At 40.4% G+C, this 288,358-nt stretch overlaps 1 protein-coding gene across 1 annotated transcript; it reads right to left on the bottom strand.

Annotated features, from left to right (window-relative positions):
* Positions 1–274,888: 274,888 nt before the first annotated feature.
* On the bottom strand, positions 274,889–278,345 carry KCNE4 (potassium voltage-gated channel subfamily E regulatory subunit 4). Its single transcript, XM_043577976.1, has 2 exons — positions 278,050–278,345; positions 274,889–277,447 (listed from the first exon to the last, which is right to left on the bottom strand). Exon 2 carries the CDS (start codon positions 277,415–277,417, stop codon positions 276,914–276,916), a length of 504 nt encoding a protein of 167 aa, XP_043433911.1. The 5' UTR covers positions 277,418–277,447; positions 278,050–278,345; the 3' UTR covers positions 274,889–276,913.
* Positions 278,346–288,358: the final 10,013 nt, after the last annotated feature.

Below are 288,358 nucleotides of genomic sequence, written 5' to 3'. Positions count from 1 at the left end.
CAAATATAGATGAGGCCATCCTCTATTGACTTCTTCCCATCCTGATTTCTTGCTTTCCTTCTTCCTCCTTAGGCATAGTATATCTTGGTAGTTAAAACTAAAATGATTACATCCCAGATTTACCTCTTCCAAGCTGTGTAGTCTTGCACAAGCTACTGTATCTCTTTGTGTTTCAGTTTCCTCAGTTATGAGAGTAACCGTAACATTTACTAAATGAATTCATACATGGAATTCATATATATGGCACTCAAAAAGTGCCATATAGTTGTAAGCTGTTACTATGTTTTACTGATTAGGACAGCTAAATGTTCCTAATCTAGTCCTATTAATGAGCTAAGAATTCCTTTCCCAAATAGCCAGGAGGGAGCTAGAATGGAGTCAGTCTGCTTGTCCTTAACTACCCACTTTTCCTGGTCCTACATTTCCTAGGTGTTAATTACTATACTGAAAGTTTAGAATTGTTAGATCCTTGGTGTAGAAGAGGAAATTTAGAGCCCTCACTAACTTGCACTTACCCTGATGACCCAAAGGGAATATAACCCCTGACTTAGGGCCATCAGTCTCCATCCATCTCTCTTAGGATATGACCTGTCCTTTCACCTAGGAGATAACTTGATCCCTAAATCCACCCTTTTCCCTCTATCTCCGTGCAAAGTTACAGGACTGAGTCACTTAATCTAGAGCAGCACCCCAATAATTTAGACAGATGTCTGCTCAGTGATGACTCTGTCACAAAACAGTCAGGGGGAAGAAGAATTCCAGGTGTTAAGGCCAAGGATGGTGAGGCTTCTTTTTTCCTTCCAATGTGCATATCACTATGGCTTGTAGGAATATCTTTTATATAAAGTAGTAGACTGGTTAGGTTAGTATACAGACATACCTGATGTAGAAAGTCAATTTCTGAAAGATCTACATCTAAATCCACACTGGAAAACAAAGTTATTTCTTCAATTGCGTGGACTACTCCTTTGACTGGAATTTAAAAATAATTCTGGTGGTAATTTACAGAAATAGCATTACATGTAAATATCACTTACTGTGTAATTCATGGGCAAACCCTTATAATGAAGAGTCGAGTCAGGCAGGCCAAAATGTTGCAGAATGTCATTGAATTGGTAAATTTGATCAGGAAAATATCTTTAAAACAGAGTAAAGTGGGCGCCTGGGTGGCTCAGTCGGTTAAGCATAGGACTCTTGATTAGGTCATGGTCTCAGGGTTGTGAGATCCAGCCCCACATTGAGCTCTACGCTCTCTCCCTCTGCCCCTTCCCAGGCTGGTCACATACTCTCTCTCTCTCAAACCAAAACAAGACAAAAACAAAAACAAAAACAATACCTTAAAAAAAACATAGTAGGGTATTAATAGTGATTGTAAGTGGGGAATGACTGAGAAAATCTATTGCTTACCTAGATATTTGCTGATTATCTCACATAGTCTAGTATAATGACGAAGAACAGGGATTCTGGAGCCATATTGCCTGGGTTTAATACTGGTTATGTCACTTACTAGCTGTAGCAAATACTGAAAATGCTCAACTCAGATTCTCTTAGAGCCTTTTGAAGGGTTCCATGTGCATATCCTCCTGCCTCTATGGGCTCTTCTTTTAAGGATGTGTGCCTAGAATTCCCATCAGAGGAGGTCCTGTGGGTACTAGAAAGGCCTCTTGCGAGAACTGGTAGAAAGCTTGCCTGAGTGCTGATCCGCCTGGGTGGCATGGGCATTTATGAGTGGACCAGACTGTAAAATCTCAAATCTTTTGCCAAGAAGTTGGGCAAACTCTGCCATCTATGCTCAAGAGCTAAACTTCACAATCAGGAAGAGGTTGATATTATTGAGCCTGCCTCCTTGTTTGACTTCTTCTCTTATCTTTCTTGCTTCTCCCACTTTCTTACCTGTGAATCCTGGGAGCACTTTCTTAATAAACCACTGACACAAACAAATCCTCAAATTTCTTGGGGGTCTTCTTTTGAAAAGTCTGACCCCAAACACTCTGCAGGTGATCTTGGGCAAGCAATTTAACCAGTATGTTAAATCCAGTTTTCTCACTTGGAAAATAAGGATGCTGAAAGGGTAATTATGAGGAATAATATGAGACAAAATGTATAAAGAACATAGTGCACTGCCTCACACGTGTCTAGCACTAACAAAATGTTAACTTAAAGGTTATTGAGCTTAAACATGAATCATGAATTTCCTTTGCTCAAAATTATTAGTAGTCCAATTTTTCTGACCTTTCCTATGATAACAAATAGCTTCTAACAGTATGTTACCTTGTAGGTATTTCTGAAAAATATAAACACACTTAATCTGTCTTTTCAAGGTAAAGATGACATTTTAACAGAAAGAGAAAACCTCATGTAGCAGAAAGGCCATTTTGAAAAAGAACATTTGAAATATTTTTATTATAATGCTGAAAGTAATGTGAAATGTCACTCATAAAAATGTTCCCATCTGAATACCTACAAACCTGGAGTAGAATTTTCTGTTTTGCAGTTTTCCAAAGAGTTTTAGTGGCTTTCTCATTCAATTTTAAAAATATAAAAATGTAATTCCTTTTGATTATCAGAACAACTAATAGACATCATAAATGAAGGAAACTTACTACAGAATTTAAGACAAACAAAAGCAAAGACCTTTGTCTAATTTAATGTGAAAATTAAAAGGAACATCATTATTCAGCAAACATGATCAATAATGTGCTGCTTCCCTATTTGTATCTAAATTTCTTCATGAGATATAATTTTTTAGGTATATCGTCATTAAAACTATTATTAGATAAATTTACAGAACTTCAAGTTGCTATATCAAAAGTACTATTTATTCTAAGATTTAAAAAAGGACATGTTGAGGGGTGCCTGGGGGGTTCAGGTTGGTTAACCTCCGACTCTGGATTTTGGCTAAAGTCACCATCTCGTGGTTGGTGAGAATGAGCCCCATGTGGGGCTCTGTGCTGACAGCATTGAGCCTGCTTGGGATTCTCTCTCACCTCTCTCTCTGCCTCTTCCCCTGCTCACACATATTTAATCCTATTGATTTCACTTAAATATACTTAATATTAGGGGCGCCTGGGTGGCGCAGTCGGTTAAGCGTCCGACTTCAGCCAGGTCACAATCTCGCGGTCCGGGAGTTCGAGCCCCGCGTCAGGCTCTGGGCTGATGGCTCAGAGCCTGGAGCCTGTTTCCGATTCTGTGTCTCCCTCTCTCTCTGCCCCTCCCCTGTTCATGCTCTGTCTCTCTCTGTCCCAAAAATAAATAAACGTTGAAAAAAAAATTAAAAAAATATATATATACTTAATATTATTTTAGTGAGAACAAAAATTCTTCTATAATATAAAGTAAAATACAACTTAATGTATCATAAATATTGTTTATTTAATCTTTGTGCAGTTCTTACTAAATTTATTTGTGGTATATTGTTTATAATTTTAATATAGGTATATAAATATGAATCACAAACTATTTATATAGATAGTTGAGTACCTAAATAGACAAAAACACATGCATAAAATTTTTTATCCCTCAAATTTTGTGTGATCAAAAGTTTGGTGAACCAGACTGCTTCAAATATTCTAAAATAATGATCTAAACCCACCAGTGAAAAAAAAAGAGATTGTCAGAGTGGATCATAAAACAAAATCTACAAGCAATCATTTTTAAATATAGAGACTTACACAGTTTAAAAATAAAGCAATGGGGAAAGATACACCATGGCAACACTAATCAAAAGAAATCTGGATGAACTATGTTAATTTTAGTCAAAGCAGACTTCAGAACAAGGAAAATCATCAGAAGTAAGATATTATGTAATGACAAAGGAGTCCGTTCTCCAAGACTATAAAATAGTTCTAAATTTATATACACCTATTAGATTATATGAAGCAAAACTTATTGAACTGAAAGGAAAAATAGACAAATCTACTATTATAACAGAAGCTATAGCAGTTGTAGACTTCAACATCCCTTTGTCATTAATTAACAGATCAAACAGACAGAAAATCAGTAAGGATATAAATGACTTAAACATCGCTAACAACCAACTTGATCTAATGGACATTTAAGACTACTCCATCCTGTTATAGCAGAATACACAATCTTCTCAAACTTCCATGAAACATTCACCAAAAGACAGCATTCTGGGCCAAAATATACACCTAAAAACAAGTTGAAACTCTACAAAATATATGAAGTATATTCTCTGACCAAAACAGAATTAAATCAGACATCAAGAACAAAAAGATAGCTGACAAATCCCCAACTGTTTGGAAATGAAAAACAAAACAAAACAAAACAAAACTCTAAATAACCTATGGAACAAAGACGTCTGAGGAAAAATTTAAAATATTTTGAAGTAAGTGAAAATAAAAATACACAAATTATAAAATTAATGGGGTGCCATGTAAGCACTTCTTAGAGGAGAACTTAGAGTGTGCAATTAATATATTAGAAAAGAAAAAATATCTAAGATTAATAACAATTTTCTACCTTAAGAAAGCAGAGAAAGAACACTTTAAGCATAATTTATATAAAAGAAAAGATATGACAAAGTTAGATCATAAATTATTAAATCAGTAACAAGTAAACAATAGAGAAAATTAATTAAATCAATACTCCTTCTTTTAAAAGATCAACAGAATTGATAAACTTTTAGCTAGACTAACCAAGTAAAAAAGAGAAGGCATAAATTATCAATAGTGAAAGAGGTGTTGTCCTACTGATCCTATAAACATTAAAAGTATAACAAGGGAATGATGTGATTAAATTTATATGCACAAATTTGACAATATAAATTAAATAGTCCAAATCCTTGATAAACACAAACTACCAACATGTATGTAAAGAGAGATAGATAACCTGAACAAGCTTTGTATGTATTACAAACTTGAATCAATAGTTAATAATCTTCCAAAAAATAAAACAATAAAAAGACCAGATGACTTCACTGGTGAATTCTACTGAACATTTAACAAAGAAATTTCTCTACAATTCTCTACAATTTCATCCAGAAAATAAAAGCAAAAGAAGTAATTTAAAATTAATTTTATGAGTTACCATTACCCTAATACCAAAATCAAATAAAAACATTACAAGATAGGAATATAGACTAGTATCTCTCATGAACAGATACACAAAATTCTCATCAAAATGTTAACAAATCAAACACTTTATAAAAATAATCATATTCCATGACCAAGTGAGTTTTATTCTAATATGAAAAGCAATGTTATCATCAGAAAGGTAGACTAAAGAAAAAAATTATGTGATCATATCAATTGATACAGAAAATGCTTTTGACAATATCCAACATCCTTTCATGATAAAAGTACTCAGAACAGCAGGAATAGAGGAGAGCTTAATGAAAAATATCTACCAAAAACAAAACAAAAAAAACAAAGAACAAAAAACTATAGCCAACATTATGCTTAATGGTGAGAAGTTGGATGCTTTTTCCCAAAGATCAGAAACAAGGCAAGTATACCCTTTGTTAACATTCCTATTGTTATTGTACTGGAAGTTCTAGCTAGTGTAATAAGACAAGAATTATAAATAAAAGACAAACATATTGGAAAGAAAGAAGTAAAACTACCCTTATTCACAAATGACATGATTGTTTATGTACAGCACCACAAACAATCAACAATACCAAATCCTAGAGATAATATGTGAATCACAGGATACATGGCAAGATCACAGGATACAAGGTTGGTAAACAAGAGACAATTGTTCTCTTACATATCATCAATGAGCAACTGGAATTGAAAACAGAAAAATTTGCAATAGCACCAAAACAAAACAAAACAAAACAAAAGATCTAAATAAATGCACAGACATTCCATATTCATATAAATTGGGACAGGAATATTTAATCAAGATAAAACTAAATCTTGTTAGGATATCAGTTTTCCCCAACTCAATCTACAGATTCAAACAATCCCAAAGTCTCAGCAAAAAGTTTCATAGATATCATCAAAATGATTCTAAAGTTTATATGGAGGGGTGCCTGGGTGGCTCAGTCGGTTAAGTGTCCGACTTCGGCTCAGGTCATGATCTCACAGTTCATGGGCTTGAATCCCGCATCCGGCTCTGTGCTGACAGCTCAGAGCCTGGAGGCTGCTTTGGATTCTGTGTCTCCCTCTCTCTCTCTCTCTCCCCCTCCCCTGCTCATGCTCTGTCTGTCTCTCTCTCAAAAATAAATAAACATTGAAAAAAATTTTAAGTTTAAATGGGAACGCCAAGCACCAAAAATATCCAACACTATACTGAAGAACAGGGTTGAAGGGCTCACAGTAGCTGATATCAAGATCTAATATAAAGATTAAATAATAAAGACAGGGTGATGTTGGCAAAAGAAGAGGTGTCTAGATCAATGCAACATAACTGAGAGGCTGAAAGTAGCTCTATACCATTATAGTCAACCAATTTGAGGCAAAGTGCAAAGACTTTAGACAGTAGAGAAAAAAAATAGTGTTTTTGATAAACGATGCTGGAACTGAACATCCATATCCAAAAATATAAACCCAGACACAGACCTTCTATATTACAAAAAATCAATGCAAAATGAATTCTAGACCGAAATGTCAAATGGGGGAGAAAAGTTAGATCTCCCATGCAGAATTATAAATAATGTGTGGAGATAGGGAACCCTCAAGGGGATGGAGCATAACTCTCCACTCTTTTAAGTGTGGACTGCACTTCTACAGAAGACAGTTTGGAAATGAGGGGAAAGAATAACTTTACAATGGAGAAACCTGACAAACACTACCTCAGCCAGGTGGTGAAGGTCAATACCAGCAATTAGACATATTGATGGTACACACCCTTGACATGCTGCAATGAGAACAAGACTTTAAGTTGGTCCTCGTCCTCTCAAAACAAATAATCCTCATCTAATCCTGAAAAAAAAAAATCAAAGTTTGACTGAAGTACATTCTATCCAATACAGGACCAGTACTCCTCAGAACTCTCAAATGCAACAAACACAAGGAAATTGAAGAAGCCGTCACAACCAAGGGGAGCTTAAGGAGACATAATGACTAAAATTAATGAGGTATTCTGAGTGGAATCCTGAAGCAGAAAAAGGACATTAGGTAAAAACGAAGGAAATCTGAATAAAATATGGATTTTAGTTACTAAGGTAACAATGTTTTGTTAATTGTGACAAATGTATCACATTAATGCTAGATGTTAATAATAGAAGAAAGTGGGTATAGGGTATGTGGAAACTCTTTGTACTATCTATGCAATTTTTCTGTAAATCCAAAACCATTTAAAAATAAAAAGTTCACTTAAAAAGTTTAACAAGGAGCTAATAAAAATAACAAATAGAAAAATACTTTTGCAAATGAAGCAACGTACTGCTAAATAACTCAAAGATAAAGCCAGAAATCACAGTGGAAATTTGAACAAATTTTGAACCGATTAATAAATAAATATAAATAATAATAATAATAATAATAAATAAATAAATAATTTATAAATAAATAAATAAAATAATAATAAATAAAATGTTATTTATTTGTAATATATAATAACAAAAAATAAATTAAATAAATATAAATAAAATATGCACATTAAGTAAGAAATAAAATAAGGTTAATAATAATTAAAATAATATAAAATAATAATAAATAAAATGATATACATAACTGCATAACTACCATTGAAAGACATAAATAAAACTTTGCCTTATATGAATGTAGTATTAAAAGAACAAGAAAGGCTGAAAACAAATGCATGATGTAACTATCCATCAAAACGAGTGAAAATAACAAAAGAACAATAAGTACCAAGTAAAAGGGAGAAAATAATAAGTAACAATGGCAGAATTTATGAAATAGAAAATTCACTTATATTAGAAGTCCAATAGAGCCCAAAGTGTTTTTTTGAAAGACTAATAAAATTTATAAACTCTTAACAAACCTAATCAAAGAGAAGAGACAAATAACAAAAATCAGAAAAGGGAAACATCACAGAAATCCTTGACATTAAAAATATAAAAAGAGACTACTCTGAACAACTTCATGCCCATAGCATTAAAAATGTAGATGAAATAGACAAATACCTAAAAAGAGCACAAGCATATAAAATAGAAACAGGAAGAGAGAAAATCTGATTTGTCCTATAGCTATTAAAGAAATTGAATCTGTAATTAGAACTTTCCCACAACAAAGCACCAGGCCCAGATGGTTTCCCTGATAATTTCTACAAAACATTTAGGGAAAAAATAACTCAAACACATTCAAGGAACAAAAAAAGAAAGTTTCTAAACTAATTTTATGAGGTCAGCATAACCTTGATGCCAAAACTTAAAAAAACTTTACCAGAAAAAAAAATTCAAACAAAAAACTTAAATGAATATAGATGCAAAAATTCTAAACAAAAGTTGTCAAATAAAATCCAGTGATATATAAGATCATCACCAAGTTGGCTTAATTTCATATATTCATAGTTCATGTAATGTTTTTAGAAGTGTGTCACTATATTTGATCACATTAAAATGAAAGGAGAAAAATATCATAAAAATCATAATAAATTCAGAAAAAGCACTTGGAAAATTCAACAGTAACATATGATTTAAAACACACACACACACACACACACACACACACACACACACACACACGGGGCACCCAGGTGGCTTAGTCAACTGAGCAATCGACTCTTGATTTCAGCTCAGGTCCTGATCCCAGGGTTATGGGATTGAGTCCTGAGTTGGACTCTGTGCTGAGTGTGGAGTCTGCTTGGGATTCTCTCTCTCCTCCTCCTCCTCCTCCTTCTCCTCCTCCTCCTCCTCCTCCTCCTCTCTCCTTCTCTGCCTCTCTCCTTTGCTCATTTGCTCACTCTGTCTCTAAAAATAAAAATAAAAAAATAAACACATGTAAACTGACAAGGAAACTTTTTTAACCTGATGAAGAAATCCTAGATTTAAACCCCCTCCCCCACAACATTAACAATGAGTTATCCAATAAGGAAATTGAGAAAAGAATTCCATTTATAATAGCATCAGAAAGAGTCAAATACTTAGAAATAAACTTAAGGAGATGAAAGACATATCCTTATAAAACATCGATGAAAGAAGTTAAAGCAGGCATAAATAAATGGCAGGATATCCCATGAAAAGAAAAATTAATAATGTTAAGATATCTATAGTACCCAAAGCAATCTACAGATTCAGTGCAATCCTATCACAATTTCAAAGCATTTTTTAAAGAAATAGAAAAACAATGCTAAAATATGTATGGAACCACAAGAGACCCCCAAATGGCCAAAACAATATTCAGCAAGAAAAAAACAGCTGAAGGCATCAATCAAAATTCCTGACTTCAAATTAGATTACAAAGTCTCAATATTCAAAATGGTATCATATTGGCGTAAAACAGGCATACAGACCGATGGAAGAGAATAGAGAGCTCAGAAATAATCTCATGCATATATAGTCAACTGATCTTTGACAAGTATGCCAAGAATATACAATGGGAAAGGATAGTATCTTCCACCACTGACGCTGGGAAAACTGGATATCCACATGCAAAACAATGAAATTGGACCCTTATCTCACACTACACAAAAATCAACTCAAAATGAATTAAAGACTTAAACATAAGACTTGAAACTTTAACACTCTTAGAAGGAAACAGAGAAAAAACTCCTGGACATTGGCCTTGCCAAAATTTCTTGGACATGACAAAAAAAACCACAGGTAACAAAAGCAAAAATATACACCAAAGTAAAATACTCCTAAACAGCAAGAGGAACAATGAACAAAATGAAAGGCATGAGAGAAAATATTTGCAAACCATATACCTGATAAAGGATTAATATCCAAAATACATAAAGAACTCCTACAATACAATAGCCAAAAAAAAAAAAAAACAAAAAACAAGCTGATTAAAAAAAAAAAAGGCAAAGGACTCCTGTATCCCTTGGGTAAATTCCTAGCAGTACTATTGCTGGATCATAGATCTATTTTTAATTTTTTGAGGAACCTCCATGGATGGAACTGGAGAGTGTTATGCTAAGTGAAATAAGTCAGGCAGAGAAAAACAGATACCATATGTTTTCACTCATATGTGGATCCTGAGGAACTCAACAGAAGACCAGGGGGGAGGAGGAGGGTGGAAAAAAAGTTATAGAGAGGGAAGGAGGCAAACCATAAGAGACTCTTAAATACTGAGAATAAACTGAGGGTTGATGGGAGGTGGGAGGGAGGGGAAAGTCGGTGATGGGCATTGAGGAGGGCACCTGTTGGGATGAGCCCTGGGTGTTGTATGGAAACCAATTTGACAATAACGTCATATTAAAAATAAATAAAAATAAATAAAAAGTAAATGAAGAAAAGGCAAAGGAACTGAATTGACGTTTCTCCGAAAGAGACATACAAATGACTAACAGTTATACGATGGCCAACAGGTATATGAAAAGGTGCTCAACATCACTAATCATCAAGGAATCCCAAATGAAAACTGAAATAAAAACATATCTCACATCTGCTGAGATGGCTTTTATCAAAAACCAAAATATAACAAATATTGGTCAGGATGTGAAAAAAGGGATCATTGTACACTGTTGGTGGAAATGTAAACTGGTGCTGCCCCTATGGAAAACAGAATGGAGGTTGTTAAAAAAAAACTAAAAATAGGACCAGCATGTGATCCAGCAATCCTACTTCTGGGTATGTATTCAGATGAAGTGAAACCAGGGTCTTGCAGAAATAACAGCCTTTCCATGTTCATTGCAGCGTGACTCACAATGGCCAAGACATGGAAAACAGTAGGATGGAAACAATCCAAGTGTCCATCAACAGATGAACAAATAGAGAAAATGTGGTATACGCACACACAATGGAATGTGATCAAGGAAATACGAGGGGGCAGTCTCATGGAATTTGCACGACCAGCAAACATGTCTTTGAACTTGAAATATGCACTGGTCTATCTGCTCAAAATATTGTTGACCTCTTTTACTTGTATCTAAAACTTGAAGAGAGCATTCAAAGCTGGGAACTTGATCACCTGGGCACATGCTGAAGAGCAATAGGTTAAGGCAGTGATTTTCAATGCTGGCTGCATTTTAAAATCATATGGGATCCCGCTGCTAGAAATTCTAACTGCTTGGTGTGGGGTGAGGCATAGCACAAGTCTATCTTAGAAGGTAATTCCAGTATGCCCTCAGGGTTGAGAATCACTGGTCTATTTTATTTATTTTTATTTATTTTTTAATGTTTTTATTTATTTTTGAAGGAGAGAGAGAGAGACAGAACATGAGCAGGGGAGGAGCAGAGAGAGAGGGAGACACGGAATCCAAAGCAGGCTCCAGGCTCTAAAAGCTGTCAGCACAGAGCCTGATGCGGGGCTCGAACCCACAAACTGTGAGATCATGACCTGAGCCGAAGCCGGATGCCCAACCGACTGAGCCGCCCAGGCGCCCTTATTTTATTTTTTTAAATTAATTTTATTTAAATCCAAGTTAGTTAACATATAATGTAATAGTGGTTTCAGCAGTAGATTCATGATTCACCTTTCATTTCACTCATCATGTTATACTTCCAGTGTTCATCCCGACAAGCGAGAATCACTGGTCTAAAAATGCTGTCATCTTTGCCCCGGGTCCCCCAGGTAGACTTGTGCTACAGGTCACGGTAAGTTCTTATTTAAAAGTTCTTAGGCCACTTGCTTGCATCTGCTGTGCTTCCACTGTTCATGTTTTCATTCCTTAGTTCCACCAAGAATTTTTCATTAACTTAAAACGGAAATAAAACCATAAAACAAATCGCATTAGCGTAACTCTGCATTTTGAAAGTCCATTTTGGTGCTCAGATTTATTTTGGTTTGGTTTTTATCATTCCTTCTGTTTTATCGTTATACATATTTAATTTCTCAAGTTTCTTGAATTAAGACTCCTCATTTGACTATTTATTCATTTTATGGTACTTTTAATGTTTATTATGTCTTCTTTAAATTCTCTCACAGCCTCATTTCTTACCCTCTAGTTTTCTACTTTCTTTTCGTAACTCAAAACTTGATGCTTTCGTTATGCGACTTGGGTTCCCTAACTTTTAATATCTCTGGTTTTAGCTTTATGTCTCCTTTTTCATTTAAATTTTATTTTATTTTCATTTTTCTACTGCTTCTTCTAATTACCTTTCCTCACAGGTGTAACCATCATGTCAATAAGTTATCTTGAAAATTTTGTCGATACAGTGTCAATTTTGAAGAATCTTCTCAGACGAGCATCTGTTCACCAGCGAGGGTCATGGAGAAGTGGGACACCTGCTCAGTGGTGTTCTCAGTGGGGTGGTGCGTTTATATGAAACACAACACACATGTGTAAGCTTTTCTGCTTCATCATTGCCTTCTTTATTCTCAATCATTTTAAATGTCAGTCCTTACTTTCTCTTTCTTTTTAACTTGGATGAATTAAGGTCTTAGTTTCCTGAATCTTTTATCACAGATTTATAGTTCCTTTTGCAAACCCATTTTAAAATTTTACCATTTTGTTTTTAATTATTTTCTAAGCTACATTTTCTGTTTTAATTTTCAGTTCATGATTTGTCTTTCTGCTGGTAGGTAGTGAGGACGGTCAGAAAAATCAGCCATTGTATACGGAAGGATAGCTGACTATCCTTTCATTTCTCCTTTATGGGTTTTCCACCAGGTCCGATGCTGGCTCTACAAAATATCTTATTCCTTGTTTCCCAGGATACTTACGACAACTCAGTTTCTCCAGACAATTGTGATTCTATCTCTTTGACGAGTCCGGAAAATACCAGCACAGTGCTTTCCATGACGTTTTATATTTACCAGCCTTTTAATGTGGCACTAAATTTTGGAACCTAAGATTTCAGCATGCAAAACTATTGGACTTAGGATAAGGCATGCTACCCAACAGGAGGGGGAAGAGGCAGCAGTGTGATTCCACGCCAGCAAGAATCCTGGGGCACTGTCTCTGTCCTGGCCTTCGCGGAGATTCCTCGCTGGTGCATTTCCCCAACAGAAGATCAGCATCTGGTTCCTAGTCTCTGACCAGGCATTCACTTGCCTTTGTTACACATCTTATTTAGTTATTGTCCTTTCTCTATGGAATTCTAGGAAAAGCTTTCTGGTGTGTGAGTCCTCTTATTACGTGCCTCTAATACTGATGTGCTGGGAATGCTGGTCAGAGCTGAGGTCGGTGCCAGCAGGGGGTGGGTTTGTTTGTTTGTTTATTTATTGAAATTTTTTAGAAAATGTTTATTTATTTTGACAGAGAGAGAGCGAGACAAGGAGCATGAGTGGGGGAGGGGCAGAGAGAGAGGGAGACACAGAATCCGAAGCAGGCTCCGGGCTCTGAGCTGTCAGCACAGAGCCGGACGAGGGGCAGGAACTCACAGACCATGAGATCATGACCTGAGATCATGACCTGAGCCGAAGTCGGATGCTCAACCGACTGAGCCACCCAGGCGCCCCAGCGGGAGGTGGTTTTTGATGGATCCAGTTGTACTTCTCACCACTCCATTTTCTCCTTTGTGGAGATCCTACGCCTTATCAGGCTGCTGGAGTCCGGGAGACGGAAATGACCATCCTAGCCTTTGGCCCGGGATCTTTCCTTCTCTTGGAAAACAGGGGACTTCGGGAATTGGCTGATTTGGGCTTCTCCTGTCTGTTGTTCTTCCTCCCGAGAAAAGGGTGGTAGGTGGCAAACATTAAAGTCTTTAAAAGTAGACTTGGTCATTCTTGGGGATTTGTGGAACCATAATAGTTAATGATACGTCACTTTAGTTCAAGATGACAGTCAAGAACACACAGTCCAGCAACCCAAAATAGTTTCGAAATACTTGAAATCTTTTACTTACATTTCATATGAACCACTAAGAAACACACAACACATGGTTAACAGCAACATGGCAACACTTGTACTTTCTTCCCCTTTTCATACGTATCACGTCCTGTACCTGCTTGAACCAACTCTCTCGTGGTTTCCCCAAACCTCCTTGCTACCTCTCTTCATTCATATTCTCCCCTCTCCTACTCCTCATCTCTATGCTTTTATTACGTGGAAAAAGGCACAGTTACCATTTGAAGGAGGTGGTGGCCCTGGACTAGTAATTATGATTCTTTCTGGGCAAGCTGAAGGAGGCGCAGGGAAGGTAGGTTATAAACACTCAAAAATGAGTTATTTTTACAGCTGTCTTTGTAACTGCGGAGTTTGTTTATTCTATATTGGTAAGTACATGTAAGTCTGCTTTTTTCCCCTTCAATGATATTTTCTCAACTACACAATATGAGGGATGAGGCTAAGGACTCATCTAAGACCTCTCCCAGACAATGTGACTGACTGGACCTTAATGGTGGGATGGCTTTCCCCATTTAAGGCATAGTCATGGATAAGGGCATTTCTTTGTTGGTTTGTTTTTGTTTTTTAAAGTTTCTTTTTTCATTTTTGAGGGAGGGAGGGACGGAGAGAGAGGGCGAGTGAGAATCTCAAGCAAACTCCACGCTGTCAGCACCCAGAGTGATGCGGAGTTCCATTCCACGAACTGTGAGATCGTGACCTGAGCTGGAATCAAGAGTCTGACGCTTAATTGACTGAGACACCCAGGAACCCTGAAAATGGCATGTCATATGGAATGTTTTGATGGGCCATGCCGACCACTGGGGTAATTCAATATGTGTTATTGTTATTCCCGTTTTCAGATAAGAATACTGAGGCCTAGAGAGATTCAATAACTTGCCCAAGGTTACACATAAGTCATAGGTAGCAGAAGAAAAATTAAAGCCTTAGCAGTCTGACTCAGAACCAACATTCTTTTCAACCACCTATGCTGAACAGGGTGGCAGTTCTGATCTCTGAGAGCCCAGGACGTTGCCTCCAGGTTCTTAATCTGTAAGCTGTTCTTTCCAAGTCTGATTTCTTTCCTAAACTGGATGTTATTTTTCTTGATACTCCATGTACACATTCTGTCTTCTTAGGGATCCAGTAACGTTTCACTGACATTAATTCTCCATGTTGGACTTAATTTCAGTTATTTTAAGATAATCAATGAGGCAGAATTTCAGGGCACCCAGCGACCTAGAGACCAAAGGGTCATTGTCTCTCATTCTCTGTTAAAAAGAGCATTACAGGACAGTTATTGCCACACAGACTTTAGTACTTGCCTTGCTTAGGAGAAAGATTTTCTTTATCTGAAAAGATTTTTTTTTTATCTGAAAGCTTTTTTTTTTTTTTTTTTTAACTTCCCTACTTTTAAAGGAGGAACATAGAGTTTGCCTTCAGCTGGGTATTTTCTTCCAAGGTGATAGTTTCCTTCCCAACTTCAGCAGAAATGATTTGTAGTGAGGCGGCCCAATCCCAACTCCACTGGCTCTTTTGATAAGGATTCCTGAGGCAGATGTCTCTCGGTTACCTAGTAACAACATTAGAAAAGGAGGCTAGCATAATTTTTGGACAAAGATTACACGCAGGAACTTTAAAGTACTGGTGTTCCATTCATTGAAATTGAAATTAATTTCAATTGAAATTGAAATTAAAACTCACAGTTCTGAGTGTGAATAAATTGAGAACAATATCTAACTCTACCAATCTGTTATTTCCATTTATCTTTATTTCTTCTTACAAGGGAACTTGTAAAAATCACTAAATATGTGGCAAGTGACAAGGAGGCTTAATGCCTGTGATCAGAGTCTCCCTGGAAAAAGAATCATGGAGTAACTATCTCTACAACCCTGAATCCTGGTGTCTTGGCAGACAATTTGAGGACTAACTTGAAGCAACAACACAATAGATATATGATTCTCTGGAGGAACATTCCCCTAGAGCACAGTTACTCAAAGTGTGATCCAAGGAACATCCACCTCAGAATCACCTAAGGGTCTTGTTTCGAGCATGAATCCTTGGACCTTCCTCCACATCTTTTGAATCAGAGTTCTGGGAGTAGCTCTTGAAAACCTACAGTTTTAGCAAGCTCTTTAGGTGAATCTTTTGCTCAGTAAAAATCTGAGAAATCTTTTTTGGGGGGGTGGGGATAGTGGTGTCCATTTAATGGAAAATACCTTATTGTATATACTGATAAGAAAGATGTGGTAGTGAGTGGAATCATATGTTGGGGAAAAACTTGAAAGAAATTGTTTTTTTTTTCTCTAAGCTTCAGGCAAATGTCATAATCCATGGTTAGGGTAGATATTTTGACTTCATAGAAAGTGATTATTTTTTGCAGACCTTAATCCTTGCTGTTAGTGTTGACAGTGAAGCATTGAGAGGAATGAGATCACAAAATGTGTATTTTAACTTGACCAGTAGATTTTCTGTCTAAGGAAATTTCAAACTTGGTATGGTAAGAACAAATTTTTCTCCTCTTACATATTATTCATGAATTTTGTAAAATTTTTATGCACTCCACGTTTGAGCAAATGTGGGGTCGCCTTTGATACGAACTATAGAACATCTGACGTAAACTCTAGGCTGGGTAAAGAAGTATTTGCAAAACAAAATTTCAGAGAATTTCTCAGAAACTCTCCAGTTTAAATCCTGTTGTAAAGTCACTACTGGATGTCCAAACTCAAGTAAGAAAAATTATTTTAGAAGAATCTGTCTCAACTATCAGAACTAGTAATGAGACAAATTCTAGAATGTGTGTACCGATTTATGACTTTAAAGAGTAGAGTTTGGGATTACTTAAGGAGAAATTGGCCAAAAGCATTATAATAATGCAGAGGTTCTCGAACTTTCTCAGTCTACCATGTCTTCAGTGTCTCAGTAATTCTTTCATATTTTACACTTCTGTTTATGAAGTAGTCAGGCCCAGACACCCGGTGGCAGTTATGCAACAGCATTTGGCAGGTATTTCTGTGTTTCCCTTGAAAATGTACAACGTCTTGCAGTGTCCCTGTGTGTTCGATGTGACGCTCCAGAGCCCCTCAGCATGGATCTGGGAACCACAATAATCATGGTTTACAACATTTATTGTTCTTTTCTTGGCTCTGTGGAGTAGGTGAGTATGATCAAGTCTGCATGTGCTCATCAGAAGCACTTGGCTGATGATAGACATCAGAAATCTCTCCTTAAATACACCCCAAGAACAAAGGTTCATCACAGCATTGGATCATATATGGTCCTTCTTCTAATGACTTGAAATATTTTTAGTTATAAACTCTCCCTTCTCCTTCACCTCAGGAAATGCAGCATATTCAAAACCGTCTTGCTCTTTTTGCTATACTTATTCCTAATCTTGGTGAACCATCCACCTTTGAAGCTGGAAGCTGTGTGGTCATCTATATCTTCCCCTCCATGATGTATTCTACACTAGTGGCTGAGTCTTTTGATTCACCGGTCTTTAAACTGCTCTACCCATTCTCTTCCTTTCACCTTCAGTGGTTTTTCCTTAGTTTATCCTCATATGGACTGATGTAAAAATTTCCAGTTTCCATACCTTCCTGCAGCCAGTTTTATCTCTCTCCAATACACTTTTTTTTATTGCTGACATTCATCTTTCTAAAAGCACAAATCTGATGATCTCGCCCGTTCTCTCCCTTAAAGTCCTTCAATGACTCCTTGCTATCTCTCTACTAGTTGAGACTAATTCCTTCAGCATTAGCCAATGCCATCTCTTAGGCTTCATTCCTAAGAACTCTGTGCACTGCCCTTCCTTCCAGCACCTATACTTGAGCTATGACCCCGCTTACACTCTACTGCTAATTACACGGAACCACTAACAAGTACTAAGCCATGCAATCGTCTTGCTTTTTGTTCTTTTTATTCCTTGGCAAGGTGCTTCTTCCTATGTGTTTTCCACTTCTCCACTTATGATTCTTTATTTAAAATAGGCAGGTATAGGGGCGCCTGGGTGGCTCAGTCGGTTAAGCGTCTGACTTCAGCTCAGGTCATGATCTCCCAGTTCATGAGATCGAGACCCGCGTCGGGCTCTGCGCTGACCGCTCAGATCCTAGAGCTTGCCTTGGATTCTGTCTCCCTCTCTCTCTGCCCCTCCCCTGCTCACGCACTGTCTCTCTCTGTCTCAAAAATAAATGAACATTACAAAAAATTTTTTAAGAAAAATAAATAAATAAAATAGACAGGTATAGTATAAATATTGTCATAAGTCATTCCGTGTCTTTGGGGGAACAAGATGGGTTGTAAATAATAAACATAAGTGCTTTGGTGTATTACTAGTGCTTCCCAGGTATTATGACAAAAGAAAAAAAAGAAAAACTGGACCACTGATAACAGCTATGAATATTGACTAGAAAAAATAATGTTTCCAACTCATAAGTTAATCACGGGGCAATCCTCGTCCTAGGAAATAGCATGTAGGACAACAGCCTCATACCAACTGTACTCCTGGACCACAGGAATCTCACTCAGGGCTGACAGTCTGATTACACATGCATTTGTCTCTCAAGCCATCAAGAGGGCAAAATGGTCATTTTCAATTCAATAAGTATTTATCGAGCACTCGTACTTTGACAGGTACTCTGCTAAGTGCCGGTGACGTCAGTCTAAGATGATGCTTCTGCCTTTCATGAAATCGCATGCGATGGGAAAGAAGATATATGCCGGTCAAAGCAACCTTGGCTTGGTTGTTAGAAAGGACAATCAGTGTAAACAGTACAAAGTCCTTGAGAAATGCTAAACCTTGTTCAAGAAAGTCCAAAAGCATTTTATTGTCCAGAAAAAAAAAAAAAAAAGCTGTCAAACCTTTCCTTTAGAGACCTGGACTTGTTTGTATGTTTTGAAAATGAACAGTCGGAAAGAATATCCATTTGTAGTTCTATTTTTATAAGCAAAACTCCAATGCAAGTTAACAAGGGTTGTCGCCTCCGTGACTCACTTATCTGTGCGCTTGGGAAAACTTTTCTCTCAAACCCCAAAGGTCACACATGTCCCAGGCCCCAGAGCACCTAGGAGGAAATAGCATAGAGTGTAGCATTGCAAACTGAAACTGCCATGTTACACCAGAGGTCATAGATCTCAGAGATCCTTCACATCTACCCCAGCTTCCAATGTTCATTCCTAAGACCGCCAACATCAACCTATAAACACTGATTACTGGGACGGTAATTCAGAGCACTCTCGCTAGGATTAGATTGAGAAAGTCAGTGTGATTTGACAAGTAGGAGAAAGGATTTCATGTACTTTCTTCCTTACCCTTCCATGATGCTTGATAATTCATCATTTGTAATCCATTCCCACGAACTGAGCTCTCTCCTCTTGACATCCCCACTGTCAGGCGTTAGTGTGTGTTTTTTATTTTCTTCCATTTAAGGCAAGTCTCTGGAGAGAATGAGAGTCATAAGTTCCTGGCCTGAGATTAATTAAAGGTAGAAGGGAAGAGTAGAGCGTCACAGTGAGAAGGGTTAAGGGCAGATTATCATCAAGAGGTGGTTTGGGGAAATTAAAACCCAGTGTCACCTATTATACAAAAGGGACTTGTTTCTGACGTTCCTATTTCCATCTGTCTTAAAATTTTGACTTATCCACAATAAGACTTTTTTCAGGCTTTGAATCTGTGAGAGCTTACCTTCTCGTAAATAACTGAAGCGGGAGGAAAGAGATTCTGATTCTAGCTTCATATCATGAAGTAGGAAAAACATCAGTAAGACTATCAAGTATAAGATCTCTAAAATATTCATTGTTAACAGACCTAAGGGAAGAAGCCGGGATAACCATAGCAACACTGGAACATTCAGGCCATAAATTCTGTGAAATAGATAAACCAGCGGCAGCTGATTTCAGTGGAAGGGGGAAAACCCCACATTATTCTAAGCTATACTCTTGGCATAAGATTCTAATGTCAATTCTGTGAATACAGTGATTAATTTAAAAAGTAATCAGGTACCGTATATATTATATGAATTTTTTTTTCACAAAGTACTGACTTTACCATCTATGTGGCTTAAGGAAGAGACGTGTAAATTAGACACTTGAGATCAATTTAAGTTCATTTTCTCAGCTAAATAAGACGCTGTGGTTAAGAATTAAGAACTTCCTTTAATAAATTCATCCCTCATCCTCAGTCCTTCCAGATTGGGGAATGAGAGGAAAAACCTTATGGAAAGATCAAAGGAAAGAGAAATTGTAAACAGTAAGTTACTTTTGTGTGAGTAAACATTACGTCTTCTATGCTGAAGAATGTCTTGCTCACTTCTTGTGCCTTTTGAAATATTTCACTATCTTTCATTGTCTGAAATCCTACCTCTTCCATGAAACTTTCCTCAGTTCACCAACCCACCTGGGGCCTATTCTTTCTAAACACAAATAGTAGACACAGTCCCTCCCACCCAAAACAGCATTAACTGCACCATACTTTGGGTTGGAGAAGGCTGTAAAGAAATGGAATGAGGTCGTTCAATTTCTGGGAGTAAAAGGATTCAGAGAAATCCCAAACCTCCCTCAAAATCCCCCCCACTCCAGGCTCTTGGTTTGGCCTGCATTTCTTTCCCCTCTTGTTCCCAAAGAGGTCTCTTTTAGGATGATTCAAATACTTCCAGCACCCTATATTCTTGGAGAAATTCTGCCTCCTGTTTGAAATTAGAAGTTGTTGTGGTCTTAAGAATGAGAAGCATAGAGCCAGAGATGAAATTTGTTTTTTTCTCTGCTCGACCAGAACTATGTATCTAAGGTGTTTGTTTTGCCTATTGCTGCCAGATATTGGAGAGGGAGAGAAGTCTACCAAGAGGCATCATTGGAGCCAATGTGTTGGTGGTATCTTGGTTCAGATGGGGGATCTCTAATCTGAATGCTAAAATAACAGATCTTTGTCTACCAGGGAGTCTGGAGATCCCCAGATGTTATCAACAAAGCCAACACCAATGCTTCCTTCTCTCCTGGCAAAGGTCTCTGTTGCTTTTCATGGGATCTGGGTCATTACCTCATAGCAGGGGAAAATATTAAATTGGAAGTGGAATATAAATCAAGTTATGATGGAGAGAAAATCTTATCCTGTTAAGAATTCTAAGGTTTATATATCTGCAGGGATTTTGTATTCTTTTTTACCTTCGTCTTGTGACTAGAAGGTTATCATCTTGTGACAGTAGAGGTAGGAACGATGGGTGCCCTGTGATTAATGGCATTTTTCAGCATCTTACAAATGTTCCTGTTGTTTTTATTGGATATGATACACCTTCCTATTGTGATCATAAGCTTTAAGGAGATGGATATTATCTCTGTTATTTTAATATGTCTTATCTTTAGCAGAGGCAGGAAATAAGGTAGACACCCAAGAGATAGCTAAAGGTAATAAAGGATGGGATGATAAATCTTAATAATACCAGCAGAATTTTAATCTGATCTCTAAGTCCTCATTTTAAGTTTTTCATATACTACAGCTAAAATTTTAGAAATGTTTAAATTTGATATGGACCTATTTCAGGGAATGACCATAGTGGAAAATTTGCCCCATTTTCTCCCAAAAGGGCTCTGGCTTTATCATTGGGAATAGAAGAATCCCTGCCTAGAGATAAACTATCAAAATATAATGATGACCCAGAAAAATAAAGGTTGATAGAGGATCTGGTCAAAATCCATGTAATTAAGAAGATTAAATGCATAGGGTAATTTTTTTCACCAGACCTCGGAGGAATAGAACTTATCAATATACTCCCATTAAGTTTGAAAAAAAATGGGAATTTAGGAAAAATACAGATACATATTACTTTGAAGAATGAATAATAAATAGAAAAGAGGGTTTGATATTTGTTAAGTGTTTCATAAAATTTCTCACTTAATCACCCAACATCCCTACAAGTTGAGAGATTATTTTTCCCATTTAGAAACGAGACAACAGAAATACATAGAGATTAAAAGACTTGTCTGAGCTGTTGGTGAAGAACAATTTTGTACCTTGATTTAGTAATCCTAAATCTAATTTGTTTTGTGACATGCACTGCTACCAAAACCTCATTATCCCAAAAGATGTTTCACCCTAACAACATAATTATGCACGAAGGGGTTTTGGATGATTTTCTGAAAGATAATTCCAATACGGATTCCTAAGGCAATTTAAGAATATAGTGTTAATATATATCCTTATAATGTCACAGAGGAAGCCACAAATTCTCATCAATCAGTCCTTGGTGCTACTGAGAGAGATTGAGTAGCATGACACCATCGGTTCAACACAGTGTGACATTTCTAATATTCTTAGAAAGGACCGTAAGAATGACCTTTAGAACTTTTTCTAGATAGAGTCAGAAATGACTTCAATATTGCCTTAGACAAATTCCAGGCATAAGGCTGATTATCAAAAGAAAGGGCAAGGAGGTGGCAAAGTAAAGAAGAACTAACTTGGATGGAAGGGGATAAAATTGGAGGAAGCCTCTGCTAGCTGTGAGTTTGTGTTTGCCCTTTTGGGCGGTATGGGTCTGAGGGAGCCCTTCTTAATATCTATCAGAGGCTTCTAGGCTCCGCATTTTTGCTACCATTTCTTGGTTGTATGTTCTACAGCCTCCTGAGGCCGTGCAATTTAGAATCCTCTTATTTCTGCACTTACATTTATCCTTGGTGTTTCCTTTTCAAACACTTCCAGTATTTGTCTTCCAAAACCTTCATTTTTGCTATAGTTGGAAAGTCCTGACAGATGGCATTATAAAACCTAATGTAATGCAGTCAATAGCTATTCCACTCTTAATACTCACAATATTGCATTGGGGGTGCCCTTCCTGTTCAGAGCTACTCTCCACCCTTAGCTTCTGTTCAGAGAAAACTCTAGTTAGGAATAATCTCAGGTTTACTCATCTTTGAGCCTGGAGGAGGCCCAGGGACTTCTGAATCAGCCCCAGGTTGGAGCCCACCTCCTACCAGGTCCTGAGAAAATATTGTCTCGTTGTCATGAGCCCCTTGGAGTCAGAAAATGTCATAACTCATTTAGCACTATTTTCTGGGGGTTTTTTTATTATAGAAATAATGCATATTCATGAGAACATTTTGGAAACACTAAAAATGAAAATAGGAATACAATTAAAACCATGCATAATCTTAGCACCTAGAGATAATTACTGAGAGGATGGATGTTAATCTGTCTTTTTATTGTATATCATGTCTTTTTTTTTTTTTAAGAATTGAAATTCACCCTACATGCCATTCAATGTTCTTCCACAACATGAATTTTAGTGGTATATAATACTGCATTCTACAGAAAACATACATCGTTCATGTGACCAACCTGCCTGGTATAAGACATTTGGTTGGTCATTTTAACTCTATGACCTTTCCCAGCGAGGGCATGCCGTATATAAGGACAAAAGTGCCGTGTTGGAGATGAGTCAGTGCAACAGCCTCAGCCTAGTTATAGAGAGTACGTGGAAGAAAGATATTGAATGAACACTTGCTGAGTCCATTTTTTATTTTTATTCCTACCTCCTCCACACTCCCGCTCAACCCAAGAAAAGCAAAATACTCCCTTAGGCCTGAGAAGGAAAGGAAGTGCTGCAAGAGTTGAGACGGGCTCTGCCCCCCATTTCCACTTCACCGCCTGTCCTTAGCCGCAAGCAAGGGAAACAATGGAATCCAGCAAAGTTTGGAGTCTGTGCTGCTCTCTTAGGCTAGAACTCAGGAAGACAGCCCTAGTGGCTAGGGAATTTCTTGAGCCACCCCGCCTCCAGAAAGGCCCGAAGCAGGTGTCCTCAGCCTCAGAAAGATAAAGGGACGTAGCCACGTCTCCTGTAGCCTGAGAAGGGGGTGAAAGACCGCTGTTTCAGGATCTCCATGTTCCTTTCTACTGTTTTGTCTACCACCATTAAGAAACATTATGAGCCCAAACCTGGCAGGAGGCAAAATGGCGACCAGGTATCTTTTTAATATCATATGAAAATGCTGAACAACAGACTTGCTTAAGGATTATTTCACTCTCTGGGGGATTATACCTGTGTCTGACTTACTATTTGCTCTTGATCAGGGCTCAGACTGTGAAGTACCATGATAACTTGTAGATGCCTTTTATCTCTTAGTTTGAAAGATTAATTCGTGCATTGTCTCTTTTGATACTAAAGATACAGAAAGTTGGCTTTTACTAGATTGCTACTTCAATCATATCTTATAGGTTTCACTATAATGGTGCTTTTACTTGCAGCATCAGTAATTGTTGAGAGCAGGTGTCTACGTTGGGTTCCTGTGGTTGCCATGCAGACCCTACAGAGTACACTTGTTTACCCAGAAGGCTTTGGGGTGATGTCTCTTTCCCTTGCTATCCCTATTTTCTTCCAGTATCAATCTTTCTTCCTTCTCCTCCAGCTTTCCCACTAACATACTGTTTCTTCCCTGCACAGTGCTAGAATACTAGCTTATTTGCAAAGGACATTACGACTGGCATGAATTCATTAGCTATTGGTAGACTCAGGTTACCAGCTGTTATCATATCTTCTATCCCCAAGGGATCTGGATTCTTTCATCAGAATTCCATAGTACTGAGGTGCCTTGGGCCCATATTAAAAAATAATGATTAAAAGACAGACCAAGACAAGACATTTCATTACTCTTGATGCAAGAGCAATCAATTCTTTGACAAATGGCCTGGTCACCAGTTCCTCTGACATATAAATAATTCACAGAGCAATCCACAACAAAATCTTAATCTGTAATATTATCTCCAATGGCAACTTGAAAAAGATACTTCTCCATACAACTTTGGGCTGCGGGATCAGACAGACCTGAGTGCAAATACTGGCCTCGTGACTTGCTATTTGCCTTTGGATGCTTAAATGAAAAGCACAAAAAATAAGATAAAAACAGAGAGGGAGGCAAACCATAAGAGACTCAAATCAGAGAACAAACTGAGGGTTGCTGGAGGGGTGTTGGGTGGGGGGGATGGGCTAAATGAGTGATGGGTATTGGGGGGGATATTTGTTGGGATGAGCACTAGGTGTTATATGTAAGTTGTGAATCACTGAATTCTACTCCTGAAACCATTAAAAAAAACAAAGAAATAAAAAATGAATGAAAAGCACATAGCTCAGTATCTGCTCTTTGCAAATGCTAAATAACTGGTAATCATGGTTATCTTTATTCTAACATTAACATGTATGTGGCCTGCCTGCATAACACATAACGATGAAGAAAGCAAAGTTCAGGGATGTAGATATCCTTTAGAAATGATCACGTGACTCAAAACCCATTTTACAAAAATGAAAGAAACTTTATTAGTGTGCTTTTTCCCTTAATAAATGAAAACCCAGACACCAACTCCCTCCCCTCACAAATGAAAATAATGGAAGATAGGTGCTTTCATCTAAGAAGAACATTAGGAAAATGGATATCCAGTTTGATGGGACACTTTTTTCTCTAATCTTCTTCTGAATAGCAGTAGTTATTAGGACCACAGAGTAACCATTCACTGGGAAGAGAAGAGGCCCCTGAGTACAACTGTCACTAAGAGCTTGAATGTCAAAATTGAGTTATAAAGAAAGCGCCCATGTGGCTGCTTTATTTGAGCCATTTTTGTCTCCAGCCCAGGTTGGCACGATGCTGCTATAGGGCCTGAGGGACTTTGGAACCTCTTTGGATGTCTTTAGAGACTGTGCTATCTCTATTCACACAAGTGGTTCTAGCATGGAATCATGATATTTGCGTCAAGAAAGACACCCTACTTCAGCGTTTTTCATTTTGTAGATGAGAGAAATAAGAAATTAAGAAAGTTGCACAAGGTCACACAATTAATTCCAAAAAAGTCGCCACTGTTACCCCCATAAGTAACTGGCCTTTCACCTTTAGAGTCTTTCCTTTAGTCCTCATTAAAATGCAGGCATGCCCAGGAAATAGGACACCTACAATTTGCATAATCAAAGGGTGAGTACTCAGCAAAACCTATAGGAAAGGAAGTAAGATCTGTGGAATGAGCCACGGACCACTTGTGGCAAAGAGAATTGCAAAACTGAAGAGATACTACATCCGTCTGTAGAAGTCAGAATGAGGGCAAGAGACACAACCGAGGAAGACAAGCCAGAGACACTGTATCTCCTCTGTAAGTTCCCTAGGACTACTGGTGACTGGTATCGACTTTGGTAAGGACTTCCTCACATTTTTGTATGTTAGTTTAAAAGACTGACTGAATGATTTTACTTTTTTCCTTAACAATGGCTAAAGAAAATGCAGAGGGATATCTTTGCTTTTCCTAGAACAATGTAAAACATGATCTGCACACTGGTTAAGAGTGCTAGCACTGGAATCGGGACATCAGGGCTCAAATTCCATGTAATAGATGCTGTGCTAGCTTTTAACTCATGTAAAAATTGTTTGATGTGCGTCCCATTAAGAGGCAAGTTTTATGTGCCCATCCTGTTAATCTCTATTGTCTTCAGTGGCTCCTTTGTAAAACATAGACTCTAGTGATAGTCACTGTGTATAACTTCTGAGGCTAGGTGAGAAAATGTTGTGCAGCTTCCATTTGATTCCCTTGGGACCCTTACTTTGAGAGGAATCCACCACTATGTAAGAAGTCCCTCTAAACAGACTAAATCCAGAGGAGATCACGTGCAGATGCTCCAAACCACAGCTCTAGCTGAGCTTTCGGCCCATAGCTGGCATCAGTTGCCTGTCCCATGAGTGCACCGTCTTGGATGTCTAGCTTCCTGGAGCCTTCAGGTGACTCCAACCCTCGCTGATATCCACCTTCAACAACATGCAACAAGTGAGAAATGCTAAACTGCAACTTTCCTGTATTCTTGATGCACAAAGTCATAAACAAAATGAAATGGTTATTTAGGCTATGTCTTGGAATAATTTTACCTCACAACAATAGTCAGGGAAGCAGACATGTCTCCTTGAAAGGCTATGTTAGTCTTTCTAAGTCACTGTGTCCTTATACACATGAGAAGAATGATCACTGATTGAGAATAATCCCTCAATGTTTTCATTTGCTCCTTTCTTGGGGTGTGTTTTTTTTTCATCAAAAAAAAAATTCAGTTCTTTACATACCATACTTTCCATTCACAATAAAGCAAATAAGGAAATGAAAACTGTCAAAAGACTAATAATATAGCCATTTTACTTTGAGATTATAATCAAAGGGAAAAAGAATTTTCAAAAGGAAGAACCTTGGAAAGACTGTTTAGAATTTTACAGCATTTCATCTGGTGTTTGGACATTCTCTAGGCTGTGTGTTGAAAGCTTCAGTGTGGTTACAGATCCAGGTAATGCCGATGTGCTGGTCCCTGAGCCACACGTTGAGTATAAAAGTGAGAACGGTCATGTCCAACAGACTTGCGACAATGATAGAAATATTCCGTATCTGCACTGTCCAGTTCAGTAGTAACTAGCCACACAGGGCTATTGAGACCTTGAAAGTGGCCAGTGTAATTGAAGCAACAACCAGTTAATTAAGATTTAAATTTAAATAGCCACATGGGGCAGGTGGCTACTATATGGTTAACACAATTCTAGAACGTGCTTGGTAATTAGGTCTATGATTCAACACCCATCGTGATAGGGAACTCTATACATGAAGCAGCTTGCTGACCTCACAACATTTGTAACTAACCCAGTTGGTTGTAAACCTGCCTCTGTAACTACAAGGAACAAGCATCGTGTGGTGGGCAGAATAATCACTCCCTCAAAAATAGCCACTTCCTAATTCCTGGAATGTATTCATATGTTATGTGGCAAAGGGGAATTGAGGTTCCTAATCAGCAGATAATGAAGATTATCCTGAGTTAGTTAGGTGGGCCCAATATAATCACAAAAGTTCTTAAACGAGAGGAAGGAGGCAGAAGAGGATGGGAAGAGGAAGAGATATGATGATGGGAATAGGGCCAGAGAAAGCTCCAGTGCTGAATGTGAAGGAGGAGGAAGGAGGGGTCATGACCAAGGGATGTAGCAGCCTCAAGGAAATGGATTCTCCTCCAGAGCATCCAGAAGGAACGCAGCCCCGCTGACACCTTCACTTTAGCCCAGGGATACTCATGTCAGATTTTGACCTCCAACACGGTAAGTTAATGACTGCGTATAGCTCTTTGACATAATTTATAGAATTATGTAAGGAACATAGTAATCGTAACCTCTTGTCCAGAGGGAAACACTTGAGGGATCTGAGCAGCATTCATCTGTCTATTACCTCTGAGAGTTTTCTTCTAAGTTTAAGCCTCCCGAGGTTCTCCAACAACTGCTCAAATGCCATGGGTCCATTTCTCTATTTGTCCTGGCCAGTGTCCTCTGGACGGAAGTCCGCTTTGTTGACATGGCACGTAGGGCATGATCCCTAGCATGGAGCACCAAGGTCCATCACCTTGGACACTAGGCAGTGTCCTCTCTCTTGCCTGAACTTTATGTTGTTTCTGTCTAGGCCAGGAATGTCTTAGCTTTGAGGAGCCATATCCATTTACTGAAAGAACAGAGCACTCAGCTAACTAATGCCCCTCACCCACCTGTTCCCTAATATTCACAGGCACTGCTGTAAAACATTTGCCCCAATTCTCTAGCAATATATTGTCCATCATCTACTATGTAAAAATATGGGAGTTGGATTCCAAAGTATCTTCTCTCTCTCTCTCTCTCTCTCTCTCTCTCTCTCTCAACTTTTTGTTTAATACAAATTTGACTTTTGTCCCATTAATATCCTCCTGCAGGTAATTAATGAAGCCCCGGAAGAGGGCAAGCATGGGGACAGGGTTCTGCAGACTCCCCTCTGTCTACAGACCTATCGACTCTTCCCTGGCTTCATTCATTCATGCAGTGAAATGGATTGAGTACCTGCAGTTGGGTGACCAACCATCCCAGTTTGCCTGACGTGGAAGGGTTACCTGGGATTAGGGACCTTCAGTGTGAAAATTGGAACAGTTCTGGGCAACCAGGGATCCTTGGCCACCCTAAATATCAGTGTAACTCACTTTGTGTTGGGCACTAGAGAAACAACTCAAAATAAAGCACAGTGTTTGCTCTAAAAGGATCTCACACCTAGAATCTAGTTTTTTTCCCCAAATTCTCAAGATTTCCCTTTATATATTTTTTTTTTCCTGACAGGCAGGAAGTTTATGTTAAGACAAAGACAAAGAAAAAAAAGATATGGCCAGCCTTTTTTTTTTTTTCAAAACATACCCGTTTGCCACTTAAGAGTTATATTCAGGGGCGCCTGGGTGGCGCAGTCCGTTAAGCGTCCGACTTCAGCCAGGTCACGATCTCACGGTCCGTGAGTTCGAGCCCCGCGTCGAGCCTGTTTCTGATTCTGTGTCTCCCTCTCTCTCTGTCCCTCCCCTGTTCATGCTCTGTCTCTCTCTGTCCCAAAAATAAATAAACGTTGAAAAAAAAAAAGAGTTATATTCAGCTCCTGGTTACAGAAACCAGAAACTTTAAAATGGTGAAAAGTTGTCTTTTTCTCATGTAACCAGGAATCTGAAAGAAGCTGCTCGGGACTGTTAACATGGTCCCATGATGGTGTCAGGGATCCAGGCTCTTTCTCTCTTACAATCCAGCCATCTTTGCCTGTGTTTATTGTTTTGTGGTTATAAAGGGGCTGGACCATGTTCTTGATCCTGGTACGAGAAAGGAAAAGAACAAAAGACAAAAGAAGCACACAGCCAAGTTAGTCCTCTTTTTTTTATTTTTTATTTTTTTATATATGAAATTTATTGTCAAATTGGTTTCCATACAACACCCAGTGCTCATCCCAAAAGGTGCCCTTCTCAATACCCATCACCCGCCCTCTCCTCCCTCCCACCCCCCATCAACCCTCAGTTTGTTCTCAGTTTTTAACAGTCTCTTATGCTTTGGCTCTCTCCCACTCTAACCTCTTTTTTTTTTTTTTTCTTCCCCTCCCCCATGGGTTCCTGTTAAGTTTCTCAGGATCCACATAAGAGTGAAACCATATGGTATCTGTCTTTCTCTGTATGGCTTATTTCACTTAGCATCACACTCTCCAGTTCCATCCACGTTGCTACAAAAGGCCATATTTCATTTTTTCTCATTGCCACGTAGTACTCCATTGTGTATATAAACCACAATTTCTTTATCCATTCATCAGTTGATGGACATTTAGGCTCTTTCCATAATTTGGCTATTGTTGAGAGTGCTGCTGTGAACATTGGGGTACAAGTGCCCCTATGCATCAGTACTCCTGTATCCCTTGGATAAATTCCTAGCAGTGCTATTGCTGGCTCATAGGGAACCCTCTTGCACTGTTGGTGGGAATGCCAACTGGTGCAGCCACTCTGGAAAGCAGTGTGGAGGTTCCTCAGAAAATTAAAAATAGACCTACCCTATGACCCAGCAATAGTCCTCTTTTAAAAGACTTTCTTCCCCAGTGCCTACTCAACAACTTTCACTTATACTTCATTGAACAGAACTATTTGTTTAATCACTTCCATCTGCAAAGATGCTTGAAGATATAGGTTTTTTTTAACTTGTTTAATTTTTTTTGAATATTTATTGTTGAGACAGAGAGAGACACAGCATGAGCAGGGGAGGGGTAGAGAGAGAGGGAGACAGAGAATCTGAAGCTCTGAGCTGTCAGCACAGAGCCCGATGCGGGGCTCAAACTCACGGACTGTGAGATTAGTCCGACGCTTAACCGACTGAGCCACCCAGGCACCCCATTTAAAAAAAAAAAATTTTTTTAATGTTTATTTATTTATTTGTAAGAGAGAGAGAGAGAGAAAGTGCAAGTGAGGGAGGCTCAGAGAGAGGCGGCGGAGACACAGAATCCAAAGCAGGATCCAGGCTCTGAGCTGTCAGCACAGAGCCTGACGTGGGGCTCAAACTCACAAACTGCGAGATCATGACCTGAGCCGAAGTCAGATGCTTAACCGACTGGGCCACCCAGGTGCCCCTCCCATGAACTCTCTTGTTTGTCAACTGCCTTTTTGAAATCTGGCTATACAATGTGAATGAAACATTACTAATCTACTATTGCAGTGATAATCTTATCACAAAGATCTGCAGGCAACTCCAGTGAAGTTAATGGAATTTACATGAATTTTTGAATGACCAGAATAGAAATGTTAAGATATGGGGTGGCTGTCACTTAACATTTACAGCCTGAAAATGAAAATAACCAAATTATTTTTCGCCGCTCATTGATTTTATTTTATTGTTTACATTTAGTTATATTCTTGAAGGAAAACAGCAGCTGCTGAAGTTATAATTAAGTGTGTAAGTATTTTAAATTACATATTTAAAGGAAAAAAAGGCATTTTGCTAGTCTATTTTGAGCAGCATTTATCATTTCTATTAAACTGAGATGCTGTTCTAGACACAGCATTTCTTTGGGGCTAAGCTAGCACCATTCCCTTCAAATGTAAGCACGGAAATAGAGACATTCCCTGACCTTTCCATGAAAGCTGAGTAATTATTTAGTTACAAAGTGCCAAGAGGATTAGCTAAAAGCTGCAGTCCATGGGCTTGTGCCATTTCAACACTTAACTACAGGTTTTTAAGTAGAGCTGTTTTAACTAAAAGTGTACTTAGTCTTTGGAGCCCATCGCTAAAATACAGTTATCATGTTTCAGTCTGGACAAAAACAGAGAAAAGGCAGAGTGCCAGAAAGCATGGCTCCTGGACCTCTTGTTCCCACAAGCAACAAACCTCCTACAATATACATCTAATTTAAGTGACGACTGATGCCACTATTACTAATAATTATAACCATCTTTCACTTTGATGTGCCAGACATCTGCAGGGAATGATCACCCATTGTCATTGGGTCTTATAATATCTAGAAATATCAGTAGTAGTATCTATCATATAGGGTCACTGACAGAATTAAAGAAAATAACTTCTGTGGAAGACCAGGAAAATAGTAGGTACTCGATGAATATTAATTCAATTATGTACTTGTCGCTGTAGGGGGGAAAGAGGTAAAGAGATGGAATTAACATTTACAGAGTTTAAAATTATATGACTTATGTTTAAATAACAAATCAGGAAAGCCAACATCGTGGATGGAGATTAATTTATTTGACTAACTTTTTAACTGTATTTTTGACATTAATAATGTCTAAGAGAATGGGATTTGGGAGAAATGAGTTTTATGGGGACAGCGTGGTGTAACAGAAAGATCATAACCCTTGGAATTAGTGGGTGGGGGGACTAGGGTTTGAAGTTCGGTATGAAGTTCATAGAGGAGGCGCCTGGATGGCTCAGTCGGTTAAGCCTCCAATTTTGGCTCAGGTCATGATCTCGTGGTCTGTGGGTTCATGCCCCACATCAGGCTCTGCACTGACAGCTCAGAGCCTGGAGCCTACTTCAGATTCTGTGTCTCCCTCTCTCTGCCACTGCCCTGCTTGTATTCTTTCTCTCTGTCTCTCACCCTGTCTCTTTCTCTCTCTCTCAAAAATAAATAATAAACATTGAAGTTCATAAAGTGATAGGGCACATGATAGCAACATAAAGATGCTGGGGACCCAGAGATTTGGAGAGTAAGTTGTCCTGAAAGACAGTGTCAAGAAACACCAACTTTAAAATATTTTTTAAAGAGATGGAGTTAACAGAGTAAGGGACCCATCAAAGTTTGGGTTCTTTAGAACCAGTCACTGAGAGAGACCTTGGGATGCAAGCTATTTATTAGGGATCAGTGTCAGTGTCCGAAGGGAGAAGAAATGGGATTGAGAAGAGGGTGAAGTTGAACTGGGTTCAGTGTGTTGGCAAACTCAACAGGAATGGTTTGTCAGTTGTCCCACCTCAAGCAGAAGTGACCAGGCCTTTCCACATCCCACCAAATAGAAACATCCCGGGAAGATGGTCCCTCATTTGAGGTAGTACTTTATAGACCCTAAAAGAGTTAATGATCGAAGTTTGCTTGCTATTATAGCAAATCCTGCTTTCAGTGGGACCCGAGCAGCATATCAAGACCATATTAGGTTTCAAACTTAGGAGACCAGGAGGATAATAGTGCTCAGCAGGGATCGTGAGATCAGATATGGGTTCTAGATGCTTCTCTGTCATTCTGCCATCTCTGACTTTGCCTGTGTCACCTGAAGATCTAAGCCTCGACAGTTTTCACATCTATGGAACAGGGGCTTGGCCTCTATGACCTTTGAAATTCATGTAGTCTCTAACATGCCACAGCTGTATGGCCCTACTCATTCAACATGTGTTGACTGAAGACTCCTACTGTGCCAGCCACTTCTAGGCATACCTGTGAAGGAAACTGACAAGCCCCCCACTCTGATGGAGCGAACATTCCAGTGGTTTTAAAGTTCTTTTCATTATAAGAAAAAGCAATGAAGTAAAGATTTAATTAGTACAATTCTTCAGTTAAATCACTGTAGCATTCCATGGTACTGCTTCAAAGCACAAGAATTTTGAATTGAAGGGGCAAAATAAATCACATTCTAAAAGTAATTGGACAAATTATTTTACTGGGTCGTATCAAAGCTTCCACACACCCTTCAGGCAGTAAGATATTCGTTCCACGTTTTGTCTACGAAAGCTAATAAAATTATTGACAATCTTTCCTTATGGCAAAGGCCAGGAAGAAAAGTAAGGTCCAGAGGGGAGGAAATAAAATACCCTTTCGGAAATTTGGACTGCCAACATGTCACTGCTCTTCTCCGTGATTCACCCAGAAAGTTATTAAAACCACAATCATAACACAAGATATGGCAACGAGTAAAGAATATTTCACTCCATCTCATATGTGCTTCAATATTACATTTTTCATTTCTGCTGTTGTGATGGGTGAGTGAAACTGTCATTTTAACTGTAGCATATCCCTTTTAAATCCAACCAACAACCCTATTTGTGTTAGCCAGCTGATTACAATGTCAGGTAAAGCCATAAATATATTTTGAGGGAAGGAGGTCTTGACTTATGAGGGTTTAATCACGTTAAATGAATTTTAAGGCAACAAATGGTTTTTTGATAGCATGATTGTAATGCATGATTCCACAATAATGGTCTACTTCTTTTATCAGAGAAAAGATAAAGGCTCATGATCTCGAGTTATGTACCAGCTCTCGGAAAATCATCACAGCATATTTCGACAGGTTATTGCATTTTTGTTTTCCTAGCTGGAACAGAAGCGACACCATAAATGCTGCACAAGAATCACTGTGGCTTCCTTGGTATGCGTCCCAGTGAAACCCATCCTCGAGGCCCTAAAGAACTGGCCTCTGAGCCAGAAACTTGCCCTTCTCTGGCAGAAGCCCAGCTAGATCTGAGGCTGATTGGGTCTCTAGTCCTGTCCATGATTGATGGAATGCCTGAAGATCTCACTTGTTGAGGAATCCACTTTCAAAAACGGCAGACTGGGTACCCCAGGCTGGCTTTCCTGCTGGCAGAATCAGCAAAGTTGAACAACAAAAATCTACTCGAGGGTATTAAACAGCAACCAAGGCAGTGAAGAATTATAGTCAGAATCACGGCCTGGTGGATCACAAGTGAATTTCAAGTACTACTGAGGAACTGAGGTGTGAAAGAAACAGCCAGGTTTGTGGCTGGGACTACAAAGGGTCCAGGGGTAAGAGAAAGCCATAAAAAGAAGTCCACAGTCCACTGAGTAAAGACCAGCCGGGAATGATGTCCACCTCTGATTGAATTAGGTGATGGGAAATTGCCAATGGATCTTGGCTCCTTCGAGGAACAAACCTGAACCACAGACGACACAGTACAGGATTCCATTTACATAAAGGCCGAAACAGAAAAGAAAAACCAGACAAAAAACAAACTCACCTACTGTGCAGGAAGTCAGCCTAGTGATTATTTTGAGGAGAAGCAAGGGATAGTGATTGGGAGAGGAAACAAGAGACACTTCTGGGGAGCTGATTATTTTCTATTTCTTGACCTGGAGGGTGATTACATGAGACCAAGAATTTTGCAATAATTCTTGAGCTTCTGGATCTCACTGACACCAGCATGAGTCTACCCAGCTGAATCAATGAAGCTTCCCGCAAACCACTTCTACTTTGAGTAGCTTTGCGCACAGTTTCTATCTGCCTTACCCGGGAGGTTAGAGTCTCTCAGACTTCCTGACACCAACAGTGTCTTTTCCTTTCTCCACTGTTTAGAGAATACAAATCATCTACCAGAAGCTGGTCTTGAGCCCCTCTCACAGCTAGGGTCCTTCTCCCGATTTCAGATTTAGCAACTAAAAATCGAAGATGCCCAGTTAAATGTAAATTTCAGGTAAACAGCAAATGATGTTATAGTATAACATGTCCCAAACGTTTCATGGGGGACATACTTCTACTTACAGATATATATACTTATCTTACACTTAACTGGGAATTCTATAATCTGTTTTTCCTTTCTAGTAGTCTACTGAATTAAAACGTTAGTTTAAACAAACATGCCAGAAAACTTGAATATGGTTTTGAGATTCAAAACCAGTGGCATGTGTTTCCATCAGCATCATGACCCAACACAGCAGAAACCCCCTCGCCCAGAGAGAAGACAGTGCTGTCTCTCCTCTTTCCATTTTTCCGAAGATAGACAAGGTCCCCTTGGGGCCTGATCTGGGCTGCCCAATATGGTAACCACTAGCCACCTGTGGCTACTTTAATTGAAATGAATCAACTTCAACAGAGTTACAAATTCAGTTCCTCGGTCCCACCAGCCACATTTCAAGCACTCAATAGTCATGTGTGGTTAATACCACCCTAATATTGGATAGTGCTGATTAGAAAGCATTTCTATTAATGTGGAACATCCTATTGGACAGCACTGCTCTAGATTATCTAATTAAGACCTGACTACGAAGACAGAAGTGACAAATGGGGTGTCATACACTGCATTTTTGAGGCTGCCCAGGGAAAAAGCCTTGTCATTAAGCAGCATCGGGCTGAATCTGGCACCTTTTGGGGGGGCTTTCCTTTATCTCTGGTGCTTACCAAGCACTGTCTTAATTTAACACATATGAGCAGCATTTTTAACTGAGCTTTCCTTGAGGACTCACACATTTATTACCGAATGATAGCCCTTGATCTGAGGCTTCTGACAAGGTGGGAAAACCTCTGGGGTGGGTGGGAGTCAGGTGAGGGTTCTAGTAGCTTCTCTGCCATTTTCTATCCTGAGAACTGAATTAAGGCAGTTCCCTCCCTGGGTCTCCTATTTCCTTCTATAAAGGCACGTTTTGTTCTCATTAAAATAAAACTCAAAACTGAAACTTGCAAAAACCAATGCTATCATCTCCAGAGTGAAATCCGGTCTAAGTGAGTTTTTCATGGTGTGATTACCTCTAAAAACAAGCCTCTCCCAGTATGAATTTCCCAAAAGTAAAACAATATTCACTCCTCAGGACGGTATTGGCTTCGGAACTCAGAAACTGAAGATGATACTTCCAGATTTGGATTTTGGTTTATTATTTCAGTCTGGCCTGAGTTTCCTGGAAAAGAGCCTGGAATTGAAAATGAGAAGACATTGATTTAAATCCTGACTGGGAAATATTGAATAAATTACTTAACCACCTTAGATTTCAGTCTTCTCTCTAGTAAGCCAGGGATAATAACAGCAGCATTATACATTTATTAAGATGATTAAATAGGGTAACATTGAAAATGCTAATGGGAATAATAAGGGAGAAGAAAATATTAAACAGTTTGTTACTGATAATGACTTTTACTCTATTTTTTGAGCAGTGCAGATAAAATGGTGTTACTTTCACTAATTTTAATTCAGCTTAAGTGCCACCCAGTATCCTATATTATTTGCTATCTAATTAGGAAAATGTCGCTATAGTTTTAAAAAATTATACTTAATATTGACCAGAAAGGTACGCACAATATCTGTTTATTCACTAATGTACATTGTAATGAAACTTTGTCATCTGTTATAAATTCCTCAGATAAATATTATAATTATCTACTCCAGACAACCCACCACAAAAATTAGTGACTTGAAACAACAGTTTATTATTATTTTTTTTTATTTAAAAAAAAAATTTTTTTTTAATGTTTATTTATTTTTGAGACAGAGAGAGACAGAGCATGAACGGGGGAGGGGCAGAGAGAGAGGGAGACACAGAATCGGAAACAGGCTCCAGGCTCTGAGCCATCAGCCCAGAGCCCGACACGGGGCTCGAACTCACGGACCGCGAGATCATGACCTGGCTGAAGTCGGACGCTTAACCGACTGCGCCACCCAGGCGCCCCTATTATTATTTTTATATGTGTTGACTGTCTCGCCTGGGAGGTTCTCACTCTGGGTCTCTCATGGTGCTGCAGTCAGCTGAGGTTACAGTCATCTGAAGGTTTAACTAAGTTGAATGTTGTTCAGGAAAACCAGAGCCTGACAGCAGTTAAAGTAGTCAAAACCAATTTTAGTTAGGGAACTATTGCAATAGGGGAAAAGAGAGCTCAGAGGAGAATTGGGCTCAATTCCAAACACAAGAAGAACAAGGGATTTGTAGTCAAATAGCAGGTTGGGGCAGGGGTGGGGGTAATGAATGGGGAATTAACAAGAGTAAACCTCAAGATCGGCGGGGGGGGGGGGGGGGGGGGGGATTCCTGCTAAACTGACCAAATAGTATTCTTTCTGAGGCCAGACCAGAGTGATCACACGTTAAGAGGAGGAGATGAGGAATTTGATTAGATTTCACAAGTGACTGAAAATCAAAAGGGGGAAAGGTTCTCTCCAAACTGACTTAGCAGCATTCTTGCAAAAACTGGGATGTGCAGGTCTGACAAGGATGAGGCCACACCTCATCTTCTAGTCTAGAAGGGGGCTCCGAAGAGCCTGACTGAAGTTGGTTAAGGAGAGAGTCTTTGTCAATGTTCAGGATGGGTCACTTGAGGGTCTGTCAGTTGGTACTGGCCGTGGACCGGGAGACCAAAAGAAGTCACTTTATCAAATATGACCTCTCTAGGTGCCTCGCACTTCTCACAGCATGACACCTGTGTTCGGAGGGTCCCCAAATCAAGCACTCCAAGAGATGTGCCCGGAAGCTGCGAGTGTCATTTCCATTGTGCGTCTTTGGTCAGCAAGCCACTAAGACCAGCCGGGATTTGAAGTGAAGGAGATCATCCTCTCCACCTCTTCAGATGAGGAGCAGAGAGAAAGAGCCGATGGCACCCATCTTTGGAAACCATCACAATATCCGTACTTCAGGTTGTACAATGTTCCGTGACTTCTACCAAAATGTCTGAAATGTCATGAAGAGAAGGGAGAGAAATCTCGGGTGGTTTGTTTCTACCCATGCAACTTGATAGAAAGTATTCTAAGAATCATGTTTCTTCTGGTAAATGGTTGTGGGTGGTCCCGTGAGAGTTAAATAAAGGTGAAAATAGGAATAAAGCTGCTCACTACATCAGAGACATATCTCCCACATCTCTGGCCAAGTTACAAGCATATCTGGTTAATTTAGAGAAAGACACATACATATAACCAAGACATCACATTTCTTGTCCCTGTGTAGAAAATGTATCTTAAACATTAGATCCTCTTACAATTTCTTAGTTTATTTATCTCTTAATAACATTGCCAGATAAAACATGCTTTGCCCACCTAAATTTGAATTTCAAATCAACAACAAATAATGTTTTAGGATAAGTATGTTCCAATTATTGCATTGCATGGGACATGCTTATGCTAAAAATCGCTATTTAACTGAAATCCAAATTTAACTGGGAATCCTCTAGTTCTATTTGCTAAATCTGGAACCCAATCCCTGAATAATATTATGATTTGATTATGGACTTCTTTTCTTCAAGCATATCAAGTTGAGAGTAACTTTTGTATTTGGTTCCAAAATTATACAATTTTACTAAATCCCCATTGTAACTTAATCCTTCCCTCTGCATGTAGGTAATCCATACCTAATTACAAATAGTCAAGGGCAAATTGATGACGGGCTTTCTGTAGAAAGGAGGACAAGTGATAGATAGCAAAGGTATACAGAATTCTTTCTTAAAGATATTGAAATAAAAATGTTATTTGATATTTCCCAGGACGTGCACATTATGGCACATTTGCAGATTTAGTACAGACTTATTTTTCCCCTGGCACCCATACATTCTACCTTGTGACAATTAATGCTATTTTTTTCTCCTTTGGGTAGAGATGAAAACAGCTGGTCACCACATGAAAATGCTTCATCTATTTAAAGGCAAACATTATCTCCGAGCTTTCTCTTCTTCAGGCCAAATTATGTCTGCTCATTTTTTCTTCTTTAGTTGTAATTCCGACCCTTCTATCATTTCTGTTTCTCTTTTCTGGCACCCTTTAAATTTTCCACATTTCTGAAGCTACACATTGAAATGAGACCTAATATTCCAATAATACCTTAATAGTACATGTAACCATAAATATTGCTTTGATTACATAATTCTGATCGTAAATATATAATTTCAAATGCACACAATATATTTTAAATGCCTGGACCAAACGTAGCTAAATGCCAATAGATAAAATGGAATTCTAAAAAAAATTCAAATGATATAAAGCAAGTCAGAAAAAGGGAAACAGGGGAAGAAAAAACAGAAGTGATGACTGAAAATAAATAACCCATTAACAAAATGATAAAATAAGGAAACCTAACTAAATCCCATCATATGAGTGATTACATAAATGTTAATGGACTAAATGCTCTAACTAAAAGGCAGAGACACTCAAAATGAATAATAAAGGAAGACTCAGCTATATGCTGTCTGTAAGAGGTACTCTTTAAATATAAAGACATGGTTTTTATTTTTATAATAAAAATAAAAATAAAAATCATGTATTAATAAAAAAATAAAAATCAAATCATGTCTTAGCACCAAAAAAAAAAAATAAAAAATAAATATAAAGACACGGGTAGGCTGGGGGCACCTAGGTGGCTCAGTCAGTTATGCCTCTGACTTTGGCTCAGGTCGTGATCTTAGTTTGTGACTTCAAGCCCCACGTCAGGTTTCGTGTGGACAGCTTAGAGTCAGGAGCCTGCTTCAGATTCTGTGTCTCCTTCTCTCTCTGCCCCTACCCTGCTCACACTCTGTCTCTGTCTGTCTCTCTCAAAAATAAATAAACATTAAAAAAAATTTAAGACACTGGTAGGCTGAATAAATGGAAGGAAATTATATATATATATATATATATATATATATATATATATATATAGACTGTATATGCTATATAGCATGCAAACATGAAACATAAGAAAACTGAAGGGGCTATATTAATATCAGATAAAAGTATCCAAGACAAATATATAAGATATAAAGGGAAATATTTCATAATGATAAAAGAGTTAATTCTTCACAAAACTAGAAACCTTAAATGTGTTGCACCTAAAAACAGCTTTCTTATATATGAATCAAAAATTGACAAATTGAAGAGATAGACAATTTTGTGCCTATAATAGGAGACTATAACACCCATTGCTCAGCAATTTATAGAATCACTATGCCAAAAACCTGTAAAAATAAGACCAAAAACCTAAACAACACTACCAACTATCTCGGCCTTACTGATATTTACAGAGCACTAAATTCAAAAAGCAGAATACAAAATTCTTTGTCTTTTCACCAATGCAGACCCTATGTTTGGTCATAAAATAAGTCTCCATATATTTAAAAATATCGAAGTCACGGACAGATTATTTGCTAACAACAGAATTAAAATGCATAGACGTTGTCTTTCAAATATTTCGGTTCTCATTCACATTTATTTTCCCATTTTTATTAACACAGTTTACATGTTCCTCTGGGTACGCCTATCCTGCTGGTTTGGACATTTCTCCAGCCAATCAGTGAAACCGCTCTCGTTTAATATTTTCAATTGTGTTCTTATGAGACACTCTTCCGTTTGGATGTTCTTTCTAAATTAAAGAACAGACCAGGCTTGATAGTACATAGCTGTGCTGTGCTGGATAACACATGTCCAGTTAGTACCCCAGGGCCAGCTAAACTTGTTACACGTGCTTCATTCTAGATACAAAGTCATCTGCAATACTTCTGAGCCTATTTTTGCATGTTAATCTTTTGCATTACCTCTCCCTGCTTATCTCACGTCCCAAGGAAAGTTGGCCATTTACAATTTTCTGAGTATAACCTTCAATGGCCTCTCCATTATTTGTTTGTGCACACCCTATTTCCTCTGAAGTACTCAAATACCCATCTGTCTTCAAGAATCATAATAACGTCCTCCCCACCTACCCCCCCTCCCCGCCCCTGCTGCTTACCTACTTCAGGAAAAAAAAAATTGGAAGAGACGACTAGTGCTCACCTACATCCGGTTCTCCTTTCTTTCCTGTACAAGAAGGAACACTGTATTTTCCAGGCCCTTGCTGTTAGGCAGAACTATATAACTAGTTCTAGCCAATAAAATGTACATGGAAGTGGCACATGTCACTTTTGACTTGAGATTTTTAGGGCTCCATGGGCCATCCCTTGAGTTCCTGACCTCAGTGGTCCTGGAAGTTATATGTCCTAAATGGCAACGCCACAAGATGTTGGAGTCTCCTCCTTGGACCCCTGAGTGACTGTACAGCAGAACTTCTCTTCAATCCACACTGGGCATGTAAGAAGGAGAAATAAACCTTAGTTTTGGCAAATTTTTGCAAGTTCAATTGTTACTGTAATATAGTTTAACCTGTCCTTCATAATACAACTTCCTAAATCCTCCTTTTCCAAGTATAATTTTCTCTTTTAAACTCAGAAATTCATTTATAGTTTTCTTATAACATTTCTTATCTCTTGGTCAAGGGCTGCTGCTTCTTAATCACTTTTTATTGACTGTCTGCTATTTGAGAGGCGCTAAACTCAGTGTTAGTGATTCAGTGTCCATTATACGAATAGAGCAGGGATAGAAGGCACTTAATGAATGCTTCTCAAATTGAAAATAGTATGCTATTTGGGAGAAGAGAAGGAAGACCTGTAAGCAGGTGAAGCTGTTATAATCTCAGTAAATTCAAAGAAAAAAATTGCCTATTTCTTTCCCAGGCTGAGATGTATAGTCAACAAAACACAAGGAATTACAGAAGTGTCACTGTTCTAGCTATAACAATATTTGACATTATAGATGTTACATATTACCAAACTCAGGAACTCTACAATGTCCAGATCTTTCTTTTACCCTCTAGAATCTAACTAATAATTCTCACTGTGATTATCACCTCAGGTGCCATGTACATGATTAGCAAAGACAGATCTAGACAATGAACAAGAGATAATAAAAGCAACCAAATCACTCTCTAGTTTGATTGAGATCCTCATGTGAGTAAAATGGATATGTGATGTTCTCTTGAGTGACCCGAGTGAGATTGATGGCATTCATTTCTGCCTTATTCTCAGGGTTAGGTGTATTGAGTGAGATTGGGTGTATTCGGTGAGATTCAGGGCAGAAGCTAATAGAATATGTGACCTGCCAGTTCAATCACCTACTGCTGTGGTTATAAACATTCTTCTGTTTTGAATTTGCCCAAAATTTATTTAGCTGTTAGTAATTACTGAGATCAATCAACCAACAAATATTTATTGACCATTTGCTATGTATGCCAGATTTCTATAGAAACATTGATTCCATCCAATTAAAAGGAATTGGTGAATTACTATTCCTTGAAGAAAAGGGCATAAAGTATTGAAATAACCTGATAAACAATTTTCAAGGTGAAGAGACAATTCTGTTGAAAGAGTTGAGAACACGGTGTCTGCAGAAGTTAATTGGGTTACATTTTCTGTGAAGGATAAAACTCTTCATACTAAAGTGTCGATTTGACCTGTTATCCCAGGAATGAATCACAATTTTAAGATATTAGGATAAGGCAAAGACCATAAAGAATTAATTACATAGTACATCCACAAAGCTCTTTTTAAAAAAGTAGAAGGAATGTGTTTGGTTGAGATGCTTGAGAATTAGGCAGCTGGTTTGTTCTCCCCACTGACTAACTGGGCAACTCAGTTGACCTATGCTGGGTATCTTGGCCAGCTGCTCTGTTGGGAGGCACAGAAACTAACTCTGGAGGTTTACAAGGAAAAAAGAAATTGAGTGGAAGGATACTGATGAGGTCCCAGAATCCAAGAAAAGGTTGAGCCATCAGTGTTCAAGAAGAGGACTTGAAGGTAGCTGCCAGGGTCATAGGAGCAGGAACTCAGGACAAGTCTCAAACTCTGATGTGGAAGGGCTTGGGCACAACCGGCTTCCATCCCCCTGTCACCCTGGAATAGAGTGTCTCTTATTCAGTCTCACTTGGGTCTAGGCTTGAGTAGGTAGGGCACCCAGTTGACATCACTCTAGATCTGCTGGTTATCACAGAAGGACAAAAGGGAGGACACTGGGCTCCCCCAAAGCATACTGAGTCCGAATTTCCTCATCTCCTTTGAAGCAAGAAGTCTGGAATGGAAGAACCCTCAGATTCTTCAGACCTCTCATGCTCCTTGATTTTTTTTCCCACAAAGGCCCCAAATTCTCACACATCTAAGATCTACTTTAGAAGATACATGATACAATGGCAATTGAAGGAAATATCTAGATTTGAAAGGACTAAAAATACAACATACAACGTATAATGATCTTTTTGTTACCAATTAGTTCTATGATCATGGGTAAGTCCCTTAAGAATTTCACTGAGTTCAACTAAAGTATGAATATCCTACACAGATTGATATGAATCCCATTACTCATCTAACATTCTACATCAAATCTACATAGCCTTAACCACAAATACTTGATTTCCTGCAGGGTGGTCTAGAGAAAGCATTTTATATCTTAAGTCATTTTCTGTCTTGATCCCAGATTTTAAGCATTGCTATTTATACTGTTGGTTAAAATTCCATAAAATCAGATCATTTTTTTCTAATTAAATGATGAATAATTGCTCCTGTAGGTGAAAGGTATGATCCACACAAGCAGAGGCTTTAAGCTCAAATCGTTTTTATGAGAGTATCTCTACATACAACATGCATTCTTAAGTACATAATAGCTAAAAATAACATTTCGGTGCACAAGGGTAGAGGTTTGATGTTTGGTGGTGAAACAAAATATATTTTGAACTGTATAATGCCATCTGTTCTATATCAAACAACCATAAAACATAGCATTTTGATGCTCTTATACTGTGTTCACTCACCTTTCCTCTTCAAACTGTCTCAATTATAATGTTCCTTCTAGAAGCAGGGACTGTTTCTCCTTTCAATTCTGCCAGGCCTATTTTAGGCACTGTCTCAGTGTGAAATTTTCTGGCTGCCTTTATGCCCAAGGATCATTTACTGGATTTGGAATTAGACCCCAGAATAGTGCTTTATATTTTTTGCTTAAAGAATAAATGATGTTCATTTTTATGATTATAAAACAAACACATAGGAAATTTAGAAAGTATAATAAAGAGAAAAAGATCATCACCAGTATTAAATACTATTTATAGTATTTTTATATTTCCTTCTAGTAGTATGGGGGGTTTAATATTTTAAAGTTTAATCATATAGAAAATAGTTTTATGGTTCCAATGGCTGCATGATACTCCTTCCTGGGAATTTAGTAGTTTTCAAATACATCCTTTTTCTCAATCAAAGAAATGCCTCTGTAGTCTTTTTTGGAAGACTATTCCTTGGCAGTATGAAATTATAAAACAAGCATTATTCCTAAAACATGAGCTGAATACATATTGAAATTAATAAAGCAGCATATTAAAATCTTCCCGAATTTTGCAGTGAATTTTGCAGACTCTGCTGAGTGACTCAATGTCTATTCTGCTGATAAAACTTATGCCGAAGTTCTGGCCAACTTTTATTGTAAAAAAGCAAAAGCAAAAAAAGATCATGAGCATTTCTTGTAATTTCTTTAGACAGCTGCCATTGGATGATAAGCTGACACATTTAAATGGATTTTATACAGCGATCTGATTAGGACTAAAAATTCGGGCTATTTGTACCATTTCACATCAAGCTTACGCTACTTACAGATGCTTGTATGAGAGAGAAAAAGGAAAAAGAAAAATAATTTCTGAGCCCGAGAATTAGGAGAAATGCACGTGCATGTACACACACACGCACACAGACACACAACAAGAATTAACTCAGCAAAACCTTCAGGGAGTGACAATCACCATGTAAATTACTTGTGCCCAGAGGTGTGTACTAAAGCCAGGAGTGACATTAATGACCATTTCACATGTGACACAGACAAACTATTACATTTCTACTATAGACATCTTTACAGCTTTCACCCCTTCCTGCTACTTCTGGGAAGGGTTATTGGTTGCCTTATTTCACTCTAAGGATAAAGGAGACATTTGGGTGGAGTTTTGTAGAGATGGTTGGAAAACATGACTTTAGTGAGGTTTTGCTTTTCACTAGGTGCTTTAATTCTCTTCTCCTTTTGCTTCCCATATAAACCAGATCTTCACTAACGATCCGCATCACTCCTCAAAAACTTATGGCTTCTGGTTGGTTTTCCTATGGATGTGCCGATGTACTGAAAACTGACCCTGAGGCAAAAGCAAGTGTTCCCTGCTCATATAGACTTTTTGAAATTTGGATGGTTGAGAATTTCCAGTAAATGTGTAATTCTGTCCCCTGGGAATGGCGCAGTAAAGTATAAATAGAAGTCGAAAGTAAAAAGCACCGAACAAGAAGTTACAAATTGGAAAAGCTACCATTTTTGGGCACATCACTTAAGCTCTCTTTGCGTCAGGTTTGTTATTCATAAAAATGGGGAAAATAACCTTTGAGCCTTGCTGGACCCCATCTTTTTTGTGACTACTCAATAGGAAAACATTTTTAATTGCTTCAGAGACTACCAAGTATCTCATAAGTATAAACATTTATTCAGTTGGCCCCCCAAACTTAACCGCTAATACTCAGAGCCATAGAGAGCCTACTTTTGCCGTGGTAGTTTACTGGAGAGACTAGGTAGAGGCGATTAGCGTCATACGCAATTTTGCAGAGATGATTCGGGTCACACGGCATTTTAAGCCAATACTCACAAGCCTTGAGCTCGCCACACGAGCAACAGCAGGTGGCTACGAGATTGTTACAAGAGTACAGTTAATTTTACGCAGTCACGATTTAGTACGGCATTTTGACATTTCTCTTGACTGTGAACAGAATGATGTATACTCTGTGCATCCATAAGTTTTGATAAATTTTAACTTTTTCTAATAGGTTTGTGCATGTGTGATGACAGTAAATGATGAAATAGACTAGTATTTATGTATATTTTCTGCATTCATGAATACCGTTTTCTTAATGTTTTCATTATTTCAAGGCTATGCAGTTTGCCAGTTCATTCAAATTGTCACAAATCCCTAAAATTTTTTGCAATACGTATATTTATTGAAAAATGAATTCATGTATAAGTTGACCTGAGCAGTGTCAACTCATGTCATTCAAAGGTCGACCCTGTTTGTAATGGAGACTCTGTTGTTAGTATTTCCCAGTTGGGCTCCCTTTACTTCTCTGATAGTTTACTACAAGGTTTTCTCTCAGGTCCGCCATCTTGTCAGTTGGGCTAGAAATGTCTTGGCTAAATATCTTCTGTTTGCAACCCCCTTTCCCCTCATCCATGCTCTATCCTCTTCACCCATTCCACGCCCAGGGAGGCTGAACTGTAGGGATTGTATCAATGTGTTCCCTTGCCTTCTCTTCAATTTCCCTGATTTTCTGGGGTAGTTGCAGAAGACCAGAGGGGGGAAGGATGAAAAGAGAGTGAGTGAGGTGACAGCATTCATTCCCTGCTTTGCTCTGGCCTGGTCACTGTGGCCCGGCTGTGTCTTTCCATCAAAGGCCAAGTCCTGTTGGTAGAGGGCCCTCTCCACATGACTCATCTTCCCAAGTCCCCGTCACTGCTTCCTCCACTTGTGGCTTCAGGCCTAGCAGTGTTTGCTGCTCCTCACTCTTGCCAGCCCTGAGCCCCTCCACTTACCTTGTTTCCCTCAAGCTTGTCCAGGCCTTTGTAAATAGTTCCTTTGCTAGACCTCCTTAAATTACAGGCATGCCTCATTTGATTATACTTTGCTTTATTGTGCTTCACAGAGACTGCGTGTCACAGATACTGTGTTTTTTACAAATTGAAGGTTTGTGGCCACCCGGTGTTGAACAATTCTACTGGTGCCATTTTCCAACAGTATTCACTCACTGTGGGTCTCTGTGTCACCTTTTGGTAATTCTCACAATATCTCAAAATTTTTCACTGTTATTATATTTGTTATGGTGATCTATGATCAATGATTGCCATTTGCTGAAAGCCCAGATGATAGTTAATATTTTTTAGCAATAACGTATTTCTAAGTTAAGGCATGTGCATTGCTTCTGTAGACATAATGCTATGGAACCCTTAATAGACAACCGCATGGTATAAACACGACTTTGATGTGCACCGGGAAACCAAGGTCTTCACTGGCCTCATTTTATAGTGATATTCACATTGTCGCCGTGGCCTGAAACCAAAACAGCAACATCTTCAAGGTTTGCCTGTATTCCACTGAAGTGTGCCACCTGTGTTCCTTCCCAAACCCGGACTAGTGCAGGTCTCATCACCAAACACATTTATTTTGCCACCTGTTATTCCCTCCTAATCTTCTACTTTCTACAACCAGAGTTTATATTGTTTTCCAGCTAGTGCTCTGGTTTGGGTTTCCAAAAAGAGACAATTTTGTATTCATTCTGTAATGAGGGTAAGCTTATACTTTTCTTCCTTATTACACAGAAGTATACAAGGGAAAAGCTATAAAGGAAGGACACGTAATATGAAACATCACACAAATGCAAATGATCCAAAGTGTCCCCCTTATAGCCCTCCTGTTAATTCCTCATACCCCCATACACCACACACACACACACACACACACACGTACACATACACAGTCACAGACACACCTGATTGAGAGTAGGTGACAGGCCCAGAACAGTGGCCTCAGTCAGCTGGAACCTTGGTTTTTAAGGAATAGATAATAAGGCTGCTGAAAACCCAATCTTTCCAAGTGTTCCGGGAAAAAGGAGAAAAACCCTCTCAACTAGCATGCAAATGCACAGTTTGGTACATAGGAGAAAGGGATACAAGACAGGAGGAAAATGGTGGGTTCCGCTTGTTTGTGACTATATATGAAACATCTGCAGGAAATTTCCAGAAACAACTAGGCAGAGTGGTTTTGTTTTTAGGGATATGGATTTTCTGCAAAGTGGGAGGTTAACACTATAAAAACATCATCTTTCTAAAGCACTGGGAAGACACAAGTTATATAACTTTGAAATGGCAGAGGAAAAGCAATGAGAACAAAAGAGAAGAATAGAATTGTCATTACCCTTCAATATCAAAGAGCCTTCAGAAAGAAAGTGGCAAAAACTGTTCTATGAGAGGTATTTAAGTGGGCAGGACCTTCCTCAGACCCTGTTATGATGAAGGTAGAAGGGCATATGTTTTCTTCAAAGCCTGCTGATGTATTTCTTTTAGGCTTAACATAGACTCAATCTCATGGCCGATTTAATGATGGGCCTACTACCTTTTAACATTTTCATTACATTTTCAAACAGTACAAAAGTTCATCTTTCTTAAAAGGCCAAGGGTACAGAGAATGTCTACAACACAATTATGAAAAGGACAAAATGGGGATGTTTTGAAAGCCATGGAGAAAAATAAGTTAACAAGGATTTCAAATTGTTCCATTAAAACTCCAGGGCATCATTTTTCCCAGCTAACAGAAGAATACAAGACCCAACAAACAAACAGACGTCATAGAAAATGGCAAGGTGATTGAGAATGAGAGAAAGCATCTCTTTCCATACTTAGAATTTAAAACCAGTTACTAAACTCACCATGAAAGTCCTCAAAACACTTTTCTCCTGCTCACATGTATTCTATTTTGCCTCACTTTACATGCATATTCTGTATTGTGCATCTTAACCCTCATCAGAGTTGACTCTGATGTCACTACCTCCTGTTGACTTCAGCCAAAAGCCCTCAACTTTAAGCCCATTTCAAAACGCATCCTCAAGTGGCCCATGAAGTCCAGGGCAACATCCCCCTCCCTCCAAAATTATTGGCGTCTGGTTGAGAAAAATAAAGCTTCACTTGTTAATGGAGGAACTGGAGCCCCAAGGCTTTCTTTCCCTCCAGGCCCTCATCTCTACCTCCTTCCCTCCATAGAGCTCCTGTGGCTCACAGCTTGAAAATCACTTTCCTAAATCATTAAACTATTGGCTTCTCACATTGTCCAAGGAGCTATCAAGGACATGAGGTTATAGCAGAACAGATAAATGCATTAGGAATTAGAGATAGAAAATAGGGAGAAATATCCATAAGAAACCTAGTGTTTTTGTTCTTTTTATGTATGCTAAGAATCATGCTACTCACATTACATGCATGATCTCACTTTTTCTTAATATTAACCTCATCAGGCAGGGATTTTGATCTCTATTTTCCAGGTAAAGGAAACAAATTCAGAAGAGTTGAGTAAATAGCCCAAAAGCCCTAGTTGCTGGAAATAGCAACTAGAAATTGAGCTCAGGGCTAGGTCCCAAAGCCTCTGTTCTTTCAATGGAACACTCCAGTTTTCCAAAGACTTTGCTATTATTTTTAGAGACTCAATGCATACATGAATGTGTCCATCCATCCATCCATACATACATACATACATACAAGTTTGATGACATAGAATATTCTTATCTGATTCATTAAAGAGTTAACGGAAAGTGAAAATGTTTGTTTCCAATATGTATTAGACTTTTAGAATTTTCAATACAGTTTGACTAGTAGTTTGTTCTTTCAAATAATAATACTTTAATTAGGATTCAGTGTGTTGGCTGTAGTTTAAGAAAACAGTACCAGATCGAGTCACAGACCTGGCTTCCAGTCTATCATACGCAAGTTGTGTGACATTGGACAAAAAATTAGCTTCCCTAAACTTTAGTTTTGTGTATGAAAAATGAGGAATCAAACTATATAGAAGAACTTCCTGAAGCTGGGTGACTCTGATTCATGGCTGTATGCTGAATGGGTGCCACAGCAGTGCCTCAGAAATCCAAGAAATAACTTTTGATAAATCCAATGCTTGTTTAGGATAACATCAGATATGTAATGGTGTATGGATCAAAATAAATTTATTACACCAGTCTTTTACATGTATCTAGTAGAATATAAATTCTGTATTAATTTGATATATATCATCTATTTTGAAATACATAAAGAAACTTCTTTAAAAGGCAAAAAATATTATATCTTTGACTCTATTTCCATTCGACTTCCCTTAAAGAATTTTATTGCAAATAAGTATATTGTACGCTTAGAAATCTTTTATTGATCATTGTATAGATTTATGCTGCAATAACAATATGTGCATATTGAAATTTATTTTTTCCAATGGTTCTGAGGCCATTGTGCTAAATTTTTTTTCTTCTGGATTGAAGTATCATTGCAATTATTAGAAATGCACAACTGACCAAGACAACATAATCATATTATAAAATGTGATAGTCTTTAAGTACATAAAGTAAATTTTTACTCTAAATGCATTTGCTAATGATATAAAGATGAGTTTTCCTCCCAATTAGTTCATATATTTGTGAGATGAGAAGTTCAACATCAATATAACTTCTATTTTCATTTTTAAGAATGCAAGCCATGAGAACCAATGTTCTCAGAAACGTGTACCTGATAATGGAAGTTTTAATAGGACAATTTCATCTAACTCTTTAAACTTCATCATGGTTCCACGCTAACATCACACAGTGATAGCTCATCAAAAATTACTTTCATGTTCATTCAGTTGGCAACTCAGGTCCTCCTTCAAGTTTGGTGAAATATTTTTAAAAATGGGAACAAACCAATTTGCAAAATTCTTTGTCTTTGGGGTCCATTGTTATCCATTTCTCAGTTTACCCTAGAAGGCTTACTCAGATTTGTAAAATGGCTATTCATTATACTTATGACTAGGAATGGCATCCAAATATTAACTTATAGTAAGATATGCAACCAACCAATCCAACTGGACTGGATGCAGTCCTGAGTGCTAGAGCTGTACAAGGTATTAACCTTACAGTTACTGGATTGTGAAGAAATCTTATAGGCTCCAGTCCCCAGGGGAGGATCTGGAGCTGAGACAGATCCACTCCAGGATTCAGGGAGATAAATATAATCAGTCAGTATAAAAGTATGTCAATATTTTAACAAAAGAATGACTTCCTGTTATGCATTCCTTGATGGGCAAGCTGTTTATTACAATATACTCAGAAAGGGTAGGGAAAATTCAAAGTTTTCATTTATTTCACCTTTGCCAGACCAGTATTTTTGGTAAAACACCTTTGTCTTATTCTGTGTTTTAAACATATTTTCACCATAACTTTGGAGCTGCTGATGCAGCTCATTCAATTAGTAGATAACATCCATCATCTAATCTAATTGAAAAAGGCAGTTCTCATTATCAGCAAAATCAGACTAGTTTTCTGGCAGGGAAAGTCTAACCCCTTTTCAATTTAAATATCTGCATTGAAATGCCTTCCCATGACAACCATCTCATTTCTTAACACTAATTTTACCACTAATGGATAAAACATGGCACCCAGCCAGGACGAAATAAGGCACAGTGCCCTTCAGTACTTTTCATTAGTAATCTTGTCTTTGCTTTGCTCTCAAAGGATCCTCTCTCCAGAGGGACACATTCTGTAGCAAGAGCCAGGAAATGGGAGAGGAAAGGTTAGTAGAGAAAAATAGTGAGCATTTTCTGCCTTCTTCTTAAGTGTATATGAATTCTGGATATCTCAACATGAATCAAGATACCCATTAGCTAACTCCATGTTTTGTTCTAAAAAGGATCATGTGTAAGGCAATGAAAAACACAAAGCCAGACACCAATATTTTAAATGGTCCATTTGTTTTTGGTCTAGAGGTTTGTACCTCCAAAAGTACAATGTAACTGTATAAAACATGCTGGATGGGTGGGAGGTATGCCTTTCTTTTCAAAGTGGTAGGAAGGAGACTGAAAAGGGAAGGTGAGAAAAAAATCCCACCAGTTGTTTTGACCACCACAAGCTTGTTCTCAGGCGGATGTATTTTAGGATTCAAGTTAAGGATCTGGAAATGTATTCCTTTAAAATTATGCAAACTCAGGTAACTGTTGCAAAATCTGTGTACCTCTCAAGATGTGTGGACCCCAGTTTGGAGGCTAATAGACTAGACTTTTCCTTTATAGGGTCATGTTTTAGACCAGATCTTGGTCATTTTGTCTGATGTAATCATTACTAAGTATTAGAGTAAAAAATTCCATCTATTAATATGTTGGCCAAATAAGTTAACCTGCACATATGGACTTACACTGTTGATTATAACCAGTTGGACTCACTGAATTGCTTTCAGTGAGGGGACAAGTTTCCTTTAGGTCATTCCCACTCTGCCCCTTGTCTTCTCCCAGGCACACATTTGTCAAGTGTTGGTAAAAGGAAGGATAGCTTCTAGAGTGCAATAGGACAAAGCTCTATGGCAATTTTAGTGGGATGATGGGCCTCCTGCTATTTTGGATCAGACACAGAAACATGTAGAAGGTTCTATGGGATCTACAGGTTGTGCATTTAACCCAATGAGAGATGTCAGAAAAGGAGACTGTCCTTCTTGAGGGACCAGTAAAGGAGTTAGCCAGGTGATAGAGATAAGGGTGGCTGAGGACAGTGTGTATGGGTGGGGGGAGTAGGTACACATCAGACATGCCAGATTAGGCCAACGTAGGTCTATTCCACTTTATTCCTGGCTTCATAAATTCAGTAAACCCTGATAGAGTCACTAAAGTCTTGGGTCAAAAATCCAAGTCTTGCTTTCTCAAAATCACCTCACTTCATGGAATCTAAGAAGCTATTGATTTCAGATATGTTAAAATGTGAGGAAAAAAAAGAAACCATGTATGGTTTTGCAGAACACTTAGGGATGTTGACTAATCTCTGGATTCTTGAATTATAGCAACCCATCTCATGAGAAGCAGGGTGAATCAGATGGGAGATATGGACACTTTAAAAAAAAAGTGTTTACGTCCCAGGAGTACCCCTTTTCCTGCCCTTCCTGATAACTAGATGCCTAGAAATTCTCTCAGACATCAGAAGCGTACTAAGTGATTGAAAACCAGAGCAAGGGGATGGGATTTGGCTGATCTTGACTGTGGTTGGGATCTTCAACAAGGGACAGTACAGAGTTGGATAGATAAGTTTTACTTCAATCTTAGAGACCTCATTCTAATGTCTGGAATGTCCACATCTGACAGATCCATGGTTTTAGATATATCTTAGACATATATACATATATACCCTTGGAAAAAATGTATACTGTTTTTTGAGGAGGTGTATTCCTAACTTTCATAAATTGTGGTATTAAGCCTTTAAACGCTTGCTAGATGACAATGTAAAATGGTGCCATCGCTATGGAAAGAAGTTTGGCAGTTTTTCCATAAGTTAAACAAAGAATTAGCATATGACCCAGAAATTCCACTTCTGGGTTTACACCCCAACGAACTGAAAACAGGTGTTCAAACAAAAATTTATATGCAAATGTACATAGCCGTACTAGTTGTAGTAGTCAGCAGGTGGAAACAACCCAGTGTCTATCATCCAATGAATGGATAAACAAAGTGTGGTATGTCCATACAATGGAATATTATTTACCAAAAGAGAGGAATGGAGTGCTTACACCTGCTACAGAATATATAAACCTTGAAGACATTAAGCTGAGTGAGAGAAGACAGACACTAAAGGTCACATATGGCATGACTCCATTTATTTGAAATATCCAGAACTGGCAAGTCCATAGAGACAGAAAGCATATTGGTGGTTTCCAGGGGCTTGGAGAAGGGGAGAAAGGGAAGTGACACCTGATGGTATGGCTTCCCTTTGGAGTGGGGAAATGTTCTGGAACTCAGTAGTGGTGATGGTTGCTCAACAGTATGAAATTGCTAAATGTCACTGAATTTTACACTTTAAAATGATTTAAATGGTACATTTTACATTATGTGGATGTTACGATAATTTTTTAAAAATCACACACACACAAAAACTTGCTAGCTATCTCAACCTTTCTTTCTCCTACTCAGGATCAAATAATCAAACTCTTTACTTTATGGCATTTTAAAAGTGGCATTTGTGTTTAAGGGCAGCAGTGTTTCTTATCTAACAAGGGAAAAAGACAAAAAGACCAAATCACCAAAATTTAAACCCTGTGGAGAAGAACAGAATATCAGAAGAAGATGGATGGATATACAAATGCTTCTTTCCAGGGGATGAATAGAATCACTCCTTCTCCCTCTCAGGGGGATGGTGATTTGTAGCAGAATTTTCTTCTTAAAAACAATATCTGGGGGTGCCTGGGTAGTTCAGTTGGTTGAATGTCAGACTCTTAATTTCGGCTCAGGTCATGATCCCAGGGTTATGGGATCAAGCCTCGTGCTGAACGTGGATCGTGCTTAAGATTCTCTCTCTCTCCCTCTGCCCCTCTCCCATTTTCCCTCTCTCTCTCTCTCAAATAAAACAACAGCAGCAGCAACAACAACAACAAACAAGATGTGTCCCTGATTCTAGCCTCTTTCCTCTATAGAGCTCTAACTGCATGAGTTCCTGATGTGATTCTTCCTTGAGTTTCATTCGGGTAATTAATTATTTTTATTTCTGCAATTCTTCAAGTTCTTTCAGATATGTTTTTAATTTGCTTGACTTTTAGGCAGGGCAGAATCTGTCAAGGGAAATGGAAAACATTTCTCTGTGTTGGCTGGGTAGAGCATCTGGGCTATATCCTGAACTACTCAACAGTATTTGAGGATGATTTGCAGAGCAGGTGGTTGGTGTGTATATATTATGCTGATATCAGTCCAGGATTCTAACAACAGATGAAGAAAGAAAGGGTGCTGACATACGTACTAGCAATGTTTAAAGCACAAAATCTGCAGAAGACTAAAAGCCATTTTCTTCAACAGGCAGGTTAGAAGCAGAAGTAATTCAGACTGCTGAAGGTAAAGTCATTTTTTGTTCCAGATTATCAGGCAAAGATGATTAAAAAAAAAAAAAACTCATGAAATAAAATGTGAGCCTAGACAGTCTTCAAATTAAAACAAACAAAGCAAAACAAAATATTTCTTGGCCTATCACAAGCTCTTGCTCTTTACTTAATTTCCAATTATACAGAAAATGGAAACCATTCCGAGTGAAAAGCACACTTCCCTTCTCCTAAAAGGATCAACTGTTTTCTGTGTTTCTATGAAAATACTAGTTCAAATGTTGTCTTCTTCCATTTCACCTGAATTTCTTGAATGAGTGACGTAAATGTACTATTCCTGGTCAACTCTGACTAGTTCACTGAGTTATAGTGAGCATAAAATTAAATAACAATAGTAATTGCTGACACTCAGTGAATGCCTATTAAGTGCCAGGCTCAGTCCTGAGCACCTCACATGTTTTATTCTTTATATCAACCTCACTAGGTGGGCCCAACTAATATCCGTGTTTGACGGTCAATGATTCACCCACGACTACACAGCTAGCAAGCGGTTGGACCAGAACTTGAACTAGTCTGGCTTCAGAATTCATGCTCTTGACAACTCTGCTGTGTCACTTGGTGCCTTGCAGACCGGAGGGGACTTGGGGTCATTGGTCTCCTTCTTCCCTATTTGTCGATCTGTAGCAGATGTCGTTCCTCGGAGTGGTGAAGACAGCATCTTGAAGAAGAGGAGATGCCACCTCACTTGTGACTCACAGGTAGGGCCAGGAATTGTGGTCGTCCTGATCCTGTTCTGGAGGAGAAAGTCTTTCCTGAACTCTCCTTCCAGGGGGTGAGGTCTGGTTAGTCAGGATGGGAGAGCTGGCCAGAAGAGCAGTAGCAATGAAAAGGGCTGCTGTTTCCTGGGGCTGCTCATGTCACTCCAGGACAGAGCTACAGCACATGCTTTTAGACAGAGCAGACCAGCAAGTCACCACAGCGGTGGGAGTCTGAGAGGCAACAGAAGACAAAAACAGCGTGCTTTCCCCAGCCATATTGGGGCCTGAGACAAAAGAAAAGTCACTACTATTGAATGCTTTATTTAAATTTTTCATATTTTTGATTTTAAGAAATATTGCATTAAAATTTTAGTTATCTTGAAACCGAGGTTTTTGGTACAATGTGAGTGCCTCCCTTGGCCCTGACCCCGATCTGGTTGCCCAATGTCCTGAGTTTAGTGCCAACCCTCTAACATACCCGTATATACTTTGGCAAATTACTTGTGTTCTTATCTACGGAATGGAGATAAACACTTTTCTTTCTTCACTACAGAGGACTTTAGCAACAGTCAAAGGGGTTAACAGGGCAGAAGTGCTTTGGGTTCTGCAAAGATGGGTGCAAGGAAGGTAATACAGATTCATTACACTTGACCTAAATTGCCCTTATTCCTCTCAGAGATTCCCAGCACATTTAGAGTAAAAATTAATGGTGCCCCAACTGGACCTCTGGTGACAGAGAAGGAATGGGAAGATATCAGTCCCTTTGGTAAGGAGGGTCTAGAAAGAGAACCTGCTGCCTCTTCCCTGTGTCCTGATGAAGAAGGGATACCGGGGCAGGGGCTTTGGCCACAGCAGTTACATACCTCTCCTCTCACTTCCACACATTTCTGGTCTATGCTCCAGACATGTGACTATGGACCCTGGTGCCCAGCCTTAAAAGGAGTTAGACTGTACCAAGTGAAGATATTGATAATGATCTAAGTCCTGATCCACTGTCTTTTATATTGCTGGACTTTTGGTTGAAAGGCTCAGTCATCAGATTTTTTTTTCTTACCCATTTCAACTCAACTTCTCAGGATTTGGGAGGACTTCAATCTCCCTTTACTACAGGGACTTAATGTGTGCTCTCACATCTCCTTTCCTGGCACACTCCAAGTAAGGAGTTTTGTGGATGAGGATGAAAATAATTAAACGAGGAAAAAATATGTTCCTAAGGGAAAATGCGATGTCTACCATCATTAAATTATTTCCAGATTACTCTGAAATGACTCATACAAATTCACAGTTAAAAAAAACAAACAAACAGATAACACTGCATCCATTTTGCTATATTTGTCTTGTATTTTTAGTTTTTAAGATTAGTCCCCCCCAAGTTTGAGTGACTTTGCTCCCTCTCCCCATCTATAGCTATGCTGAAAAGGAGGCCAGAGGAAAATTGATGAGTTTCTGGCTGGTGGAGAAAGCCTATGCATGAACGTCAAGGGTCTCAGAACAAGTGGGTGATCTGCTGTGTGTCTGGAAGAAGTGTCTATACACAGATCTCCGCTTGGGCTCTTTCTTCTACTGTGACATTTGCAGCCAGTGGAACTGCTTGGTTGGGTGTTATAAATGGTTGAGCACATGCCTTCAGAGCCTCATATGGGGCATGGTCATGTACCGACTCCTCAATTAGTCCTTCAGCCATTTTATTAGGTCAAATCATCTAACCATTCAAGCCTAAGCCAAGTTGGGAAGAAACCCTAAGTTAGAATTCCAACTGAATTTTTCGTATACCATATTCCTCTGTTTCAAGGACTGTCTTAACAAACACTACTGCTGATATGGTTCCGTTCCAGGTGCATCCCCAGAGCTGACTTTGAGTCTGTGCTCCTATTGAGAACGGCGCTTTTGTTTTTTATGCACCAATCTTCCCTTTTGGACGGTCAAGATGCATATTGTTAGAAAAAATGAGTCATACCTCTCTCCATTCACAGGAAGTTCTTAAGAACTAGTATTCAGTAATATCACGCAGTTAAGTACAACAGGAAAGAGAGGGTAATGAATCGATTCATGGTAGGGGAAACAAAGACATCAGACAAGCCAGCAGGCAGCTCTGCCCAGGGCCAACTAGAGGGAGTCTGCAGGGTCCTCCTGGCCATATATACATGTCTTTCCTGAAATATACATATCTGAGGACAAACAGGGAGTGAGACAGCAGCCTGCTGCTGAAAACGAACTGCATCTGATTTCAAGCTCCTCAGTGGAGAATGCCTTGCTTTAAGCAGAGGAGAAAGGAAATAAGTCATGGAACATCTAAGATTTTCAAGGTGTGTACATTTGAACCACACCAGCAGCTTGGCTGCAGCCAATTACAGTGTTATCCTAACACCTTCAACTCAGACTTCCCACTGCTATTCTGAACCTTCCATCAAATGGACAAAGAATAGTATCTCTGCTTCATGATCTCCATTCAATCATTTGTCAAATACATAATGAATGCCTACTTGTGCCTATAATCTACTGCTACGTAACAAATAATCCAGATGCTCATGGCTTAACACAATAGATATTGATAGTCTCACAGTGGTGATGGGTTAGGGATCAGGGCACATTTTACCTGGGTCCTCTGTTTTAGGATCGCTTGCAAGCTGTGAGCAAGGGGTCCCAGGTCCATAGTCATCTCAAGGCTTGACTGAGAAAGGATATACTTTCAAGCTCATATGATTGTTGGCATTCCCAAGTTCTTTATAGGCTAATACCCAGAGGCCACCCTCAGTTCCTTGTTTCATGGGCTTCTCCAATTTGGCAGACTGCTTTGTTGATGATATAAGCCCAGATGGCAAGAAAGAGAGTTTGCTAGCAAGACACATGTCAAAAATCCTTATTACCTAATCATAGATGTGCCATTCCATTTTTGTGGCCAAATACTATTGTTAGAGGCAAGACACCAGGCCCCTACCACATTCAGTGATAGGGGATTTCACCAGGGAGTGAGTACCAAGGTGGGTGCATCATTGGGAGTCACATCACAAGTTGCCAACCACACTTCTCTAAGGCAGGCTCTGTACTTAATGATGAAGATATGGTGACAAATCACAAAAGGCTCCTCCTTCCTGAAGCTCACTGTAGGAGTTTGAGATACTAATTTATGAAACTTCAAGGGACATCTAGAAGATGGAGACAAGGGACAAAGTGGGAGAGTAGAGAGATTCAGCTATGCTTCCTCCTATGTCCTGAGTCAGGTAGATGAACGAGAGGTGCATCTTTGAACATTCCTTTAGAACTCACTAGGGCAATTCCCAACCTAGATGGCCTATGCGGCTGCTAATAGGAAGTAATTAGAAAATAACAACAACAACAAAAAGCCTGCTGATAAAACTGCTGTTACAAGCCTCTTTACGGGAGGAATATACCTTTCATTTCTTAATTACAAGCATATTCTAACACAAAAGTTTCCAGAATAGGTCACACGTTATGGCCAAATTACTGTGCAAGCTTCTGGTTGTCAGATTCTCCATGAAAGCAAATTTGTTACAGGAGGCCCCTGATGTGGTAAGAAAAAGGAAGAGTAAGGGGAACCCGGATGGGTTGTTATTTCCTCATTATTATAAAATAAGGATATTAATGTACTTTACTGCGGCTGGCAGTATAATGTCCCCTCTCCCCCAAAGACGTGCACAACCTAGTCCCCAGAATTTGTGAATTTGTGACCTTTCATGGCAAAAGGGACTTTTCAAATGTGATTAAGGTTAAGGATCCTGAGATGGGAAGGTTATCCCGGATTATCTGGATGGGTCCAATGTAATCACATGAGTCCTTAAAAGTGGAAGAGTGGGGCAGAGACATGCAAAGGCAGAAGAGGCAGTGGAATTTCCAGGCGTGAAGAGGAGGAAGAGGGCAAACACCAGGAATGTGGCTGGCCTCTAGAAGCTGGAAGTCGTCCTAAGCCAACAGCCAACAAGAACATGGAGACCTCAGTCCTACAAATGAAGACGCTCAATTCTGCCAAACCCCGAATGAGCAAGGAAATGGATTCTCCCCTAGAGCCTCCAGAAAGGAACACAGCCCTGTAGATTGTGGTTTTTCACCCCATGAGATCCAGCTCAGACTTCTGACCCACAGAACTATAAGATGATAAATCTGTGTTGTTTTAAGCGGAGCGTGTGGTAATTGGTCATGCGGCAACAGAAAACTAATATCCTTCCTTACTCATCAGATTTTTCTAAGAATCTAGCTCACTGATATATGTTCACAATACTGGAAACCCATCTGGCACACAGGAAGCAAGCCCTGGGCACGTGTTTGCCATTACTGTGACCCAACGACCTGGGAGATCTACGTTTATAGATGGAAAAACATGGCCCAGCTGAAAAATAGCTTAAAGGATATCTCAACATACTGTTTATTTCCAAATAAATCTCTTTTAATGATCACATGTGCCACATAACAAATGGCAGGTTCCTGATGCCAGAACTCTAAAGGAGAGGTGACCAACGAACAAACAATATTTTTAACTCTATCCAGTAAACTGAATAAAGTGCCCACGGACCTTTTAAGATCTAACATTCTATTTTTTTTTTTTTCATTCCAGTAATTTCCTCTGGAGCTAGCTGAATTCATTTAGCATTGAAGTAAGATTTGAACTGCAGGTCAAACCCTAAAATAGGTTTATTTCATGATATGTGTTCACTTTAGTATTTCCAGGTTCTCTTTCTCCCCCTCTTTTTCTATTTATTCGCCGCTGTATGACCAGCACTTGCAATGCCAAAACCAACAGCCCCTGCCATACGACTGGCTCAGTGCTTGCTGATGGAAGTGGAATCACCATAAGGAATATAAAGATATTTTTTTACCCAACTTATTTTTTTAATCAGATCCCATCCTTTTTTTTTTATTATTTGGTTTTTGTTCATTCGTTCATTCATTATTGAAGCATAGTTGATATGCAATATTATATTAGTTTCACTTGTAGCTCCCATACTTAGTAACTAACCCGTAGGATGAAGAAACTTGCAGGTAGTAAGAGAAACTTGCAGTTCTATCATCAAGATAGATGATCTTCTGAAGATAGATAGTGATAGAAGTGATAGAAGGTAGACAGTGAAGAGATGAAAACACACCTAAACATAACTGGCAGCATAGGGCAGTGCATTACAAGATGGGGCTCTCAAAGTGTGGGATAGATATTCTGTGGCATGAAGGGCTTTTTCAGGCTACGCAAGCACAGGGCACTAAATAACTGAATCAGAAAGCTCCCCTGCGTTCCATCCTTCTGACTGCTTTAAGAAGAAAGCATTAGTTTCATGCTAGGATGCCCTTAACATCTTTCTCATACCTGGCTTGTCTCCCTCTGCACCCTCAAGAGAAGGAACCCCAGGCTGAGCCTCAGCCTCAAGCTGGCCTTGTGTAGCTAGAATTCAATTACATCGTTTGGCTCCTGTTGTATTTATTTCCATGGATACCTTCTGTTTGTGGCAAATGAAATGGTTTTTTTTTTTTTTTTTCTATTTTCAGTAGTGGTATAATGTTGTCTTTTAAAATTACTTCATTTAAATTTTTAAAAAGGGAGACCAATTTAAATCTTTAAGAAAGGAAATACTGCCTCAGATGGTTCATTGATATGGCAACAGTTATAAAAGAGTTACAATAATAACTGAGGTTTAGAAAATAATGTAATAAAATGGAAGAGTGTGTAGTAGGGTCATAACTATAATATTTGAGAGGAAGGAGTCACTATTGTAAACTGAGTTGGTCAGGTTCTGATAGGCCATCATGGAGGAAGTGGAACTTGGCATCGGGCAATGAGAGAGGAACAGGGTTTGCCACGGTTGAGAATATGGTGTGTAAGCCCTGGAATGGGAAGCTTGAACCAAAGCAGACATGGCCTCAAAGGCAGTGAGCAGAGCACTTCCACTGAAGTAAAGGTATGTGTAGGGAAGTAGTGACAGATGAACCCTAATGAGGTGATAGAAAACCTTTCATCACAAGCGCTCCTCCCTTGGGTCAAGTCTACAAATTAAGAGTTTCCTGCTTCTGTCCAGGGACTGGCCCAAGCTGGCTCCCAAGATAACACAATATGAAGAAGCCCTGTAGGATCCTGGGTCACTATGCTGGTGTAGTCATTGTGACTGCTGGGGCTCTCCCACCCGCCCCAAACCTTCTGCTGCACGGCCCATCAGCAAAGGCTATAGCCCTCCAACACTCATTTCATTTGTATACCATTTTGCCTATTTACAATGTGAAGCTAACAGCTGTCTCTCTCTGTATCTCTCTGTCTCTGTCTCTGTCTCTGTCTCTCTCTCTCTCTCTCTCTCTCTCTCTCTCTCTCGTTTTTGAGAGCCTGCAACTCGAAGAGATGCCAGCCACTGAACTAAACCTGAGTACTCATGGCTTGTTTAAAATTGGTGAAGTAAAAAAAAATTCCTCTTATATATCTGAAATCAAATAGCCATTCTAAAATTAATAACGTATCCTCCTCTTCCTGAGCTTAACAGTAATAAAAGAGCTGAGGTTCATGGGGAAAGTCTTGGAGGCAGCTGACAGTTTTAGGAGACTTTAAGTTCTATAAATTTTAAATTTCCTACATTTAAAGAATATACTCCTGAAAGAAAGTATTAGACCTCAGGTCTTATGAACTTCAGCTGGTTTAGTGTCCCAGAAAAGTAGAATTTTGCTGACAGGGTTTATTGGAAGGGTTAGAGGAAACCTTTGAAACCAAAGATTTATTGTCTCCTGGTATTATTGGGCCTGACATGATCACCGATCGTTAGTGACTAAGTCTTTGGATTCCAGCATCAAAACCCCAATGTTTGTATCCTTGGTAAAGTGTTGCAAGGAGCCATTTGGACATCTTAACATGAATCAGAAACCCCTTAGATTTGTAATGGGACACAAGATACAAGTTTTGGTAGGAAAGAGGCTTACGAGAGAATCAGTACATTAGGAAAACAGATTTTTTTTTAATAGGCTTCTTTTGAGTGCCTGGTGAAGAAGAGGCAGGACTGACTTATGAAATACTTTATAATAACATATATGGAACACGGAAAAGACTCCAGCCCAATCAGAATGGGCACAGACCTTCACCAACTAGTAGGACTACAGTCGTATATTCTGACTGAGCATCCACACTAAGAAAAGAGGCCATCGTGTAGGAGGGCATCCCAAGGACAAGCTCTCAGACCTCGAGTAATATTCACTCATTCAACATAGAGAGCACTTAGTAAGTTCTTACTGTGTGCAATGTGCTATCCCAAGCGTTGGGGGTGGGATTTTGGAAAGGGCTGTCCTTTATGTCTAGCCATCGTGCACTGCCGTAACGAATAATGTTTAGGGTGTGTTTGTTTAACTCCATATTCTACGGCATATTTTAGAGAGAAAAGAAAAAAGAAGTAACGTGATGTCACTGTAAGTAACTGGCAACGGTGCATGGATCCATTACATCCCGTCTTCGCACCGTGCACACCTGTGGTCTGCAATAACTCATCCTCTCGGGAGTTCTGGTTTGCTTGAGCTACGTCACACTCACCTCCTCAGGTTGTGAACCTCATGGAGACCCAGGAGTCAAAAAGATCTGTGTGACCCCACAAGATGTGAGGAACAAATGACAACCTGGCTCGTCAAACAAATTGCTTTGTCTTAAGCTCGCTTTTGCCATCTGTTTACTGCCAGTCATAAAATTAACAAGCAGTTGCCCTTTTAGGTTGTCATTTGACTCTATTGGCCTCAGGAAAGCTGATAGAGAAAAGTGACGAATAACACAGGGGTTAAAAATCACCGACCACGGTGAAACAATACACTAAACTTGTCATTAAGATGTTGTATTTCTCTCAAGGGATGATTGATAACATGTTGTTTTCCTGGGACCCTGAAGAAATGATGAGGCAGGAATTTTTTTTCAGTTTACCTATTTATTTTGAGAGAGAGAGGGGGGGAAGGCAGAGAGAGAGAGGGAGACGGAGAATCCCAAGCAGACTCTGTGCTGCCAGCTTAGAGCCTGACATGGGGCCCAAGCCTACGAACCGTGAGATCATGGCCTGAGCCGAAATCAGGAGTTGGACAGTCAACTGACTGAGCCACCCAGGTGCTCCAAGGCAGGGAATTTTTTATTTTAAATGCTGATCAGTCAGCTGAGAAAAAAATTTTTTTTCAGTTGATCCACTAGGTTGTGGAAGATGAAGGAGCAATCTTTTAGGCCACACGGTCATGTAGCAGACATCCACTGGTTTTGTAGGCCTTGCACTTGTCACCCATTCTTTTGGTAAAGTCACCTAATTTTCCTTGGGGATTATCTCCCTCCTACTCTCAACTCCAAGTTTCTCCATCTCCTGACTTCAAATGACTCAGACCACGTTCATCAAAATGTTTCACCGACTTGGGCACAATAATTGCTGTAGAGATGGGCGGATGAGTCAAATGAAATCAATAAAAGCCAATAAAACTCAACCTTGTGTCTTTTTAAGAAAGAACAGCATGGTGGGGAAGTCTTTATTCCACTGGGGTTACAGAATGGATAGAATGTAAGCCTAACATCGTTGACAAATCCCCTGCCACCACAGAGGAAAGCCCAACATTTGTGTGAAAATGAAAAAGTCCTAATGACAACTTCAAATTCCTGGCCTGAATTCTTGGACTGGTCACTTGAACTGAATGCTCTTTTTATTTAAGCTAATTTGAAAGGACTTTCTAAATAATTCAGGTAATTCTACCCAGAGGCATTTGTATCTGTTTACTCTAGGTGACAAGTTGAAATTCTTTGTTTCTTGCTAAAGAAATTTTAGATTTTAAAATTTGAGAGATTGGAGCATTCCCAATGGCCCCGAGTTTTTTTCCTTAGGCAACAACCAACTGTTCTGGTCCTGAGCAGGATTTAGTGCCATAAGGTGGTGGATGAACAGACTGAAATACCAGTCATGAGAGTGGTCCATCATCCTAAAGAAGGAAAGTCTAACTATTCACACAGAAACATCAAGCCTAATTCAGCAAAGCCATCTGTGATTTTTTTTCCAGTCCAGAACAGTTGACTATTCTGCAGATTACTCCTTACTACATTGCCTTTACAATTTAATTTTACATCCTGTCATTTTCTTTTTTCATTGCCAAACTCTATCCTGAAGAGCAAGAAATAACCACCATCACTATCCATCAAGGGTTATGGTATTTGGGGAAAACTTTAATGGCCTGAAAGAAAACTAGAGATGTAAGAGAAAGAATGTATTATCCCAAAGCTATTAATTAAGAGTCTGACTGAAAGAAAAAGACTTTTATGCAAATACAGTCTTTTTAAAAGACAGATTTCTATCAGGAGGATGAGAGTGATCATAAGAAATTGAAACATCCGGGGCACCTCGGTTGGGCCTCTGATTTCGGCTCAGGTCATTATCTCATGGTTTGCAGGTTGGAGCCCCGCGTCCGGCTCTGGGCTGACAGCTCAGAGCCTGGAGCCTGCTTCGGATTCTGTGTCTCCCTCTCTCTCTGCCCCTCCCCCGTTCATGCTCTGTCTCTCTCTGTCCCAAAAATAAATAAACGTTGAAAAAAAAATTTTTAAATAAAAAAAATTTTTTTTAATAATTAAAAAGAAAAGAAGTTGAAACATCCATTCTGATGGACTGAAGGGCCATCAATTACAGATCTAAATCTTCCTGTGCTATCAATAGACTTCTATTAGAAAAATGAAAGGACATATAAATGTTTTCTATTGTGGTTTTCTGTCAGTTTATCTTAGAAGTGAGAGCACTGGGGGGGGGCGGGGGGGGGGGGGAAGTGAGGCCATTAAGATCACCAAGGAAGCAGTAAATCAGTAAAGTGTGAATTCTAGAGGTTGATTAACTGATCTCAGCTAGTTACCGACTGTTTGGATTTAGGGGTCATTAAATGCTTATTACTACTACCAGTGTTATTGCCATCCATCCAAACCCTTTGCACAGGAAGCTGATATCCCAAGGAGGCATTCATTGAGGCCTTAGCCTAGAGTTACCCAGATGAGTTGTACATCCAGGTTTGGATGTACGGATTCAGAAATATGCATTTCCCATCTTCAAAATGTCAAGTGATTTAATTCTATTTGTGTGTTTTTTTAAGTTTATTGATTTATTTTGAGAGGGAGATTGAGTGCATGCAGGGGAGAGGCAGAGAGAGGGGGAAGAGAGAGGGAATCCCAAGCAGGCTCCACACTGCCAGCACAGAGTACTATGTGGGGCTCCAACTCACGAACCATGGGAGCATGACCTGAACTGATACCCAGGGTCAATGTTTAAAACACTGCTATAAACGTTGGGGTACATGTGCCCCTATGCATCAGCACTCCTGTATCCCTTGGGGAAATTCCTAGCAGTGCTATTGCTGGGTCATAGGGTAGATCTATTTTTAATTTTTTGAGGAACCTCTGCCCTGTTTTCCAGAGCGGCTGCACCAGTTTGCATTCCCACCAACAGTGCAAGAGGGTTCCCGTTTCTCCACATCCTCTCCAGCATCTATAGTCTCCTGATTTGTTCATTTTAGCCATTCTGACCGGTGTGAGGTGGTATCTCAGTGTGGCTATGAAATCCTGCCATTTGCAAGAATGTGAATGGGACTGGAGAGTATTATGCTAAGTGAAATAAGTCAGTCAGAGAAAAACAGATACCATATGTTTTCACTCATATGTGGATCTTGAGAAACTTAACAGAAGACCATGGAAGAAGGGAAGGGGGAAAAAGTTACAAACAGAGAGGGAGGGAGGCAAACCATAAGAGATTCTTAAATACAGAGAACAAACTAAGGGTGGTTGGGGCGGATGGGGGAGGAGGAAATGGGAGATGGGCGTTGAGGAGGACACTTGTTGGGATGAGCACTGGGTGTTGTATGGAAGCCAGTTTGACATTAAATTATATATTTTTTAAAAAGAGTCAATGTTTAACTGATTGAGCCACCCAGACACCCCAAATGATAGGTCTATTTGTAACATATTTTAAACTATAGTCAAGGAAGCTTTAGATATTCCTTTAAAAAAAGGTTATTAAACACTTGTGGGAAATAAATAATAGGAGTGGTGATTTAAATCTGTTAAATGATAAAAAGTCATCCACAAGTACGGATGTTTAAAACTGCAATTAGTATAATAAACAAATTCTATGCCATGCACCAAGGAGATAATCAGTTATGAATTTCCCCAGACTGATTGATAAGAACAGCTTCTTTGCTGAAATTATGGAGACAAATTTCCCTGGAACAAAGAAATTACAGGAAGGATAACAAGACAGAAGGCAGGCAAAAACCTTAATGAAGCATAGTTTTTACATGATGTTCTATATGTGGTTTTGTTAGTCAGTTTGGCTTGTTAGCTTCTTAGGAGCTCTCCACCAAGGTCTATCTTCCCATAAGGAACTTATTCTCACATTTCAACTTCTTCTCTTCCTTATTCCTCTCTCCCATTCCTTACATCAAACCTACAAATGAGCTGTCCTATTTTCTCCGGACCCTGTTGGGTGATAACGGTTCAAGCTGCTCTCCTGCTCTGGGTTAACTATGCAACAAGGAACTAATGGCTTAACATGCCATGCTCTTGGGATATATCTACATTGAACATAAGTCAGTCTTCCAGAAGCTAAGGTTTTAGCCCAAAGGAAGGAGGTCAATGAGAAAAACTCCAATAGGGTGTGAAGGAGAGAGTGAAGACACAGTAGCTGGTTTGCTGTTCAAGATCAGCAAAGATCTTGAACAGCAAAGATCCCTCACCTGGATAAAGTGGATACCTGCTTACTCCGGCATCTCATGGAGCTTGCTCTGGAGACGGGCGAGATAATTTTATCTCTAAGTTAACCACAGAATTTGTATAGTCGTTCTCACATCCAGAAACTGAATTCAGTTTGTGCCTAGAGCTCTATTTACAAAAAATATTCTTACCTGGAGCTTAATTACTCTCAGCAAAAATTACACTAAGCTCAGCTGATTGGCTATGAGTATGAATAATGCTTTCATTCTTTTCTTTAAAGAGATGAATATTTTCTTAAAATCTCTGAGATTTGCTTAAAAGTGTTCAGAAACAGGGGTACCTGCGTGGCTCGGTTGGTTAAGCATTCCGACTCTTGATTTCAGATGAGGTCATGATCTCCTGGTTCATGAGTTTGAGCCCTGCATTGGGCTCTGTGCTGAGTGGGGAGCCTGCTTGGCATATTCTCTCTCTCTCTCTCTCTCTCTCTCTCAATCCATAAATAAATAAACTTAAAAAAGTGTTCAGAAACAACAGTTAATGCTCCCCTGTCATTGGGATTCAGGTATCTAAAGGCATATCGGAAACCAGTAGGCTGGGGACCAGATGTGTATACATTCCTAGCCTATTATATTTACAAGGGATGGATGAGAGTTTATATAAGGGATAGTTTAATTTGTCTACTTTTATCATATTTGTGGGTGTAGAAAATTAAATTTTTAGTTTTGGAAAATGCATCCAAGGTTAAAATTGAACAATAACATTTAGCATAGACTTTCAAGCTAGTGTATGCTGGTATTTTTAAAAATATTTTCTTGAAGAAGCAGATTAATGAAATAAAACCTTTACAAACTTAAACAAAGATACTATTTTCCCCTTTCGTGGCACTGGGATCTTTAATCTGCTCTGTCAGGACAAGAACCATGTTGTCTGGAGGTTACCGATGAATTTGGAAAATATTTTTCATGCTCACAGGAGGAAAGCATACAGCAAGACTAATTGATAAAGCATAACTTAGGGGTGCCTGGGTGACTCAGTTGTTAAGTATCTGACTTCATTTCAGGTCGTGATCTCATGGTTTGTGAATTCAGCTGAGCATAAGCCCCTCTTTAGGTGAGCATGAGCCCTGCTTTGGGTAAAAACATGAGCTTCACTTCAGGTAAGCCTCACTTCTCTCTCTTTCCCCGTCTCTCTCTCTCTCTCTCTCTCTCTCTCTCTCTCTCTCTCTCTCTCTCTCAGAAAGAGACTCAAAAAGAGTCAGACTCTCTCAAAAAGAGAGAGAGAGAGAGAGAGAGAGAGAGAGAGAGAGAGAAAGCATAACTTAGATGTTAACTCACCATGGAACATTGGCTGTGCATTTTTGGCCAAAGGAATGCCTTTAGGATGCTGGATAAGAAAAATGGTTTAATTCCCCAATTTAACCAGTGGGCATAATAGCTCTGAGACAATCCGTGCTCTGTAAAACAAGATGGAAGAAATATCCGTGGAAATTAGCATTCTTTTTTTTGGCCAAAACTCTCAGTGTGACTAGAAAATTATACTTGAAAACCCAAGTTTATTTAAAGGAAATGTTGGGGCACCTTGGTGGCTCAGTCTGTTAGGCGTCCGACTTCGGCTCAGGTCATGATCTTCCGGTCCATGGGTTGGAGCCCCACATCGGGCTCTGTGCTGACAGCTCGGAGCCTGGAGCCTATTTCAGATTCTGTGTCTCCCTCTGTCTCTGCCCCTCTCCCACTTGCACTCTGTCTGTCTCTCTCTCTTTCTCAAAAATAAAAAAACATTAAAAAAAAAAAAAAGAAATGTTGGTGTCTAAAAGAAGCCTCTGCTCTTTCTTGGGGCTAATGGAAATCTTTTGTTTCTGATAAAACATTTTTCCTGCATGCCTATTGGGATCTCATAAATATTTATGGTAAATTCCTTTGGTTGTTGAAAGAGAACGGTAAGGTCTGTTTCAGAAATCTAGAAGTTTACATGGATTGGTATAAAAACTTTTGACCAAAGAAGTTTTGCGATAGGCTTTCAATGATGAAGCCATCAAATTTAGTTCTTTAATCCCAATAGTTCTTTTTTTTTTTTTTTTTAATTTTTTTTTTCAAAGTTTATTTTTTTGGGGACAGAGAGAGACAGAGCATGAACGGGGGAGGGGCAGAGAGAGAGGGAGACACAGAATCGGAAACAAGCTCCAGGCTCTGAGCCATCAGCCCAGAGCCTGACGCAGGGCTCGAACTCATGGACCGCGAGATCGTGACCTGGCTGAAGTCGGACGCTTAACCGACTGTGCCACCCAGGCGCCCCATAATCCCAATAGTTCTGAAACAGAATTGTAGGCAAGTAAAATTTTAATTTATAATTTCCCACTCAGCTTTGTATGTGCCTAGGTATAGCGAGCAAGAATTCAGTCAAATGAGGAAATGTTCTAGGTGATCTTATTTTCATCCTGGGTAATCCTCGGGATTTCAGATCGGTAAAGACTGGCTGATTCCGGGGGTGGAGTAAGTGGTAGAGATCTGTTCCAAAGATAACCAGGTGCTTGAGAATGACCTCTGTGTGAGCCCATGGGTCCCATTCATGTGCAAAAATTAGGCCATCAGCCAGAAGAAAACTGGACTCCCCTGGGTTTGATTCAGGTTAGAACCTCAGGAGTTGATTGGCTCTGGATTTAACCATCTGCATAAGTAAGGCAGAGTTTTAGCTTTTCTGAATTCTCAGTGCCAGCTCATACTGTGAGTACTGTGTATAGAAGACACCTTCTGGCTCCTATTTGTTTGGAATCTCCAGCATTTAAAATAAATAAATATATATATGTATATATATATATGTATATATATATATATATACACACACATACATATTCATATATGTATTATATGTATATGCGTGTGTGTGTGTGTGTGTGTGTGTGTGTATATATATACACACACTCACTGTAGGAAACAGATTCACCCTCAGTGGTAAAATTGCTTAATCGTCTCCCATACACAGCCATGAACACCGTTGACCATGTCCCCTCTGCTTGTATTTCAGTCAGAATTGTTTCTCTTCATTTGTCCCTCTCTTAAGATTCATTCTCTTAAGATCACTTCTTTTTCCCCTCCAGGTCTCCAGCAGCTGACCCTTATGGGCTGCATCCCTATTTCCTTGTTGCCCTGGCTTCCAACTGGGTTTGACCCCAGTAGGAGGAAGATGTGAAAGCAGGAGACAGGGGGTTAGGTAGCCTAACTAACACCCACTGGATCCCGTTCCACATGCCCTGTCGTCAGAGCAGTTCCAGACAGCCTCTCCTACTCAGGTGTGTACAGATGAGATCAAACACCTATCCCTGCATCCACCCTTAGGAACACATTTTTCCAAGTGCTTTGACAAATGCACCCTTCCCTGGGGAGGAGAGGAAAACCACACAGAGCTTCAATAAGAGCTCTCTTCAAAGATGTTCCACCATCAATCTACCTCTGAAATAAATCTTTTGCTTTTGCTTTTATACGACCTGGGGCTAGGTAATGGGCTGTTGGTTGTAGAGCTAGTTTTACGTGGCTCCCTTGACAAAAGTGCTGCATTCACGATCTAGTACTCCATTTTAGAATGGAAGATTAGCTCGTTACCATTTTTTCCTCAGCTTTGGGTCCACAGCTAAAACTCTAAGACCAAAGAGTCTCATTTTAGTATTCTCTTACAGATATGACTTTTCCTTTGGGCTAGATGTGCCATTCTTGCAGAAAAAGAATTTTGAGTTGGAAACGCACCTTAAAATTTTTCTTCCCCACATTGTTGCTTATATTATGGGGTTCTTATAAGGATCCAGTGGAATAAACGGTTTGAATACTATAACACAGAATACACCTGTTCTAATATGGTTCGAAACCAGTTTCCAAGTTCTAAAGGTAAAATGAAGAGTAAACTTTTGCCCTCTAAGTGAGCCCTTACACAGAATAAATAGCTATCAGATAAGAGAATAAAAAAAGAACAACCTCTAAAGCCACTACTGTCACCCCAGAATTCAAGGAAAGACAGCATTCTCATTTTTACCACTTCAGGCAGCAAACTCATAGAATAATGAGGAGGAGTGGGGACTACTAGGTATCATCCCAGAAGCCTGTGAATATAGCAAAGGCAATCTCAATGTCAAAATCTTCACCATAAGTTCTATGACTCCAGGCTGCTGCCTGATTGAGGACGCGATTTCTCCTTACTTTTTGGGGTAACTGAGTATAGACTTGGCTCTTACCAAGAGTGGTTACAGTTGCATGAGCTGAGAAATCCAAGCCCCTTCTCTTATACCACCATAACCAATTATGCCCTTATAATTCAATCATGACATTTTCATGTATATTCCAGTTATTCACTATAACAAAGTTGTATCATACACCTGATAATATGAAGTCTGCGGTCATCATGGAGGTTAGGAGATGTCCTGGTGACTAAAGGAAGAAAGTCTCATATCAGCATTTTTGGGGGGGGACTTAGTCTCCAAAAGGGAGGTTTTCTAGAGAACCTGGCCAAACCAACGTGGAGGTAGTTCATATTGCTGTGGTACATTTGGAGTGACTAGGCTGTCTTATCAATTAGTAGCTACTAGTGCTTTCTCAGAGTCACTAGGTTCAATGTGTTCAGTGCGTGTTTTTTCCCAGTGGTAGTAACGGTACTTAATATGAGCCTATCTTATCATGTATATCCATTTACAATCTCTAAGATAGCCCTGCTTCATTCAATCAAAAAACCACTGCTTGAGCACCAAAAGTGGAAGGTACTATTCCAGGTGATGGGAATACAAAATTGACTAAGACATGGTCCCTGCTCTCAAGGAACTCATGATTCCTCCGAAGAAACAAATTCTTACTCCATGTACTATAATGTGATATGCAGGTATACTCATGGGGTATTGGGTTTAAAGTGTCAAGAAGATTCTGAGAGTAGGTGTGCTGTGGTCTTGTTACCTGACACTTGAAAAATCAGAATTTCTCTAGATAGAGATGAGGGGCAAGGCATCCAGAAAGAAGTAACATGTGCGTACTCAATGGCAAAATTCCTTAAATAGCCAGCATTGGAAGTGCTGGGCTCATAAAACACGTTTCAACTGCTTCTTTACCAGGAACACATTTTACTCATGAGAATTTTCATTTTCACATAAGTCAAGAAACTGTCATGTCTGATTATTGTTATCCTCTGCCAACAAAATGAATAAATTATTTCTCCCAGATTTTCTTGTAAGAAGTCTCACTTGATTTCAGCCAGATTTTTCCTTTTCTGTTCCATAGATTTAACAATTTAAAATCGACACTTTCCATACTTCCATACCTTCATATGGACTGCTCATTCTTCCTAAAATACCCTTCGTTCCACCCATTGCGTACCTCTATTTTTTGCACATTTTGCTTCTTTTTATCCTTGTAGATTCCTGCCGAGATTACTATTCTAAGAAGCCTTCCTTGATCCCTCTCGTTGAATTTGATGTCGTACTGGGTACCACCTTGTATGCACATTTTTCACAATACTTACTACTCTGTACTATTACCATGGTTTGTCTAAAGGTTTGTCTTTGACACTTGTTATGCAAAGGTAGACTCACAATTCCACAGTGATTAACACAGGGCCCAGCCAACAGAAGGCAGTCATGTCTGGTGACGAATGAATGAACGGTGGAAGACCTAAAATAAGAATCCAGTATTCCTTACGAGTCCAATGCTCTTGTAATTCTTTTATGATAAACTATGTCAAAAATGAATGTGTGCTGAAGCACCAGTGTACTCAAAATATATCTTTATTATTGAAATTAAAGACTGTCCAATCCTGGAGGGATGGTGCATTTTTTTAGTTCCTAGGAATAAATATCATGCTCTTCAAATATTCTCTCGGTGGGTTGAACATAGAATCATAATCCAAAAATATTTAATAGGCTTAAGGAAAGCCTGGATCTAAGAGGATGAAATCTGATGGAGATAAATTTGAGATAAATTTAAGCTCTTGTACAAGCACATGGTAGGGGAAGGACATAATTCAGCAAAAGCACAGCCGGAAAAGATCTAAATGTTAATTTAAAGATAATTGTGGGCTTTGTATAAATCTAGAGTATGATTTGGCCCCCCAAAATCTGATGTAGTCTTCAGCTGTATCAATAAAAGCATTGTTTCTAAGGGGAGAAAAATAACAGTCCTATTCCACTGCTTTCTGACACTCTGGAGTAATGGGCCTCAGACTGGAATATAATTACCCCCAAGAATATGCAGACTCTAAAGGGAATAAGCACATCAAGATTCTGAGGGGATTGCATTTCCAAATCATCACCATCCATATTTATTCTTTTCTAAACCTAATCTCCCTGAGAAGGTGACTATGGTCAAGATTCTCCCCTACTGCCCCTGGCCCCCAACATCATTTTACCATGATACAAAAGGAAGACATAGCTCTCACTCACCCACAGTCTTGGTGTGTTGCTCAAAGTTTTAAAACACTATAGAGAAAGAAAAAGGAAAGAAAAGCAATGAACAGGCATACAAATCACTCAGTCAAAGGTGATTCATTCAAATACCTTCCTCATCTAACTTATTGAAAAAGCACTAACAATAAATATTTACTTCTTTTTTCTGTTAAACATTTATCAAAATGTGTAATGTGTTCATGCTTTGAAAAATTGTACATTGATATTATTATACTGTATGCTTGTAAAAATTTTCAACACATACATCGTACCGTCACAAGAATATAAAAAAATTAAATTGATTTTATTACTGAAGAGAATAATGTCATTAATGTATGGAATTAAGTAAAAAAGTATATTACGTCTGGATAAAGTTCTGTGGGAGAAATGAAATAAAATTATGACTTCAAGAAGAAATAAAGGTAAGTCTTAATCATCAAGAAAATACAAATGTATGTTTGTATTTTCAGAATGAATAATGGTGAGTATTAAATCACCTTGATGTTTATATTCCTTTGGATACACTAAAAGGAATGATGTAACACTTTTGTTTTTAAAATTGATGCCTCCAGTATACTGGAATATACATCCACTGCGACTATTTATACTTATGATGAAAAGTTTTAGATGTCTACCTAAAAATGTTCAAAGGACTACATAGATTTTCAAAGTTCTTTTAGGGAGTCCATCAATAAAACTAACCATTGCCTAGTGGATCACATTTAATACTGAACATAACACTTCAAAAGGTGTAGAGAGAAAATAAGATGTTCAAGGAAGAACTATAGGATGGCAAAAAGACTTGAAATCATCTCATATAAGAATTCTCAAAAAGAAGCATACAAGAAAACCAACAATGAGTACTTATCTAGGGGAAGAAATGAATCTATAGGCATATAACAATGATCTTTAGCTCCTTGAGAAGCTGTGTTTATGGCCCATAGGACAGTTCAAGGCCAAAAGGGTGAAAAATACCAGTATTTCACCTCCTTTTGAATTTCCTTCAAGGAAGAAGGCCCTTTATTTTCCCCTCTACACACAGGACCCTGACGTAATCCTGGGCAAACATACGCACACAATAAATATTTGTTAAATGAATGAGCAAACTTAGTATGAGAAACAATTTTTCAGCATTAAATCTGCCCCAAAGAGTCAATGGACTACTGCAGGAGTTCCCTTCAGAGTGGTGTTCAGTTTCAAGTTTAAAGGGCATTAACACAAGAGTGTTGGCTGAGATAGATCTTTAGAGTCACCTTCAACTTTTGTCTTCTGGGATTCGTGACATAAATTCTTCTATATCAGGAAGAACTCTATTCTGGGAACCTAAATCATTATCAGAAAAAAACAAATTCCACTTTTTACATACACACATTTAAGAAACAAAGATTATTTTCCCTTCCCCACATTAACAGGAATGGTTTTTATGTAAATAAAAATCACTTTAATATTGTTAGGGAATGTTGAGTTTGAGGGGGACATCACTGATTTAATTGGGACAACTTCAATAATCAGAATCAATTAGAACCTTAACAAGAGTCAGGTGGCTGTGTTAATTTCTTTCTAATTGTGTCTGTGACTCAGTAATTTAATAATTATGGCCAATATACTGAGTTTTCCATCAGGGCTATCTTAACTGGATCCAATTAAGGAAGGCATTTGGATGCCTTTTGAAATAAGCAGCAGAAATTAAAGAGAAAGAAGACTGTAAGTGCCATTTATTTCCACAGGACTTAGAAATTCTTTTTTCCATTTTTATATGGGAAAGGTCTCTTAAACTTCTTTAGTAAAAACTTGTTTTCTGTAGTAAAGAACAAAGTGAGACAAATATCTAGGTGATATAATTCTAGATAAGAGAAAACCACATAACAACCGTAGCCCTTTGAAATCTAGGGTGTCTCTATCCATCCTTGTCCATCCACTCTGATTTCTTTTCATCTATTTTTAACCCTGGCTTACTGGTCCCCGGACTTCTATAACCCAAGGTGGAGAAACTGCATGCTAGTAGAGATTCTTATCCATCTGATACCACGGACAGCTCCTCCTCCTTTTCCTAGTAGAGAAGAAAGAACAAAACCCATTTTGTTTTTCCCTCTTCTAAAAAGTTAGGTCTTCAACCAAAGCAACCTGGAAACTTAATCTTCAAGAGTCCTATCTCTTTAGTGAACACTTCCAGGGAGGCCACAGAACGCTAAACAAAACTTTAGTAGCTACAGACCAGTTGGCTCAGGCAATCACCTCCCCAGGTATTTCTCTGAAAGCTCCATTTTGAAAGCCAATTCATCTCCAATACCAGGGCAATACATATCATAATCTCCCTCTCTCACTCTATACCATACTACCATTAATATATTTTTTTCATTTAAAGAAGAGATGTTATTGGAGATTGTTCCTACTCTGCCTTTGTAAAAACAGTGTGATGTGAATATGGAAGTCTGGGCCCATGCCCCAGTTTAAGGCTGACAGATTGTGTTTCTCTCACTTTTCTGGATGTTAGTTTTATATCATTTTCATAGTAAGAGGATAATAGCCATTAAGTACTGCCCACATAGGAATATTACTGCCCACATAGGAATATTACATACAATAATGTGAATACTATAATAAAAAGTTACAGATAAGAAATGACTAATTTTATTCTCTTGACCTCACTTCTCTTCTTCCTTTTCACTCTTTTTAGCAAATTCTGCCATTTAAAGTTTGTATTTAAACTAGTCAATTGTTCCTTCCTTGTATCAGAGTAAAACTATAGAGTCTTTTTGTTTTTATCTCTTCAACCCACTGATAATTACTCTGCCTAAATCATCTTCTGTTCTGACCATCTTACCTATCAGTAATTTCTTACCTATCAGTAGGTTCTCTTGACACATTGTATTCCTTTTTAAACTTTTCTGCCAGATCAACACAATATAGGATGGCTGTGGGGGGAGGAGGGGACCCTGAGTCTACATGGCCCCACATCCCAAACTCTGAGAGCACAAGAGCTGTTCTCCTCTTGAAGATTTTCTTGTCTTTTTGTCATTCTCTTCTTCTTTCATGAGCTTACCTGGACCAACGTCAAGTTGTTGGAATGAGTGGTTACTTTTCTATCTCAATACTGGCTTTATTCTCCTCTCTCTCCCTTCCCTATTCTATCTCTCATAATCTTTTCTTGAAAGGGAGCATGTTGAAGATGAAAAGACACAGATAGTGGAGACAGAACAACAGGATTTGAATCCTGTCTCCATTGTTTACCTAATAAGTGACCTTCCTGAGACTGTTTCCTCATTTGTATAATGGTGATAATTATAGCTAACAAAGAAAATGGTAAGTGAAGACACCTTTAGAAATCAGAAGGTAAACAATAAATGACAGTTGGCTTTGTACCAAGTGCGATTCTGAGTGTTCTCTTGTCAAATAGAGTGTTATTGACCATTATAACATATAGTAAAAATAATAATTTATGCTGTAGCAGCTATATGCTTATCATGTCTACAGTCCCTTTATAAGCAGTATCATGTGGGGAAAAAATGAAACAATGGTACATGACAATACAACAAAATGAGAGAGCAAATCTGGAAAAATATTCAATGTTTTATTATATAATTTTTACTGATTATGTCCTAAAAAAGACAATATTATTAAAAAAGGAAATTATTTTGAAACACACAGTCAATGTCAATGATTTACTCATGTTTTAAAAACATATTAATCCGTAGGTTGTTTTACCCCCTTGTTAGCGCTTATAAAAATAAATTACCATAGGAGATATTTTGGACATACTACTACTCAACTATTCTAAGTTAATTGCTAGTATTATCCTTTGAGAAATAAAATGGGATGTGTGTAATCAGACTACAGTGTTATCAGTTAATTAAATCTCTCTTTCCTTTGTAGACTAGTCATATTAACAGTATTTGATGACCATTTCCACTAAATAACACATTTATTAATAAGTGGTGCATTTTTTTAACAAGTCAGTATTTTAGGACTTCTGAACATGAGATACTTGCTCTCACTCACGAGGGAATATACAAATGTTTCCATGAAAAGAGCCTCTTGAATATTTGCTTTTATTCAGTAAACCAATTTTCACCACTTAACATAACTTTCTACAGCTTGAAGTACTCCCACATTTCACACACACTTTACAAATAATTGGAATATTGGTATATAAACATCATATGCAATGCTAGATAAGGGCGAAAGCAGTTACACATTTGCCACAAGGAGAGAATGTGTATACACACATATATATAACTGGAAGTGGAATAATGCAAAAGGCAAGCACGGAGACGAGAGGTAGAAATGTCTCAAACGGAGAGAGACACAATGTTGAATTTGATAGCTATAGAAACCTATTCTAGCTGTCTAGGTCAAAATTATACATCTGATTAAAGAGGCTTACTGTTGATTTAGAGTAACCTGGAGAGAAAAGAATGACTTCCATCACTCGGTGTTATTTCCCACCTGCAGCCAACACATGCGTACCCCTTCGTCTTACGTTCTGTCTTCACAGTACGATACTGAGGTGAGTTACAAGGCATTACAGTCTCCGTTTAAATACATTTACAAAGTAAAAAGATAATTCATCAGTATTCCGGAATGGTGAAAACTTTAACAATTAAAAACCCCCAATTGAACAATAGTGCAGGGACATTTGCCCACTATAACACTCATCCTGAATTTCCTCCAAGATGGATATATATCTCAACGTCTTTCAAACATAAGGAAAATGTCAGGAAATAGTCTGCTCCTCTATTTTTACTTTAGTATGGACACTCGGAAGCATTTAATAATTTTTGCCTAGGAGTGCTTAGGAAATTTTTTTTTTAATTTTAAAAATTTAAATTTAAATTTAAATTTAAAAAAAATTAAAAAAAATTAAGAGAAATCAATGGGAAATTAGATCAAGAAAAAGTGAAAAAAGTTATGTATCTATATATTCTCAACTGGAAAAAAGTAGGGGAAATTGGTGCCAAGAACTCCATCAGCTTCCTCGTGAATGGAATGAGACCTTTCATTCACTGAATGAATAGATACAATGATATCTCTGGGCAAATGACACAGAATCGGAGCTCCCCACAAAAGTCTAATAGATTCCTTCAGCTCTGTTTGGAAGAGTCTCGCTGAATAAAGACCAATATGTATCCTTTTCTGAAATATATGCCACAATTTATACAACAGTAAGAAAATCTCTATATACCTGAAGTTGTTCTCAACTCTCACCTTGTCTTAGCTGCTACAATGACTGTTGGAGCCACTGTTTCATGCTCATGTTTGCCTATGAGCCTCTTAACTGTGTCATTGTAAGGTAGAGTAATCCCAATTATTCAACTTGCTATTTTAATTTTCCTTATTACAAAAAAAAGACATATTAATTATAGAGAATTTTTAAATTAGAGAAAAGGACAAGGAATAAAGTAAAAAAATCACCCATATTCCTACCATATAAATAAACTACTATTAACAATTAATGAGTTTCAAATTACATTTTTCTACCACCTTAACAGGCAGCCACGATATAATGCAAAAAGTTTAATCTGGAAATGGTCTCATTTCTCAATATAATAGGATACTTTTATAAAGTAGATAAATGAATGAGTCTGATCTACACACTTAAGCAGGAATATGCCAAAAACCTTGTGTTGAGAGGAGAAAGCAAGTTCAAAAACTTTGATTCAGTATATCATTTATATAAAATTTTAAAGGATATTACTCAATATCTCAGCATATTATCTGTGGGTACATAATAGGTTAAAAAAAAGAAAAACATGTAAAAAAGATAGCTTCAAGGTAACAATGACCTTGGCAGAGGAGAAGATGAGAACAGTTTTGGAAAGAGAACCGTAGTGGAAATATTTCGCTTCTTGAAAAAAGTGATATTTACAAGTGATAGAAATGCTCCTTATCTTGACAGTGGTGATGGTTTCATTGGTGTCTCTATCCATGAAAACTTAACAAATGGTACAGTCTTAACTCGTAATGTATGTCAACTAAACTCAATAAACCTGTTAAAAGAACAAAAGTCAAAAGTGATATGAAGAAAACATGACAATAGATAATGTATTAGATCTGAATTATGGCACGTTTGTCTGTGATATCCTTCTTAACACTCCTAGTTAAGCCTTAAATATTTTATAAGTAAATAGAAAAAATACTATTTTTTCATTTTTAATTAATTAATTAACTAATTTCTTTATTTTTGAAAGTGAGAGCGGGGGAGGGACAGAGAGAGGGAAACAGGTCTGAAGCCAGCTCTGTGCTGACAGCAGCAAGCCCAATGTGGGGCTTGAACTCACGAACTGTGAGATCATGACCTGAGCCGTTGTCAAACGTTCAACCAACTGAGCCACCCAAGGCGCCCTGAGAACGTACTGTTTGCTCAGCAAGCGGAACTAAATATAAAACAGCAAAAGCCACTTTTTCATTTTTGTAATTGAAAGAAGTACCACTTTACAAAATATTGAACTTGTGTGTGGTGGTGATGGCCGGCAAAGTGCTGTTTCTAGAACAAAAGCTGAAGAACGACGTCAGGGACCTGGAAGAAATACAGTGCGTTGGCTTCCCTATTGGTGTAATCAGAAGTCCTCCTAGGGGGCCTGTTTTACGCTACAAAGAAGAATCTTCGCTCTTTTTTGGCAAGGGAAGGAGTTACCTTGTACTTTTTTATACACTTTAAATATTTAACTTGGAAGTTTCCCTTGACACTCAACAAAACATGTCAGGCCCCGCGTTGTTCTTCTAAACTCAGCAGCTTGTCGCCGTGCTCTGGCTTTTGGCTCCTGCCTCGGTGTCTTTTCCTCATCTGGTCTTTTATGTGCACCCCCACTGGGTATTGTGAGTAACCACCAGGAGGACTGTTGTGTGATTAAAGAAATTCATACCCGTGAAGCCCTCAGAGCAGAGCCTAGGACATGGTAAGCACACGATAAATGCCATTTGTCATGCACATTATTGTTTCGTTCCTTTGAGTATGCACATGTCACCTCCCCCTTCTCCACTGTGAGGAAACATTCAGCCGTTGCTCAATGGCCCCAAGGTCAAGTCCAAACGTTGGATTCCTCCATCCTCTGTTTTAGCGATTTTTACCACTTGTCTTGGTAAAAACTGTTTTAGTCAAGCCTATTCTACTTTCATTCTAAGAACCTGTGCATTTTTCTACTTTTCCTCATTTAACTTTTCTGAAGCCCCACCTGCGACCGTTCTTAGGCCGCCACAGGCCTTAGAAACACTTTATTCGCTACTCCAAAATCGACTTGCTTCGAGTATCTGAACTGCTTGTGTTGACCTTCAGAACACACTCAAAAGAGAGAAGCAAAATTAGGTGGTATATCATATTTTCCCCAGTAGACTATAAGCCCCTTAAAAGAAAGTGCTATCTTCTGCGTTTGATGGCTCTCTGCTATAAAGCTCAACAGATAGTAGGGATTTGGTAAATGATGGATAAAAGCCTGGGGGAGGAATGATTGTTTGAAAAGTGAGGTTACCTCGCTCCAAACTAGTGTTAGAATCATTACTTAGCTCATCATTTCCAATCCTCTTTATTTTCCTATTCAAGGTCAAGGTTCTAAATTTTCCTCCAAGACTGTGTGATGGCCTGGAGTGAAATCAGCCACTGTTCCTGGCCTGGGTGAAGCCCGGTTGCTTATGCCTCCCCAAGAGAATAATAAATCAGTAATTATATATATATATATATATATATATATATATATATATACACACACACACACACACACACACACACACACATATACACACACACACATATATATGCAGAGATAGGTATATATGTGTATATGTGTGTGTGTGTGTATCATGTCAAGTAGCAATAAGTATCATGGAGAATGATACACCCAGGGTGAGGGGACAGAGAGAAACGAGCAATGCATTTGTAGGAAAGGTGATCAGGGAAATCTCTCTTGAAAAGGCAGCACTTGAGTGGAAACCAGAAGAGAAGCGAGGGAACAAGCCCTCTTGCACATTTGGGGGAGATCAGAATCATTTGGGCAAGATGAAAAAGCACCTGCTAATGTCTTAGGGCAGAAGCCTGCAAGGGAGGAAGCCAATGTGGCTGGAACAGAGTCTGTGAAGGAGAGAGGGGTGGGGCTTGAGAGGTACAGGTGGCCAGATCACATGAACCTTGCAGGATAGGGCAAGGACTTGGCATTTTACTCTGAGTACAATGGGGAGTCACTGCAGTTCTTCAGCAGGGGTGAGCAGACATGATCCAACTTACGTTTTGAATGGATCACATTGGCTACTGTGTGCGGACTATGAGCAAAGAAAGACACTACAGTCATATATGAGGGACGTGGTGATGGCTGGCTCTAGAGATTGGTTATTCTGGGTAATACGACATAAACTCAGAATCTATTTTAAAGGTAGATCCAGTGGGATGGGCCAATGGATTGCAAGTGGAATACATGAAAAAGAGAGAAAGCAAAGATGTCTGCAAAGTTTTCAGCCTGAGAAACAGAGCATGTGATGGTGCCTTTTCCTGAGATGGGTACCATCTTTAATTTCACTTTTATTGAAAAATATCTCCCTAATATACTATACCTTGTTACTGTATTAATCAGCACAAGTACAGAGAAAACATTAATCTCTGCTTTTTATTTGAAGATCTTATGAGAGGCCCAGAAGCATTATTTTTAAAACTATCATCAATGTATATAGAATGTGATGCCTTGTTGTGAGTTTCTTTAAGTCTGTCCTGATGATATAGCAGATATGTCCTCCGAGAGAATTCAAAAGAATAATATGCTAATGCAAGGTTGTTTTGTGGTCATTACTTTTTCCCTTGAAAACAGAGAAAAAATTAGTGTGTGGCTCTGTTGAGTCAAACTTTGCGTTGCTTTTTTAACGATACTTAGCTAATCACTGACCAATCCATCAATGGATAGTAAATCTTGATATATGACCGGTATGGAACAAGGGAGACTGTAATGTAACAGTCACTAGGGCAACAGCCTTCTGAAAATTAACATTCCTGCTTTCAAGCGAGTAATTTCAACCAACTCAATTTTTGCCTGGTAGGATTTGCTTCTCTTCATCAAGGGCCAAATTTGACAACACATTATTAAAATAGCAGGAGGCAAAAATCTTTAGTGGGAGAAAGGATTGAGAAAATGGCCACTACAAGCACCTGACCACCTCGGTCTGGTGTTCTAAGCCTACAGTATATTACCTGCCATGCTTGAGGAAGAAAAATTGAGGGAGGAAAATTAGCTAGAAGTCTTGTCAGGCTCTTGTTGAGGTAATAACACATTATCCCTTTCTTCCAATATCCCTCGGCTGCTGAGAAATACCTTAGTGAACCTTGGCTAGGGCTCAGCATTGTAATTTTCCCAGTGGGAACATTGCTTGCTTTCCTGAATTTCTGCAGTGGTCTGCTCCCCACAGAGATGTTGGCTACTGTATGGGTCTGTTTGTAAGCCCTGTACTCTGTCATTGTAGAAAGTTCTCCCATTGTAATTTTTACCACCTGCCTCTGATACTCAGGCTGAGACTGTCTGACCAGGGGGCATGACACAATATTGAAACAACTCGGTCAAACTGTCCCCACATGCCTTGCTGACCCCCACACGCCCTACTCTTATCCTCAAAGCAAAGTCTATTCTCCTCTCTCAGCCCTCAGGAAAAGAATTATCCAGGACATAGGGATAACTATGAACTTTGACTACCTTAACAGAAATACATTTTATTTATTTTTATTTTTTTTTAATTTTTTTTTTCCAACGTTTATTTATTTTTGGGACAGAGAGAGACAGAGCATGAACGGGGAAGGGGCAGAGAGAGAGGGAGACACAGAATCGGAAACAGGCTCCAGGCTCTGAGCCATCAGCGCAGAGCCTGACACGGGGCTCGAACTCACGGACTGCGAGATCGTGACCTGGCTGAAGTCGGACGCTTAACCGACTGCGCCACCCAGGCGCCCCCAGAAATACATTTTCTGTAAGGCCAGACACACATATTTTCATCAGTAACAATGATCTGAGGACAATGGAGAGCCAGCTAATTCACTAAAGAAATCAAGGAGGATTTAAGTTCATTTCTAAGCATGGTTAGCTTATCCTAAGACCTGCCAATGCACAAAGATTGGCAATTTTTTTTTTTTTTACTAAAATAGCTCTGTGATCCATACTTGACAATATTATCCAATCATTGATACAACACCTACCACGTGCAGAGAGCAGTGCTAGGCATTATGTGGGGAGAGACGTGTGGCCTAGGTAGAGAACTTAATAATTTTTTATCGCTGTTGTAATGCATTGCTACAAATTTAGTGGCTTAAAACAACTAAAATTTATTATCCGATAATTCTAGAAATCAGGAGACCAACACAGATCTCACGGGGCTAAAGTCCAGGTGTCGCAGCTCTCTTCACGGCAGGGACTGTACTCCCTTCTGGATGTTCTAGAAGAGAATCCCTTCCCCTGCCTTTTGTAAATTTGAAAGTCTGTCTACCTTCCATAGTTCTTAGCCATTTCCATCTTAAAGGTCAGCAATATTGTATCTCCCTCTGACCTGTCTTCCTTTATTACATCTACTTCTGTCCTTAGCTGGAAAAGATTTTCTACTTTTAAGGATTCATGTGATTACATATAACTCACCTGAATAATCTAAGACAATCTCTCCATTTCAAAGTTTTTAACCTTAATCACATGTACAGACTCCCTTTTTAATTTTAAGTTGACATTTTCTCAGGTTCCCATAATCAGGATGTGGACTTCTTTGGAGAGACATTTTTCTGCTTTCCATAGAGAGACATGATAGAGAGAGACTGGAGGCCAATCTTCATATGCTACAGTGTGGAGTCTTCATGTTTCTTTGAAATTATGAACATTTAATGGGAATAAAAAAGAAAATGCATAATCTTTTCCTCATCCCAGTCTGCTTAGTATTTCTGAATCTGACATCCATGGTTTGTCACTTCATATTTCATCTGAGAGGGTAAAAAAAAAAGTAATGAGCTTCTTTTATGCAAACCCGTTTTAAGACCCTGAAGAATTCAGTCCACTTAAGCACCTAATTTTCCCATGAGCCCATCTGTCTTGGTTTGAACTGTGTCCTCAAAAGTCTACTTGTTGAAGTCCTAACCTCCAACACCGGAAAATGTGACTTTGCCTGAAATAAGATAATTGCAGATGTAATTAGCTAGAGCATGAAGGCAGAGATCAGAGATATGCATCTATGGGTCAAGAAATGCTAAAGATGGCCAGCAAAGCAGCAGGAGCTAGGGGAGAGGCCTGGGACAGATTCTCCTTCACAGTCTTCAGAAGAAACCAACCCTGTCAAACTTCCAGTCTCCAGGTTTGCAGGACAATAAGTTTTTGTTGTTTAAGCAACCCAGTTTGGAGGCCCTCCGGGGTGGCTCAGTCGGTTGAACGTCCGACTTCGGCTCAGGTCATGATCTCACGGTTTGTGAGTTCGAGCCCCCCATCGGGCTCTCTGCTGTCAGCACAGACAGGCTCTCTGCTTCGGATCTTCGGTCTCCGTCTCTCTTTGCCCCTCCCCCGTTCTCACTTGCTTGCTCACCCTCTTTCAAAAATAAATAAGCATTAAACAAAAAGTAATCTACTCTGTGATACTTTGTTATGGAAACCCTAACGAATGGACATACCATCCAACTCACAGAAACCACATTAAGAGACACCTGCTCAGTTCTTGTTAGACTGTGCTAGGATTGACACAATTACCCCACCCAGAAAAGAATATGACCAAATGGACCCAAGGCCAAGGAACTTATCTTTTGTTTGTGTGCATCCGTGTACACATATATATGTGTGTGCATGTGTGTGTGTGTATATATATATATGTATATATGTATTTATGTGTGTATCTATATTTATATATTCACTATATATAATTGCTTATATATGTATTTATGTATACATATTTGTACATGTATCTATATTTATATATTCATATATATATATATAATTGTTTCATGAGGTCTTACATGGAAACCATAAAATGAGGGAAGGATAAGCAGTCAAGGACCCAGCTAAGCCATGCACAGATTCCTGACCCACAGAAACCGTGAGATAATATTAAAAACAAACAAACAAACAAAAATCTGACTTTGTACTAATTTGCTACACGGCAATAGATAATTAACACAGGCAGCAAGCCTTTTGAGCCGGCGACTATGTGTGCTTTTCTCACCTTTAATCTGTGGCACATAGCCTAGCGCTACTTGGCACACGGTAAATATTGATGGAAGGAAGCCAGAGAGGGCATATCGTATGCGAGGTTAGCAAAGCCACAATTTAGCTGAGCATACGCGACTACCCTGTTTGAAACAATTTGGAAGTAACTCTCTGCTGATTTGTGCCCTTGAGTGTTTGGAGCTTAGACCACACCTGGGAGGTGTGGGGAACATGTAGAGGGACGAAAGGGGGACAAGGAACCTTGTGAAGCGGGTGGGGAGGTGGGGCGCAACGAACGAACGGGCCATGCCCAGGGCAAATAACGAACTTAGAGACAAGAATGAGTCTGGGTTGAGACAGAGAGAGAGCCACCTTGAATAACCTAAAGGGGGTGGTTATGAGGGTCTGGGGGTGCTGAGCAGGTCTGGTTTTTGAGGGAGAGGAGATTCAGGTGGTCATGACTGCAGGGCCCGGGGTGGTCTGCACGCAGCCCTGACATACACCTCCCATTGCCATCTGTTCTCCGCGCAGCAGCCAGCCGTCATGCGCTCTCTTCAGAGAATGTCACACTCCTCTTTCAGAACCCTCCACTGGCTTCACATTTCATTAAGTGCAAGTCCGGAGCATAAATCATCTGTGAGATTCTGTTATGTCTGTGCCTCCCCATCTGCCACCTCCCTGTCACGTTCTTCCTGGCACACGGGTCTCCTTTCCATTCCTCAAACGTGCCAGGCACCCATCCACCCCAGCTTAGGGCCTCCCCAGTGTCTGGAATGTTCTTGCCCCAGAAAACTGCTTGACTAACTTCCCCACCTTGTAAAATATTAGCTCTATGTGTCTTTTCAGAGGGGCTTATTGGGACCATTGTATTGCCTGAATATTCCACTGGGAAGTAAGCTGAGTGAAAGCAAAGTGTTTTCTGCTTTGTTGTTGTTTGCTTTATTCTCAGGTATATCTGAACTGTCAATACAGGAGCCGGATACAGAGTGAGTGCTCAGGAAACATCTGTGGAATCGAATTCAACTGAATCACTAAGGGTGAGTTCAGGAAAGGCTGTGGCATACTCTGTGTCTAAGGGAGTGGAGCCATAGGGAAGGCCCTCAGCCACTTGAGTTCGGAGCTGAACTGTTTTAGCTGACCTCTGCAGGGCCCTATTTCTGGGGGGGGGGGGGGGTGGTGGTGACAGGAGGCTGTGGCATTGAGCTGTGTGAGAGAGAAAGCTTGGAACAGGCCAATCCCAGAGTGCAAATGGTGATTCTTTTGTGCGCAGGTTGATCCCACCCTCTTCACAGAGTGCTGGCCCAGCAAAAGGGAGATCTCAGCTGGGGGACAGATGGCCTTTCTAGGGCACATCTTGCAGCAGCAGGGCAGACTCTGAGGCCTGAGTCCACCCAAAAGAGGCCCTCTACACGGCATGGCATTAGGATAATTCTGTTCTTTCCACCTTTTGTCTCCTTACCTCTCTTAAGGTCCCCTTTTCATGAGCTTAAAATGCAAATAAAGGGATGGACATCACTGTGGCTTTACTGGGGCACCATAAGGTCTGGGGAGGGAGGAAAACACCCTTATTACTCCTTTTTTTTTTTTTCAACACGAGTTCAGTATTTCTTACTTATTTATACAAAATTCTCGATTTTTTACATTTCACATTTCTTCTCTCACATGGAGCCTCCACTTCTCCCAAGACTACAACTAAGATGTCAGTCAGCAGCAAGGTCTCATCAGAAGACTCGCCTGGGGAAGGATCCACTTCCAAGCTTTTTAAAGTAGTTGTTGTTAGTAGGATTGAGTTCTTTGTAGGTATTTGGACTGAGGGCCTCAGTTACTGATGGCTATCAGCTGGAGGCCATCCTCACACGTGTACAGCCTATCCATAGGGTAACTCCTCAACATGGCAGCTTGTGGCATCAAAGTTGTCAAGAGAAAGAGTTTGCTAACAAGACAAAAATTACAGTTATACATAGCATAATCATGGAAGTGACATCTTATTACCTTTGCCATATTCTGTTGATCAGAAGCAAGTCAGAGGTCCAGCCCACACTCAAGGAGCAGGGATGATTCAAGAGCATGAATACCAGGAGACCAGGGTTATTGGTCCATCTTAGAGTCTGTCTGCCACAAAATCTAGACTGCGTTAGAGATGACATTTTTCAACAAGGCACTCAAAGAAGGTAAGACTTCACATGTGACAAGGTCCATGAAGGAGAAGTCCATGGTGCTATGGCATTTTCTTGTGGGGGGGATGTGAAGTAGATAAGTTGGAAGAGAAGCTTTTCCTGAGAGAGAAACAATCGAACTGAAGAAACAAAGGAAGTGAAGTTGGAGTAGGGGTTAAGTAGATATTTTTTGAGTAATTTCTTCTCTTTTCTTCCTTATTCTCCACCTCTGAGTTACTTACTTAAATAATAAAGTTATTCAGGGAACAAAAGATATGGAGAACCTTGTGTTTTACATGATATTCTAGCTCACTCCAGAAATGTGCAGGGTATATATCACCTTCTTAACAGTGATCAACCATTTCTTTACAAGGAAAGGGAACTAAACAGGTACCATTTCCAACATTCTCATTTATGAAAACATCATCCTGATGAGAACAAAAGAAAACTAAATAGTGGAATGAGGGACCTACTCACATTGAGCAGTCCTGGCCACTGGACCTAAGTATTTTGTCTTTCTCCTCCTGTTTTCTCCTTACGTATTAGCCCCAAAGACATGATTAAGTAACACGTCATTTAATTCATCTCATACTGAAATCACACACTCACTATACGTGAATTGATATAAATGTGCATAAAAATACAAAATATTCCTTAGTAAATGAAACCTTTAAAACATCATTTAACCAATTTTTGAAGTTTTAAGGACATAGTTAGGAAAACCATTTATTATTCTTTTATACCATTCATTATTCTCTTTGATCACTTATTATGGTTTTTATAAGACAGCAAGGATGCTTGTTTTATGTCTTTCCATGAGGTCAACTATCTTCTGTATTTGCATCTACAAACCTTTTTTTCACTTCCCACTGACCTCTCTCTAATTCCATCTCATTACAACCTAAGAAGATTGGAAGTTCCCTACGGAGAAACTAAGCTCAGCGTGTGGAATTGGTAGCTAATATCATACAATTTCTAAGTCACTGCTATGGATCTGAAAAAAGATTTTATTTCTCTCTAGAAGAAAAGTTTATGGGCCATGTTATAACCCTGGTTACTTCTCTGAACAGCCTTCATTTATTTCTGTACTTAAAATTATATTCCAAATAGCTGAAACTGACAAAGATTAACCACCAAAAGAACAGGTCTTGGCAGTGTGTGCAAAACTGAGGTGACAGACATTCCTGTTCTCTGAAGCAAACTGCGCAGCTTTTATAATGGTCTTCCCCCCACCCCCCCCTCCCCCTTCTCAGAGGCTTTTGTACTTAGATTGTACAAGGCAGGAAGTTTGTCAAGCAGATCCGGTGCAATATAATAACTTGAAATTTTGATTTTCATTCTAAATGATATCAAAGATTCACAAGCTGGACTCTGAAATTTAACATTCTTCTGCATCAAAAGATACTATCCAGAAAGTGAAAAAGCAACCCTAAAATGAGAAAAAAATATTTGCAAATCATGTATCTATAAGGGATTAATATAAAGAATATGTAAAGAACGCCTACAGCTCAACCACCAAGAAAGAAAATAACCCGACTGAACATTGGACAAAGTACTTGAATACACATTTTTCCAAGAGAGGTATACAAAGAGCCAATGAGCACAGAGAAAGGCACTCAATATCATTTATCACTAGGGAAACGCAAATCAAAACCACAATGAGATACCACATCACATCCATTAGTATGACAGTTATTTAAAAAAAAAACAGAAAATAATAAGTGTTGAGGATATGGAAATACTGAAATCCTTATGCATTGCTGATGGGAATGCGAAGTGGTTTAGATACTATGAAAAACAGGGTGGCCATTCCTCGAAACTTAAACACAGAATTACCCTACTGTCCAACAATTCATTTCACTTCTGGTTACAAACCCAAAAGAACTGAAAGCAGGGACTTGAACAGTTGTGTGTAAACCAATGTTCACACAAGCATTATTCACAACAGCCAAAAAGTAGAAACAACACAAATGTCAATCAATAGGTAAATAAACAAAATGTAGTATCTATCTACAATGGAGCAGTATTCAGCCTTAAAAAAGAAATGAAATTCTTATACATACTACAGCATGAATGAACCCTGAGGACATTATCGTAAGTAAAATAAACCAGATACAAAAGGACAAATATTATATGACTCCATTTACATGTCAAATTCATAGAGACGTAAAGTAGAATTGTGGTTACGAGGGGTCAGTAAAGGGGGAATAGAGAGTCATTGCTTAAGGAATAGAGAGTTTCCATTTGGAATGATGAAAGATATACTTATATACTATATGATTTCACTCATATGTAGAATTCAAGAAACAAAACAAACAAGCAAAGAGGAAAAAAAGGAAAGAAAAACAAACCAAGAGACATTCTCTTAACTATAGAGAATGAGTTGATGGTTACGGGAGGAGAGGTGGGGGAGGATGGGTGAAATGGGTGATGGGGATTAAAGAGTTCACTAATCCTGATAAGCACTGAATAATGTATCAAGTTGTTGCATCACTATATTGTACACCTGAAACTAACATAACACTGTATGTTAGCTACGCGGGAATTAAAATTTAAAAACTTAATTAAAAAAAAAAAGATATACTATATAGGCAGTAACTCTTAGCAAAGTAGAAATATGACCTCAAGCTGCATTCATATTTAAGGAATTAACTTTTTTAACCTGGGAAGTTTATTTACACCTCAGCTATTCTAAACATTAGTATTAATACTAAATATTGGGAGACTTTCCTCTGAGCTTGCAAACAGAGCAAAGATATTTGCTGTTACCAGTGGTCTGCAAAATTGTATTGCAGGGTTTTTTTTTTTCTTCACCAACTTGGCTAAAGCATTGCCAGTTTTGTTTGGTGTTTGTTTGGGGAAAAACTGGTCATTACTTTCAATGTTAGGTTATTGTTTATTCTAATCTCAATTTTATTTATTTCTTTTTTTAGTTTATTTATTTATTTTGAGAGAGAGAAAGAGAGCACAAGTGGGGGAGGGGCAGAGAGAGAGGGAGAGAGAATTCCAAGCAGGCTCCATGCCGCCACTGCACAGCCTGATGCAGGGCTCAAACTCAGGAACCGTGAGATCATGACTGGAGCCAAAACCAAGAGTCAGGCACTTAACCAACTGAGCCTCCCAAGGGCCCCTCTATTTTACTTATTTCAGATTACTCTTTATTTCCTTCCTCTACTAAATTTTAGATAAGTTTCTTCTTCTTCTAGTTCCTTGTGGTGTAATGTTAAATTGTTTATTTCAACTTTGTCCTTAATACATAAATACATTCATGCTTTATAACATAAATTTTACCCTAACATCGGCTTTCGCTGCATCCCATAGGTTTTGGAATACTGTGTTTTCTTTGTCTTTCGTTTTGAGATGTATTTTGATTTGCCTTTTGATTTTCTTATTTGGCCAATTGCTTGTGCAGTAGTGTGTTGTTTAATATTTACAGATTAAATATTTAATGTTTACATTGTAGCTTTTCTAGCTTTTTTTATTGTTGATCTTTAGTTTTATACCATTGTGGTTGGAAAATATGCTTGGCATGATTTCAATCTTCTTGAATTTGTAATATTTATTATGTCTCTTTTTATGCCACTTCATCAGGGGATTCTTCTGTGTGTACTTGAAGAAAACATATATTCTATTTTTCTTAGATGGAATGGCTTCTTGAAATATTTTTATTTATTTTGACAGAGAGAGAGAGCTCATGCAAGCAGGGGAGGGGCAGAGAGAGAGAGGGAAAGAGAGAATCCCAAGCAGGTCCCACACTCAGCATGGAGCCCAACATGAGGCTGGATCCCAGCACCATGAGATTTTGGCCTGAGCCAAAATCTGGAGTTGGGCACTTAACTGACTGAGCCACCCAGGCTCCCCTTGAATGGAATGTTTTATCTGTATCTTTGAGAACCATCCTAGAGTATGCTGAAGTATGCTTCAAGTAAAAAATGTTCGTGTTGAAAAAAGCCATAACTTTTAACTGAGGGTTCTGGTCTAAAATAAAGCCTATTAAAGGAGAGGTGGGTGGGGCCATGGGTGAAATAGGTGAAGGGGATTAAAAGTACACTTATCCTTATGAGCAGTGAGTAATGATGTATAGGATTGTTGTATCACTTTATTGTACCCCTGAAACTAACATAATCCTGTATGTTAACTCTGCTGGTATTACAATTTTAAACTTAATAAAATAATAATAAAAACTAGGGTTTCCTGGGTGACTCAGTAGGTTAAGTGCCTGATTCCTGATACTGGCTCAGGTCATGATCTCACGGCTCAGGAAATTGAGCCCCACATCAGGCTCTGCACTAAGAGCGTAGAGCCTGCTTGAGATTCTCTCTCTCCCTCTCTCTCTGCCCCTCCTCTGCTTGTGTGTGTGGTCTCTCTCTCTCTCTCTCTCAAAGTAAGTAAATAAACTTTAAAGGTTTTATTTATAAAATAATTTAAAAATGTAAAGAAGAAAGATATATTCTATCACCAATGGTATGCAACATTATATTGGAGGTTCTAGCTAATGTGATCTGTTGAATACCACAAAATGTTAGGGTGGTTTGTTATCTAGTACTTTTACAGAAATAGTTCACTAAAACAAACCAAAACAATATGTCAATAGAGAGGAACAAAACAAGTCTCACACCAGCAAATATCAGAGACCTGTTAAGATTTGTAGTAACGAAGACAGAAATGTTGGCACAAAAAGAGATGAATAGATCGATGAAACAAAGTAATTTAGAGAAAGACATATAAATAATGAACTAATTTATGGCAAAAAATGGCACTGTAGTGGGAAAAGAATAGTCTCTTCTGTAAGTTGGATAACCATGGGGAAAATAATGGGTCTTGCCCTCTACTTTAAACCACACATAAAATAAATTTCAAGTGGATCTAATATCCAAGTGTGAAAGAAAAAGCAAATATTGGGATGAAAACACAAGAAAATATCACCATAAATTTTGGCAAGTAAAGATTTCTCAAGCTAGACCTATAAATGTCTAACTATAGATGAAATAATTGATAAGTTGAACTGCATTCAAAGCAAAAACCTCCGTTTCTCAAAAGATATGACTAAGAATGGATGAAATAGGTGAAGGCGATCCACAGAGTATGAGAATGTATTTGCAATATCTGTATCTGAGAAAGACTTTTATCCAGAGTATATGAAGAACTAAAAATTAATAAGAAAAGGGGCGGCTGGGTGGCTCAGTGGGTTGAGCGTCTGACTTCTCAGGTCATGATCTCATGGTTTGTGAATTCAAGCCCTGTGTCGGGCTCTGTGCTGACAGCTCAAGTCATGATCTCACGGTTCCTGAGTTCAAGCCCCGCGTCGGGCTCTGTGCTGACAGCTTGGAGCCTGGAGGCTGCTTCGGATTCTGTGTCTCCCTCTCTCTCTGCTCCTCCCCTGCTCATGCTCTAGCTCTCAAAAATGAATAAACATTTAAAAAATAAAATTAATAAGAAAAAAGAACTCTAACATAAAATGAGCAAAAAGGTTTAAACAAATACTTCAAAAAGAAGAAATCCAAGTAGTCAGTAAATCTGAGAAAAGACGCTCAGCTTCTTAATCATCCAGGGAAGGAAATTTTAAATCAGAATGCAGCCCATTCAAAAGAATGGTTAACATTAAAAGGCAAAGAACCAGGAATCTGGGAGAGCTGGACATCCACATCTGCTCCCAACTTTGCATTTAATGACATCATGTTGATAGCTTGAAATCAGCCATGGTTCGAGCATTTACATCACAAAACTGGCAAACGCTACAAATCACAGCTGTTTTTCTCCCCCCAAAGAGCTGCTTTGTCTGCACACCGCTGTATGTAGGATACAGAATGATTGAGACTTCCATATAAGGCCCATCTAAATGTAAGTTAATAATTATTTTGGAAAACTGATAATAGTTTCCAAACACGAGCATTTGCAACTCCACTACTATGTCTCTATCCAACAGAAATGCACACGTAGTTCACAAAAAGACATGAGCAAGTCTATTTGTAGTAACGCCATGCATAATAGCACCAAACTAGGAAAAATCCAAATGCGTGCCCAGAATTGCTTTTTTTTTTAAATGACGGTATATTCATACGATGGAACACTAAGCAGAAATATCAAAGAATAAACTACAACTATATGCCTTAACATAGATGAATCTACCAAATACAGCTTTAGGCGACAGAAGACAAACACAGAGGTATAAATACTCTGGTTCCTTTTATATAAAGTTGACAAACCGGCAAAACTAATCTATGGTCTTAGAAGTCAGGAAAAGTGGTTAGCCTCCACTTTTGAAGCCTCCACAATTGAAGAATTGCCCGGGAGGGGCCTGATGGGAGAAACTGGAGCACTAGTAATGTTATTCTTGATTTTTGTGTGGGTCGCTTACATGAATTCACTAAGTAAAAATTCAATGAGCACTTTACTGCATGTTCCGTAATTCGGCTAGAAACTTGATTTTAAAAAGTAAGAAGCCATACACCAAGGAATAGCTACCCCATGATTCCCTTTATTTAAAGTTCACAGGTGGACCAAGTGAATGTATGATGAAAGAAATCAGAATGGTGTTGATTTTAGGAGGCGTATTGACCGGAAGACAGAAGATGTGGGCTTCTGGGTGCTGGAAGTGATCTACATCTTGACCTTAGTGGTTACATGGGTGTGTACATTTCTGAAAAGTCATTACACTACAAAGTTAAGATTGTGGACTCGACACTTCTAAGTAGTACTTCAATAAAAGGAGTTACTGTGGGAAATAAGCTTAATCTCCTGTATCTTATTGAAAAAACATTGCTTCCTGTGTGGCATATTCCTCATGCTCGAGAGTTAAACGTTTGCCTCATTTCTCTGCTCACTGACTCAAAAAGGATGAGAATTCAGTCTGTAAATATAGGGATTATATAAATATAGGAACTATACAAAATCGATATGTAGTACTGACGTGATAAAACGCTCTCAAAGAGTCTACAGTGTAGTTGGAGAAAAAATACACTGAAATATATGCAACATTTACAAAGCAACATAAAAGCAAATTAATAAAGTATAGTGAGGTATTTAAGAGTCTCTTGAGAGGAGCCAAGATGGCAGAACAGCATAGAAATTTTTTGTGTGTCTCGTGTCCCTGAAGTACAGCCAGACCAACACTAAACCATCCTACACACCTAGAAAACTGATTGGAGGATTAACACAACCATCTGCACAACCGGAACCACAGAATTCAGCAGGTACGCGGCGCACAGAGGCGAACTTGGGGAGAGAGAAGCCGGCAGCGGGCAGGGAGCCACTTTTGCAGGGGGAGAGAGGATGGAGACTAGGGCGGAGGAGAATACAGGAAAAGCACCCCTCCCCAAAAGCAGCTGGAGAGAAAGTGGAAAATTGGTAACAGCCGCAGGGACCAAACTAAAAAGGGAGAAAGGAGAAAGGAGAGGGTTTCAATTCCATGAAGACTGTAAACAAGGGGAGCACAACGGCTGCGACTCCGCAGCTCCCTACCTGGCGGTGCTCTGCTGGGAAGGGGAGTCCCCAGGAGCAGAGTCGGGTCTGGGAGGTTCTCGGGCCACACGGGGAAAAGCGGCTCCACTGCTGGAAGGGCGTTTGGTGGAGACGGTTGAAGCCACCCGGTCCCAGCAGACCCCCAAAAACGGCCACATTCGCTGGTGCCCGAACAAGGTCGTTAAGGGTGAAGCCTGGTGCCAGAAGCGTGCGGTGATTTTCCATAATCCCTGAAACGCTGCTGCTACACTGTCTCGAGAACTTTTTCTGAGACAGGCTGGCACCTGGCCGCAGTCTCGGGGCACCGGCAGCAGCAGGGTCCAGCGGGAGTACCTGGGTGCAGCCAATATTCGGCCATTGCTCATTCGGCCATTGCTCGGTGAGACCCTCCCGCAGAGGGGCGGAGCGGGTCAAGGCCGCAGTCCTTCGGAAGTAAGGGGCCGGGGGAAACAGCCGCACCTGAGACAAAACTCGAGAGAGGGGTACTGCCTGGGGCCTGGTCACGGAGAGTGGAAAAGCGGGGAGTGGAGGAAACCTGAAGACAGAGGATGGGTGCAGGATTGCTGACCGGGGAGAACAGACTGAGTAACTGGGTGGCGCATTTTCACCCCTTCCGCACATGCGCATACACACCTACGACCACCGCGACAATCCACCCCGGTAGGCTAGCAGCGCCATCTAGTGGAGAGGGGAGCTGTTACGCTGAGCCCCGCCCAACTGGGCCAACTTCGCTCTTCAAGAACACGAGTCTCACCGCCGGCTTAGTTTATGGACTATAAAGAGCTACATAGACTGACCTCTAGGGGAAAACGAAGCAATTGCAGTCCTACTTCAATCTGGTAGCGGGTTCATCTATTCAACTTTCTTTCTTTTTTTTTTTCTTTTTCTGTTTTCTCTTTTACAATTCTTTTCTTTTTCTTGAATACAGAAAAAGAAAAAATTCATTTTTATTTTCAATTTTTATTAAAAAATGTCTTTCTTTAATTTTTATTACTCTATTTTTTACTTTTGTGTAAATTTAAAAAAAAATTTTTTTTTCAACGTTTATTTATTTTTGCGACAGAGAGAGACAGAGCATGAACGGGGGAGGGGCAGAGAGAGAGGGAGACACAGAGTCGGAAACAGGCTCCAGGCTCTGAGCCATCAACCCAGAGCTTGATGCGGGGCTCGAACTCACGGACCGCGAGATCGTGACCTGGCTGAAGTCGGACGCTTAACCGACTGCGCCACCCAGGCGCCCCTGTGTAAATTTTTTTAAATTCTACTTTACTTCCATCATTTTATTTTAGTCTACTTCAGGGTACTCACCTTTTCAAATTTTCAAACAATTTCCTTTTTTTCTTCTTTTTCTTTTTTTCCTCTTTTTTGTTTCTTTTCTTTTTCTTGAACGCAGAAAGAGAAAAACTTCATTCTTATTTTCAATTTCTATTACAAATATTTTTATTTAATTTTTATTACTATATTTTTTGCTTTTATGTAGATTTTTTCAAATTCCATTTTACTTCCATTATTTTATTTTAGTCTACTACAGTATATTCACTTTTTCAAATTTTCAAATGATTTCTTTCTTAAATATTTTTCCATTTTTCATTTCTTTTTTCTTAAATACAGAAAACAAAAAAATTCATATTTATTTTTAATTTTTATTAAAAATATTTTTCTTTAATTTTTTTCTACTATATACTTTACTTTTATGTATATTTTTTCAAATTATATTTTACCCCCATCATGTCATTTTAGTCTACTTCAGTGTATTCATTTTTTCAAATTCTCAAATGATTTCCCTCTTTTTTTTCTCTCCCCGTCCTTTTTTTTCCTCTAATATGTCAAACCACTTTTAACACCCAGACCAAAACACACCTAGGATCTAGCATCATCTATTCGATTTGTGTGTGTGTGTTTAATTTTTAATTTTAATATTTTTTAATTTTAATATTTTTTTAATTTCAATTTTTCTACCTCACTAATTCCTTTTCTCCCTTCAAAATGACAAAACAAAGGAATTCACCCCAAAAGAAAGGGCACAAAGAAATGACAGCCAGGGATTTAACCATCACAGATACAGGCAAGAGGTCTGATCCAGAATTTAGAGTCACGATAATAAGATTACTAGCTGGAGTCGAAAATAGATTAGAATCCCTTTCTTCAGAGATAAAAGAAGTAAAAAATAGCAAGAATGAAATTAAAATTGCTATAACTGAGCTGCAATCATGGATGGATGCAGCAGCAGCAAGGACAGATGAGGCAGAACAGAGAATCAGCAATATAGAGGACAAACTTACAGAGAATAACAAAGCAGGGAAAAAAAGAAGGACATTAAGGCAAAAGAGCACGATTTAAGAATTAGAGAAATTGGTGACTCATTAAAAAGGAACATCAGAATCATAGGGGTCCCAGAAGAGGAAGAGAGAGAAATAGGGGTAGAAGGGTTATGTGAAAAAATCATAGTGGAAAACTTTCCTAACCTGCAGAAAGACACAGACATCAAAATCCAGGAAGCACAGAGGACCCCCATTAGATTCAACAAAAACTGATCATCAAGAAGGCATATCATAGTCAAATTCACAAAATACTCAGGCAAGGAGAGAATCATGAAGGCAGCAAGAGAAAAAAAGTCCTTAACATACAAGGGAAGACATATCAGGTTTGCAGCAGACCTATCCACAGAAACTTGGCAGGCCAGAAAGGAGTGGCAGGATATATTCAATGTGCTGAATCAGAAAAATATGCAGGCAAGAATTCTTTATCCAGCAAGGCTGTCATTCAAAATAGAAAGAGAGATAAAAAGTTTCCCAGACAAACAAAAATTAAAGGAGTTTGTGACCATTAAACCAACCCTGCAAGAAATTTTAAGGAGGACTCTCTGAGCGGAGAAAAGATGAAAATATATAAATAAATAAATAAATAAATAAATACCAAAAGCAACAAAAGATTAGAAAGGAGCAGAGAACATCACCAGGAACTCCAACTCTACAAGCATCATAATGGCAATAAATTCATATCTTTCAGTTCTCACTCTAAATGTCAATGGACTCAATGCCCCAATAAAAAGACAAAGGGTAACAGAATGGATAAGAAAATAAGATCCATCTATATGCTGTTTACAAGAGACCCACTTTAGACCTAAAGACACCTTCAGATTGAAAATAAGGAGATAGAGAACGATCTTTCATGCTAATGGTCACCAAAAGAAAGCCAGAGTAGCCATACTTATATCAGACAATCTAGACTTTAAAATAAAGACTGTATCAAGAGATGCAGAAGGGCATTATATCATAATCAAGGGGTCTATACCAAGAAGACATAACAATTATAAACATTTATGCACCAAATGTGAGAGCACCCAAGTATATAAATCAATTAATCACAAACATAAAGAAACTCATTGATAGTAACACCATAATAGTAGGAGACTTCAACACCCCACTCTCAGCAATGGACAGATCATCTAATCAAAAAATCAACAAGAAAACAATGGCTTTAAATGACACACTGGACCAGATGGACTTAACAGATGTATTCAGAACAGTTCATCCTAAAGCAGCAGAATATATATTCTTCTCCAGTGCACGTGGAACATTCTCCAGAATAGACCATATACTGGGACACAAATCAGCCATAAGTAAGTACAAAAAGATTGAGATCGTACCGTGCATATTTTCGGACCACAATGCCGTGAAACTTGAAATCAACCACAAGAAAAAATTTGGAAAGGTAACAAATACTTGGAGACTGAAGAACATCCTACTAAAGAATGAATGGGCTAACCAAGCAGTTAAAGACAAAATTAAAAAGTATATGGAAGTCAATGAAAATAATAACGCCACAATCCAAAACCTCTGGGACACAGCAAAGGCAGTCATAAGAGGAAAGTATATAGCAATCCAGGCCTTCCTAAAGAAGGAAGAAAGATCTCAGATACACAACCTAAACTTTCACCTTAAGGAGCTGGAAAAGAACAGCAAATAAAACCCCAAACCAGCAGAAGATAGGAAATAATAAAGATTAGAGCACAAATGAATGCTATTGAAACCAAAAACAAACAAACAAACAAACAAACAAACAAAAAAACAGTAGAACAGATCAATGAAACCAGAAGCTGGTTCTTTGAAAGAATTAACAAAATTGATAAACCACTAGCCAGTTTGATCAAGAAGAAAAAGGAAAGGACCCAAATAAATAAAATCAAGAATGAAAGAGGAGAGATCACAACCAACACAGCAGAAATAAAAACAATAATAAGAGAATATTATGAGGAATTATATGCCAACAAAATGGGCAATCTGGAAGAAATGGACAAATTCCTAGAAACATATACACTACCAAAACTGAAACAGGAAGAAATAGAAAATTTGAATAGACCCATAACCAGTAAGGAAATTGAATTAGTAATAAAAATTCTGCCAAAAAACAAGAGTCCAGGGCCAGATGGCTTTCCAGGGGAATTCTACCAAACATTTAAGGAAGAGTTAACTTTAACCTATTCTCTTGAAACCGTTCCAAAAAATAGAAATGGAAGGAAAACTTCCAAACTCTATGAAGCCAGCATTACCTTGATTCCAAAATCAGACAGAGATCCCACTAAAAAGGAGAACTATAGACCAATTTCCCTGACGAACATGGATGCAAAAATCTTCAACAAGATATTAGCCAACCGGATCCAACAATACATTAAAAAAATTATTCACAGCGACCAAGTGGGATTTATACCTGGGATGCAGGGCTGGTTCAATATCTGCAAAACAATTAGCGTGACTCATCACATCAATAAAAGAAAGGACAAGAACCACATGATCCTCTCAATAGATGCAGAGAAAGCATTTGACAAAATACAGCATCCTTTCTTGATAAAAACCCTCAAGAAAGTAGGGATAGAAAGAGCATACCTCAAGATCATAAAGGCCATATATGAACAACCCAATGCTAATATCCTCAATGGGGAAAAACTGAGAGCTTTCCTCCTAAGGTCAGGAACAAGACAGGGATGTCTACTCTCGCCACTGTTATTCAACATAGTATTGGAAGTCTTAGCCTCTGCAATCAGACAACACAAGGAAATAAAAGGCATCCAAATTGGCCAGGAGGAGGTCAAACTTTCACTCTTCACAGATGACATGATATTCTATATGGAAAACCCAAAAGATTCTACCAAAAAACTGCAAGAATTGATTCATGAATTCAGCAATTTGTAGGATATAAAATCAATGCACAGAAATTGGTTGCATTCCTGTACACCAACAATGATGCAACAGAAAGAGAAATCAAGGAATCGATCCCATTTACAGTTGCACAAAAAACCATAAAATACCTAGAAATAAATCTAACCAAAGAGGTGGGAAATCTATACAATGAAAACTATAGAAAGCTTATGAAAGAAATTGAAGAAGACACAAAAAAAATGGAAAAAGATTCCATGCTCCTGGATAGGAAGAACAAATATTGTTAAAATGTCGATACTACCCAAAGCAATCTACATATTCAATGCAATCCCTATCAAAATAACACCAGCATTCTTCACAGAGCTAGAACAAATAATCCTAAAGTTTGCACGGAACCAGAAAAGACCCTGAATACCCAAAGCAATCTTGAAAAAGAAGACAAAAGCAGGAGGCATCACAATCCCAGACTTCAAGCTATACCACAAAGCTGTAATCATCAAGACAGTATGGTACTGTCACAAGAACAGACACTCAGATCAATGGAACAGAATAGAGAACCCAGAAATGGACCCACAAATGTATGGCCAACTAATCTTTGACAAAGCAGGAAAGAATATCCAGTGGAATAAAGACAGTCTCTTCAGCAAGTGGTGCTGGGAAAACTGGACAACGACATGCAGAAGAATGAACCTGGACCACTTTCTTACACCATACGCAAAAATGAACTCAACATGGATGAAAGTCTTCAATGTAAGACAGGAAGCCATCAAAATCCTCAAGGAGAAAGCAGGAAAAAAACCTCTTTGATCTTGGCTGCAGCAACTTCTTACTCAACACGTCTCCAGAGGCAAAATGAACTACTGGGGCCTCATCAAAATAAAAAGCTTCTGCACAGTGAAGGAAACAATCAGCAAAACTAAAAGGCAACCGACAGAATGGGAGAAGATATTTGCAAATCATATATCAGATAAAGGGTTAGTATCCAAAATCTATAAAGAACTTACAAACTCAACACCCAAAAAACAAATAATCCAGTTAAAAAATGGGCAAAAGACATGAAAAGACACTTCTCCAAAGAAGACATCCAGATGGCCAACCGACACATGAAAAAATGCTCAACCTCACTCATCATCAGGGAATGACAAATCAAACCACAATCAGATACCACCTCACACCTGTCAGAATGGCTACGATTAACAACTCAGGCAACAGATGCTGGTGAAGATGTGGAGAAAGAGGATCTCTTTTGCATTGTTGGTAGCAATGCAAGCTGTTGCAGCCACTCTGGAAAACAGTATGGAGGTTCCTCAAAACACTAAAAATAGAACTACCCTACAACCCAGCAATTGCACTACTAGGCATGTATCTAGGGATACAGGTGTGCTGTTTCGAAGGGACACATGCACCCCCATGTTTCTAGCAGCACTATCAACAATAGCCAAAGTATGGAAAGAGCCCAAATGTCCATTTATGGATGAATGGATAAAGAAGATGTGGGATATATATACAATGGAGTATTACTCGGCAATCAAAAAGAATGAAATCTTGCCATTTGCAACTACGTGGATGGAACTGGAGGGTATTATGCTAAGTGAAATTAGTCAGTCAGAGAAAGACAAAAATCATATGACTTCACTCCTATGAGGACTTTAAGAGACAAAACAGATGAACTTAAGGGAAGGCAAACAAAAACAATATAAAAACAGGGAGGGGGACAAAACAGAAGAGTCTCCTAAATATGGAGAACACACTGAGGGTTGCTGGAGGGGTTGTGGGAGGGGGGATGGGCTAAATGGGTCAGGGGCACTAAGGAATCTACTCCTGAAATCATTGTTTCACTGTATGCTAACTAATTTGGGTATAAATTTTAAAAAATTAAAAAATTAAAAAAAAATTTAACTAAATAAATAGATAATAAAGTATAGTGACATGAGCTTTCTCTGAGGGACAGCCAAATCTAAAATATAATTTTCAGGCATAGGGAAACTTAACATCTCTCTTACTCCTTCCATTTTCATTTCAACCATCAACTCTTCCGGCTTGGAGGAACATATAAAGGTACCTGTAGTAAACATGTGAAAATTCAGGTGCGTTTCTATTTTTAGAGTGATTTTTCAATCACATGACTTAACTTTCCTTTTGAGTAAAAAAAAAAAAAATCTTTAAAGGCTGAGTTAGAGCTACCATAAAACCTGTAAAGCAAAGCTCTAAATCATTAAGCTGGGAAGAAGCTGGGTTTTATTGCGCATATAAAGCTAAGGAAAAAAGAGAGGGAACCAAGTCACTATTCCTAAAATGAAAAGGCATTTAAGAGAAGTGGAGAAGTGGGATAATAGGAGCCAGAGGGGAGCAAGAAAGTGGCCTGGATAAATCACTTGTGTCTATTTTGACTACGTGCCCTGGTTGTCTGACACAGCTCTGGTTAACTCCTGTTGTCCCCAAGCCCTGTCATGTTTAGCATTTGTCCTTGATGTTTTTGGTTGCACTGCAATAAGCTAGGATGAGTTCTCAGTGTTGAATCCGAACAAGAGTTAAAAGTAGAACTCCCCTTTGAACTTGTGGCTTCTTCCAGGGTCTTGTCCAGCAGTGTGTGAGAGACAAGCATGCAGCGAAAAGGATACTCACTTGACCATGTGGTTAACTCTGAAAGACAACCAGTGATAACCCATCTCTCCTCTCCTAACCCCAGCCAGACACAATATGATTAACACCTCTCGGTCAAGGATGCTTGGTAGTGCAATGAGGCTTGCCCAGACAGCATGGATTGGAGATGGACGGTGGTATGAGAAAGACTGTGTGCTGTGCCCTCTGCCCACCATTGGGTGTGCCAGTCAGTTATGCTGAAGCCTGCTCAGTAGCCTGTGAATTGCAGGACCCTAGCAGGCTACCAGACGGTAGGGTCAATGGGCAACGTGGGAAATTATAACCTAAGTGAACACAAGAGAATTGGAGGAAATAGAACCTGAGCGCTTCTGCTATTGGAGCGTAGACAATTGTCTGATTGCTCTTCTAAGGTAGTTTTGTTAGTTTGCTTTTTGACATAAATCGGCAGTAGTGTGTATTGTTATTTGATTTCCTTTTAGTATTTCGTATGAAGCCCTCCCTGCAGTTAATGAGCTCAATAAAAAGGTACATGTTTAATCTCTTAAACCAAACTTCCATTTCTTAATCAAGTTTATGACGAACATGTAACTTGCGCAAAATATTTTCCAGTATTGACCACCCACACTGGAGGCCACAGGAATAACAGACCAGAAAACAATTACAAGACTCAAATCTCCCATATGTCAGCATCTACTTTAAAAGTTAGCTATATTTATTTTAAAGACTTTGTCTCAAAATAATTATTTAATAAGTGCATTTGAAGGTACTGGAGTATATCCCTCTCTGAAGGATAACTTTTTATTCAAATCAAATGATAGTGCCTTTTTATTTCACTTCTTTCCAATACCAGATTTCCTTTGCATTTGAAAAATAGCAAAGTGATTGCTGCTAATGTCTTGGCTTTATTGACAGAAGAATGTTGAAAACAACAATACGGAGCCAGTTTTATATCAGTGTCATTGGATTCTTCAAATGGAAAATCAATGAAGTTGATTCCAATAATGTCCAATTTTTTGGGACATTCTAACTCGTGGAACCAAAGTGAAAGTTTTGGAAACTGACTCAGTCGAAGATAAAGCATTCAGGACTGTTGTAAACGCTGTTCTAAATTTACTTTAAAAATTCAACATGGAAGGCAAAGTTTTATGTATGATATTCTTTTCCATGGTGTGCGTGATTTGCTTTTTTACAGTGACAATATGAATGTCATTTCTGTGAAGTGTAATTCCATGGTAAAAATGTTATTCTTATTAAACCAAGAAATCTACAGGGCAGAAATGTGCTTGGAATCGCCTGTGTGGTGCACACAAATCTTAACTGTAGCCAAATAAGCAAGAGTATTCTGCCGATAGGAATAGAAGCCATGAATACCAAAATATACAAATATTTTTCACAGTTAAAGCAACTAATCTCCAGATATTTTGTGACAAAAATATGCTGGCTTTTTAAATACACTTCTCTTTTTTTAATGAATCATAATTTGAACTTGAAAAGTATTTGAACATTGAAAGAATTTCTTTGCACAGCTGACCTTTAAACAGCACACAGGTTAGGTGTGCCGACGGTCACACACAGTTGAAAATCTGCACATAACTTTTGAGTCACCAAAAACTTAACTACCAAGAGCCTACTGTTGAATGGAAGTCTTATGGATAACATAAACAGCTGATTAACACATATTTTGTATGTTATATGTGTTATATGCTGTCTTCTTGTAATCAAGTAAGCTAGAGAAAAGAAAATGTTATTAAGAAAATCATAAAGAAGAAAAACTACATTTACGGTAGATACTGTACTTACCAAAAAAATCTTCATGGAAGTGGACCAGTGCAGTTCAAACCTGTGTTGCTTAAGGGTCAACTATATCTTACAATGGTATTAAACATTTTCTAAATGAGTTATCAAAATTTTGGATGCATTTTGTTGGAAATCATATATCTTTAAGGAAACTACTCAATGGATGATATATGAAAAAAGTTCAGCTTCTGGAGAATTGCCATTTTTGAAAACAAAGCTCTAAACAAGAAGTCATTAACATTCATCCTGACAAAGTTTGGGGGGAACTGAACAAATGCAGAAATGAGAATTCAGACAGTGTTCAAAATTAAAGACTAGAGATTAAATAACTATGCTTGTCAATATCTAAAGCAATAGGAAGAATTTTTTGATGGGGTTACTTTTAGCTTAATACATCTATTTTCTGAACTACAGTGGAATGAAATCTGGAAGCTCTCTGTTTTTTAACATCTAAATTTAACAAAACTTCAAAAAAATTATATAGAGAGAACTTATTTAATGAGTTTTTCCTTGTAAAAATTCTTGCTGAAGAAAGGTTATCTAACTAGAGTCAAAGTGCCAAATGTTTGGGTGGAAATAGTTACACATTTTAATATGAAAAATTACAATTTAGAATAACCCCCTGTTGATGGAATTTTGGCTGTTCTTACCAGTCCTTCAGCAAGTATGGACAGAGTATTTTCTCAACTGAAAATTGAGTAATTACAGTATCAGCAAATAACATGTATTAAACAAGACAATTAATGGTATCCATGAACCACATTTATTAACCATAAGATGAAACTTCAAAAATAGAAACAAAACAGGGGCGCCTGGGTGGCGCAGTCGGTTAAGCGTCCGACTTCAGCCAGGTCACGATCTCGCGGTCCGTGAGTTCGAGCCCCGCGTCGGGCTCTGGGCTGATGGCTCAGAGCCTGGAGCCTGCTTCCGATTCTGTGTCTCCCTCTCTCTCTGCCCCTCCCCCGTTCATGCTCTGTCTCTCTCTGTCCCAAAAATAAATAAACGTTGAAAAAAAAATAGAAACAAAACATATTGAAAAACATATATTCTTTAGAAAATGCAAGTGTACACGCATTAGAAACAAAGCTAAGAAACTGAACACGGTACATGAATATATAACATGAAACATTATTCTGCTTATATTTCTTAATGTTCAGATCATCAATGTGTAGAGCTTTTTAAAAAATTTTTGCTTTAATATGCACAAAAATCTGTTATTTTACTTTCTGAAAGAATATTATTGTTGAAAATAAGTTTTGACTAGACCATTGTATTAGTCAATATAATAAAATTAATGTTGGAATCCATAAATAAACAAGCTAAAATGATAAAATTTCAATTATGTATTTTTTAGCACATCCTTTCATTCTCAAAAGTGTCCCAGTTTGAACTACAAATCATATAATCACCCTCTTCATGATCAAAAATAAATCTGAGGAAAAGCATATCAGTCATGGGGAAGGGTACAGGAGTAAAAAAGAGCATGTGAATTAGGTAGTATTGTTGTTATGTTATGACAGAAGAAATTACAGTCTAAAACAGCTAATCGGTCAACTGCAAGGATATCTGACAACATGGTTAGATGTAAACCTAGTTTTGACTTATCCCTAAGTTTTCTCTATATCACTTTGTCTCCTCACAGGCTCTATACAAGGAACTTCTAATTTATTCACTACCTGTCTTTCTCTAGGCTGCTATGGAGAAATCACTAACCACCATTAATGAATAAATTCCTGTTAAAGTTCACTGCATAGAGCTATCCATGTGAGAACCAGTTTGATAGCAAATCAATACCTGAAGTCCAGAGATTTTATTGTTTCCCCCCACTCTCCCAATGGGGGGCTCATATTTCAAATCTTCGGTTGTATAGCAGACCAAAGAAATGGAAACATATTATTTTTTTGTATAGAGTTGAAGACCGTTGCTTGCCGCAAAACTATAATGGACCAATGGTCCATTTAATTCAGTTATAAAAGCTCAGACTGAGGAGGATTTAGGAGTTTGAGGGGAGAAGAGGAGGTAGTTGACCATAGAATCCATTAGTACAATAATAACTAACATACATCAAGAAGGTACTCCGCGCACCATGCTTCACAAGTATTATTTTATTTCACTCTTGCCACACCCTGAGGTAGAAACAATTTGATTTATGAGGAAAACTGAGGCTCAAGCAGTTAAGTAGCAGGAGATGCCACAGGAGTAGCAAAGCTTAGATTCCAGTTCTGGAGGCCCCTCTGAGGTCCTCGGACCATAATTACTACCGAATGGGGCCATACAACCAGGTTGATCAACACAGACATGGCGCCTGAGTAGGAGAATCTTTTTTCCTTTACTCTAGGTAGTTACGTTTGTATTATATTTGATTCCTCTTATTTAAAAAGAAATTTTCACCAAAACAATCTCTTTACCCAACTAGATTCCACCATATTGCTTCCAAACAGCACTCTTTCCCACTCTCACTACCTCACTCTGCCCCCGTCTGGTGGCAGCATACATACATAGCAAGAAAGAAAAAGATGCTTAAAAACTACATTTGATGATAAACTTGTGAAATATCTATCCCTAATTAGGACCAATAATACACCTAATAGTTCTTGATCTCTAGATAGAGACCCTTTCACCGGAGTAAGAAGGACCACCCATTGCTAGAATGAAGTAGTTGTGAAAAGGGAAACTGTACAGCATTCCATGTGTGTTCACAGTGAAATTCCTCAGGACACCCTGTTCCGGAGGACTGCCTTGAGAGCAGTCATAGCAAGCCCATCTTATACCGCCACCAACAGGGATTTAGAAAGAACCAAAAGTGTGTTCAATGAAAAGATGCTCATGACACAATATTAAAAAGGGACGCAAAATTATAGATAATGGCTAATAACAATTACAGATGCATGTGTTTCACGTACAAGCAAATATTTAAAACAAATCTTGTAGAAGGGTAAGGATGACTTTTTTCACAATTTTTTGCATTTTCTAAGTTCTCTAGTGCGACAATTATTCCTACTATCGGCTTGGAAGAAAAAAAAAACCTTAAAATACTTAAATTAACTGTTATTGCCTAAATTATGAGATAACAAAGTTGTCTACAAAGCAGAGATCATTAAACGTGTGTGCGTGACAGAGACAGAGAAAGACAAGGAGAGACAGAAAACAAGAAAGGGATGGCAATTTAAACAGGCAAGTCCATTTACTAGGAGAAGTAAAAAGGTATTAAAACAATAGAAGACAGTCTATGTAAATAAAGGTCTTCAAACTTAGTCGGGGAGATTATAAAAAGATATCTACAAGATGCTTGAAATTAATCTCATGGACCAAAACTGCTAGAAAAGAACTCTGACAAAAGAGAAATATTTAAAGGTGTGGGACCAGCAAAGATGTATCGATCTAGACTTTAAAGGACAGGTAGGATAAGTTCAGAGGCAATAAAAGGATGCGAAGGTGGAAAAGCATGTGGCAGGTTCAGAGGACAATGAGAAGTCAGATTGGCTGAAGCAATGACTTTGGGTAAAGAAATGGCATCAGGAGGTGCCTGGATGGCTCAGTTGGTTAAGCATCTGACTCTTGGTTTTGGCTCAGGTCATGATCTCATGGTTCATGAGTTTGAGCCCTGTGTTGGGCTCAGTGCTGAAATTGCAGAGTCTGCTTGGGATTCTTTCTCTCTCCCTCTTTCTTTACCCCTCCCCCACTCATGTGCATGCACGTGCTCTCTTTCTCTCAAAATAAACAAATAAACTTAAAAAAAATGGCATCCAGACAGTATTGAACAAGAAGATGGCTGGACCAGTTGTACATGGCCAAAATGTTGAAATTTGATCATAGGATATAGGGCAACATATATGGCCAGGGAGATGTGAAAGGTTTTCAACCTCATTTGGTAAGAAAGAGAAGCAGGCTCTGCACCAACAGCAGAGAGCCTCATGCAGGGCTCAAACTCACAAATGGTGAGATCATGTCTGGAGCCAAAGTTGGATACTTAGCCAACTGAGCCACCCAGAAGCCCAAAGAAAAAGAAAATTTTAAGTCCATGGTTCAGGGTCTGCAGATCTGACAGAACACCACTGAGGGAAGAATAGAAAGACAGGGAGGGAAACTGATGGAGAAGAAGAGAAGAAAGTTTATATTTCATTACATTTAATGCCAAAACACTCAAAGAGGATGCCCATCAGACCCTGGAAGCTGTGGAACAGGCATCAAGGTAGGGACTGGAGATGTCATTTGGGAAGGGCAATAGCTGTCACTCCAAGGAGGAGAGAAGAGCTCTGAGGACAGGCTCTGTTCTGTCCGAGCTTAGAGAGCAGGAGGTCAGGAGCCATGGGGGGAAGGGGGTAGCCTCTGAGTAGGGGAAAAACCATAAAACAACCAAGAAGACAAACTGCAAGTATAAATAGTGTTGAGAAGCCAAGGCCAAGTATCCCAAATTGAGCCATCAATATGTCACTGGTGTGCTTGGCAAAGAGAGCTCTAGAAGGGGGAGCTCTAGAAGGTTATCAACCTGAAGGCAGGGAGGAAGGGGGGAATGGGGAGGGACAGAAGGGGCAGGCATCTCCTCTGGTTCCCAACCTTATAAAAGTTTTTAATGTCATTGAAGTAGAAGAAATAGACAGAAGATCAGGCTTGCTACATTGTCACTGGGTCTACTTAAGTGCTAACAAAAATTTTAAAAGCAAATTAAAAGCTGCATTAAGAGAATACTGGTGAAGTTGAGTCACAAATGGAGAATTCTAGAGCGATGGAAAGGTCTTTTTACCTTTTCCTTTGGGTTGCCTGATTATTTTTGGACACAGCGTAAATAGGTTGATTAAAATAGTCATCTACAAACCCGCTCTATTGAAAATAATTCTTAAATTCATTTAAAAAAATGTATTCAATTAATCAAAATCCCAAACAGGTTATTAAAAAGCCTATCTCCAACAAGTCTGATTTTTTACAGTGTGTTAAAAGTAAGCACTAACAGACCAGCCTCATAGTACTGTCTGAGCTGCCCTTTCATTCAATAAATAATTACTGAGTTTTTGCTGTGTGCCAGGCTCTGGGGATATAGCAACTAAAGTACTGAACAAAACAAAGCCTCCTTGTTCTAAGAGGTTTGGACTCAAAGCTGGAAGTACAGGCAGCAGTGAATAAACAATAAACAAGTAACATGTCAAGTCATGATCACTGCTATGAAGAAGAATGAGCTGAGGGAAGGGGACAGAGAGTGAGAGGGGCTATTTTTATAGAGGGGTCAGAGAGAGCCTCAGGTGACACGTGAGCAGACATGAAGACAGTGAGGAGATGGGCAAACCATACAAACATTCCAGGCAGAAAGGTGCAGCTGGTATAAAAGCCCTGAGATGACAAGAACAGAGGCCAGTGTGGCTGGAGCAGAGTGTGTGAGTGTGTGTGTGTGTGTGTGTGTGTGTGTGTGTGTGTGTGTGTGGCTGGGGGGTAGTGTGGATGTGAGTCAGAGAAGAAGTGGGAGAAGAAAGTAATAGAGAATGAACTGGGACATTGGAAGGTGGCAGGTAATGGAAAAGTTGGTGCGATCTTTGTCTTTAACCCCCAGCGAGATAGACATCCCATAAGGGATTTTGAGCAGAGCAGTGGTTTGACTTGGCTTTGAAAGGAGCAACCAGCTGCTGTATGGAGAATCCACTGATTGTAAGGAAGGGACAAGGGTGGAACTGGCCGGAGGGCTACTGCTGAGACCTGGACAAAGGATGATCGTGTCCAGGGCCAGCGTTAAGGTCGTGGTGGTGGTCGAGGAGCAGCTGAATTCTGACTGTAGTTGGAAGGTAAAACCAACAAGTTTGGCTAATAAACTGTGGTTTTTGGTTTTGTTTTGTTTTTTAATTTACATCCAAGTTCGTTAGCATATAGTGCAACAATGATTTCAGGAGTAGATTCCTTAATGCCCTTTATCCATTTAGCCCATCCCCCCCTCCCACAGCCCCTCCAGCAGCCCTCAGTTTGTTCTCCATATTTAAGAGTCTCTTATGTTTTGTCCCCCTCCCTGTTTTTATATTATTTTTTCTTCCTTTCTCTTGTGTTCATCTTTTTGGTCTCTTAAAGTCTTCATGTGAGTGAAGTCATATGATATTTGTCTTTCCTTGACTGACTAATTTCATTTAACATAATACCCGCTAGTTGCATCCACGTAGTTGCAAATGGCAAGATTTCTTTCCTTTTTTTTTAATTTTTTTAATGATTTTTGAGAGAGAGAGACAGAGACAGAGACAGAGCATGAGCAAGGGAGGTGCAGAGAAAAAGGGAGACATAGAATCTGAAGCAGGCTCCAGGCTCTGAGCTGTCAGCACAGAGCCCGACGTGGGGCTCGAACCCATGAGCCATGAGATCATGACCTGAGGGAAGTCAGACGCTCAACCGACTGAGCCACCCAGACGCCCCAAGATTTCATTCATTTTGATTGCTGAGTAATACTCCATTGTAGGTAGACACCACCTCTTCTTTATCCATTCATCCCTCGATGGACATTTGGGCTCTTTCCATACTTTGACTATTGTTGATAGTACTGCTATAAACATGGGGGTGCATGTGTCCCTTTGAAACAGCACATCTGTATCCCGTGTATAAATACCTAGTAGTGTAATTGCTGGGCCACAGGGTAGTTCTGTTTTTAATTTTTTGAGGAACCTCCATACTGAATAAACTGTGTTTTTGATGTGAGATACAGAAAGCAGTCATGGATGGCTTCAGCGTTCGGGGACTGGACTTTTCACTTGTATTTGGAAATGGAGGAACCACAGGTTTGGGAAGGGGCAGTGTGTTCATTTTCTGTGATGATCTTAACAAATCATCACAAACCAGGTAACTTAAAAATATCACAAGTTGGGAGGGCAGAAGTCTGAAATCAAGAGCTGGTAGGTCTGTATCCCTTCCAAAGGCTCTAGATGAGAATCCTTCTTTGCGTCTTCCAGCTTCTGATGACTCCTGAAGGTCTTTGACTTGTGGCTGCAAAACTCTGATACTTGCTTTAATCTTCACATGGCCTTTCCCTGTGTCTCTGTGTTCTTCTCTTCTGTCTCTTAGAAGGACACTTGTCATTGGGTTTAAGGCCCACCTAATCCAGGATGATCTCATCTTAAGGTTTTACCTTAAGTACATTTTAAAATCTTTTATTCCAAATGAGGTCACTTTCTTTTTCAACGTTTATTTTATTTTTTGGGACAGAGAGAGACAGAGCATGAACGAGGGAGGGGCAGAGAGAGAGGGAGACACAGAATCGGAAACAGGCTCCAGGCTCCGAGCCATCAGCCCAGAGCCCGACGCGGGGCTCGAACTCACGGACCGCGAGATCGTGACCTGGCTGAAGTCGGACGCTTAACCGACTGCACCACCCAGGCGCCCCTGAGGTCACTTTCTAAAATTGTGGGTACAGAACTTTGGGAAGGAACACTATTAAACCACTACAAGTGGAACATAAAGATTTCTACTTAGACATGCAACACTTAGGATACCTCTTAGTTCTCCTAATATCCTAGAGAACCCAAGTGCACTATTGAATTTATGTTTCCAGTTCAAGAGAAAGGTCTAGAATGGGGGTCTCGTGGTTAATGAGGTTGAGCCCCACATCAGGTTCTGTGCTGACAGTTGATAGCATGGAGCCTGCTTGGGGTTCTCTCCTTCCCTCTCTCTGTCTCTCTCTGTCTCTCTCTCTGCCCCTTCCCTGCTCACATTCTCTCTCTCTTGAAAGAAAGAAAGAAGGGAAGAAAGAAAGAAAGAAAGAAAGAAAGAAAGAAAGAAACTTAAATTCATTTTTATAACTTCCCAATATAAAAATATTTTCTTGGAAAAGGCCTGAAAAATAGAAGTGAAGCAAATTTACAGCAAATAATATACATGATGTTTAAAAGTGGCTGTACTTGAGGATAACACTTTATGAAACTAGAATCTTTGTGTCTTCGCTTGGAGCCATTACATAAGGAAAAGGACACTGTGAAATAATCAATGTACATATTCATATGCCAAGAAATGCATATTACATAGCATAATAGATTCTCTGACATTCCATTGTCATAAAGTCATGTTCTAGATTCATATTGTTCACATTTCATCTCCTATCACTGATCTCGTAAGAGAAATAAATCACAGCTGAGAGAGAATTTCAAATCTCAGCCCTTCAGGCACAACAAATTGCCTCTACTAGAAATATCTAGAAAATTGAAAAACAAAACCTCTCTTTAAGAGGAATCCAGTCCGAGTCAAAAAGCAAACGCCTATTTGTATAAGAAGCAAAATAAACACAATTATTATCAGCTTGAGGTTCAATCTGCTGAATTTTGCAAAAGGTGAAAGTTTTATTGTGTTTTGCAGAAAGCCTTTTAAAAATAGATCCTATCCTATTATATAAGGTTTAGAATAATTCCACTTGACCTAGCATCGAAATAACCAGCAAACTCTCAACTAGTCTTGTTACATGTTCTGATTACTCAAATAGTCTGGTTTTCGTAAGGTTACCATGGAAATCATCTGTGATTTTACATTTCAAAGTATCTGAGTAGTATAAAGTCAGATAACATGAAAACGTGTATTGCGTATAATTTGACTTTCTTAAGAATATTGCAAGTCCTAGGGCGCCTGGGGGGCTCAGTCAGTTAAGTGTCCGACTTCAGTTCAGGTCAGGATCTCAAAGTTCATGGGTTCAAGCCCTGCGTCAGGCTCTGTGCTGACAGCTCGGAGCCTGGAGTCTGCTTCAGATTCTGTGTCTCCCCATCTCTCTGCCTCTCCCATACTCATTCTCTGTCTCTCTCTGTCTCTCAATAATAAATAAACATTTAAAAAATTAAAAAAAAAGAATATTGCAAGTCCTTTAGTATCTTACAGCCAGTAACACTGTGAACATCAGAGTCATCATCGTGTTAATGAAATATAGAAACAAATCATGATTATAGTTCAAAGGATGCCAGTCCTATAGAGCCTTCTGCATATTGTATGAGATACATACCATGATCTCACACTGAATCCTCTTATTGAGTTTTGGGTTTTTGTTTTTTCCCTGGAGAAAGGGATTCTGGAAAGAGTAGCTAACTGTCTGCCATGCCTTGTTAGCCTAACTCCAGCTCCAGGTCTCACTTCTGCTGGGGTCACAAGAGCATGGGGTCCAAGAGTACCAGCAATGGAGCTATTGTAGGGCTCTTTCCTTGGTGGGGTAGGTGGGAAGCTTAGGCAGGAATAGAAAAGGCCCCAAGGATCTAAGAACTTGGTCCTGGAAGATGCCCAGGCTCTGCAGAGGAGGTGGACATTCACAGAATGAGGAGGTCAGATCTTCCTATCAGTTGAACAACTGGTCTCAAAAAAAATGAAACTCTGAACTTGTCCCTGGTGTAACAGAGCTGCTGGAGGAGACAGAAAATGACTTGAATAACAATAAGGAGTACTTAAGGCAAATCAAGATAAGAACAGAGAGATTTTCTGGAACAGAAAGACAAGCAAAAAAAACTGATTTTTAAAATGTGGAATTGAAGAATATGTGTCAGTAAGGGTGCCTGCGGGGCTCAGTCGGTTGGGCGACCGACTTCAGCTCAGGTCATGATCTCGTGGTCCATGAGTTTGTGCTGACAGCTCAGAGCCTGGAGCCCACTTCGGATTCTGTGTCTCCCTCTCTCTCTGACCGTCCCCGCCTCGCACTCTGTGTCTCTCTCTCTCTCTCAAAAATAAATAAACGTTAAAAAAAATTTTTTTTAAGCCAAACGGGGCAAAATAACAGAGATGTTAAGAGATCAGAGGTTGATGGCAGAGGGAGGGGCTGTGGAAGGGCAACGCGTAGGGGGAGCACAGAGGATTTTTAGGGCGATGCAAATACTCTGTATGGCATATTATGATGATATACATATAAGGATGTATATGTCCTTATACATTTGGCCAAAGCCATAGAATGTACAACACCAAGAGTGAACCATAACGTAAGCTATGAACTTCAGGTTAGTATGATGTGTAAATGTAGGTTCATCCCGCATAATCCCGCAAGTAATAGTCTGGTGACTGATGTTGATAATAGAAGAGGTTGTGCATAGGACGGGGGCCCAGAGAGTATATAAGAAATCGACCTACCGTCCTTTCAATTATGTTGTAAACTTAAAACTACGCGAAAAAATTATCTTTAAAAAAAAATCCAGTGAAAGGGGCGCCCGGGTGGCTCAGTCAGTTAAGTGTCCGACTTCAGCTCAGGTCATGATCTCACAGTTTGCGGGTTCGAGGCCCTCACTGGGCCCTGTGCTGACAGCTCAGAGCCCGGAGCCCGCTTTGTTTCTGGGTCTCCCTCTCTCTCTACCCCTCCCCGTCTCGTGCTCTGTCCCTCTGAAAAATAATAAACAGTAAGAAAAATTTTCCAAAAACTCAAATGAAAGGGATGCAGAGACAGAAATTATGAAGAGAGATTTAAGAGTTCTGAATGAGATATTCAAGAGACCTACTATATGAGCCACACTAATCTCAGAAGGAGAAAAAAACAGCTATTGGGAACACAGTGATTAATAATACATTCTCTTATCTGAACAAAGGCTATTTCTTTCATTTCCTCAAACATAAAATAATCTTGGTCTTCAGCACAAGCTCAGGTTTTCAAACAAGAGGTCTCAGATGGAAACTGGCCCTGCAGCTGCTTGTTCTGGACGTACATTCTATTAATTATTTACATGGGACACGCTGGAGCCTTCTTCCACAAAGGTAATTCATACACAATGCACAGACCATGTGTTCCGTTCCTAAAACTTCCAGGAAATTAAGAATTCTACATACATAACTTGCTTCCCAGCAGCTTGACCTGGAATTTTTTATCTGAATAATGTCTCAGCTGGCTGGAAAGTTGCCGGCTGTCTGGTTTAATGAACAACAACAACAACAATAACAAGAAAATAAGAAGAAGAAGAGGAAGAAGAATTCTTTTTAACTTCAAAAATCAAGACAATGATTTTAGTTCTGGGTTGACCTCCAAGGAGGCAATGGCCAGTGTTCCTCCACCAAGAAACTGCTGAGGTCAGAGGGTTGATACTATGGATTGCATCACCGGGTTTGGTGAAAATTCAAGGGCGGCTGGTCTGGAGATCAGAAAGAAGCCGGAGCCCCAACCTGACAGTGGCCCCTAAGTCTCTCAGTGGTCCACAAAGGGCAAACCCAGGGAAAGCTGAATTCTAGTGAGGATTCTATAGCATCACTTTAGCCAAATTTGAAAGAAAATGTGCAATATTCACGTTCAAAGTTGATGTTGCTCTCTGTGTCCTCGACTCCGATGTGTGGAAACTACAGAGCTGCAATGGACTATATTAAGTTAAATTTATAAAAAAAAAAACAAAAACAATGTATTTTAGCCTTTTTGTAGCATTTACAGCATATATATCTTATCGGATATAGAATTTTTTAGAAACAAAACTGTGTCTGGCTATTGAAACACACAGAGAGAATAGATTTTATCTTTCTCTGTAACACAGTTTAAAGCATATGAAGCTTGACTTAGGAACATTAAAAAAGAATCTCATTGTATTGATGCTGCATAAGAATGAAACAAGCAGATCATTTTTAGTTTTGGGTTCTTTGTTTTTTGTTGTTGAGTGAACACTGCTCTGGTTTTTGAGTGAGTGTTTTTTCCTCTCTGTTCTGTATTATCATGGAGAGACTTTTTCAAGATAAACAGATTTCATAAAATTTTCCGTCTATGGAAAAAAAAAAGACTTCTAAAATACCTTTGGAAAATAATGTTACAGGAGATTAAACCACATGTTTCCGGGAAAGAAATCTTTACTAACCCTTTGAAGAAGCAGCAAATAGAGATTTTCTTTTTTAATTTAAAAACTGCCCTATGAATCAGAGCTTAGACTTACGGCTGCTTGCTGCTTCCCAGGCCAGATGAATTTTCAGCACAATTAGTGTCTCCTCACCTGGTTTTGAAAGGCAACTATTCCAGCTTTGCCTCTCTCTCTCTCTCTCTCTCTCTCTCTCTCTCTCTCTCTCTCGTCACCTAGGGAAGCATAACCCTTAAAGGAAAGAGAACATTCCAAAGGCCCATTCTCAGACGAATAGGTATGCTGGTGACCAGGGGAGCTCTCTTCCTCACGGGGTGGAGGGGGGAGGCACCCCGCCATGTAATTGAGCACAAAAGCAGAAGCCTTGGAATCCATGAATCCACGATGGGGTCATGGCATCATGGTTAGACTATACGTAAGGAAGCCCACACAAGCTGCTCAGTATATTTTTGGAGGGGATACTTAATTTATAAACAAAATCTCACTTTTGTTTTAACTCTTTAAAAAGAAATTACAACATTTAAATGTGCTCATTGCAGAGATTTGAAAGTACTTAAAAGCTTTAAGATACAAAACAGATGAACATAAGGGAAGGAAAGCAAAAATAGTATAAAAACAGGGAGGGGGACAAAACAGAAGAGACTCTTAAATATGGAGAACAAACAGAGCGTGGCTGGAGGGGCTGTAGGAGGGGGAATGGGCTAAATGGGTAAGGGGCACTAAGGAATCTACTCCCGAAATCATTGGTGCACTATATGCTAACTAAATGTAAATGTAAATTTAAAAAAATAAATTAAATAAAAGGAAAAAAAAGGAACAGGGAAGAAAATGTCTGTAACATCTAATCTGATTCCCCAGAGACAATTACTTTTAACGTGCTCATAATATATAACTCTTTTAGTTTTATACGGATAGCTGTGGCTTTTATTAACAAAACTGAGCTCACGTTATATATGTTATCCTATCACCTGTTCCTCTAATTTACCAGCTGAGAGCAAGAGCTGTACACTTAACTGATTGAGCCACCCTGGCACCCTTCCTATAATTCTTGAGTCATGTATTCTGCTGGCTTTTCGATGTCTATGCACGTATGCCTCAAAGGCATCACAAACGTAACAGGGCTAAACCAAAGTTCATAATGCTCTCTCTGCTGCCTCTGCAACCGCTCTTCCTCTAGAATTGAAGGGTATCATCCACTTGCTCGAGTTAAATATTTAGGTGTTCTTCTAAATTCCTTTAGTTGCCTCATGTCAAACCCACCAGCGTATCTTGGTCACTCAGCTACAAAACATAAGCTGTATCCTTCTTCTGTTTCATTGCCGCACGCCAGTCTAGGTCATCATCACCTCTCCATTGGACCACTGGAATAGCTTCCCAATTAATGTCTCTACTTCTTCTCTTGCTTCACCTACAAGGCATTCTTCATACAGCATCAAAACAATCTTCGGAAAATGAAAGTCAGATAATGCCATTCCCATACTTAAAAATGACCAGAGCAGCCTCTGGCACAGAGGAAGGATGCGATAGATGTCTACTAGATAAATAATCATGTTCTCAAGAACTTTCCTCAAGAAGTACAATTACAAGGTCAAAGAATACAACAGTACCTCTTAATAAATCTTCATTTTAGAGAATCTGGTCACTTTCAGCAAACAAGCACTTTTTCTGAACTTCCAACTGGAGTGTTGGGCAATGAAAGGAAGGAAGATGATGATGTCTGTCCCCGATACACAAAGTACTACCACAACATGCTGCTACCTGACGCACAAGTTCTTTCTCTTCTAATCGCTAAACCTGATTCCTGTCTAGAAGACTGATGGGGCCCCAAGCACTTGCTTTAAAATATCTAAGGAAGATTCCTTCCATCTTCTTCTTCAGCATCCTCTTCCATGGCCCTTTTTTTTCCTGAATTAAACTCAATGTTTTGCTCTCTTCTAGACACAGAAAATGAAAGCAAGCATAAGTCACAGAAATGAAAGAAGCTAGAAGTATTCTTGCATTTTTGAAAAATCATCTAAAGAAAAAGAAAAAAAGAATTCTACAGATTCATTCATTCATTCAACTAATATGGAAGCTACTCTGGTCTGGAACTTGATGGTGAAGAGAACATAGTCCATTGTTCTTATATCATCTCCATGGTTACAAACACGGAATTTGACACATCATGCCTTTCAACTTAAATTGTGTAGATCCTTCTAACAGAAAAGGACTTCCTCTTCCCACAGTCCATAACATTCTTGTCCTACTGAGTCAACAAAACCTAAAGCTATCATTGACTCTCTGCATTATTCATTAGGCTTGCATTGTAGATTAAGAAACGAGATCTAAACATTTAATGACTTTAAAAGGCTTTTGTTTTATTTCCTGAGGACAGAGAGAGCTCTCATATGCTATTCTGCACAACACAGCCTAGTGTCATGTCGCGCTGCTTAACCCACTTGCGATAAATTATTTGACGCACATTTTAAAAACACATTATTGGTATCTTTAATATATCTCTTAGAATTGATGACATCTTACACATGAAAACTGTGGTTTCTTTCTTACTGGTACATAAAAGGAAGAGTGCATCTTACAACCAATGGTGTCTTACTTTCCATGAAATGCTATAATAATGCTGAGTGATTTGCATTTCAAAAGTCCTGGCAACCCGGATACCCCGTGGGCTAAGGGACTCTCTTAGTGTGGTTCATTGTGCTCTCTGCCCTGAATGTGGACATAAAGGCTTCTTCATCTTCCCTGTTCTCTGCTGGGAAATAACACATGGGTGTGAGTCTAAGTCCTGGATCCAGACAGCACCATGCCCTTGGCAAGTTTCTTACCTTTATTGTGCCTTTCCCTTTTACATAAAATGTGCAAACTACATCAAAGAGTTGTACTTAAAATTAAATGAATTAAACCATGTAATGCACTTCCAAGAGTGTCTGGCAGAGGAAACCATCAATAATTATGTTTTCCTTCTTTTTTTTTTTCTTTTTTTGGAAGGATATCAAGTTCTGCCCCCACCTTTTCCACTTCCCAGGATCCTTGGAAAGTGAAGATATGCTGAGGGGAACCAACTCTTCCGCATCATATAGTGAACAGGCTGGGCCCCAAAGTCAGAGAAACTATCCAAACACAGGCTCTAATACAGGGTCTCTTGTCTTCACCAACATTGTCATTGGGGTAACTGTCATAGAGGTAACTGTCTTGACATTGAAGAACATTTAGCAACATCCCTGGCCTATGCCCATAAGACACTAGTAACACCCCACCCCCCAAAGTTGTGACAATCAAATATGTCTCCGTAATTGCCAAATGTCTCCTGGAAGAAAAATTACTTCCCTACCCCACTGATGACCACTGTCCTGGTGTTTGCCAGCTGGTCCCTTGGGTCTTCTCTCCATCTTTTGAAGAGGATCTATCTTTTGAATAGGAATGATAACATTGCATCAAACAATTCTGAGCATGTGCCAGTGGATGGGGAAATCTATTTCTTTACTCTAAGGCCACTATAAACCTAATGGGAATTGTTTCTCATTTTCTAACAACAAGTGTAGTTTTAATGTACGTGTTGAGAGATAGTGCTCCCATGCAGCTGAAATGAAGCATAGCTAAAAAGAATGATCACACAGAAGACAGCTGGGAACAAGTTGTTGTTACCACGGAGTGCGTGTTTTTCTAGCAGATATAGAGCAACCCAGTCAGAGAAACAAACACCTTCAGAAGGCTAGGCTCAGAGCCACACAAGCATGAGATTACGTTGAGGATGAATCTTAAGAACTACAGGCCCTGAATATTCTGCCTCCAAGGTTTCAAATTGGTGTATTGAAAAATACTTACAGAAGGATAATCTTCGTTATGTGTGCGTATTGTACACAGAGAGGTGTGAACAACACTGATTTGGGCAAAATGGTGGACATCAGCCTTCTATCTGTTTTTTCAGTAGCCCTCAATCTACTGGAATGACTCATCCCTATCTCTGGAGCCCTGAAACCCTTTCCACCCAGACTCAGAAACCCTCTTCTCTCCACACTTTCCCACAGCACTTCCTTGTGGTATCTGTTAGTTCAACAGCCTACCTCAAAGGATCTGATAAGACCTCAGTGAGTCCCACCAAGCATTCCTTTCAAAAGCACACCATTATTTAACCAACAGAAAAAAAAAAGCTTTTCATATATAATTTTCTCCAGAGTGGAAAGGAAATCACTTTGAAAAGCAAAAGACCTGAATTTATCAATATGCTTCTCTATGGTTCTGGTGTGTGAAATGTTGAAGAAGTAAAAACAAAACAAAACAAAACAAAACAAAACAAAACAAAAAAACCAACTCAGTAAAGGTTCTTCCCACTCATTAATTAGAAGGGAGACCTACATTTCCTCCTGAAAGTATTAAGCCATCACCAGAGCTATGATTAGCTCTTATCTCTGAATTCACATGCATGTAATATGGGGATTCATGTTGAAAGGACAATATTTTTTTAATGTGGCTATGTTGTAAGTTCCAAGCTGTGAATGAAACTTCAATAAACCTATGTCTTCTAGACCCAGTACTTGGAACGATGGACATTTCCAGTCTCTTGGAGTGCTAATGACATCAGGACAACTTGTGACTTCACAACAATACTCATTGGACACATTTAGTAAGCGCTCAGCCCTGTCACAGACTTAGAGCTTAAGTGCTTTATATGCACGATGTTCGTCAATTCTCACTGGACTATAAATACCACTGGCTGACGTCCTTTACAAAGAAAGTGTTGTATTTATATTTGTTTCTCGATTCTAGAGTTTGTTTTGCCCCTGACATTACTTTTGTGATATCATCCATTTATTGTACTATGTAAAAATAAAGAGTAGGTAAATTCGATGAGCACTGATTGATTTAAAGAATGCTTGGATTTTATTCTCATATAACCTTTCTTCTGCTGATATATTGTAACCTAGGGCCTTTATAAATATTGCAACTACCGCTATTTCCCTGAGACTCGTCCGGGGAAAAGAAGAGGAACTTAATAGGTTATATTTCTGCTGGCATTGGAAAATAAAAGGTTGCAGTTTGAAATCTGGTTTTGACACTTTCCTTAAAGCGCTTTTACTCTAAGAGGTTTAAAGAGTTTGACAACCTATTAATTTCATGAGATGATAAAGAAGTAACATACTCCAGACCAGTCTTAACCAGAAATGAGGGTGGGACAAGACAGCTGGTGGTCCACCATGTGGTACGACATGAGGACAGGCTGAAAGAATGTCCCCCACCCCCCATGAAAATACCCATCATTCCTTCTCAGGCACCCACCAAAGGCTTAAATTCCCCCCTCTCCCCATTAAAACGCAATTTTCCTAATAACGGCAATAATGTAGTTTATCCATTTCTAAGACACTTTTTAGACTTTCCCATTTCTAAAATCTGAATGTATTTTTATAATCAATGCCAATGGGTGCACTTCATAGCGGTAATTCACCACCCTCTACCCCCAGCAAAAACCTATAAAATCAGTCCCGTTTCTTACGATTGATGGCATCTTCATATAAAGGAAATAATGGAGTTTAAGGTAGGTTGGGAATTAGTTTAACAGGGAGAGCGAGCTCCTTCTACACCTTCAGGACCGGCTACAGGCGCAGGGCCTGGGGATGGAAGGGATGGTGTTTATAGGAAAAAAATAAAACAAAATGAACGGAAAATGGCAGAACAATATCATGCTTTCCCTGGTGAAATTTTCTTATCTGAAAATTTCTGGAAGTTTGATTGCTCCTATTGACTTATAGGTAAGTTTGGCCTTTCAGCACATTTTATTAACATGCTGTCGTTGGGTCCCACGAGATGTAGAGAAGAGGAAAGAAAGAAAAATAGGGACTGACGTGACCCGGGAATCGTTACAACTGGTAGTAAAACCAATTGCTTCTCAATCTGTGGCTCCATTTCTTGAACCTTTTGTCCTAACTTCCAAAACTGCCATTATTCCTGGGAGAATTGATAGGGACGTTTGCTCAGCCTTTTAGGGTCTCTGACTATAAAGTCCCACCCCCCCCCCACCTCCAATGTCCAGAGAAGAGCTCATTTTTTTTTTGTAGTTTTATTTTTTTTTTTATGAAATTTATTGACAAATTGGTTTCCATACAACACCCAGTGCTCATCCCAAAAGGTGCCTTCCTCAATACCCATCACCCACCCTCTCCTCCCTCCCACCCCCCATCAACCCTCAGTTTGTTCTCAGTTTTTAACAGTCTCTTATGCTTTGGCTCTCTCCCATTCTAACCTCTTTTTTTTTTTTCCTTCCCCTCCCCCATGAGTTCCTGTTAAGTTTCTCAGGATCCACATAAGAGTGAAACCATATGGTATCTGTCTTTCTCTGTATGGCTTATTTCACTTAGCATCACACTCTCCAGTTCCATCCACGTTGCTACAAAAGGCCATATTTCATTTTTTCTCATTGCCACGTAATATTCCATTGTGTATATAAACCACAATTTCTTTATCCATTCATCAGTGGATGGACATTTAGGCTCTTTCCATAATTTGGCTATTGTTGAGAGTGCTGCTATGAACATTGGGGTACAAGTGGCCCTATGCATCTGTACTCCTGTATCCCTTAGATAAATTCCTAGCAGTGCTATTGCTAGGTCATAGGGTAGGTCTATTTTTAATTTTCTGAGGAACCTCCACACTGCTTTCCAGAGCAGCTGCACCAATTTGCATTCCCACCAACAGTGCAAGAGGGTTCCCGTTTCTCCACATCCTCTCCAGCATCTATAGTCTCCTGATTTGTTCATTTTGGCCACTCTGACTGGCGTGAGGTGATACCTGAGTGTGGTTTTGATTTGTATTTCCCTGATAAGGAGCGACGCTGAACATCTTTTCATGTGCCTGTTGGCCATCCGGATGTCTTCTTTAGAGAAGTGTCTATTCATGTTTTCTGCCCATTTCTTCACTGGGTTATTTGTTTTTCGGGTGTGGAGTTTGGTGAGCTCTTGATAGATTTTGGATACGAGCCCTTTGTCCGATATGTCATTTGCGAATATCTTTTCCCATTCCGTTGGTTGCCTTTTAGTTTTGTTGGTTGTTTCCTTTGCTGTGCAGAAGCTTTTTATCTTCATAAGGTCCCAATAATTCACTTTTGCTTTTAATTCCCTTGCGTTTGGGGATGTGTCGAGTAAGAGATTGCTACGGCTGAGGTCAGAGAGGTCTTTTCCTGCTTTCTCCTCTAAGGTTTTGATGGTTTCCTGTCTCACATTTAGGTCCTGTATCCATTTTGAGTTTATTTTTGTGAATGGTGTGAGAAAGTGGTCTAGTTTCAACCTTCTGCACGTTGCTGTCCAGTTCTCCCAGCACCATTTGTTAAAGAGGCTGTCTTTTTTCCATTGGATGTTCTTTCCTGCTTTGTCAAAGATGAGTTAGCCATACGTTTGTGGGTCTAGTTCTGGGGTTTCTATTCTATTCCATTGGTCTATGTGTCTGTTTTTGTGCCAATACCATGCTGTCTTGATGATGACAGCTTTGTAGTAGAGGCTAAAGTCTGGGATTGTGATGCCTCCTGCTTTGGTCTTCTTCTTCAAAATTCCTTTGGCTATTCGGGGCCTTTTGTGGTTCCATATGAATTTTAGGATTGCTTGTTCTAGTTTCGAGAAGAATGCTGGTGCAATTTTGATTGGGATTGCATTGAATGTGTAGATAGCTTTGGGTAGTATTGACATTTTGACAATATTTATTTTTCCAATCCATGAGCAGGGAATGTCTTTCCATTTCTTTAAATCTTCTTCAATTTCCTTCAGAAGCTTTCTATAGTTTTCAGCATACAGATCCTTTACATCTTTGGTTAGATTTATTCCTAGGTATTTTATGCTTCTTGGTGCAATTGTGAATGGGATCAGTTTCTTTATTTGTCTTTCTGTTGCTTCATTGTTAGTGTATAAGAATGCAACTGATTTCTGTACATTGATTTTGTATCCTGCAACTTTGCTGAATTCATGTATCAGTTCTAGCAGACTTTTGGTGGAGTCTATCGGATTTTCCATGTATAATATCATGTCATCTGCAAAAAGCGAAAGCTTGACTTCATCTTTGCCAATTTTGATGCCTTTGATTTCCTTTTGTTGTCTGATTGCTGATGCTGGAACTTCCAGCACTATGTTAAACAGCAGCGGTGAGAGTGGGCATCCTTGTCGTGTTCCTGATCTCAGGGAAAAAGCTCTCAGTTTTTCCCCTTGAGGATGATGTTAGCTGTGGGCTTTTCATAAATGGCTTTTATGATCTTTAAGTATGTTCCTTCTATCCCGACTTTCTCAAGGGTTTTTATTAAGAAAGGGTGCTGGATTTTGTCGAAGGCCTTTTCTGCATCGATTGACAGGATCATATGGTTCGAGAAGAGCTCATTTCTAACGTGTGGTCAGTGAGGAACTTCCAGAAGGTTTGTGGCCTAAGGATGCACTCACAATTTTATTTTCCTATTTGAAAACTGTCTTCGTAGACAAAAGAGTTTACTGTCACTTTTTATAGTTATGATGTTATTCCCTAATAAGCAGGTAAAATGTGATGCCTGATGCTACTGCACAGAGTGAGTGAACGTATACCTGCCATCATTTCCACATAATAGCAGTGACCAAAGTAGACATTTTTTTTAAACAAACAAAATACTCATTATTTTCATTTAGGCATATGTCTGTTTGCCCTGAGCTTCTTGCACTCTAAATGTCAAAGGAAAAAGATACTACAAAGCTTGTGCATACGAAGGTTTTGTTTCCGTTCTGAAAAGGCGCGAGCATTTCTTCTTTATGGAAAGGGTCTTACCCTCCCACAAAGCACAAAGCCAGCAAAGCCGAAGGAATACCATATGTCTTCCAACCTGGAAATACACCTGACTATGTGGCTCTTTCTCAGGAGAAGACTTCATTGCAAAAGGCTAGAACTTCAGCAAATCTTGGCTATGTCCCAGAAGAGCTTTGTGTATTCAGGATGAAAGACAGGGCTGGTGGGACAGAGCTCAACAGTTCTTTGTCCAGGTAGCTACTCTGGGAGAGGGATTTGGGGATGGGGAGCCAACGGATGGAGGAAGAGCCTATGCAGGCTGAAGGTGAAAGTCTGGAGAGAACTGCAGACAACTGGAAAACGGAAGGACTCTTGAAGGTCTTTCGGTTGAGACCTCAGTTAATGTGAAATAAGGATTCACAGTCCTTTCCCGATGGTACAGATTCAAGAAGGACTTTGCAGACAGAGAAAGACAAACGTTGCACGATCTCACTTACATATGAAGTATAAAAAACAAAACAGGAGAGCCTGGGTGGCTCAGTCGGTTAAGCATCCAACTTCGGCGCAGGTCATGATCTCATGTTTGTGGGTTCAAGCCCCGTGTTGGGTTGGCTCTGTGCTGACAGGGAGGAACCTGTCTGAGATTCTCTCTCTCTTTCTCTCTCTGCCCTTCCCCCATTCTCTTTCTCTCTCTCTCTCACACACACACACACTCAAATTAAATAACTTAAAATTTTTTAAGTATAAATTAAAAAAAACAAATGAACAAAACTCACAGATACAGAGAATAGAATGGACATTGCTGGCAGGAAAGAGGCTGGCAGGTGGGCGAAATGGGTGAAAGGGGTCAAGAGGAGCAAGCTTCCAGATAAAATAATTAAGTCATGGGGATGTAACGTACATCCTGGTGCCTAGAGTCAATAACATTGTACTACATATTTGGAATTGCCAAGAGTAACCTTAAAAATTCTCATCACAAGAAAAAGAAATTTTGTAGCTCTATCTGGTGACAGATGATCCGTAGACTCATCATGGTGGTCGTTTTGCAGTGTGTACAAACAACGAATCATTATGTCGTACACCTGAAACTAATATGATGTCATATGCCAATTCTACCTCAATTTTTTTTAAAAAAAGGATTGGGGCGCCTGGGTGGCGCAGTCGGTTAAGCGGCCGACTTCAGCTCAGGTCAAGATCTCGCGGTCCGTGAGTTCGAGCCCCGTGTCGGGCTCTGTGCTGACAGCTCAGAGCCTGGAGCCTGTTTCAGATACTGTGTCTCCCTCTCTCTGACCCTCCCCCGTTCATGCTCTGTCTCTCTCTGTCTCAAAAATAGGGGCGCCTGGGTGGCGCAGTCGGTTAAGCGTCCGACTTCAGCCAGGTCACGATCTCGCGGTCCGGGAGTTCGAGCCCCGCATCAGGCTCTGGGCTGATGGCTCAGAGCCTGGAGCCTGTTTCCGATTCTGTGTCTCCTTCTCTCTCTGCCCCTCCCCCGTTCATGCTCTGTCTCTCTCTGTCCCAAAAATAAATAAACTTTGAAAAAAAAATTTTTTTTAAATAAAATAAAAAAGGAACGATGGCTTTGCAGAGATAACTTCTGGACAAAGGAAATCCATTTATTTATTCAAATGATTACTGGGTACTTCCCACATGCCAGGTACCATTCATTGTAGGCACTGGGGATACAGCACTGAAAAAACAGATGGGATTCCTCCCCACGGCCCTTACCTTCTTATAGGCGGGGTGTGATGGGAGGAAGAATCTTTAGAATTTTGCTGTCCTTCCTTCTCTACTCTCTCCTAACAAAGCAATCTCTGGGGCCTCAAGTTCCTCCTTGATTTTTCATGGAAATGGAATCATCTCATACATACTTAGTTTCTTCCACTCATCATTATGTCCAGGAGAGTCGCCCCACTGGATGTTATATAACAGCTTGTTCTTTTTTATTGCTGTGTGGTTTCCTAGGGTGTGAACACACCACAATTTACTTATCTGTTGTGCTATTCTGGACATTCGGATTGCTTCCGGTTTCTGCCTTCGTGAATAAGGCTCCTACCAACGTCCTTTTGCTTCTCCCTAGCATCTAATCATAATGTTTTGGTTTCATTATGTTCTTTATAGTTACTTTTTACTTAAGGCAAGTAATGCTGGGTTTTCTATTTGTGAACTAGTGATAAAACTTTTCCTTTTAAACTTAATTAATTTAAAAAAAAAAGACTAGAGACCAATACTAAGTAAGCACTCAAATCAACATTTGTACTTCAAGGAATATATTTGTTCAACTTCATGAAGCAAGTAGCCAATAGATCGAAGCTTGGAAAACTGTTCTAAGACCATAATAATAGGTGGTCGGAAACAGAAAGCTTTAGAGAATGGGGATTGTGGTCAGTTAGCCAACTGAAGGATTACAAGGGGTTGGGAGGGAACACGAGGCCTTTGGATTTCAGAGGAGTGGGAATACCTTGAAGGAAAGAAAGATGTCTCATTCACACTGATAGGCCCTGGAAAAGGGCCTGAACCACAAACTTGTTCCTTGAGCACCGGCTCTCTCTGCCCCTGGGGAACAGATTTCTCTCTCCGGCCAAATCACCAAGTGTATTCCAGGCAGGAGGAAGGACCATTGTGAGAAAGGGAACATGACAGGCAAGATCAAGGAATGTTCAAAGAATAATAGAGAGAACAAACCAGCTGAAGCAGATCCTTTTAGGGTAGCAGCAGGGGAGAAAAGTGGAAGGGAAGGGTGGGCCCAGGCACAGGTCTGGGGAGGCGGAAAGCTGCGTGGCCGAAACCACCTCCTTGGGCCTTTGTCAGGCAGTTAATTTTGTAGACGACACCCTTGAATGTTTTCCTCACTATGGGAACCTGAAAAACATGACGTAGCTTATCAGTGGAAAGCAGCTCTCGAAAGGAGCTTCTGAAATTTCCATAGCGAATAGGGGCCTCGTCAGCTTATCACCTTCCCTTTATCGGAAGAGTTTTCTGCAAAGTCCCAGATGCTGAATCCAGTTTGCACTCTGTTCTTCACGAGCGGGAATGTTTTCAAAATGAAGTACAAACTTACACCGCCTGACTCACGGGTTCCAGGAACTCTGCTTCCAGACAAGGAATTTGGTTTTTGCTTTCTCTTTTTTACAGCCCATGCACATCTCCTTGTGTATCTGAATGGCCAAGTTCTCCAAGAAGAGTCCCCTCCCATAACACGGCTGACATTACTGTAGAAGGGACTAATTAAGTTTGGAGTCAGTCAGAAGTATATAAGGCTTTGGTACGTGAAATATCTTTTCGTCAAAAATCTATTGTGCAAAAGCAGAGAGGCTGCAAAATTCCTCCTCTCTCGTGAGGAGTGTGCTTCATGGGGTACACAGGAATGTTATGTCCCAGCAACTATTACTCTTATGGGCCTTACCCGTCATAATCTGCTTTTTCGTCTCAATGAAGCATAAACTTGAAGATGTAATAACTGGTAATAAACTCTGTAACCTGATGAGAACACATCTTGTAAATGCATCAAGGTTTAGGACCAACACAGCTCCACCCTGATTCAGGATAAGCTCAGAGCAGGGCAGGGCGTCCCACGCAGGCCTTAGAACCGTGGTGCCGGGGCTGAGGGTGGGGGTGGGGGTCGCAGATCCCGGTGGCTCAGTCGGTTAAGCGTCAGACTTCCGCTCAGGTCATGATGTCATGGTTTGTGAGTTCGAGTCCCGCATTGGGCTCTCTGCTGTCACCGGCAGAGCCTGCTTTGGATCTTCTGTCCCCCCTCTCTCTCTGCCCTTCCCCAACTCGCATGGGTCTCTCTCTCTCACACACTCTCTCAAAAATAAATAAACATTAGGAAAAAAAAAAAAAAAAAAGAACCATAGGCCCCAAGCAGTCACGGGTAGTGGCTATAAGGCAGAACCTGCAGGATTTAGAGTTAGGAACCCAGATTTTTCCCACTCTGAGACAGACAGCCTCTGGGCAAGGCATTTCCCTCATCCACGAGTTGCATTGCACAGGCAAGGAAACTGAGGTCCAGGTGATGCTCCACAGAGCCTGGAGGCTTTAGTATTTCAGCTTCCAGACCTTCTGTTAAGCGTCCGACTCTTGATTTCAGCTCGGGTTATAATCTAAGGTTCACAGGTTGGAGCCCCGCGTCCGGCTTTGCACCCACAGTGTGTAGCTTGCTTGGGTTTCTCGGTCTACCTCTCTGCCTCTCCCCTCTCCCTCTCAGAAAGAAATAAATAACTTTTAAAACTATGTTTGGGAAATGTTGCATAACATTGTCTGCTTCTTGAAGAGTTTCTCCGGGCATTTGTAGAATAAACGCTCTGAAAAACACTTTCATTCCATTTCTTCTCTCTTTAACCAGGAGACTTCCCTCTCTTTTGCCCATAGCCCTTGTCCCACCGCCATCTGAAAACATCACTATTGTGCCGTCACATTTTTAAAGATGCGGCTGCTTTACATTTTATTGAAAGACTGGAGAAGAGGCCAAAGTGGGCAGAAAAAGTTAGCAGCCTATGAAAGAACGTCTTTCGGTGAGTTTTAGGCTCCTAACATTTTTCTAAGGAAGAGGCAAGAGCAGATTTAAATATGGTGAGAAAACGAAATACTGGAGACAATTCCAGACTGACTCACATAGCCAAAAAAGTGGTCTGGATTCTTCTCTGGAATTGTAAGTTAACCAAATGGGAAAATTCCAAACGGAGAAATGCAAACAGCTGATAAATATATGCAAATATGTTCTAGTCACTGGTTCCCTGAGTAACACACAGTAAAACAATACTGAGACATCATTCTTTCTTTTTTATCAGATTGGCAAAGTGGGGCGCCTGGGTGGCTCAGTTGGTTAAGTGTTCGACTCTTGACTTCAGCTCAGTTGATGATCTCACCATTTGTGAGTTCGAGCCCCATGTGGGGTGGTTTTCCGCTGACAGTGTGGGGCCTCCTTGGGATTCTCTTTCTCCTTCTCTCTGCCCTGCTCATTCTTTCTTTCTCTCTCTCTCTCTCTCTCTCTCTCAAAATAAATAAATAAAACTTAAAAAAAATGGCAGAATTTCAAAAGAATTCTAGTTTCAAGAGAGTTCATATCGGTGTCACCTTCATGAAGGGCAATTTGGGCATAGAAATACGTGCTTCCCAAACACATGTTTCACGTCCCTTGGAAATTCCACTTTTGGGAATGTGTCCTAAAGGAATCAATCAGACAAATGTCCAGAGATGTATATACAAGCTGCTTATTGTAGAGTAACTTATAATAGTGAAAAACAGATATAGAGAAAAATGGAAAGCCATTTAAATGTTCATTGAAAGGCAACTAATGACATGGGCCATCTGGTTCCATTAAAAATTACCATAGAGATACATATTTCCTGGTGGAAAGTGTTTAGGATATATTATTTAATAACAGGAAGCAGATTCAAGATATTGTGAATGCTTTGATAAGATTTCTGTAAATGTATGTGGTGATATACATTCCACTATTCACAGTCATTATTTCTATGTGCTACACTGACAGCTGACTCTTTTTAAAATTATTTGACTCTTCCAACTTTTCTAAAGTAAAACATGTTATGTATACAGTAAAAGAAAGGAAATTGTTTTAAAAAGAGGTCAAAATCCTATTTGGAGGTGGGAGCAGCCCCGAGAGATTCCTTGAGTTTTTCTGCCCAAATATGTTAGCAAATTTTCTGTGGCCTTCTCGATGGTACCACACAGAATATACGAGGGGGAAAAAAATCCTCATTTTATCTTTCATTGCAAGTTTCTTGAGATTTTTTTTTTTTTAGGTTAATCTCATTACAAAATAGAAGTAGTAGGGGCTCAGGTCATGATCTCGAGGCTTGTGAGTTCAAGCCTCCCATCAGGCTCTGTGCTGACAGCTCAGAGCCCGGAGCCTGCTTCGGATTCTGTGTCTCCCTCTCTCTCTCTGCCCCTTCCCTGCTCATGCTCTGTCTCTCTCTCTGTCAAAAATAAACATTAAAAAAAACATTTTTTTAAAAAGAAAGAAAAATAAGATGATATCCCACCTTCTTTTTGTAACTTGAAGATTTTACTAGTGGGAAGTTCACCTTTTTGGTTTTGATTTACCAGACTCCTGAGATCTAATGAGAGGGACTCTTGGTCAAGCTGCCAGTGTTTTTTCCCTGGTTTGTTGTTCAGCTTTCCATTTGGTTTATGGCTTTTGTTTTACTTTCTTCTTACGTAGTAAAATACCTCATCACTTTCATGTAAAGTTTCTGCCTATTTTTTCAAGGCCATTTACTGTTAGGAAAATGTATTAAACTTTTTTTTATTTTATGACATTATCACTAATGTCAATCATAACCACTCAAACAGTTTGACGCCCAGAGATGGCAACAGTCCCCGTCTTTACATGGGAATGGCCCACGTTTTTGCAAATATAAAGGGAAAACTCGCTAGTCTAGCAATTGTGGTGGGGCCTTGGGGCCTAGGGGATAAAGTGAACAGGAGTTAAGCAATACAATCAAAGGCTAGAAGATAAGTGAAAAATAACTGATAACTGATACACAAATGCATGCTGCTTTAAGTCCGATACTAAGCATCAAGAGTAATTCTAAGGGCCACCTGGGTGGCGCAGTCGGTTAAGCACCAGACTTGGGCTTAGGTCATGATCTCATAGTGCGTGGGTTCGAGCCTCACATCGGATTCTGTGCTGACAGCTCAGAGCCTGGAGCTTGCTTCAGATTCTATGTCTCCCTCTCTCTCTCTCTCTCTGCCCCTTCTCAGCTCACACTCTGTCTGTCTCTCTTTCCGTCTCTCAAAAATAAATAAACATTAAAAAAAAGAGTAATTCTAAAACAGTTGAAAATCTGGGGCACCTGGGTGGCTCAGTCATTAAGCAGCCGACTTCCTTCAGCTCAGGTCATGATCTTGATGTTGGTGAATTCAAGCCCCATGTCAGGCTCTGTGCTGACAACTCAGAGCCTGAAGCCTGCTTCAGATTCTGTGTCCCCCTCTCTCTCTGCCCCTCCCCCGCTCACACTCTGTCTCTGTCTCTCTCTCTCCCAAAAATATATAAACATTAAAAAAAAATAAATAAAACAGTTAAAAATCCTATTTTCAAGTAATCGAATGTTTTTCAATATAAATGATTATTTAGATGTGCAATTGTTTTTCAATTTTATTTTGCCTATTGGAACTTTTTACAGTGAAAGTTATGTCCATTAACTTAGAAATATTTGTCAGCAATCAACATGTAAATGGAATGTGAATCTTCAACTCACAGCTGGACTGAGCCTTAGCTGTGCCCCAGAAAGTTTAACTGAAAGGTCTGGGTGATGGGTCAGGTAAGGGCAGACAAGGAAAACTACAGGAGGTAGCCCTGACCTTTCCACCTTCTCTAACGTCCAAACAATTCCAATCTGGCCCCACACTTGCATTACCTACTGCAGTTAACTGTACCCAACCTCCTTGGATGGCAATTTCTTCCATTTTCCCTTTGGAGAGTCTGACCTCTCATATCAAGTATCTAAACTTTCTGAGGACAGTTTGGCTAACCATCATTTTCTCCAGAGGATTGTGGACCCTTTAAAAATCAGAGCTATTTGATCGACCCACCATGAAACTTCATTCTACTGCAAGCTAAAACAGTTTTTCAATTTATTAGCTTTTTTTTTAAGTTTATTTATTTATCTTGAGAGAGAGAGAGAATGAGAGCAGAGGAGGGGTCGAGAGAGGCAGGGAGAGAGAATCGCAAGCAGGCTCCATCATGCTGTCAGTGCAGAACCCGACGTGGGGCTCGAACCCACGAACTGCAAGATCGTGACCTGAGCCAAAACCAAGATTGGGACGCTTAATCAAATGAGCTACTCAAGGGACCCCTTGTTCCTAGTTCTTTAAACATGTTTTGAGTTATAGCATAACCTTACAAATCAGTTAGCTAGATACATTTAAAAAGAGGAAGGAAAAAATATTGTCATGGGCGCTAATTTGCTGTCAGTTGGGGGGCACTGTCCTACCCAAGCCTGCTTGCTCCTGCCCCCTCCCCTCTTTGCATATCCATGTCTCCTCTGGAGAAGTAGAGGGGCAGTACTCTCATCTCTTTTCTTCTTTGGTTCTTGTGAGTACCCAGGACTACTTTCTGACTCCGCTTTCTCTGAAAACAGAATTTAATTCTTCTTGATCAAAGTTACACAACCCTCCCTTAAACTCACTTTCTCTCTTGGCAATATTCAGACAATGTTATTTTAGCTGTGTCTTATGTGGTTACAAGAAAAAAAAAAAAAACCCCTCCTAATGTGTATGTAGAAAAAACTTCAGTAACCAAAGAAGAATGTTTTCTTACTCTGCATATGATTTTGAGCCTCTTAGAATGGGGCCTTTAGGAGGAAAAGGAGTTTAGAGAATCAGAATCAGTGAGTATGCTATCCTGGGTCAGCCAAGTTTGACTCAAAAATGGCCCTGTCCCCAGGATATCTTCATCGTTATTCACACCTTCCACGTTATTCAGAGTCTCCACAACAATATTTGCATGGCTGTAACCGCTAAATCATCAGAAAGCAAAAAATATTCTTACAAATATAGGTATTTACATTTCTGTCACTGAATGATGCCTATTCCTGTGACCTATGTCTGTCTCATAGTAACTCCAAAAGCTCAAAAAGATAATCTATATGACAAAAACATTCTATTAAAACCAAAATACAGAAGAAAAATAAGGCAGAAATATTCCAGGCCAGGATACCCTAGTTACTGGAACTTTCTTGCTGTCTTGTTTTTGTTTTTTAAAAGGAAGACTTCATAACACTTCTGTTGGTAAGATCAACTTAATCATACCATTCTGACTGATCTTTATCCCTCAGGGGCTGAATTCAAAGTTGTCTTTTCATGTCTGAAGCCTGTGGGATTTTCTAGAAATTTGGCCAAAAAAAAAAAAAAATCAGTCCAGGAAAGAGAAAACATTCAGCTAAAGGAGATAATGCCAAGGATCAGCTTTTAGGTTAGTTTTGCCCAAAAGGAAAGTAAATAAAATTTGGATTAAAATAATCTTTACTCAGAAAGAAAAAAATGAATTTTAAATCTTCCAAAATTAGCTTTAATAGGTAACAGAAAGATTCTTAGTTTACAAATCAGTAGACCTGTGTCCTCTCAGTTATTTGGCTGTCTTGACGTTCAACAAGAAAGTCAACATTTCTGGGTCTCCGGTTCCTTCCTTGTAAAAGAAGAAAATGAGAGACGACTCCGTAGGGATTGCATGAGAAGTGAGCAGGAGTTAATATTTACTCCTGTGTCAGTTATCTGTCACTCTAATAAACCATCCCAGTATCATTTCTTACAGATCTGTGGGATGGGGTGGTCTCACACAGTCTTGCTCCTGTGGCTGTATTCATCTGGTGGATTGGCTGAAGCCTGGAGAGTCTATGATCCCCCATCTACAGGTCTGAGGCCCCGGTGTGATGGCTGGAAGGCTAGGACCTCCCTCTTCCCATGGCCTCATATCACTCAGTAGATTAGCTGATCTTTCTTTACATGGCACGTTAAGTCCCAAGAACATGAAGGCAGAAACTCCAAGGCATCTTGGACTCGAGACCTCTTATGACATCATGTCGGTCACACGCTATTGCTTATAGCAAATCACAAGGCCAGCAAGATTCAAGGCAGAGAAATACTATCAACCTCTCAACGGGACACTGGACAGCATCGCACTGTAGAGTGTGGACATAGGCAATTGTTATTCACTGGAGCCATTATTGTAAGGACCTTCCTCCTGCCTTACGGTCTAGAAGTCCTATTTTTCAGATTGTATACAGTTTAGCAGTCTTTTACAGTTCTGTTGATTGAAAACCAAGATTGATTTTTACGGTAATAGTGCCCAACGAATCACACACACCTCCCTGCATCCGTGTCTTTGTGTATTCCCCTTCCACACTGATTCTAGACTTGGCCATATGACTTTCTTTGGCCAAAGAAACCCCAGCAGATAGAATGTGAGCAGAAGCTTGATAACGACTTGCACACCAAGGCTTGTTCTCTTGGAATACAACCTTGAGACCACCATGCCATAAAGTCACCTGGGATGTTAGACCTTGTAGCAAGAGGAGTTCAGCTGAGCCCCTGTCACAGAAGCTCCACTGGCTAAAAGCAGCTACTTCTATGAGTCTCAGTAAGACCACCCACTCAATCCACTGAATCATAAAAATAATAAAAATCATTTGTTTTAAGCCACTGAGTTTGGGGATATCTTGTAACATAACAACAGATGACTGAAACACAAATCAAAAATATTCTAGCTGAAGGGTAGACTATAATCACTGATGAAAACTAACCTCACTACAAAATCACTAACTCATTTCATGATTCTAAGCATATCATAGAATCATGTAATTTCAGGACTTCACAAATTTAGAAATGATGTAATCTAGTGGCCTAAAAAAGTATCTTTTAGCTATAGAACTCTTTAAAAACTTCTTACTCAGATATTTATAATAAAGAAGTATCTGATTAGGATAAACTTGTTTTACTGGTTCAGGTTTATAGCATTTGTTTATGAAGCCATTTAATGAAGAAACAATTTCCTTTTCTTCAACCCAAAAATATAAATCTGGGCTCATCAATGGCAGTGACACAGTTCTTACAGTTTAAGCTTGCAATTAATGGAGATAGACATATAGGCAATATGACTATAAAGAAAATCTTTATTCAAGACAGACAAATCGCTGTAAATATTAAAGGTCATTTCACTATTTGCCTTGCAGGCTCAGGATAACGAGTGGTCAGAAGAAGTATTATAACTTATTCAGAAAAATATAAACCCATCAGTACAAATGAATATTCAGTTGATTGATGGCCTCCATAAGTTCATATTTAAAATATGTCACATTTGCCTATGTAAAGATTGCGATCTTGGAAGCATTTAAAGCCTATGTAAAAATGAAATTTGAATCAAATGTCTATGGAGCCCTTGAAGAACTTCACGGGTACTCTGCTATTCTTTGCAATTCATTTTAGAAACTAATACTTGGAAACTGGTTTTGCTCTATTGATGTTGTTCAAAGCTGAAGGAAGCTGATTGGACACTTTAAAAACATGAGTGCTTCCATGTTCCAGGTGTCAGCACATCCTCAGAATCATTTGTTGGGCTCTCTAAAGAATGTTCCTACATTTTGCTTTTCCTTCTCTCTGTCTCTGTCTCTGTCTCTCTCTTTTTGGTCAGGAATAAACGACAACAATGAACTAGGGAAAAGAACTGCCTAGCAAAGGAAACGTCAGTGTTAAAGCTGAATTGTATTTTTCAGCTCAGTTGTGTGAACTACAACTACCTGAGTCCTCAGCAGGGGGTCTGGAATTCTCTAGGTCAGCCAGTTCACTTCAGCTTTTGCTTTCTTGAAAGCTTTGGTTTACCTTCACCACTGTTTTTGCCACGGTTCACGGCTTAGCGGCGGGAAGCTGGGTGCTCTTCATCCAATTTTAACAAGTCCTTTGCTTCCGAAAGGGAAGTCTGACGAAAGGGAAGTCTTCAGCCATTTGACTAACTGTTGGAAGGAATAAAATGGCTCTGCTAAGGGCATGCAAAAATCAATGTGGTCATTGCTATGCTTCTTACAATACAAAGCCCAGCAGCACAATGGGAAGAACTGGATTGATTTCCATTCCAAGACACATCACAAACAAATGCGCACGAAATGTGTGTCCAGAATCTAGGAGACCCAGAATTGTTTCATTACTGTTGCCTGAGCAAAAAGTAGGGTAGAATGGAAGACCTCCGTAGCCATTTATTCAATAAACTCATTCAGTTCACTGAGCAGAGCAACTGGAGATCCGGTTGTACAACACAGACATGGTCTCCTACCTCCTGGGGAGTTATATACACAAAAGGACAAAGCAAAAGAGCAAACATCTAGAAAATTTTCAACACTCTGAGACCAGCCGTGGATGACGTCTGGACTTGACTGTCGGGGACACATTCCTAATCCTTTTTAATTCCTTGCTCATCTTTACATTGCATATAGAAAGTTGTACAGAAGTAGCACGATGAAGTCATGATGTCCTTGAGCTACAGCTCTAACCTTACAAATGAGGGATTCCCGCCCCCGCCCCCCAAATAAAGGTAGCATCATCTCGGTGAATTCCTCATGATTCACCTTGAGCTTACAAACTAATCACCCTTAATTGTTAGCACACTGAAAAGGAAATCTGTCCCTAAGGGCAGATTACAGAACTGGCGTATAACTAGGATCCAAATTTATTAATTTATACTGTGAAATATAACTATTGGATAAACCAGCACACAGAAAACATTATCTCGCAGCAAGCAGAGATACAAAGGGAGCCAATTAGGAACAAAAAGGTGAATTTATGAAGCATTCTTCACTAACATAGCACGTGCCCAACATCTTTACCAAGTTGATGCTGCCTATGAAATTATGTGGAAGCTCCTGGTTTCAGTTGTCTCTGATGCTACCTCCAGTGTGGTGACAGAAAACACTGCCCTTGCCATAGGGGTGGGCACAACCAGGCTTGGCTAATCAGGGCACTCCTATTCCCTAGGCCAAAGTCATTGGCTCGGCGTGGGCACATGACCCAAACCTAGCCAATCAGGGTTCACTTTCGGGATCTTCTCACTAAGACTGAAAATAAAGACCTCTGGCTTCTTAGGAATAACCCACTATTGCCCCGTGTACTTGCTCCTGTCTCTCAGTAACTCCTAATCTTTTAATATAACATTAAGGAACCTGGCTCTTCAGGACACTGCACTATTCTATATGCTTCCATCCTACTTTTTTTAAGATTTATTTATTTTTTAGAGAGAGACTATAAGTGGAGAAGGGGCAGAGAGAGAGGGGGTGGACAGAAGAACTGAAGTGAGCTCTGCACTAACAGCAGCAAGCCCCATGTGGGGCTTGAACTCACAAACCGTGAGGTCATGACATGAGATGAAGTCTGATGCTCAACCGACTGAACCATCGAGGTTCTCCTTTTTTTTTAAGATTTATTTTTTCTCTTCCTTTATATATATATAAAGGATTCTTTCTTGTTCCTGTTGAGAGATATTTTTCACAGCCATTTGAGTGAAAAAACTCCAAAGGCATTCTATTATTGAGTACCTGCAATGCTCCAGGCCTGGTGCTAGATACCTGCCTTTCAGTGGTAAGCAAACACATGTGCCAAAAAGTCCCTGCCATCTCAAGCCCACAAGCTCTGGTGGAAAGACGAACGTTAATTTTCTAAAGTTTACAAAAGGAAATGTGTAATTATAAGTCCTAACGAGCACTATTTTCAAAAAAGTTTCAAGTGCGATAAAAGTGTATTGGTAAAGTTGCTATAGTTTTGTGGTCAAGTTACTTGGGTTTCTTTATTTGCAAAATCAGAACACTAGAATATATCCTAAAATGTCATTGTGGGGATTAAATCTACAAAGCCTTGATGGAAACCCTGGTTAGGGGTCAATCGATTTTAATCATTTCTAATACAATCATCACCAACCATAAGCTACATTATTATTACTAAAAGGGGACTAGGCCTGAGTCTGCGGGTGGGGAAGCCATCCCTGAGGAAGAAACCCTTGAGTTGTGAAGGACTGGGGAGAGTTTACTCAGCAAAAGGGTGGGGAAACAGCAGTGTAGGCACAGGGCAAGTCCAGCGGTGAAAAGGGATGTGGAATTTAGAGAAACGAGAAGACCAGTGAGGTTAGGGCACAGTACATGATGGGAAGAGGCCTGCCAATTGGTCATGTAGGAGAGTCAAGTGGACAGCAAGTAAAATAATCAAGTTTGTATTTTTTTAAGACCACTGTTATGGACTAAATGCTTATGTCCCTCCAAAATTTATACGATGATGTTCTAATCCCCAGTGTAATGGTATTAGGAGGTGAGGCCTTTGGGTGGTAATTAGGTTGAGGTGATGCCATGAGGGTGGAGGCCCTTGATGGGATTAGTGCCATTTTAAGAAGAGAAAGAGACACCAGAATGCTCTCTCTCTGTCCCTCTCTCTTTCTCTCTCTCTCTCTGTCTGTCTCTGTGCCATGTTGAGCATACAGCAAGAAAGCAGCTTAGTCCTTAACTGCCCAGCCTCCAACACTGTGAGGAATAAATATCTGTTGTTTAAGCCATGTAGCCCATGGAATTTTGTTATAGCAGCCTGAGCTGGGCCAGTGCAGGAATGGAAACCTTTGACAAGGTTTGGCAAAGGCCAGTGGCAGTGGGTATGAGAGAGATTCGAGAGTTGGGCGGAACCAAATACCTAGAACTTGAGGAGGGTCGGCTGGGGGAGCCAAGGGCAAGGGATGTCTGGGCCGACTGCTAGGTTTCAGGCTTGGTGGAACTGGGTAGAGAATGAAGCTATTGGCTGAGAGGAGACTGGAAGAGATCTGGGCTGAGGAAGGCACAGGGAGCCAGGGAAACGTCTGGTAGAGGGACAACAGATGCAAAGTGGTTGGGAGTTAAGGGTCAAGAAGACGAAGAAATCATGGCCGCTCTACAGGTCCCCAAACTCCTGGCCCTGGTAGAATGCCACAGATGAACCCACGTCCAGTTGTAACTCTCTCTAGACACCAGCATTGGGTCCTCAAAGTAACCTCCCATGAAGAATGCTTCCTGTCTCTGCCTCCCTGTGGCTTTACTTACATAACAAGGCATTCCTTCAAGACAACTGGTGTCCCAGATTCCATGGAGCAGCAGGAGACTGTGTGAAATATCCTGCTCCAGGACAACGCCATCAGAACAAGATGCTGTTGACCCAAAGGGACCTTTAACTGGCCAAACCCATGGCTGACCCATGCATGTTCTTACAGCAGTCTTCACACACCCAGTGCCTCTGAAAATAGAGTCCGACCCCTGATCAGGCTTTTCATGAAGTGGAAATCATGTGCGACATCGGTCTCAAACTGGCAGCCTTTGATAGTTTTGCCTCCAGATGTTTTTTTAAACAATTCGAATGGCTTGCCAACATTTAAAAATCCATAAATTCCAGGCAAATATCAGAGCTTTGAGCTTTTCTTTAAAATGGGAAGTTCTGGCAAAGCTGGGCCCAAAGACACACATGATGACAACGAACTGAAGCTCCTTGGGTGCCAGCTTCTTGGTTCATTCCAGCGCTCACCGCTCCTTGGGGTATCCGGATACTGAGACCGAGTCACTCTGCTGCTTTTTACCATGTTTCCACTGCTGTTTTACTTTAACTTAACATGAAAATAAGCATTTCTCCTACCTGTGTCTCACCAAAAGAGGTAAAAGTAAAACCAGACCAAAATGTCCGTAAAATTTTAGAAAAATGGAATGAGAATATATTTCTTTATAAAAGTTGAAATTATTTCATTGTGTATCTCTATAGAAATTTAACTGGTTCCCTTCAACCATTTTCAGCACCTACCTGATCTCTGTAGCCATGTGAGTTGCCACCTCAGTGTGGGTCCCCAAAAGCAGAGCCTGAGACCAGGATCCAAGTACAGGCAGTTAACCTGAGAGGTGGCTCCTGGAAGCAGAAGTGAAGGCATAGGGGAAAATAACAGACAACAGAGGAGGAAAGACCACTGCAGTGGTGCGTTAGGGTCATCCCTGCTGCAGGTTGATGGGTCTTTGAGAGGCAAATGGGTCTCTCCAACTTGGGAGATAAGAGAATGTTTCCTGGATCCCACTGACTGAAGGCTGCCCAAGGGTCTTCTAACTCCCCACACTTACAGGCTGCCTGGCAGTCATTAGAGAAGGCCTGGGGTGCAAAGCCAAGAGGTACTCAGTGCACCACTGAGCTGAGACAGAAGCAGCACACGGTGTATCCAAGGTAACAAGGAACCACCCAATGGCTAAAGCCACAGGTCTGCCTAGGGAAATGACGCAATGCATCGAAGGCATCCACAGCAGCTGCAAGCCCTAAAACTAGTATGACCACGACTCTTGGGACCCCCTTTGATAAGAACTTCAAAAGTTTAGACTCCCAAAGCTGAGAGACAGAATGATACAGTGTGGTTCTAAATGGACGGACACAAGGCCCAGCTTCTCTGGGTTGGAATCCTGGTTCTAACATTTCCTGGCTGGGTTACTTTGGGTAAACTACTTCAACACTATGATCCTTGGTTTCCTCATCTGTAAACCAGTGAAAATTATAGTACTTACCTCATGGGGTAGTTACTGTGTGCCTGGAATATAACATTATCATTCATGATTTTAAGAATAATAATAAACACTATATAAGTGTTAATATTACTGTGTCTATTTTTCTCTTGCAAACTTTTTCCTCACCAGCAATGCAAAGCTAATTTTATCTCCCACCTAATCTAACAACCAACTCTTCATAGTATACCCTGAACTTTTTTTCTGCACCTAGAGTTACCTGATAATCTCTTCCGCAAATTCCAGAAAATTAAACAGTGCAAAATATATATCCAAATTCTTTACATAATTTCTCAAATAATTTTCTAACTTCCAATTCTTAAAACAGGGGTTAAAATAATGTTTTAATTTAGCAGCCACTGTAAAAATAACAATGCAGAGGTTCCTTAAAAAATGAAAAACAGGGGGGTGCCTGGGTGGCTCAGTCAGTTGGGTGTCTGACTTCAACTTAGGTCATGGTCTCATGGTCCTGAGTTCGAGCCTCATGTTGGGCTCTGTGCTGCTGGCTCAGAGCCTGGACCCTGCTTTGGATTCCAGGTCTCCCTCTCTCTCTGCCCCTACCCTACTCGTGCTCTGTCTCTCTCTGTCTCAAAAATAAATAAAACATTAAAAAAATTAAAAATAGAACTACCTTATGATCCAGTAATTCCACTACTGGATATTTACCTAAAGAATACAAAAACACTAATTCAAAAAAGTATATACACACCTATGTTTATTGCAGCCTATTTACATTAGCCAAATTATGGAAGCAATCCAAGTGTCCATCAATAGATGAATGGATAAAGAAGATGTAGGACACACACACACACACACACACACACTATGGAATATTACTCAACCATAAAAAAGAATAAAATCTGGCCATTTTCAACAACGTGGATGAATCTAGAGGATATAATGGTAAGCAAAGTAAGTCAGAGAAAGACAAATACCATATGATTTCACTCATATGCGGAATTTGAGAAATAAAACAAACAAAAAAACAGACTCTTAACTATAGACAACCAACTGATGGTTACCAGAGGAGAGGTGGGGGTGGGGGGGAGGTGGGTGAAATAGGTAACGGGGATTAAGAGCCCTGAGTAATGTATCAAATTGTTGGATCTCTATATTGTACACCTGAAATTCATACAACATTGTGTGTTAATTATATTGGAATTAAAATTTAAAAATTAATAACAGATGAATGAATAAGTAAATAAAAATAGTGTTTCGATTTCATCATAAATGACTGAAAGTGTCAAAAAAATCTGATATTGGGTTCTCCATCTTTCAAAACAACTAACATCATTTTTTAAATCTGCAGATGAATGCGAGGCTGCTTATTGTCTTTCTATTCCTGCGTTCCGGAAACTTTCACCTCTAGCGGTGCTTCCTCACGGTCAGGGTGAAGAGACCACCTCGGGATCTTGTTGGTAAGCGGGGCCCTCTCAGTAGGTTCACAGTGGGGCCAGCATTTCCAGCAAGTTCCCCGTGGGATGCTGCTTATCTTTGGATCAAACTTGGGACCTCCGGAGAAAATGAAAGCCTCCGACTGTCGGGGAAGGGGTGGGGGTGGCAGCACCTGAGGCTGGGGAGTCAGGCTGGAATTTGGCAGGGGGGATGGCTGTCAGCCAAACAGAATCTCTGTGAAGGGCGCAGCATCATGGGAATATGCCTGGCCTGTTTTGAGGAGGCTATCCAATTTTGTCAACAGGACTGCTAAAAAAAACCTTGAAATATGGTTTCATGCAGTCCCAACAAAGCCCAGAAAGATGGCTGGGTCAGCTCCCAAAGCCCTCTTCCTCACACAATAGACATTCTTGCAGAATTTCATAATGCAGACCTGTCAATACCTGCCTACAGTACTTTAGGGCCACTTACTGGTATGGCAACCTGGCCTCAAGTATTTTCAGGGTCTCTTCATCATTGTGAGTTTCGTTTGAAATAACAAAAGCTCCAAAGAAACAGGTAGAGGCACCCTGAAGAGAAGTCAAAGTCAGCCACTGCCATGGAAATAAAAACCTAGATCCAGGCATCTTTTCCTTTCTCCTCTGTATACTGGGTTAAAATGATTCCCCCCCCCAATTTTTTAAAAATAAAAATAAAATAAAATGATCCAAGAAAATAGCCAGGGATTCAGTTTGTTCTACATATGCCCAGATAAGGAAAATGCCCTATGAAAGTTTGGCTAAATAAATTTTTCTCCTTATGATGGAACTGGCTCTGTAGCAGAGGAAGTGTGTTTTCTAACTTCACGAGGAAACACATCATACCAGTTTGCAAGGAAGAAAAAAATCTGTCGGGTTTTCTTTTATGATAAACACATTTAGTGTAAGCGATATATTATTTTAATGGGCTCTACCACAGTTGGCTGGTTCAGAAGTGATCGGCAATGAAGACGTTAAGTGTAAATAGAGAATGAGATTTATTTGTCTATCATTTGTAGCGATGACTGCAAAAAAAAAAATAATAAGCAAAGATTGTCTGAAAGAAAAAAATTCTGGGATGATTATTAAGTCTGAAAACTACAAATAGTGGCAAAAAAATCAAATTTTGCACCTCTCGCTTTTACATCCAAGGCAGCGCACAAGATAAAAAAGTTTGGGGGCTAAGGCAGTTATATTCTGACAACCCGCAGGGTGCCTTCAAATAAATCTTCTCTTGGGAAATGGAAAATTCCTTACATTAAAAAAAAAAAAGTAAACTGTAACTTACACTCAGAAAAATGCACAAATCATAAGCCTACAGATCAATGAATGACTACACAGTGGATATACCATTGTAACCACCACTTAGACCAAGAAACAGAGCACCCACTCCTTCCTCCTCTGCAAATGTAAGTGCCCACCTGACTTTTAACTCCTTAGATTTCTCTTGCCTGGTTTTTTAAATTCAAATGAAATAACACAGAAGATGTGCTTATACATATGACTTCTTTTGCTTAATATTATTTTTGACATATTTATTTATATTGTTTTATGGGTGTGGACATTAATTTTCACTGGTATATAATATTCCATTGCATGAATATACCACAGCTTCTGTATTCATTTTAATCTCGATGGACCTTTGGGCTTTTCCCAATTTGGGGCTATAATGAAATAATGCCACAACAAATATCCTTGCTGCATCTGTGTGTGTATATCTGTGGAGAGTAGATTTGCTATATTATGACATTTACATTTGTTGAGTTGTAACAGATAATGCAGAGTTCCAATATGATGAGATTGTTCCCATCGCTCCATACTTGGAATGTCAGTCTGCTTAATATGACTCATTCTGGTGGTTCTATCAGGGGTATCTCCTCAGGGTTATCTTTTGTATTCCCCTGATTGTTAATGAGATTGAGCACGTTCCCAAATGTTTATTGGCCCTTTTGATATCTTCGTCTGTGAAGTGGCAATTCGAATCTATTTTCCCCTATGCTCCTTTTGTTTGTTTGCTTAACCTTAAATGGTCTCTCTTTTTTTATGAATCTGTAGGAATTCTTTATACATTCTATAAAAAAGCACATTGTCGGTTTTGTGTGTAACAATTACCTTCTCCCACAGTGTACTTTACCTTTTCACTCAGTGGTGTTTTTAAAAGGACAAAAAAATCTTAATTTAAAGTAATGTAATTTATTAGAATTTTCTTTCATATTAGTGGTATTATATCCTGTTTAGGAAATCTTTTCTTGTCTCAAAATTATGAAAATGGTCTCCTATATTGTCCTTTACAGGCTTTATTGTTTTTCTTTTCATAATTAGATTTAGACACATCTGGAATTGATTTTGTGTATGGCGTAGGGTTCAAGTTTCCTTTTGTACTTAAGGATATCCAATTAATTCAGCAAAATTTATTGAAAAGAACATCTTTTTCCCATCATTCTGCAGCACCACATTTTTCATAAATTAAATGTGGATTAGTCTTAATTACTGTAGCTTATATTAAGTCTTAATTCCAATAGAATAAGTTTTTCAATTTTTCTTCTTTAAGTTGATCTTGTATGCTTGGCTCTTTCCATTTCCACGTATATGACAAGAATCAGCTTCTCAATTTGCAAACACACACACACACACACACACACACAGTACAAACAAACAAAATCTGCTGGGATTTTGACTCTGTCTACACCAAATATATAGATTTAGGGAGAACTGACATTTTATGGTTGATGCTTTTATCCTATTGCATATGGTATTTAAAATTTTTATTTCCTGGGGCATCTGGCTTGGCTCAGTCAGCAGAGCATGGGACTCTTGATCTCAGGGTTGCAAGCCTCACATTGGGTGTAACGATTACTTAAAAAAATAAAATCTTGGGACACATGGGTGGCTCAGTCGGTTAAGTTTCCAACATCTGCTCCGGTCATGATCTCTCAGTTCACAAGTTCTAGCCCCACGTCGGGCTCTGTGCTGACCACTCAGAGCCTGCAGCCTGCTTCGGATTCTGTGTCTCCCTTTCTCTCTGCCCCTCACCTGCTGGTGCTTTGTCTCTTTCTCTCTGTCTCAAAAATAAATAAAAACATCAAAAAAAAATTTTTTTAAGAAATAAAACAAATAAATAAAATCTTAAAATATTTATTTTCTAACTCTCTGTGATTTTCTATCCAACAAAATTGCTAAAATCACCTATTAACTCGAATAATTTACCTGTAGGTTCTTTTAGATTTTCTAGTTATACAATTGTGTGGTCTGCAAATTACGAGGGGCTTATTTCTTCCTTTCTACTCCTTGTGACTTTTATTTCATTTTCTTGCCATATTGCTGTAGCTTGGACCTTCAGAACAACGTTAAATAAAGATGTTGATAGTGACTATCTGTTCCTCATTACCATGTCAAAAGGAAAGTTATCAGTGTCTCACCATTAAGTATGTTGGACACTCTAGTTTTTGGGGAGATAGCCTTTACCTGAAAGGGAAGATCCCTTCTGTTGCTAGTTTAGCAAGGGTGTTTTCTTTTACAATGAGTCAATGCTGAATTTTTTCAGATTTATAGCACTCATGTAGATATTTTATTATGCTGATGCAGTGAATACATTAATTAAAATCCAATTAATAAACCAACCTTGTATTCTGGAATAAACAATACGGCTGCGATACGTTATATTTTGTATCATGGGATTTGAATGGCTACATTATAGGATATTTTCAATCTATATTCCTGAATAATACTGGCTTATATTTTTCCTTTCTCATTATGTCTTTGTTAGGTACTAGTATCAAAGTTATACTAGCCTCACAAAACAGGTGGAGAAGTTATCTCTTTTTTTTCTGTTCTGAGACTTTGTATATGATTGACGCTATATTTGTTTATGTGCCTGGAGCTTTCTTTGTAAGGGAATTTCTAAATACAGATGTAGTTATAATGTATGAAGATTTTCAGTTGCTTTGTGTCAGCTCTGGAAAGTGATGTTTTATAGGAATTCACTAATTTCACCTAAAATTCCAAATATTTTGGTATAAAGTCGATTATAATATCCTCTTAAACCTTTTGGATGTCTATGCACTCTGCAATGATGCTCCCCTTTTAATTCCTGAAGTTGGTTTTCTGTGCCTTCACTCATTGTTACCTGTCAGTCTCATCAAATATTGATTAATTTTATTCTTTTGAAAAAAAAATGGACTCTGAGCTTTGTTGGCCCTCCCTCTCTCATGATTGTTTTCAAATTCATCAATTTCTAATCTCATCACTAGCATCATCTTTCTCCTCTTTACTATGGGTCTTATTTACTGGTATTTTCTTAGCGGCTTCTTGAAGTGAAAGTCTTTTTGTTGTCTTCAGCAGAAATGTATCTTTTCTCTAGCTTCTTTTGAGATGTATCTCTTTCAATCTGGTTTTCAGCATATTTACTGAATCATGCTTATATGTAGATTTTTTACTTACCTTTTGGGGTGTGTGCCTCTTGAATAGATCTTGATGTTTTTCATCAGTTTTATAAAATTCTCAGCTATTATCTCTTCAAAAATTTTTGTGTTCTATCCCCTCTCTTGTCTTCTTTTTACAATTTTAGTTACGCATATATTAGATCTTTTCACTAGATCCCATATGTCTCTTTGTCTTCTGTAGTGTCCGTCTTTTTGTCTCTCTGTACTATAATCTACATATTTTATCTTGGCTTATCTTTCAGTTTACTAATTCACTTTTCCGCTGTGATTAATCTATTAAGTCCAGCCACTGAACTATTTCTGTTTGGTATTCTTCAGCTCTGAAAGGTTCATTTTGCTCTTTTTTATAGTTTAATGTTCTCTGCCAAGATTTTCTATCTTTTCTTTTATTTCCTTAACATATTAAACAAAGCTTTGTAAGTGTGTGTGTGCCCATTATCTGGATGTCCCGTGGGCATGTCCTACTGTCTATTATTTTTTATGATTTGACGTCACATTTCAATTTCTGTTCATATAGCTGGTTATTTTATTTGGCTGATAGATACCATATATGAAGAATTGGAGAAATAATTTGAGGCTCTGGATGTTATCAACCACCAGAGTTTATTATTAACAATTCCAGATCACCCTCAACTAATCAGAGATTAGCATGATGTAAAGCATACTCCAGCCCCTATGAGAACTGGTTTATGTTCAGCTCATTCTGATTCTGAGCATATACCTCTTTAAAATCCCAGCAAAAGCTTTGGTAATTTTTTAGGTCTTTGTTTCTCCTTGGCCTCCAATTTTTGCCCTGTGTGCTTTTGAATATCTCAAAAGTTATTCTCAGTTTTTCAAGTTTTCTATCATATTCACTGGAATTGTCAGGTACCTTTACAGGAAAAAAGGCACTTTGTCTCACCTCTCTGGGATTTCTTCCTCTCTTGTATTTTGGCCCTCACTTTCTTGGAAGGTCTCTGGTGCTTTCAATCAGATACTTCTAAGAAATAGTTTGTTGTACTTGCCTGCTTATTATTAATCAATTCTGATTACTAATCAGGACCTCATGGAAGTGAGAAGCAGGTTTGCAAACGCAAATATAATATTTTATATAAATATACACATCCAGTCCACATTTCCTATAAAAATATGCCCTCAAGGACTTCTTCTATCTACTAGACGTTAAATTCTTCTCTTAATATTAATAAAGCATGGGACCTTAGCATGAAGGATTGGGGGATATAGATTTATATGATGACTTTATGGCTATAAAGATTCATATTTGGGCCATTGCAGATGTAGTAAGCCAAGACATAATTATGAAATAAAATAAAGCATGTGTGTATTGTTTGTTTACGTGTTCCTCATCTATGTTTTCCTACAACGATGTCGATGATAGAGGGTTTATACCTTGTCTGTCCTGTTGACCACTCTATTCTTAACACCCTTTAGGTATGTGATATATATCTGTAAATTAATGAATTAAGAAAAATAGAAAACATATATCTTCTCTAATGTCCCACAGCTAAGAATTCAGAACAGTCTTTGTTAAGACATATGCTGATAATGCTTTGTGTGACACGCCAGAGACCTGAGGTAGTCAGCAGTAAGAAATGCAGCTGTTGTTACCTGCTAGCAAATTATCTCCAGTAAGAAAAACAAACCAACACCATGCCTCTGTTCTCACGGCCACTACATTATTTGCAACGCTCTTTATCTCATATCTGAATTATTCCATTATTCTCCAATTCGTCTCCATACGTCCGTCTTGCGTCTGTCCAAATCTATCCACCAGGCTTCTGCCAACCCTATTTTCTATTATGCAGACAGAATCAGGTCACCGGTTTTGGACTTCAGCACGAAAGCCAGGAGAGTGTTCTCCAAATCCTTAGTATGGCACTCAAGGCACTCATACTCTGGGATAGAAATGTAGCCGGTAGAAGGTATATAATACACATTTGCTGCATAACTAGCTTCAACTTACCTTCAACATACCTAATCTTTCCTACTTCATCCTGCCAAGTACCATCATTGCAAGATATCTCACTCTTCCCCAAACAATGTGTACCCTTTCATGCCTGTTTTGCTGCCCATGCCCAGAAAGTCCTGACTTAACCTTTCCACCTGCTCAGTCTTCAAGGCTCTGTTATGTGGTCTGAAAAGTCATCTCTAGCTCCCCAGCTGAAATTAACCATTGCTTTATTTGAACTCTCTTTGGATTTTTTAACTATCCTATGTTACCCTGACTATCCTACGTTAACTATCACATCTTATGTTACCCTGACTTGTTCAATATTTCTCCCATTTTATTTCCAAGATATTTCAGAGTTTTCACTTTGGAATTACTAGAATGTTTAGAATTTATGGATCCACTCCCTATATTGTTAACTCTTTGTATACATTCATAGTAGGCACTTAAAGAATAGTTGTTGAATGAATCAAAGGAAGGCCCCACACAGCTGTTTTCAAACTTATTCAGGTACAGTGGCACCCCTGAACATTACAGTATTCCTTCCTGAACACAACAAGATATTGTTAACACAATTAAAGATTACAAAATATATCACATTGATAAATTGGAATTATTAGCTTGACATTCCTGATTAAAAGAAGCAGAAGAAGCACTTGAAAGCAAAAAATTATGAGAGAAAACGCTAATGGAGAAAAACTTCTTCTGCTAATCTGATCTTTCTTGGTCAGGAAGTGGCTCCCATTATTAATGTCATGAGTAGGATCTGTAGGTCCTATGTTCCAAGGTCCCATCTATATGACTTTTGTGGCTGTGGACCTTCTGAAGTGAGGGACAATGTTAGTAAGGGACAATGAGGGACACTGTTAGTAAGATGAGAGATGTAGGATCCACAACTATCTACAAGATGAACAAATCTCAGGGAATGATACCCTCGCAAAAGAGTTGCTATTATTTACTTGCCTTTAGGCTCAAAGCCCTTTAATGTCACCGCACATGACAATGGGCAACCTATCAAACTACATCCAATCAATATGGGCAACTAAAGGTCTTTGAAAACTCATGTATTTAACAACCATCACAAGTCAACCTGAACTCTGCAGATAAAAGTCAGGCAGAAAATGGTCCTGACACAGACCAACAAAGCACAAATACTGAAAGTCTGTCTCAAACACCAGCTCACTTCCACTTCTACCACAATAAGGGTGGCTTCTGGAAACAACTAGTTCAGCCCGGCATCCATCATGGGATGGAGGGCTTAACTGTGTCATGTCAAGAAACCTATTGCCCAAGGATCCCCTCCCTCCTCACTTCTACTACCTGTCCTTCGAGATATATTATTAGGCTCAGGTCCAAGCTCAAAGCCCAGAGGGCCCAAGAGCTAGACATACAATGGACATTCAGTTGGAAGCAGGACCATAGGGATGAAAAACCTTAGATTTGGAATTGATTTAGGGAATTTCCAGTCAGCTCTCTTCAGGGATGTACCTCATTCAGACTCTGAGTTGTCCCAACAAGGAGGACATCAGCACACTTTGAAGGACCTTAAGTGGCAGAATGTTCCTTAATTCTACATCAATACTTGCCCACATTAACTTGTCTGAGTTGGTTTCTGTACTTATGCAGATTGGCCCTGTTTTTCTGATAACTGTCTGATGGCTTCACTCATTGATCTTGGCCTGGGTCAGGGCCTAATTTATCAGCAACCACTTACTAAATATTGCTGAATGAATGCATGAACAAAGAAATGAAAGTCAAAGACTTTTCCTCTCTTGGCTAATTACTCTACCTCCCCACCAAAGCCTTTACCTGAGCATGAAACAAGCCAGGGTCTTCACTTTTCAAAACATAGACCCATGAAGGCAGGAGCCTTTGTCTATTTTGTCAACTACTGTAACCCAAATACCTGGAACAGTGCCAGAAGCGTTGCATCATAGGTGCTAAGTAAATACTTTACGTGAATAAATTTAACAAAAAACAACCAACGTTGTCTCCACGCCTATTCTTTGCTTGATAATAACACAATATACCAAAACTCTTGATATTTTGCAGAGAGTTTCATCTCAAATTAAAGGTTATTCAGTTCCTTCCAAAAACTTCATTGAGGTAATTTATATTTGAAAACTAAAGGACATGTTAACCATTCCTTCCTCTTCGGGGGTCAGTCAGCATAAGCTGAGCGACAAAAACTACTAGACTATATTGTTTTACATGACCTTCTATCAATGTCTTCCCAGGCCAAGAATTAACATGATACCATGTGCTACGAGGTAAATTTGGAATATGAAGCAGGCATAGCAAAATGTGTTTAAAACTTGTGTAAAATTGTCATTGAAGAGATTTTCAACTGGGCTGTTCATTATAAACAAGCCCACAAAATAAATTTCTCTTAGAATAATGTGGTAAAAAAAAAAAAACAAAACAACTGACTCTCTAGAAAATGGTATGCTGTGTTCATCAGACAGTAAAAATTATATAAGCCATTATGTTTTGTTTTGTTCACTTGTTTGCCTGTCTGGCTGCCTGCTTTACTGTTTTAAAGATCCCACTGTATATGTGTCTCTATCATTAGTCTTGGTAAATGTGTTCCTTAAAAGAGAAGATGTCCTTTTGATTAAACTCCCTCCTTCATTATATGTAAAGTCTTGCAATAAATCACAAAGGAGGCCCTCTTTTCCCTTCTGCTCTCTACCCTTTCCCCCTTGTTTTGTGTTCCACCTCAGGAATTTGGTTTCCTCACTTGGCCCTGTTCCGTCGACTCTTCTGGGAAACCATCAAAAAAACTGATTCACGATAGTGTTCGTAGTTTACTATCTAACTCTTCTTGAGTCACAATCCAATCTCCCAAGTTCCAAGACGGTTGTTTCACATTTTCTGTTTCTCACAAAACGATGAGAGCCCCCCCTCCCCAACTTCCCACTTTAATCTGGTGGTTTTGCTTTTTATTTCTCTGAGGAAACAGATTACCTCAGAAAAGAATGCCTACCTTTGACCACCAAATCTAGCCAGCCTTGGGAGTGGGCACCTCCACTCTCTGCCTTCCTTCTTATTAAAGGTTTGAACTGACCCTCTACTGATCTAAAATGCTCACTTACTCTACCTAGGATCCCACCTCTCTTATTTACTCAAGGATTTTCTGTCTGTCATGATTACCTTTCTCATATGCATCACCAATGTTCTCTCTCTCTCTCCCAACTGGGTATTTCCATATCCATGCAAAAACGCTGAAATATCTTTCCATGTTGAAAAAATGGAAACCTTTCCTATTTCTTTCAGTACTGCTCCATTTCTCCGATTCCTTTTATAGAAAAACCCCCTTACATGGCTGTCTCCACTTGATTTATCCATTTCTTACTTTCCTTTCTCTCTTTAACCCTCTTCAATCAGATTTCATTCAAACCACTCCTCCTCATCAGATTCAATGAACCTCATCCTCCTGAGCTCTCAGTAGCATCGGCACATTTGATGGCTTCTTTTTGGAAACAAGGCAATCATTTGGCTTTAGGAACATCTCATTCTCTTGGTGTGTTCCTATCTCTTTGCCCATTCCTTCTCTGGCCCTTTAAGGCAGACACTGATACACTGATAATTACCTCCCAGCATCCACTTTCCTCTCCTTTATACTTTGTAATAAAACTTCCAATTTTTGATTGATCATGCAGATCATTAGTGCCCAGCCAAAACACCCAGCCAAAACACCACATCTACCAGCCTCCCTTTCAGGCTTCCAGGTAATTAAATTTAGGCCAGTAAGAAGTAAGATGAAACATTGTGAAACTTTCTGGAAGTCTCATTCAAGTGAGTAAGCGTGCCTTTCCTGCTCCCAGGAACTCAGATGTGATGGCTAGCGCTCTAGCAGCCATCTTCGACCATAAAGACAATTGAGGCCCATGCAGAAGCTAGGTCACTCTTTGTGGAGCCGCCATACTAGGTCTGAACTACCAACGAGCAGCCCTTCATGACATGAGAGAGATATAGTCTTCTCTTCTATTAAAGCAACTTTTTTTCCCCCAAACTGATACATCCCTCCACACACTTAAGACATTAACATTCCCCTTCAGCAGAATGACTCTCTTGACCCATCACTAGAGTGTCTTCTTAGTTCCCGTCCTACATATCTTGAATCCATTGACTAGCAATTAAGTCAAAGTGCAACTCATCCTCTGCACCCTTACCCAGCAATCTTCCGGACATCAGTATCCCTCTAGATAATACTGAAAGTCCCTAAGCAGCAGCATATGCTAGCAAGCCAAGCCTGATTGCTTTTATTGCTTATATGGTTCAAGTACAGACGTGCTTAAGGTTGTGGAACTGTGAGACTCTTCGAGGGATTGTAGGTAAATAATTCAGGACCAGAGAGGATGTTCCTGTATCCAAAGACCGAGCTTATAACATCAGTGGAGGTGGGGGACCACAAGAGTTTCAGAAAGACCGAAGTCTATGCTAAGCTGAAGGCATATTAAGATGACACGCTAGGACCCAGTATTTATCCTTCATACGCCAGCATTAAAACATGATTTGCTTAGCAGAGCAACCAAGATTTAAAATGGACTATTACAAATAACAGAGCTGCTGTGAACTGTTGGCTTCATACACAAATGCTTTCAAAGCTTGGAAAACAGGCTTAACATTAATGCTGGCGAGAGGCCCAGAGGCTTTATAATCCAGTAGTAATCCCATTTGTAAGGTTGTTTCAGGCATGATGGTAAGACAGATGAAGCGGATCCCTTGCTGTACCTTCGTCTTTCCTCTGGGATGTCTTACCATCACACTTGCCATCCATCAAGCACCCGACCTATGAGTCTGTGTTCCAATTGCCTGCCTACTACAAATACCACCATGAAGCACCCTTTCTTAGCGTCAGTCTTCCCAGGTGGCCAGCAGGTTACCAAAAGCTGGTCTCTACTCACGTCTCCCCTTTCCGCCCCATCACTGACCTTTATCGCTACATTCCACCTCTGCCTCCCCAGGTCATAAGCAAAATGATCATCTCAGTAAGGTTTATGGAAAAAAAAAAAACAAAAACGAAACAGATTTCTCAGATTGTCCATTTGCCTCCAGGTAGCATTTGTACTTTTCGATACGGCATTTTGGAAACGATGTTTCCTGCCCTTCCTGCCTAACTCAGAGAAAGGCCATGAAAGTAGATGGCCACAGGAGAAGAGAGGCATCTAACATCAGTCAAGATAATCATTCAAGCAGGCAGGGTCTCATCAACTCGGGCAAGGGGAGTCGACATAAACCTCCAGCTTGATGATTAAAGAAAGAAACACCAAGAAGGATTCTGATCAGCGACCACAACCAAAAAGGAAGACCAAGATAGAAATAATGGCATCGAGTTCTCTGGAAACAAGGCACTCCAAAAGACACTGCCAAGGCTAAAGACTTCGCTGACTTTGAAACCCCTATGCAACCTGAGTAAAGGACTGGAGAGCACTGATTTTGCATACTCCAAAAGATCACTGCCTTATACCCATATAAGCAGAGTCATAAAACAAGAGTTCCTGAATCCTGAGTGTCCTCTCTGAATTGTTATCTGCAGAATATATCAACCACCCAAGCACGAAATAATAAATCTTATTAAGATTTTTCCTGAGGTCAGAAAGAAGGGAACATGAATTTAAGAGCAATTTTTTGCTACTTAGCGTTTCTCAAAACTACTATAAATTATGCAAGCCTCCTATAATTAATAGGCTGTTTTAGAGTTTTATGAGCGCCCCACATGGCCTTTTAAGCGCCTATCAAAGAAGAATTAACTCCTGAGAAGTAATAAACTCATTAAAAAATTTAAAAAATGGAATGGTAGTTTAAGGATGTTTCTTTGTGTTTTCATAGGTCCTTAAAGCACAAAAAGGGCTCCTGAAAAATACTCAACAGGAATTTTGTTCCGGGGACTTGACCAATATAGTAGGGAGCAAATTCTGACAACAGTTTGAACACAGATAATAAGAAAGATATTTAAAGGACTAGATTGAATTATAGTTATATTTAGGATGCTTGTCCCTGCTGGTGCTGAGATCTACACTATCGGCTGTTGTGGTGGTGTTGTTTTATCGTTATTGTTTGTTGCTCTTGGTGGTGGTGGTGCTCTTGGTGGTGGAGGTAGTTTGGGCATAACTCTGTAATTTTTGGTATTGGCTTTGGGAATCACTGCCACCAGTCTAAAGACATACAAGTAATGGGGGAAATACTTTAAGGAGTTAGTATCACCACTCCACTCGGGTGACCTATAAAAGCTACCAGTAATTTTTGACCCATGTAAATTCCACAGAAGATCCTGGTAGACATGGGAAGAATCCATCCGTCCAGAATATCCAACAAGTATGCAACACGTTCACATAGACAGTCTTAATATTCTCATGGAGAAATATGAGGAGACCCTTATATAAATGGTTGTGCTTGGAAATCCAGGGCTGTAGAGTAACTGGAAACATATGGGTGCAATGCTAGGAATTCTCTGACTATACTACTGTGCATTCCAGCTAATGTTGTATATTTTCCAGAAGGATTTATATCTATATTAAACAGCAACATAACACAAAACAATTTTCCTCCTGGCAACACAAATGCGAAAGTGTCTCTCTACCAAGAGCCCCCAGAAAGGCTAAATTCATAGAACTATATTCTTCTTTCGGTTGTGTCCTCCCTCATAATGAGCATGATCCACTGAGGTCTCTGTTCCACGTGATGTTCTAGGTACCATAAAAGGGAAATGGATCTGTGATCTGTGCTCGCAGTTTAAATAATTACCTGAATTGACCGCTACGTTCAATCCTTACTCGTTTGTCTACCCAAGGAGATGAATTTAGAAGCATATAAAGGATCCAGGGAGAGACTAGCCAAAGCAGAACTCAGTTGGCTCATGTAAAGCACTGATTATTCAGGGAACTTTTATAAAATCCAGAGATTTGCTCTTCTGTCCTTTGCCCAGAGTCTCATTGCACCTGACATTTCAGTAGATTTAAAAGCCTTCAGGGAGACCAAGTGCTTATTCTAGCTGCTATTTACTTCCAAAAAGTCAGAGCTGTGTTTATGCTCACTTATTGCCGCACACTACATAATAGCCTTGTGAAACACAGTGAAATCAGATAGGAAAATATGACACTCAGTCAATGTTGTGTCAGGGACCCAGCAGCCCAGGGCTGCCAGAACAGATCTGCTTTGCTTTGTGACACACGGTGGGCCGAAGGGAGGCTCCAAATCTCTGGGTTCACCTCGGGGTTAGAGCTGAGCCCACCCAGGTCTGATGGTGTCCATGACCACTAGGGATGGGGCAATGGCACTTAGGTCCTGCAACATGGAGGGAGCTTCCCTCCTCAGGCTTTGGAATCAAATGATCCAGGCTTTGGATCCCGGCTGCAACACGCAGGGTTCTGTGACCTGGAAACACACAGCTTAACCACTCTAAGCCCAGTGCTTTTCATTCAAGGGGATATCGGTGCTCACCTGTAGAGTTATTATGAAAATAAAATAAGACTAAATGAGAAAATAAGTACACACACACACACACAAAAACCCACTCAGAAATGGTTGTTACTGCATTTTAAACAAAAAAGGAAAATAAAAGTCTTATATAAACTTTTCCTGCTGGGCTTATAGCAACAATTGAGGAAAGCCAGAGGTGAAATGGTAGCATTGCCTCGACTTTTCAGGTCCGAGCTCTGGACCTGAGCCAGTCATTCTCGGCAGCTACTTTAGCCTCACAGAGACAAGCCTTCACCTTAATGCCCCGTGCATCTGAAATATTACACTATAAAAATACTTTCGTTTGCGTTTGCTTTTCAGCAAACAAAAATCCCGTCCAAATGAATGGGAAATGTAGCGCTGTACCTGAGATTATCAAGGAAACCAGGAAATCACTGCAGTCCATGGCCTGCTTCATTTGGAAGTCCTTGGTCAGTTGCTCCCATAATTGATGCTGGTCCATAGGCACCACTGGGTCGGGGTCGACAGGATAGCCACTGGTGATCGGGAAGCCTGGATCCGAATCACTGGGATAGGTTATTAACCCAAACCTCAGTCCTTGTATCTGTGGATTGGAGATAATCATGCTTTCCCCATCTCCTAGAGATGATGTGTGGCACTCTCTCAAGTGAGAGAATATAACATGGAAAGCCCTTTGGAAACTGCTATGCATATTGATATGTAATGTCATGTAAAACCTGATCATCCATGCAGTGAGAATCCAGAAAAAGGAGACATCAGTTCCGGACCAAATCAATTCCTTAGCTACAACATTGTTTCTCTCTTTAACCCCAGGTCATAATAAAGGTAGCATGCATTGCATCTGGCAACATTTGAGTGCAAACTTTGGCTTCAAACAATGAGCATGTTTTCTTTCACGGTCTGGAGGCCAGAAATCCTAGATTGAGTTGGTAACGGGGATCACACTCTCTCCAGAGGCTCTTAAAGAGAATCCATTTCTTGCCTTTTCCAGCTTCTGATGACTCCAGGTGCTCGTGGCTTATGGCCACATCGCTCCAAGTTCCTGACCCTGTGGTCACATTGCCTCCTTTTCTATCTCTTCTGTGTGCGTCTCTCGTAAGGTAACTTGTCATTGGATTTAGGGTCCACCCAGACCATCCAGGAGGATCCTGTATCCAAATAAACTCACAATCACATGTTCCCAGGATTAGGACCTGAACATATCTTTTTGGGGAGGTCACCCTTCAGCCCACTGCAAGGCTCGATTACATATCGAAAGTAGTAAGCTGCTTAGATAACCAACTTCCTAGCAAGTGAAAGGGCCACAACGCAGCCAGCCCTTCCCCAGTCCTCCTTCGTTAAGGTCTGACTTAACTATGGTTTCCCATCAGACACAACAGACAGGAAACAGATCTGTTCCCTGAAAATGAGTAACGAGGTATTAACCACAAGGCTGGCATTGAAACCCGCCGGAAAACAAAGGACGTTCAAGGGGTCAGCATGTTAGTCTGCATAACAGACTGTCATAACAAAGCGCCGCAGACTGGGTGACTTAAACAACAGAAATTTATTTTGTCATGGTTCTGGAGCCTGGAAGTCCAGGATCAAGGTGTCGGCAGAGTTGCCTCCTGAGGACTCTCTCTTTGGCGTGTAGGTGGCCGTCTTCTCCCTGTCTTCACATTGCCCTCCCTCCAGGTGTCCATATCCAAATTTCCTCTTTTTATAAGGATGCCGGTCTTATTGGATGAGCACCCCACCCCCCGCCCTGCCCATGACCTCGTTTTATCGTAATTACCTCATTAAAGACCCTATCTCCAAATACAGTTACATCCTGAGGTACTGGGAGTGATTTCAACGTATGGATTTAGGGGGAAGCATTTCAACCCATAAAAGTCAGCATACATTTTCGTAAGGGGCCAGACAGCAAATATCTCCAGCTTCGGAAGCCATCCGGTGTCTCTCGCAACTACTCAGCTCCACGATTGTTGTGTGAAAGCAGCCAGAGACGGTACAAATAGGTGTGCGTGGCTATGTTCCCATGAAACAGGCGAAGCAAAAATTAAGAGGACGAGGTTCAGGAAGCAAAGATAACTGAGTGACCTTCTAGCATTAGTATTCTACCCCTCAGATGGGATTTCTGGCTCTTGGTGACACTGAATTCCCGGGCACGGGAGCTTCACGAAGACAATAAAGTAAATGCTTTGGTGTTGTTTTGGTTTTCCTTTTTTTTTTTTTTTTAATTTTTTTGAACATTTATTCACTTTTGAGAGACAGAGACACAGACCACAAGCAGGGGGAGGAGCAGAGAGAGAGGGAGACACAGAATCTGAAGCAGGCTCCATGCTCTGAGCTGTCAGCACAGAGCCCGATGTGGGGCTCGAACCCATGGACCGTGAGATCGTGCCCTGAGCCCAAGTTGACTGCTTAACCAACTGGGCCACCCGGGCACCCCTGTTTTCCTTTTTAAAAAAACTTTTCAGTGTGGTAAAAAAAAAAACACAAAACATTTACCATCCTAGCCATATTGAAGTGTACAATAAATTAGCACTAACTATGTGCATAGTATCGAGTTGCAGCTCTCCAGAACCTCGTCTCGCAAAACTGAAACTCTGAACTCATTCACCAACAACTCCCCATTTCCCCATCCCTCAACTCCTGACAGCCACCATTCTCCTTTCTGTCTCCATGAGGTTGACCACTCTGGATACTTATCGTAAGTAGCATTCTCCGGGATTTGTCTTTTGTTGACTGGCTTATTTCACTCAGCACAATGTCCTCAAGGCTCATCCGTGCTATAGCATAGACAAGATTTCCTTTGTTTTCTAAAGCTGAATAATATCCCATCATATGTATGTAGGTATATAAGCCACATTTTCTTTATCCATTTATCTGTCGACAAGACACTTGGTTACTTCAACCTCTTGACCATTGTGAATAATGCTGTAATGAACATAAGTGTGCAAATATTCCTTTGAGATCCTGTCTTCAATTCTTTTGGATATATACCAAGAAGCAGAATTGTTCCAATGTTGCTTTTGGATACCCCTGATTTTTATCAGCAAGGAAAAATGCTTTCATACTGTTATTTTGGAGATGGGGTTATTTCTGTACATTCTTGAGAAATAGATGTGGCCCGTGATGCTGGAAAACCCGAGAGGGCATCGCAGGAAACAAAGAGAAACATCCTCCTAGAAACTCATTTTTCCTCTTAACTTCTTCTAAACGCCCATTAACATTAACAGCTTTGAGATGTGAAGCAAATTCACCTTTTAAGTAGAAAAATATCGTTCTAGGGAGAGCAAGAGACTGTGAAGAAATTGGATTTCCTAGGACCTTCTTGATTGAGCCTGAAATGTTGCATATAGGCCTAATTTAATTTCCCAAGCTCTTTGGGGACCTTTGCAATAATTAAACTGGAACTACAGATACAAGTTCAAGAAGGAAAGAAGAACTTCCATTTGCTGGGTGAGGAATTGAAACAAATAGAATTCCAATCAGCAATGGTAGACAGTATGAGGTATATGAGAAGTCCTCATATAATAAAAGGCTTCTGAATCCTATAGTGACTAGGGAGCAACCGTAATCACTATTAGTTATCGAAACAGAGTAGAAATGAAAATGATACCTGTATTATTAATACTTTTCTTATTACAGGGGAGAGCAACCCAAGTCTAACCAGTGTAATTATGGCTGCTACAACTAAAAAGTCCAAAAGCCCAAGAGACTCAGACACAGCAAGTTCAAGGTCTCCTATGATGTCACCAGATCTCAGTCTCTCTCCCTCCCTCTTGTAGAAGATTTTTCCTTTTGGGGAGAGCTATGGCCACTAATGGCCCCCACACCCACTAAGCAACCCCACCAGAGCAGGAACTTTTACGGCGGCTCTGGCATAAAAGTTTCAGTGGCAGCTGCTGTTAGTGCAACTTGGGCCATGTGTCTATCCCCAAATCGACCACAGGGATCTACCAGAGGATGAAACAGAATTTCTGCTTCAGAAAACGAGCGAGGAAATATTGACTCCCAGAAAACAAAGAACTTGCGGTGGCTTCAGTTGAGAGGGTAAGATGGTCTGTTCTTCGTAGCTTCTTTCAGCCCAGACCTGTCTTCCTCAGCGGAGCGGCTCAACGCCTAAGCCCTTGGCCACCATTCACCGACACTAAAAGGGAGGGTTTTCACAGCTTATTGCTGACAGTTATAAGCGAAAGTGCAGCAATGGGGGGGGTGGGCTGCGGTGATGAGAAAAGTCCTCTCTGAGGAGGTGGCGTTAAAGCTGAGGTCTGCGTGAAGCAAAGGGGGAGCTACAGCATGGTCTGGGGGAAGAGCATCACAAGTTCAGAAACAGCCATGTCCAAAGTCTGACATGAGAGAAAAGACACACCTTAGAGCACCAAAGGAGACTCCCTGGGCCATGCAGTGCCCCTTGATGGGACCCTCTTACCTTCCGACATCATCACTTGGTACTCTGTCTGCATCTTGCACACGAGTACTTCAATCCTTCTAATGCTCTGGGCATCTTTCAGCATCCAGGCTGTTCCGTCAGCTCTTCTCTCTGCCTGGAATGCTCTTCCATTGGTATTTGCTTGTCCAACTCTCTCATTCCTTCAAGTCTTTGCTCAAATTTCACCTTTGACCAGGGCTGCCCCAGTGACCCTATATCACACGCTTCCCGCCACAGCTCATTCCCACGCCCCTAGTAGCCTTTTTTTGCTCTATTCTTTCGTCCCGCGTATCTCCTTCTAATACACTCTATGGCTTGTGTATTTTATTTATTGCTTAGTGCCTCTTGTGCCAACAGCATATAAGCTCCACAAGGGAAGTTTGTGTTTTGTTTGCTGATATATCTCAAGTGTCCAGGACTGTAGGCGTATTATAAATACATTTTAGCGGAAGAGTGGAGGAAGAAGGAAGAAAGATTTGTCTTCCCAGTGCTCTTTTCTTATGGCAGAACAGTCGTATACATGTTTGTCTCCAAGCCCCGCATCTGCTTCCAGTCCCTGAGGTCTGGTATATATTTTAAAGCCTCGTGCCCTGAGTCACCTGGGTGGCTCGGTCCGCCAAGTCATTGGCTCTTGATTTCAGCTCCGGTCATGATCCCAGGGTCGTGGGATCGACCCCACAGTGGGCTCAGCATGGAGTCTGCTGAGATTTTCTTTTTCTCTCTGTCTCTCTGTCTCTCCCTCTCAAAAATATAAATAAATAAAATAAAAATAAATTTAAAAAGTAAAAATAAAACCTCATGCCCTGAATATTATTAGACTTGAATAGAATTGCAAGAGACTTCCCTAAGGAGAGACCAAACCCCACCGTCACTACTTTCAGGGTCTATCCCATTTGTTTTCCTGCCCCAGAATCACAATATACCTAACGTTATGGAAAAAAGTAGGCCATTGACCAAGGATTGGAAATACTTTTGTTGTTGACATTGTTGAGCTGGGGAGGTTTCCATGTGATCATAGTACTAACCATGAAAAGATTTAAAACTTTTTTTTTAATTAAAACTTTTTATTTGGGGGCGGTTGTCCCTACTATCCCAGCACAGATCTTAGCAGCTGGCAAACTGACGTGAAATCTGAACACTGAAGCCCTGAGTGTGCAAATAAGCCATAGCTATGTTCATTCCTCCTTATAGCTCCATATGGCTTCTCTCTTTGACTTTTCCTAATGTCCAGGATATGTGTTCCCTAGAGAAGGAGGACCATTTTTGCCTGCCCATTACATCAGTTGGGAAGAGTAAATCATGAAGGTAGATCTTTCATTATTATAAAACTTAACACTAAGATCAATCTTTACAACATTCTACCCAAAATTTCTTGAGGAAGTCAAGAAGAGAGTTCTACAGATTTTTTTTTAATGCATATTGGGTTTGGGGCAGAGGTTAGCATCAAGTACACTTATAAAAGCTTAATGCTATATACATGTTGATGATGGAGGGGAAGCCGGAAAACGTTCCCATGATCCTCAAGAACCACAACAAGATGCAGACACGCGGGCTTCCTCATTCTCCAAATTGGAAACATCTGTGTTGTCCAAGTTCTCACTTTTTCCCACAATCAAAGGGACAGCTCCTGAAAAAATGGAGTCTCTCGAAAGCGTACCAGTTTTTTTGAAACAATAATGCCGGACGCCCTGCGTTTAGAAGGTCCTAAGTATTTTTGACTCTTTGGCAATATGGGACTAATTTTACCTTATTGGTGACCCCCATCATTTTGGTTGTAGAGACTAAATCAATATGTAAGTGCGGTACTGGATTTTGTTTTAAGTACAACACCATCAATTATTATATCTTTAAGAAATAAAAATATCTGCTAATTAAACTATGACCAATGTTTCCCCTTTACTTAGGATATTTACTTTATAGGTATAAGTACACATGTTTATCATATATCATTCTTATGTACATATATGTACATGAGTGAAATAAAATATAAGTAAAATAAGTTGGTTAAGGTTGAACTTCTACTCATTCTGAGTTCAACCTCCTGAATACTCCCAGAGTTTCTGCACGACCATCTCTGGATTTTCTGCACATCCTCTGACACCCATTCTGAAAGCTTTATTATTGGTACTTCCTTCATCTTAGCAAGTTGTCACATGAAACTTTTCTGGCAACAAGGAGGTTTTGGTCTTCTGTCAAATGGTCCATGAACAGTTTGATGGCAACCTCCAGTTGTTTTTCACCCAACCAAGTTTGCTCCGATGCGAGCAGTGAAAACCATGTCCCTTGATGGACAACAATTGTAAGACGTTCTGAACTATTAGATGCATTCTGATTTCAAAGATGTTTAAATGTAATAAAATAATATTGTAATAACTTTTGATGGTGAAGGATGGTAGCTTGACTTACTGTGGGAATCATTTCATAATGCATAAAAATATCAGTGGGGCACTGGGCTGGCTCAGTCGGTTGAGCATCCAACGCTTTACTTCAGCTCAGGGTTGCAGAATCGAGCCCCGCATCAGGTTCTGCAATGATCATGAAGCCTACGTGAGATTCTCTCTCTCTCTCCATCTGCCCCTTTCCCCTGCTTGAGCTTTCTCAAACATTTTTAAAAAATTATGCTTCAATAAAAATTTTTTGATATGTTGAAATGTAAAAGAAAAAGGTGTATGTTTGAATTAATATAATACAATAATTCTCTTCCCACTCTGTACTATCCTAATCACAAAAATAGCAAGATGAGAATTAAAGATCCAAAAAAAAAAAAGCCAGTCGGGGGACTTTCCATGGCTTCTTCATAAAAATCAACATAATCTCGGGGCGCCTGGGTGGCGCAGTCGGTTAAGCGTCCGACTTCAGCCAGGTCACGATCTCGCGGTCCGGGAGTTCGAGCCCCGCGTCGGGCTCTGGGCTGATGGCTCGGAGCCTGGAGCCTGTTTCCGATTCTGTGTCTCCCTCTCTCTCTGCCCCTCCCCTGTTCATGCTCTGTCTCTCTCTGTCCCAAAAATAAATTTAAAAAAACGTTGAAAAAAAAATTTTTAAAAAATCAACATAATCTTCATAAAACAAAAAATCAACAAATCTTAAATATAAAATATAAAAAATCATAAGATATCATAAAAATATCATAAAAATCATAAAATATAAAAAATCATAAAACATAAATCAACAAATCTTCATAAAAATCAACATTCTGGAAGAGGTTTACTAAATGTTAAAAATGTAAATTGCATGGCACGGCCATGTTCACACAAAGGCACCCTTCATTGTATACAAATTCAATACTGATGTTTTGCAGTCTGCTTTCTCAAAACTGCAGGTCTCCAAAGGGCTTGCATTTTCTGAACCATAAGTGCTGATGAAAACGATGTGAAAATAAAGAAGCAATAAAAGAACTTATAAATCCTTACCAAACAATGACAGTTTTAGCGCATTAAGATTCCATTAACCAAATCACCTTCAGCACAGCAGTAATGATGCATTTTTATTGCAACTCAAATTTCTTAGTCACTTCGTCACCTCAAATCCATTTCAGAAGTAGGTGGGAACGGGGTGCCTGGGTGGCGCAGTCGGTTAAGCGTCCGACTTCAGCCAGGTCACGATCTCGCGGTCCGGGAGTTCGAGCCCCGCGTCGGGCTCTGGGCTGATGGCTCAGAGCCTGGAGCCTGTTTCCGATTCTGTGTCTCCCTCTCTCTCTGCCCCTCCCCCGTTCATGCTCTGTCTCTCTCTGTCCCAAAAATAAAAATAAAAACGTTGAAAAAAAAAAAAAAAAAAAAAAAAAAAGAAGTAGGTGGGAATACATTTTAAATAAATTAAAAGGCTTATCACACTTCTTCATAACATTCTTCCGAAGTTTAAGATGATATTTTGCATCACTAAAATTCAACCTGCTTTTCTGCTAAATGTCATCAGTTTTTGAAGATAAGTACTAACATTTTTATCACAATTCTTGACCTCAATTGAATTGGCAAATGGAATTTTGGTTCAAAAGACATATTATCCAAATGGAAAATTTTCCTTGATCCCTGAAGTGTTACGCCATTTATTGGAGTCTTGGAAACAAATGGAAAATATTTACCAGCCCGTAATTTTTAGTAGCCTGCCTTCCCCAAAGGAGAAGGCCCATAATAAATGAAATAAAACCCATTTTCCTTTCCACTGAAACTGGCACAAAATGTACTAGTATTTAGATGAGCAATAATATTCAAAGATTTCCTCCCTCAAGCATGCTGTAAATTATGAACAGAACTGAGTAGGGAACAAAACAGCAGGGTTGCTTGGGAGTGGAGTACCCTATAGGTACTATTTAGAGTATATAGTCTGTAGGTATATGCACGATAGGTACCTTATATGGTTAATACCTTCCACACCCTCTCAGTGAGTGAAGAATGGTTTTGTGTATTTTTTTTTTTGTCTGTTGTTGTTCATTGGGAATGCCAATGAGCCATATCACTATGCCACCAACCCAAAGAGCTAAGGAATATTGGAAGTTATATAGAAAATAAAATTCAGGTGATAGTAACTATCAGGACTTATAAACCCACAAATGCTTTTATACATTGAATATGTAGTATTACAGGCCACAATACTGGATTCTCAAAACATTGTGTGGCATGGCAATGGATGAGATTGTTTAATCTCAGCCCGGAGGAAAGCCAAGCAAAGCCTGGTCGTGGACTTCAAAGCTGTAAGTGACTGAAAGGTCTTGTCCACCTCTCTTATTTTACAGATAAGGAAACTGAAGCTCCAGGGGACTGAACGTTGCCCACAGGGAGATGGTAGGAGAACTGAAACCAAAAGTAGGTTTCTGGCTTCCCAAGCTAGGCTGCCCCTTCACCCTATGTAATATGTGATGGTGGAACATCAAAGATAAATGCATTACTAAAGACTTCATTTTCCTTAAAGGCCTAAGTCGATTCTCCCCCAAAAAAAGTCTAGAATTGAAATGCTGAGGACATTGAATGCCTAAACATGAGCATCAGAATGCATCTGAATCAAATTATTCCAAATTAACAATTAGCACTAATTTGGTGCTCACTGGTAGCTCTGGAGTTCATTACCGACACTAATTAGCAAACCTACACAATATCCCTTTGAGAGAAGCTAAACATTATTACCTTTGCAGAACAGACAAGGGATCCAGCTGCACATGTGATATATTTGTTGCCAAGTGCTGAGGCTACAAAAGCTCAGAAACGTGCCCCAAATTCAGCCACTTCCGGAAAAATAGCGGTATTCTAAAAGGGCTGATTTCCAAATCTAGTTTTCCAAATCGGTTTATCCTGATGCTGCGATCCTTGTCCACAGTTAACTTTAGGTTAGCAATCATGTCGAGTTCATTGCCTGCAAAGCCAGTCAGTCAACAGATACTATGCATGCCTTACTGATGCTGTGACAGGCAGAGGCTGGCCATCTAGGGAAGAACCTGATGAACCACCCCGCTGAGCTTCCTGCAGCTTCCCAGAGACCCCTGCCTTCATTACCTGTCAAACTTTACTTGGCACTAACATATAAAGAAGAGAAAGAGGGTGCCCAAGAGGCTCAGTTGGTTAAGCGTCCGACTTCAGCTCAAGTCATGATCTCACGGTTGGTGGGTTTGAACCCCGCACCAGGCTCTCTGCTGTCAGTGCAGAGCCTGCTTTGGATCCTCTGTCCCCCGCTCTCTCTCTGCCCTTCCTCCCCTCTCTGTCTCTCAAAATAAATTTTTTAAAAACTTTAAAAAAAGAGAAAGAAAGAGAGAGAGAGAGAAGAGAGGTAATCAAGTGGGAAATCTGTGTTTATGACTTATTATTATCTTCAACCTTGACTATGAAACATCCAATGAAGATTTCCCATTCGAGACTATGTGCATTACCCTGTTCAATGTACTAGAAATAAAATTGTCTTCCAGGTGGCTGACAGCCCAGTGGTCTGCTTTCTACCAGAAGTTGACTTAAGACAAGGTAAAAAATAAAAACAAACAAATAAAACAGGGAGTCTGGCTGACATTGATGGTCAGATCTCATAGTTACTGAGTGCTTACTGTGCCCTAGGAAGTTTAAATAGATAATTTTATTTTATCTTCACAATCCTATGAAGTAGATACTATGGGGATCGTTTTATAAATGGGGAAACTGCACAGAGGGGTAAAATAACTTACCCATGTGATAGGGTCATGATTCAAACCCAAGTCTGCTGCTACCAAAGTCCATGCTCTTGCCCAGTGCTATTGTGGTCATGATAACAAAGACAACGGAAATAAAAACAAAGAGATACACCATCCCCACCCCAGCTCCTTTACCAGAATCAGACCACATGTGTCTTAGATAAAACCAACTAAGAGATGAATAATAATGGAAGTCAGGTTTGACTCTTGCACTGTTGGTGGGAATGCAAACTGGTGCAGCCCCTCTGGAAAACAGTGTGGAGGTTCCTCAAAAAATTAAAAATAGATCTACCCGATGACCCAGCAATACCACTGCTAGGAATCTACCCAAGGGAGACAGGAGTGCTGATGCACCAGGGCACTTGTACCCCAATGTTTATAGCAGCACTTTCAACAATAGCCAAATTATGGAAAGAGCCTAAATGTCCATCAACTGACAAATGGATAAAGAAGATGTGGTTTATATACACAATGGAATACTACTTGGCAGTGAGAAAGACTGGAATCTGGCCTTTTGTAGCAACATGGATGGAACTGGAGAGTGTTATGCTAAGTGAAATAAGTCATACAGAGAAAGACAGATACCATATGTTTTCACTCATATGTGGATTCTGAGAAACTCAAGAGAAGACCAGGGGGGAGGGGAAGGGGGGAAAAAAGTTACAGAGACGGAAGGAGGCAAACCATAAGCAACTCTTAAATACTGAGAATAAACTGAGGGTTGATGGGGGTTGGGGGGGGAGGGGAAAGTGGGTGATGGGCATTGAGGAGGGCACCTGTTTGGATGACCACTGGGTGTCGTATGGAAACCAACATGACAATAAATTTCATTTAAAAAAAAAAGGAAGTCAGGTTTGAGACTTGCCACCCTAAAGAACACAAATGAGATTAGTTCTAGAAACAAACCAGAAGAAGAGAAACCAGATGAAGAATGTAATAACATGCTACCATGAAGGCTAGATAAGACTGGAGAAGAGCTGTTGTCCATAAAGATTTTTGTAAATCTGCCAAATATCCTAAATCGGGCCCTGGACCTGTGTCCATTAGCTCCGCATTTGCAAGTAAAAGCCATAGGACTTTTAGATTAATGACATCTATTTTTAAGCTTGGAATTATTAAACAATTTATGAGCACACGTTAGAGTTCCCGTAGAGGTTATGAGCCCTGGCTTTAGATTTCAGCTCGGCCACTTGCCAGCTGTGTGGCCTGGCACAACTTAGCCAACCCCTGTGAACCTCAGTTTCTCATCTACAATGGGTATTCGACCCTACACCACAGAGCTGCTGTGGGGATTCAGTGATTCATATAAAGCATTGAACACCCTGCCTGGCACACAAATCTGTGTTTCCATAAATGCTACTATTATTATTAGCCAGGGCATGTCCATATACAAAATGTTATAGAGAGGTCCAATAAGCTGTAAGAAGTGGTCGTTTCCACCAAAGAACACATAATCTATTCGAGAAGATGAGCCCAACCAAACAAACAGATCCGTTTGTGACCACACACAGGGAAGTGCTAAGCAGCTTAAGTACTGCAGACCAAGGCTTCTCAGACCTGGAGGTGCGCTCTGATCCCCTGGGGTCTTCTTAAAATGCAGCTGCTGCTGATTCAGTGGGTCTGGGGGGGTGGGACCCAAGATCTGCATTTCTAACAAACTCTCCCGTGATGCTCATATTCTGGGTTCACGAACCACACTCTGGATAGCGAGACTGTAGATGCCCAGAGGTGAAAGGGACTGTCTAGTAAGGGCGAGAGCAGTAAGCTGTGTAAGAGGGATGGAAGCTGAGCTAAGGCTCAATTGAGCTAGGGTGGGACATCGACACCTCAGAAAGTCATAGGTGACCGCCTAGGCATAGGGAATGCCACGGTTGAAGGCGGGAAGGCAGGAAAACAAATGGGACAAACAGAAAGCTTTCAATGGGTTGACAGTCTCTGCTCCCCGCTGTGGAGTGTAGAGATGCAATACCTTTTCTCCCAGACACTAGCTCTCAACCCTCACTAAGCTCCAGGACCACCCGTGCAGCTTACGAAAGACAGATCTCTCAGCCCCACCTTCCGAGATTCTGATTTAGCTGCTCTGACATAATTGAACTTTAGGAGTTCATATTCCAAATATGGAGCAAGAAAATATTGCATGTAAGCAATAAGTAACTATGCATTATGAAAACCAGGGGTGCTGTTTCCTTCACAAGTATTGTCAATATCCCAGAATCTCTTAACTAGCTTATGAGTTATCAGTCATGGGGAAACTGAGGCAAAGTGTACCTTCTGCTCTACCTTTATCTGCATGGCCCACTACTACAGCATAAATAACTACTTAACTTCAGAAGGATTTATTAACACCGAAGTTATGCTTTTTGATTTCTGATCATCTGTGCCTCTGCGGGTCGTGGTTACTTTATTATTTAAAATATTCTTCCAATAAATTGTAGGAGTTGGTACTACACCATTCAGTAATAATCCTTTTTATTATTTTTTTTCTTAAATATATGTGCACCACTTTCCTCCTGCTGCTCTGAAAGGACATCAGCCCCTTTCTAGAATTTCTTAGAAACGTTGGCTGGCTGCCCTGAAGTTCTTGGAAGAATCTAAGGAACAGTTCACTAGACCCTACTGATCTGACCGCCCCAGGTTTTCCAGATATTCTGTAAGAACTTTGTTCCTTCTTCTGTTGTTCCTTCAAAACTACATCAGTCCCCAAACAACAATCCATCTCTGACCTTTCTGTAAGAGGATAAAGCATAAAAGATATGAAGTGTGTCTACCTTTAAATCACCTTCTATAATTAGATTTCCCTTCCTCAGTGTGAGAGATGTAAATTTTTATATAATTACTCTCTTCTATTTAATAGTTTAAATAGCTTTGTGAGTCTTTGATATCCCTTACCAAATGATCTCCCATTTAGCTGGAGCCCTCCTAAAATAGCACCATTTCTGTGACCCATGAAAGTCAATGAATACATATTTCCCACTACACTGCCTTGGGTAATGTTTCTCCAAAGTCCTTTTGGTTCTCTCATATGAATGAGACAATAGCGAACACGCAGGGAGAGAAAGATTTGAAGTACTGAGACAGAGGGAGGCAGAGAGAAGAGGGAGGAAAGAAGGAAGATCATAAGCCCCATATTAGTTGTTTGAGAAGCCAGGGACTTGAGAAGAAATCTTGAGTAAAATATTGAAGCAGAAAAATAAGTCTAGACTGCCATATTATACCTATATTTTGGTGATATTCATCTTTCGGACTTAAAAAAAATTTTTTTAATGTTTATTTATTTTTGAGAGAGAGAGAGACAGAGCATGAGCAGGGGAGGGGCAGAGACAGAGGGAGACACAGAATCTGAAGCAGGCTGCAGGCTCCGAGCTGTCAGCACAGAACCCGACGTGGGGCTCGAACCCACGAATCGGGGAGATCATGACCTGAACCGAAGTTGGATGCTTAACCGACTGAGCGACCCAGGTGCCCCTTGTCTTTCTGACTTTAAACAAGGCTAACAAATAGCTATTATTCTTTTAAGTTTCTGGTGAAATGTGAATGTGCGTGCATAGGACGGTAATACGGTGATATTAGAAATTATACACTGGAATATTAGAGAATAGACTACAGGAATCACTAAAAGGAGGATCTAGATTCTAAATGTAGCTTCTAAGATACATGTATATTATATACCTGATGTTTTATCTATGAAAAACTATAACATTGTAACTCTCGCATCAACATTTCCGCAAAAATATAAGGACTTAAATTTGGAGACAGACACTAATGGCTTCATAGTGACTTCATCGATTTGGGCTGCTGTAACAAAATACCACAGGCTGGGTGCCTTGTAAACCACAGAAATGGAGGCTGGAAATCTGCTATACAGGTATCAGCATGGTCAGGTGAGGGACCTCTTCAAGTCACTGACTTCTTGTATCCTTATATGATGGAACAGATGAGCTAGCTCTCTGGGACTGCCCCAGGTTTTCCACTAATTATAGGGGCACTAATCTCATTCACAAGGGCTCCACCCATGTGACCTGATCACCTCCCAAAGGCCCCACCTCCTAATACCGTCACCTTGGACTTAAGGTTTACAGCACATGAATGGGGTGGGGGGGGGGGGGGGGGCAGGGGACAAATATTCAGATCGTAGCGCATATACACAAAACTTTAGAAGATCTATAAATTTTTCATGCCATTGATTTTTTTCCATTTCGAAGGAGAAAAAATAGAAGAAAAAGGGTTCCTTTAAAAACAAAGGCAATAGCTAACACTTACTGAGCACTTCCTATGTACCAGGCTTTACTCGTATCATCCCATTTGACCTTCACAACGGCTTCATGAGACTAGCATTATTGTATTCTCATTTTACAGATACAGAAGATGAAGCTAAGTAGAAATATTGAACAACTGGACTGAGATCAAATATTTCATTAGTCAGGGAACCAGAATTTGTTCCCAGGCTGCCTGACTCCAGAGCCCTTAATCTTAACCAACCCATGAAATTAAATATATAGACAAGAGTCACACGCCTTATATTTCAAATTCCTCGTGCATGATGCTTGTTTCCTCATAATTCTTTCAAGCAGAAAATACAAATAAAATCCGTACAAATAATGGAGCTTATCCATTTGGAGAAGCACTAATCAATGACAGAAAAAAAAAAGAAACTTTGTTTATAAGAATTTATGTCAAAGCTATCAGTCAAAACAAAAGTCTAAGGTCCTTTTGTTTGAAGTTCACCTTCAACTGATAGTTGAAGATTTAAATGTCCTCTAAGACAAATTTAGAATTCCTAGAACAGCCTGACCTTTAATTTTCATGTCTTAACACAAATGTACTTTGGTGTCATTATCATATTATCATTGGTATATTTCCGTTATTCATTCTTCTCTGTTCATTAATCAGGCAAACATCCTGTAAACAACTAAATTTATACAGAAATATAAATAGGATGGAGTTCATTGGTTATTCACCAAAATATCAAGAGACCCATGGGGAGAAAGTTACGTTACAAAAACTGTGGCTTGGGGGAGCAACCTTTCACATGTGCTATCATTTCATCTCACATTAAAAATTTTTTTTTCCTTAGATAAACCATGAAATTAAGAGCTTAAAAAGGAAGGGACTTAAAGAACAATGAATCCTGAATAGTTTCAATACAATGAATACTTTTTGATATTCAACAATTAGGAACTTCGTGGATGTAATAGAAGTAAGAAGTTATCTAACTAACAATTTTTGTTGGCTTTCTTTTGCATTTGAGTGTTTGCCATGTGCTAAATCCTTTACACGGATTATTCTTAATTTGTGTTAGCCAGAAGAGAATTCTAAAACAAAAATTCAAGGGCATGCGGTTCATTTGCAAAGTGTAAGGAAACTGGAACTGGGCTAGAAAGCTAAGACAAGGAAGAGATAGATAAAGGCCAATAAAGACTGCATTATCAAATCAGTTACCATTGAAGGAGAAGGGAGCCTAAGTCTGGAGGAAAATGCTAGAAAAGATTATAAAACATGTCTCCCAGCTATCCTGCCTGAGGGGTGAGGGAGCTAAGATATTTATCTACCAATTCCCTTACATCATTATTTGTGAGGTGCTCCTTAGGCATGATTTCCCTAACATCTCAGAGCTGCAGCCTCTCACAGATTCAGAGAAAGGCTTGCGCAAAGAGATGTAGACAGGAACCCTTGGAAGTGGATCCACGGGGAGAAATAGGTAGGCTCAAGACCTTTAGGTGGTGCACGTATGCACCTGCTACAGATGATCTAATTGAACTTCTTGCAATAATCTCAATAACTCAGTGCATTTGGGGGTGTTTTTATCCTCATTCCAAAGATGAGAACACAGGCTCAGAGACATTGAGTAACTTGCTTAGGGCCACACAGCAAGGGACAGAGCTTGCTAATTACTAATTACTCTAGACCCTATAATCTTAGATATTACTCTGTACCATCTTTCAATGGTTACTGTCTAGAAAGGGAACTCTACTAACTCCTTTGGGAGAAGATATGTCTATATCCTGATTCCATGAGCCAAGATCTGGGTATAAAAATACCCAGTATTTTTATCTAGAGCAATTTTCTGGCACTTAGTAAGTACTGAATAAATGATGAAGGAAAGCATGAATGACTCTATAATGTTAGTCATAAATATGTGTGTATATAACCCTCATTCCCAAAAAATCTTGCTAGCTTCCAGTTTAAAGGGAGGGCACATAAATTCCATCACTTATTTTGCTGACAATTCTTCCCGATTGCTGGACCACAGCTCTCCACAAAGGGCCCTCGAGTACTGCTAAAATCCTCAAAGAAAAATCTTACATGAGTCCCAGGCCATTTCAGTCACAGACTGTGTGACAGCCACCATTTTTCCTCGTCCACCCTTTCTCTGCCGAATCCTCCACATACACCAGGTGCCATTGTTTCCTCCAGGCATTTCCAGGGCTTCCTCTCGACACCACCACTGATGTGTGCCTTCCCTAGAGTCTCAAGCCACATGGCATGTATATGGAAGCAGGAGAGGATAGAAGCACTACTCTCCTGTCTGCCAATATCTTGTATGGAGTAGTTACTAGAAAATTCCCTGATATTTACTCTGTTTTCTCTTTCCTCAGGCCCGCGACAAGATCCCACGGATCATCGGGCCTACCAGGAAGATTCCAAGAAGGTCTTATGATGACTGAGGATCTGTTCCAGGGCCAAGATTGGCAGTTTGAGTCTCCTTAGCAAGAATCCTCTCCCTTCCAGCCCTTCCAAATTATGAAGTTCTCAGCCAGCCAGTTCACCCTTGTCTAACCTCAACGTTGCAATAATATTCTAATTGGGTCCCCAGTGTCTCTGATCATGCTTGGTTGAATGCACAGGGTTCATATTCTATGCAGGATTTACATTTAGAACATGTATATAAGGTTAGGAATATAACCTCATAATGTTATTGCTGGCTTGTCTTTTCCTTAGTCAGCCTCTAACCTCTAACCTCCTAATTTGCCATTCACTATTGACAAATATACTCAGAATATGTGCATTACAAAGAATAAAAATTTCTTAGTTTAAAAATCTTTTTTCAAAATTTGCCTAAAATCCATGTTATAGGAGGTGGCAAACCCATGGAATTTACTTTTTTGATCTAACAGTATGACACTGGAGCATTCTCATGAAAGGTACAAAGAGAGATGATGCCTTAGCTGAAATGAATGTGTCTCAATGATGAAATTTCAGGGCTTGAGTCAAATACATGAGGGTGACATTTGGGGTGGGAGAACCTTCTCTGACATTTTTCAAATGTGTAGCTAAACTCCAATTTCGACTATAAGTAAAGCTTAATGTGAATGAAGACTCCTATCTTAAATGTTGACCTTTTCAAGTCAAATGACAATGTGCTCTTTTGAGTGATGATCTTTAAGTGCCAAAAATTAAAGAACATTCACGAAAAGTTTTCGGTTTCAGAAAGATTAGTCTTCCATAAAGTGTGTATAGATGGGTGAATACAGTTATAAATATGATCTCATTTAGTTTTTTGTTCACCTTTGGAAAAAAAACAGTAAAAATTAAGCAAACCTAATGTAAATGCTATTTAAAATTATAAGTCATGCACGTAAAAGTTGTGTAGCTCAGTATTGTGGGAAAAAAATGGAGTTTTAAATCACGGCACAAGTTTAATCCAGCATGTACAAGACAGATACACAGTTCAGACAATCAAAATTTTTAAAAAAAATCTCTAATATCAGTAGGCATCTTATGATCACTATTGTATAGGCAGCAACTGTGGTAACATTATCATCGCCTGTGCATATACATCAAACTTTATGGTTTAGAAAATCCTGGAGAGGGGCACCTGGGTGGCTCAGTTAGGTGTCCAACTTCGGTTCAGGTCAGGATCTCACAGTTGTGAATTTGAGCCCCGCATCGAGCTCTGCACTGACAGTGCAGAGCCTGCTTGGAATTCTCTGTCTCCTTCTCTCTCTGCCCCTCTCTCGCTCGTGCTCTCCCTCTCAAAATTAAACATTAAAAAAAAAAAAAGAAATCCTGGAGATAATAACAGAGCATCTTTTTCAGAAATACAATATCACCAACACTCTTGCTTACTTACAAAGAGGCAAACTCAGGCTTCCACAACTCTGAATTGAAAACTGATTCCAGGGGCACCTGGGTGGCTCAGTTGATTAAGCGTCCAACTTCGGCTCAGGTCCTGATCTCACAGTTCACAAATTCGAGCCCTGTGTCGGGCTCTTTGCTGACAGCTCAGAGCCTGGAGCCTTCTTCAGATTCTATGTCTCCCTCTCTCTCTGCTCCCCCCCCCCCATACTCTCTCTCTCTCTCTCTCTTTCTCTCTCTCAAGAATAATAAAAACATTAAAAAATTTAAAAAATAGAGGGGCGCCTGGGTGGCGCAGTCGGTTGGGCGTCCGACTTCAGCCAGGTCACGATCTCGCGGTCCGTTGAGTTCGAGCCCCGCGTCAGGCTCTGGGCTGATGGCTCGGAGCCTGGAGCCTGTTTCCGATTCTGTGTCTCCCTCTCTCTCTGCCCCTCCCCCGTTCATGCTCTGTCTCTCTCTGTCCCAAAAATAAATAAAAAACATTGAAAAAAAATTTAAAAAAAAATTTAAAAAATAGAAAGAAAGAAAACTGATTCCAAATAAAATGAGTGTGGGTATAGAGAAGTTTTAGGTGTACCTTCACCAATTTATTTTGCTTCTATTTCCCTTTTTTTGTGTATGAAAAAAAGACTTTATATAATAAAAACCTATATTTAAACAGCTGTAAAGCCACTCTTTTAATGTGTTTAAATGTAAAAGTCTAAGTGATAACAAGTCCTCATTTGTTTAATTGACAATACTCTTTCCTTTTTTAAATGGCACATAATAATTAGTGGTATGCCTTACAACAGTGGCATTTTAGATTTAGTGATTACACTGGGCATTTTAAATAAATCGTCTCATGTGATTTCATTCTTGAGGCAACTCCAAGCTACGTAAGGTAACAGTCAATTAGGTATCCTTTGGTTATAGGACCAAACTATTGGTCCTGAATGCCTAGCCAAACTCCAACTCAATATCGGTTCCAACAATAAAAGAAAGGTAAAATTCCATGTCACTCAGAAGCCCAGAAAGTATCCTGGGATGCCACCAAGGTTTAATCCAGCAGCTAAAATAACGTAACTCAAAGATGCGGCTTCTTCTCATCATTCTGCCGTGTCAGTTGTGGGTGAACCTCGTCCTCAGGTTGGCTTTCCTCAAAGTAGGGAGATGGATGTAGTCATTCTTGACTTTACATCTTCACACACAGTCAGGGTGTGATGGCCTGAATCACGACCCTTCAAAATCCATATGGTGAAGCCCTAACCTCCAGAACTTCAGAATGTGACCATACTTGGTGACAAGGCCTTTATGAAGAAGTAATTATGTTAAAATGAAACCTATATGGTAGGCCTTCATCCATTGACGGTTGCCCTTAAAAGAAGAGGGAATTTGGATAGGTAAAGAGACACGAGGGAGGTGGGCACACAGAAGAAAGAACTGGTGAAGACACAGCAAGAAGGCTGTTCTCTGCAGCTCAAGGAGAGAGGCTTCAGGGGAAACCAAACTTGCCAACACCTTAACCTTGGACTTCTGGCCTCTAGTACTGTGAGAAAATAAATGTCTGTTGTGTAAGCCACTCCATCTGTGGTACTCTGTTATGGCAGCCCTAGCAGGCAAGGGAGACGGTCTGCTGCAGAAGGAAGGAAATACCTTTTCCCCAAAACAATAGCAAATATCTCCATCAAATTACGTTGGCTCTGAATAATTAGCAAGGGACAGAATAAGATCCATTTGCTTTGGCTAATCAAGGCTTACCTCTAGAGCAAGGGTAAAGTCGATTTCACCCAAACCATGGCATAACACGGTTTCCCCTGGGTCGTTCCCCAGATGAAATTCATATTGGGTACAGTCCCCAGGAGGAGACATGGATGCTGGGCATTGAGGCTTAGCAAGACCTAGTGTCTCTCCCATCTTGTGAGTCAACAGCAGCTCTCAACCCAACTTTGCTTCACTCCGTAACCTAGTGTTCTCTACGCCTTACAGTGCCTCTCCGGTGTGGAAAAACATCCCTCCCTCCCCAGTTGAAAAAAGCTTTCTCCACGAGAAGCTGGCCTGGGGAGGAAACGGACTTGTGAAGAGTGAAAGGGCTATTGTTTCCCCTAGCAGCACTCAAAATTCAAAAACAAAAACAAGAAAACCATAGAAATTATTAAAAGAAAAAGAAAGTAACCTCATTCATAGATCACAATTAAGAGATTTTTTTCCCCTTTGAAAAAAAGCCTCCACACCATGCAGCAGGATACAAAACATTTTTTAAACTAGGAATTCATCCAAAGGATACAGGAGTGCTGATGCACAGGGGCACATGTACCCCAATGTTTATAGCCGCACTTTCAACAATAGCCAAATTATGGAAAGAGCCCAAATGTTCACCAACTGACGAATGGATAAAGAAGATGTGGTTCATATGTACAATGGAATATTACTTGGTAATGAGAAAGATTGAAATCTTGCCATTTGCAATAACCTGGATGGAACTGGAGGGTGTTATGTTAAGTGAAATAAATCAGTCAGCAAAGACAGATATCATATGTTTTCACTCATATGTGAAATTTGAGAAACTTAGCAGTTTCCCCTTCACGGGGAGAGGGAAGGGGAAAAAATAGTTTCAAACAGAGAGGGAGGCAAATGATAAAAGATACTTAAAAACAGAGAACAAACTGAGGGTTGATGGAACAGCAGGGGGGAAGGGAAAATGGGCGATGGGCATTGAGGAGGGCACTTGTTGGGATGAGCACTGGGTGTTGTATGTAAGCAATGAATCACGGGAATCTACTTCCGAAGCCAAGAACACACTGTATACACTGTATGTTAGCTAACTTGACAATAAATTATACATAAAAAATTAAAAAAGAAAACAGAAATAAAAGAAAAAATTGCCATCTGAGGATGGAATGTCCACAAGCAGTCCTGAGATGGATACAGCGTTCCCTTTGTGTTTTCCTCATCCTCCTTTCTTTCCATCAGTAGAGGAAGAATAAAGTGCTTTGGTCAGCTTATATGGCAGAAGCAGGTAAATCCATTTCTTTCGAGCCACATAGCTAATAAAACCCTTCCAGGACAAGTTTTGCGTCAAGTGGAATTTCTCATCCCATTTCCATTCTGGTGAACTTACCAAGAAGCCTCTTTCATTTCTACACTGACCAAAGGATGTTACTGATGACCGCCTGGAGGCCTTGGTGGTCCTTGAAATATTGGGAATTATGAAAAAGTAATTTGTCTTTCCTGCATGCTTGGATTGTCTAAAAGCTAGCTCAGAATGAGGACCCACATGGAGGGGCATCGAGCCTCTGTGCCTTCGTAAGGAGAGTAAGCCTGTTGTCTTGCTTTTGTGGGAAGTGATAATTCCCAGACACTGTGTGAGTCCCGTTATGCCACAGCTGCTTTTAGATTTCAAGGTGTATATAATTCAATCTCTTCACGTCTAACAAATTAGTTTTCTTACCACTGAGCACAAAGCTTTGACTTGTTCGCCTCGATTTTCAGTAACACCAATTTCTCTTTCAACATAGCCATTAACTGTCCATCAAGCAGGTCTCACTAGTGGGCATTTTTCTCAGTCTCCCTACGTCCTCTAACTTTCCTTCAGAGGCTTTGTGAGACAAATCCTCCTACTGCGATGGACGTGGGGGAAAGGCTGGGGGAAGCCGTCACGGAAGAAATAGGAGTAGCGTGCTGGAAATGTAGTCTGACTACAAAGACTCCACCGAGGTCCTTTGCTTTCTCTGTTGAACATTTTTGGACACTTGCGGGGTATGGGGTGGGGGATTTTGTGTTGTTAACCGAGATAGGAGTCTGTCCTCACACCATAACACTGTTGGACTATAAAACCACATGCAACAGTGGCAAGAGATCTAGAATAAAAATCCAGCAGTGTGATTCTAACGTGGCTCTGGCTCAGGTTCTTTGTCATAAAATGAGCGAGTCCACTCTGGCTTTCAGTCTATCGAATAAATGTTTATTGAGCCTCGGTTTCATGTCAGGCACCGTGCAAGGCATTCCAACCAAGAAAACACAGGCAGCACCGATTCCAAGGAGGGCAAAGTCTCACAGGAGCAGATAAGGAAGCACATACCTGTGACAGGGAGGCATAAGTGCTAAGACTATTTAACAGAGAACACGGGATGGTAAACATCACATATCATTGACAAGTCTTGTTCGTATATAAATAAAACTTTATATACTCTATTCATATCCTTATTTTCATCCTAGATAATCCTAGTATAGAATCCCAAGTTTGTAGAGACCTCTGGTTAAATACAACTATATCCATGACTTTAGTGTAATACAAGGTCAAACTTTCTACGGACAAAACATTAAAAAATATCATCAGAATTTATCAAGACAGAATGCTTATCAAATATAAGTCAATATATTAAAATATAATGCTAATAATTAAAATTTTTAAACCTGGAAAGTGTATCAGATGTTACACTTTAAAATCATACCCAAAAGGGTGTTGAATGGAAACCAATTTGACAATAAATTTCATATATTGAAAAAAAAATAATAATAAAATAAATTCTGAAATGCTGAAAAAAAAGTATATAAAATAAAATCATACCCAAAAAGTAGAAGTGGAAACTTTTGTTTCGATACATATAATTTCTAGATTGAGTGTGTCTAAAACCATATCATAAAAGCAACTGGTTTTTCAACCGTAACACTTTAATTATAATACATTTTCATTAAAATCCTATTCTGCAAAACATTTACTTAAAGCCTTAGCTATTGACTTTTAGTGTTGAAATCCAAATTCCAACATGGAATTAAATATTCCATGCCCCTTGGGGCGCCTGGGTGGCTCAATCGGTTAAGCATCCAACTTCAGCTCAGGTCATGATCTCCCAGTTTGTGAGTTCAAGCCCCGCGTCGGGCTCTGTGCTGACAGCTCAGAGCTCAGAGCCTGGAGCCAGCTTCGGATTCTGTGTCTCCCCCTCTCTGCCCCTCCCTCACTCATGGTCTGTCTCTCTCTGTCTCTCAATAATAAATAGACGTTAAAAATTTTTTTAAAAAGTTTTAAAAATTCCATGACATTAATTCCCAATGTTTCATTATTTAATAATTGGATTTACCACTCAGAGTAACATATCCCCATGCACACACACACACACACACAGAAATGCATTCTTTAGATGTTAGGCAGACAATAATTTTTCCGGTCTTATTTTGTTCTTTTTGTTGCTGATGTTAGTATCAGCTTTTTACATTTAAATGCATATCTCCCCTCCCTCCAAAAAAACCCCACAAATCTAGGATAAATGTTGTGGCAAGAGGAGAAAAAAAAAAAGCTCAATCTCCCATTTTTCTAAAGTCTGGGCTCTTACTATTATAGAATGCTTTAAACTTTTTTTTAATAGGCCAATCTCTGGCACAATCCTCTTACCAATGACTTGGGATGTGGCTTCTTACCTCAAATTACATTTCTCCTTTTAAGCTTACTGTTCTATAGGTGGGGAAGTAAGAAGACTAACAAAAATTGCTTTAAAACAGTTTGATGCATTTTTGGTTATTCAGTTTAGACATTTGATATTACCCCAAACTGTAGCTAAAAAATTAAGCAAGCCATATTCCATCAAAACCTTCAAATACAAATTAGCCACACTTCATATTTTTTTCATATGTATATTGTTTTTCAGAAGGCACATTTCCAATAAGTGGGTTTTAAGGTTATACATTTGAGACACTCCAAGCTAACTTTTTTTTTTTCAGATAATAAAATCCTTTTATCTGCAAACCAGAACAAGTTAAAACAGAGTTGCTGAAATCTCAACATCTACTCAATGTCTCTGGTTAAGTTAAGAGTCTTTGCCTAAAACAGCAATAATTATTTTACTTCTGGGTTCTTGATGATCTAAGCTTACTACGAACAAAGAGAGTTATTCCTATTTGATTTATTTCCAGCTGCTCAAAGGTTAAGAATTGGAAACTGGAGGAGTTAATTTCAGTAAGTAGACTTTTTCTGGGAAGAAATCTTTGGTCCAGATTTCTTCAGGAAAAAAAATAAACGCCACTGGTTATTTCTAGGAAAGCCCCCTGCTCAGGGCTCAGAGTTCAGTGATAATGCTCCGGGAGTTAAATCTGGTACTGAGGGAGTCTGATCAAGGATTCCCTCCCACCCCAGAAGAGAGAAATCTGGAGCTCAGGAGAACTTGTTATAGGGGTGACTGTAAGTAGAGAAGCAAACTGGAATTTTCTGAGGTTTGTATGAGCATTCACTTTCTCAGTTGCCAGGGTTTTGTGTGTGTGTGTGTGTGTGTGTGTGTGTGTGTGCGTGCATGTGTGTGTGTGTTTACCATAGTTATATTTTCATGATTGTGGTCTTAGGGAGAGTCTAGAACATGAACCTTCTCTAAAGTATGAGGATTGAGTCATTAGATCTTGGAGTATTTTTCTGAATACCGGAGTTTTCTTTTTCTCATTATGGTCTTTAATTAGTATGTGTTACAACTTCTCCTGAATATCTGTAAGTTCCCATAACAATCCACAAGGTAGCACTGATTTTATTCCCACTTTACAAATGAGGAGACTGAGGCACATATTGCTAATTAACTTTCCCACGGCCTCACAAATCATAGTGATAGGTTTGACAATCCGAATAAATTCCAGATCCTGGCCCCTTAAGAACTAAGAATAATTCTACACACTGATTGGAGGGGCCATTCTTCCTATTCTGCTCCTAGTATATCTCAAGACATCTACCCTGCTCCCAATATATACCAAGATACCATCCTTCTCCCAGTATATCCCAAGATTCCAAGACAAATAATGATGGAAAACCTAAATGGCCCTAAATAAAAGTCTTCTATAAAAGGGCAAATTGGCCAATAAGTAACTCTGCAGTTGGTCGGCTCTGTCCAAGCCCATAGAGCTGCACATCAGTTTTATAGGCCTCACCCTTCAATATGAACAGATAACCACAAATCACCAGATATTTGAGGAAATACACAAATGTGAAAGAAAAATGTAAAGACCCAGAAAAAACAAAATCAGTGTTTTAACCAGAAGAAAACAATATTCTTAGAGTGATAATAGAAGATAGTGCATCTATAAAGCAAAAACAGTGCTATGCAAAAGGAATGATCCTACCAAACAATATGAAAAATATGTACAACCCAGTAGAAGAGAAAGCAAAGACAATGAACCAGCAACTAAAAGAAAGAAAGAAAGAAAGAAAGAAAGAAAGAAAGAAAGAAAGAAGAAAAAAGAAAGCAAGAAAAGAAAATATAAATGGTTAAGGTCACTAGTGAGGAGAAAAATGAGAATTAAAGCCATTCTGTACAATACAACTTCACAATCATTAAATTGGAAAAAATTTAAAAGTTTGACAATATCAAATGCCGGAAAGGTTTGGTAATGGGAGTGTACATTTTTAAAGGAGGACCTTGCCAAGTTGGAGGTAAGCATAACCTGTGACTAGCAATTCTACTGTCAGGTATGAACCCTAAAAAACTCTTAAACACGTACACAAGGAACCTTGAACAAAATGTTCATGGTGACATTCTTGGAAATAGCAAAAAAGAGAAAGAAAACAGGAAGCAACCATAACTATTGTTGTTGGAAACAACAATAACTATGTTGTATGACTACAGTCATACAATGAGCACTATGAAAATGCATAAATGAGAGCTACGTATGTCACCATGAGTCAGCCTCACAGACACAATTTTAAGCAAAAAAAGCAAATTTACATTATAATTCTTACAATATGATGCCATTTGCATATGCCAAAAATGTTTGGGAATGTAAAATTAAAATACATAGGGAAAAATGTAGTAATGCCATAAAAATATCCATGACAGTGATAAAGACCAATACAGATACCTCTGGAAAGGAAAAGAAGGCACTTTAGTTAGGAAATTATTCACAAGGGATCTCGACTCTATTTAGTGATTTTTTTTAATTGGCAGTGTGTCTTATTCGTTGTTTTTCTCTAGACCACTTTGTGTGTCTACAAGAGGGTTTTAAGTAAATAATTAACAAACAAGAAAAACTTCTTGGAAGTTAAAGAAATATGGTAAACAAGATTTTAAGTTAAATAGAAGGATTTAAACATAATGTAAAGATCATTTCCCATAAAGTAGAAAAGAAAAATAAAAATAATGAAAATGTTAAAGTTTAGAAAACTAAATTACAAAGTCCAACATCTATCTAACAGGAATTGCAGGAAAAAAACACAAAAAACACAGATGGAATCCAAGAGGAGGAAGTTATCAAAGAGATATTAAAAAACAAACAAACAAGCAAACAAACAAAAACAGAACTTAAGGACATGGATCTTCAGGGTAAACAGGTTCAATGAGAGTCTGGAAAAGTTTATGAAAAAAATCCACACCAAACATATTATTGTGAAATTTACTACATTAAAGATTAAAAAAAAAAAAACCACTAAGAGCTAGACCTTCAAATGATTTTCTATTAAAATTCAATGCCACAACTGTCAGCCAAATGTCAGAATGGCACTGCAAGAACTCAAAATAATAACTAGCATAAAGAAAAGAAAATCTTAGTGAAGCAGCAATCATATTTAAAAAGGCAAAATATTATAACCAAAAATTACAATGCAACTATATTGACAAGATATAGGAATAAAAACTGGGCATATGAGTGGCTTACTGGAGTTAAATTCTTAGCCAGCATCACAGAAACCGCAAAAGATAATGTCTAAAGTTTAAAAATTATCCAATGGAGGGTCACCTGGGTGGCTCAGTTGGTCGAGCCTCTGACTCTTAGTTTCAGCTCAGGTCATGATCTCACAGTTTGTGGGTTCAAGCCCCATGTCGGGCTCTGTGCTCACAGCATGGGCTCCCTCTCTAACCGCCCCCCCCCCGTTCTCTCACCGAAATAAATAAATAAGTAAAATGAAAAATTTTCAAATGGAAAATATAAGCACTTTATTTACAAATTTGGAGGAACATAAAAAAGAATTAGCTGGAAGACAGTCATCCTTTGGAGTCGCACTGGTGGGCCGTGGAGAACTAAAGAAAAGTGTCACCAATTTTTTCATTACAAGTTTACAAGCGTTATTTGTCACTTTGACTATATGTAGATATCACCGGTATACAAATTAAGGTAAATTTAATTAAATTAAAATTAATGAAAACAAAAATACCCAGAAAGAAACTTCTGCATATAATTTTAAGAAATTTACATATAACTTAAAACACATCTATAAACCACATGGAGGAACAGAGGCTCCAGGGCAAGGAGAAAATAAAAAGTGGTGTCAGAGGCAACGGAAGGAGATGGAATCCTGGACACAACTGGAAGGGTTGTTTTGACAAAAAAAAAAAAAAAGCACAATTTCCATGGTAACAAATGAGAAGAGAGGACCCTGGCTATGGATGCAGTTTTGATGACAGAAGTCGAGGAATCCTCATCTAACGATAATGTCAGAGAATGAAAGTGAAGAAGGAAGGAGGGAATAGAGGTCTTGAAAGTATAAAAGGAGACCTTAAAATTAGAATTGTCGTCTGTCAGAGCTTTGTGTTGACTGTCCTTTGCGCTGTGATAACGAGGGTAGCAAGACGTAGCTTATGCCCCCTCACCAAAACCTCGCGCCAAAGCATCCTAAATAAGCATTCAAATAATCACCTACAAATCACCTTAAAAAGTTACACTGTCTACACCTTCAAGAAAGACCTGAAGCCCACCCTTTCAAAAAGACTGCGACCCCTAAGCCATCCTTTCACTCAGAAATTTTGAGAGTTCCAATGATTAATACAGTAATAAAATGAACATACTGGATCAGGACACGAGTCTGATCTTTTCAACGCTGGGAATGCTAAGAGTTTCAGCTCACAGAGAGCCACTCTCCCCCAGATTCTTCAGGACAGTCAATCCACATCCAAATGCCATCAGAACAGAATCTCTCAACGGTGAGAAGGCAGCTAGCTAGAGCTTTGTTACTTGGCCACTAGGCAGCAGAAAAGATCCCGGAGCATGCCCCGGGATGTAATGACAAATCTCCCTTCAGAGAAGAAGCCCTGGTCACAATCAGTCAGTGAGCCCCTGAGTAGATCAGTCCATCTGAGGCATCTCTCCAGAGGCACTCTGTCCCTTTGGGAAAAACCCTTGGCCCCTCCTTCAATTGAAAACTCTTCACCCTCCCAGAAGGGAGGAAGTAGAGTTCAATGTGTTACAAATCTTCTTGACACTGATTGAATTAGATAGGAAAATAGCTTCGTCATTGACCTTTATTGTGACTCTCAGTTGAAATGTTAGATGAATATAAAGTCAACAGAATGGATCAGAAAATAAATGTGAAATGAAGGGCTTTCTTCTAGGTCATGCCATACCGAGGGTAGACACCATGCTTTCTTAAGCCTTTGCTTCCCCCTGTGCCTTGCATAGTGCCCAAAAAGGAGGAGTACCCAGGAAAGTCTACCTCATTAATGATAACCAGGCGAGCAGGCAACGTTCCCTCCTGGTGGCTGAAATGCCAAAAGGCTCTGCAAGTTGGAATTTCTAGCAGAACTGGCTGGTGACAACTATTGGAGGAGATGTGCTTTTTGAAAATCACTGCCATGGCTGATGGAAATGCTTAAACATAACAAAAACAGCCCTTAAAAACACTTGAACACTGGGAAGCTACAACAATCTGCCTACTGACTTCAGTTTCCAAAGGCAACCATCCAATTACAGCTTGTGTACTCTTATTTCACAACTTTTCATCTTTCTGTTCTTGTTGTTGGGAACTTTTAAAGAAATAATGCATTTTAATAAGCAAAATAAAGATGAATGACTTTAATTCAAGGTGTTACAAAATCATTTAAAAGGCTAAGTAGAATTCCAAAGACAGTGAGAGAAAAAAATATAAGACCAGGTAAATATCATTGCATTTACTCTGTTAACATTTATTAAACTCTTATCAAATCCCAGTCACTATTCTAGGTATCAGGCAATGTGTTAGCTTCTTGACAATAAGATAAACACTGAAACTATACCAGAAAACAGGCTAAAAGACCTATAGGGGAAAAATTTCACAAACATTTCTATTTCTGCCATGTATTTCTTTGCGGTTGCTGTATAAACCCTAGTCATAAAAGTAAGCAGCTTGGAGGTGTTATGCTCCCTGGTTTCAAACTATACTACAAAGCTACAGCAATCAAAACAGTATGGTATTGGCAAAAACACCAAAACCAAACAAGCAAACAAAACAAAACAGAAACAGACACATAGATCAATGGCATAAAATGAAGAGCCCAGAAATAAACATACATATATGGTAATTAATCTATGACAAAGGAGGCAAAACAATGGTGAAAAGACGGTGTCTTTTTTATTTATTTATTTATTTATTTATGAAATTTATTGACAAATTGGTTTCCATACAACACCCAGTGCTCATCCCAAAAGGTGCCCTCCTCAATACCCATCACCCACCCTCTCCTCCCTCCCACCCCCCATCAACCCTCAGTTTGTTCTCAGTTTTTAACAGTCTCTTATGCTTTGGCTCTCTCCCATTCTAACCTCTTTTTTTTTTTTTTCCTTTCCCTCCCTCATGGGTTCCTGTTAAGTTTCTCAGGATCCACATAAGAGTGAAACCATATGGTATCTGTCTTTCTCTGTATGGCTTATTTCACTTAGCATCACACTCTCCAGTTCCATCCACGTTGCTACAAAAGGCCATATTTCATTTTTTCTCATTGCCACGTAATATTCCATTGTGTATATAAACCACAATTTCTTTATCCATTCATCAGTTGATGGACATTTAGGCTCTTTCCATAATTTGGCTATTGTTGAGAGTGCTGCTATGAACATTGGGGTACAAGTGGCCCTATGCATCAGTGCTCCTGTATCCCTTGGATAAATTCCTAGCAGTGCTATTGCTGGGTCATAGGGTAGGTCTATTTTTAATTTTCTGAGGAACCTCCACACTGCTTTCTAGAGCGGCTGCACCAATTTGCATTCCCACCAACAGTGCAAGAGGGTTCCCGTTTCTCCACATCCTCTCCAGCATCTATAGTCTCCTGATTTGTTCATTTTGGCCACTCTGACTGGCGTGAGGTGATACCTGAGTGTGGTTTTGATTTGTATTTCCCTGATAAGGAGTGACGCTGAACATCTTTTCATGTGCCTGTTGGCCATCCGGATGTCTTCTTTAGAGAAGTAAGACGGTGTCTTCAATCAATGATTTAAAAAAAAAAATGGACAGCTACATGCAAAAGAATGGAACTGGCCTACTATTATACACCATACACAAAAATAAACTCAAAATGGATTAAGGACCTTGAATGTAAGATCTGAAACCATAAAACTCCTACAAGAAAACAGACATTGGTTTTGGCAATATTTTTCTTGGACTGGTCTCCTCAGGCAAGGGCAACAAAAACTAAAATAAACAAATGGGACCACATCCAACTAAAAAAGCTTTTGCACAGCAAACGAAACCATCGACAGAACAAAAAACAACCTACTGAATGGGAGTGGATATTTGCCAATGAGGCAGCCAATAAGGTGTTAATATTTAAAATGCATAAGGAACTTACACAAGTTAATATTTAAAAATCAACGTGATTAACAAATAGGCAGAGGACTTGAATAGACATTTTTCCAGAGAAGGCATACAGATAGCCAACAGACATGAAAAAATGTTCAAACCACTAATCATCAGGGAAATGCAAATCACAACCACAATAAGCTGTCACCCAACTGCTGTTAGATTGCCTATTATCAAAAAAGACAAAAGTATGGAGGATATGGAGAAAAAAGGAACCTTTGTACACTGCTGGTGGGAATGTTAATTGGTGCAGCCACTATGGAAAACAATATGGAGTCTCCTCAAAAAATTAAAACTAGAACTACCATGCAATCCAACAAGTCCACTTCTGGGTATGTATCAAAATAAAATAGAATCACCAATTGGAAGAGATAGAAATAGCCCTATGTTCATCGCAACATTATTTACTGTAACCAAGATATGGAAGCAATCTAAATGTCCATCAATAGATGAATGGATAAAGATGTAAGATATATGTGTGGTGTTATTATTTAGCCATAAAAGGAACGAAATCTTGCCATTTGTGACAACGCGGACAGACCTAGAAGGTATTCTGCTAAGTGAAATAAGTCAGACAGAGAAAGACAAATATTGTATGATTGCATTTATGTGTGGAATCTAAAAAACAAAACAGAAACAGACTCAGAGATACAGGAAACAAACTGTTGGTTACCAGAGTGGGGAGGGTTGAAGGGCAGGTGAAGTAGGGGAAGGGGATTAAGAGGTACAAACTTCCAGTTATAAAATAAATAAGTCAGGTGAGCTGTAATGTACAGCATAGGGAAAATAGTCAATAATGATATGATAATTTTGTATGGTGACAGTTGGTAACTACACTGCCGAACCCCTTTCCAGAAAGTCTAGTCTCATGGTGTCCTCCAATGCCCTACACTCAACAACTCCCCTTAAGGATGCAGTGAGCTGCCCCCAGAATTTCTGGACTCCTGTTTCCTTCCTGGTCCCAAGACAGCACTGCCTACAAAAATAAAGGCAGCCTTAGCTTCCAAAGGCAGAAATCCTCAAAGTTCAAATGGTGATACTGCATTTCAATAACATGACCCTGAGCAAGTTAAATAACCTTTATAAGCTTCGTGATCTGTAATAGCAAGGAAAAAATTTTTCTCTACCTCATTTGTTCAGTTATTGAGAGATTCAAATGTAATCAGATGGCATGGGGGCGCCTGAGTGGCTCAGTCGGTTAAGCGACCAACTTCGGCTCAGTTCATGATCTCGCGGTTTGTGAGTTCGAACCCTCGAGCCTCGCATCGGGCTCTGTGCTGATGGCTCAGAGCTTGGAGCCTGCTTCGGATTCTGAGTCTCCCTCTCTCTCTGCCCTTCCCCTGCTCATGTTCCGTCTCTCTCTCTCGGTCTCTCAATAACAAATAAACGTTAAAAAAATTAAAAAGAAATCAAATGGCATGTAAAGCTTTATGTTCAGTAGAAGCTGGATATTGTAATTATTATTATTGTTTTTTCCACCTAACCCATGTTCTTCCTCTACTCCTATTCCAGGTATCTTGGTCCTCACAGCATGTTGCCTCAGTTTCCACATGCCACAACAAACCTAACAAGTAAAGCACCTCTTGATTCCCTTCAATTATTTTACAAAATCCCCAGGGAACACTCATGAATAAATATTCTTGGCTGTAATGTGGCATCTGCCATTTTCCTTCTCCCTTGTTCAGGCTTCTCTGACTTGTCTTTTTTCTATTTTCCGGGATTATCATCAAGGGTACCCGGGCCAAAACAGCTGTCTTCCTTTGTGCCCGAAGCTGCCAGAGCCACCCTCCATGCTGCCAGTCGAGTGCCCTGTGTGCTAAGATATCAGTGTGACTGATATGCTCAGATTGTTACAATACTGATAACATTCCATTCCTCCTCAGCCATACCTGCTCATTCCCTATGGCTACCCCAGTGCCTGAACGGCTGGCATTCTTTGCCTCAGGATGGGAGCAGGTGCATCCTGCAAGGGGTCATTTTTCAAAGAGATAAGGGCAAAACTGATTTCTTAAATGTCTTAGCAAACGATATTCCTGAAATGCACATTTTTAAAATTCCCTTTTCATGTCATGAACAAAACCTAGAAACCTGATGGTAGAGTTTAATAAAGGCTACATTGTGAATAAGAATTTAAAAAAATGACATAAGAGCAGGCAAAGTGCTCTGTTCAGATGTACACTGTTACATAAGGGAAGCTGAACTCATGAGCTAGGGACTTAAACAAACAGCTTCAGGGCTAGCCAACCAACTAAGGCCAAGTTCCCAAGTAGTATCTAATCTGATTATTCCTGCTGTTTGTAATATGGAATAGATTCCTCCGTTGGTGAACCGCACATTTCCTTCTTCATTGCCTTTTGACATAAGAAAAATAAAAATTCTTTTATTGTTAAGCTATTTTATTGCAGAATCTGTATCCAAGGGAAATAAAAACTTCTATGCTTGAGTATATGTGAAGCATATTCGAATGATCGAGGGAAGTCATAAAATATGTGATAATTCATGCATAATGTCTATTATTTATCACTTCAGATATAACTGAACTTACAGGGCAAAAACAAATGATTTTTTTTCTCTTTTTCCATCTTAGGCTGAAGTTTTTATTTCTGATCTACCATAAAAATCCAATACAACTTCTACTCTTCTGAAATATTGCTTGAGATTTCTTTTCTCCTGCCACAACTATTTATAGCAAGCTTGAATTAAGTAGAAGTGTCTTTGACCATCTCTTAACTTAAAAACAGAACTCAGAGCCTTTTGTCTGCCATATAGACCTTTTTAAGTTTTGAAAATTATTGTCCTAGACATTTGAATTAAGAAAATAGAAAAATAATTGCAAAGCAATTAAAAGTAAAGTAGGAGAGATAAACACAATAGCAGAAAGAAATGAAATAAAAATGTTAAAAAGAATGCTATTTATTTTTTAAACCTAAGGGTTTTTTTTTTTTGAAAGATATTATTTAGGAAAACCTCTGATAAAACTGAACAAGGGAAGGAGACACAAATAAACAATAATGGAATGAAAAATGGATCAAAACTCATACACAATAGACAATTTTGAAATAATGAGATTATTAAGAAGAATGATAGTTCAGCGCTCTACAAATCATAAATAACACTTAAAAACTTTTAAATATTAATTAACAAAAATGACTGAAGGCAAAACAGAAATCCAAAAGAAACCAGAAATAATCAAATAAGTTGAATTGCTAGTCAGAAACCAACGCTGAAAACGCATTAATTCCAGAAGGTTTTGGAGAAGCATTTTCAACAAGGAAGAAAAAAATTTCAATCTTACACAAACCATACCAGCAAGTAGAAAAAAAGAGAGCGATACATAATACATTTTATGTAACTATGCTTCAATGAAAAGAAAAGAGAGAGAGAGAATATCAATAATATCAATGTGGGATCTGATTTGTTAGGGAAACCTGTGGGGAAGGGACAGATTTGGCCAGTTATCTATCACAGGTTATGAGACAATGGAGGAGGCAGGAAAGGGGAATGTTTCCTCTTAGTTACAATCTGGATTTCCTTTAATTAGAGTCCCAAATAAAACATTCAACTCTAGTTTAGTAACTTTTGGCTACTGGAATTTGTTCTTAAAAAGTGTCTGTAGGGGCACCCCACTGCATTTCTACACACTGATAAATGAAGCAACAGAAAGAGAAATTAAGAAAACGGGCTCATTTACCGTTGCACCAAAAATCATAAGATACCTAAAAATAAACTTAACCAAGGAAGCGAAAGACCTGTACTCTGAAAACGATAAAACACTGATGACAGAAATTGAAAATGACACAAATGGGAAGATATTCCAGACTCATGCATTGAAAAAAATGAATATTGTTAAAAGCTCCATACCACCAAAGTAATCTACAGATTTAATGCAATCCCTGTCAAAATACCAACAGCATTTTTTTTTACAGAATTAGAACAAATACTCCTGAAATTTGTATGGAACCACGAAAGATCCCAAATGGCCAAAGCCATGTTGAAAAAGAACAAAAGTGGAGGTGCCACAATCTCAGATTTCAAGCTATACTACAAAGCTGTAGTCATCAAAACAGTATAGTCCTGGCACAAAAACAGACACATAGATCAACAGAACAGAATAGAGAGCCCAGAAATAAACCCATAATTAAGTCGTCAGTTATGGGGTGCCTGGGTGGCTCAGTCCGTTAAGCGTCAGACTCTTGATTTCAGCTCAGGGCATGATCTCAGGGTGGTTAGATTGATGCTCAGCATGGAGACTCTCTCTCCCTCTCATTCTCTCTCTCTCTCTCTCTCTCTCTCTCTCTCTCAATCAAAATAAATAAATAAATAAACTTTAAAAAATAAAAACTAAAAGGTCAATTGATCTTTGACAAAGGAGGCAAGATTATGCAGTGGCACATAGATCAATAGAACAGAATAGAGAGCCCAGAAATAAACCCATAATTAAGTCGTCAGTTATGGGGTGCCTGGGTGGCTCAGTCGGTTAAGCGTCAGACTCTTGATTTCAGCTCAGGGCATGATCTCAGGGTGGTTAGATTGATGCTCAGCATGGAGACTCTCTCTCCCTCTCATTCACTCTCTCTCTCTCTCTCAATCAAAATAAATAAATAAATAAACCTTAAAAAATAAAAACTAAAAGGTCAATTGATCTTTGGCAAAGGAGGCAAGATTATGCAGTGGGAAACTGACAGTCTCTTCAACAAATGGTGTTGGGAAACTGGACAGCTACATGCAACAGAACGAAACTACCCTCCTTTCTTATACCGCACACAAAAATAAACTCAAAATAGGTTAAAGACCTCAGTGTGAGACCTGACCATAAAACTCTAGAAGAGAACACAGGCAGTAACCTCTTTGACATGAGTTGCAGCAATATTGTTCAAGTTATGTCTCCTGATATAAGAGAAACAAAAGCAAAAATAAATTATTGGGACTACATCAGAATAAAAAGCTTCTGCGTGGCAAGGGAAATAATCAACAAAACAGCCTACTGAATGGGAGAAGATATGTGCAAATGACATATCTGATAAAGGGTTGGTATCCAAAATATATAAAGAATGTACACAACTCAACACCAAAAACCCCACAAATAATCCAATTAAAAAATTGGCAGAAGACATGAATAGACACTTCTCCAAAGAAGACATCCAGATGGTGAACAGACACATGAAAACATCACTGATCATCAGGGAAATGCAACTCAAAGCCACAGTGAGATATCACTTCACACCTGTCAGGATCAACAATGAAAGAAACAACAGCTCTTGGTGAGGGTGTGGAGAAAAGGGAACCCTTTTGCACTGTTGGTGGAAGTTCAAGCCATTCTGGAAAACAGCATGAAGTTTGCTCAAAAAGTTAAAAATGGAACTACCCTACGACCTAGAAATTGCACTACTTAGGTATTTATCCAAAGGCTACAAAGATATAAATTCAAAGAGATGCATGAACCCGGATGTTTATAGCAGCGTTATCTACAATAGCCAAAGTATGGATTCAGCCAGTGTCCATCAACAGATGAATGGATAAAGATGTGGTATATACATGCAATGGAATATTACTCAGCCATAAAAAAAAAAGAATAAAACCTGGCCATCTGCAACAACATGGATGGATCTAGAGGGCATTATGCTAAGTGAAATAAGTCAGTCAGAGAAAGACAAACACCATGTGATTTCACTCATGCGTGGAATTAAAAAAAAAAAAAACATATGAACAAGACAAAAGAGAGACAAACCAAAAAAAAAAAAAAAACAGATTCTTAAATATAGAGAACAAACTGATGGTTACCAGAGGGCAGGTGGGTGGGGGGATGGGTGAAATAGTTGAAGGAGATTAAGAGTGTACCTATCATGATGAGCAATGAGCAATGCACAGAATTGTTGAATCACTGTGTTGTATACCCGAAACTAACACTGTGTGCTAATTATACTGGAATTAAAATTTTAAAAATAATAATTGAAAATGTAAACATCAGAAGCCAAACTCAGAGAAACAGACAGTAGAAGTGGTACTGGTCAGGGTCTGGGGGTTCACGGGAATGGGGACATGTTGGCATAATGGGCACAAACTTCCAGTTGTAAGGTTAACAAGTTCTGGGAATCTAATGTACAGAATGGTGATTATAGCTAAGTATACTGTATCATAGACTTGTTGCTAAGAGAGTAGACCTTAAGTGTTCTCACCACAAAAAAAGAAGTGGTAACTATGTGTCAGGATGGAGGTGTTAGCTAAGGCTGTGGTGGTAATCCCTCTGCAAAATATAAATGTATCAAATCAACACACTGTACATCTTCAGCTTACACGATGTCATAGGTCAATTATGTCTCAATAAAGCTGATGGGAGAATATGACTGTTTAAAGAGACTGATTGGTTGGAGAGCCAGGAGGATTTATTCAGGTTATAAAATGAAATGTTGTGATAGAAACGGTGAGGGTGAGCCTATGTGCTTCGGTCAGTTAAGCATCAGATTCTTGATTTCAGCTCAGGTCATGATCTCACAGTCCTTGGGTTTGAGCCCTGCATTGGGTTCTGTGCTGATGGTATGGAGCATGCTTGGGATTTTCTCTCTCCCTCTCTTTCTGTTCCACATGTATTCTCTCTCTCTCTCTCTCTCTCTCTCTTTTTAAGTTTGTTTTAAACTTAAAAAAAAATAGTGAGAATCCCTCTCGTCTTTGTGAATTACTCTTTACATTGCTTAAAGCAGAGTTTCAAGTTCCCATTACATAAACATTTACAGTGAAAATAATCTTTAAATTTTAATTTGAGAAGTTAATACACGTGAAGGAATATTACATATGTTTTGTATGATTATTTATTGTATTATATAATATAGGTACCTAAGACGTGCATACCCCCAAATTTTAAGGAAAAAAAATCTTGTAAATGACCTTTGTTTCTCAAACCTCTCTACCACCCCATCTATTCTGAATGTTATGCTTTCAATTTATAGTTTACCATTCTCCTGAAACAATATGTTGACAAAGTTTTCATATTTTTGAACTTCATATAAACTGAATCTCTACTTTGCTTCCCAATCATTATGTTTTTTAGACACAACTACATTGGGATACATAGCCATGCTTTATTCAATTCCATTGCTATAGAATATTTCGCTGGCTAAATATACAAGTTATTTACACATTCTAATGTTGAGGAGTATTTGGCATGTTTCTGGTTTTTAGGTATTTGGAACAATCCTGCATGTCAATCATTATGTGTGTATCCAGAAGTGTATGTGCACAAGAATTTCTCGGGTATGGACCCAAAAGATGAAATTCTGGATGAAAAATCATGTAAATTTCAACTTTTACAAAACAATGCTAAATTGTTTCCAAAAGCCATGTTACCCATTTGTGTTCTCACCAGCATTTCATGGATTCCTGCTCTTCATCATCAGATGCTTTCGTTTTTGTGAACCTGGTATTATAAAATTGTGATGTGAGGGGCGCCTGGGTGTCTCAGTCGGTTGAGCTTCCTACTCCGGCTTAGGTCATGATCTCACAGTTAGTGGGTTCAAGCCCCGCATCGGGCTCTGTGCTGACAGCTCAGAGCCTGGAGCCTGCTTGGGATTCTGTGTCTCCCTCTCTGAACCCCGCCCCCCCTCAACACACACACCGTTCATGCTCTGTCTCTCTGTGTCTCAAAAATAAATAAACATTAAAAAAATAAATTTTATAAAATTGTGAGGTTATTTGCATTTACCGATAACTGATAAGGTTGGCATATTCTTCACACGTTTTCTTGCCATTAGAATATAAAGCCAACGTGTGGTGTCGAAGAATCTCTCTGGAAGTCTTCTCCAGGAAAGTGCAGCTTTCCGAATGTTTTCTGTGTTTCTTGCATTGCATGTTTTCTGTATTTCTTGTATTTCTGTATTTCTTGTATTGCCTGCCAAGCGAGCACATGTTCAACCCATGCTTTGGCAACAGCCTCCAGCAAAGAATCAGGGAGCATCTCCAAGTCATGGCTTCCCCAGAAGCCCTACTTCCCCTCTGACAGAACCTTCTCAGCGTTCCAGCAGAACTACCACGTGAGCACCAACAGCTACTGCAGAGACCAACCAGCTGAGCAAAGTCCTTCTGAAGACATGTCCTGACCCTGATCGACAAACAAACACAATCAGGCAGATCTTGGTGCTATCAGAGTGCGAAAGATATCCTGCACTTTCTACCATGATCCTACATGAAGATTGTATGGAGAAGTTTGAGGTCACGGTTGGTGATAAAACTTGAGCTTGTGCCCATATACCACGGGAAGCAGTTGAGTAAGAAGACATCTATTTTTCAATGGGAAACTCTGTTGCATCTATAAAAAAATGACCGTTTACAGAATTAACACTTCTGTACAAGGAAAGCCTACATTTTCTGCCCATGTGAAACTCTTACTAGAAGTTTATTCTTAAAAGCGCTTACATTTTTCTACTTGTATTTTTTAAAAAACTAAAGCTGAAATCTTGACATTAGGAAAAGCAAAACTTAAAAAAAAAACAGGTTAATTCTGAAATACTTCCCAAAGTCATTGTACCAAGTTTCACTCCCATCCTCGGTGGTGACGTTGCTGTTACTGTACCTTCTCGCGAGTCTTGGGTGGTCTGGGCAAGTCGCTTAACTTCACTTTGTAGGTGAGGAATATTTCCCTGTGATTCTCATCTTCTTACTCATTACCAGAAACACTGCTATGGGATTTAAATTCTGTGGGCTGCAGATTACTGTATGCTTTTTCTGGTAGCTTCCGAGATACAGCAGAAATGGGTTACATAAGAGCAAGACAGATGAAAAGCATAAAGAAAAGGGCACAAACTAAAGTTTAGTAAGCACCAACTGTGTTCCATGGGGCAGGTGGTTTATTTGCATTATTGAAGCAATCCTCATGGATCCTGTGAATGAAACATGGAAATGCCCCATTTTAACAGAAAAGGAAACCGATACTCAAAGGGCTTAAGAACTTCCCAAGGTCAATGGTGGTCAATGGTTTTCTTTTCACTATCACACTGGCTTGAACACCAAAGATTCCCCTTTTATGATGTTTCCTTCTACAGGAAATTCTTAATACATCACAGCTGGTGTTTGCAAAATGAAGTGAGATTCTTATGGTAAAGATGCTAAAATCCATTTTCTTTTTCTTTTTATCCTGGAACGAAGGTACAAGAAATAAATTCTTTACAAGAAGAAAACTAGGATTCAGAATTGATCCTTGCGGGGACGCCTGGGTGGCGCAGTCGGTTAAGCGTCCGACTTCAGCCAGGTCACGATCTCGCCGTCTGTGAGTTCGAGCCCCGCGTCGGGCTCTGGGCTGATGGCTCAGAGCCTGGAACCTCCTTCAGATTCTGTGTCTCCTCCTCTCTCTGCCCCTCCCCTGCTCATGCTCTGTCTCTCTCTGTCTCTTGATGATAAACAAATGTTAAAAAAAGAAAAAAAAATTCAAAATTGATCCTTTTTTTCCCCTAGTAAATTTCACTGTGGACAGCAATGGCAAAAAAAAAAAAAAAAAAAAAAAAAAAAAAAAAAAGCCATGCAAAACCATGTTTGATCAGATATTTTGCATGTTTTCTTGTATTTCTGAGTTTTGATCAAGGGTCAGATGCACAATTTTTGAAGTAATGACTTCAGGCAGCTTATTTAATCAATTTTAAATGATGGAATGACATATTCTATAATGAACATTTTCTAAGGTATAAAAAATCAAATTAATGATATAGTAGACTCATAAGTAGAGTAAGACTGTAATTAATGTGCTGTACAGTTCTGGCCTTGTATAAGAGGGTACAGCATTCTTTTTTTTAAAATTTTTTTAATGTTTATTTATTTTTGAAAGAGGGAGACAGTTTAAGCAGGGTAGGGGCAGGGGGAGAGGGAGACCAAAGATCTGAAGCCGGCTCTGTGCTGACAGCAGAGAGCCCAATGCAGGGCTCGAACCCATGAACCGTGAGGTGGTGACCTGAGCCAAAGTTGGATACTTGACTGAGCCACCCAAGTGCCCCAAGAGTGTACAGGATTCTAATCTTAGCTTGTAATTCTAATTTTATTATTACTCCAAAAAATACAAAATGGAAAAATATATGTATCAAGGTGAGGGAATTCAGAAACCATCTTGGAAGAAGCCAGGGGCAAACTGGGTAACATTGTATCGTTTTTATAACAATTGATTTGCAAAGTTTGCTTTGCAGCCCTTTCTTTCCAGCATTAATTTCTATTATAAATATAAGTGACATGAAGCCATGATGTTCCTGTTTTAAAGACTAAAATCCATTTCCTAGGAAACTGCAACTCTGGCTTTGATTACTTAGAGGTCTTTCTCGTATATTCAGTGTTTTAATATTTTGGCCTATGTTTTAATGCTGTTGTTCTTCATATAAGGTTTTCATTCATCCAATTTTGTAAATGAGAACTCCAAGAGAATCTGCTGCAGGACTTCTGACAACTGGCTGGTTTCTGCTCAGATTTGCTACAAGGTTGACAGGACCATCAGAATCTTATTTTATTCCTTTAAAAACTCTGAACTCTGATATTTCACACTCTAGTGTAAAGTCATTTGTGTGAATAGTTAGGTATCTAAATATAGTCTCTCTATCAGAATAAATCAGAAACCAAATGTTAATTAAGTATGAAATAGCTGGAGATTTTCAGCCAGCTAAGTATTTACCTTAATCCACAGTTAGAAATGGAATTAAAATCCTGTGCAGACCCATCAACAATTATCAAGAAAATTTGATGACCAATTATTTCCACATTCTGCTATAGCAGAGCCTATACAAAGATTTATACATACATGCATGTGCCCCCAAAGCCCTAAAATAGAAAAGACGGGCTGATATGCAAAGACAATACAGATACAGAAAATGAAAGTAATCAAAGTAAATATTCTAATCAACTTATAATGCTTTTCTTACATACAGAATCTACTTATATAATGATTAAACTGGGTTTTTAACTATAGGAAACTTAGCTAAAAATGAGTGTTGTTGTCTTCACACTTGGGGGTATGGATGCTTACCCCAGTGATTTGCCTTAGCTGAAAGCACTCAACTTTCCAAATTGCCTTCAGGCATGAGGGTGCACACCCATGTATGCCTACCCATGAGTGGGTGCACACACGCCCATGCACACACAGTTACACACACGCACAGCTAACCCATTTCTTTTAGTGTTACCTCCCTTTACAAAAAGATTAGCCAGCTTGATTATTCCACCTGGAGCCTAGACCAAAGTCCCACTTAAATTTCTGAAAGTCTAATCCATCCTCAAAAAGTAAATATTTAACAAAGCATTTTAGGATGGCAAAGAAAAACTCAAAGATGTTTTCAAGTTTGGAAACAGAGTTTGGATTGTTTTGTTTTGTCTTTTATGAATAAGAGATTATATTTATTAAGAAACTATTATATGCACATTAGCACATTATTTAAAGAAATCTCTTGAAATCATGGTGACAAGAGGTGATGATGTAAGAAACTTAGTTGAACAGAAGGCAGGACATTTTCAGTATCTCACAGATTTTTTTTTTTATATATGAAATTTATTGACAAATTCGTTTCCATACAACACCCAGTGCTCATCCCAAAAGGTGCCCTCCTCAATACCCATCACCCACCCTCCCCTCCCTCCCACCCCCCATCAACCCTCAGTTTGTTCTCAGTTTTTAACAGTCTCTTATGCTTTGGCTCTCTCCCACTCTAACCTCTTTTTTTTTTTTTCCTTCCCCTCCCCCATGGGTTCCTGTTAAGTTTCTCAGGATCCACATAAGAGTGAAACCATATGGTATCTGTCTTTCTCTGTAGGGCTTATTTCACTTAGCATCACACTCTCCAGTTCCATCCACGTTGCTACAAAAGGCCATATTTCATTTTTTCTCATTGCCACGTAGTACTCCATTGTGTATATAAACCACAATTTCTTTATCCATTCATCAGTTGATGGACATTTAGGCTCTTTCCATAATTTGGCTATTGTTGAGAGTGCTGCTATGAACATTGGGGTACAAGTGCCCCTATGCATCCATGCTCCTGTATCCCTTGGGTAAATTCCTAGCAGTGCTATTGCTGGGTCATAGGGTAGGTCTATTTTTAATTTTCTGAGGAACCTCCACACTGCTTTCTAGAGCGGCTGCACCAATTTGCATTCCCACCAACAGTGCAAGAGGGTTCCCGTTTCTCCACATCCTCTCCAGCATCTCTAGTCTCCTGATTTGTTCATTTTGGCCACTCTGACTGGCGTGAGGTGATACCTGAGTGTGGTTTTGATTTGTATTTCCCTGATAAGGAGCGACGCTGAACATCTTTTCATGTGCCTGTTGGCCATCCGGATGTCTTCTTTAGAGAAGTGTCTATTCATGTTTTCTGCCCATTTCTTCACTGGGTTATTTGTTTTTCAGGTGTGGAGTTTGGTGAGCTCTTTATAGATTTTAGATACTAGCCCTTTGTCCGATATGTCATTTGCAAATATCTTTTCCCATTCCGTTGGTTGCCTTTTAGTTTTGTTGGTTGTTTCCTTTGCTGTGCAGAAGCTTTTTATCTTCATAAGGTCCCAGTAATTCACTTTTGCTTTTAATTCCCTTGCCTTTGGGGATGTGTCGAGTAAGAGATTGCTACGGCTGAGGTCAGAGAGGTCTTTTCCTGCTTTCTCCTCTAAGGTTTTGATGGTTTCCTGTCTCACATTTAGGTCCTTTATCCATTTTGAGTTTATTTTTGTGAATGGTGTGAGAAAGTGGTCTAGTTTCAACCTTCTGCATGTTGCTGTCCAGTTCTCCCAGCACCATTTGTTAAAGAGGCTGTCTTTTTTCCATTGAATGTTCTTTCCTGCTTTGTCAAAGATGAGTTGGCCATACGTTTGTGGGTCTAGTTCTGGGGTTTCTATTCTATTCCATTGGTCTGTGTGTCTGTTTTTGTGCCAGTTGGATTGTTGGTATAAACAAAGTCCTACATTAAAGGAACTCTTACTTACACTTAGAGGTTCAGGTGAGTTTGTGAATTTTTTTAGATCAGTTTCAAAGCACCTATGTTAAAAGTTGATAAAGTTAACCGTATCTTTGTGATCGAGAGCAATAGAGGAATAGCTCCTGGAATCTTTTCTATGGCAGGTTAGGACCAAAGAATCCACTGCCAGTGGGTAAAATTAAACCTACTGGGATTTTTAAACACAAGTAATTCTAAGTATAATTAGCCGCACACATAACTATCCAGGCAGTAAAAGAGAGAAGGGAATTTTAGTAACCAAAGGAGATTTGTATACATAGCTTCTATTGTGTCACTCAGCCAGTGGGTGTATACGGTCCCTATACTAACTCTATAAATCTTGTCCATCCCATTGTGTGTAGGGAAGGAACCAGGATGGTGAAATTTCATCACATTCGTATCCTTAGCCACCACGGTCAACTTACAGAACATTTTAGATGAGGTTGAAGTAGAATACAAAATTTTAGCATGTTAATCTAATCAGATGGCTAAATTCTGAAACTCCAAGAGATTCAGTACACTGCATACTTGCTTTGATCAAGAGCCCCTTGGCCTCAAAGATTTTGGAAGTAAAGGCTCCTGTGAGCCCCTCCAGTTGCTTAGGCGATTGACCTCCAAACATCCATCCAGCATCCCTTTACCATGTTAAACTACCCTAAGCTCGATGGAGAATCCTGGATTTATTTGAAGCCCTTCAGATCTATCTCATCATTTGAGAAGAGGTTGCACTAAGCAAATACTTGCTGAATGTGTCACTGTGGATCAGGCTTTAATTTTCTATGGAAAATTCCAAGAACACATCTCAGAATGTGTCCAGATTTTCAAGCATCTCTTCTATCATGATAGCTCAGTTTCAAGAGAAATTAATTTTACTGGGGAAAAAAATGCTCTGCCCATGTGTCAGTCAAGACTCAAGAAGATGAGGAGAAAGCAAGGGAGAGGAGGAGTCCTTCTCCTTCAATCATTAAAAAAAAAAAAAAAAAAAAGGAAAACAAGGGAAAAAAAAAGGCCTGCTCCACAGCAAGGGGACTTTCACATACCCACGCAGATGCCAAGCACTGTGGGAGGGAAGTGCCCTGTGCTTCAGCCAATTAGGGCCAACCCTTGGAGCTGCGGGTGGAAATGGTCCAATTCCACTGAAGCCTACAAATGCAGAAGGGCCCTTCTCAAATGGAAATTCAGGTGCAGATAAAAAGGGGACCCAGATGAAAATGAGTAGGAAACAAGTGTTCTGTTGATCAAGAAAATATTTGCCTCTTATAATGTCTTCTTTCACAAGGCTCTCTTCTAAATGATGTTTAGGCTCTCTTCTAACTGACTGGGAGGCTCAGTCAGTTGAGTGACTGACTGTATTGCAGCTCAAGTCATGATCACAGGGCTGCAGGATCAATCTCTGGGCCGGGCTGCAGGCTAAGTGTGGAGCCTGCTTACGATTCTCTCTCTCCCTCCCTCTGCCCCTACTCCTTGCTTGTGTGCATGCCTCTCTCTCTCTAAAAAATAAATAAAATAAAATAAAATAAAATAAAATAAAATAAAACAAAATAATAAAAAAATAAAATAAAGCAATGCTTAGGATACCTGGGCTTCTTGAAAGTACCTTGGCTCTCTTGAAATGGCTGAGTTAAAAACCAAGAGTCATCATCCAAGATTTCCTCTTGGAATTAAAGTGAAGATGTATGCTATATATAAGTCCATAATCCACACCTCAAGAACTGTGTAATCTAAGTCATCTCAGTAATTCATCAATGTGTTCAGTAATTCGTTCACTAGGCCTACAGCTATGAGCATTTCAACAAAGTCAATACGTTTTTCTAGGCCAGTTACTAAAATTCCACCTTTTATTAGTTAATAGGCCATATTTCACTAGTGTTTTGAGTAAATATCTCCGAGAGCTGGATACATACTCATAGCATGGCTCGTAACGGAGCACACTTCTAGATCCCAGCAAGTCCTCAGGATCTCTGACTGTGCCGGGAGCTTTATGGAAAGGGGACATTTTCTATAGCAATGATGCAGACTCAATCTTAAAAATGCCTGTGGTTATGGGTTCTACAGTCAGTTTCATTTGGAAAGATTTGCCGAGGAACTTGTAGATTCTTCTTCCCTAAAATTCTGAAACCTGGCTGGGATGACTTAGGCAGGTTTTACTGATCCCATACCCACTGAAGAGTGGAAGACAGAGGATCTGTAACGTGGAGCATCTTCCTATTATTGTTTTGATGGGAAGACTGTCTTAAGGCTTCCCACCATCCCGAGAAGCCCATCCCTATTCTTGGGTTGACATGATAAAACACTGAATCTGAGGAATAAAGAGATGGTGATGTCATGGGTCTCATTCAGTAAAACTGTCTCTCTCTGTAGTCTCGTCTACGAAATAAATTTGAAGATTGGAGATTATTTCTATCTGTCAGGAAACATGTTTTCCTCCAAGAAAATGTCCTAATGAATTCTCCAAATACTAGCCTGTCTTCTCTTGTACAGCTTGTGCAGTCCATGATTGGATTATAGACCCTTGGAAGATTAGACAAACGGGACATAACAATGCTGTCATCAATTGCAAGTTAGCTGTTCCACTAAATAAACACGTTCTAATGGGAAGAACTAACCTAACTCTGGTCAAATTATGGACCAAAATCCCATTTACGTGGTGAGGATGCCTGTCTGGGTCAGTATCTAAATCCTCAGGAATAAAATCTAACCCTGTTTGGTTAAGTTTGAATATGAAGGCATCCAAACACCATTATGCAGCAATATAAATATGCAGAAAGACAACTTTGAACATCAAAGCCAAGCATTCTGAGATGATGTAAAAGAAGAATAAAGGAGGAATTTCAGGCCTTGCTCTTCTGCCAATTTTCTATGGGTAGCATTCTTCATCATTTGAGCTTTTGAAATTTCCTTATCAGGCAAATAACTTTATACTACATCAGAAAATTATGTATATTATTTGTTTGCATAGAGAAGTCACCTTTCTCGTAGTTAACATAGAGAAGGAATTCCTTTATCAGCTTCTCCTAGGCTAAATTATTTCTTCATTTCCCTTCTACTTTTCAAAAACCAGTGTGGGTACAGTGGAAATTAGAAAGAACAGAGAAGTTGGGATTTCGAGGCTCTGAGTTCTAGCTCTGCACTTACTGGTCAGCAGCGGGACAGCTACCAAGGCATCTCAAGTTTTGCCCATCAGTTTTTTCACCAATAAACTGGATTAGTAGCTCTAACTCTTCTCAATCCGTGACATGATGTTAGGCTACAAAACCCATCTCCCCAGCACTGAAGCCACAACATAAACCTATTGTGTGTAGGTGTCCCTTCTCTCTGAGCACATAATGCAACCTGTCCCAGACCGTCCTTTAGGCATGTCTTAGATTAGAGAGTCAGTTCACTCCCATCTGTCATCCAAAGGCCTTGAAAAATGATACCATACTTTGCTGTAGATTTGACAGAAGGGACACAACATATGCAAACCTTATAAAAATCCACTCTAAACGGCTCTCCTTTTCCCAAAATGCCTCACCCCATAGCAGCTGCTTCCTTCTCTCTTCTTTCTCCATGTAGCTCAGCCACCAGCATATGGCACTTACTCTCATTTCTTCTGCTTCCTGCTATGTGGCTCCTGCCACCTTCCAAGAGCTCCTGCTGTCAACACACACGCCTCCTCACAGCATGAAGTCATTCTGGATATCAGCTCTAAACCCCCTTTTCTCTTAATGAGTGCCCCTGAATTCTAGTAAATAAAAATGTCCCATCTCCTTGTATCTATCTGGACCTCCATGTCATATCTGTTCACATGGATGCTGTGGAGGTGACTTGGCCCCCTGAGAGCCCTTTTCACCAGCAAAGCTCCAAAGCAAAGCACTCCCTGTTGAGGGAGATCATCAAGAGGATGTGACTGCCAGCTGACCCGTGAGCTGGACTCAGGTAATCAATGGGAGGTTCCTCACCCCCTCCCCTGTCCTTGGAAAGTATGCTCTGTCCACAATTCCCATAGCTGGAGCTCTTCCAAAGACATAGCCTTGAGAGAGCATGGTGTTGAGATCACCTGGACTGAATATGTGACTGAACTCAGTTAAGGACCCTACCTAAACTTTCAGGATTCTGGTGGCCAGGTGTAAGAATTTACTTGCCTTGTAAATTGCCACCTTAAGACAAATCTCATATACAAGTTCCCTTGCCTATGAAAATTGCCCCCTACCAATCTGGAGTGGTCTGTCTCTTTCTTTGGTCTCTCCTTGCCCTCCATAGCCAGGGTTATGTTGTCAAACAACACTTACAAGAAGCTTCTGCTCCTAGGATTAGCTCAATGTGACAAGATTTGCTAACTTAATAGAAATCAAAACGAGCGCCTGGGTGGCTCAGCCGGCTAAGCGTCTGACTTCGGCTCAGATCATGATCTCCCGGTCCGTGAGTTTGAGCCCCTCGTCGGGCTCTGTGCTGACAGCTCGGAGCCTGGAGCCTGCTTCAGATTCTGTGTCTCCCTCTCTCTCTGCCCTTCCCCCACTCATGCTCTGTCTCTCTCTCTGTGTGTCTTAAAAATGAATAAACATTAAAAATTATTTTTAAAAAATCAATGTCCTGAATCCTGAACAAAGGAGCAAACTTTTATCTATTGGACATAGAAGAGTTAATATTTACTTGTGATTCTGTTTTTCTTTTGAGTGGATATAAGTGTCCGACCCCATCATACATAAAGAAATACCTAAACTGAAAACTGGTGATTCTGTGAACGATACATGTCACTCTTTACAACCACCTGCCTTTGTGATCTCTGTGCACATATCAGATTCAACCGAAATGTGTCTAAAACTCCAGATAACACATACTCATTTAGAAAATTTTCTCCCTTTACGTTTTTAGGAGATTAGATTTCATGACAAATGGAATTTAAGGGGTTCAGGCATGTCCCCCTCTGTTTACCCAATTGTATCCCCTCGTCCAAATCCTTCTGATGAGAAAACGAAAACCAGTGAGATGGGTTTTCAAGTCATTTCTAATTAAAAGAGTATTTGGTGCTATCAGTTTTCTTTTATGATTTTCTGGAACAAACCACTGAATGAAAAACTTCATGTGAAACAGGAAAAACAGACCTTCATTCAGTTTCGTTTCATTCAGTGTCCAGAACGGTCCCTGGCTCATAGTCCTTAATAAATACTCACTAAATGTATCAATCCAAACAGTCTTTCAATGAACACTTTTTCTTCAATGACCCCAAATTCATATTATTAGTAAAAACCAAACATGGGCTTTTATTCCCAAAGAAAAGGAAGATGAAAGTGAATCCACTTAACTTAGAAAATGGCCTTGGACATCATTAACAAGAAGATCAAGGCTGGGCTTTAGGCAGAAGAGGCAGCCTGCCCCTGACATCTTCCTGGCCACCTGCTGGACTCCTGGAGTTTACGGGCAGTTGCTGCAGTGAAAGTGTTCAAGCCTGGGCTCGAACCCCGAGTGCAGCACTGGCTACCGAGGCATCTTGGGCAGGTCTTTTCACTTGTCCCCACCTCGGTGCTCCGTCTGTGAAACTGCCTGGAATGGATAACGAATACCTCAGTTTTCTCTCTTCGAAAGTGCTATTGAGACATAAACTTTATTTCTCTGAAGCGTTAGTGCAGACACATTCCTCCAAGATTATAGCGTCCTCCTCCAAGCAAATCAAAAAACGACTCTTTTTTGGAGAGGAGAGTTTTATCCAGGCACTGGTTTCTCAGTGAGTAGAATGAGAAGGCCAGGAAAGTTTGCAGAGTAAGAGTACAGGAGCTGAAGACAAGTTCTGCGAGCTCCCAAGTTTGACTCAGGCAGATCCTTTATGGAAAACAGAGGGTAGTGGGGGTCTTGCTTTGATTCTGTCCCTAGCGGTTGCGCCACTGGACTGCACAGGGCCCCCGAGGGACCATCCGCCAGCGGCTGGAAGTGACAGCCGCCAGCCCAAGTGGAAAGAAGGAATTGCCCTCCGGCAAAGACAGGCACTTCCAAAGCTCCATTCCCTCCGCAGAAGCCATCTATATCCCACAACCAGTAGATACCAGGAAGGGAAAGAATAGAAGCTTCCTGACCCCAAAGTGCAATAAACAACAGCCATCTCGGCTCCTCCGAGGCAGTGGGCTTGGCGAAGCCTCTTCGCTGCTTCTTCGAAGCTCACCTTCTCCCTTCTGCCCCGCCCCGCTGCCTGCACTGTCTCACAGGCACTGCTGTTGAACATACCCCCGAAGTGTGCAAAGCATTCCTGCCCAACACACTCCCCCCACCCCACCCCCCCAAAAAAACTGTGTGTGTGCAAAGTTTAGGGGCAGAATCAGTTTCCTTGGAAATTCAGCCTGAGGCACCAGCAAAGTATATTGGTGGTGATTTAAAGACGGATTGGCTTCTCAAGGATCCTCAACATAATTCCAATGGCAGCATTATGGAAACGTGGCAGCGTGCTTTATGTGTTCATTTGCAAGCCTTGGAGGGATCAGAAAACTCATTATATCCAGGACCTGGAAACATCTTGGCACATAATAAATGCTCAGTGAATAACTGTAGAACAATTGGATTAATATTTGAATTAATATTGTTTCGCCAAACCAATGGGCTGAGGGATAAACTGAGGTTAAAACCAGAGAGCCTTGGCCCAAGGCTTTTAACTTCCCTCCAAGCGCTTCTCAACCCCCCCTCCCACCCTTGCCCCCCAGGGACTAGGTCAGAGCACAGACTCAGGCATCAGGACTGAATCCTGAGGCCAACGCCCACTGCCGAGAGAGAGAGCTATCTCACCACCAACTCGGGAGTCACTTCTGACTCCAGAAGGAGCTCGTTTTCAAAAAATAAAATGATTTGAAGAAGGTATTTTTGCTTTCCCAAATAATAGTACTATACCTTTCTGCATGTGTTTCTTTAAATCCAGAACTATGAATCTGGAGCTTTGGAGGGGAAGGGGACAGAAGGCAGGGGAAGGGGAGACGAGGGCCCTGGTGGTGTGTGTCTTTACTTTTTTATTATTTGGTTTGGACAGGAAATGCATGCATCTAGTGATTGGAAGCAGCTGTGGGCTGTGACACGGGGGCAAGAATCGAGCAGAAGTTCCTGCAGACGCAAATCCCTGAAGCTGCTCCCCAGCTCTCCCCTGCTCTGCTCTAAAGTTCCCCAGGACACCCTGCCTCCCCTTCCCCTCCCTTACTCCCGGCTCCTCCCCCCTCCCTGCTAAGGAGCAGGGACAGCAAGCTCACATTCAAGTGTGCAGGAGGCAAATCTCACTCAGGAAAGTTTCAAAATAGAAACAACATGGCTTAAGGGACGATGCAGGCTCACATGGGTCCTGACCAGAGGCGAGGGGATGGAGGCTGCAAGGAAGGGACTTTTAGACCTCAGTTATAAGGGGGGCAGAAGTACCCACGTCATCAGTCAGGACGCACTAGGTTGGGCTGTGGCAACAAATGACTCCCAAACCTGAAGGATGTTTTCTTCTCGCGTGATCCCTGGCTAGCAGGTGACAGCTCCTACCTACTCCACCCTGCCTTCACTCCTGGACCTAAAGAGAAGGCGTGGCCCCGCACCAGGGACATGTTGGGCTTACAAGAGGGAAGACAGAGAGATATGGCCGACCACAGCGAGCTCTTAGCGCTTCCACGTGGAAGTGACGGGCACCACCCTTGTTCATTTCATTGGTCAAAGCCAGGCACGTGAGGACATCGGCGTTCAACAGGATGGGGGTGTGTGATCTTCCCACAGGCAGGGGCACCAAAATCACACGGTCAGGCCAGCCAGAGAGTAAGTGGCAGAGCGAGGCTTCTCCCAAGGTCTTTGCCAGAAGCCATCCTGGCATCAGGTTTTCATCCAATAAATACTTGTCTCCATGCCTGAAGTAAACAGATAAGCGAGCGAATTACTGAAGGACTACAGAAGCCCGACTCCGCCCGGGGTTTTATCTCGGCACTGTTAATTTGCAGGAAAGACCTATTGGCATAATTAAGGGGAAAGGGGTCATTTACAGAATAAACCTCCAAGGGCCACCTTCCACAGCTCTCGTGAGGACAAGCCGTCACCGGCAGAACTGTCAACACAATTAAGCCAAAGAAACTGTGTCAACAGTGAGAGGCTCCATTTTTATATTTAAAAAGAGGCACCAGGGAGGCTGGCCAGCCTACGTTCTGAACTAGAGCCAAAACCCGATTGCAGTAGCATGCGCTGAGACTTTGTGTACTTTTCCATTGTGAGAGGTTGGGCTACTGTGTAATAGGTCCAGCCCGGCCTTCCTGTGACAGCTCGAACCTGTGACAGTTTCACGATTTGAAGACAAGTCCTAAGTCCCACGTTCCAAGGTATAGTACACCCCCCTAACCGACCAACCGCAACACTATCATCTTGCTGAAGTTCTGAGTCAAAGGAAAACAAGATTCTACTAGGATAATCTGCGCAGAGACTTTTTCAGTGAACAGATCTAAAATGCAAAGGCAATGGAGAGCTCCTTTTCAGTTTGTTCGGAAACTGTTTGGGCGGCTTCAACTGGTAAAGACAGATTTAAAACCTTAAAAGAGTAAAAATGGGAAGGAACAAGTATTCTTTTATTCACGCGTCGATGTTTCTTCTTTTTCTGAAACGGAAAGAGAATAAGGAGAAAACCCACTGAAATATTGTGCAGACAGTTATATTTGATACAGTCACACATGAGCAACGGGTAACAAAGTGGATAGAAATCTGTTATACTAACTGAACGGGCTTTCCACAACTCTAAAAGAAATAGCCTGGTGATTTTTATTTAAGCATGTGAAATGAATTCTACTCTCATTAAAATTTTATATGTGTTATGAATAAATATAGTGAGCTACTTAGTTGAAGAGCTTAGGTCTTGTGTTCTGTACATCATACACTGGGTCTCCAAAGTGTCCTTCCCATAATAGATGCTCAGTGCAAATCAATCAGCAATAATGTCCCCATGAGAGAGAGAAAAAGATGGCAAATGTGCCTCCATCCAATCTATTCTTAGGGCTCATTATTTATTCATCTTAAGTCTTCTCCCAAGCTTTGGAGGTGTTAACAAATGAAGAAACATAACAGTGTTGCAACCTCGTTCTCATTTTAGACGCCAGAGCCACTAAACCTTTCGGAAGGCATACATCAAAGGAAGCCACATCTTCCCAGTGTGGATCACCTAAGGAGAGAGAGAGAGACACAATTCCTAGGTGGATAACTGCTTCCAGCAGTTAGAAATCTAAACCAGATCTTTGGTCAGGCTGTGGTTAGTGTGTGAGTTTTGAGACATACTAGTTATTTATTCAGTGTCTGTTCTGGTTTTGAGCCAGACAACAACAACAACAACAAAAACTGTAACATCGAATGTGCTGCTTCTGCGTGCCAGGAAATCTCCTGAGCACCGTACGTATATTAATGAATACATTTCATCCAACCTCTATGTTCTGGCCCATGGTTTTACAATCCCTAGTATCACCTAGGGAATTTGGTTGGGGGGGGGGGGGGGAGGGGTCGTTTGTCATTGTTTTTCTTGAACACTGAATACCCTAAATCAGAATCTCTGGGGATGGACCCAGGCATCCGCACTTTGTAAAGCTCCCCAGACAATTTCACTGTGCAGTCAAGGTAGGTAAGGGTAAATAGACCTATTCTACAAACAGGGCACGAATAATAGTCACGTAGCTTTGACTAATCACTTAGGACCTAGTCTTTTAGTGGGAAATCTACCAGTTTCTTCTTGAAACGTGCTCCCCCAGAAACATAAAACTAATTGGAGGCTCATTTGATCTAGATCTGGGGATAGCGGAGAGCCAGTTATTACTTCCAAATGCCAGGCAGAGAGAGAGACCCACAGAGTCTTCTGGCCGACCATCACGTCATGTCTCACTGCCATCGGGCACCCCAGCTTTCAGGGAGTTCTGCAGTACCCTGCGGGTACAGTTTTTTTCCTGGGATGACTTTGCTGGCCCAAACTTGCCAAGAGAAACCTATCTCCAGGGCAGGTTATTTCAGAGGTCTCGTTTCCATTCCCTGTCACTGAGTTTTGGCGAGGACCCCACAGTGCATCCTGGGATTGTCTCGAACTCCAAATCTTACTGAGAGGGGAGAAAATAGGTGGAGGGCGGGGACGGGAGGGGGGGGGGTGGTGGGGAAGAGGGTGCCGTGGAAATTAGACTTTCCCCATACACCTTTTTTTATGTTGCAGTATTTATTAACATGGTGATATTTATACAGTCTATCCTTTTTTTTTCTTTTTTATCGTGGTAAAATGCACATAACAAATTCTTTAAGTGTACAGTTCAATGATTTAGGTCTTGTGAGTAAACATATTCACACTGGTGTGCAGCCATCATCACCATCCATCCTGATAACTCTTTTCATCTTGTCATACTGAGGCTCTACACCCATTAAACAGTAACGCCCCATTCTCCTCTCCCTCTGGGTCCTAGCCACTGCCATTCTTCTTTCTATCTCTGATCTTAACACTTTCCACATGTGCATGATTCAGTAATTATTTGGGACCCTGATGGAACCCCAGATCTTTCCCCTTTAGTGCTTCCTGAGTGTGTTTTCTCCCCACACGACACATGGCAAAAGGACTGGTACCTTGTGACCAGTATTGAGCGACATTTACCCCTCCCATGCTGTGTGTATCTGTCAGAGAATGGAGGGACATTGTCCATTGTTAGTTAGTTGGAGTCACTTGGTGAGAGGAACATCTCCACGCTGTCCCACAGAACTTTCTGTGTTGGTAGAGATGTGCCATCCAATTTGGTGTCACTGACCAATATGGCAGCCACTGTCTCTGTGTGGCTATTGAAACACTTGAAGGAGCTAAGGAACTGAATGTCCGATTGAAATTGAAACTTAATTTCACATGTGCCTAGTAGGTACCATATTGGACAGTGTAGCTCTAGATAAGTTCTTACTGTAGCCTCAGTCCTGGATTTTGTGGTAAATTTATTCTTTCCAGTGTTTGTAATCCTGGGGCAGGAATGTTACTTAACCACGCTGAGCCTCAGTTTATCCATTTATACAGTTACCATAACTTCTATCCCTTAGGTTTTGGTGAGCTTTATATGCAACAAATAATAATGGCAGCCTGTCTTGTCTTGCTTAGGTTGCTATAACAAAATATTACAGACTGGGTGATTTAAACACATTTCTGGAGGCTAAGTCCAAGATCAAGGTGCCAGAAAAGTCAATTCCTGGTCTTCCTCGCTTGCAGATAATGACCTTGTGTCTTCCCATGGTAGAAAAAGAGAGTTCTGGTCTCTTTCTCTTTTTTAAGGACACTAATCCCATTATAGGACCCCATCCTCAGCACCCCATCTAAACCTACTTACTTCCCAAAAGCTGCCCCCTCCAAATACCATCACTTCACGATATTAGGGCTTCAACATCTGACTTTTGGTGGGGACACAAACATTCAGTGTATAACACCCAACGAGAACAAAAGCTAATTACTTTTCAGTTAGAAAGAATGAAAAAGTAATGACAAATTATGTTTGGGTATGTAGCAAAAAAGTCCAGCCATATAGATTGAAATCACCATGATATTGAGCTCCATTTTGTGTGCTAGGAAGACATTTAAAAGACATAGATGGGATTTCTCCTCAGCATGTCCAAGCCGTACCTACAAACTGCTCACCATTATCATCCTACAGGGATAGTAAACAAGAGTCGGCTTCCGCAGCCCGGATAAGTGGAAAGACAACAGCAGGGTTATAAATTGCATTCACATGTTTCAACCTGGGTCCTATGCCAACTCTCTTAGAATGAGCAAAACTGAGAAAAGGAACCCAGAAACACATTCATGCCAGCTTAATAGGATTCAGACTCTACCTCATTACCTTTGCGAGGGACCCCTGGCAAAGTATGAAATTAAAGCATCATACCAGGCTGAGTGAACACAGTTGTCTATTATTCAAGTCACTGCACCTGCCCTAAACTCCACAGCTGCTTCCCCCAAATTTCTAGAGAGTTGGCTGTCACATAAAGGGTGGGCACCCTGTGAGAAGAGGGTTTTCCTTTTGGAGCCGTGTGTGTACTGCAAGTACCCAGTTTTTATTTAGATTGAATATTTATTTGGGATCGGATTGAAGGAAAATTCCAATGAGGCTGAAGCCCTTCCAAGCCATACCTTTGCTCCAACACTGGTGTATTGGAAATGAACAAGAAAGTGAATGGCTGAGTGAAAGGCAATTCACTGTGGTCTATGGCAGTGTGAGATGCTTCTTTTTCTTTCATGTTCTTTTCTCCTTTCTCCTTCTCCTTCTCCTTCTCCTTCTTCCCCTCTTCCTCCACCTCCTCCCCCCCTCCTCCTTCACCCCTCCTCCCTTCTTCTTCTTCTTCTTCTTCTTCTTCTTCTTCTTCTCCCTCTCCTTCTTTTGGCAAAAGTAAGAAGATAGAGAGGAGAAGTGTGAATTGAGAATCTTCTATTATAAAAATGTTATTAAAAAAATCCCCAAATTCTTAAGTTGTTTAAATGTTGTGAAAGAGATTTATTCAGAAATTCAATTTTTTTTTTCTGGGATTTCTGAGAACAGATACACTTTCGGAGAATCAACAAATTTCCATTTCCCATTCCCAAAACTTTTGTGTGCCACCAAAGCATTTTCCTGAAGGGGAAGCCAGAAAAAGGTCACAAGTTTATGTCATTATTGACTTAGACGTGACTTATTTGATTTTCTGAGAAGGAAAAGCAATTAATCCATCTTACCAGCAACCCAGTTTGTGAATAAAACCAGTATGTGTCTCTTGATGAGTTCCAAGTAACCAATACCATCTGAGAAAGGGTTAATGCAATCCCCATCTATTTTCATAGCTATCCTGAAATAACCCTGTGGGAATGTTGTGAACCTGACACAGGTCACCCAGTAGAGAAAGTCAGACTTCAGTTCCCCTCACAAGGATGATTTTGGCTACTTCGAAACAAGAGCTCTAGCGACAGGACTCTGTAGTGAAGACAGTTTGTGAATTACCAGAAAGTCATCTAGAGGGAACTGCTGGGAGAATCCAGGTGGCAGTGTCTCCATGAACATATTTGCAGGTGAGTTAGTCTATGCGTTGCTCAGGGGCTTTGCCTCTGCTCTTCAGCAAGGGAGGAATCAGCAGACATGGAATATGACCACTGCCTTTAACGTTCAACTTCGAAAGTTTCAACATTATGCGCATCATCTTGCAGGGGTTCTCATGCATTGCTTTAAAAGTGTTCCATGGGGCGCCTGGGTGGCACAGTCGGTAAAGCGTCCGACTTCAGCCAGGTCATGATCTCGCAGTCCGTGAGTTCGAGCCCCGCGTCAGGCTCTGGGCTGATGGCTCGGAGCCTGGAGCCTGTTTCCGATTCTGTGTCTCCCTCTCTCTCTGCCCCTTCCCCGTTCATGCTCTGTCTCTCTCTGTCCCAAAAATAAATTAAAAACGTTGAAAAAAAATTTTTTTAAAGTGTTCCATAATGAAACTATGACTTCATCCCTATAAAGCCACTCACTACCCATCCTTTGGAGACTCAGTGCAGGCATCACCTGCTCCAGAAATTCTTCTGTGATGCTCTCTTCCTGCACCCCAGGCTCCATAAACCACATCCATGGCAACCCAGGCTTCCCCACATCACAGGTCTTATCACTGTGTTGAGAAATTTCCTGCTTAGATGTCTGCTTCCACATGGACAAGAAGCCTCTCCAGGCTGGGGTCTGCGTCTGCCTCTTCCTGTGTCCATCCAGAACACCATGCCTGGCACAAAGCAGGTTCTCTGCAACTGTTAGTTGAGCTCAAATGAACTGAGACCTTTGGGGATGGGATTTCCCAGTGCTATAAATGAGCTATTTTAAGTCCCCTTCCTATGTGAAATAAAAGGGGGCTTTTCACAGCCGTTAAGTCTCCTATGAGCCATTTCTCAAAACTAAAATATGTTTATATGTATTTTCGGCTGTGCTAACCCCTGGTGTTTTCTGGTCTTCGGCCAGAGCTCTTCTGCATGCTGAGACCCGTTCCTTTTTTTCAAGTGTCTTGATACTCGTGTGGTTGGTTTTTTTTTTTTTTTTTTTTCATCTCCATGGTGTTTTTCCTTCTACAAATTATGTTTCCCTTCGGACTCTTTCCTCTGGCAGAGTACAAGCCCATGGAAGAAAAGTTTGCATAGCATTCCTGATTTTTACAGGAAGCTCTAAGGAAAAAAATGGAGGGATGATCTCCACGTTTTAAATAAGGTTCATTTGGGGATTATCTACCATTGCAGTATCCCACTAAAATTCAATAGAAAAAGTTTTGACAGTATACCTTGCCTTTTTATAAAAATCCACAACTTTATTTCAATGTCAGAAATGCACTAGGGGCGCTTGGGTGACTCAGTCAGTTAAGCGTCCAACTTCAGCTCAGGTCATGATCTCACAGTTTGTGAGTCTGAGCCCCATGTCGGGCTCTGTGCGGACAGCTAGGAGCCTGAAGCCTGCTTCGGATTCTGTGTCTTCCTCTCTCTCGGCCCCTCCTCTGCTCATTCTCTCCCTCTCTCTCTCTCTCTCTCTGTCTGTCTCTCTCATATAAATAAACATTTAGAAATAAATAAATAAATAAATAAGAAATGCACTGAAGAAAATTTGGATTGAATATCCGGGGGAAGTAATCTGCCAACTCAAAGGTAAACAAGGTACAAAGGGGAAAATACATGATAACCTCAAAATCTAATCAAAGTGGGAGGGCACCTTGCAATTGTAGATCCGAAGGAGTCTTCTTAAGGTTCTTGCGTTCATGTCATAAGATTTAAGTCCCACAAAGACTGGGACCATGCCTGTCTTGCTCATCACTCTCCCCCAGTTTCCAGCACAACGCTGGGCTCATAGGGGGGTCTTGGTATTTATTAAACAAATTAACAAATATTTCTGGATAATCAAGTAGGTGGGGTTAACAGAAGTAAGTGGGTCCAGCTCTTTGGAAATACTACCTTGCTCCTTCATACACCTCAGCAGAGCCCCGGTCCCAGGGCTGCTCAGTGATGTCACTTCCAGACTTTCACTGTGCCTCTGAATAACTTGGAAAGTATTAGTTTTATCCTCAGTGTACAGAGGAGAAAATGAAAGCTCCATGAGGCTAAGTAGCTTCCCAAAATTATAGAGCATATATAGGCAATGCCAAGCCCTGACTTCTTTTCACTACGACGCAGTGCCTCTCAAATGACAAGGATATGTCATCATTCTGTCACAAAATTTGGGGAAGGCCCATGCTTCCAGAAAATTGTGGCTTTCAAGATGGTCACATGAACCAAAATGAAGAGAACTAAACTACACAGTTGCCGCATGCCGGTAACCTTTTTCTTCTTTTTCATTAATGTGAATCCATATTTTCCATCGACATCCTTTGCGACGCCTGCTACTCTGGCATCTGGGCCGCTTGAACGTTTCCTATCGGCTTTTGATACATTGATAATAAGTGAAGAGAATTAAGCAGTGTCTCAGGAGTCCGATGAACATCAGAGACCATGTCTTGCATTCCAGTGGCTGTCTCAAATGCAAAGAATTTTTGGTAATCTCCCCTCAGAGGTTTTAAGTCTTTAAGTAAATTCTTCAAGACAGCACAAGATCCATGTGGTTTACTTTTTACATAAATCACATCAGGGGGACCTGATAACATTCCAGTTACTCTTTGTAGCATCTCAAAGAAATGAAATCCCTTCTGAAATGCACTAGCCAGGAAAAAATGTCATGTTTTGGTGAGGCTGGCTGAAGGCTGCCATGTGATTTAGATAAGGGATTCCCAATGAGGATCTGAGTCACAAATCATTTATTTAATCATTTAAAATAGTCAGGAATCATCCGCTCCCCCAACCCAAAATGTAGAACACTGATAAGCTCTAAAAAAAAAAGAAAATACCCCAGTCAAACATGATGTATCAGTTTCACGTCCTCTTATTAATTTTGCAATTGTTATCATCAACAGAATTAAATGATGGCTTCCCACAGTACTGGGAAAAGGAGAAAAAGTGAAGACAGAGTGATTGACCTTGTACTTGTACTTGTACTACAGCCGACACTATTCTTTCTACCTCAGTTGCTCTATCTGAGACGGTTACCCTAAATAATAAGGTTAGATTGGAGACTGTTCTCCAGGGTTCTGTCACGGTTCTTTCAGGCTTCTCCAGAGAAATGGAACCAACTGGAGAGAGAGAAAGAAACAAGATTACAGGAATTGGCTCATGTGGTTGGTTATGAGGCTGAGAAGTCCCACAGTCTGCCATCTGCAAACAGAGAACCAGGAAAGCCAGTGGTGTTATTCATCCCTAGGACAAAGGCCTGAGAACCAAGAGCTTTAATGCCTGAACACAGTAAAATGGATGTCCAAGATCAAGAAAAGAGAGAAAGAATTTACCCTTCTTCCATCTTCTTGTTCTATTCAGGCCCACAATAGACTGGATGATGCCCATCCTCATTGGTGAAGGTGGATCTTTCCCTACTCAGTCTACAGATTCAAATGCTAATCTCTTCTAGAAACACCCTCACAGATACACTCAGAAATTATGTTTAATAAACTATCTGGGCATCTATTAGCCCAGTCTAGTTGACACATAAGATTAACCATCATAAAGACCATATCTAAAGGGTCTTAGTTCAAATTAAGTCCCCAGTGAGCCTTCCTCAAGCCAACTCCTCTACTCTTTGCTCTCCAAATGTTGGAATCACAGTCCTTTATTTTTAGAAATATGTAAGTGGAAAGGACCTCAAAAGATCTTCAGCTCAATTGTCCTGCTCCATGGAGGTTTGGAAATTATCTAGTGTTTGAAGAGCCTGAGAACTTAATCCATAATTTGCTGTTACAGATTAGCTTACTTATGTGGGTATAACAAAACACTCTTTCCAGAAACTTAAATCATGCCCTGTTGGATTCTATATAGCTAGAGAATAGCAATGACTTTTTATATCTCAAAAAACAATCATGAAGTTTTCACTTCTGTTTCTTTCGCTGGCCACCAACTGTCTTAGGTAAATTTCTTCTGTATGTAAGTAATAGAAACCAACTTCAGCCACCTTCACAAGGAATTTATCACATACTATGTAGGCATAGTGATACAGCTGAACATCAAGAAAGGACTAAAATTATGAGATGGAAAGACTCTAGAACTAAGATGACCCTCCTAGCAACACACAGTGGAAGCCAGACTCCCCAGGGTCAAGTTCCTCTTCTATCACCGGCAGGCTGTTTTCAGAGAAGGACCTTTGTCACTAACCAATGCTTCTCTATCATCATCAAATCATGTACTCTTTCTGAGCCCCCAGAAAGTCCACTGCTCTTCTCTAAATGTTGTCACCCAAAAAGTATAGATTCAACTCCATGGATGGGATGAGACAAATGCACTATTTTTCACCTGTAAAAAAGCTCGGCATTTTACATGTAATGAGAAGTACCCATGATTTATACATATACCTAATGTCACCACATCTACCAAACAACTGAGTTCCAGAAGGAAGAGAGGGAGCTAATATCTACCGAGCACCCATTATACCAGACCCTATACAAAAAATTCTCTTTGTCAATCTTGTAAGGTTGGTATTGCTAACTTTTTTAATGTTTAAATTTCTTATGTGAAAACTAGGGATACGTATTTTGCCATGGATGCCCATTGCTGTGGGTTAAATGTTGGTGTCTCCCAAAATTCATATACCGAAGCCCCAACCTCCAGTGTGAGGGTATTCACAGGTGAGATCTTCAGGTGATAATTAATGTAAATGAAGTCATGAGAGTAGAGTCCCAACAATGGAACCGATGGCCTTAAAAGATGAGGCCATCAGCACTTTCTCTCTCTCTCTCTCTCTCTGCCATATGAAGATACAGCAAGAAGGTAGCCATCTGTAAACCAAAATGGCCTTCACCAAGAACGCCACCATGCTGGTACTCTGATCTCAGATTTCCAGCCTCCAGAACTACCAGAAACTGTCTGTTGTTTCAGCCACACAGCCCAATTTGTAATTTGTTATAGCAACCCAAACTTTACCCATCAAGACGGACAGGAAAGCAAACCATGTCATCATCTCTTGTGAGTTCCTGGTTTCTGATCTTTGGGTTGATAGATATCACATATGAGAAGGCACAGCACTGACTTATTGTCCTACAGCCTCCTCCTCCCCATGGTTGAAAAATAGCTTGATTATCAAACGTTTTCATGTGTTTAAGTAAGGAGAGGGAAGAATGTTCCAGTTTAGCTCCACATACCCTTCAGCTACACTCTGATCCTAACAAGCTGGCCAAACAATGCTTTGGACAGGTACCATCCCTGGCATTTTTCAGTCAAGACTTCAATCTTTCCTAAAATTAATCCTTAATCATCATACTCTTGCTCGGTTTCTCATTTTCCTCATCTACAAAGTAATAAGAATTAAGAGTACGACCTCACAGTGTTATAGTGACGATAAATTCATCTAAACAAAGGATTTGGAATCAACATTGGTATATAGTGTGCACCTAATAAATGTTAGCTGCTCTTCTCATCATTAACGGAGAAGAACACTTATTCCGAAGCAGATCAATGGAATATAGTATTGCCCCAAAAGGAAGGATGCAGAAGATTTCCCTTTTTTTGATCACTGTAACCTCTTTGAGGTTCATATCTTCTGGTCACAGAGCCATCCACCTAAACACTACTCTACACCCATACTGGTAAACCAGTAAGTCTCACCCTAACTACTCTAAACTCACGGAGGTCCTCTATCGTTCCATAAGCCCATCCCCAGTCCCTATTAGAGAGACAGTTTTCCATAGGACTCTTGTGTTTCTGAATGTCCTGGGGTGTGGCACTAACTGCTCTTTTGTTCTGAACTATCTTTTCAAGAATGCTTGCATAGCAAACAGCCTTGAAATATACAGATAGGGATGCCTTCCTGCGCAAAGGGCTGATTTGCCTCCTGTCCAGTATAATAAAGATAATGTGTCCCTCCACGGCAAAGAGTAAGTTGCTTGCACCGATCGTAAAAGATTCAGGTTCCCAAACTCAAGGTTCCTCAGGTGTGATGCAAGCCTACTACCTGTCCAGTACCCATCTGACCCCTTCTCCATTATCCCCATGGGTTTTGGGGTCAGGCGACCAAGGTAAATATGATACCCATGATGCTTGCTCTGCTGTGAGTGAATAATAAAGTCCTTTGTCTCTGACCTTGGAGTCTTATGTCTTCTGCCATCATCCATGACACTGTGGTAGACTAATATGCTAACTCATAAGTACTGGTTACTTTTGTGTTCTTTTAGATTCTTTAAGAGCTTTTCTGTGTTTTTAAGAATCCTCACAATTAAGGAGTAACAAAACTTATGTATACCAACAACTAAAGTAGTGCATCTTTGGTGATATGAAACAAACGCCAATTTTTAAAGCTTTCTTAACTATTAGCCACTGCTAGCCATTCTAGCACGACTTTATATTCATTTAAAGAATCAAGATGTTTTTAGCTCAAATAACAAAATGCCATGATTCAAACGATCTTAAACAATAAGATATTTTATTATGTCACACACACAAAGAAAAGTTAAGGTGAGTTCCAGATGTGGTACATTGGATTTTCACTCTATTTCTTTGTAATTCCCTTGGTTCAGTCCTTCTCCAGCTGGAGAACTTAAAACATTATATACAGTTAACTTTATATCCAGAGAAGGGATTTTTGTTTCAGGAGAAGAAAGAATTTCCCAATGGCACCCAACAGACTGCTTCTACAGCATCCAGAATCAAAGCACTCTCCCATTCTTAAACAAACCACTGACAAGTGGAATAGAATGCCTTTGGTTAGACTCATCACTGTGTTACATTTGCTAGATTCTAGGTTTAGGAGACAGAAAGATGAGAGTAAAAGTTGACATTAAAGTTGATTCTAAGAATTCTATAACTTTCCTTCGGGAATTAATAATATTCCATACCATTCCTACTGTCCTTACCACATTTTCTTCAACCATTCATCCAGCCAGCCATCTATCCATCCATCCATCCAAAAAGTATTTTTGAATGCCAGTTACGTGCCCGGCATTGTTCTAATTGCTGAGATACACAAGTGAACTAAACAGAGTCCCTGCTCTCATGGAGTATGCATTCTTCTGCCTAGTTGTTGAGTTATTTTGATCAGCCACATTTATCCAGAGAAATAGAACCAATAGGAGATAGATAAATACTTAGATAGATACATAAATATACAGGTAAATTTTAAATGATTGTCTCACACAATTCTGGGGGCTGGAAACTCAGACAGGAGTTTGTGCAGTTTTAAGACAGAATTTCTTATTTAGGAAACCTCAGTTTTTGCTCTTAAGGCCTTCGACAGACTGGATGAGGCCCACCTCCAAAGTTGATGTTCTTTGCTTAAAGTCAATGTATCGTACATATTAACCAGCTCTACCAAATACCTTCACAGCGCCATCTAGATTAGTGTTTGTTTAAATAACTGGATGTTATAGTCTGGCCAAATTAAGACATCAAACTAACCAACACAGATGCCTTTTTTATCTGCCCAACTCCACTGCCGGCTTCTTTCAGAAATGACTGTATCATGCAGGTGGATGTCTATAATCCCCACAGAGCTTCACATAATACTTTGCAGCTAGAGGGTGTTCTAGAAATACATGCCATTGGAGTATATAAGCTCAACTTCCTGGCACATACTCTGCAATTTCTTTAAACAAGAAGGGAAGTTCAGAGCAAAAAGCATCACCCAGAGCTGAAGCAAGATCATGAATCACAAAACGAAAGCAACAGACTCCTCCTTCACTCAGCCTGTTCTGAAGATTCTGACTTTCTTTCAAGCCACATACCATCTTGACTCAAGAGAGCACACTTCTGACCATCACACTACTGTCAAAAAGTTACATTTTTCCAAAAAAAAAAATGCTACTAAATACACCACATGCGTCTTTGGGAATATGAATTTCAGCCTAGGGCTTAAGAGATTTCATTTTTTCCCATCTGATTTTGATCTTTTCTTGAGCCATTTGATCTGCTTCTTTCCATAAAGCAGATGTTCCTGGAGAGATCACACAGGGAGCCAGGGGCCAAAGCCAGCCCTCTGATCTGCATGTGTCTCCACTGGCCACCCATGAGGCAGGCAAGCTGTGGCCTCTGTGAGTCAGAATCTGGCGTCTCCAAGCATTCCATACACCTGATATCTTACTACATCTGTCCCCAACCCCCACCCAGTCCTTAAGGGGAAATGCATTTGTAACTGGGGGGAGGGGGGGGTTGTTGTTGTTTGTTTTGGGTTTTGTTTGGTATACAGATGCCTGATCCGCATCTTATAGGAATTGTTGTATGAGGTGATGATCCGCATCTTGTATGAATTGTTTTCTCCGTGGAGTTAATCTAGACACAACCTCAAGGTCTGACCCTCTGCACCCAAAATCAAGAAGAGATAAAAGTTAATAAACATGGATGGAGCACCTATGCTAAGCCACGCACTGAACGAGGCATGCACACATAATTAATCTTCCTTAAAACTTTACAAAGTAAGTACTGTTATATCCATGATACAAATGAGGAAACTGAGGCCATCTGTAATTTGGGGCATAGGCTACAAATCAAAGAAAAAAGCAAAGCTAATCGAGTGTGGTCACACCCTTGGTCTCTCCTTTACTGAACAAAGTGATCATAAGATAACTATTCACTCTTACTATTAAACAGCATATAAGTCCAGTTTAACTCAGAGTGCGCTCAGGTATCCAGATTTTTCCAAAGAAAAAGAGGCAAGTGGGTTTTTGGCTTTTTGTTGCTTTTTAAGATAAAAGGAGTAATTTGTGTGTGGAGTGGAAAGTGAATACAAACCTTTGAAGTCAAATGCTTTTCTGAAAGTGTATTAATCTATCATTGAAATATAAGCAATAGGGGCACCTGGGTGTCTCAGTTGTTTAAGCATCTGACTCTTGATTTCAGCTGAGGTCATGATCTTATGGTTCGTGAGATCGAGCCCCATGTCAGGCTCTGCACTGAGAGCGTGGAGCCTGCTTGGGATTCTCTCTTTCCCTCTCTCTCTGCCTTTCTCTCTCTCTCGCTCTCTCCCAAAACTATAAATAAACTTTAAAAAATACAAGCAATACTAAAGTCAGTATTTAAAAATATATGGATTTTTTGACATGCCTTTCAAAGCTACATTCTCTTCTGAGGAGAATTGCCAGGCATGGCCCCATGCTTCAATGTACAAGGTCCCATTAAATAAGGATTACATTAGTTAGCCAATGAAAAACATTCCTTAGTAAGTCTTCGATTAAGACTGATCACACCAGAGGGATGCCTGGTGGCTCAGTCAGTTAAGCCTCCAACTTTGGCTCAGGTCATGATCTCACCACTTGTGAGTTTGAGCCCCACCTCAGACTCTGTACTGACAGCTCTGAGCCTGGAGCCTGCTTCCGATTCTGTCTCCTTCTCTTTCTGCGCCCCCCCTCCGCCCCCCCCCGCCCCGCTCATCCTCTGTCTGTCTCTCTCAAATATAAACATTTTTTTAAAAAGTTAAAAAAAAAAAGATTGATGACACAACAGAAAATGCTCCTGCTTACAAGCTGAAAAAGTAAATCAATCAAGATTTGGCTCATCACCTCAGTGAATTGTTGGATGGATGGATGGATGGATGCATGGATGGATGGAAGAATGAAACTCTGAAATCATGGAGTGCTGCAAAAAAATACCATCAAAAATGCAAAAAGACAACCCACAGGATAGGACAAAAAAGATAGTTGCTGATCATATATCTGATAAGTAATTTGTATGCAGAATACATGAAGAGCTCCAAAATTCAATAATAAAAAATAAATAACCCAACTAAAAATGAGCAAATGATCTGAGCAGGCATTTCTCCAAAGAATACATACAAACGGCCAGTAAGCAGATAAAAAGATGTTCAAAATCACTGGCCAGCAAGGAAATGAAAAAACCACAGTGAGATATCACTTCCCATCCCCAAGGATGGCTGTGATCAAAGGGACAATACAAGTGTTGGCAAAGATGTGGAGAAATTGGAGCCCTCAGTTACTGCTGGTGGGAATGTAAAATGTGGTAGCCATTTTGGAAAACTGATTGGCAGTTTCTCAAAAAGTTAAACACAGAATTACCACATGACCAAGCAATTTCACTCCAAAGTACTTACCAACGGAACGTAACACATACGCTTGCACAAAAATAAAAAGTATTCATAACAGTATTGTTCATAATAGCTAAAAAGCAGAAACATCCCAAAGGTCCATCAGCTGATGAACAGATAAACAAAATATGGTATATTGCTATAATGAAATATTATTTGGCAATAAAAAGGAGGAAATACTGATACCTGCCATAATATAGATGAACCCTGGCTAAGTTAAAGTCACAAAACACCACTTATTATATGACTCAATACATGATTGATTAGGTAGGTAGATAGATAGATGATAGATGTTAGATGGATAGATAGATAGATAATAGATAGATAGATAGATAGATAGATAGATGTGAATGTCTAGAATAAGCTAATTTATATAAACAGTTGCCTAGGGCTTTAAACAAGAGGCTTGGGAAGAAATGAGTGACTACTAGTAAGTACATATTTCTTTTGGGGGTAATGAAAATATTCTAAGATTGATTATGATAATGGTTGCAGAGCTCTGTGAATATACTAAAAAGTATTGAATAGCATATGTTAAATGAGTGAATGTACGGTATATGAATTCTATCTCAATAAAGTTTTTTTTAATAAAAGTCATTTAACAAATTGAGGACAGGCTGGCAAAAATATATATATCCTGAGGATCTAAATAAAATTTATTTCATCAAATTAGAATGCATCATCTCAGACAATTTGGCTGTCTTAGAGTGACTTTATCTTTAATAGGTTTGGGATGAAAAGTTAGGGCAAATATCACCCTCATTCTCAATAGCATAATCTGTAGGGGGGAAAAAATAAGGTAGTATTCTATAGTAATGGATTGTATCAATGAATTTCTACAGTGATGTGTTCATCTTAGCTACCAACTTACTATTATTCACTTAATATATTTTTAAACCAACTCACCTTCCTCTTAAAAATACATGTATTTAAAAGGGAATTGAGGGGCGCCTGGGTGGCACAGTCGGTTAAGCGTCCGACTTCAGCCAGGTCACGATCTCGCGGTCCGTGGGTTCGAGCCCCGCGTCGGGCTCTGGGCTGACGGCTCAGAGCCTGGCGCCTGTTTCCGATTCTGTGTCTCCCTCTCTCTCTGCCCCTCCCCCGTTCATGCTCTGTCTCTCTCTGTCCCAAAAAATAAATAAATGTTGAAAAAAAAATTTTTAAAGGGAAATGATTTCCTTATTAAATTTGGAAAACGAGTTCACTTGCCATAAATAAAAGATGCTTTACAATACGTGCCATAAAAATAAATCTGTATTTTTAAACTCTCGGGAGACGGTGTTGCTAACCAGACGACTATTACCAGCCTGGGACCTGTTATCTTTTTTGTTTAGATGAGAGAATAGCGATATTAGAGAAATGTTAAAATGTGGTGTAATAGATGACACTATTAAGGAAAAAAATTAGAAGGGAAGCAATCTATGCCAGCCAATGTTATTTAACGCTATATCCATGAACCACCTGAAACTACTTCTAAGCCACATCTCCCTAGCAATCTAAGGAAGGTGTTGCTTGTTGGTGGGTGCCTCTTCTCCCACTAAACAAGAACTCCAGGCCCAAGTGCTTGCTTTCTTGTGTTGTGACCCCAGTAGTGTTCTCTGTATCCAACTAGAAGGGCAATGATGGGAAAGGCAAACCCACTTCTTAAAAATCTTGGAAGGGGCGCCTGGGTGGCTCAGTCGGTTGAGCATCCGACTTCGGCTCAGGTCATGATCTCACAATCCATGAGTTCGAGCCCCGCATCGGGCTCTGTGCTGACGGCTCAGAGCGTGGAGCCTGCTTTGGATTCTGTCTCCCTCTCTCTCTATCCCTCCCCCGCTCGTGCTCTGTCTCTCTCTGTCTCAAAAATAAATAAATAAAAACATTTTAAAAAATTTTTTAAAAATCTTGGAAAAATACACCCATTTCTGTTCATGTTCCACTGACGAGAATTAACCATATGGTCACTCCTAGACGCAAGAGGAGCTGGGACCTACCTGGGCCATCATTTTCTAGGACGAAATTCCACACCATGGAAGGGGAACAGACACTGTGGCAGACAGCTCTTTAGGCTACAACCCAGGCTAAGGGTATTCTGGTAAAGACAGGCCATTATATATGGCTGCAATGAGTTTTGAATAATGATGAATAATGGCCTTCTCAGAAACCGAACTTGAGGAAATAGATTTATTCAATGGGACACCATTTAAAACCAAATGGCTACTACAAACAAACAAACAAACAAAAACTAAACCAAGCATGCAGTTATAGACCCTTTGAGTTAAAAGAGACCCCCGAGAGTTTCTACTTATCACACAAAATACTTCACCTAGAACAAATGCTCAAAATGCCTCTCCTTTGAGACCAACCTCTTCAGGCTTCGCTATCATTAGACGGGTCCCTCTCTCCCTTTCCACCAACACCAAAAACCATGCTGTGGCTAAAACGAATCAGAGAAAAATCAGAACACACAGGCTGCCTCACTTAGTTGTAAACTGGAAAAGTTCTCAAACACCACTACTTCCAAATCAATACAAAACATTTCTAGGCTATCCATATCCTCAGGAAATTGGTCCTGGTGGAGGGCTCTTCCAGTTGGTGGAATTTATCTTTTCTACCACCAAAATATGTTTTTAAAAATTCAATCAGTAGGAACTCTCTAAAATGTATGTCCTTCATACCCTTTCAAACAGGAAACCAGGGAGCAGCAAGCAGTCTTTTCTTGGTGGCTCAGGGATTAATCAAGAACCTCCATGTAATGCAGGACCTTTTTGACCTTTATGGTAAATGACCGTGTCTGTTGAGTTTGGGAGTCCTTCTCTGGCCCTTCTCGTGATAGACTACTCCGATTGCTCCTTGCTTCTCTCTTGCCTGGAATGGCTCTTTCCTTGCCTTCAGATTTGCTACTTATCTGCTGCAAGTCTGAAAAACAAATGGTAAAATTGCTGAGAGCATTTTGACGCTTACTCTCTCTCACATACAACCTTGAAAAAACGATTTGCCTTGGAGTCCACCTCAGAATCCTTAGTATCTATCACGTGACAACTGCCTTTGGCTCTTCAGAGTTCCCTCAAACTCAATTCACACCTTTCTTTGTTCCACCAAAACAAGCAATTGGACAACTGAGTTCTAAACGAATGATACAGTAAACTCTATTCTCATCTATTAATTAGGAATGTTTCATTAGCAAGTAACCCAAGACCAAATCAAATTGGCTCAAGCAAGGGAAGCAAAGAATGTATTGACTCATACAGATGAAAAGTCCACCTGCTTCAGGCATTCCCAGACCCAGGTGCTTAAACAATATTGCCAAAGCTTCATCTTTCCATATCTTTGGCTCTACTTTTGGCCATGGTGCCTTTGCTCTCAGGCGAAGTTGACCATCTGCATCTATGTGCTTATATTCTGTCAGTGTAGCAACCCCAACAGAAACTAGGCATCTTTTCTCTGGTAATTGAGCAAAAGTCTCAGTGCTGATTTCCATTGGCCTGGATTGGGTCACACAATTGTGCCTGAACCAATCACAGTGACTTATTGGCCAGGTTTTTATCAGGTTCCCCACCCCGGAATCCAGTCCTTCTGAAACTACTTGCGTTGGGTATATAGACAGCTAAGGTTAACTCCTTAGGATGAAATCAAGGTGCTGTTGCAGAAGAAGATAGAACAGATCGATGCTGGGCAGGCAAAAAAAACAAGAGATGTCCACTACAGTTTATCACAGGTCATTTAACCTAGTTTTCTAGAGGTTCAAATGCAAAGTAATTTTTGAATCATCATTTGACTGTGGAGTCATTCCTGCTCCTAACCCTCTTAAAGTTTTCCGTATGCACGAAGATAGACTTGGCCCTGAACCCATACAATATACCTCCAACATTAGGTCTTCCTAAGTAGACCATATTTCTGTTTCCTGATTACAGCATGTTTCTATCATCACCCTTATAATAATTTTCGCACTTTTTCTCTCACTTGAAGTAAAAATTTCAGTGTGAAATTTATCTCCTGTCTTCCATGTCATTATGTTAGCAGTTTTTCAGTCTTCGTAAGTCTTTCTGAAACACCATTTTCTCCTAAAACAGGAAGTATGAGAGCCAAAAATAATCTTTCCTTTTAGCCTAGTAGCTCTCCAGTAAGTGTTGCTGGAAGCTCTAATAAAAGACAGTATTAGCAGGCAGGGCACTCCAAGCTGGTACTGCACAGAAGGCATCTTTTAAATTCCTTTGGGTATCAATCTTGCAGGCAGATGTCCCTCTCCCTTTGGTGTGACTGCATTTCCCCCAGAGAATAGGCTTGGCTCTCCCCTTGGCATCAGATAAGGGCTTCCCAGATGCCGAACAATGAACAGAGTGCAGCCCCACTCAGGGCTGCGGCCAACGCACTCACATGGTGAGAACTGGCCACGCGCTCCCACACACACCCTGCCCACCCACCTCTATAAATCCTACTGTGGTGCAGGGGCCAGGAAATGGATCTGTTCTCTATTCAAAGGCCATGGAGCCAAGAACTCCCAAATTTCTTGCGTCAGAATTACCATTCTCTAACTCTGCTGGCCGTTCTTCCTTGACCTCTCCTGGAAAAGGGCCACCGTCTTGGAGTCAACCACCTCCCCAGGCTTCTGGAGGAAGAACACGGCGCTTGCAGTGAGGACATCAGGGTTGGAAACATGATCTTACCCCTTGTCAGCAGAGAGGTTTCTCCATTCACCTTCACAGGTCTTTTCACTCCCCTGACCACAGCCCCTATTGTCTCTTGGGACTCCTCCCCTTCTTCCCCCCCCCCCCCCCACCATGCATGTGGTCCAGACAAGGCTGTTCCCAAACCTAAGCCATTTGGTGCCCCGTGCAGCCACCTGGCTACACGGACTGGTTTAGGGACAGGCCCTGGTTCTAAGACAGTTGGGCATGTGCAAATGAGAACAATTTGCAAGAGCTACTCAAAGAAGCATGCTGTTTTTCCTCTGGACTTGCAGCTGAGACAATGCCAGGGACCCACTTGTCACAATTTGCCTGGGAACTTCCTGGCTTTAAAACTGAAAGGTCCCTATCCAGGGAATCCCCCCTCAATTCCAGGCAAACCGGGCCAGTTGGTCATCCTAAATGGGTATCAGAGCCGGTTGTGAGAAGCGGGGCTGCTACAGCCGTATCGCTACTGCATGAAACCTGACAATGGAACCAGCACAAAGGAAAAGAGACTGAGAGATGGAGTCAGTGTCGGGGCCACATCTTCACACGCCTGGATTTAGCCACGCCTGCAGCCAGAATCCCTCGTAATCTCTCATTGTAAGAACCAAGAGGTTCTCTTTTTGCTCGAACCAGCTCAGTGTGGATTTCCTGACATTTGCAACAAGAAAGTCCGCTCACTAATATAGCAGTGGCATGAGATTGCCCAAGTTGCTTGACCTCTCTGGGCCTCATTTGCTCATCTGTAAAATTGAAGTGGTATTTTCTGAAGACCAAAGGAGTCCATGTCTGTCCCCATGGTTGGCATACAGTTCTGTCCCTTCCTCTTCACAAACTAGAGAATGCATAAACTATAGAAAGTGAGGGCTGGGAGGAAGGAAAGATGTACTTGTTCCAAGGGCGCATCATAGAGATGGGGAAACTGAGACACAGCTGAAAACTGAATTAGCTAAAGCCTTTCAGTTAATCACAAAGTCAGAACCAGAACGGGGGCCCCTGAGTTCTGCCTGGTGGTATTTCCATCACATCAGGAACTCAACATTTTGTTTTCTTTTCTGAGAGGGCCAGCCTGCTGATGCCAAGGGGAGGGCGAGTCTTTCACAGCCCAAGGAGACTCCACCCGAACATGATGTCAGGGGCAGTGCCCAGAGCTGGCCCAGAATACAGGCACACCTGTCCAGTCTTCCTAACTGGATATCAGTCCAGTGTCCTCACAGGTTACCACCACCAAGGCTCTTCCCCTGCCCTAGGGGGGTCTTCTTCACCCACCCCAACCAAGAGAAGTCTCTCCCCTGAAATGCAAACCTTAATGCGGACATTCAGAACTCTTCTTTTGCCAACCACCTAATAATGAAGTGTATCAATAGCCAGCTGGTCTTCACAAGATTCAGAAATTCCTTTAGGCTGTTTTCTTCTTAGGAAAATAAAATTTATTCTCAAAATGCATCTCTCAGCTGTGTTTGTAAATGCATTTCCCAAAGCAAATATTAAGGGGGAAAACAAGGAAGAGGAGAGACTATAATAACCGTTCACCACCTTTGATCTCCGGTAAGGGTGGGAAGAGAACAAGGAAGGCCCTATTGTCACCTGAGGGGGCTGCTCAGTGCTCCGCTGGCCTGATCTCTCCTGCAGTTTGGAGGCATGGCCAGGGGCCCACCAGGCACGGGGAGGTGCAGTCCAGCTGGCTGCTGTGTGGTGATTTATTTGCCTTGTCCACAGCCTCCTCTCCTACAGCCTGGGCTGGTTTTACTCGGAGCAGACTTGAGATCATAAAAGGAATATTCTCCTTAACTGCCACATGTTAGGGAGGGAGACTGGGACAGAGTGGCCAAGTGATTCCCCCTGGACTGCTGGGCTTGAGTCCAGCTGCTTCAGAAAATCTTGGAGGAATGTACAGTACTGAACTGAAGGAATTTTCCTCTCCATAGACTAGCGGTAGAAACTATTCTGTGTCCAGAGTCTGAAGAGGGTGCTTATCACCTGGGATGCACCAAAACGTGCCTGCCAGGATCTTGAGGCCATTACTGCTTTGCTCACCAAGTATCACAAGGCTATGTATCTGGTACCAACACATTTAAGTGTGAGTTTTGTATGTGTGTGCAGGGTTTAAGGGTCCATTTCGTCACATTTCTCAACCCTACAGGTTCTGAACAAATTGGTACGTAGACACAGGCTCGGATCATGATCCCGGCACCAGCTTTCTCCTTGGTCCAGTTGGATTAGAGTTTTTGGATTAAACCTGGGGTTCCAAGGAGCTCCCTTCTCCTTCCTGTCCTCCCATCCCCCAGCCGAGCCCGCTGACCCAAAAAGAGGCAGAACACCTGGACACCACCCTGCCTCACTCCCATCAGCTCTTGCCTCAGCGAGCCTTCTACAAGAAGAGGAGGCCTGTGGGCAGGAAGCTCTGAAGGAAAAAGCCCATAAAAGCCGGAGCATAATGTGCTGCATGATTCCCTTTACCCATCCCACCAGTTAGATAAATCCAGGGGGAGTAGGAAGTCACAAAAAGAAGTGCAGAAGAAGTTTGCACATTGCTTTGTCAAGAGGTTTGACGGTATTGTCTTTGGAGTTCAGAAAGGGGACCCACCTTGCAGGTAAAAGTGACTTGTCACAAAGACTCCAAGTTCTCCTGCAAATAAACTCCCTAAAAAGAGCCCTCAAATGAACCCACCTTTTTCCAAGGTCCAAATGACAGCAAAGGATCCTAGAGCAAACCTGCCCCGCCATTTTGTATTCTGCCATGACTTCACTTCTTTCTTTAATTTTTATACATCCAGAATAAACAAATCAAAATTCACTTAAAAGATGTAAAGACTAGCAGCACTGTTTCAGAATACTTAACCGTCAGCCTAACCCAGGCACCAACCTTCAGAGGAGAGGCCAATGACTTCAATTATGGAGATGCCTGCTGGGCCACCTACAGGGCTTGAGCTGCAGGAAATCTAAGGGTGCTCGATGAGGCTCAGGACCCCCAATCGCATGGCCTTTGGTGGGGAACACTAGCAATATATTCACATGATGGTAAGTTTTTGTAAAACTTGCAAAGGTAAGCTAATTTAACCCCAATTGATTAACACCACTGTCAATTTGCACTTTGATGTCCCCTGTCACACTTCTTTTCATGTTGGGTGACATTGGGACAGCAGTGGGCATTTTGGAATCTGGCTGGAGAAAAACTGATTTAGAAATACATTCGTTTGGGCTTAGCAATAATACATGGATGTAGTTTGCAGTCACTTCTGTGAACAGTTATTAGAGTAGAAATAACTTCCAGAAGTATTTTTAAATTTAGTTTTAATTGAAATTTTTATTGAGATATTTGTAGATTCATAGGCAGCCGCAAGAAATAATACAGAAATCCCTGTACATTTTGGGAGACAATGGTCTACTGTTGCAACCAGATATTAACTTTGACATAATTCACTTATCGTATTCAGACTACCCAGTTTTACTTGTATTCATTCCCGTGTGTGTGTACATATGTATATTAAGATCTCTCCATTTTATCACACATATGGGTCCATGTATCTATTACTGTAGTAAAGTTACTGAACAGTTCCAGAGCCACAAGGATTTCCCGTGTGGTCCCACTATGGCCACACCAGCTTCCTTCCTCCCCCTCCCCTTCTTCCTACCCCAAAGTAATCACTCATCTGTCCTTCATCCCTAAAATTTTGTCATTTCAAAATGTTATATAAATGAAATCAATAGTATGTAACCTTTTGGGATTTTTTTTTTCCATAACAAAATTGCCTTGAGATCCATTCAAGTCACTGCATATACCAATATTTCCTTCCTTTTCATTGCTCAGTAGGGTCCCATGGTAGCGTTGCCCCACTGTTGTTTGTTCACAACTGACCTGCTGAAGGACATCGGGGCTGATCCCAGCTGCTATGAACATTTGTGTACAGGTTTTCATGTGAACGTTTCTCTGGTATAACCGTCTGGGCAGGCAATTGCTGTGTTGCATGATAGTCACTTATTTGCTTTTTCCAAAAACAAAAACAAAAAACCAAAAAACTGCTGAACTGTTTTTCAGAGTAGCTGTGCCATTTGACATTCTCGTCACCAATGTATGAGTGGTCAGTTCCTCTGCATCTTCAGCAGCATTTGGTGTTTTCACAATTTTTTATTTTAGCCATTCTGATAGTGTATAGACATAGCCCATTGTGGACTTAATTTGCATTTCCCTAATGGTGTCTTCATGTGCTTATTTACCATCTGTATATTCTCTTCAACAAGATGTCTGTGTATGTCTTTTGTTCTTTTTTCATTTGGATTTCTTGAGTTTTTCACTGTTGCACTTTGGGAGTTCTTTATATATTCTTGATACTAATCCTTTGTCAGAAATGTTGTTTGCAAATATATTTTTTCAGTCCGTACTTTATCTTTTTATACTCTTTAATAGGCTTTTATAGAGCAAGTTTTTAACTTTTATGAGTTTTCAACTTATTAGTTGTTCTTTCTATGGATTGTTTTAGTCCACTTGGGCTGCTATAACAAAATATCATAGACTGGGTAGCTTATAAACAAAGAAAATTCCTTTCTCACAGTTCTGGGGGCTGGGAGTCCAAGACAAAGGAACCAGAGTGGTCATTTTCTGGTGAAGTCCCACTTTCCAGTTCATAGCCAGAACCTTCTTCCTGTGTCCTCACATGGTGGAAGGGGCTAGGCAGCTGCGTGGGATCTCTTTTATAAGAATGACTAACCCCTTTCAAGAGGACTCCATGATCATGACCTAACTACCCTGTAAGACCCCACCTATATCATCATCACCTTTGGGGGTTAAAATTTCAACATATGAATTTGGGGAGGACACAATATTGAGACTACAGCATGGATCGTGCTTTCAGCGTCAAGACCAGGATTATTCTGAATATGTACTCTGCCAGTTAATTCACCAAGAAGCATGATAATAATATGCAACGTGTCAGGTCATAGGATAACACGAATGTGTCCCAAGCCACCAGCACTGGTAAGTAAGTGGGTAAAAAGGAAGCAAGGCTTGAACTATGGTGCCAGAAGCTAATCTAGAAAATTCTTATAATCATCAGATGTGCAAAACTGTAAATAGAAGATTCAGTTTTCAATAATGTCCAGCAAAATGAGTGAAAACTATTAGAAATAAAAATAAAACCTGGTTAACCATGTAAATAGAAAGACTAAATTTTCTTTCTATTATTTCTATGTATTATATTATAAAATTGTTGCCATATAAAGATATCAAAGAAAAAGTATGTAGAAAGAAAAGTTTTATGGCATTGTGAAGTATAATTAATTAATAAAAGATATTATTATGTTTCTGAAGTTTGGGGATATTTGTGTTATTTAGCAGGTGTTCAAAATTTATAATTTGTTGTGATTTCTTTTCTTCTTCTGCATATCTGTTTGTGTTTGTACCTAGTATTGAGCTCTTCTTCTTTAAGTGGGGACCCAAAATCAAGAAGCTTCAAATCCCATGAAACCTAGATCAGGCCCTAACCAGGTGTTAACCCTTTAGTTGCTGGATAATGAGGTGTTCTATACTAGGTGGCACTCTGACCATTTCCCTCCATCCCACCACCCAATGGCTACTTAAGGCAGGTAGCCATTGGGTGGTGGGATGGAGGGAAATGGTCAAAGAGTACCAGTGAGTATGGAAGTATTTCAATGTTTTCACTGGTATAAGGCCAACTAAATCTAAGTGCTGTCCCTTGTATTTATGTAACTGTTTTTTCGGAGTAGCAGAAACTGGGCAAGGAAATGAAGGCCTTCAACATCAGGCGGTTCTTGAGAAAAATGATAAACTTGCCCCTTGAAGTGTTAAACAGAAATATAGGGGAGAAAAAATTCCTCAATTTCAAGGTCAGTGGCCCAGAATAGACAATAAGAAGAACATTATAGGGGCACCTGCGCAGCTCAGTCGGTGAAGGGTCTGACTTCTGCTCAGGTCCTGATCTCAGGGTTCATGAGTTTGAGCCCCGCATTGGGCTCTGTGCTGACAGCTCAGAGTCTGGAGCCTACTTTGGATTCTCTGTTTCCTTCTCTCCTGCCCCTTCCTCACTCGTGATCCCTCTCTCTCTCTCTCTCTCTCTCTCTTTCTCTCAGAAATATTAAATGAATAAACTTTAAAACAATATTTTAAAAAAGAGCATTATAAACCACTAATAGGCATTACACTAATAAGTTTTAGCTACTATTTTGTCCCCAAGGCTCCTGTGTCAGGAATGCAGGAAAATAGAGATGAATCCCTGCTCTTATATGCTCTTTCTCATTGCTGTGCGCCCTACCGCTCCGAGTCATTGGAGAGACTGCCAAGGGTGGTGAAATAGCTTGATTCAACTACAGGCATTGACTGTGGTCAGGCAGTGGAGTAGGGGCTTTCTCCATTTAATCCCACTTAAGCCTCTGTGCCTGCAAAGCCCCTCAGATCAGCCATGGCTCTCACTTCTTTCCAGAGTCTCCTTGAGGCAACCCACGGAATTTGACTTGTAGAGAGCAGTTTGACAACCAAAACTCTAAAGGAAACAGCATTTAGCTAAAAGGCAAACATCACCAAGTAATTACACCCAGGTAATTACACTTAAGTTTTTATTTAAATTCCAGGTAGTTAACGTATACAATGTAATATTAGTTTCAGGCATACAATTTAGTGCTTAGTGACAGAATTTAACTTCTTGCCTCAGTTTTCCCAGAACCTAACCTGATTATGCCTCTTTCAGGGACTCTTCACCTTCTTTGAAGCTCTTCGGATGCAACCTTCTGCCATGCACCTGTCGTGCACCTTTAAGCAAATGCTGTAGCTTGGTGGTTTGTGACACCTCCCACACAGTGTGATTCCACAGCTTGAAGAAGAACATGTGAATTAAGCCAAGCAGACAGCCTAGAGCCTAGCAAAGTCTCAGTAAAAGTAATGGCTGCTATTAGAAACCAAATCTTGTACATTTTTAAAGCACAACAAAGAGGAAATGATATTCAACATCGAGATTTCTGACATTTATTGTCTATAAAGTAACAGCGCTTTTTAGTCTTTCCTATCAGATGTTTGCTATTATGGAACAGGACTATTATTGGAATCCGTATGAATGCTCGAATTTTCATTTCCAGTTCATTATTTATCTTCAAACTTTTCTCTGCACTAGAGAAAAAAAAAAGTCTTTAACTTTGTTCCATCCATGTACGAAGAATTTTAGAGAAAGAACAATTAAATTTAAAAAGGAAACTATTTATAAAGCTTTCAAAACTACAAAGGTATACTCACAAATATGTAAATACTTTGTTAAACCCAGAGTTAAAACATGAAATCGCCAAGTTATATAATACCTTATCTAGTATTCATGCAGAAGGGGTTAGTATTCATGTATTCTTAGTATTCTAGTATTCATGAAGAAGGGCTTAGTGGGCAAATTAGCAAATAGACAAGATTTCAAGGAAAAAGTTTTCAAATATTTCTAAGAGTTTTTAAAGTGATAATCTAAGTTCTAATCATACTTTGTTATTAATTTCTTTTAAGAAAGGAGACCGAGAAAATGTCACTTTTGATACTTTTTCCCCATTTAGTGTAAGAAGCTGAGAATAATAAAGCTACATTGAGGAAGGAAATAAGGCATGGGCTTTGTAATCTAAGATGCAGATTCAGATCTGTACTCAAGGACCTATTTATTTTTCAGTCTTTTAAGCTCTCAGACCCTCAGTTTTCTCATCAGCAAAATCAAAATAATACTTTATATCAGAATTATTATGAGAAATCAAAGTATGTCAAGAATTCCAGCATTTCCTGGGGCGCCTGGGTGGCGCAGTCGGTTAAGCGTCCGACTTCAGCCAGGTCACGATCTCGCGGTCCGTGAGTTCGAGCCCCGCGTCGGGCTCTGGGCTGATGGCTCAGAGCCTGGAGCCTGCTTCCGATTCTGTGTCTCCCTCTCTCTCTGCCCCTCCCCCGTTCATGCTCTGTCTCTCTCTGTCCCAAAAATAAATAAAAAACGTTGAAAAAAAAAATTAAAAAAAAAAGAATTCCAACATTTCCTTATTAAAATAATGATTGCTTTTAAAACATTTCTAATTCAATCATATTATTTCATGAATATTTCATTTTTCATATTGTTTCACTTTATATTAATTTAAAAGTTTTATTTTATATAGTTAGCATATAACACATCATGATGATCTGGACAATTTCTTCTATTAAAACCTTGGAAAAGAATATAATTTATTTGAAAAATATTCTACTGAGATATTTTGGGCCACAGTTAGCTACTTTAACTTCTCTCTTGAAAAGAATGTTCCAAATTTGATCTAAAAAATAGTTCCCCTGATAACTATAAACATAGGAGCCCAGCCTATATTTTTTATGGAAGCAAAATTCCTGCCAATCTCTCTGACACTCTTGCTTACAGAAAGTCTGAAAAATTCAGGCCAATATTGCTTCACAGTATTTTTTTTTCCCATTTCTTTATATAATCCAGTAGAGTTTCAGGGAAGGAAATCAAATATAGAAAATAAATATCGTAAAGATTTATATTTTATTTTGAGAATGACGTCACCAAGTTGGCCACAGAAGTTGTTCCTGACTTTGTTCCCCATAACGAGAAAACCAATAACTACTCAAGAACACTGAGAAAATCCTAGAACACAGGGTTGATGTTGAAGAGGCCAAGACAAACTGCATGGGAAAAGTAAGAGAAGTGGCCACACTGAGTGTACTGCCCCTCCCCCATGCCAGAGCTGCACCACAAGGAGAGGTCTCCCTGAAACTCTGATTCCTCCAGTGAAAAAGAGAACCCAGGGAAACAACAAGCCCCTCGGCCCCGCCCAGTTTTGTGGGGCATTTTGCAGGAGCCCCTACTCTGATCTTGCACCACAGGGAATCTTCAGGGCTCAACCACTAAGAATCGGGGTGTGATGGAGAAGGGGAGAGGGGCTTGCAAGAACCAGCACACAGATCTTGGCAGAATAATACCTGCAGTATCCAAGTAGCAATCCCAAACAGCAGATTTGCTCATCTGCAGAACCAAATCGGGGCCTTCTTTGACCAGAGAACATGGCAGAATGCAGATTTGCCTGATTTTAATACTGATTTTAATTCATTTAAAGTGAGTTTTGCTGACCGTAGAGCCCCCTTTTTCCAAGCAAGGGGCTGAATCACAGCTCCACCCACTGTACAGAGTGCCTTCCAAATCCATCCGATCAGGAAGGCTGGTGATACCTCCTGGAAGCTATAATGTCAGTAGCACTCAAGCCAAGATGTAGGCAAGCAGAGCTACTTACATCGAGACCAGTCAGTACCAGCTGTACTTTCAAGGTATCAAAAGAAAATAACACTCAACCAAAAATTCTATACCCAGTGGAGTTGCCTTTCAGAAGCAAGGGAGAGATAAAGACTTGTCTTTATCGGAACAAACAAAAGCTGAGGGAGTTCATTACCACCAGACTTGCCTTACAAGAAATACTAAAGGGAGTTTTTTGTGTGGAAGTGAAAGAATGTTAGTTTACATCATAAAAACATACAGGTAGAATAAATCTCAGTGGTAACTATAAATTTACCAGAGTTAGAGTTAGATTCTGCCATATGATGATAGTGGCACATAATTCACTTACAATGCTAGTTTGAAAGTTTTTTAAAAAAATGAACATAATAAAAATAACCATAACTATATAATCTATTATTGGTTACACAATGTTAAAAAATGTAAGTTGTAATAGCAATAATCTAAAATAAGAGGGAAAGGAGAAGTGAAAGTGAAAATTTACAAATTCTGTTGAAGTTAAGTTGTTATCAGTTTAAAATAAGGTGTCATAAGTTGAAGATATTTACATAAGCTTTATGTTAACCACAAAAGAAAAGCCTGTGGTAATTACACGAAAGAACACAATAAAGAAGTCAAAGTATGCTGATTCCAAGATATCAAAACACAAAAAATACCGAAGGATAAGAAACAAGGAACAATAGATATACAAAACAACTAGAAAACAGGGGTGCTTGGGTGACTCAGTCGGTTAAGTGTCTGACTTTGGCTCAAGTCATGACCTCACAGTTCATGGGTTCAAGCCCTGTATTGGACTCTGTGTTGACAGCTCAGAGCCTGCAGCCTCTAGCTTACTTCAGATTCTGTCTCCCTCTCTCTCTGCCTGTCCCCCACTTGCACTCTGTTTCCATCTCTCAAAAATGAATAAATGTTGGGGCGCCTGGGTGGCGCAGTCGGTTAAGCGTCCGACTTCAGCCAGGTCACGATCTCGCGGTCTGGGAGTTCGAGCCCCGCGTCAGGCTCTGGGCTGATGGCTCGGAGCCTGGAGCCTGTTTCCGATTCTGTGTCTCCCTCTCTCTCTGCCCCTCCCCCGTTCATGCTCTGTCTCTCTCTGTCCCAAAAATAAATAAACATTGAAAAAAATAAAAAATAAAAAATAAAAAAATGAATAAATGCTTTAAAAAAAGAAAAGAAAACAGAAAATAATTAACAAAATCACAACAGTAAGTCTTTGCTTATTAATAATTACTTTAAACATTAATGGCTTAAATTCTCCAATTAAAAGACACAGAATGGCTGAATGGATGAAAAACAGATCCAGCAATATGCCACCTATAAGAGACTCATTTAGCTTCCTTAAAGACACATATAGTCTGAAACTGAAGGGATGGAAAAAGACACTTCAAGCAAATGGCAACAACAACAACAACAACAACAACAAAAGCATAATATCTATATTTACATCAGACAAAATAGACTTTAAACTTAAAATGGTCAGAAGAGACAAAGAAAGTCATTATATAATGATTAAAGAGCTCAGTATATCAATAAGATATAAAAATTATAAATATTCATCCACTTGACATTGGAGTACCTGAATATATAAAGCAAAAACTTACAAAGCTAAGAGAAGAAATAAACAATAACACAACAATGTCGTATTTAATACCCTAGTCTCAATGATGGATAGAATTATTTCTATCTGCAGATGACCTGATTTTATATATAGAAAAACCTAAAGACTCAATCAAGATGTTGTTAAATCTAATCAATGAATTCAGTAAACTGGCAGGGTATAAAATTAATGTACAAAAATCAATAGCATTTTGGGGCGCCTGGGTGGCGCAGTCGGTTAAGCGTCCGACTTCAGCCAGGTCACGATCTCGCGGTCCGTGAGTTCGAGCCCCGCGTCAGGATCTGGGCTGATGGCTCAGAGCCTGGAGCCTGTTTCCGATTCTGTGTCTCCCTCTCTCTCTGCCCCTCCCCTGTTCATGCTCTGTCTCTCTCTGTCCCAAAAATAAATAAAACGTTGAAAAAAAATTAAAAAAAAAAATCAATAGCATTTCTATACACAAACAATGAATTTTCTGAAAAAGAAATAAAGAAATTGATCCCACTTACAACAGCATCAAAAACAATAAAATACTCAGGAATAAATTTAACTAAAAAGGTGAAAGATCTCTACTATGAAAACTACAACTACGAGACATTGAGGAAAGAAATTGAAGAAGACATAAATAAATGGAAAAGTATCTTGTGTTCACATAGGGAAAGAATTAATATTGTTAAAATGCCAATACTACCAAAAGCCATCTATCTACAGATTCACTGCAATCCATATCAAGATTCCAATGGCACTTTTTACACAAGTAGAACAAACACTCCTAAAATTTATACGGAACCACAGAAGATCCCAAGTAGCCAAAGAAATCCTGGGGAAGAAAAACAAAGCAGGAGACATCACACTTCCTAATTTCAAGCTACACTGTAAAGTTATGGTCATTAAAAAGGTATGATAGTGGCATGAAAACAACTAGGCCCATGGAGCAAAATCAAGAGTCCAGAAATAACCCAAGCATATGCGTTAAACTAATATTTAACAAGGGAGCCAAGAATATGCAATGGAGAAAAGACAGCCTCTTCAGTAATTAGTCGTGAGATAATTGGATATTCACATATAAAAAAGGAAAATGGACCCATTGTCTTATACCACTTACAAATATGAGCTCAAAATGGATTAAAGACTTAAGTGTAAGACCTGAAACCATGAAACTCCTAGAAGAAAACATAAGAATAAACCTCTTTGATATAGGTCTCATTAATGGATTTTTGGATATGATACATAAAGCACGAGCAACAAACACACACACACACACACACACACACACACACACAAGTGGGACTACACCAAACTAAAAAGCTTCTGCCCAGCAAAAGAAACTATCAACAAAGTGAAAAAGCAATCTATGGAATAGGAAAAAAATATTTGCAAACCATATATCTGATTACAGGTTAATCCCCAAAATATATAAAGAACTCATACAACTCAATAGCAAAACAAATAATCCAATTTTTTAAATTAACAAAGGACCTAAAAGACATTTCTCCAGAAAGATATACAAAAGACCAAAAGGTATATGGAAAGATATTTAACATCATGAGTCATTAGGGAAATGCAAATTAAAACCACAATGAGATATAATCTCACTCCTGTTAGAAATGGCCTTGGATCATCAAAAGACAAGAAATAAATGCTGGCATAGATGTGAAGAAAAGGGAAAGCTTGTGCACTGTCTGTGGGATTGTAAATTGGTAGAGCTACTGTGGAAAACAGTACTAAGGATCCCTCCAAATTTTAAAATAGAACTATCATATGATCCAGTAACTCGGCCTGGGAATACATACACAGGAAACAAAAACACTAACTCAAAAAGATATCTGCACCCTCATGTTCATAACAGCATTATCTGCAGCAGCCAAGGCATGAAAACAACCTCAATGTCCACCAGTGAGTTAATGGGTAAAGAAGTCGTGGCATATATATGCAATAGAATATTAATCAGCCGTTGGAAAAAAATGAAGATATCCTACCATTTGCAACAATTGGTTGGGTCTTGAAGGCATTATGCTAAGTGAAATATTACTTACACTTACAATATTACAAGTGGACTCTCAAAAAAAAAATAAAAACACCTCATAGAAAGAGATCAGACTTTTAGCTACTGGATGCATAGGGTGGGAGGAGGGAAAATTGGAGGAAAGTGCTCAAAAAGTACAAAACCTCCAGTTATAAGATAAATAGGTTCGAGATATATAATGTACAACATGATGACTATAGCTAACACTGCTGTATGGTACTAGGAAAGTTAATAGAGTAAATGCCAGGAGTTCTCATCATAAGGGGAAAACTTTTTTCCTTTTTTTGTTTCCTTCTTTTCTTTTTATTGTATCGGTAGGAGATGACTGTTGACTGAACCTATCATGATATCATCTCACAACATATGTAAATCAAACCATCATGCCGTATATCTTAAACTTATACAGCGATGTATGTCAGTTATTTCTCAATAAAACTGGGGGGAAATTCTTGCCAATTAAAAAAATAATAATGAAAAAATGAAAAAAAAAATTTACACTAAAAGAATTTTTAGCCAATTTCAAGGACTTGGCTTATTTTTAACACTTTGAGCCTCTTTCAAAGACATACCAAAAACATCTAAGGCATTCATGTAGCTGCCAGTTTCGAATCCTCACACAATGATAAGACAATGGAATTTTTAAATAAACCAAATGTGGTTTGGTTTTGTTGTTGTTGTTGTTGTTGGCCAAATGTTTTTTCTGAGTCATGTGAAAATGTGTTTAATACAATTGACCAAGGTGGTTTTGGTTTTATCTTCACATTCTCAAAGGACTGAATGGGAACTGGGTTTTGACAATTTGCCCAGGAGGATTTTTAGAGTGTGCTGTCCCCAGCAGGCATACTGGCACTCAACAGCCTCGTTAACATAATTCTGATATGCATGTCCCCTGAGGCAGTCCTTCCAGTCAAGGGTGGAGTCAAAGAAGTCAGCAGACAAAAGTCAAAGCCAGATGGAAAATCACAGACTCAACAACACAAATGTCCATTTTCTCAAGAAAAAAAAGGTGCGAGGTCACAGATAAGTTAACGGTTCCTCCTTCTCCTAAGATGTGCAACAGGTTCTACTCTAGGTGACGAGAACAGGGAGTCATTTTGGATCACACTATCTTTGTTTCAGGAAGCTCACCAGAAATGGCCCATTACGAACAAATTTTGAAGCAAGTCCCTTTCAGCAGTTCTAGGGGAAAAGTTCAGGAATGTTATTGGGTGTTGCAGTGGTCTTGAACTCAAATCTTACTGGCAGTCAAAATGGCTGTGTCCCTCCCAATTAACCAGTTTGAAACTTAAAGTTTATTCAGAGTCTAAGGACTCTTCTATTGGGTAGGGCAGACACCTGTCTTTTAGGATCAAAGCTTTAAGCTCAGTCTATTTAGACTGAGACCAAATAGTAAGAAAATAAGAGAGGGGTGCCTGGGTGGCTCAGTAGGTTAAGCATCCCACATGGGCTCAGGTCATGATCTCATGGCTCTTGAGCTAGCTCCAGCCCCGCTTTGGGCTCTGTGCTGACAACTCAGGGCCTGGAGCCTGCTTTGGATTCTGTGTCTCCATCTCCCTCTACCTCTCCCCCACTCACCCTCTTCTGTCTCTCTCTCTTTCTCAAAAATAAACATTAAAAAAATTGTAAACTAGTAAATAAGACAACCTGATAGGAAATTTCCCAGGAGTAAGAAGGTGGAGTCTAGCTGGAGGGCCTGGGTTCAACACTAGAGCCCCAGTATTGGGAACATCTAAGGGCTGATGACATCATGGGACCCTTCCCAACGAGTCACTATGGCAACCTGAGCATGTCCTCAAGGCAGAGTCAGCTTAAGACCTTCAGAGACCTTAAATAATGAGAAGAGTATGTTTCCCATTGGATTATCTTTCAAAATATATGTCCCTGCCTTAAATGTCATTCAAAATATAATTATACTAAACTGTAAATAAGGGTAAGAAAACCCAAGGGTGAAATCTAGCCCAGAATGCCTACTTGATACTTCTATTGCAAGATCAAATCTTTCAAAAGAATCTTTTCCTGCAATTTTGGTGCCCCGTTGTAGTCTGGATTTAGAATTATCTAGCCCTTCCTTAAGTGAAATAGTTGACTGGGAACTCAAACAGTCCTAGCTTTGGGACCCTGGGCCTATTTTCTTCCTAGAGAACCCAGAGCTAAATGGACACGGAGTGATCAAGAACCCTCTCACTGTCGGTGTGTTTCGCAGCCAGAGTACTTGTTAAGTTCCTCAGGCTTGCACTGGATCACCAAATTTCATGTTTCCAGCACAACACCATAGAGGCAGAGGCCAGAGCTGGGCGATTTTCCAGGCAAAACAAAATGTAAGCTGAAGATAGGGCAATGGGATGAAAAGAGAACACCGAACAGAGAAATATTATAAACAAAAAGTCAAAAGAATTTCATGGTGAATTGGGGTTCTGTATGACAGGGATGGTAAGAATAAGGGAGGGAAAGTTTCTTGCTTGGATTGCAAGGATGATGGTAATGCTACCAATCAAGGTAGAAATTCTAAGAGGAGAAAAAGGAGACAGTTAAGTAAGGCAAGAAAATGAAGAGAGACATGATGACTTGGGTTTGTGACAGATTGACCTTGCTGGCTGTCTCTCCCTCTAGAGCTGGCTATCCCTGGAAGAGGGAGTACACATGCAGATCTAAAGCTTATAAGAAGGAGGACTGGAGGTCACCCACCCAGATGGTTGAAGATAAGAGGTCTATGGGAACAACTTTAGTGTACAAAAGAATCCGATGTAGTTGGATCAATAACAGAAAAGTGACCACAACAAATAAGGAGGAAAAAAAGATTATAGATGGAGGAGTTAACCTGAGAGGAAAGGGAGAAATTCTTTCTCTGAGAAGGAAAAGGAAGCAGAAAATACTGGCCAAGATGGCGATATCTGAAGTAAAGAAGAATTGGAGAAGTTCCTCTCAGGTAGACTTGCCCTTCCAGAAATTAGGATGCCATTCCTGAGCATGATAAGGTAAGAGAGAAATGAAAGACACAAAGAGAACAAAACAAGATGGGAAATGCATGAGAAACCATTGGGGGTCAAGGCAGAAAGGGGGTAAAAACCCAGGATCATGAAAAGAGCAGCATCCACTTGAGAAGTGTCCAGAAGAAAAAAGAGGCAGAGATCAATGAAAAAAGTGAAGTAGAAAAATAACCAGTTGCATATCTTCAGATTTATCTTCCATACTTTGGGTAAAAATCAGAAAAATGATTCCTAAGTAGCCACAGACAACCTAAAAACTGACATTTTCCTAAGGAATGGGTTCTGTTCAGGTTTCAAATCTGACAGCCTTTTCTCAAATCAATGAACCATATTTTTAGCGTCTCTAAAGAATAAGTTGGTCATCAGAATGTGATGTTGTCTTTACTGTGTATTTTTTGTTCCAAAAAAGTCAATCTGAAAGAAGCGTATTAACAAAAATTAATCATGAGCCTGAAAGGTTTCTTCAAAGTCCACCTTTGGTTCTGGTTACACATATGGATCCCCTAAGACCAAGAATAAATGGGTGAAGCTCTTATAGGCTTTCTCACCTATAATGAGATGTTAAGAGTCCCAAGAAAGGGGCGCCTGGGTGGCGCAGTCGGTTAAGCGTCCGACTTCAGCCAGGTCACGATCTCGCGGTCCATGAGTTCGAGCCCCGTGAACAGATCATTCTGTCAATTAACGAAATCTCTCCTTTCCCAGACAGATACATTTTGGGATGCTGGCAGTTCTCCTCTCAAGGCAATATTTTACAGTTTTCATACCACAAAATTTTTTTCAAGCACACATTTTTCTTATTTCTAACTCAGGGTACCTGGCTAGGGATTTTATCTGTCTAGGTCTGTTTCTCCACTGGCAAGATTTAAAGACATTAGGGAAGGTAGTCTGAGCAGTGTTCAAAGTTAATGTCAAAAGGGCATCTCTTTGGTAAATGGATAACTGCAGTTTCATTATCCATTTAGGGACTGCTTTCCTTGTTCTTTGCAACCGAGATGCAAGGTGATATCTCCACGCGTACCGAAATCTATATAAGATTGCATCAAAATTTCAAATCTAAACCTGGTGCAAGTCCAAACCCATCTTCCATAATTTCTGCAGACTCCTGGAGGAGCGTTTGGTCTCAGATCTTCTAACCCTAACTTTGGCCTGCTCAGTTGATGCATTGTCTTGCCATTTTGGGTCTGCCCTTGTGGACCTAGATGTGGAACTCAATTCTTCCTTCCATTTTCCAATTTCTCAAGGAAATAGGGGAGAGGGATTTTGACTTTACTACAGATTTGAAAGGGATGCAAAGAATATAAACAGAAATATAAGCAACGCATTTAAAAATCAGGTATCCCTACTCTCAATCTATTTAAGCACCAGGCCACCTGTGTGTTGGGTATTTCCACTGGCCAATTCATCCTTATGGAACCCAGTCTCACTCTGTTGCTCTGAAAGCAGAACAATTTTTATTTTCTTGTTCTGAGCACTTTGTCTGTTTTATTGCTTTGGCTCTATGTTATTGACCTCAGGCTCTTTCTCACCTGCTCTCCCAAATGTCTTAGTAAAGTGTTATTATAAACAAAGACAGTTTACTCCCTAAGAAGAATTTAAGTGCCAACTGCTAAGAGAATATATTTTTCACACAAACTCTCCCAACACACACGAAGTAACGGCAATCACACTGCTGAATTAAGACCTATCATATTTCCGTAGCTCCCACACACATTCCAAGAAGCTCTCATGGTCTGGTTCACAAAATGACATTGGCCAGAGGCTCAGCATCAAAGACAAAGAGGCCTTGAAAGCTCTAACAAGCCAGAGGAGGGTTGATGTTCCCCTCCTTGGAAAATAGCAGTGGTCGTCAACCGCACAGACCTTCCCAACTGGGAAAGCACAGCTCACACTTACACTGGGTGGCCTTATATGGAAAAAATTGTAGACTGTTTACAAATTGAAGACCATGTTTAAAACCATGCAAATACTTTCAACACTTGAAGTGATATTTGTAAACGATTATGTATAGTTCTTTCTATAAATTTCTGCAGTCAGTAACTACTATTTGAGTGCCCATAGGGGCTGGACCAAGTAATACCTCCCCCTGACCATCCTGGCAAATCCTCTCAGTTAAGTTGGTTATTACTTAGTCACTCATTAATCACTATCGATGAGTTTCATTTTGGGAATGCCTGCAAAATTTTTTATTTATCTTGTTTTTCCCAATCTTTTCTACAAATAAAGAAGCCATACTGATTCTTGTTCTTGCCATTGTTATCTGGCATTGCATGTTCCTAACTGGAATATAATTATCTTATTTTCTGAATTGTTTCTTCTTGACAATTTTTTTAAATGTTTTTATTTATTTTTGAGAGAGACAGAGAACACAAGTGGGGAAGGGATGGAGCAGGGTGCCCAGAGAATCTGTCTGCATTGACAGTAAAGAGTCCAATGCAGGACTCTAACCAAAGAGTCAAGAGATCATGACCTGAGCTAAAGTCTGACACTTATCCGACTGAGCTACCCAGGAACCCCACTTCTTGAATTTTAGTTAGTAATTTATGTTGGCTTTTGATGTCAATAATTAGCTCGAGTCTGATTCTTGATAGAATTTCATAGTAAGTATTTTCTAGGCATAAAAATGATGTTTATTCCGAAAAGCAAATAATGTTTAAATGTAATTTAAATAAATGTTTTAAAGGCTATTGTAGACTTTTAAGGCTTCAGAATATCAATCTTCAAACTATATTTAAACACACATGAATGTACGCAAAATTGATACCTTGTGAAATTTTAGAATATTGACTTCAGAATTAAATAGTTTATGTTTCAATACTTGCTATGTTGCTTAGTATTTTTGATGCAATTTAGTTTTTAATTTTCCTAAAAATGCAGTTGGCCTAAAAACTTTTTTGAAAAACCAGTTTTTCTGAAACCAAAGAAGGGTTATAATCCTCTTAAGTCTCTTGCGTTTAAGTAGATTTAAATTTTTCTGACATTTATTTTCTCATCATAACGGACAAGACTTTGATTAAAGCCAGAAGGCCATCAGACTCACAAAACAAACAGAGAAGTCCAAAAAAAAAAAAAAAAAAAAAATGTTTGAGGCCCTATTTAAGCAATCTACTGAGGATTATCACTAATTTGAATTTCTGAGACCTGATCCTTCTTCTCCCCTGCCTAAATGACTTGTTTTCATGCTCAAGCTATCAAGAAAAGCAATGGGGCCAAGTAAACTGAGCCCTCATCTTGCAAAAACATCCATCTCACAGAGAAAAGGATTTGAATATTTCTAAGTATCTCCAAGTACAAAGAAAGGAGCAAAGCTCCTTTATGAGCTTAGTCACAATAGTACAAGACAGAGTGCAAGAAGCTACTAGTTACATCTCGCAATTAACGGCCAATGCAACAACCCCCCACCTTACGGTACATCCCTCATTTGACCAGCCTGTGTGAAACCCTCAACACTGTGTTTGCAAAGTAATCCTAAGAGTCAACTCATTGACATCATATTGCATGATGTGGCAATAACTCCCATCTACGATAGTATTAAATATAAAGCATCTCATTATAGAATCATGGGTTTATGGGTATTCATGGGCTGGGAGGATACAACGTAAGAGCTTGACATGGGACAGTATAGGAAGCTACAGAATAGGAAGCTATAGGAAGCTTGACATGGGTGAATAGGAAGCTACAGAAGTGCTCATGATGTCATTCAAGAGCCTTCTGCCCAACAGAGAAGGCATGTTCAACACAGCACAGGCTGAAGAAAAATGGACCATCATCCTTACACCCAACCACTTGAGACTGTTCAGTAGGCTGGTTCTGTGTAAAAAATGATGGTGATGGCATCATTATATGGATCTTCTGAGATTTGAACCAGGCGATGTCTAGCAAGGGCCTGCCATACAGTAAAGATAAAGGGAGGGGATGGGGGAGGAAGAGCGGTGGGGAAGGGGGTGGTTGGGAGCAGAAGAAGGAAAGGGGCTTGATATAGTTAAAATTATTATCTGAATGTGCGGAGTATTCAGTCAATGGTGCTGTAGGAGCAGGCACCTCTCTGAGCATGAGCGATGATTTAGATCATGAGCTCCTCTGCTAAACTGGACACAAACCGCTGCCTCCTCCCAGGCCACCTGGTTCACAGTAGCTGCTCAGAGGATGAGACTGAACAGGTGGCACATGACAGCCCAGCCACCCTCGCGACGCCCAGCGGCTCACAGCCATCCACCAGGCCTTACTGGAAGATCTCATTCCCTGGGCCCTGGCGGCCCAGCTTGCTCCTTCTGTCAACCTAGGAGACAGGCTCCGAGAAGACAGCTCCTTGTGCACTTATCAGCTCTGCCTCTCCAAACTTTCCTGGCCTTTTTAAGTCCCTGGATAACTGCCACTTTATCCATGAGAGAACTGGAGTGGAATTCATCTTCCAACGATTTTAGAAGAGGTTGGGAGAGGTTTCTGGCTAATTGCAGTGCTCAGTAACTCCTATTAATGGCAACTTTCCTGTCAGACACCCTGTGAGTAAGAGGACGTGGCTGTGTGCATCTCATTACCCAGTCTCAGCATTTCCACAAGTGGTGCCGAGAGGTCACTCAGTCTTCAGCCACCTGCCCTTCCCTTCCCAGCATCCACTTTGCAGACGTGGAGGTGAGGTCTCCAGCTTTTCCAAGCTTGACCCTTCGTGGATGACGGTGGAGGGCAAATCCTCATGGCAGTATAGTTAGGGGCATGGGGAGGGGATCTAGATTCAAATAACCTCTCCATGACTTATGAGTTGAGTGGCTTTGGGCAGTGTTATCCACTGAATGGTACCCCCTCAAACATTCTTATTTTGAAACCCTAGCCCCCATCTGTATCTGTATCTGTATCTGTTTTTGGAGATAAGGTCTTTAAGGAGGTCATTCTGGTTAAATGAGGTCATAATGAGGCCCTATTTCAATACGACCGATGTCCCTATAAGAAGAAGAGGCGCCAGGGACGCGGTTACACAGAGAAAGGCCATGTGCGGACACTGAAGGTGGCCGTCTGGAAACCAACCAGACAGGCCTCAGGAGAAATGAGAGCTGCCACATCATGGGGGTTCCAGCCTCCAGAGCTGTAAGACATTCCTGTTGTTTCAGCCCCCCTTTCTATGGTATTGTGCTATGGCTGTCTGAGCCATCCAACACAGGCAGGATCCAGCCCTGGGTCCCCTCTATAAATGGAGATCATCATAGTCCCTACTTTACGGTGCTAGTATGCGGACTGAATGAGATAATGCCTATAAAATGCTGGGCCAGCGCCTGTGACCAAAAAAAAAGGGGGGGTGGCAAAAAGGGCTCCACACATGTGAGGTATTAATTTTAGTAATTCAAGTCATCAATTTAAAATATGCATAATACGAGGTCCAGAGAAATTAAATCTCTGCTCGAAAGCTGTTAGTCATTTGACAAGTCTGGTTTGGCAGCCAGGATCTTCAGGGTCAGGATTTAAGACAAACGGCTTGATGACTATATACCCATTATCTAATGCTACCTAGTTCACCCTCCTTCCAGAAGCTGCCTGTATTTCTCATTCCTAACAGCACTGTAGGGGAGTGGTTAGGGACACAGGGTCAAGGCCCACACGGAGTTCTGACCAAAGGCCAGACACTGTTGCAGGTGCTAGGGATTCGGAGGTGAATGAGGCAGACAAGGTCCTGGCTCTCATGGGGCAAAGGTTCCACCAGGAGGAGGCAGATGTTGACTAAAAATACATAAGTGTGATAATTTCAGAGAGAGATAACTAAGGTGATCTGCTAGTGTGTGAGCACCCGGATGGTGAGAGTGAAGGACACTCCAGCTGAGACCTGAAAAATGAGAAAGAGTGAGGCAGGACCAGAGCACTTAGGCTCAAAGAACAGGATGTACCAAGACCCTGAGGCAGGATCAAACTGAGACACTTAAAGAACAGTGAGAAGAAACCAGTGATGGCTTATCCTCGGCACAATTTGTTGCTATTCTTCTACTCAAAAACCAGGCTTACTCTTAGATGCGTGTCCAAGAGCTGTTAATTATCATGACAGAAAATAAAAAGAAAAAAGGATCTATATATTCATTTCCAACTTAACTGAAACCCAATATGAGAGTTGATTTCAAAGGAAAAGAACAAAAAGGCGGTTGAAAGGAAGGTGGTGGCAGAGGTGAGTTGAGCACAGACAAAAGCTGTGAAAACATCATGGTGCATCAGAACTGGGGAGGACCTTGGAGGCCATCTGATGAAGAAATTGAGGCCATGAGTGTTCAAGACTTAACTGCAGGCCCACAGTAAGACGGTAGCAGAACCAGGACTAGAATGCAGGCCTCCCAACTCTTAACCCAGACAAGAGGTTTCATTATATATACGTATATAATATATATTAGCAGTTCTATTCTAATTTATTAGAAATTCCAAATCTGTTCTGAGTTAAAGATAAAGCAAAACATCTCTTGGGAAAACCAAGACAACCTTCTGATTGGAACCCAACCATTGGAACCCAAAAACCATTGGAACCCAACATTCCAACAGCTCTCCTCCACAAGGCAGGGCTGTGACAATCACCTCCCATGATGCCTCTTTACTTTTTTACCATGCATGACCCATGACTGCCCACCAGAAACAAGGTAAAGGGCTCCCTAGAAAAAAATACATATATGTGACTAAAGGGCATGCGTAGTCCCGAGACCAAAGGCTCTCTACAGACCTGATTCAAAAGCTGGACCATTTCAGTGGGAAATAGGGAAAGATCCAGATTATAAGCAACTTTAGATTCATACTTTAAAATCCTCAAGAACCATGCTGTTGCCACAGTTCTATTTTACATGCGTATTTTATGAGTCTCTTGATGGAAATCTAAACCTTGAATGTTCTTCCACACACCATTAATCTTTAAAATATAATTCAAAGAAAAGGCTGTGTGGCAATCAAGTACTGGCATCCAGAATTGATGAAAAACAAAGGAGGCCTTGGGTTTTTAGAAGAAGTGCCTGCAGGCTGGGGCCTCAGAAACAAGCTCCTCCTGTCGTCATGGCAACGCAGGGAGGTGGCAAGGCCTGGCGAGCACTTCCCCTCACTTCTCCTCTGAAACTGGAGGTCATTTAAGGTTACCCAGCAAGGCATAAAAAGGAAGAAATAAGGGAGGGCAGGAAGGAAGGAAAATTTAAAGGTAGGTTTCATTCCCTGGAAGTCAAGATGCATCATGGAAACTTATAGTTCTCTAAGAAAATTTCCATCTCTTTTTCTTCTGTTTTTGGATTCTCTCCCAGATGAAAAAGTCAATTACTCTTCCCACACTTGCTCACCCTTGGACGTACTGCATTAATATCAGCTTAGCAATATCTACTTGTCGAGTATAGGCTGTGTACAGAGCACTATGTGAGAGAGTAAAAAAGAAAATACATCATCCCAGGATTTGAGGTAAGTGTCGTCTAATTGAGAAATAAGATATACATTCCTAAAATTATTTAAGAATACTCTAGTGCCAGATGGTCTCCAAAGATTGTTCCATAATTCCTTTCCCTTTCTGCAAGCATGCTGCTTCACCCTCCGAGAGGTGGGGTCCATTTCCCCTCCCCTTCCCACTGGGAGAGCTTTGTGTTCCCACTGGTAACAATCTGAAAGTCGGGCTGAGGATTTTTAAAATTATTATTATTTTTTTTAATGTTTATATTTATTTTTGAGACAGAGAGAGACACAGCATGAGCAGGGAAGGGGCAGAGAGAGAGGGAGACACAGAATGTGAAGTAGGCTCCAGGCTCTGAGCTGTCAGCACAGAGCCTGATGCAGGGCTCGAACTCATGAACTGTGAGATCATGACCTGAGCCGAAGTCGGACGCTTAACCGACTGAGCCACCCAGGCACCCCGGGCTGAGGATTTTTAGATGAGATTTTGCCCAGTTGTGAGATTTGCCATCTATTTTGAGGCATGATACTGGTGTTCTACCTTCTGCTTACTGGTGTTTCAGAGCAGTTCCTCCAAATTTGCAGCAACACCCTGGGAATTTTTAGAGCTCTCAGTGTCCAGGCTACACACAAAACTGCTTATACCAAAATCTCTGGGAATAGACCCAGGCATGTTTTTAACCTCCCTAGATGATTCTGATAAGATGGACGAGTTTGAGAGCTTGTTTTAGACAGTTGCCCCTTTCAACTCCAGGCATAAATGACTCAAATGACAACAATCCTCAGAACTGCTCAGCAACCTAAGAACACTTCTAATAAGTGCCGGCTCAGAATGTCCAGAGTGGGGACTTTATGTGTGACAGTGGACCGAAATTTTGAGGATTTTTTAACTCCCCTAAAATGGCATCTGTTAATGGCACAGTGGATGATTGACTATCCATACCTCACTATAATGGCAACACAATTAATGATAATCAGCTGCATTTTCTTTTTGAAAGCACAGTGATGAAAATTAGTCATGCTACAGGTAGGTCCCCAGCTCCCACCCCTAAACAGACTGGGCAGGAGAGCACAATATCTATTATAATGGATATTGGGAAGCCAACTGATTTGACTTTAAATAAAACCAGTGAAGATAAAGAGAAAAGAATAAAAGACACCCATCCCCTCAAGAACAAAAAAGATAAAAGGGAAGCAGAACCCAGAATTTTTGCAACAGAGGAAACATTAGACACACACACACGCACACACACACACACACACGCACGCACGCACACATGCACGCACGCTCCTCACATACACACACCCCACCATTCCCCTCTCGAAAGCAAAAGCATTTAGAAATAAGATCTTGGAGAATTAGAGCAACATAGCTGACTGTATACATGTACCTTCTTTTCCTCTTACTCGGTTCCCATAGCATGTAGAATTTTTTTTAACAAAAAGAAAATCTCAATAGCAGTGGAACACAAAAAAGAATATCATTAGGAAATCAAAAATGGTGAGGAATTTATTAAAGGTAGACAGGTGGTAATGGACCAAGAGTAAAAAAGACCAGAGAAAATCAAATCCATGTGTAAGACAGCACTGCCCTGGATTGGTCCGTGAGTGCTCTAAATTCAGTCAATAGCTATAAAGAATTGGAGGGAGCCAAGACATTATTGGGATAAATTAAATACATATAAAAATATGCACTTATTATCCATCATCCCATCTCCTTGACCATGCAATGAAACAGGAGGTCAGATGTGTAGGCAGATAGTAATAAACAAAAATTTAAAGGCCAGCAAATATTTGTCACTAATCAGAGTGAACAGGTAAAATTTTCCATGTTAAAAGACAAAAAAAAATTGCTCTTACAAATATTTATTTTCCATTTTAAAAAAATACACCTAAGCACAATAAAACAAGGTCAGATATTGAAGAATCAAGAAAAAGAATTATATCAAAAAAGAAGCAAATATGGCGATACGAATATCAAAAAAAGTCACAGTCAAAAATCATTAAAAGAAGAAAATGTGGGCCTCATTTTTTTTTAATGTAATACACTAAGAAACTATAACACTACGGTCAAGGACCTTTATGAAATTAACATACTCACTGCAGGTATCATGTCTTCAAACTGAAATTTTTCCTTAGTGAAACCTGGAATGTGCACATATAATGCACTTCATTCCCACTGAATCTAGGCAAGGTGGTTCTGAGGTTCCCCTAATAACATTGTCCTGCCTGAAGATAAAAGCAAAAAATGACAAGAAGCAGAGTGTCTTTCTAAACAAGGATTTTATTTATATGTGTGCCTGATTCAAAGTTTGAGAGGCCTTTTGTCAACTCTACATGATTTGAGGACCGCGTAAAAGCCTGACAGACCCCAAACGTGAAATTGCTCAGTTCTGTATTTGGAGGAACTTTCTATTGGTCTGGCCAGTGGTTGAATGGGCCACCTCAGAGGGAGTAAGCTCTTTCCTTCTTGAGAAATCAGAGCCAAGCTTGGAGATCTTCCTGCAGCAGTGGGAGAGTGAGGACACGTGCATGAAATGGGTAATTAGCTGGACTGTTCTATCCAGATATTTTTTTTATTTTTTTTTAACGTTTATTTATTTTTGAGACAGAGAGAGACAGAGCATGAACGGGGAAGGGTCAGAGAGAGAGAGAGGGAGACACAGAATCTGAAACAGGCTCCAGTCTCTGAGCTGTCATCCCGGAGCCTGACGCGGGGCTTGAACTCACGAACTACGAGATCATGACCTGAGCTGAAGTCGGATGCTTAACCGACTGAGCCACCCAGGCGCCCCTCCATCCAGATATTTTGTTGTAAACTCGCAAGCCCATGAATCATATCAATATAAACAGAATGACCACAGTCAAGGTGGCAGGTAAGGCAAGGGAGAGGGGAGTATTCTCTTCAAGCTAACACATAGGTTTGAATAGTCAACTTCTGGAGACAAGGGGAATCCAAGAGGGCTAGACTGTCCTCTAGTCTTCTGACATTAGCAAGGCTGGTATGTCTAATTGGAGTGGATTGAAATATATTTTGCAAATACTCACTCCCCTTGTATCCCACCCCACAGGAAAGAGCATACCTCCAAACCTTGCTCATGTGACTTGCACTGACCAATAGACTGTGAGTGGATATGCCCTATCCAATTAGAAGACACTTTAAACATGACTGGCTTGGCTGGGCATTTTGCTCCTGCATTGCCCTTACAAGATGATTGTCTTAGTTTTCTAAGACTTCTGTAAAAAGTACCACAAACTGCATGTCTTAAACAGAAATTCATTGTCTCATGGTTCTGAAGGCAGAAGTCCAAGATCAAGGTGTGAGTAAGGTTGGTTCCGTCTAAGGAGGATAAAGGAAGGATCTGTTCTGGGTCCTTCTCTTTGACTTAGATGGCCATCTGCTCACTGTGTCTCTTCACATGGCATTCTCCCTTAGGTACCTGTCTCCAAATTTCCTTTTAGTCAGGACATAAGTCATACTGCATTAAGGCCACTCTAATGAGCTCATCTTAACTTGATTACCTTTCTAGAGAACATATCTCCAAATAAAGTCACATGCTAGGAGTCAAGGCTTACGATATGAATTTTGTGAGGCTACAAATCAATCCATAACAAAAAGCACATCTCAGAAGGAAACTGATCGTTCAGCATGGAAGGGAGAGGCCATGTAGGGCAGACCTGCTAGAGACCTGTGACCCTTATGTTACACGAGGAAAAAAATAAATGTATGCAGGAAGCCACTGAGATTCAGAGCATATTTATCATGCACATGTTTATTAGGCAGCATAATTCACTAAAATCTGACAAAGGTACCAATTTATAAGCAAATCTAATGGCAATTAACTAACAAGTCCCTTGAAAACCAGAGCATCTCCCCCTGTATGAAAAGGAACTCCATCACCCATGCTCAATGAACAGTTGCATGGCACCAATAAATCTGGGCAGTTTAGAGGTGCATACGACACAGAAATAAGGGGAGCCCATGAGGAGTGATGGGAACCCAAAAAAGAGCTCCTGGCTGGAATAAGAGCACTTGGGGACTCGGCCCTGCCCCTTCCATTTCTTATGTTCAATGCTAGTGGGATCTCCAAAGAGCAATCCGTTCAGATAATCATGGTGTCCTACCATGTTCCTATAAGCAGGACTGAAGAATTCATAAGTAAGTGGTATCCAGCATTCAAAGCACCAAGAGGAAGGATACCCTACTCTGGGTTTATTCAATGTAACAATGCAGATAATGTCAAGAGAAAAATGATTTCAGAACTCAAGTGTTAATTTCAATGTCTACATTGAATAGTCAACTATTCAGAAAGAAGTTTAAGAAAAAACTTTCTGACTCCAGTCTTTATTATCTTTGGGGCTATTTTTCCCCTTTCAAATACAGAGAGAAAGCCTGCCTAAAATATTTTACTCTCCGGATAGATGGATAACATGTTATAGAAAATTCTGCTCTGAACCTCTAGCCACTGGACTTCAAAGAAAACATCTCAAAGCCATTACATGTTTTCTAGGCCCCTGATTTTATGTATATATTCTCTCTGCCTTGGACTTGCTTCTGGCATTTCATTGTAAGCCCGGCGATAGCCCTCCAATTACTTCTATTCCTGAGAACTTTTCCCCTAAGTCGTGTAGGTTTGAGACAATTTGAGTCAGCCCAGGAAGGGTGAAATCCAGGCATGGTTTCTTTGTGCCTCAAGGCTTCTTTTCCCATCTGAAGAATGTGTGTAGCTCTCGTTGGCTCACAAAGCCATAAAAAGATCCAGTGGTCAGTTAAGGATATGGTGTATGGAGTCAGACTTCCCCCAGCTCCAATACTCATCAGTCATGTGCCTTGAGTGACTCCTTAACCTCTATTGGGCTTTACTGTCCTCATCTGTCAAATGGGGCCAACAATATAACCCCACTCCTTGGGAACTTGTAAAGATTAAATGAGCTAATACATACAATGCCCTTAGAATAGTACCTGGCAAATTGTAAGGGGGCTCAGTGACTAGTGACTGTTCATTATTATTAAAGATGACTTTGAAATCCATCCTCTCCTGGAAAGAGAGCTCACAAGGTGGTCCCCGTTGGTACAGACATGCCACTAAGTTTTGATTTGGGAGCCCTGAGAAACTTGGCAACTTTTGCCAAAGCCATATCCTGTCTGGAACAGCTATAGGGTTTTCTCTTGGCCATGATTAAGAAGAAAGCAAAGTTTGCTTTCTCTCCAGCACTACCCATGCACAGGAGAAAACGAGGGGAAATGTTCCTGTTCCAGTGTTGAGCCCTCAGTAAGTGTACCATCACATCCATATCACTCAACAAACATTGACTGAAGTCTCCCTGTGTGCCAGGCACAGTACAGGAGCTGGGGGTGCAGCAGTGAAGAGAAATACATAACTCTTCACCAGGTTCTGTTTCAACCTAGATTCATTCTTCTTTTCTACCGTATACATTTGCTGCCCTAAAATGTCTTCCTGCCATTGGTTGCCATACATTTCGAGGCCTAAAGATGAAACAAGACGATTCCTGTTTTAAAGATAGTATGTTTTCTAGAACTACCTCATCTAAATGCTTATGGAGTTGGAGTCCACAACTTTTAAGTCTAGTCGCGGTCTGCCCAGACTTAACCATGTAACCCTGGCCATGTCACTAAAATATAAATTTAGCCTGAGTTTTGCCTGTGTAAAATAATGGCATTGGCCATTTTACAATGGCAGTGGCCAGTCACTGGTTCTCAAAGTGGTCCTGGGACACGGCAGTTTCAATATTACCTTGGGACTTAGAAATACACGATTTCAGACCCCGTTCCAGAACTACTGAATCACACACTCGGAGAGTGGGACCCAGCAATGTGAGTTTCCACAAGACCTTTAGCTTTTTTTCTTTCGAAATAAAAAAACCAATCTCCCTGTAAATCCCAAAAGAAAATCCTTATCCTCTCAGCCAGGCCTCCTCCAAAACTTTTATAAGCACTATCCAATACTGAAGGCTCACTTTATAATCTTTAAAAAAAAAAAAAATGTTTCTTACAATTTACAGTCTTTCCAAGTTTGGAGGTTTAAAAAATATTTTGCACTTTTCTCTCCTAACACGCTCTTTGTGCTAACTTACAAGTATGCTTGATCCTACTTCATAAGCTCATTAGTGATGGTGACTTCCATCTTTTACTGTTTCTGAATATTTCAAAAAATAATAATTTTGAATTCTATCATTTTAATTTTATTTATTTATTTTGAGAGAGAGACAGCACGAGCAGGGGAGGAGCAGAGAGAGAATCCCCAGCAAGCTCCACGCTGCCCGCACAGAGCCCAACGCGGGGCTCGAAGTCACAAACTGCAAGATCATGACCTGAGCCAAAATCAAGAGTTGGATGCTTAGCCGATTGAGTCGCTCAGGCGCCCCTGAATTTGAAATTTTAAACTGAAAATTCTATTCCCTTTCCACACACCCAGCACTTGGATGTCGATTCTTTCTCAACAGTGTTCCCGCTATGCTCTTCTGAGTTGCCTTCTGTTCTTCCAATGAAGACTTGGTATTGACCAATTCTGTTCAATGGGTGGAGGCATACACTGTTTCAAGAAGGACATTTTAGTATTTCAAAGCCTCTTAAGGGTGTTCCACCAAGAGTAGCTCAATGTGACAGATAAAAGCAAATAGTGCCAAAGTATCCACAAACTTTCTCTTATAACTTTTCATTCTCAGAATAGAACTGAGTTTTCCAGGAATATTCAGTTGGGATAACTTAGATGTATGTCAGTCCAGCTACCCTGTTTGAAGGCTATCTTTTTCAGCTGTCCAGGGAAACATATTTTTGTTTGTAAAGTGGATAAAGTTTCAAGTGTAAAACCCATTCATGGACAACTATCTCCTGGAAGTTATAAACATTTTTTTTTAAGTTGTTTGTTTACTTGTTCCTAAAGATAATTTGGCAAAGAAGAAGCTAGCTCACTTTAGGACCTGAAGTGTAGTGTGGGTAGCTTGGCTTTATTTGCATAATGTTAATATTCCACAGAACTCTCTGGTCCCAAAGCAGTAGAAAAAATAAGATGTGTTAACAAACCGGCACAGACTAACAGTAACCAGAATCAAGGATTGTGACTTTGATTACGAAAAGGGACAGCCAAGAAGTTAATGAATCAGCTATCTCAGAATACAGTCAGCACTGTCCAGGTCAACAGACCAATATTTATCAAGAAATTGCTTTGTAATCACAATAATATATACTCTCATCTGAAAACTGGGTGTGGGGTTAGACTAACTGTTCCCTGAAGCTCTTCCAGTCATAATAGTCTATTATTCCATGATTTCACAATATCTTTGAGGTAGAGCTGATTATCATCCAAACTGCCCTTGAAGATCTATTATCCTAGATATTGTATGGGTTTCCAAAGTAGGATCCAGAGGACCAGTTCTAGGTCTATATACTCAGTCAGGGTTTTACTACCTCAACTACAAGTAATTTCAGTTTTATCAGAAGTCTTAAAATCTCTATGAAATGTGCTGCTAATCCACAAGCAATCAACAAGTACTGGAGAAACACATTTATTAAAGAACAATTACTTGGCTTGTAAAGTCATTCATATGGCTCTGACCTGCTAGACAATGATGGTTAAAAAAAAAAAAAAAACTTATAAAAGTGGAGAGAAGGAAACTCAAAAAGGAACTAATTCAAAATGTCCAAGTGCAGACCAACTCCCTGGCAAAAAACCACTTATGTACTGTGATTTATGGAGTTCTGGGAAAAGGCAACTATACAAAAATCACTACCTACCCTAATCAGCCCTCCATGGACTTTAAATTCTTCCATTTCTCGTTCTTCCCTTGATCCCACTTCTTGAATTAGGTATTTATGAAAACTTTGAAATATTATCAACCATCACCACCTTAACAGAAATTATGTGTTTTTTTTAATGTTTTTATTTATATTTTAGTTAGTTAATATATAGTGCAATAGTGGTTTCAGAAGTATAATTCAGTTATTCATCACTTATATACAGCACCCAGTGCTCATCACAAGTGCCCTCCTTAGTACCCTTCACCCATCTAGCCCACCTCCCACCCTCCTCCCTCCATCAACCCATAGTTTGTTCTCTATCATTAAGAGTCTCTTGTGGTTTGTTTCCCTCTCTTCTCTTTTTGCCCCCCCTTCCCCTATAAGGAATCAAGGAATCTATCCCTTTTACAATTGCACCAAAAATGGTAAGATACCTAGGAATAAACCTAACTAAAGAGACAAAAGATCTGTACTCTGAAAACAATAGAAGACTTTTGACAGACATTGAAGAGGACACAAAAAGATGGAAAAACATTCCATGTTCATGGATTGGAAGAACAAACATTGTTAAAATGTCTATAGTACCCAAAGCAATCTATAGATTTGACACTATCCTATGAAAATACTACGAGAGCTAAATGAAACAATCTTAACACGTGTATGGAACCACAGAAGACCCCAAACAGCCATAGCAATCCTAAAAAAAAAAAAAAAAAAAAAAAAAAAAACTGAACTGGAAGCATCAGAAATTATGTTTTATCAGATGAGCTATTCATACATTCAGCAGGAGTCTATGAGAGGAGAATACAAAACAGTAAATGTTAGAATGGAGGAAGAATTAATCTAAGTCTAGAGCCTATAAAGGGTAGGAAAGATGGAGTGGCATGGTGAGGAATCTTATGATTCTAAATAAAGGGAGGGGCGCCTGGGTGGCTCAGTCAGTTGAGCGTCTGACTTTGGCTCAGGTCATGATCTCATGGTTTTCGGGTTCGAGCCCCGCAACGGGCTCTGTGCTGACAACTCAGAGCCTGGAGCCTGCTTCAGATTCTGTGTCTTCCTCTCTCTCTCTGCCCCTCCCCTGCTCACACTCTGTCTCTGTCTCTCTCAAAAAATGAACATTAAAAAAAATTAAAATAAATAAAATAAAGGGAGAGAAGTAGAGCAAGTTTAGGGGTAGGGAGAAATAGAAGGAAACTAACATTTGATGCATATACTGTGTGCTAGGCACACTTCTAGACACTTTACATTTATTTTCTCATTTTATCCTCAGAATAACCTACTGGTTAGATATTATTAATCCCATTGCAATATTATTATAGTAGCTATATTATTTTACAACTAATAAAACGATAGACTCAAAGGAGATAATAAATTTCTCCAAGTTTATAGAGCCAACAAATGGCAAAATCTGGATGTAAACACATATCTCTGTGACTCCAGAGCCTGGCATGTTTCTCTCTACTATAAACCTGTCTGTAAGACTTGTGCTCCCCACATACATTGTTACTTACTGTGTGGGCCCTGAGGAAGAAAAGGAATGGTAACGCCGAATGCCACATTCACCTCCTTCCCAATTTTGCTTTAAACCCATGTTTTCCGATTTACTTTTAGTCATGAAAACGTGTCTTCAAAATAAATAATTTTAAACAAAACCCAATCCACCTACCATGGCCCCAAGGCCTCTTCATGGAATGACATAGAAGCTTCAAAACCATTGCAAAAAAAATAGAAATACTCAACACATAAGGTTATATGAATGGCCACTAAGCACATGAAAAGTTGCTAGAAGTCATTAGTCATCAGGAAAATGCATATTAAAACAACAATGTATAACCACTACATACGTGTTTGAAAAGCGAAAATTCTAAAAACTAGGTTAACCGAGATATGGAGCAACTGGAACCCTTAAATGTTGATGACGGGAAGGCAAAAACAGTAGGACCACTTTGGAGAACAGTTTGGCATTTTCCTATGAAGTTAAAACATATCATTACCACACAAGATACAGTAATTTCTCTCCTAAGTACTTATCCAAAAGAAATGAAAATATATATCCACACAAAGAATTCTCCATGAATGTTCATAGCATCTTTAGTCATAGAGCCTGTAACTGGAAACAGCCCAATTGTTCACAAACAAGTTAGCAGGTAAAGAAATTGTGGTATTCCAAGGGTGCCTGGGGGGGGGGGGGGGGGGGCTCAGTTGGTTCAGTGTCTGACTTCAGCCTAGGTCACGATCTCGCCGTTCCCGAGTTCGAGCCCCACATCAGGCTCTGTGCTGACAGCTAGGAGCCTGGAGCCTGTTTGAGATTCTATGTCTCCCTTTCTCTCTCTACCCTTCCCCCACTCACACTCTGTCTGTCTCTCTCAAAAATAGACATTAAAAAAAAAAAGAAAGAAAGAAAAATCGTGGTATTCCAAACAGTGAAATATGAATATGAAAAGGAAAAATTACTGAGACACTCAACAGGGATGCGTCTTAAAAACATACTGGGTGATAGAAAGCAGACACAAAAGAGTATACTGTGATTCCACTTATATGAAGTTCCGGAAAAGACAAATCTAATCTACAGTGATCGAAAGCAGATTAGTGGTTACGTAAAGTTGGGCTGTGGGCTGGAGAAGGACTGTGGAGGAAAGACTGCGTTTTGGGCTGACAATGGTATTCTATATCTCAGTTGCGCGATGGTTTCTTTGTGGCAGAAATCCACCAGTTCCAAACTCAAGGAACTGTACGCTTATACAATGTGTGCATTTTTACCTCAATAACGTTGGCTTGTTTAAAAATACCACTATAATTACCAAAGAATTGCTGAGAAAGATCTGGGCACGATTACATAATCACCCAGGTGACATTTCGGTTCCTTTCTTCTTATTGAATATTTTACTTCTTCCAGTCACTAACTCGGCTCTGCTCTCTTCTACAACCCCATGAAAGATGGTAACTCCATCTGTCCTGCAAACTTTCAGCCGACTTCATTACAAAAATACCCCAGGACCAAAGCCAGAGCTAATGAGCATCTTAGACCATTTGGAAGAAGAAAGGCTATTTTTTGGCTGAGGATAATTGAGCTTCACTTCAAATCAGAATCTAAGCTATTATTTTCTCTGTACTGAATCCAAATCACTGAGATTCCTGAAGTTTGTCCATGGTTATTGTCCACCTGATGCCAAAATATTCTGATGAAAAGCGAAACATTCAGCCAGTTGTGTGAATTCTTTGTCCTGAAATCTAAAAGCTCAGCCATCTGGCAGGATAGCAGAACAGCTGAACAGTCAACTGATGCTCCTGCTGTAGATTGAGAGGCCATAAGAATTGTGCAGATAAGATCTCCTGCAAAAATCAAAATGCAAAGACCCAATGCCAATGTCCCTCATTATTGATAAAGTGGGATCCACAGCATTAGAATCATGGAAGTTTGGAGTAAAAAGGAATCCTGTCCAACTGCCTCTGTTTACAGATAAAGAAATTGAGGCAGCTCGTATCCATCGTTTCAAACCTTGACCAGATGCCCTCTCCTCTGGGGAACTTTTCTTCACTTCCCCCAGGCTGCTATCTGCTCTGGCTCCCACAGCTAACTACCAGCACTCACCCCCTCACATCCAATTTATCTGCTTGTGCATCTGTTTCCTCCACTTACACTGTAAAACTACCAAAGACTAGGGCCAACAGCTCTGTACCCTAAAATTCTAGCCCCAAGAATGTTCTCAAAGAAGGACTGTTGGGTGAGCTTGGGGTGAGAATCTGAATCAATGTGCACTCCAAATACATTCTTTCTCCACGCTATGTTGGAATGGTAGTAGCGAAATTCAACAGAAATTCTAGACGTACAATTAGTCCTAAGCACTCAAATCTGAGGTTTCGCGTTCTTCAGACAAAAAGAACACCAATAAAGCAAACTGTAGTGAGCCAACACAGTTCCTGGTATATAATATGAATATTGTAATTTAGAGAAATTAAAACACAATAATAAACATTTGCTGTGTTGATATCAACTTACACATAATAGTAATAGCAACTAACGTGTGAGTACCATATACAAGGCGCTATTCTGTGAAATATATGTTTAACAAAATTGTATTTTATGTTTATCACTGAAACTACATAGAACTTAAGGTTACATTTTTAGACTGATCCTTGCATCTCCTCTACCTGTGGATAAATGAAAACAAAAAAGATGTATATTAACTAAACTTATTGCAGTCATCATTTTGAAATATACACCAAACCATTATACACCTTAAACATATACAATAACATATATAAATCACAGTACATCTTAAATTTATACAATCCTCTGTGTCAACTATATTGCTTCTTTTTAAAAAAAATTTTTAATGCTTATTTATTTTTTGAGAGAGAGAGGGAGACAGAGCATGAGAAGGGGAGGGGCAGAGAGAGAGAGGGAGACACAGAATCGGAAGCAGGCTCCAGGCTCTGAGCTGTCAGCACAGAGCTCAACGTGGGGCTCGAACTCATGGACTGTGAGATCGTGACCTGGCCGAAGTCAGACGCTTGACTGAGCCACCCAGGTGCCCCAACTATATTTCAATAAGACTGAGAAAATAAATAAAATGAACTAATAAGCCAAAAAATTTAAAAAGAAAAAGAAAATAAGCAATTTTTTTTTAAATGGCAGTTGTCAAACTTTCCCTAGTAATCTTTGTTTTCAGATTTCATGCCCACAGCCTATCATAACTTTCCATTTTTAAAAATTAGACTTACTTAAAAAACTGAAAATATTCTTTAGACGTCAAATTACTCTTCGATAATGACATTTTGATTAACAGTGTAAGGAACTAAAAGCATGAGGGTTACATTTCTTTCAGTGAAAACATGCACTTTGAAATCCTGAAGAACTGAGCTTAGGGTGAATTTATATGAGGCAAGTGTTCTCAAACTTTGGCCCAAAATATTTTCCCTCTCTGTTGTCTGTCACCATGGAGCTGGAGAAGATTCTCGGTAGATAAGGCAAAGTAGGAACCTGACAAAATGAAATCCGGTCAGGAGGACTGGACTGGAAATTTCCATAAAAAATGAAAAAGAAAAACAAAGGAATTGGTTGACCCTTTCCATGAAAAGCTTAAATTCAATTGAACGTGTTCAATAGTAAGCCCTTTGGCAAACAAAATTAATGAAGATTCTTTTTTTTTTAATTAAAAAAATACATGTATCCAAGCATTTTCAAGGTAGCATCTACTCATTAAATTCTTAATATTTCCAACCATAAAAGAAAAAGAGTCTTGTGTTTCTCTGAGCCACTCAGAGTACTAGAATAAGATCTTGGACACAAGATCTGGTACACAAGACTGAAAAATGAGTGTTTGAGTGAATGAACGAATGAATGAATTCAAATGATCTTTTCACTTTTTTCCAGCCACCTTTCCACATCTACACTAAGTCCTAAGAGACTATTTCCCACACAAAGAGTCCCTGTGACTCTGTTCAAGCCACTCCCGGTCTCAAGCAAGCATCTCAGAGCCTGCCCTCTCTTCCCTTCATGACCCACCTCGTCCTTGACCCCTCAGAGCCCCAGTTGCTCCTGTTGAACATGGTCTTTATTCCCACCACAGGAAGACCATTCCAGGGAACCACAGTCTCAGTTCAGGGCTTCATTTCATTTCCAATTTGTATTACAACAGTACCTGTAGTGCCCTTCCTCTGTTGATGGGTATTGAGAAGACATTCAAGATAATTGGGGGGGAGAGGGCACGGGGCAGGGGCAGGTAGGATTTTAAGGAGTTTCACCTCTTTCCCAACCGAGAGTCCAAACTCATGAAGAATGTAAAACCTCAGAGGAATGCTCTTAAAACAGAGAAAAAATAATGGCATGATTTTCCTATTGTGGGAAATGAAAGAAAACTTTATAATATAGAAAGAAAAAAAATACCTGCATTTGCACTTGATCGATATGAGTTCAAATCCTAGCTATGCTCTTGTCTGGTAATTCGACTTTGGACACTTCATAGAGCCTTGATCTCTCACATACAAGATGAATGTCACAGAGCCACTGAAGGACGGAATGAGATTACTAATTGAACGAAAGCAGAGGCACATAATGAGCAATCAGGAAATATTAATTGACCTACAACACAGATGGTTTAAGAAGCAAAAGAAACAACCATTAAAACTATAAACCCTAAACTCTATGATCTCTGGTTGACTTTTGAGGGTATGCCTCAAGAAGCAATTTTATTTTCCTCCTCAGTAATGCATTGTCACATCTATAATCAAGACAATGGCTGGTAAAGAGTAGCTCTTACTTGGGGACCATAGAAGGCTACATAGAAGTGCAATATGGATTGCTTTTAGGGCAGAAAACAGTCACAACATAGAGAAATAACTCACCTGTTTTATAGCAAAGTCCAAAATAGTCACACTACATTTCTGGAAATTCAAGGGTGCGTGCGTGTCTGTGTGTGTGTGTGTGTGTGAAAGAGATAGAGAGAGAGAGAAGGGGGGTGCAACTATTCAAAGTTACCCTTAGACTATACTCCCCAGAGATGTGGAGGCCATGACCAAAACACTCTGAGAAATCACAGAAGTTTACATTTTAAGAGCAATTAGAGAACTGTCGAGGATAATTTTGTCTTACACTCTGATTTTAGAACCTAATCCCTGAAATAAAATCAGATCCCACTTCCTAGTGAAAACATGGATTCCCACAGTAAAATACAAACATTTGCCATTCACACGCTATTTGTAGATTTTTCCCTGATTTTTGTCTTTGTTTTAGTAGTATCATTTGATTTATCTGAAGACCAAAATTCCGTTCGATCTTTTTAATTGACATATGGTGGTATGTCTTTAGCCTTCTGATGTGTGGCTAATTTTAAGCTGTCCAAGTCCAAAGACTAAATCGTTATTGCCACAAACTAAGACCATTCGTTAAATGACAAAGAGAGGGTCAAAATAGCTTGACTTTGTGAATCTTGGTGCAGCATTGTTTCTCTGGTCTATAACATCTACTGCTGGGAAGCCTAAAGTTGTCCTCCTGCCTATGTTGAAGATGACCATATTGTTTGTGTGTGATTTTTCAAGATGTTGTATGCCTCCTCCTAGATCAAGAAAGACAAAGAAGATTTCAAGCTAGTTTTTTTTTAATGTTTATTTTTGTGAGAGAGAGAGACAGAGCATGAGTGGGGGAGGGGCAGAGAGAGAGAAAGACACAGAATCCGAAACAGGCTCCAGGCTCTGAGCTGTCAGCACAGAGCCCATGGGGGGGGCTCGAACTCATGGACTGCAAGGTCATGACCTGAGTTGAAATCAAATGGTTACCCAACTGAGCCACCCAGGTGCTCCATGAAGCTAGTTTTAGTGTTGCTTTTTATCGTGGTGGAGGCCCATGAGGTGACCATGAATCTTAGAGCACTCCCCACTCTCCACCAGAAAAGCTTTTTTTCATTGTCCGTCACTTATCCACAAACCTGATTTCTTAAAGGGAATTTGATCACTAGCAATGTACATAAAATATACCTTAACCATTTTCTCAATACCCAGAAATTAAATATAATCAGATACAATAACATCTTTACTTAACGATGACATTTTCTATATAAAAAAGTGTCATTGGGTAAAATTATGCAACCCATCAATTTCAAGCATCTAGGGAAATTGAGTCCCTGAATAAAAATCACTATGGAGGCATACAAAAGTCAGGGCAATTCTCGTTAAAAGATCATCCTACAATTTTTGGTGCTTCTTCCTATAACCTGAAGAAAAAAATCACGGAAAGGCAGAGATGTGACAGCAAAATATTTGTATTCTGCTCTCTGCAGTGGGAAAGAGAAAGCTGTGTTACTTCTCCTTCCCTGAATCAACCGTTGTAGCACATCTCCAGGCAACCTCTTCAGGCTGGCTTAGTACCTTCCATGGGTGTCTTTAATGGAGATTCATTATAAAGCTGAGAAAAGGTCAGCCCCTACAGAGCCACACCTAGAAAGAAACTCAGTCAGCCCATACTACCAAAGGAAGTGAAATTAGATTGCAATCACACTAAGTTGTGTCACTCCAGCTTCTTGAATTGGTCACATGGCTGTTCACGGCCAAACTTCCTGGAAGAGTTGGTTTAGCATGACAGTGACCTATTTCTCAACGTGCATCAACCTGTTTACACCTGTGGTATCTCCAACCCCACCATTGTACAAATTCTGCACGTTAACAAGTAAACTTCAAAACGGGTTGGGGAGTGGGTGCCTGAGTGACTCAGTCAGTTCAGCGTCTTGAGATTTCGGCTGAAGTCGTGATCTCGCAGTTCGTGAGGTTGAACCCCGCGTTGGGCTCTGTGCTGGCGGCACGGAGCCTGCTTGGGATTCTCCCTCTCCCTCTCTCTCTGCCCCTCCCTGCTCTCAAAAATAAATAAATAAACAAAAAAAAACCAAATTCTGCATTTTATAGATATGAATAATCTACAAGTCGTCGAAAGGAAGCCTCTGCCTCTCCATCTCTCCATGGTTGACCTTCTTCTCTTTCTGGAAAACCTCTGTTGGCTTGGTTGCTGGGCGTTCTGCCATCCTGATTTTGCTTCTTGGACTGCTCCCACTCTTTCTGCCTTTCCTCTTCCAACCCCAAGAAGTGCTGGTCCCTGAAGGAATGCTCTTTGCCCTTCTCTCTATTTCCATGCATCCTTGGCTACTTCAGTCATGCTCAAGGTTTCAAGCCCATGGATTCATGTGCATGGCTCCCAAACCTCCCAAGTCTCTAGCCCCGACTTCTCTCACAAGTTCCCATACTGACCTTCCAAATGCTTTCTGGATATCGTGTCAACAACTCCAACTCAAAATGCACAATGCAGTAAATCATTTCCAGGACTTACTACCCGTTTTTATTATTTGCACTTCCAGCCTCTCAGTTACACAGATTCAAAACCTTGGAGTCATTCTCCACCCCACTGTCTTCTTCATTTTCCAACTGTCAACTAGGTGCAAGACCTTGTCCATTTCAAGTCCTCAGAGTTTCCAGCTTCTGTGTCTCCACTGTACTTGCCATTGGCCCAGTCCAGACACTTCTCTCCTGCCACCAGGAATCCTGTTTTCTTTACCTCCCTCTTCTATTTTCTTCAGTTTATCTTATAGGATGGGAAAAATCGTAATGATGACGTCGTAATCATGATGACAAAAATTGAGTCTTTATCATTGTACAACCAGTGCCTAGCAGACTCCATCCTAAATATTAATATTTTTAATCTGTGTAAGTGCAGCTCTGATCATGTGATCTTTTCTTTTTCTCTGGCCTTCAGTGTTTTCCCAATTAAAGAAACACTCTTTTGGATAAATACTGACCATGTTAACGGAAAGAGATCTCAGAGAGTGACTGGTAACCTAAATAAGGTAGAAAAGCTAGGGTTCTACCTATAAAACCTATAAAGTATGTTAGGAGACAGATTTTTGAGGAAGGATAATGTGTTTGGGTTTTGTCCTCAGGAATTTGAAATGCTTATGGGATATTGGATGGAGATAGCCACAGGCATTGGTACTCAAAAGAAAGATCTAGGCTAGATCTGAAGGATTTAGAGATAGAAAGATAGTTCAACATGCTGTTGAGTGTTTCCCCTCTGGAGCCAGACTGCTGGGTTCAGGTTGCATTTCTCCTGCTAACTATAACTAGCTCTGAGAACCTCTCAATGTTCTTAACTTCTCTGTGCCTCCCTTTCCTCATTTTTAAAATGGCTTTAAAACCTCTATCTTTTAATTTGTCATAAGAATTAAATATCATGAGAACAGTGCCTGGCATATAGTAAACACTAGATAGGTGTTTGTTATAATTATTTACATAATAATTGAATATTTGAGCATGAATGAGATCACCCAAAGAGAAAATATGAAAGAAGGAAAGAAAGAAAGAAAGAAAGAAAGAAAGAAAGAAAGAAGGAAGGAAGAAGAAGACAAGAACATGATGAGAGACTGTCCTGAGAGATTCTGGCCCAAACTAGGTACTAACTACAAAAATGATAATACATAGTTCTGACCTTCGTGAGGTTTATGATCCCACGGGAAAAGGCATAGCTTCGGTAGCTGAGACATGAGGGCCGTGTAACGAGAAAACAAAAAGGAGAAAACTTTGAAAAAGAAACACAATCTCTCTATTCAAGCATGACGTCCAGTTCTTGGGCAGAAGTTCTAAGTGAAAAAGGGAAAACAAGAGGAGAGAGAAAGCGTTCCTTCCATGTCAGGGCTCAGAATATAAAAATGATAATCGGTGTTGGTTTCTTCATCATCTGGAGCCCCAGCCTAGAACAGAACCTCCAGCATTTACCCACAAAGGTCCTCGCCTGGAACCTAGGAGCGTCAGTGCTGGGAGCATGCTGCACTGGGGACAGCAGTGGGGGACTGGCGGGGGGAAGGTGCTGTCCGTGACCCACTCTGGTGCTGGAGCTAGGCTGAAACATGCAAAACAAACAAACGAACGAACGAACGAACTAATTAATGGCCAAAGCCAGTAAGCTGCACACAGGACAATACATTGAATCCTGCTTGAATATTTCCCTCCTCCTATTTATAGCTTCTTCGCCTTTATTAAAGTTTCCAGTGATGTCACATTACACTGCTTTGGGGGAATGTGTTTACTTCTGCCAGCTCAGATCCATCCCCCCGCAAAGAGCAGTAACTGCCGGGGTTTGGCCGAGAAAAAAGAAGCTACTTCCTGGCAAGGTTTGTGGGGCCAGCAAATGGAGCACCAGTGACTCAGAGCAGGGAAGGTCAAGATGAGAAGTCCTTCCAGGTCTTTTGTTTTCACTAAGCCACGGCCGAGCCCTCCGTGACTGTACCCACCATGGGGATCCTGAACCAAACAAATGTTAGGAAAGCTGAGTTGTGATCCCAGTTCTGATCCTGTCTCCCTCGAAGACTTTGAACAAGTCAGTTAACCACTGTGGGCCTTAATTTCCTCACCCTTAAACAGAAGGGTTGGGTTAGATGGTATAGAAGGAAACTTCCAACATTCTGTAGATCTCTAATGTCATCGTGCCCTGCATTCATCTGATGGGTGAGGTTTTGCTGCAACAGAAAAAAAACCCAACTTCTCAATACTTAACATAGCTTATATGACTTTTTAAAGTATTTATTTATTAATCTTGAGAGAGAGAGAGTGAGTGTGAGCAGGGGAGGGGGGGAGAGAGGGAGTATCCCAAGCAGGCTCTCCGCTGTCAGCACAGAGCCTGATGCAGGACTCGATCTCATGAACCGCGAGATCGTGACCTGAGCCAAAATCAAGAGTCAGACACTCAACCGACTGAGCCACCCAGACGCCCCTCCCATGGCTTGTATGATTACTACCTCACACAAAGTCAGCTGCAGGTTTGGGCAACTCTCCAGAGCAATTGCCTTCCACGAATTACTCTTCCAGGCTGATTCATGCTCCAGCTATTATTTATACCACCTGGAACACATGGTCTCACTAGTTTCACGCAAGGAAGGAAGGAACTAGAGAATCCTACCTGGGCTTTTCACTGACTCTGCTGACATGTGACATACATCACTTTCACTCAGTTTACATTGACCAGAATGAGTCATATCCTTGACCTGGTGTTAGAAGAGGAAGGGCCCGAGAAGGGGTTGAGAAGTGGAAATTTTCCACGTTCTCAGAAGGAGAGAAGAGCTGGATGTTGGTACGTGCTAGTAACATCTACACACGGCTCCCCATCGAAGACAAAGGCTTGTTATTTTTCCAGTTGCTTCACATGCACTCAGTTCTGACAGCGTTTCGAGGCCAATAGAGAAGATGTTACTATCTTCCTTTTACCGAGGAGGAAACCCAGAAAGGCTGGGCAACAAATATAATGTCGCAGAGCTGCCTAATGTCTGGGATGACACTGGATTCCAAGCCTCATGCTCTCTGCTTCCTGCTGGTTTGAAGAATCGCAGATTTATATCAAATGACCTGGATTGGAATCCTGATCCTTTATTACACTGGCCAGCAATTACCTTCTCCGAGCCTCAACTTTCATACCTACATTAACAGCAGCGGAGATCTAGTTCAGAGTTTGCTTGAGAGGATCAAGTAAGATAATCAAAGGGAAAGCACCTATCACAGAACAAGGCAAACACGGAGTCAACAATACGTTCTGTCCTTTTAAGTACACCGCAGTGTCGTCAAATGTTTCAAAGACATAAACTACGTATTCCCACATCCAGAGAGCCCTGCACACAGGAAGATTCCACTAATGTTATAAGTGAACCAGAAACAGCGTTCTTTTTATCGGAAATCATCTCTGGGAAGACTCTGACCACTTTGGCGCCTAAGCAGATGTTGTGTTTTCCCAGCACCTGGTGACGTGCCCAGAATGGAGTAGTAGGAGCTCAGAGCACTGGGTGACGTGTGTGCCTGACACGTAATACATGCTTCGGAAGTATTATGCATCGTGGTTTCTCCTTCCTTTTTGTCGTTTTCATTCCTTTCACGGAATGGTGGGTAGCAAGAGAGGAAAAGGAGGGAGGCTGGGGAAAGAGACGCGGCGGACTGAATATTTGTGTGCCCCGCCCCCAAATTCACATGTGGAAATCTACCCCCTCCCCCCCCCCATATGACGGTATTAGGAGGTGGGGCTTTGGGGAGGTGATTCGGTCATGAGGGTGGGGTCCTCATGAATGAGAGGATACAAGAAGTCAGCCATCCACATACCAGAAGGGGGTCATCACCAGAATCCGATCACACTGGAAGCCTGATCACAGGCCGCCAGCCTCCAGAACTATGAGAAATACATTTCTGTTGTTTATAAGCCACCCAGTCTATGATATTTTGTTATAGCAGCTGGAACAGACGAAGACAAGAGAGAACGTGCCATACACCATCTTTGAACAGGGGGTGGAAAACCAGTAAGGACAGAAAAGGGTATGGCTATTGATGCGAAGAATTTTTTTTTTAATTAAAAAAATTTTTTTAATGTTTATTTATTTTGGAGAGACAGAGACAGAGTGCAAAAGGGGGAGGGGCAGAGAGGGGGAGACCCAGAATCCAAAGCAGGCTCCAGGCTCCGAGCTGTCAGCGCAGAGCCTGACGCGGGCTGCAAACTCACGAACCGTGAGATCATGACCTGAGCCGAAGTCGGAGGCTCAACTGACCCAGACACCTAAGTGCCCCGATGTAATGAATTCTTTAATCACGTTCCTTAGCAATAAAATACAAGTTAAGAAAAGAAATCCCTAGAGCTGGGAGAACAGAATTTCAGCCCTATGGTGAAGGGGGCAGGAGAGGAGCAAAGAGAAGGAAGAAGAGGTTGTGCAGGACAAAAGGACAATGTTGTCCCTGCCTCCCCTCCTCCACACCATGAATGGAGGCTACTGTGGCTTGAAGCTCTTCGTTGCCTGTGTCAAGGACCAAATCCCAACTTCCTAAAGTTGCTCTAATGATCCAGTGCCATGGGGCCACGGGCTCCTCCTTCAAACAAGTGACCTTGGCTGGTTATCTCCATGGTAACAGCTCACATCCCAAACTGTTCCTTCCTGTGTGGGAAGAAACATTTCAGAAATGGAGAAAGGCAAAACCGAACAGTAGCTTTTTTTCTCTTATGACCCTTCTTCTTTGGCAAGTCGTATCCTTTTCCTGACCATTGCAGTCTCCTGAGGAAACCGTGCACAAAAGAGACAGTTCAGTGACTTTATTTGCAGATGTCCATCCAGGACACAATTTAAAAAGTAGAAGCCGGGAGCGGCTTTTCCTTCAGTTTCATACAGCACTTGGTATTTTTCACCCCCCTCCCCCGCCCCCAAAGGGAAAGGGCAGTATGTCCTCCTTGTGGTGGAAGAGAGGAATGGCAGGTCAGAGACGTGGGGTGCTTTCCGCACAGCCGCGGAGCAACAGAGCCACGGAGTTAGGCTAGAAAGCCAGACATAACAAGACTGAGCCTCTACTGAAGCCCCATTCACACCCCCGCCTGCCTGCGGTCCAGCCCCTGCCTGAGCGGCCAGCCTGGTCAACGAGCTGACCTATCTCCCTCCAGCCCTAGACTCTGCCTCCTGTCCCATAAAGCCATGACACTCCCGGTGATTTTCTCCAACAGGATGCCTAGATGTGGGGCAACTGTGTTGTAAGCTCACTGTTCCGTCTGTTCCATAGCGTCTATGATCAGAGTGACATTTTACAGGACGGTAACTGACTCTTCCTCAGCTGAACCCCGGAAGTGGCTGCCTGAACACAAAACCCTCCGGTTTTGGATCTCAAATGTACCATGGGGTCTACTTTCCAACCAGAATCACAAGCCAAGAGCACTCTTTCCCTGGCCCGATTTCAGCTTTTCCCGGTAGTTTTGATCCCGTGATTCTGTCCATGAAAGCAAACTTTTTCTCTGCAGCATCCCTGCCTGACTTTGACGTACAAAGGTGTAATTAGAACAGCATGGAGGAAGCAGGATGATCCATTTACCTCATCCCTAACATTTCAGTGCTTTAAAATATGTTTCTAATATCCTAGGTGCAAAGGGCCAAATTCTTTCCTCAGTTTTTCACATGCATGAGTAAATCCACACAGACTAAACCCCTTGGGCCTTAGGTTTTGCTTAGAAGTTCTTCTTTTTTTTTTTTTAAAGAAAACAAATATTCCATTAAAACGACATAGTGTACTCTTCATATTTTTAGGACAATTAGAGTTTAGAATTCCCTCTTCTTCCGCCCCTGGTTAAAAAGAAAAAAAAAATCTTAACTCTTCCTTCACCAAGAATGACATGAAGCCAGGATTAATTGAAAGGCTTTCTTTTCAGATAATGTTCTCATGTTATGTTGTCAAAATACCAACTGGTGACTTGAGATCCTTGATGCGCTTTGGGAAGAATCCAGGCTGTCCTTTTGCCAGATAAATACTTTAGGGAGACAGTTATTTGTGAACCTAATGGAAACATTTACTTGAAACAGAAAAGCTAAACTCACAGGAAACAGAGAAACATAAAAGTAAGGCCCCTCTCTACCAAATGCTTGTCTCAAAATGGGTCACCGGTTTTGGTCATTTTTCTTTAGGACTTCCGACTGTGGAAATAGCATCATAAAGGAGAGGTCGCAGCATCCTGGCCGCTGGCCGGGCCTCGGGCCCGTGCGCTGGAGCGAAATCAACACCAAGTGGGAGGAGCTAGACAGTCAGGTGACTGGGACCGGAAGGAGCGCCAAGGCCGACCCACCGCGTGGGCGCTTCGCTTTGCCCTTAAGCCTATGTTGCTGCGTGTGCTGCAACTCGCTGCCCCTCAGTCTGTGCTGCCGTGGCCACTTGTGGATAGTGTTTGTGTAGCCAACATGCAAATCAAATGTTTTCCGGCGACCAAATTTGGAGCAACATCTTTACAGCAATTGCCATGTCACAGGCGTGTTCAAATTCAAGGGTCCCACAGCCCCCAAATTTAAAATGAGAGGTGGATGCAACACCCATCTACAGTTTTATTTTGTTTTGTTTTATTCATGGCAAAGCATATCAAAGGATGGGGAAGCCCAGCCCTGCTCACTCCATGATTCAGGCAGAAATAAGATACAACTTCGTGTGAGTCTGATTCGGAAGATGATCCGGATCCAGATCCAGAGACGGCTTGGGAAATGGCTGGCATGTCCTGGAAACTAGGAATTATATTGAAGACTCCAAGACAGAACCCATAATTTCGTAGGGAAAATGTGTTTTATTTAAATTAAAAAATAGTGTGAAAATTACAAACTGTTAAATACAGAAGACAATTTTATACAACTTAATAGAATAAGAAGGAAGTATATACATCACTTTTTTAATAGGCGCAGATAGACTTGCACCAAACTTCAGGATTAAGCAATGGAAAATGTGACCATGCACAAGTCCGTCGCAGTGAAGTTTCAGAATTCAAGTGATTCCAGGCAAGGAGCCAAACTTAACTTGGCTTCTTTCACCTTAAACAGCCCCCTTGGAGTAAATCCACACTCGCAATTTTAAAGTGAACGGCGGGCCCTTCCCGTGCCCCCCCCCAAACATAAATTTCCTCTAGCACTGTGTTAAGGCAAACTGATAAACCAGTTTCTCCACTGTTAACCCTTCCATGGGAACAGTGGTTATTGCTATCTCCAATCAAGGGAGAGTATGTCTTTTTAAAAAAAAAAAAAAAATCTTTTTTTTTCTTTTTTTTTTTTTTGTTTTTACTAGAATTAAATTTGACCTTTTGGTGTGTTTCTCTTCCTGCTTGCCTTCAAGGGCCGAACGGCTCTGCTACGAAGCTACTGACCGCAGGAACACACGGAGACATTAGCAAGCATTCCTGAGCGTTTGCTTTTAGATTTCTCGTCTCTCGGCTGAAGTATTAACATTCTGCTACCCAGAGAACTTTGCAGAGTACGATGTGGTATGTGCCTCCCTGGTTTACTCCTGGGAACACGACAGCCTGAACAGGGGGGGGTGATGCGCCCTGGATTTCCCAGTTACGTGCGTTCTGGGTCTCCCAACTGCTCCTTTAAATAACAGATCCATTCTCAGGCTGACTGGCCTAGTGGGAAATATTTTGTCCAAGCTTCCTCACACCAGGCCATACAGGATTTATCACAGAGTCTTAAAATCCAAAGACATCCTCCCGGCCCCCTGGGGATCTCAATTCAGGAGCCTCATGAAGGCAGTGAGCCTCTTGATGACAAGCCCAGGACCACACAGCAGATCAGCGTCCGGGCTCGGGATCAGAAAACAGAACCCGGACCCCCGCTTTGTGCGACCTCCGCCTGAGTAGGCCCTTCTAGGTCTCGGCGCCGAGACGAAACGCCACACGGTGGAGGCCCACGTTACGTTGACTCCCAGCTCCGAAAACGAGGCTGGGAAAAAAGCAGCAGCAGAGCTAATGGCTTGGCCTCGTTCAACCCCACCATCACCCCTTCTGGAAAGATCCAGAAGAGTCCCCTGCATGGCTATTCAGAGTGCAGGTTAGATTCTGGGGAAGCCCTTGCAACCAAGAAAATGTCCCGCCAGCATGTGAGGCCGGGTGGTCTGAGGTCAGAGTTCAAGGTCATAGGTTAGACAAAGGGTCAAAATAGCAGATTACATTTTATAATCCCAGCCAAGGTGATCAGGCTTAAAGGTTGCTTTTTCTTTTTTCTTACAGTATGCAAATGAGCCAGGTTTCGCTCTCCAGCTTTCTGCTATCAAACAAAAGTCTTCCCTCAGACATCCCCCCTCTAACCTAAAAGACCTCCAAAATAAGTGCTGTAGACCACTACAGAGACACAGGAGAGGTACTTACAGCCAATCAGATCTAGAACAAAGCTCTAGGCAAATTAGCAGATCAAAACTAGTCCCTCAGCGTGTCCTGGGTGTTCGGCAGCCCTGGAGGGGGGCAGACGCCTCAGGAGTTAGTTACCCAGGGCATCCAGCGCGGAAACAACAGCAAGCGCGGCCACCTGCCGAATTCTGAACCGGAACCCCAGCCCCCAGGCCCCAAAGTCAGCGGACACACTGCACGTCTTCAGGGCTTTTCCGTGGCAGGTCTACACCGCAGGCCCGGCGGCGGCGGCGTGGACAACTGGAGGCTCCCTCCGGCTGAGCCTTGGCCCCCCATTCAGGGGCTGGCCCAAGGTCTCTTTAAAGTGGCAGCGGCATGCACTGCAAAAGTGAAACCAGACACGGAAAGTGTCCGTCCCCTCTCTGAGAGTGCTGGCTGATGGGGGGCCCCGGGGGTGCTAGGAATTCTGATGGATGTTCTCCGAGGAGCCTTCGCTGCTTTCGTTGAGGAGCGTCTCCGAGGTCTCCCCCAGCTCATCGTCCGCCCCCTCCTCCTGGATGGTGAGGTGCACGTCCGGTGTGGAGGACTCGGAGCTCACGCTGTCGCCTTCCATGGAGCAGAGGGTACAGGACAGGGCGGGCGCCACACTCTCCTGCAGCATGTTGAGCATCATGGGCACCTGCACCGACCTCAGGCCCGACACCATGGGCAGCGGCTTCATGGCCTCCCCCCAGAGCCTCTCCTCATCCTTGTACAGCAGCAGCAGGCTGGACTTCTTCTCCCGCCTCTTAGACTTCATATAGCCCAGCATGATTCCGATCAAGAAGATGCCGTAGAAGGACATGACGACCAGAATGTAGAAGTACTCGTTGCCGTTGCTGCTCCCGCTGCCCGGCACGTGGGACACGAGGTGGCCGCTGGGGGCTGCGGTGCTGGGGTGCGTGCTGTTCAGAGGCTCCATCTCAGTATTGAAGCACCACTCAGCCAGGGTCTGGGGAGAAACCTGCAGGTTAGAACTCTCCCACGGGTCCACGGTGCAGGGGGGGGGGGGGGGGTGAGCCTAAGTTTTGTGGGATTGCAACATTATAAAAGCCTGTAACTGCACCGGGCAGTGGCGGTAAGAGGTCCCACAAACTAGTTGGCAGACGTTAGCAATGAAAGGTCAGAGTGGAGGGGGAAGATAGGGAGAAACGTGACCAGGGGTTTTCTTTTTGTAGTGTATACATGTCCTCATAATTGCATTTCCTAAAGTGAGCGTGTCAAAAGCATTGTTGTTGCTTTTTTTTTTTTTTTGAAAAGCAAAAGGAAAAAGTATAAGACGAGGGGGCATAGAGGAAAATAAATAACATTTGAATCACTGGGAGGCTTTCTCTAACTGAGCGAAAGAAAGAAAAAAAAAGAAAGAAAGAAAGAGAGAAAGAAAAAGAAAGAGAAAAAAGCTAGCTTACATTTTGCTTCTCAGACCCAAACCTATTTTTAATTCAAACCCAAGTTTCCTTACAACAAAGAGAGGAAAGGAAAACTTCATCTGCTGGTTGCCAGAAATATCCTTGTTTCAAATGTTTCTGAAACAAAGTTGCATTGCTAACTTACCGAAGGCCGGCAAATTTCTTCCCAAGTCCGGAGTTGCTAAGTGGCCAAGCCCAAGAGCGTGCTTCCTCTGCGCGGGGCTCAGCTCAGCGCTCTGACACTCTGCTCCCGGGATATATAGTCAAGAAGTGCATCGTCACGTGTCCGGGGAGGAAGATTTACAACAGAGGTTGGTCGTGGCAGAGTGAACAGTGCACTCCGAGCGGTGCAGTTCAGCTCACTGAACTGCACAGCTGTGCAAAGAAAGAGAGAGACGGGGAAGCAGGGATGGCTTGTCATCCTCCAGCCCAGAGCCAGAGTTTCCAGGTGGCCCTGAATATAGTGAAAGGGGAGGGGCGGGGGGAGAATGTGCCCACTGGGAACAGTTACCCCAAAGTCTGCGCTCATTGAAAATTAGTTAACTCCCTCTTGGGGAAAAACCATGAGGCCTTCCACAGGTTTCCAGAGCCCGTCAGGCACCATCATCTGGATAAAGCACAGTTGGAATCAAGTGCAGGATTGACTGTCAAGAAACTGGGACTTACGTTTCTGTTCTTCTTAACGACGCAAACGCCATAAATCCTTCCCAAACCTTTCTGCACTTCAGATTCCTGGTCTGTAAAACTGTTGGAGGTGAGGGCTTCACCATGCAGAATTCTGTGGACCGTGTGAGCTTTTGAATCCCTGTCAGCTTAATCATTCTAAGATTTAAGGCTGCCTGGTGCCAGATAGCCTTTTGAAAACATGGAGACGTTCTACCCGTCTTCTGCAGCCAGCTCATAGATGTATTTTTCATAATAAAAAAATCTATTTTTTATCATAAACAGAGAATCCTCCAGCTTCCCTTCAATAGCGTGGGTAAGGTGAACATGGGTTATGGTGCAGGGCACCGTGGGTAGGTGTGGCCCCCGTTCGACGGCACTCAGCTCCTCCTCGGTGGCGTCACACAGAAGCCATCCCCACATCTCTTTGCTGTCTCTGGAGGGTCGGGGGAGGGGCAGGAATTCTGCCCGTGCCCCGCTGAGCTCAGTTCAAGCTTTTAAAACCTATGCAGACCTTGTGTTAAAATGGCCGCTGTGATCAAACTTGGAAAAGAGATTGAAGACTTTGATGTCAGTCCATCCGCTCCCCGGGATGCTTATTCTGAGAGGCTATTAGTCCAAGTTAAAGTAAACTGGGAGGGATGCTGCGTTCCCAGTTGTCTGCGGCCTATGAATCGCAGCCAGGCTATCTTGGGGAATCGACCCTAGAGAAAACATTTCTCGTCGTTCTGCTGCTGTTAAACCGGAGCTCAAGGCAAGCGTGGCAACATCTGGAATGTGTAGAGCCCAAGCACTGGGACTTTCACAGCTGCTACACGAACTCACCCAGCTTCGTGCCCGGCCCTAAGTCTATGAGGACACCTGTGCAAAGAGCGGGAGAATGAGCACGTGCTCCTATCTTCCCCACCGGTCTACTCACCTTATGCTTTAGGCTGTGTTCACCCGTAAGTCCCCAGCTGGCTCCAAGGTCGAAGCCCTGACCATTCCAACACCAAGATCATCTGTACACTGGACATTTGGTCATACCAATAAAGACATCCTCACGGCTACATTGATACTTGAAAAGCTGCACGGCTACCTTGGCCAAGGTAGATTTGGCCTTTGCAACTTGTTTTTATCATAAGCACCTGACAACTTCCATCTACAACAATGCTGACAGTGGTTTGTCAGGGTCATCGGAACGAGAGAGACATTGTTGATGGTGGAGCCCAGTATTGCATGTAATCCGTGCCTTGGGACATAACAGTGGCCAAACACTGCAAATCTACAACCCTCCGGAGGCGGAGAGGAGATGGCAGGTTTAAGAAGCAAGAAAGCATGAAGCCGGGTGCCGGGAAGCCGAGTCTGAAGCTGAAGTTGCAAACGAGAGAAATCCTCCAAATCAAGCCAACGGTCCCAAGACAACAAAACCAAGAAAAAGATGGATGAATCCAGAATGAAGTCCAAAAGGCAAAGCAATTCAGAGACGTAGGAAGAACAAAATCTTGTACAGGCACGAGGGAGGGAAGAGCCCAGAGGAAACTCTGTTGCATGCCTGCTGGGTGTCTCTGCTTCTTCTGGGACCCCATGCAGACTCCACGCATAGATGTTTCTCCTACAGTTAAAGAAATGATGCAAGTGAAGCACTTAGTGCCATATCTGGCAGAATGCGTGTGCCCCGTCTATGCTTCCTGCTGTCATTTTTGAGAGTGCTTTGCTGCTAACGAGAACGTCAGGTTGTCTTCCGATGCGCATGTGCCTGACTTCAGATTTTTTATTGTTGCTCTTTCCTCTTCCATCAAGAATAGAATGGAAGACGTGGGGCTTGCCACCTCATTACCCACAGCCCAACCTTCTCTCCAGCTCTCACCCGTAACAGTATTATGCGAACGATGGCACTGAATAATGGCATACGATGTGAGGGAGGAAGGGAATGCATCTGCCAACTGCACTTTATCAGGGAAAGGATGGGGACATGCAACAATTACTAATTCCTTCTACTCTGTGTCACAGTTTCAAGAGACAGCAATGTTAAAGAAGAAAATCCATTTTCCAAATATTTTCTCCTAGTCTGTGGCTGGCATTTCCATTTTCTGAAGTGTCTCTTTTTTAAAGAAATTTTTTTAATGTTTATTTATTTTTGAGAGAGAGAGAGAGAGAGAGAGAGCATGGGCAGGGCAGGGGCAGAGAGAGAGGGAGACACAGACTCTGAAGCAGGCTCCAGGCTCTGAGCTGTCAGCCCAGAGCCTGACGTGGGGCTGGAACCTACAAACCGTGAGATCATGACCTGAGCTGAAGTTGGATGCTTAACCAACTGAGCCACCCAGGTACCCCCCCCCTTTTTTTTAATCAAAGAAAATATTTTGTTCAAGCTCCCAAAACAAATTTGAGGAGTTAAGTTGGGTTTGAACTGAAGAAAAAAGCCAAGTGGAATCTGGAGAGAAAGTTTTCATTTGGGGGAAGTTGAAATCCATACATACATTCTAATCAAAGACCTGTCCCGAGTAGGGTTTTTCGAGTTTTTCAGAGTCTACCAAGCCAAACCCTTCAAAGAGTGGCCTTTGCTACTCTTGTTTTGCATTTTCCCTTCCCTTTTTCTCGCTTGGCCTTCAGTCTTTCTCTTTGTCTCTGGTTCATTCATACGGGGTACTGCCCATGCTGGCCTAGAAGACTCTTTGTTCCTCTTAAAATCAGTTTCCGTTTGCGTATCATCTTTTTCTTCTTGTGCCACTTACTAAGTTTTTCTCTTGACAATGTTGGGGTACCACCACAGTTGCTACCTCTTGAACATCTTTCATTACAGCATCACCATCAGGGCGCGTGGGTGGCTCAGTCGGTTACGTGTCCAACCTTTGATTTGGGCTCAGGCCAAGATCCGAAGGTTCATGGGATCCAGCCGCGCATTGGACTGTGCACTGATACCACAGAGCCTGATTTTCTCTCTCTTCCTCTCTTTCTGCCCCTACCCTGCTTGTACACATGCTCGTGCTCTCTCTCTCTCTGCCTCTCTCAAAATAAATAAATAAACATTTTAAAAAAACACTATCCACTTAAAGAATACTTTTAAGTCTGGTGAGTTCCTTTGGGGCATTCATTTTTCTCTTTTCAGCATGCATCTTCCTTTTCCACTTACTCCATAAGCTTTTAACCATATTTTACCTGCAAAGTGACAAACTAGGAAACTCACAGAACCCAGGTAGTCCACGCTGACCAGAAGCTTCCACACATCTGCTTTCCAAGCAACCCCTTCCACACTCTCCGGAGTCCCCAGCCGTTGTGCTGTACTTCAAGAGCCAAGATGCCCCGGAAATCTTAACAATGTCTTTTGAAGAGCAAAACTTTCTTCACATTGATAGAGGCCAACTCTATCAGTCAAAATTTTTCACAGTTTGCGCTTTTTTTTGTATCTTAAGAAATTTGGGGGGCACCTGGGTGGCCCGGTCGGTGAAGGGTCTGACTTCGGCTCAGGTCATGATCTCATAGTGTACGAGTTCCAGCCTCACGTCGGGCTCTGTGCAGACAGCTCAGAGCCTGGAGCCTGCTTCGGATTCTGTGTCTCCCTCTCTTTCTGCCCCTTCCCCACTTATTCTCTGTCTCTCTCTGTCTCTCAAAAACAAATAAATGTAAAAAAAAAATTTTTTTTTTAAGAAAAAGAAAAAAAGAAATTTTGTTTGAGGGCGCCTGGGTGGCTCAGTTGGTTAAGCATCCAATTTCAGCTCAGGTCATGATCTCACAGTTGGTGAGCTCTGTGCTGACAGGGCAGAGCCTGGAACCTGCTTCAGATTCTATGCCTCTGTCTCTCTCTGCCCTTCCCCGACTCATGCTGTCTCTCAAAAAAAAAAAAAAAAAAAAAAAAAATATTAAATTAAAAAAAAAAAAAGAAATTTTGTCTCACCCAAAGTCACAAAGATTTTCTCCTATGAATTTTATCGCTTATCTCATATACTGAAGTCTGTGATTCATGTCAAGTTAAATTTTGTATGTAGTGCAAGGTATACATCAAGACTCATTTTCTTTTTTTTAATTTTTTTTTAATGTTTATTTTTGAGACAGAGAGAGACAGAGCATGAACGGAGGAGGGTCAGGGAGAGAGGGAGACACAGAATCTGAAGCAGGCTCCGGGCTCTGAGCTGTCAGCACAGAGCCCAACACGGGGCTCGAACTCACGGACTGTGAGATCATGACCTGAGCCGAAGTCAGATGCTTAACTGACTGAGCCACCCAGGCGCCCCTACACTCATTTTCTTTTTGTGTATGTTTGTTTCATTGCTCTAGCATCATCTACTGAAAAGACTGTCCTTGGCCCATTGAATTACCTTGGAATCTTAGTCAAAAATCAGTTAACCATGTATGTGTAAGTCTATTTCTGAGCTCTTTATTCTGTTCTTTTGATCTGTCTATCCTTGCATTGATGGCATGCTGTTTTGATAAATCGATTCTGAGCTGGCATTTTAAATGAGTCTAAGATATTTCGCAGCCCATACCTAGCTGAGCGTCTGTTATGAATCGAGCCTTTGGTAAAGGCTTTGCTTACCTCATTATGATGAGGTAAGTATCATCATAATCATTTCATGGATAAGGAAATTGAAAGTCAGTGAGGCTAAGAAAATTTTCCAAGGTCATGCCAATGGTAGTCGTCGACTCAGGATTTGAACCCAGGTCTGCACAATTCCAGAGCTCATTCTCTTTTTCCTACCCTTTGCCTCACTCAATGAAACAAAGAGACTGAGAAAAAGTAGAAAATAGAAGATGGATATTTTTCCAAATTTTTTTGAGCCTTAATAAAACTTTCTGCTTTTCTAATGCTTCCATTTTATTTATTTATTTTGAGAGAGCGAGGGAGAGAGAGAAACAGCGTGCGCATGTGCTGGGGAGGGGCAGAAAGAGAGAATCCCAAGCAGGCCCCGAGATGTCAGCACAGAGTCCAACGCAGGGCTCAGTCCCACAAACCATGAGATCATGACCTGGGCTGAAATCAAGAGTCAGACACTCAACCGACTGAGCCACCCAGGCGCCCATAAAACTCTCCTTTAAAAAGTGAATTCCTACATGGCCAGACATAAATGCAGGCGTGCAGTTACAAATTGTTTATTCTGAACTCATGCTATCAAAAACATTGGCGGCTGCGCCAAACTCAATATGTTCTCGAAGTTATCAGAGAAGTAGAAATACTTTTATCCTTTCTCCGTATGGCCCGTAGTAAAACAATTTCCCTTTTGCTCATCGTCATAACTGATTTCTGGTCTTGTTTTGATTTTTTTTTTTCCCCCTGACACAGTCCTGACACACAACTTTCTCCAGAGCTTTGAGTATTTTAACTTCCTGGTAACGTCATTTTTACCAAATGACCCTGGCCACACATCTCTGAAATTATGTTCGCAGCTTCTGTGACTAAACAAAGTCAGTGCTGGGATAACAGCACGGCGGCGGATCTCATCAGATGAAATGGAAGTCTGGAGTCCAGAGATCTGACCCGGCTCGGCCTCACCCGGGCTACGTGACTGGTTCAATTACATCATTTCTCTGTGTTTCAGTTCTGGCCCCTCAGGCATGTCAAGAGTAGGATAATTAATTGTCTCAGGATACTCGGAAAAGTCCCATAATCCACGAGGATAGCCATCTTCAGCCTGGGCTGTGAGGAACAGAGACAACAAGATGTGAGATAACCAGGCTACAGGACTGGCAGAGTATTGCAAAATGCAACTCTCAGTGTCTACCCCTGATGTTGCTTTTCCCAGAAACCCTTCCAGAAAAGTGGCATCTGGGAACTCTTGTCGTGGTCATCCCTTGTAATGCCCTGAGTCACCCTTCCTAGACCCATACTTCTTAGCATCGCTAGCACTTGGGGTAAAACAGGGCTGGGTATCTTCTAGTGCTTCGCAAGACCTCCAGACCCTCCTACAGCACCAGCTATGTCTCAGGGGGGATGTGGCTGGAGGCAGGACATCACCCACAAGAAATTAGGATGCAAGAACGCAGGCGTCTTGAAGTTAGAGAATGCCTGATAAAGTGGTCATTAACTTGCCCTTGTTATTTATTCCGACTCTCTTTCACCTGATACTTGTTTAGCAAATGCTTGCGTAGTGCTTGAAATGTCTCAGGAACCGCCATAAACACGTTACAAATTTCACCTTATTTAATCTTCCTAAAAATCCTTTGAGATCGGCCCTCGTATCATCCCTGTTACACGGATAAGGAAACTGAGGCCCAGAGTAGTTGAAGTAGCCTGCCCAAGACCCCACAGCTAGTACATGGCAGAGCTGGCATTGGAGCCCAGAGCTGAGATTCGGAACCCGGAGTCCATGGGTCTAACCGCTACACCACATGGCTGATTCTGGTTATTGAATAGCGCTATGTATGCCCTGGAACCGGAGTCAGTGAAAAGAGAGAGGGTCTAAATGTCCCCTGCAGCCTGCAGCCTGCTAGACACAGAGAACTAGGGTCCTACCAACATCTGGAAAACTCTGAAGGGTGAGAGACTGTGTCCAGCGCTGGCTGTGGAGAAAGGCTTTTGAGTAAGGAAAGCTCATGCTCCCAGAGTTTGTCAGGAGAAAGACATGGGAGTGCTTTGGATAGTCCAGACAAGGGCCACAGGGGAGGGAGCTCACAGACCTGGGATGCAGGCTGGTTCCTGCCCAAGATGGCAGCCCAACGGCTGAAGGAAGAGATTCGTTCCCCGCGTCCCAAGAAAGTGCCCGGCATGGGGGCAGAGCCCATGGTCCTACCCACCAATAGCTTTCAGTCTTCCCGAGGCCTTAGGGGAGATGCGCTCCTAGGGAGAGGGAATGACAGAAGTTTTAACTGTAAATGAACTTGAGAAATTCCGACCATCATGTGGGAATCAATGTTTTAATTACTGAACCGAGGCTGTTTGGGCAGACTGGAAGAGACAGAGGACTTTTTGTTACCTAAGAGGGACCAGAAAGGTCGTGGGATCTGCCACCAGACTTCCACCCTGGGGCAGAGGAAGAACGGGCCCCAGAGAATGAGTCTGAAGTGGCAGCGGCACTCATCCTAAGGGCCACCTCGTGATGACACGCGGCAGATATCTATTTATCGGGAGATAACATGTGCAGAACGCTGGGCACGGTGCCTGGAACTGGCCAGCGTCCACTTATCATAAATACTAAACAGTATCAGAAAAACACAAAAAGACAATACTTGGGGGAGCTCCACGGTATCATCTATCTGAAACTTACGTTGAAGGACTGGAAGTGATTATTCACTGTACCACTCCGGGCACCTACAGTGGACAACAGCAAGAAGGAGCTAAGAACCACCCCCCAAGGAATTCCCTCTTTAGTTTTCACAAGAGCCCCGTGAGGGCTACTGTGAACAGACCTGTAGAAATGTGGAGAAGGGGGTCCGGGAAGGCGAGTAACTCGTCCCGCTCCCACAGCAGGACACAGCCGACCTGTGATGGGTTGTCCTGCCTCCCACTGAAACCACGCCAGACACGTAGTCCTTTCCTGGGACACACACTGCTCAGCCGCTGCTGGTCACTTCCTCTGTCCCCAGCTAATCAAGGGGTCAGGACTGGCCTCGGGACACCATGGAGAAGGGCTTCAGTGATTCCAATTGAGCAGGGCAGAGCAGACAGTCTTTAAAAAAAAAAATCTTGAAGTCCTCCAAAGGTTTTCTTAAACCCTCTAAGTAACGGATCATAACACAGGGCCCACTGAAAGCTAAGAGGTGGACTGTAGTTCATAATGTGGTATTATATCCTTGACACTTGTTCACAGTAGATCCTAAGCATTCTTACCACACACACACACACACACACACACAGTTGACCGTGTTAACCAAGTGAAGCGATGAATGTGTGAATTACCTTGCTCATGTGTATCTGTATCAAATCATCACATCGTACGCTCTAAACGTATGCAATCCTATTTGTCCCGTTATTCCTTAATAAAGTTAATAAAGAAACCCAAGAGACAGAGCTGGACTAAGGCCCAGGACAGCCCAAAGCCAGTGGGCCGTGACGAGGCTCTTTCCTCTCAGTCATGGCTGTGCAAGGGTCAGCTCAGCTAAGCATGGAGAATGGGAAGCTCCTCAGGTATAGCTCACCTCTTGAGATCATGTAGGCGGGATTTGCCCGTAGGATCACAGCTGGGACCCTAAGAGACCAAAGCCTGCTGTTCACGGAAGGTAGCGACTGCAAAGGGCAGCACACTGCTTCCCACAAGAGACCAAGGAGTGTAGGCCTGGACGCTGGAGGGTTGAGTTTGGTACCCAGAACCATGCTGAAAGAGCAAGCATTCCTTCTGAGCTCAAGAAAGAATTCACCCCGGGGGCGCCTAGGTGGCTTAGTCAGTTGGGCATCCAACTCCAGCTCAGGTCATGATCTCTTGGTCCGTGGGTTTGAGCCCCGAATCAGGCTCTGGGCTGATAGCTCAGAGCCTGAAGCCTGCTTTGGATTCTGTGTCTTCCCCTGTCTCTGACCCCCGCCCCCCCCACTCGCGCTCTGTCTCTGTCTCTTTCAAACATAAGTAAACATTAAAAAAAATTTAAAAATTTAAAAAGAATTCACTCGGGACTCCTGGGTGGCTCAGTCGGTTAAGCGTGTTCAACACTCGATCTCAGCTCAGATCTTGATCTCAGGGTGGTGAGTTCAAGCCTTGTGAAAAAACAAATTCACTTCTATACACAGGCAGGAAAGGAGTGTCAGAAATGTTGATTTACGCTGCAGAGTAAGCTTGAGGAGAAGAAAATGTATCCCTGCCCTGCCTGGGGGGGGAGAGGTGAGGAGGGGTGTTTCCTGGGAAGTGAGAAAGCCACATGATCAAGTTGGTCACTGACCACTGGTTGAGCTTGGTGTCTTGGATTAATATTTCTAGAAATTTCAACCGAACCCGCATCACAATCCTGGCCCCACGGTCCACTGGGCATAACCTAAAGAAATGATATATTCGCTTGGCCTATATCTCTTCATTTATTCATTCACTAATTCATTTAGTCAAATAAATACACATGTCCTGCCACCCAAACCAACAGATATGTCATGAAATCAAAGGATCAAAACAAAATAAGAAACGACTGATTATAAAGCAAAGAGGTCAAAGTAAAAATTAGCGTTGGTTGACCGTGTCTGGCATCGGGGCTTTGTCAGATCCCCGCTTCCTGCATGAAAACTGATGAGGGAGCGTGAGGCAGGCTGAGGGGCAAAGCACAAGCTAGCACCACCCCGTCCCCCCCTACCCCTACCCCAGGCGGGATCTGTGTGATATTCCTTGGACACTCCTGGCTCCCCAGGAAAAAGGAAAGGGGGTTAAGTGCTTGCCATGTTGATGTGGGAAACTAAGGCAAATGAAAAGCTGAATTCCCTTCCTGACTACAGTCCATTGACAAGTCCTTGAAGCAGGCAGAGTGACCCCCCTCTAAGTGCTCAGCTGCCTTGATGAATACACTTCACTAGGGGCAAAAAGGAATCTTGGTTTAACATTGTCCCAACCTGGAGGATCCTGTAAATCCATTATCTCGACTGGCCCAGGATATATGCTGGCAATCGAGCTCCAAGTGTATGCTCCCCCCATATGCATCTGAAGGGTCTCATGACTGAGGTTTTATTAAACTGTGACAAATGGCATTTCCCTAGCCCCTCGAGGTCCTGGAAACCTTGCTTCCAAAATTCCTTGGAGACTTACTCTATCTCTGACCCCCTCCCAACCTCAGGGGTATATAATGAGTTACCCATCAGGACCCCAGTACAGCTCTTCCTGCCCACGGGTCCTGTCCCCATGCTTTAATAAAATCATCTTTTTGCACCAAAGACATCTGCTAGATGTCTTTCTTGGTCGTCGGCTCCAGAC

Source organism: Prionailurus bengalensis, chromosome C1 (genome assembly GCF_016509475.1).
Source record: "Prionailurus bengalensis isolate Pbe53 chromosome C1, Fcat_Pben_1.1_paternal_pri, whole genome shotgun sequence".
Classification (NCBI taxonomy): domain Eukaryota; kingdom Metazoa; phylum Chordata; class Mammalia; order Carnivora; family Felidae; genus Prionailurus; species Prionailurus bengalensis.
The sequence above is the reverse complement of the archived record's forward strand: the minus strand, read 5'-3'. Positions and strand labels throughout refer to the sequence as shown.

What these genes read in the sequence shown, in the direction of transcription:
- KCNE4 (XM_043577976.1), bottom strand. Translation starts at nt 277,417, where the DNA reads ATGGAGCCTCTGAACAGCACGCACCCCAGCACCGCAGCCCCCAGCGGC.